General features: G+C 41.1%; 2 protein-coding genes across 5 annotated transcripts; one reads left to right on the top strand and one right to left on the bottom strand.

Moving 5' to 3' along the window:
- Nucleotides 1-39,485: 39,485 nt before the first annotated feature.
- On the top strand, nucleotides 39,486-62,934 carry LOC125456653 (uncharacterized). 2 transcript variants are annotated; one of them, XM_048539977.2, is made up of 6 exons: nucleotides 39,486-39,592; nucleotides 42,279-42,340; nucleotides 56,993-58,068; nucleotides 61,336-61,437; nucleotides 61,934-62,103; nucleotides 62,213-62,934. In XM_048539977.2, the coding sequence occupies exons 1-6, from the start codon at nucleotides 39,546-39,548 to the stop codon at nucleotides 62,307-62,309; spliced, it is 1,554 nt and encodes a 517-aa protein (XP_048395934.1). In that variant the 5' UTR covers nucleotides 39,486-39,545; the 3' UTR covers nucleotides 62,310-62,934. The 2 variants fall into 2 exon arrangements, with proteins under 2 accessions (XP_048395934.1, XP_048395935.1); XM_048539978.2 differs by lacking the exon at nucleotides 42,279-42,340 and having other exon boundaries at nucleotides 39,497-39,592.
- LOC125456654 (phospholipid phosphatase-related protein type 5-like) lies at nucleotides 61,462-184,315 on the bottom strand. Of its 3 annotated transcripts, none has more exons than XM_048539980.2 (6): nucleotides 183,222-184,315; nucleotides 132,807-132,939; nucleotides 116,826-117,079; nucleotides 111,744-111,920; nucleotides 87,661-87,795; nucleotides 61,462-64,399 (listed from the first exon to the last, which is right to left on the bottom strand). In XM_048539980.2, the coding sequence occupies exons 1-6, from the start codon at nucleotides 183,423-183,425 to the stop codon at nucleotides 64,373-64,375; spliced, it is 930 nt and encodes a 309-aa protein (XP_048395937.1). In that variant the 5' UTR covers nucleotides 183,426-184,315; the 3' UTR covers nucleotides 61,462-64,372. The 3 variants fall into 3 exon arrangements, with proteins under 3 accessions (XP_048395937.1, XP_048395936.1, XP_048395938.1); XM_048539979.2 differs by lacking the exon at nucleotides 61,462-64,399 and adding an exon at nucleotides 76,739-80,342; XM_048539981.2 differs by lacking the exon at nucleotides 61,462-64,399 and adding an exon at nucleotides 76,743-77,516.
- Nucleotides 184,316-237,514: the final 53,199 nt, after the last annotated feature.

Below are 237,514 nucleotides of genomic sequence, written 5' to 3'. Positions count from 1 at the left end.
TACTTATGCTGAAACTGCCCTCATGTTCTCAATTTCCTAAACAGTGGAAACCACCCCTGTCTTCCTTATTCAAGCGTCTTCAGAATCTTGTTTCAGTGAGAAGTGACTGCATTCTTTTGAATGGTGTTGTAAATCATAATATTTTATGGCACAATGGCATACTACATTTTGGACTATTGTGCCTATACTTTGAAGGAATTATCCACTTAACGCCACTCCCCTCTCCCAGCTTTGTAAATGTTGTATTAAGTAATGCTTTTGAGATGTTTGAATTATATTCCTTGCACCATTGGGAAACACAACACATAATACAAAAAGAAGCAAGGGAGTACCATTAAAAATACTAAAACTGAATCAAAGCTAGCCTTTAGAATGACAGAGCATGGAAATCAGTACAATCCACTGCAACGTTGAGGAAGTGCTGTATAGTCAAAGGTACAATCGCGGATAAGGCGTTAAACTGAGAGCTCATTTGTATCTCTTTGGTAAGCAGAACGTATCCTGTGGCACTTTTAGATCAGACCATGAGAGCCATTCCTGGTGTCCTTACTGTTATTTATCCCCCAATCAACATCTCTCAAATCTGTTCTGTATCACCTCACTGGAAGTTTACCTGTACTTAATTGGCTACTGCATTTCATACGTGACAACAATCAGCACATTTGAAGTATTTGATTTGGCTTTCAGCCTCTGATTATCACCAAGTCATGTGGTGGAAATGTCCCTACCTCTCAACCAGAAGGATAGGATTTAAGTCCAAATTTCTCCAGAGGTGTAATGACATACTTGAACAGATTGATTTGAAATTGGTTTTAGGATCCTCTGCAGTGATAACTTTACTATTTGTGGCCCAGATCTGGAGTCAAGTCCCACCTCAGGAAATGATAGCTGAAGAAAAGTGTCATAATTCATCCAGGCATTTTTAAATGGCATTTTGTAATGTGTGTCCGAGTTTGATATCTTGATCCAAAATCTAGTCCATATTTATTTAGCATTCCTGAAAAACATTCTAATACAAATGTTAAAATTCTCAAATGTGAATAATGCTCAGCGATAATGGGAACTGCAGATGCTGGAGAATCCAAGATAACAAAGTGTGAAGCTGGATGAACACAGCAGGCCAAGCAGCATCTCAACCTCACTGTGAATAATGCTGTCTTGTTTACCCTACTTTTAGAGTTTAGTTCACTTTGTTTTACTTAATAAGGCTGCCTCGTTGTTTAAAGCAGCTTCTCCCACTTCTCAATGTAACAAAAATAAATATTCAGGACTCAGCACTTTAGGAAAGATGTAAAGACGTTTGTGGGAATGGTTCCAGGGATAACCAATTACAGTTACCAAGATAGAGTGGAGGAAAGAGGCTGAAAGGAGGTCTAAAAACCAAAAGAACTGTGAATGCTGTAAATCAGGAACAAAAACAAAGTTGCTGGAAAAGCTCAGCAAGCCTGGTGGTGTCTGTGAAGGAAAAAATAGAGTTAGTGTTTCAGGTCCAGTGACCATTCCCCAGAACTGCTGCTCTGGGGAAGGGTCACAGGACCCAAACATTAACCTGTTTTCTCCTTCATAGATGCTGAAAGGAGATCTGATGGAAGTATCCAAAATTATGGGTCTGGACTAAAGAAAGGGGGAAAAATACTGTCCCCAGTCATAAAATAATCAAGAATGATGCGACAAAGATTTAGAGTAACTGACTAAAGAGACAAATGTGAAATTAGAAACATTTTCGTGCAGCAAGTGATTGTGGTCTGGAATGTGTGGCCCGAAAGTGGTGGCTGCAAGTTCAACTGAAGCATTAAAAAGGGAATGAAACTTATTTGGAAAACAAATAACATACAGGGTTACACAAAAAGATGACGATGGCACTGAGTAAAAATGCTCGTTGAAATGAAGTGTTGACACAATGGGCTGTATGTCCTCTCTGCTGAAATGATTCTGTGATGTGGAGATGCCAGCGTTGGATTGGGGGAGACAAGGTCAAAAATCACACAACACCAGGTTTTAGTCTGCTGGTGGTTGAGGAGGAGAGCAATGTTGGACAACTCTGTTCACCTGGGTGAGGGTAATAAGCTAGCTTCAGTCTCCATGGAGGCAGAGCCCTCAATTTTGGTTGATATTCTTGATGCTCTGGGTGAGAGAGAGAAGGTAAAATTCACAGTTCGCACCAATAGATTTATTTGAAGCCAGAAGCTTTTGGCGTCTCGCTTCTTCTCCAGGTGTCAGTCAGTTATGAAATGATTCTGTGATTAAGGGTGTGGTAACAGGAAACTTGGAAAATTATTTAGAATAGGTAGAGTTGATGTGATTTTTATTGAAGGGATATAGTGTTTGACAAATCTAGTTTGCAACCAAAAGAATCCATAACGTGGGGGCACAGAGACTAGCAACTATTTTGATTTCCAGAAGGCAATTGAATTGGTGGTATAATAATGCAAGGTTAGGACGCATGGAGAATGGATTACCAGTGGCTATAGGACACAACTAGAATTAGTAAATGGATCATTTAAAGGACAGATATGTTCACCAGTGGACTGATGCAAAAATCACTACTCCGATCTTGACTATTTCCAATGTATACCATAATTTATGAGGGGATTGAGTGTTACCAATACAGGTTTACTGATGGTGCAGACCTTGGAGTAGATATAAACTGTTGGAAAGATGCAAGCAAACTGAAAAGCAAGATAAATTAGTGGAGTGAATAAGAAAGGGATGTGAAACATTATAACTCATATGCATTCAGTGGATATTGTTGTACTTGTCGCTGAAAGTAAACATACCTTCCTAATTGCTTTAACATGTAAGTTATCTGTTCGTCTTTATTTCACAGGGTTAACACTGCTGCCTCATAGCACCATAGATGCACGTTTGAATCCAGCCTTGGATGGCTGTGTGGAGTTTGCACATTCTCCCTGTGTCTTATGTGGGTTTCCACCAGGTGGCCCATTTCCTCCCAAAGTCCAAAAACATGTAAGTTAGGTGGATTGGCTATGCTAAATTGCCCCATAATGCCCAGAGATGTGCAGGCTAGGTGGATTCGCCACAGTAAATGCAGGCTTACAGGGATATTCCTCAGAGGGTTGATACAGACTCAGTGGGTTGAACGGTCTGCTACTGATCTGTGGGGATTCTATTGCAAGATGAGTATTGGAATACTATGCATGAGTTTGATGGTTGTATCTGTTGAAGTGCATATTTGCTTTTGAGGGGTCGCAGATAAAGCACAATTTGTTGCTTTTTGGGGAAGTGATTGTGTGGAAAGCACCTAATGCTTGGGTTTAGTAGAATGAGAGGTGATCTTCTTGAAACAAAATACATTACTAAACTGCTTCATATGTCAAGAGATGTTTGAAAGAGGATGGCTTCCTCTATTTAATCATTGTTTCAGGACAAGGGGGTCAACCATATATGACCATGAAGAGAAGTTCATTCAGTAGTATGGGATTGTCTAACTCAATATGTGTTTGGTCCATTAATATATTCAATTCTGAGAGAGACGTTGTTGAAGATTGAGGAAATATGGGGATAAAGCAACAAAATGGAGTTGATGTTATGAAGTTGCTTCATATTTAATCGTTGTTATGAACTAGAGTTTTGAATCTTGTATAAATATTTTCAATCAGTTTGTACAGATATGTCACATCACACCTCAGGAGCAGGTGAATCTTGAGTTTAGAGATACTGCCACTATGCCACAAGTATCCCTAAGGATTATGTAGATGCCTGGATTCTTTATTTAAATGTCAATGAAAAGACATTCAAACTTGTTTTAAAACGAGGCATTTTTTTGGAGACCATATGATTCTAGACAGTTTCGCATCTTTCGGTTTATATTTCTGTTTGAGGAAGACAGGCTATTGGTGGAGCGTTGTATTTCACATTGGAGGCCTACAACCAGAGGTTTTCCACAGAGATTGGTACTGGGTCCACTATTGTTTGTCATTCATATAAATGATTTGGATCACAGTATAAGAGGCATGGTTAGTAAAGTTGTGGATAACACCAAAACTGGTGGTATAGGGGACAGTGAAGAAGGTTGTCTATGACCACAAAGAGATCTTCATCAATTGGGTTAATGCACTGAGGAGTGGCAGATGGTGTTTAATTTAGATAAATGTGAGGTATTGCATTTTGGCAATACAGACAAGGACAGAACTTATATAAGTAATGGGAGGGCCTGGGTAGGTTACAGAACAGTGAGACCTAGGAATTCAAGTATATAATTCTTTGAAATTTGTGTCACAGGTGGACAGGGTGGTTAAGAAGGCATTTAGCACGCTGCCTTCGTTGCTGAGGCCTTTGAGTACCGGAGTTGAGGTATCATTGTTGAGGCTGTACACGATGTTGTGGAGGCCTCTTCTGGAGTACTATGTGTAGTTCTGGTTGCTATGGGTAGACTGAGACTTTTTCACTGGAGCATAGAAGGTTGAGGAATGACCTTATTGGGGTTTATAAAATGATAAAGGTAACAGAGAAGGTGAATTGAAATATAGAATCCCAGTGTGGAAACAGGCCCTTCAGTCCAACAAGTCCACGCTGACCCTCAGAGCATCCCACACAGACTTGTCCCCCTACTACCCACCTAACCTAAGCACCCCTAAACACTGTGGGCAATTTAGCATGGCTAATCCACCTAGCCTACACATCTTTGGACTGTAGGAGGAAACTCCCACAGACACTGTTAGAATATGCAAACTCCAAACAGATGGTCACCCGAGGGTGGAATCGAGCCCAGGTTCCTAGTGCTGAGAGGCAGCAGTGATAGCCACTGAGCCACTGTGCCGCCTTTTCCCTCAGGTGGCGAAGTTCAAATCTAGAGGGCACATTTTTTAGGTAAGAGGAGAAAGATTCAAAAAGATCATGAGGGGTGACGTTTTTATGCTGATTCATGTGTGGAATTGACTGCCAGAGGAAGTGGTGGATGCAGGTACAATTATAATGTTTAATAGACATTTGGATATGTTCATGAATAGGAAAGGCTTGGAGGGATATGGGCCAAGTGCAGGCAGGTGGGACTAGTTTGGGAACATGATCAGCATGGACTGGTTGGACCAAAGGGTCTTTTCCAGGTTGTATGACTCTCTGCTACAAACAGGCTGTTTAATTATATTTCCTATTTCTGAAACTACACTGCTTGATCAGGGTAAAAGCTGATTTTTGTACTTGAAATGTGACTGAGAGAACTTCTCAATATTGTATTTCCTAAGCAAATTGTCTCTCAAGACCCCAGAGCCAATCCAATGTGACTATTGACTAGTGCAAGAACATTGGAATATTCTATGCCTTATCTTTTCACTTTCAAGAATAACCATCACTGACCAGATTTTTTTCTTAATTGATTGTCTGCAGCAACATATCTGTGCTTTTACTTGTTTTTAAAGTTTGTTGGTACAATGAGTTGTTTCATGACTGACATGGTAAGGAAAGTTTCATGTACAGTAAAGTCCTGCTCTTCACCAGTTGACACTTTGCAAATTCACTTATCTGCACAATATTGTGGGACAACCTTTTGTCAACTGTGAATCTAATCTTCCCTTGTTCCTGGTTTTAAACGAAAATTTAAAAAACCTTACTTTCTGGAATAAATGTGCACCTACATGTGTATTGTATATAACACATATACTGTCTGCCATTTGCAAAAATCACCTACTGCAACAATCTTTAGGAATATTTTCCCTGTGAAGTTGTATTTTACTGTAATTGGAATGATGTGCTCCATTATTCTGTGAAAATTAATATCTATTCCTTGGAATGCTAATATTGAATAACTGCTGGATCATGGTGAGAACAGCCAGAAAAATATTATGCATATATCACAAGCATGCTCACTTTTAATGTTCTGAGAATAATGGAGTTTTTAAAATCCCCCACATGATTTATTCAACTTGCCATCTTTCTCACCTTTTGTCCATCCTCTTTTCATCGCCTGTTTGCCCAGTCCATGTAGAATCATGATTTCTTGGGAGATTGTATTTTCAGTGCCATTGTAAATTATCTTGATCTTTCACTGAACTAACGACACAAATTAAATATGGATTCATCGATTTAAGTTCTTCCCACCACCTCTATCTTACAGGTAAAATTGTGATGTTGCTAACAAAGTGCCATATCACTAATTAGCAATGTGAGATGATTCCAACAAAGATTGTATGATATTCTAGGAACTGCAGATGCTGGAGAATCTGAGATATCCAGGTGTAGAGCTGGATGAACATGGCAGGCGAAGCAGCATCAGAGGAGCAGGAAAGCTGACATTTCAGGCCTAGACCCTTCTTCAGAAATGGGGGAGGGGAAGGAGGTTCTGAAATAAATGGGCAGAGAGGGGGAGGTGGATAGAAGATGGATAGAGGAGAAGATAGGTGAAGAGGAGACAGACAGGTCAAAGAGGCGACGATGGAGCCAGTAAAAGTGAGTGTATGTGGGGAGTTAGGGAGGGGATAGGTCAGTCCAGGGAGGACGGACAGAGCAAGGGGGTGGGATGCGGCTAGTCTGTAGGAGATGGGGTGAGGCTTGAGGTGGGAAGAGGGGATAGGTGGGAGGAAGGACAGGTTAGTGAGGCGGTGACGTGCTGGGCTGGTTTTGGGATGCAGTGGGGGCAGGGGAGATTTTGAAGCTTGTGAAGTTCACATTGATACCATTGGGCTGCAGGATTCCCAAGTGGGATATGAGGTGCTGTTCCTGCAAACTTTGGGTGGCATTGTTGTGGTACTGCAGGAGGTCCAGGATGGACATGTCATCTGAGGAATGGGAAGGGGAGTTGAAATGGTTTGCAACTGCGAGATGCAGTTGTTTATCGCGAACCGAGCGTAGATGTTCCACAAAGCGGTCCCCAAAGCGTCTGCTTGGTTTCCCCAATGTAGAGGAGGCCACACCGGGTACAATGGATACAGTATACCACATTGGCAGATGTGCAGGTGAACATCTGTTTGATGTGGAAAGTCTTCTTGGGGCCTGAGATGGGGGTGTCGGAGCAGGTGTATCGCTTCCTGCGATTGCAGGTAAAAGTGCCGGGGGTGGTGGGGCTGGAGAGGAGGATGGAGCAGACAAGGGAGTCACGGAGAGAGTGGTCCCTCCAGAAAGCAGATAAAGGTGGGGAGGGGAAAATGTCTTTGGTGGTGGGGTCGGATTGCAGATGGCGGAAGTGTCGGAGGATGATGAGTTGAATGAATTGAGAGATTCAAAGAGAGATTGAAAGATTGAATAAACTTGTACTTACAAAATGCTTCTAATGACTTATAAAACATCTCTGCTGTCAATTCCCCTCAGAATCTTTTGTTTTGGTAAGATGGCCTCTAAACACGAATGAATACAGATCTAATCTATTTAGCCATTCTTGATAAGCCAAAGCTTTAAACCCAAAAATCAATGAATCTCTTTTCAACAAACTTCAATGTCAATGCAGTAGATTATTGATTCATAGAATTCGTACAGAGGGGAAAGAGGCTATTCAGTCCATTGGGTCTGCACTGACCGTCCAATGGCATTCCACCTGGACGTGGGCCCCTACCTTATCCGCATAACCATGCATTTACCATGGTTAATCGGCCCAGCTTGCACATCTCTCAACAGTGTGGACAATTTAACTAACCTGCACATCTTTGGACTTGTATGTAATGTATTTGTATTTCCAACAGTTGCTCAATAAGGAAGCAAATGAGGATACATAATAAGGTATGAGCCCATGGTATTACGGTAGTACATTAACATTGATAGAGGATTAGCTAATGAATAAAGACAGAGTTGGGAATAAGGGAGAAATTTGTGTAACCTGTAATTAGTAGGGTAACACACGATCAGTGCTACAGTCTGATTTATTTACAATGTACATTAATGAAGGGATGATAGAACGGAAGGATTTGGAGTCCTTGGTCTCAAATCACAAAAAGTGAGCATCCAAGTTCAGCAGGTAATAGAGAAGGCAAATGCACGGCTGGCCTTTCCTTCAAAGGGAATGGAAGGGTTTTCTAATAAGGAGCAGTTGAGTAGGTTGGTCTTATAATCATTGGAGTGTTAGAAAAATGAGAGGAGATCTGTTGGAATGTACAACGTTTTTAGAGGGGTTGATGGGATAAATGTGGATAGCTTGCTTACTCTTCTTGGAGATTCTATGACTAGAAGCCATTATCTCAAAAAAGAGGGTTGCCCATTTAAGACAGAGCTGAAGAGGAATTTCTTCACTTAGAGGGAAGTGAATATGAAGGATTCTTTATACAGAGGGCCATCAAGAGTGAGTCATTAAACATATTCAAAGCTGAGATAGACTGTTATCTAATCAGGGAAAGAATCAAAGGTGCGATAAGGTGGGAAAGAGGCTGTGGCCTCGTTAAATGACAAAGCAGATTTGATCAGCTGAATGACCTACTCCTACTCCGACATCTTATGGTATTATGATCAGAGTAATGGCTATGCTGAAATCTGCAGCCTTGGTTTTGGGGCCCAGAGTTTCATAATACCGAAAGCTGTTTCTTGTTATGATCACACAAGGTGCTAACTTCTAGAACTGAGGGAGCCATGACCTGGCTTCCAGCTAATGTAAGGTAGGAGTAGAAACAAAATAGGAGCACTGAGTGTACATGGGCTGTGCCATGGCATCTTTACATAAAAAGGACTTCAGTATGTTAAATATTGTGTTAGGAAGCAGGTATTCTAGAGTTGTATAACAATAGGATATGGATTCATTGGGCCAATGGGTCTTAGAGTGACAGATAGAAGTTAATTTAGATAAGTGTAAGGTGTTGCATTCTGCTAAGACAAACAAGGACCAAATCCAGGCAAATGGGATTAGTTTAGTTCGGAAAGCTTGGTCAGCATGGGCAAGTTGGACTGAAGGGTCTGTTTCCGCATTGCACGACTCTATAATGTTTTAATAGACATTTTAAAGTGATTCCAAGTTGCCATATTTAACCAAGTTTAACCATTTAAATTTGTTCTGCCATTCCTTTCTGTTATTTCTCCTTGTTTTCAGTGTTGGTGCTTCATGTTGACGAGCCATTGTCCATTCTCGGCATTTCCAATATTTTCTATCTGCTATATCAAAACTTGCAAATGACACTTGAGTAAGTGTGCACTACTAAAGGAGTGCCAGTATGGATGGTTCAGGTTAAATCATGTTTAACTAACTTGATTGAATTCTTTTGATATAACAACTGAAGTTGAATGAGGCAGTACCACTGATAATATTAGGCTCATAAAAATTGAAGTGCACTGGACGTAGGTGACAGCATCGTGGATGTGAAATTTGGTAAGGAGTAGCTGTGGTAAAGTGTAGTTTTTTTTACACTGGAGGGAAGCGTTCCCTTGCTATTTGTTTCAAAACTACTTTTTTTAACATAAACAAACAGGATCTGTGGGCACGGGCATAATTTTCAAATTTCAGGTAACTTGAAACTTGAAGGCAGAGTTACCAGTGAGAAAGAAAGGTTGAACCTTCAAGACAGGTGATAGAATATAAAGTGTGAAGCTGGATGAACACAGCAGGCCAAGCAGCATCTCAGGAGCACAAAAGCTGACGTTTCAGGCCTAGACCCTTCTCTGATGAACGGTCTAGGCCCGAAATGTCAGCTTTTGTGCTCCTGAGATGCTGCTTGGCCTGCTGTGTTCATCCAGCTTCACACGTTATTATCTTGGATTCTCCAGCATCTGCAATTCCCATTATCTCTCATCAGGTGATAGAATAGTTGGATTTACCACAAATTAAATTCTGTGCAGTGTCTATTGATAAATAAGAATAGCACATTCATACTTGATGATGCAATGTTAAAGACAATTTAAAACTGCGGCATGTCGGTACAAATATTTGAGCGTTAAGGTAAGTTAACAATATTAGAGTAAATAGAAGTAAATTGTTCCCAATGCCTGTCACATTTGGCATATTTTTTAACTTGAGCATCACAAGAATATGATGCACCATGAGGAATTATTCTTTTAGGCCATGTATGTTCAGGTGTTGGAATGTGTGGAAGAATAATTAAAGTGTCCAAAGCAATTAGATGTAGAAAGTAGCTAAAGCTTAGAATTAGAGGTTGAAATGATGGGAAAATAGGTCAAGTAAGAGATACACAACAAATAGTTGCATATCTGTAGAAAGCTTAGAATTGCTAATTCAATGTTGACCTAAAGTTTAAGACACGTTCTGCATAAAGGTAACATTTCAGCAACCACAAGTTGTGGAACCATGATGTATGACATTTCATATGACCTGCCTTAAGGTGATGTGATAAACTATCAATGCTTATCTGCTTGTAGCAACTGTCTCAATTTATAACAACGTGTATAAGTATTGCGGATACCTCTTCCTCCGGTACATTGATGACTGTATTGGCGCCGCCTCTTGCTCCCCAGAGGAGCTCGAACAGTTCATCCACTTCACCAACACCTTCCACCCCAACCTTCAGTTCACCTGGGCCATCTCCAGCACATCCCTCACCTTCCTGGACCTCTCAGTCTCCATCTCAGGCAACCAGCTTGTAACTGATGTCCATTTCAAGCCCACCGACTCCCACAGCTACATAGAATACACCTCCTCCCACCCACCCTCCTGCAAAAATTCCATCCCCTATTCCCAATTCCTCCGCCTCCGCCGCATCTGCTCCCACGATAAGACATTCCACTCCCACACATCCCAGATGTCCAAGTTCTTTAAGGTCCGCAACTTTCCCCCCACAGTGATCGAGAACGCCCTTGACCGCGTCTCCCGTATTTCCCGCAACACATCCCTCACACCCCACCCCCGCCACAACCGCCCTAAGAGGATCCCCCTCGTTCTCACACACCACCCTACCAACCTCCGGATACAACGCATTATCCTCCGACACTTCCGCCATTTACAATCCGACCCCACCACCCAAGACATTTTTCCATCCCCTCCACTGTCTGCTTTCCGGAGAGACCACTCTCTCCGTGACTCCCTTGTTCGCTCCACACTGCCCTCCAACCCCACCACTCCCGGCACCTTCCCCTGCAACCGCAGGAAATGCTACACTTGTCCCCACACCTCCTCCCTCACCCCTATCCCAGGCCCCAAGATGACATTCCACATTAAGCAGAGGTTCACCTGCACATCTGCCAATGTGGTACACTGCATCCACTGTACCCGGTGCAGCTTCCTCTACATTGGGGAAACCAAGCGGAGGCTTGGGGGCCGCTTTGCAGAACACCTCCGCTCAGTTCGCAACAAACAACTGCACCTCCCAGTCGCAAACCATTTCCACTCCCCCTCCCATTCTCTAGATGACATGTCCATCATGGGCCTCCTGCACTGCCACAATGATGCCACCCGAAGGTTGCAGGAACAGCAACTCATGTTCCGCCTGGGAACCCTGCAGCCATATGGTGTCAATGTGGACTTCACCAGTTTCAAAATCTCCCCTTCCCCTACTGCATCCCTAAACCAGCCTAGTTCGTCCCCTCCCCCCACTGCACCACACAACCAGCCCAGCTCTTCCCCCACACCCACTGCATCCCAAAACCAGTCCAACCTGTCTCTGCCTCCCTAACCGGCTCTTCCTCTCACCCATCCCTTCCTCCCACCCCAAGCCGCACCCCCAGCTACCTACTAACCTCATCCCACCTCCTTGACCTGTCCGTCTTCCCTGGACTGACCTATCCCCTCCCTACCTCCCCACCTATACTCTCTCCACCTATCTTCTTTACACTCCATCTTCGGTCCGCCTCCCCCTCTCTCCCTATTTATTCCAGTTCCCTCTCCCCATCCCCCTCCTGATGAAGGGTCTAGGCCCGAAACGTCAGCTTTTGTGCTCCTGAGATGCTGCTTGGCCTGCTGTGTTCATCCAGCCTCACATTTTATTATCTTGTATAAGTATTGCCTTGTTTTTGTACTCATCAGAGACTATGGACCTGATTTTTTGTCAGTGTTGGCTCCCCGTGATATCACGAATAAAGCCTCTTTGCCTCAAAGTCTAAAGCTCCAGTGTGTGACTGAAATAATACCTTCAACAGAATGCGTGACTGGATAGGGTGTTTAGTGCATATTATATTATAGTGCTGAAAAAGGAACAGGACAATAACTCTATATATAAATATTACAGGCATGTGGACAGTTTGACTGATTAGATTGCTGTTTGAAATAGGCAGTATCCACTTGTTGGATCAAATGATCTTCTATGCCTCCTGAGAGATGGCAATGCCTCTGTAATGGACCTTGGGAAGGCCTGGAGACTCAATGGACTAAAAGAGCTTTGTTTGTTTATGAATAAAGTGCCCAATTGCTGCCTCAAGAATATTTAAAATATATTATTGATCTTTTCTCCCTTCAGTAACATTTACTGAACAGTCCTGGGTGCACCAACAAATGCACTAGTAACTAATTAAAAGTAATCATTGGAGCTCATATTGTGGCTCATTCGCACTTGCAATAAGGGATGTACATTCAGAATCAGGGACATGTTCTCTGAAAAGAAAAGAATAATGTTTGAGGGATAGCAAGATCTGCAAATGCTGGAGTCAGAGATAATAAAGTGTGGAGCTGGAGGAACACAGCAGGCCAGGCAGCATTAGAGGAACGAAGGTTGGGACCCTTATGCAGAAACAGGAATATGTTCAAGCCTTACGACTTCCTTTGAATCACCTAGAGTTTGGGGAGTAGCTAATTCCCTATTTCTCTCTCCATGGCAATAGATTGGGCAATCCACGTCAAATCACCAATCCAAGTCAAATTGCCAAACAATCAGCGCCTTTCTTCTGTAGTACAAATTACGATCATTTGAAATGTGGCCTTCTTGTGTTTGTTCTGATGACAGTGTAATGATATCAGGCAGGTGGATCTCAAAAAATATCAATTCCAGGCTGGAGCTGCTAATCAGGAAGTCCTGGGTGACAGATATAAACAGGAGTGTCAGGGGTTCGGCTCACTTTAGGAGCCAGCTCTGTGCTATCTGGGTCAGTGTTATTTACTGTGCACATGTAAATAAAGCATGTCTTGGTTGATGGGATATCAGCTTTCATGGAGTTATTTCAGTGGTGACAAGAGAAAAACATACTTCCGAAAAGATTCACTTGCAATAGACATATTTAAATTGGGGTAAGCATTTCTGGCATCATGCTACTATTTGAAGAGCTTGACTCGATCGCTCCTGCAATGGAAGACCATGCCCAGTATGTGGAAAGAATGTATTATTTATTCTGGGCAAATCACATTGGGGCAGACAAAAAGCAACAAATACTTCTTCTGAGAGCTTGTGGGTCCACAGCTTTTTTGGTTATTAGGAGCCTTATGTTCCCAGAGATACTAGATACTCAAACTTATCAAGAGTTGACAGATTTAACTAAGGAACATTATGACCCCAAACCTCCTCTAATTCTGAGATACTATTGGTTTTACTCAGCAGTTTGAGTAGCAGGGAAATCCGTATTGGTATTTTTGACGAGGTTAAGTTATCAGAGGCTTGTGATTTTGGTTTAACCCCAAATGAGATCCTAAGAGACTATTTGGTACATAGGATTAATGATGTGATCATCCAAAAGTATCTACTAGCTGAAGCCCAACTGGACTTCAAACAGGTACTACAACTGGTTTTGTCATTAGAAAATGTGGCAAGTGGAACTTATGAGTTACAGGGTATGCCTATGGAAGCAGACACCCTCACGAGTCCAACAGAGCTTGAAGAACACCACGTCAATGAAGGCAATTGTATAGCCTCAGACAGGACATATCCTGAATGGAAGAACCCTAGGTCAGCCCATGGTAAAACCCCAAAACAAAGCCAAGGCTCAGCAAAAGGGTTAAAATTTTCTCAAAGATCTGAATCAGCAGGCTATTGTAGCTGCTGCTGGTATGTGGACTTGAGACAAGAAGAATTAAGTAAGGGAACTCATAGGCCAGTATCCAGCAGAGTGCACACCCTGGAAAGTCCACCTACAGCTGGTTTGAAACGTTAAATTGCTTAGCAACATCCAAATCGAAATCAATCAAAATGACTGCCTGGTTAAATGATCATCCAAATCTAATGGAGGTCGATACCAGTGCAGCTGTATCAGTGATTATGGAACAAGTCTTTACAAAATTTGCTCTGGACTCCAACACTTAAGTTTTCTTGTTATTTCAGAGGGATCTATGAACTATCAAAGGGGCCGAGGCCTTTTTACCTTCATGTGCAAAAAGTAAAGGTCGAAATCAGGAGGCTGGAACGCAAAGAAAATATCAAACCAGTACAGCTTGCTGAATGGGCAGCACTGATAGTGCTAATTGTGAAGCCCGACAGGGATATTCGCTTTGTGAGGATTTCAAACAGTGAGCCACTTTTCACAGTTTGATAGATACACAATCCCTTGCATGCAAAACTGACCCGGGGTTGCTGTCCTTCATGAAGCTGGACATGAGCCATCTGTACTCACAATTGTGATTAGATGACCATTCCCAGAGGTATGCTGCAATTAATATCCATAAGGGTTTATACAAACATAGAAGACTGCTTTTTGGGGTATCATCAGCCTGTGCCATTTTCCAGCAGATGATGAGGAGCATTTGCCAAGTCTACCTAGGAGGTCATTTGTCAGGATGATGTACTAATAACCGGGAACACAAATAAACTGTAGTTAGAGAATTTGGACTTGATACTTAAACGTTTCTCTGAAGTGGAAGTACACCTTAGGATGGAAAAATAATGTGTCACAGGCACTCCAAATGACCTAAAAAAACCCAAAAGAACCGCGGATGCTGTAAATCAAGAACAAAAACAAAAGTTGCTGGAAAGGCTCAGTAGGTCTAGCAGCATCTGTGAAGTAAATGTCAGAGTTAACATTTCGGGTCCGGTGGCCCTTCCTCAGTTCAGACTCGACCTAGTTAGACCATTTGGAAGGTAAAGTGAGGACAATCAAAGGTTCCCCAGCTCCAACATCTGTACCAGAGCTTAGGTCCTTCCCTGCGTTGGTGAATTATTACAGAAAATTCATACGTAACCTGGCCTCCATCCTGGCAGCCTTGCATTTATAATTGAAAATGGGTCAGTCTTGGAAATGGTGTCATAGCCGAGATGTAGCCTTTAGAGAAGTGAAGAAGCAGCTGCCGTCGTCTTAAGGTGCACACTACAATCCCAAGTGAAGTGTGGTGATGACATGTGATGCCGCCTTTATAGTATCAGGGTAATGTTGACTCTTGGGTGGCCCAACGGAGAGAAACGTCCAATAGCACGTGCTTCCCAGACTTTGGCTAATGCTGAACAAAGTTACACCCAGATAGAGAAGGAAAATTTGCCGTTCATCTTCGGTGTGTGGAAGTTCTAACAATCCTTTGAGGGACTTAAATTTGTAATAGCAATGGAACATAAAGCCCCAAAAGGGCTACTTAAAAGGGCAGGGCTGTGCAGCTCATAGTTCCAGGTCAAATTCACTGATGGGCTCTTATTCTCAGTTCGTATAACTACAATTTGGAGCACCATCTGGGAGGCCAAGCGACAAGTGTCGATGCCTTGAGCCACCTCCCACTGGTGGTGCAGCCACTGGAAGAGTCCATTCTGACTTTAAACATTCTGGACATCCTTCCAGTCACCGCTGACAACATCAGACTGTGGACACAAAATGATCCTGTCCTGACCAAAACAAAAACCGCTGATGATGATGAGGGGAACAAAAGGGCCATCACAAACAGAAATTGAAACCTTTCTGGACCTGGCAAGGCCTGATCACCATAGAGGATGTCACATTATTATGGGAAACAAGAGTGAATTTCCTGAGCAACGTTCACCACCAGATACTGGCTGAATCCCACTAGGGTCATCCAGGGAGTTTCCAAAATGAAGATGTCATTGAGAATTTATGGACGGTGGCTAGAATTGGATGCTGACATAGTTGCTTTGGTGGGGCAGTACCCAGAGTGCCAAACAAGGACAGAAATTACCACCAGCAGCTCCCTAACATTTGTGGGAATGGCTAGGTAAACCCTGGACGCAGTTAAATGTCAACTATGCTGGTCCATTCATGGGCTATATGTTTCTTTGTCATTGTGGACATCTATTCAAAGTGATTGGTGTACATTGAGTTCATTCGTCAAACACGGGGACAACAATTGAAAAGTTGTGAGCATCTGTTGCAATAAACAGACTTCCAGAGGTGTTGGTCAAAGACAACGGGCTATCATTTACCAGCCAGGAATTTGAGTACTTCCTAAAGTTGAATGGCATTCGACATATAATGACAGCTCCATACCATCCATTGCCCAATGGTCTAGCAAAAAGAGTCGTCCCAACTTTGAAGGCATTCTTAAAGAAACAGCCAACATCTTTACTTACTTACAAACAGTCCCGGTTCCTGTTTGATTATAGGACCACCCCTCACACAAGTACAGGATGACTCCAGTACAGTTGCTTATAGGGAGAAGACTCCACACCAGGTTAAATCTGATCTTCCCAGACCTGGCATAGAGGGTGAAACAGCATCAGGAACACCAATGAAGGACCCAAGACTCGTCTAAGTGAGACAAAATGTTTACTTGAGGAGACGAAGCTTGGTGTCAAAACCACTGGACGGGCCCTGCATGGGCAAAAAAACATTGTTGACATGAGGTCAGGTCTTGCAACGTGCAAAGTTTGGGTAGGTAATGTAGTCCTGAACAAACACATGGGCCAAATGAAAGCTGCAACCTCGCAAACAGGGCAGGAGCAAAGCATACCCAACCCCTCAGAACATCCGTCAAGGCTGTCAGAACCCATGGGGTTCTCCCTCTCCACCTGGAAATCGTGGAAACTTCTGAGGATGAAATGAACACAGAAGGTGTCACAGCCTCAATGCCGTTACCACCGAAGAACATGACTTTTGGCTGAGAGGCTCCGTATGCAAGGGGTGGGCTAGAGTCTGATACATGCTACCAGTATCTTAGGCAGAATCGGAGGAACCAGACCTGGTGTGAAAATGCCTCATGAGAAGCTACAGGAAAATCAACAGGCCAATGTCCCAGGACTTAGAGGAAGGACGTAGTGATTGGAATGATGGCAGCCAGGCAATCTCGTTGAATATGAGTTCCTGATTTGGGCTGTTAACCTGGACCAATCAGGGAGGCCTGGCTGATAGATATAAACAGGAGTCTCAGGGGTTTTACTCAGTCTAAGAGCGGGCCCTAAGCTAGCTGTGTCCATGTCCGTGACCGATGCATGTGTAAATAAAGAATAACTAGGTGATGGGATAGTGACTTTTGTGGAGTTATTTTAGAGAGTAGGATGGAAAACCTCAATAATGTGTATCTCTTTGCAGAAATATTCAAGTTCCGCACTACCAAACAACTATTTATGATCTGGCAATGCTTTCCCCCATCTCAGATGCTAATGATTCCTTGTGCTACAATATGAATATGCAAATTGTTATTTGCATGTTCTTCTGCTGCACTACAGTGACACCATCTTCAATTGAAATGTTAGATTGGCAGGACAGAACACCCACACATTATATGGAAATAAAAGGCGATTCACAAGCAATTGGATTCACAACTGGGAATACGAACATTTTGAAAATTATAAAAATATTTTAAACCAATGTTACTTTCAAGATATTTTTGTGACAATGGTGCTTTCTCCGAAAACATCTCAAGCAATTGGTGAGGACTATACATTACTACATGAATAAAAAATCCGTAGTGCCTGTTCCAAGTTCAGCACAGCTGCTAGTTAGAAATTAACTTATAGTCTGCCAGCAGGCAATGGGAAATTGCAGGCTCTGTGGGCTTAGTTTAAAAGTTATCAGCTCAGAAAAAGAAACGTACAGCTGTGAGACATTTTATCTCAGTTAGCTAATGTTTCTATGTCAACTGTGACCACGCCATCATGGGATCCAACTGTTTCTTGCATGACATCTATTGTTTCATGTATAATTCCGAAATTCGCATGGCCAATGCATATCTAGAAGACCAAATCCAGGTATGGATGCTCTTCTACACTACCTAGTCAGTTATATCTAACTAACGTTTTAAGGCTAAAGGTATATTTCTACATTACTCAGTTCTTCAGCCGCAAGATCAATTTTACAGCCTTTCTCTACACAACTTTCAGGACATTAACCTTTCCTGGTAGAATCAGATGCCTGTGTTCTTCATAGAGCTTCACTGAACTCAGCCTGCTCAGAATACTACTACTTCAGTATAATATCCTTGTATTTGCTGAAATGGCAATGTAGCTCAGCATTCGATTCACTTTATTGATTACTGTTTTGTAACAACAATAACCTGAAGACAGTGAGAACAAAGTGTTTATCCCAGGCAGTATAGTCACCTGTTCAATATTTGTTGGTCTTGAGCATTTGTAATATGGCTGGTAAGAGAAAACGTAATGTATTTATATTGCATAATGGTTAAAAATATCAATAATTGTGATAGGGGACTGTCTAGACAAGGGCACAGACAGGCCTTTTAGCAGCCGCAGGTGAGATTCCAGGATGGAGTGTGGCCTCCCTGGTCCCAGGGTCACGTACATCTCAGACCGTTTGCAGCTAATTTTGAAAACTGGTGGTCATTGTATACGTTGGTACCAATGACGTAGGTAGATTAGGAAATGAGTTCCTGCAGAATGAATATAGGGAGACAGGCAGCAAGTTAAAAAGCAGGACCACCAGGGTAGTAAACTCTTGATTAGCCCCAGTGCCACGTGTGAGTAGGATTTGGAGGATACGACAGATGAATGCTTAGCTGAGGAGCTAGTGCAGGGGCTGGGATTCAGAGTTTTGGAACATTCAGATCTCTTCTGAGGCTGAGTTGGCCTGTACAAGGGGGATGGTTTACACCTGAATTCGAGAGGACCAATATCCTGACAGGGTGATATGCCAGGGCTGTTCAGGAGGGTTTTAACTAGTCTAGTCGTGGTGGGTGGGGGGAGGGGTGGAACCCTAAGCAGTAGCAAGATAAGAGAGAAGGTTGAGGTCAGTACAGAAATTAAACCGAGCAAGTTAAATAGACAGGGCAGGCAAGAGCACAGCAGAGAATGGAGGAAGACAGATGAATTAAACTGCATTTATTTCAATGCAAGAAGCCTGACAGATGAGGCAGATGAACTCACAGTAAGGATGGTAACATGGGACTGGGATATCATAGCTATTACAAAAACATGGCCCAAGGAGGGACAGGATTGGCAGCTCAGTGTTCTGGGGTATACGTGCTATAGGACGGATAGAAGTGGAGCCAAGAGACAGGGGGAGGAGCATTTTTGCTAAGAGAAAATATCATGACAGTACTTAGAGAGAATATTCCTGGGGAATTGTTCAGTGAAGCTATATGATAGAATTGAGAACTAACAAGGGGGAGATCACCTTGATGGGATTATATTATGCCCCCACTCCTGCCTTCTAATTAGTCAGTGAATATTATTAAACTGGAAAGGGTGCAAAAAGACTTACAAGGATGTTACTGAAACTGGAGAGTTTGAGGTATAGGGAGAGGCTGGATAGGCTGGCCTTTTTCCTCTGTATCATAGGAAGTTGAGGGGTGACCTTATAGAGGGTTATAAAATTATGAGAGACATGGATAGGGTGAATAGCCAAGGTCTTTGCCTCAGGGTAGCAGTGTAGGATTTAAAAGGGAACTGGGGGGTAACTGTTTCACACAAATGTTGGTGCATATATGGAACGAACTTCCATAGGAAGGGGTCGGGGCGTGTACAATTGCAATATTAAAAACACATTTAGACAAGTACATGAATAGGAAAACTTTTGAGGGATATGGGCCAAAGGCAAGCAAATGGGATTAGTTCAGTTTAGGTTGACATGGGCGAGTTGGGCCAAGGGGTCTATTTCTGTGCTATAAGACTATATGATTATGACCATATAGTCTCTGCAACCTCCTCAAATGATCTACTGATACTCCTCAATAAAATTGCACTGGAACTGCAGGAGTAACTACGGATGACTCGCCAGACTATAATGGTATAAAACCCCTGACCCTCAACTGACCATGTCAAAGCCCATGGTCAGAGACTGGATCCTGCCCTGACTAACTATGGTAATACTCCCTGATTGGCGATAGTCCCCCTTGACTTGAGTGAGACTCTAAGACAAAAAGATGTAGAATCAGATGTCGGCCATTTGGCCCATCGTGTCTGCCAGTAATTCAAGCAGATCACGGCTGATCTGATAATCCTCAACTCCACTTTCTTGCTTTATCCCCATAACCTTTGATTCTCTCTATGTATTTAAATCTATCTATCACAGTCTTGAATATACTTAATGACCCAATCTTAACAACATTCTGTGTTAAAAAAATTCCATAGATCCACCAGTCTCTTAAGAGAGGAAAATTCTCCTCATCTCGGTCTTAAATGTGTGGATTCCCTTCTCTGAGAATTAGCCCTTTGGTTCTAAACTCTGCCACAAATCCCCTAAGAACCTATATGTTTCCTTAAAGATGGTGTCATTGAGGTCTACGATACGGAGAAAGGCTCCTCAGTCCACCAAGTCTGCACCAGTCCAAAACACCCACATAATGACTCCAATCCCATTTTACAGCACTTTGCCCATAGCCTTGCATGCCCTTGCTTCAGAAATGTGCATCAAAATACTTCTTAAATGTTATGAAGGCTTTTGCCTCTACCACCCTTACAGGCAGTGAGTTCTCCTTTCATCTTCCTAAACTCCACCAAGTACACACCTAACCTATTCAGCATCTCCTCATAAGGAAATCTGTCCATACCCTGGGTCAACCTGTTGAACTTCTCTGGGCTGTCTCCAATGCCAGCATATTTTTCCCTAGATAAGCGAGCCAAAACTGTTCCCAATATTCCAGCAAGGTGCTCACCAGTGTTTTGTATAGTTTAAATAAAGCTCCCAATTTGCATACTCCATTCGTTTGAAATAAAGGCCAACATCCCATTTGACTTGCTTATTACCTGCTGAAGTTAGATGCTCATTTTTCTTTTGCTATTCATGCACTAGAACTCCCAAATTCTTCTGTCCTATAGCTTTTTGCAGCTTTTTGCCATTTAAGTAAAAATCAGCTCTTCTATTTTTCCTGCCAAAGCGCAAACCCCCTAACATTTTCCTACATTATGTTCCATCTGTCAAATTTTGCCGACTCATTTAGCCTGCCTATATCTCTCTGTAGACTTTTTGTTTCATCCTCACCACTTGCCTTCCCACCTACTTTTGTGTCATTTGCTAACTTCGCAATAGTATATAGAATATTCACTTCCATTATCCAAGTCATTTATATATATATTACATATTCTAAATAATTGTAGCCTTAGCATTGATCCCTTTGGCACTCCACTACCTACAGGTTGCCATCCTGAAGGTGCCCACTTTATCCAAATTCTCTGTTTTCTATCAGTTAGCCAAACCTGTATCCATGCTAATGTACTACACCCAACATCATGGACTCATCTCTTAAGGAGCCTAATTCAGCCTTACTGAATGCCTTTTGGAACTCAAAATATATTAACAATTACTTGTTCCCCTTTATCTATCCTGCTTGGGTGTTTTATATCTGTCAGGCATGCATTCCCCGTCATAAAGCAATGATGATTCTTGGTTAAGTGTTTTTTCTGAAGAAGGGTCCCGACCTGAAACATCAGCTTTTCTGCTCCTCTGATGCTGCCTGACCTGCTGTGTTCCTCCAGCTCCACAGGGTGTTGTATCTGACTCCAGCATCGGCAGTTCTTACTATCTTAGCCTACAGTTAGTTGTTTGTCATCTCTGCTTTTTAAATAAAGTTGTCATGTCGACTGTTTTCTAATTCTCTGGGACTTTTCCAGTGCATCCAATATCTCTGCAGCTACATTCTTTAAACTCCTAGAATGCAATCTATCAGGTTCAGGAAGTTATTGGCTTTTAGCCCCATTTGTTTCCCGAGTACTTTTCTTCTCATGATAGTTATCCTTTACTGTGGAGACTGATAAAACGTATTTGCTTAACTCCTCTGCTGTTTTCTGGTTCCCCATTTTTATTTCTTCAGTCTCATTCTTGAAGGGGTCTGTGTTCATTATTGCCTCTCTCTTCCTTTTCTTATATTTAAAGAAGCTCATACTGTCTGTTTTTATATTACTTGCTAGTTTAGCCTTTTTATTTCCTCCCTTTTTGTGGTCATTGTCTATTTTTAAAACATTCCCAACTCTCTGATTTATCCCAAGTCCAAAAGACAAGGCAAGGAAAGACATAGATGCTTTGAGCAGCCAAGTAGGTGCAAAGTGAGTGAGCTCAAATAAAGCAAAAGAAATGCATCCAGCTTTAATAGATGAGTTGCTGTCTCTGCATACAAAGTAGCCTGGTAGTAGTATTGCGGTGTAAGGTATTGGTCAGTTCCAGAGTGCAGTAATGAAATGGTAAAGCAGGGCAAAGCCAAAGTGAGCAACTGTAAAAGAAGACTCTCTAGTCAAAGGCACAGGCAAGTGTTTCTGTGTATTATAAGTGAGGTAGAGATATGCTATGATGATTGCATGATAAGGCTAGTGCATGGCCTATGCTGACCTCTGTAATAGGATGCATTGCCCACAGAGTGTAGTGTGTGATGTTGGGGATGTGTTGGCCAAGATGGAGGAGCAGAGAAGCAAGAGACAACCTGGATTCACCTGATACTCTTTCAAACTTTCATCCAGGAACTCTCACTGTTTAGTTCCTCTCAGTTGCCTGAGAAAATTAATAGTTGTCTATAAATGTTTAGGTGGTAATGAAATGTACTGCATGGGATGTACCGGCATGAATCCCATTGTGCTGCCACAACCTTGGATTGAACATTGAACTTGTCTTGACATCAAGAATCTAATTTTTCTGAAATAAACCTCTTTTCCCAAATATCAGACCTTTGTCCATGTTAAGGGCTGATGAAATTTCACCCTATATCATGTTTACTGCAAGTGGCCAAATTAAGCTTTCTTCTCTCTGACTGGACAACAAGGGCCCTGAGAATTGTATTTCTAGAAGGTATTGATGACAGCACATATGACATGCTATTTAGTTTCATTATTCAACAGGTACTAAGTTTAATTCCGTTGTTGAAGACAACGTGTACCATACCAGGGGAACTATTGAGACCAACAGACTAAAGGTTTTGCTAAGTGTAGGGTTTACAAAGAGTGAAAATGAGAGTGGCTGAGAGGTCAAATTTGTAAGTTTCACATGACAGTTGTTAGTGTTTTGAGGAAGGGTTAATTCCAGGGTTGGATGCAGAGGGTTTGAGTTGAGAATGTGTGTGGTATGGAAATTAAAAAAGAGATCAAAGATGATCCTGTCAGTGATTAAGGCCATGGGATGAGTGACCATAGGAGTTGGCAATTTGGCTCTGAATTATTTTTTGAAAATGCTGGTCAAAAATCTCAGCAGCATAAATTCTGACAGCAGTAATTACCATAAACACTGCTGAACTAAATTACATACCAGGAATCTAATGGGTGTAGCACATGTGAGCGCAGAGTTTTGTTCTTTGTTGCTGTGGCAACTCAGTTTTATTGTTGCCTTGCACATTACTGAGGCTTCCAATATTCAATCAATGCTATTCCTATGTGACTAAGAAATTTAGACTATGAATTTCCTATATTATTTAAGGCATATTGGAAGCATTAATTTGATAGTAGAAAAATTAACTTCATTTGTTCTTTGCTGAAGGAAGAATCTTTCGTTATACGAGTTCATAGTTTATACCTATGTCGGTTTGCTTTATATGACGAACTGATAAAAACAGTCACGACATAGATGTTTTCTGGTAATGAATTATTCCGGTTAATAACAGGGGCTTATTTCATATGAATGAGTCAGCAGTTGACGAAAACAAAAGTAGTGCACGACACAGTTCCATGTTTCTGCAGTTGATGAAAATTGTACTTAAAAAGCCTATCAATATCCAAAAATGCCTATTCAGCAAAAGCTTCCTGTCATTCAAACACATCTCTGACTTGTCAGGATTGAAATTCTGAAATGTAGCTGAAACACTAGGCATTGCTCAAGCAATGGCCTGCAAAAATGACCAATAAATGTACTAAAATTCCAATGTGCACAAAATGTGAAAATATAAGCCAATGAATTTCTTTTTAAAAACTTGCCCAAGCAGTTGAGTTAATGGGGGAAAGAAGGATTCCATACGAATGTTAATGGATTGGAAGGATAGACCAAACATTGATTTTTAAACAATGTGACATTTTTCAGATTACAGTCTGACAGGGACACTGACATCATCTTCAAGGCAAAATGGGAGAAAATTTTGAACTCCATTTCCATGACACATGTAGTAATCTTTCAATTTTAGGATTTAAAAAGATGTAATTTGATCATCTTTAGTTGCTTAGGTCCAAAGTTCTGGAATTTTCTCCCTATCCCGCTTGATCTCTTTTAGGGCATTCCTTAAATCCATTTCCTTGACTAGGATATTAATCATTCCCTCTGGTGTCAAATGCTGTTTTAAAGCATATAGGGACTATTTATTATGTTAAAGATGCTATACAAATATAAAATAACAAGGTGTAGAGATGGATGAACACAACAGGCCAAACAGCATCAGAGGAGCAGGAAAACTGATGTTTTGGGTCTAGGCTCTTCTTCAGAAATGGGGGAGGGGAGGGGATTCTGAAATAAATAGGGAGAAAGGGGGGGGGCGGATAGATGATGGATAAAGGAGAAGATAGTTGGAGAGGAGACAGACAGATCAAAGAAATGGGATGAGGTGAGTAGATATGTCATGGGTGTGAGGCTTGAGGTGGGAGGAGGAGATAGGTGGGAGGAAGGGCAGGTTAGAGAGGCAGGGACGAGCTAGGCTGGTTTTGGGATGCGGTAGGGGGAGGGGAGATTTTGAATCTTGTGGAGTTCACATTGGGCTGCAGGGTTCCCAAGCAGAATATGAGGTGCTGTTCCTGCAAACTTTGGGTGACATCATTGTGGCACTGCAGAAAGCCCAGGATGGACATGTCGACCAAGGAGTAGGAGTGGGACTTGAAATGGTTCATGACTGGGAGGTGCAGTTGTTTGTTGCTAACCGAGTGTAGGTGTTCCACAAATTGGTCCCCAAGCCTCTGCTAAGTTTGCCCAATGTACAGGAGGCCACAACAGGAACAGCAGATACAGTATACCAAATTAGCAGATGTGCAGGTGAACATCTGTTTGATGTGGAAAGTCTTCTTGGGGCCTGGGATGGGGGTGAGGGAGGAGGTGTAGCGGCAGGTGTAGCACGTCCTGAGGTTGCAGGGAAAAGTGCTGGGAATAGTGGGGCTGGAGGGGGGTGTGGAGTGAACAAGGGAGTCATGGAGACAGTGGTCTCTCCAGAAAGCAGATAAGGGAGGGAAAAATGTCTTTGGTGGTGGTGTCGGATTGCAGATGGCGGAAGTGTTGGAGGATGATGCGTTGGATCCAAAGGTTGGTGGGGTGTTACATGAGGGGGAGGGGGATTCTGTTCTGGTTGTTATTGCAGGGAGGGGTGTGAGGGATGAGTTGTGGGAAATGCGGGAGTCATGGTTGAGGGCATTTTTGACCACTGTGGAGGGGAAGTTGCAGTCGTTGAGAAACAAGGACACCTGGATGTCCAGGAGTGGAATGCCTCATCTCGCGAGCAGATGCCGCGGAGGCGAAAGAATTGGAAATAGGAGATGGCCTTTTACAGGAAGGTGGATGAGAGAAGGTGTATTCTAGGTAGCTGTGGGAGTCGGTATGCTTGAAATGAATATCGGTTTCCAAGCGGTTGACAGAGCGGAAATAGAGAGGCCCAGGAAGGAGAGAGAGGTATCGGAGATGGTCCAGCTGAACTTAAGGTTGGGGTGGAAGGTGTTGGTGAAGTGGATGAACTGTTCGAGCTCCTCGTGGGAGCATGAGGCGGCGCCGATACAGTCATCACAGTAACAGAGGAAGAGGTGGGGGATAGGGCCAGTGTAGGTACAGAAGAGGGATTGTTCCACGTATCCTACAAAGAGGCAGGCATAGCTTGGGCCATGTAGGTACCCATGGCCACCCCCTTTGTCTATAGGAAGTGGGAGGAATTGAAGGAGAAGTCATTATGGGTGAGGACGAGTTCAGCTAAGCGGACAAGGATGTCGGTGGAGGGGGACCAGTCAGGCCTGCGGGACAGGAAGAAGTGGAGGGCCTTTAGGCCAACTGCATGGGGAATGCAAGAATATAGGGACTGGCCATCCCCATACAAATATAAGCTTTTGTTTTTATTTGTGAATTAATAGATTTGTTGACACTCAGAACACCAGGAATCATACATGAGAAACTGCCTCAGTCATTTTAATGTTCCATTTTTCAAAAGATACTTTACTACAGCTGAAAAAGAAATTTTAATTCGTTTGATCAGAGGCATATTTAAGGAACCCATAATTCCCTGAAATAACCCAACAAATAGGAACTTCAAACTTGCTGTTCTGTTCACTGTTGATCTGTACATCTGCTTTGTTCCCTAACCCTTGGTACCCTTACCTAGTAATTACTATATCAAATTTCACAGCAGATAGTCTATTGGCATAACATCCACATGAGCCTCTTTTCAGTTTAACGTTACCTGTCTCTATTAACGTATCACTTTTGTCAATTTTCCTAAGTACTTAAGCTTCCTCAAAAAGAATCTCATCATTTGCAATCACTCACTAACTCATCTGGTTGTCCACCTCGGAAATTCTGCATCACTGGTCAATTAAAAAAATAGTCTAGACTTATGTTGGCTCAAAGTTCTTGTGCTGAATTCCACATTCTCATTGGTCCCTGAGTTTCTGCTGAATTTCTTATCAGATTTATTAGCAAATTATACTTACAAATCCCGAACAAGTGGAAGCAACTTTGCCACATTAGAAACTTTATCAAACCGCGCTGAAAATTTCAATTGGCCTACTATCTTACACTACCTTTAGAGTGTATCAGTGTCAGTATCCTGCCTGGAAGGGCACTTAGCTGTTAAACCACCAAACAATCTAAAAAAGAGATGGTAGTTCTACAAAGCATGGTTAACTAGGATTATGAAGTCTCCATGTAACTTCAAAGAACCAAAAAAGGCCCTACCAAACAACTAATTAACTAGATAATAAAATGTGAGGCTGGATGAACACAGCAGGCCAAGCAGCATCTCAGGAGCACAAAAGCTGACGTTTCGGGCCTAGACCCTTCATCAGAGAGGGGGATAGGGAGAGGGAACTGGAATAAATAGGGAGAGAGGGGGAGGCGGACCGAAGATGGAGAGTAAAGAAGATAGGTGGAGAGAGTGTAGGTGGGGAGGTAGGGAGGGGATAGGTCAGTCCAGGGAAGACGGACAGGTCAAGGAGGTGGGATGAGGTTAGTAGGTAGCGGGGGGTGCGGCTTGGGTGGGAGGAAGGGATGGGTGGGTGAGAGGAAGAACCGGTTAGGGAGGCAGAGACAGGTTGGACTGGTTTTGGGATGTAGTGGGTGGGGGGGAAGAGCTGGGCTGGTTGTGTGGTGCAGTGGGGGGAGGGGATGAACTGGGCTGGTTTAGGGATGCAGTAGGGGAAGGGGAGATTTTGAAACTGGTGAAGTCCACATTGATACCATATGGCTGCAGGGTTCCCAGGCGGAATATGAGTTGCTGTTCCTGCAACCTTCGGGTGGCATCATTGTGGCAGTGCAGGAGGCCCATGATGGACATGTCATCAAGAGAATGGGAGGGGGAGTGGAAATGGTTTGCGACTGGGAGGTGCAGTTGTTTGTTGCGAACTGAGCGGAGGTGTTCTGCAAAGCGGCCCCCAAGCCTCCGCTTGGTTTCACCAATGTAGACTTGTCCCCACACCTCCTCCCTCACCCCCATCCCAGGCCCCAAGATGACATTCCACATCAAGCAGAGGTTCACCTGCACATCTGCCAATGTGGTATACTGCATCCACTGTACCCAGTGCGGCTTCCTCTACATTGGTGAAACCAAGCGGAGGCTTGGGGACCGCTTTGCAGAACACCTCCGCTCAGTTCGCAACAAACAACTGCACCTCCCAGTCGCAAACCATTTCCACTCCCCCTCCCATTCTCTTGATGACATGTCCATCATGGGCCTCCTGCACTGCCACAATGATGCCACCCGAAGGTTGCAGGAACAGCAACTCATATTCCGCCTGGGAACCCTGCAGCCATATGGTATCAATGTGGACTTCACCAGTTTCAAAATCTCCCCTTCCCCTACTGCATCCCTAAACCAGCCCAGTTCATCCCCTCCCCCCACTGCACCACACAACCAGCCCAGCTCTTCCCCCCCACCCACTACATCCCAAAACCAGTCCAACCTGTCTCTGCCTCCCTAACCGGTTCTTCCTCTCACCCATCCCTTCCTCCCACCCCAAGCCGCACCCCCCGCTACCTACTAACCTCATCCCACCTCCTTGACCTGTCCGTCTTCCCTGGACTGACCTATCCCCTCCCTACCTCCCCACCTACACTCTCTCCACCTATCTTCTTTACTCTCCATCTTCGGTCCGCCTCCCCTTCTCTCCCTATTTATTCCAGTTCCCTCTCCCTATCCCCCTCTCTGATGAAGGGTCTAGGCCCGAAACGTCAGCTTTTGTGCTCCTGAGATGCTGCTTGGCCTGCTGTGTTCATCCAGCCTCACATTTTATTATCTTGGAATCTCCAGCATCTGCAGTTCCCATTATCTCTGAAACTAATTAACTAGCCTGTATCTACAGGAAAGAATTTCACCACTTGCATTAAACAGCACTTCCCAATTTCATTCCTAAATAATCTAACTTGAAAATGATTTACTCTTTAATGTTTCTCCCCGCGCAGGAATTTGATTTTCAGTATGTATGTCATTTACTGATTTTTCTTATTTGCATAAAAAAATACAGATTACCCCTCTAAAGGTGGAACCTATTCTAATAAATCACTGCTTTGGGCTTTTCCAGAGATCTGGTGGATTTACATTATATTCATTTAAAGTCAATATATTTTTTCCTGAGATTCAATTTTCAAAATTAAATGCTTTGGCCCTTTTAGACTCCGGTCAAGGCTCTGTACAATTAAATTCCAATCACCTTGAGATGAATTAACCTTTTCAATTACTTTTTTAAATCCCACTGCAACAGTTTTTAAGATCTCTGTAATTAGACACTTAAATCCCTTTGTGCCTACATGGATCCTAGTTCCTCATTATGAAAAGAATTATCATTTGTTTCTCCTGAATCCAAAATGGATGACCTTATGTTGAACTTATTCTGCCATCCCTTTGCCCATTCATTTAATTTGTCCTTTACAATTTTCTACTCCCACCCACGGAATTTACTTTTTTTCCTAATTCAGTGATAATTGCAAATATACGCCTCCCCAGTCATTGCTTCAGAACACTGCTACATAGTTAAGACTGAGGCTGGAGAAGTGCACCATTGCTCTGGTCCTACTGGTCTATCAACGACAACATTAAAAAGGTAAAAAAAAATTCCAGTTATTAAGATGCCCAATTAAATGTCTTATCTATATCAGATTTTAAACGACAATATCTATCAAACAGGTTTCTCAGTTGTTACTTTTCCAAAACCAACATTATTCAATAAAAATGCAATAATTGGTTAACATACACATATACAGACATGTGTTCTTCAAAAAGGAGAATGCAAACAAGGCCCAAAACATCAGCCTTTCTGCTCCTCTGATGCTGCTTGGCCTGCTGTGTTCATCCAGCTCTGCACCTTGTTATCTCAGATTCACACACTACATTGGTTATCTGAAGAATAAAACACTTTGACCAATGAGTTCAGAGATAATGGGAACTGCAGATGCTGGAGAATTCCAAGATGTCATCTTGGGGCCTGGGATGGGGGTCAGGGAGGAGGTGTGCAGGCGAGGAGGTGTGCAGGCCCCCAAACCCCACCTTTTCCTCCGGTACATTGATGACTGTATCGGCGCCGCCTCTTGCTCCCCAGAGGAGCTCGAACAGTTCATCCACTTCACCAACACCTTCCACCCCAACCTTCAGTTCACCTGGGCCATCTCCAGCACATCCCTCACCTTCCTGGACCTCTCAGTCTCCATCTCAGGCAACCAGCTTGTAACTGATGTCCATTTCAAGCCCACCGACTCCCACAGCTGCCTAGAATACACCTCCTCCCACCCATCCTCCTGCAAAAATTCCATCCCCTATTCCCAATTCCTCCGCCTCCGCCGCATCTGCTCCCACGATAAGACATTCCACTCCCGCACATCCCAGATGTCCAGGTTCTTTAAGAACCGCAACTTTCCCCCCACAGTGATCGAGAACGCACTTGACCGCGTCTCCCATATTTCCAGCAACACATCCGTCACACCCCGCCCCCGCCACAACCGCCCCAAGTGGATCCCCCTCGTTCTCACACACCACCCTACCAACCTCTGGATACAACGCATTATCCTCCGACACTTCCGCCATTTACAATCCGACCCCACCACCCAAGACATTTTTCCATCCCCTCCCCTGTCAGCTTTCCGGAGAGACCACTCTCTCCGTGACTCCCTTGTTCGCTCCACACTGCCCTCCAACCCCACCACACCCGGCACCTTCCCCTGCAACCGCAGGAAATGCTACACTTGCCCCCACACCTCCTCCCTCACCCCCATCCCAGGCCCCAAGATGACATTCCACATTAAGCAGAGGTTCACCTGCACATCTGCCAATGTGGTATACTGCATCCACTGTACCCGGTGCGGCTTCCTCTACATTGGGGAAACCAAGCGGAGGCTTGGGGACCGCTTTGCAGAACACCTCCGCTCAGTTCGCAACAAACAACTGCACCTCCCAGTCGCAAACCATTTCCACTCCCCCTCCCATTCTCTAGATGACATGTCCATCATGGGCCTCCTGCACTGCCACAATGATGCCACCCGAAGGTTGCAGGAACAGCAACTCATATTCCGCCTGGGAACCCTGCAGCCATATGGTATCAATGTGGACTTCACCAGTTTCAAAATCTCCCCTTCCCCTACTGCATCCCTAAACCAGCCCAGTTTGTCCCCTCCCCCCACTGCACCACACAACCAGCCCAGCTCTTCCCCCACACCCACTGCATCCCAAAACCAGTCCAACCTGTCTCTGCCTCCCTAACCGGTTCTTCCTCTCACCCATCCTTTCCTCCCACCCCAAGCCGCACCCCCAGCTACCTACTAACCTCATCCCACCTCCTTGACCTGTCCGTCTTCCCTGGACTGACCTATCCCCTCCCTACCTCCCCACCTACACTCTCTCCACCTATCTTCTTTACTCTCCATCTTCGGTCCGCCTCCCCCTCTCTCCCTATTTATTCCAGTTCCCTCTCCCCATCCCCCTCTCTGATGAAGGGTCTAGGCCCGAAACGTCAGCTTTTGTGCTCCTGAGATGCTGCTTGGCCTGCTGTGTTCATCCAGCCTCACATTTTATTATCTTGACCAATGAGTTATTCTGTAAGGCAAAAGGATAAAATGTGGAAAATTCTAGAGTTTGTTGCAGTGAAATACTGGTTGGTGTGGTTAAGTCATTAATCATGCATGGCTGTCTAGTAAGTCATGCAGACACAGCATGCTCAGGAAATTTAAAAATTGATTTTTTTTTTCCTATCACTTTTCAAAAGAACAAACAGATTGCACCCTGAGCTCAACAAGGAGGTTTACTTTTCAGAAATGAGAAAGATCAGCTGGATAACCTGTTCATACTACATTTTTTTCTCCAATTCAGCTTGTTACCAGCAGGCCTCTCTCCAACTGAACCAAGTAAAAGTAAAACAAGCACTTATCTTACCCATTGCTGTTCAAAAGTGTCCCCACAGAGGTAGACAGCAAAGCAAACTGTTGTCACCAGCCATCTGATTTACAGAAAGCCTTGTTCTAATCACTAATGTCCACAGAGAACTTTCAATAAATGCATTTAAAGAAACCACTCCAGGTATTTCCAAAAAAATTGATGTAAATTCATTTTCCATCCAATTACTGAGCTATGTTTCAAATTCACCGCCAATTCTGTGTACTACAATTTTTATCAATAAAATCTCCTGAAGAGTCTTAGCTAATATCCACAGACATTCTTCTACCCACCACAATAAGAATGGAATAAAGATGTAGAATTGGGAAATTTTTCCAATAACAAGGGGACTGTTCACATTTTTTATAAAAATCTACCAGCCTCATTTTAACAACAGAACTAAGCCACAAGGTATCATTTCCATTAAAAAATAACAAACTTTATTGTATCTAGAACTTCTGAACAATGCAACTATTATTAACTTAGCAATATTGTTTGTAACTATACATATTCCGCATTCAGATTTCCTTCCCACTTCCCAAAAGAATTCTTTCATTCGGCATATCAATTTTAAAGTTACTCACTTGTGTGAGGAGCACCTTACTGCATCTGTTGAATGAATTTCTGTGAGAGTGTTTCATGGAATTCAATGAGGGAATGACAAATGTAATAGTAAATTGGAAGATAGAATAATGCTTGTATTGTACAAAGTGTTTAAAAATGTTCAACTGAGCTGCCTCATAAGGGGTTGATTCTCTGATCTGCCATGTGTTGGACTGTGGTGAGGGAAAGACCAAGTTCATTTGCCTAATGCCTTCTGTCCCAGTGAGTGCAATCATACTCAGATAGAACCTAAACCATTGTTCTTGAATTTTGGAATAAGAAGGTTTTGTCAGTCTTCATTTTTATTTCAAAAGTATACTTAATTCAATAAAAAGTGTCTTTAAGTGCAGTTTCATTCTGTACAGTAGCATATTAAGGAAACAAACAAACATTGGAGTTTGACTCTGGAGAAGAAGGGTCCATTTCTGGAGAAGGGTCCCGACCTGAAACGTCAGCTTTCCTGCTCCTCTGATGCTGCCTGGCCTGTTGTGTTCCTCCAGCTCCATACTGTGTTACCACTGTGATAGATAGCTATTTAAAATGGGTTGTGGGATTTACAATGAATTGAACAGAAACTAACAAAACTCTCAATTTTTTTGTGCAGATGCTTGTGGATTTGCAGCTGAAATTATGTCTGCTAATGGAAGAAGAGAGTTTGAAAATTCATGAGAATGAATGGTGTAAACAGATCATATCATTCTGCTCAACTAAAATAGCATACAGTGCAGTACAAATTGTGAAAGGTGTTCTTGTTAAGAAAATGCTGCTTATAAATTGGAAAAAAATGCCGGTTGTCACTGAATCACAAATTGGCTGAATTTTTTGCTTATTTATTGTAAAATTCTCACAATCCTACTGGCAGATGCCAGTTGAATGTTTTCATGGATGAGAGTGTAAAAGGAGGTTTCCATTATTGAAGGAATATTTAGAACAATCAGTACAAGAAAACAATCCATGCAGAAAGATGGTGGCAGAACGAAATTAGTCTGAAGTTGAACCAAAAGATTAGGCTGGAAGAACATGGTCATAAGTGGTTAAAGTGGTCAGTAGGATGATTTATGAAAAGATGTGATTCTCGCATATATTTGGTCAAAATATTTGGTAGGTATGTATATATAGAACACGCCTTACCTTCAGAGATTCATGATGAAGAATGCACATAGGAACAAGAGTAGTCCATGCTCCACTAAATTAAATCATGGCTGTTGGGAAGTCATCATGTTGGGAAGAATCAAATGAGTCTGAATAATTGTCTAGTTGGGATACAGTATAGTACCAATAATCAATCCCACACAGTACTTGAAGCTAGCTCAGATCTGAGCGAGTCAAGCATGTCTGATATCGTGGAAATATTAAATGAAAGTCAAGGTCAAAGTTCATTCTTGTTGAAGAAACTTTCTTCTTAACTCTGGCCCAAATGAATCAAGTATTTCATCAAGTATGAGGAAAAGAAAGTTTGCATTAAGAAAGAAGGTATCTTTGTAAAAACAGGAAATCAGTGATTAAGTTAGACTTGCAAATAAAATGCAAAACAATAAAAACGTACATTGGTTGTATGAGTATTTTTTTCAATATTCATTTCATGGGATGATGGTGTTGCTGGCTAGGCAGCAAGTAAAACCAAGTAAAAGTATTTATTGCCCATCCCTTATTACTCAGACGGCAGTTATGAGTCAACCTTACTGCTGTGAGTCTGGAGACATATGTAGGCCAGACCAAGTAAAGATGGCAGCTTCCTTCCCTAAAGGACATTCGTGAACCAGGTGGGTTTTTCCTGACAATTGGCAATGGATTCACAGTCATCATTAGACTCTTAATTCCATATATTTATTGAATTCAAATTCCACAATCAGCTGTGGCAGGATTTGAAGCCAGGTCGTCAGAACACTACCCGGGTCTCTGGATTAACGGTCCAGTGATAATACCACTGGGCCACTGCCTCCCCCTCCAATTTAAAAATTATGTAACTCTTTCATTACTGTGGAATGAGTATATAGCACGTTTTTGTGGCCATTTTTCGATATCATCACCCAGAATGATAATAAACTCAATGGAGTCTCAGGACAGCCCTATTTCAGTACCTGAGCCAAGTAATGCAAACTGTTCCCCCCTACATTTGTTGACTAAAATGCAATTAAATGATATCTTCATGACAGTCCATGGGTTATCACTCTGTTACTGTGCTACCATTTTATGCAGCCCTAACCCCAAGTAAACTTTGAGATGCACCAGCATTCCAATTGAAATGTATTTTCCCTATATGAATGTGAAGCATTTGTATGAAACATTTCTTACACTGATCTTTCCACCATATGAAACCATACCCTGTTTTTATGTCGTAGCTGCAAAGATGTACAAATTATATAGGTGTGAGACAGCATTTATGAGCTCTGCTAAGGCATGTTTATGTTTGAAGGAGAGAAGGTGATCTCAATCACCAAAGCTTTGGTTAGTCTTCCAGTCAGGAGCTCATGGAATAAGATATTTGAGCAAGCCTTCCCCTTATTGTTGCCTTTCTTAATATTCATCTGAATAAACTGTTGGCACAGCAACTTGCAGGACGATTTAAGAAGAAAACAATTCATTGGTTAACTCAACCATCAGCCTAACAGCATGTACTGTAAGCAGGCAATAGCAGGAATACCTTGCTATTCAAGTAATTACTTGACCTTTGCAAGTTTCCACAAAGCCAGTTTAGTAATTGCACATAGAGGAGTAGTGACTTGGAAAGTTGGGATGTTTTCCTCACCCTTGACAGTGGGATCCTACTCTCTGGGCTTCCCTCACTAAGATGTTCTGTCTCTCCACTGTAAAGTCAAGTATTTAACAGAAGCAAATTCAGTGGATGCTGGAAACCTGAAATTGGGACACGAATCATGCTGGAAACGCCCATCAGATCAGGCACAGGCTGCGGAGAGAAAAAAATAATGGTTTAGGTTGATGACTTTCATCAGAACTGGAATATGAGAGATGAACTTGCTTAAAAACTTTTCATCTCTGAATATCTTCTGGTTGTGATTAAGTAACATGGGTCTAAAGTTGGACACCCTAAACTGACACATGGAGATAGAAATCAGGCTTGACAGAAAATTGGCCAAAATAAATTAAACAGCGGTCAGCAGCTGTTGGTTATAGAGAACAGTGGAAAATTATGTTAAAGGGTAACAAAGGTTGAAGGGGACCCAGTTACAATCAGCTCAAGGGTTGTGTATTGGATAAGTATTGATTGAGCATCTTGACTGCCTGAAAATGTGCACTTTGCAACTCCTCAGCAAGGCAACAGTGAGGGGGCGTAGGTACAATGCCATTGGATGAGTTGAACCCTCTTCATGATACCATTGACCTAAGGCAATAGAACATTCTAGAAGGTCTGGGGTGAGGATGACATAAACATACAGCTGGAAGCCACCCATACATTGAAGGCTCACAGGGAAGAATCATAGCAAGATTTTTGGCACAAGACTGTTTGGTATCCCATGAAGACATAGGAGTAGATCCACATTGGCCTGTGTGTCCCACCTTGAAGGAAGAGAGAGCCCTGTGCCGGAGAGGAAGGAGATTCTAACAGCCTAACTCAAACGTGTGAGGATCATTACGGGTAGTGTCCTATCTCAAACGGACAGAGAGAGATACAAAGTAAAGATTATGGGAATTTGGGAAATGCTCACAGGGTGATTTTTATCAGTAACATTTTGTGAATAAAATCAAGTTGAACCACAAGCTGAATTCTGTGTCTCTTTGTCTATCTTGCTGACAAAAGTACTTGGGTACAGTGTTGTTAATACATAAACTTGTTGAATTATCCAAAGCACAGACAATGTGGTTTTGACAAGAAAAAGTCATTAATCTGTAATGGATTTCTCCCTCCCAGATTCTGCCAGCACTGCTGAATGTTTCTATCATTTTGCGTCTTATTTCATAGTTTCCTTTTAAGACCATTAGATAGAGGAGCAGAATTAGGCCATTTGGCCAATTGAATCTACCCTGCCACTCAATAATGGCTAATCTCCTGCCTTCTCCCTGTAACTTCTGATCCATTTACTAATCAAGAACCTATGTTTCTCAGTTTTAAACACATTCAATGACTTGGCCTCCACACACCATTCTGCGACAATTAATTCCACAGACTAACCATCCTCTGGCTGAAGAAATTGCTACTCATCTCAGTTCTAAGGGGTCACCCTTCACTCTGAGGTTGCACCTAGAGTCCTAGCCTCTCCTAAAAATGCAAACATTATCTCCATATCCACCCCATCCAGACCTCTCAGTATTATGTAAGTTTCAATGAAATCATTCTCTTTCTTCTAAGCTCCACTGAGTACAGACCCAGAGCCATCAAACACTCCTCATATGACAAGCCCTTCATCCCCAGGATCATAATTGGAAACCTCTACACCCCCTCCTATGCCAGCACATCTTTCCTTTGATACAGGGCCCAGAACTGCTCACAAAATTCCAAATGCCATCTGACTTGAGACTTATATAGCCTCAGTAGTGCCTCCTTGCTCTTGTATTCTAGCCCTCTCAAAATGAATGCTAACATTGCATTCGCCTCCCTAACTCCCAACTAAACCTGTATGTTAACTTTATGAGAACTGTTCTGAAGACGGATCACTGAACCCGAAATGTTAACCCTCCACAGATGCTGTCCAATCAACTGAGCCTTTCCAGTAATTTCAGTTTTTGAACCTTATGAGAATCCTGAAGTGGGGTTCCTAAATCCATTTGTGCTTCAGACTTATGGAGCATTTCCCCACCTAGAAAATAACCTATGCCTTTATTCTTCCTACCAAAGTTCATCACCTCATAACTTTTATTATTATTTATTAAAAGCAAATTTGAAGATTTGTAAAGCTAAAATGAAATCCATACATCATATAAAAACCAAAAGAACTGTGGATGCTGTCAGTCAGGATAAAAAACAAAGTAGCTGGAAAAGCTCAGCAGGTCTGGCAGCATCTCTGAAGGAGAAAACAGAGTTAATGTTTCGTGTCTGGTGACCCTTCCTGAACGACGAAGCGTCACGTGATCCAAAACGTTAACTCTGTTTTCTCCTCCACAGATGCTGCCAGACCCTCTCAGCTTTTCCAGCAACTTTGTTTTTGTCCAAAAATCATATTTAATGTTGAGTTCATGCACAGAACTCTCACTCTGGGTTTCAAGCAATCGCTGAATGTACAACTTAAGAACAAATTGAACTTATGAGAAAAGATTTGGTATGGTAATTCATGGCACTGAACCACTGTGAATGATGAGATTTAAATTCCTGCAAAATTATTCAATCTCAGCGACTCAAGGGGAACTACTGAAACTGTAAAGTCTTGTTCATCCAGTTTGTAAATTATTCTTAGGGAATTTTAAACATTAAACTTTTCACTTCCATGAACCTTCTCCTTCCTGTTTATTACTCCATGCTGTATCTTTCTTTGTAAATCCACTCTTAGCTTCCTGTTCTCTGTTTCTCTTTCTGAATTTATCTCAAATTTGATTCAGTTTGACTCTAACTTTATTTCTTTATTTTTCTACTTTAATATTAAGAAAACAGTCATGCTGAAACTTTTTTAACTTAGTTCTTTAATTTTCTACTCCTGCAACTAAAATTTTGTACCTGTACTTTGCCTAAGAATGGCACCATATTTGGCATCGATGTACATATTTCACCGTACTCTCGTACCCTGCCCTTGAGTACGTGGCAGTAAAACCTAAATCTAAATCTCAAACCTAAATCCAAATGCACCTCGAATACACATTATTTTAGACATCCTTCTGTCAATCTCATCCTCACTAAACCCATGATGCCCTTTTGCCATCCCTGCCATTATCACCTCATATGTCTGGCATTATCTTATTCATTTGTGGGATGTGATCATCACTCATTAAGCCAGCACTTATTGACCATCTTTAATTGCCCAAAGGACAGTTAAGAGTCACATGTTGTTGAGTGGAGCCACATGAAGGCCAAGATAACAAAGTGTGAAGCTGGGTGAACACAGCAGGCCAAGCACCGTCTTAGGAGCACAAAAGCTGACGTTTCGGGCCGAGACCCTTCATCAGAGAGGGGGATGGGGAGAGGGTTCTGAAATAAATAGGGAGGAGGACTGAAGGTGGATAGAGGAGAAAACAGGTGGAGATGAGAGTATAGGTAGGGAGGGGATAGGTCAATGGGGCGGGACCATCTTGGGCCTCCTGCAGTGCCATAATGATGCCACCTGAAGGTTGCAGGAACAGCAACTCATATTCCGCCTGGGAACCCTGCAGCCCAATGGTATCAAAGTGGACTTCACAAGCTTCAAAATCTCCTCTCCCCTCACTGCATCCCAAAACCAGCCCAGCTCGTCCCCGCCTCCCTAACCTGTTCTTCCTCTCACCTATCCCCTCCTCCCACCTCAAGCTGCACCTCCATTTCCGACCTAATAACCTCATCCCACTCCCTTGACCTGTCCGTCCTCCCCGGACTGCCCTATCCCCTCCCTACCTCCCCACCGATACTCTCCTCTCCATCTATCTTCTCCTCTATCCATCTTCGGTCCACCTTCCGTGCTCTCCCTATTTATTTCAGAACCCTCACCCCATCCCCCTCTCTGATGAAGGGTCTAGGCCTGAAACATCAGCTTTTGTGCTCCTGAGATGCTGCTTGGCCTGCTGTGTTCATCCAGCTTCACACTTTGTTATCTTGGATTCTCCAGCATCTGCAGTTCCCGTTATCTCTGACCACATGCAGGCCAGACCAGTTAAGGATGGCAACTTCCTTCCTCATAAGCAATGGACATTAGTGAGCAAGATGGGCTTTTCTGACAATCATTATTAATTTCACAATTATCATTAGATTCTGAATTCCAAATATTTATGGAATTCAAAGTTCACCATCTGCCCAGAGGGAATTCAAACCTAGGTCCCCTGGAAGTTGAGTCTATAATCTACTGTTTATAGTCTACTGTTAATTAAGCCATCACCTCCCCAAAAGTTGCAGACAATGCAGACATTTTTGTGACCTGAAAATCGAGCAGCATTCCAGGAGGTACCCAATTATAAACCAATTATTAAAGCTCTTCTGTGGAGGTAAGGCGTGTTCTTTTGTGTATAAAAACGTAGGTGCAATAGACTACAGTGAGGTGCATGAAGTCCTCTCAGGTTGATATGAGTTTGTGCATTTTGTTTATGTTCAACTTATTTCTAACTCTGAACTGTCTTTGTTCCTCGGGAGTGCTGGAACTGGAAAGGTCTGGTGCGCCTACCTATCGTGAGTTAGGGTGAAAAGCAGAGCCACACCTTCAATTGCCTGGTTACACTCTTCTGTAATTCTCAAGGGCGGTAACAGGAAACATTGCAAAACCTGCGTCCGTAAAAAGGATTTAGGGACGAGGAAAAGGGAACAATGAGGGCGAATCGGCAGCAAACTAACGGAAAAGTATGGAGTCACAGGTACTGATGACCCCTCTTTTAGCAACTCGAAACTCAGGCTGAACCTTACACCGAGCGTCCTCGGAGCTTTCACCGAGGAAGCTGTATGATAGATTTGAGCATTCACAAGATAGGATTCGTTGATCACAGTAAGCTGGCTGAGGTTTATTTCTCAAACCATTTCTGAAACCATATAAGTTTCCTTTTTTTTGCAATGGCGATTTAGTTTGTATTTCAATTCACAGTGCATACTATACTATAAATGCAACTTATAGTTTGTAGGCGGTTCATTTGGCTTGTAAATAAATAATACGCGTTCCTTGTCTTCGAAGTTCTTAAAGGTATTAGTGACAAAGTACAAATCCGATTTGTTATTTACGAGAATTATCTGGAGGTTTGCAAACACGCCCGCTTAGAACATTAATAATTATATCAACTCAGATTTCTACGGAATAATATTCGCGATTAATAATAAGCAAATTGTTATAGAAATGTAGAATGAACAGTGATGCACTGTTGCAAGTTCATTTAATTTAAAATGTCACTTGTGAAGATTAGATTGGGTCAGCCAAAGAGATTGAATACAAACAAGTAGGTGTGATTCAAACTTTCTACTCATTGGAAAGTGAATGGCCGTAGACTGGATCCAACAACACATTCAACCGATTAGTCCGTGTCGTTGAGTTTGCTTCCATTTAATCATCTTTGTCAGCTTTTCAGAACGTCTGCCTGTTCCATTTTTTAATCACATACTCATCCAGTTTCCTTTTGAAAGTATCTAAGTTATCGGCCTTAGCCACTTATTGAACAACATTGAGTCATCGTCATAGAGTCACAGAGATGTATAGCACTGAAACAGACCTTTAGGTCCAACTTGTCCATTCTGACCAGATATTTGAAATTAATCTAGTCCTATTTGCTGGTATTTGGCTCAACTCCCTCAAAACCTCTCCTAGTCATATACCTATCTCAATGCCGGTTGAATGTAATAATTGTACTAGTCTTCATCACTTCCTCTGGCGGCTCATTTTGCATCTACACTAGCCTCTGACTGAAAAAAAAATGCCCCACAGATGCCTTTTCAATTGTTTCCCTCTCAACTTAAACCCATATCTAGTTTTGGACTCCCCTACGTGGGGGAAAAGACCTCAGCTATTCACCCTGTTCATGTCTCTCATCATTTTGTAAACCTCAGCCTCTGATGCTTCAGGGAAAATAGCCGCAGCCTATTCAGCCTCTCCCAATAACCCAAACACTCCAACACTGGCAACATCCTTGTGAACCTTTTGTGAACCCTTTCAAGTTCCACAACATTTTTCCTACAGCAGAGAGACATAAGGAGTATGAGCAGGAGAAGGCCAGCAGGCCTTTCTCACCTGCCCTGCCATTCAAAAAGATGATTAGCCCTAGGCCTCAATTCCTCTTCCATTCCGGCTCCTGATAGCCCTCAACTCTACATATTTCAAAAATACATCTACCTCCTCTTTAAATACTTCTAACAATCTAGCCTGTACAGCTCTCTGGGATGAGAAATTCCTTTGTCTCAGTTTTAAATGAGTGTCCGCTTATTCTGTAACTGTGTCACCTGGTTCAAGATTCCCCAGTAGTGGAAACATTTTCCACAACATTTACCCTGTCTCACCCCCTCAGAATCTTCTATGTTTCGAAATGAAAACCCTTCACTCTTCTAAACCCTAAGTAATGAAGCAGTTTGGGTTGGGGCATCCTTGGGTTTTTGTGTTTTTGAGCGAATCACGGCAGAAAGTTCCACCCTAAGAGAGCTGCTATGTTTAAAGACCAGCCTGCTGGCTTCTTGCACGCTGAGTACATAATGGGTACTTCAAGGAATGCTGCATGTAATCAGTTGTATTCAGGGGAAGGGTAACTCCAATTTTTAGTGACAGCACCCTTAGTTATTCCTCCAGTCAACATGGGAACAGAAAGCTGTACACTTCCAGTGGATGAGAGGAGCGGGAGGTTGTAACCACACGTAGAAGGTATGTTGGGAGGAGGGAAAGGCTGAGGAAGTCAGCAATGGTAGGCTGGCTGTGTGAATATGGTTGCAATACTGGAACTGTTTCAGTAACCTGGTATAATTTGGTAGCTGATTGTCATTCATACAAACAAGTTTGCTGCTCTGCATGAAGTATACATGAGATTGAGGTGAGAAGACTGACCCATGCATCAGACATGAGCAGGATTCAGCACCCAAAGTAAGATCCGAGACTTCATTTCCTTGTTGCCTCATCCAGAAATACCCTCTTAGGCTGGCAGCAGGATCATGAGGTAAATCCCTGAAGGTGGTAAAATTATGAGCCACTGCCCCAGATAAAGATAGCTGACATGTAATTCTAGCTCATTCTCCACCAGTACAGATACGGTTTGTCATTAGGCCCTTTCCAACTATACTTGGTAAAGATCCAGGCAGGGACCCCATGCTCACGATTATAAATCATGATCAACGGAGGAAACAGCAAATTTTTGTGTTTTCCCAACATTCTTTTTTCCCATCCCATCACAAAATGCTTGGTAAAATTTTGGTTAAATATTCCTGAGATACATGGTACAATTTGCTTTAGAACTGGCAGAGTTGAAATTGATCACCGCTAGTCTTGCACAGTTGGTTGTTAACACGTCAGCAGCCCCTTTGATACTGTAGTGCATTTTCTTTACTATTAAATATTTTACATTGAATATTTTCTTACAGATGGGATAGCAACCTGTTTTCTTATACTCGATGGGAAGTGAATGACTCTGTCACTGATGATGGTAGGGCAACATATACTGTCATTCTCATATCACTATAAATTTCAATTGCATACATCTTCTGGCGTCACATCCTGGCACATGTCTGAAGCTGTACTTGTTGCTTCCTTGAAAATTACCTGGCTGTGAAAATTCCCTTGTATTTCATCAGCTTGACGTAATGGTGGTATTCTTTCATCTGGGTCATAAGGTTATAGTTTCAAACTCTGCTGTGTTGCTTGAGCACATAATTTGGATTATACCTTGGTTCAGCTTTGAAGAAGTGTTATATTTCTTGAAGTGCTGCCTTGGCTCCAAGATTACTGAAGTCATATCTACTTTTCAGGTAGATTTCATGGCTACAGTTACAAAAACATCTGACAGTGGTTTTGAAGGTTGGGGGCTGGTGGAGGGAAGGAGAGGGTTGAGGTGGGAATGGCGGGAGGGGAAGTCAATTCATCAGGTAGCCAAGCACTTGCCCTTTCACCACTGCAGGTGTTGTGGGATGGCTTTTTCCACCAGTCGACCAATTGCAACCTTTAAGTGGGGAACTAGTGTTCACTCAAGGACCTCATCCCACCCCTGAGAGGATTGAACCAACACAGGTTGAAGCCCAGACCATGGGTCCTGCTGGATATGTTTTGCTGTGTGGGCTGGTGGTGGATAGTGGGCCGAGTGGTGGATATCTACTGAACAGCACCCTTGAGGCCATTGGAAGTTTCCCCACAAAAATTCCCTTGCGTCCACTGCTTCTCATACACCGCCCCTTCCTGAAGTTAACCAGTTTGACACTTGGGGTGTTGAAGGAGGGAGAAGTTCGATGCCCAGCAGGTGAGTCAATGGTCTAGTGGTATTATCACTGGACTGTTAATCCAGATAATATTCTGGAGACTCAAGTTCGAATCCCTGCCATAGCAGGTGATAGAATTTGAATTCAATAAATATCTAGAATTAAGAATCTAATGATGACCCTGAATCTATTGTCGATTGTTGGAAAAAAACGTCTGGCTCACTAATGCCCTTTAGGGAAGGAAACTGCTATCCTTAACTGGTCTGGCCTACACGTGACTCCAGACCTCAGCAATGTGGTTGACTCTTAACTGCCCTGTGGGCAATTAGGGACGGGCAATAAATGCTGCCTACCCAGCAATGCCCTCATCCCACAAATGAATAAATGAGAAAAAAAGCACAGCTGACCTCCTCACTCAGCCTCTGACTGGCTTGCTGCTCTCTGAGGTAAGTCTCCTGCTTAATTGGTCATTAGATGGATGTGGGGCAGCTGGTCTCCCTTTGTGCTGTTCCTTAATCTTTGAGCCAGAGGGTGTGATGGGACAGAAGATCCTGCGCCCCATGTAGGTTCAGCCAAGTGATGCTGTTTAAATAGGAGCAGGGAATTCTCATGGTGTCTAGCCAGCATTGATCCCCGACCCACACCAGCAAAATAAAGTAACAGATCACTGATCTCATTTCCTGTGATTTGAATGACCACCATGTTTGTCAACAAAACAAAAAAAATGACTGTGCTTCAAAAGTAATGAAATATTACGGGGTAGTTAAAGATGATAGAGAGAGAAATGTAGTTTTGTACCATTTTGGCTGTTCTTACTTCTGTCCTCGAAGTAAAGTATGGCAGTCATTGAAAATCAACCTGTTTCTTATACCGTTTAAAAGGCAACACCAAACTTTTTCACATAGCAAATAGTGAAGATATGGCATACCCTGCCTGGAAATTTGGTGGAGACAAGTTCAATTGAGGTAGGGGGTGCGGTTATATGGATAGAAATGGTGTGCACATCAATGAGGAAAATGTGGGAGATTGGTACCAGGTAATAGAATCAGTGCAGGCAAGATGGGTCGAATGGCCTCCTTCTATGCCATGACAATTCTGAGATTCCATGAAAATGTTTTGGCAGCAGCAGGGTTCACAGCTCTCAGTCAGAATCAATCCCCCTAAATTTCTGAGTCTGACAACTATAAATGATACCGAGGTAAGAAACAGGGAGAGAGTACAGCTAAACACATGGCTACAGGGCTGGTGTAGGAGGGAGGGCTTCCATTATGTGGTTAATTGGAGCACATTACTAGTGGGGTACTGCAAGGGTCGGTGTTGGGTCCACTGCTGTTTGTCATTTTTATAAATGACCTGGATGAGGGCGTAGAAGGATGGGTTAGTAAATTTGCAGATGACACCAAGGTCGGTGGAGTGGTGGATAGTGACGAAGGATGCTGTAGGTTGCAGAGAGACATAGATAAGCTGCAGAGCTGGGCTGAGAGGTGGCACATGGAGTTTAATGCAGACAAGTGTGAGGTGATGCACTTTGGTAGGAGTAACCGGAATGCAAAGTACAGGGCTAATGGTAAGATTCTTGGTAGTGTAGATGAGCAGAGAGATCTTGGTGTCCATGTACACAGATCCTTGAAAGTTGCCACCCAGGTTGGCAGGGCTGTTAGGAAGGCATACAGTGTTTTAGCTTTTATTAATAGAGGGATCGAGTTCCGGAACCAAGAGGTTATGCTGCAGCTGTACAAAACTCTGGTGTGGCTGCAGTTGGAGTATTGCGTATAGTTCTGGTCACCGCATTGTAAGAAGGATGTGGAAGCTTTGGAAAGGGCGCAGAGGAGATTTACTAGGATGTTGCCTGGTATGGAGGGAAGGTCTTATGAGGAAAGGCTGAGGGACTTGAGGCTGTTTTCATTAGAGAGAAGAAGGTTGAGAGGTGACTTAATTGAAACATATAAAATAATCAGAGGGTTAGATAGGGTGGATAGGGAGAGTCTTTTTCCTAGGATGGTGACGGCGAGCACGAGGGGGCATAGCTTTAAATTGAGGGGTGAAAGATATAGGACAGATGTCAGAGGTAGTTTCTTTACTCAGAGAGGAGTAAGGGAATGGAATGCTTTGCCTGCAACGGTAGTAGATTTGCCACCTTTAGGTACATTTAAGTCATCATTGGATAAGCATATAGACATACATGGAATAGTATGGGTTAGATGGGCTTCAGTTCGGTATGACAGGTCGGCACAACATCGAGGGCCGAAGGTCCTGTACTGTGCTGTAATGTTCTATGTTCTAACATTCTGGGGATGGTGGGACTTGTATAGTAAGGATAGTTGCGCCTGAACTGGAAGGGCACAAATATCCTGGGCGGGAGGTTTGCTTGAGCTATGTGGGATGGTTTAAACTAGATTGGCAGGGGGTGGGGGACCGGATTTGTAATTCAGAGGATGAGGTATTCATCCTTCCAACAGACACAACAGGGAGTGAGGTTGTTAATGAAGAAATGCGGTCGATGGTCCGTAATTGTGGACACAGAGATGGTTTGACGTGAGTATACTTCAATGCTAGATGCATTGGAAGTAAGGCAGATGAACTTAGAGTCTGGGTTAGTACTTGGTGCTACAATGTTGTGGCCATTTCAGAAACTTGGGTAACTTAGCCACAGGAATGGTTGTTGGAAGTTCCGGGATTTAGATGCTTTAAAAGGGTGGGAAAAGAGGTGGCAGAGTGGCATTGCTAGTCAGGGCTAGTATAGCAGCTAATGAAAGGCAGTTCAAGAGTGATATGTCTACAGAGTCAGTTTGGGTTAAGGCCTGAAACACGAAAGGAGCAGTCACTTTGTCGGGGTTTTTTTACAGACCCTTTCAGAGAACTGGAGGAGTGGATTGGGAGGCAGATACTGGAAAGGTGCAGAAGTCACAGGGTTGTAGTCATGGGTGACTTCAACTTCCAAATATTGGTTGGAAACATTTTAGTTGTAATAGTTTAGATGGAGCAGATTTTGCCCAGTTCATTCAGGAAGGATTCCTGACACAGTATGTTGATAAACCAACATGAGGAGAGGCCACTTTGGATTTGGTGCTTGGCAGTGAACTGGGCCAAGTGTTAGACGTGTTGGTAGGAGAGCATTTTGACCGTAGTAATCGTAGCTCTGTTAGTTTTACAATAGTCATGGAAAAAGACAGGTACATACAGCAGGGTAAGGTATATAATTGGGGGAAGGGTATTTACAATTCTTTTAGGCAAGAACTGGGTAACATAAAATGGGAACAGATGCTGTCAGGGAAGAACACCATTGAAATGTGGAGATTGTTTAAGGAATGCATATTGCGTGTGCTCAATATGTTTGTCCCTAGCAGGCTGGGAAGATGCGGCCGAGTGAGGGAGCCTTGGTTCTCGAGAGGTTGAATGACAGGATGAGAGGAAGAAGGAGGCTCATGTAAGGTTTAGGAAATAAGGAACAGAAAAGTCTCTAGAGGGATACACGTTATCCAGGAAGGAGCTGAAGAAAGGGCTTAAGAGAGCTATAAGGGGACATGAGAAAACCTTGGCAGATAGGATCAAGGAAAACTCCAAGGCTTTTTACTCGTACATAAGGAATAAAACAATGACCAGAGAAAGGGTAGGGCCGATCGAGGATTATAAAGGAATTTGTGCACAGAGTCTAAAGAAATAGGAGAGGTCCTTAATGAATTCTTTTCTTTGGTATTCACAACTGAGAGGGAGCTAGTTGTAGGGGAGGACAGTGTGAAATAGGTTGGTAGGCTAGAGGAGGTTGCTGTTAGGAAGGAAGATGTGTGAGGAATTTTGAGGAAGTTGAAGCTAGATAAGTCTCCTGGGTCTGATGGGATTTATCCAAGGATTCTGTGGGAAGTGGGGTAAGAGATTGCAGGCCCTTTGGCAATGATCTTATCATCCTCACTGTCCACGGGTATAAATTGGAGAGAGGCAAACATCATTCCCTTGTTCAAGAAAGGGAATAAGGATAAACCCAGAAATTACAGACCAGTTAGTCTTACATCTGTGGTGGGCAAATTATTAGAAAGGGCTCTGAGAGGTAGGATTTATGATCACTTGGGAATACACAGTTTGATTCTTGATAGTCAGCATGGAATTGTGAGGGGTACATCATGTCTCCCAAACCTTATCGAATTCTTTGAAGAGGTGACCAAACACATGGATGAGGGTACAGCAGTGGATGTGGTACACGTGGATTTAAGTGAGGTGTTTGATAAGGTTCCCCATGGTAGGCTCATTCAGAAGGTAAGGAAGCATGGGATGGGGGAAATGTGGCAGATTGGATTCAGAATTGGCTGACCTTTAGAAGACAAAGGGTGATAGTGGATGGAAAATATTCAACATGGTGCTCAGTTATGAGTGGTGTACCACAAGGATCTGTCCTGGGCCCTCTTCTATTTGTGATTCTTGTAAATGATTTAGATGAAGGAGTGGAAGGGTGGATTAGCACGTTTGCGAATGATATGAAGGTGGGTCGTGTTGTGGACAGTGCGAAGGGCTGTTCTTGGTTACAAAGGACATTGACAATATGCAGACCTGGGCTGAGAAGTGGCAGATGGAGCTTAACCCTGAAAAGTGTGAGGTGATTTATTTTGGAAGAAAAAACTTGAAAGCACAATACAGGGTTAACAGAAAGATTCTTGGCATTGTGGAGGAACAGAAGGATCTTCGGGTTCATGTCCACAGTTCCCTGAAAGTTGCCACTCAGGTGAATAGATTTGTTAAGAAGTTGTATGGTGTGTTAGGTTTCATTGATAGATGGATTGAGTTCAAGAGCCGTGAAGTTATGCTCCAGCTTTACAAAAGCCTGGTTTGGCCACATCTGGAGTATTGTGTCCAGTTCTGGTCACCTCATTGCAGGAAAGATGTGGAAATGTTGGAAAAGGTGCAGAGGAGATTTCCCAGGATGTCAGCTGGAATGGAGGGAAGGTCTTACGAGGAAAGGTTGAGAGCGCTAGGGCTTTTCTTTTTAGGACGACGAAGGATGAGAGGTGACTTGACAGAGGTGTACACAATGATCAGAGGTATAGATAGAGTAGACAGCCAGAGACTTTCTCCTAGGGTGGAGGTAGCTATTACGCGGGGGTATAGTTTTAAAGTGGGTGGAGGTAGATATCGCGGAGATGTCAGAGGTATGGTTTCTATTCATAGCGGTGGGTTGTGGAATGCATTGCCAGAGAGGGTAGTGGAGTCGGTCTCATTAGGGACATTTAAGAGCCTATGAGATAGGCAAATGGATAACAGTGTAAGGTAGGGTTGGAGGTTGGATAGACCTTAGGATTAGGGTAAAAGTTCGGCAGAACATCTGAGGCCGAAAGGCCTGTACTGTGCTGTACTGTTGTGTGTTCTGTGGATTCTCTGTGAGGGATAACTGAATAATGTAAATTAAAATGAATATTCTTTGTGCAACTCTTCCCTCATACCTCCTCATGCCCTAAAACCTGCAATTGTTAAGGAAGTCAAAACAAACAGGAACAGGGAGAATGAAAGTTATGTTACAGCTCTACAGGTTACTAATTGGACTCCATTAGAAAAGCTTAGTTCAGAATGCTGTGCATCAGCAAAGCAGTATTGACCTTTGAGGAGGTGCATCACAGACTGATCAAAAAGACCCTGGCATTAAAAGGGTGAGATCCTTAAGCTAGATTGTACACACTACGCCAGTGGTTGGCAGCCTTTTTAAGCATAAGATCACTTGTTGACTTTAAGGGCATCCCAAGACCTATTCCAGACAAAATATAAACAATTTATTTTGAGTGCTATATAAATTTAAAACAAAAGTGTGTATAATTATTTGTTTTATTAAATGTGATATCTGTGGCTACATATTATTTGCTCATGCCTTGAAGTCTGGGATGTAGTTTGAGCTAGCTAGTTGTATCAGTCGATCAAATGGCAATCTAAGAGTTAAGTGTGATACTTGAACTTGATAGCATCCATAAGACAATAGTGTCTTTTGGCAGTATGTGCAGTCAAGGTAAGCATTCATTTTAAACGATAAGATAATAGACGTGTGTATTTCATCTGTTCACAAGTCCCGAAAAATCACTGTCCATTGGTCTGACTTACAGTTCAATATCATTTTGCGTAGTAAATATCTCCATAGCAACTTCAATGCTTTGCAAATCGAACATCTGACAGAATTTGGAAGCCGACCCGCTAACACCTATTGGTAGAATGGATTTGTGATCATCATAATGATTTGTTCTGTTACACAGTGGCCCAGCGGTTAGCACTGCTGCCTCACAGAGCCAGGGACCCAGGTTCGATTCCACCCTCAGGCAACTGCCTTGTGTGGAGTTTGCACATTCTCCCCATGTCTGTGTGGGTTTCTGCTAGGTGCTCCAGTTTCCTCTCATGGTCTAAAGATATGCAGGGGAGGTGGATTAGCTGTGCTAAATTGTGCGTAAGTGTTCAGGGATATGTAGATTATGGGGATGGGTCTGGGTGGAATGCTCTGAGGGTCAGTGTGGACTTGTTGTGCCAAAGGGCTTGTTTCCACACTGTCAAGATTGTGCCTGGCTTGCTATGCTGCCACTTGTGCTGGTAGCCTGTTGTGTTTGTTAGCTGTTATGCTGAAGCTGGGTAGTGATGAGCTGTGTAAAGGGGTGGCATAGTGGCTCAGTGGTTAGCACTGCTGCCTCACAGTGCCAGGGACCCAGGTTCAACTCCACCAACGGGCGACTGTCTGTATGGAGTTTGCACATTCTCCCTATGTCCGCGTGTGTTTCCTCCAGGTGTTCCGGTTTCCTCCCGCTGTCCAAAGATGTGCAGGTTAGAGTGGATTGATCATGCTAAATTGCCCACAGTGTTCAGGGATGTGTAGGTTATAGGGAGATGGGTCTGAGTGGGATAAGAACAAAAAACAAAGAAAACTACAGCACAGGAACAGGCCCTCCGACCCTCCAAGCCTGCGCCGATCAAGATCCTCTGTCTAACCTGTCATCTCTTTTCTAACGGTCTGTGCCCATTTGCTCCCTGCCCATCCATGTACCTGTCCAAATATATCTTAAAAGACGCTAACGTGTCTGTGTCTACCACCTCCACTGGCAACGCATTCCAGGCGCCCAGCACCCTCTGTGTAAAGAACTTTCCACGCATATCTCCCTTAAACTTTCCTCCTCTCACTTTGAACTCATGACCCCTAGTAATTGAGTCCCCCACTCTGGGGAAAAAGCTTTTTGCTATCCACCCTGTCTATACCCCTCATGATTTTGTAGACCTCAATCAGGGCCCCCCTCAATCTCCGTCTTTCTAATGAAAATAATCCTAATCTATTCAACCTCTCTTCATAGCTAGCACCCTCAATACCAGGCAACATCCTGATGAACCTCCTCTGTACCCTCTCCAAAGCATCCACATCCTTTTGGTAATGTGGCGACCAGAACTGCACACAGTACTCCAAATGTGGTCGAACTAAAGTCCTATACAACTGCAACATGACCTGCCAACTCTTGTACTCAATACCCCGCCCAATGAAGGAAAGCATGGCATATGCCTTCTTGACCACCCTATTGACCTGCATTGTCACCTTCAGGGAAACAATGGACCTTAACACCCAGATCTCTCTGTTCACCAATTTTCCCTCGGACTTTTCCATTTACTGTATAGTTCGCCCTTGAATTTGATCTTCCAAAATGCATCACCTCACATTTGCCCGGATTGAACTCCATCTGCCATTTATCTGCCCAACTTTCCAGTCTATCTATATTCTGCTGTAATTTCTGACAGTCCCCTTCACTATCAGCTATTCCACCAATCTTAGTGTCGTCAGCAAACTTGCTGATCAGACCACCTACACCTTCCTCCAGATCATTTACATATATCACAAACAACAGTGGTCCCAGCACAGATCCCTGTGGAATACCACTGGTCACAGGTCTCCAATTTGAGAACTCCCTTCTACTACTACCCTCTGTCTCCTGTTGCCCAGCCAGTTTTTTATCCATCTAGCTAGCACACCCTGGACCCCATGTGAATTCACTTTCTCCATCAGCCTGCCATGGGGAACCTTATGCGCTGAGAGTCAGTGTGGATGTGTTGAGCTGAAGTGCCTGCTTCCACACTGTAGGAATTCTATGATCTGTAATGATCAAATTCCTGAAATTGCATGTTGAATTCCTCTGCTAACTTCCTCAAGCGTGCACAGATGCTTTCTGATTAGAACCACTTCTCTAGGTGTCTTCGATTTCTTTCTAGAAATTTCTCCAGACTCGAGGTGTTGCAGCACATTGTTTTATCAATTGGGAGGAACACAGACCCAGTTTCAATTTGAATGAATTCATAGCACTGATCACTACGCTAAGTCTCTGTCCTTTCCCTACAGTTCACAGATCGGCACATTCCACTTTGACGTTATGTTTTTAAGGGACCTGAAGTCAAGCAACGACTGTCTGACAGCTCACTACGTACTTCATTCCTTGGCTTAAGCAAAGTGACAATTTCAGGCATCAGATTTTCAAATCATTGCAAGATCTTTCCTCAACTTAACCACTCCATTGGAGGATTAATTCACCATCAGCAACGCAGAATTGTTCAAGTAGAAATTTAAGTAAAAGGTGCTGAATCCAACTTATGATATTAACAACAGCTCTCAGTACACGAGAAGTCCATCATTTTAATGGATAAAGCTCGGTGGAGGGTTATATCGACGCAATTGATAAAAAGAGGGAAATGCCGATCATTTCTGTAAAATACAACAAAGACTACATTTTCACCAACCATGGCTGGTGCAGCACCTGTAGTGATGGAAAACACTTTCTTGATTGGAAGGTTTCTCTTAAGCGCATTTTTAAAAAAAATTGTTGTAAATATCCTCACCCCTTGTTTGTTCTTTAAGTGACCAAAGGGTGAGAAGATCCTCTTTAGTTGTTATGTCCTTAAAAGCAACATGCACAAAATCAATCAGCAGGACTGTATAGGTTATGTCGATGGATTAATCAAATTGCAATAGGCAGTACTTGCAGTCTTCTAGTAGTTGGTGAAGGATGTTTTGAGACAGAGAATCAACTTGCATCGCAACTGTGGAAGCACCATATCACATGACAATTTCTTTATTTTTCTTGGAGTCTCTAATTGAAGGATCAACAGCTGCAATCATTGCAGCTTTAATTACTTCACCATCTGTGAATGATTTAGTGTGTTTTGCCAGAAGATGGCAAATGAAAAATGATGCTTCAGTGTAAGCCTTATCGTTTGCTGCTAGGTTAGAAAAATGTGACCTTTGAGCTTTCAAAACAGCCTTCAACTCGCCAATTTTCTTTGTTTGAAACATGTGGTTGCTGGCGAAGCAACAGTGGGTCTGGGGAGGATTGTTGGGAGTGAAGGAAGAGTGGATCAGGAAGTTCTGGAGGGCATGGTCCTTCTGGAATTCTGACAAAGGACGGGAGGGGAGGGAAATCTGTGTCTGGTGGTGGCATCCTATTGGACATGGTTGTGGGAGGGAAGAGGGAATGAGGGCTGAAGTATGGGAAATGGGTCAGACCTGGCTGAGACGCTATCAGTTGCAGTGCTAAGGATCCCTGGATTGAGGAAGACGGTAGACATTTCAGGGGCCCCCTTTGTCAAAGTTGGAATTGCCAGAACAGATGCAATGGAAGTGGAAGAACTGAGAGAATGGAATAGACTCTTAGTAGGAACCAGGATATGAGGATGCTTGGTCAAGATAACTGTGGGAGTCGTTGGGTTAATTGTGGATATTGGCAGCCAGCTTATCTCCACAAATGGAAACAAAGATGTCAAGGAGTGGAAGGGAACATTCGGAGATAGACCAGGTCAAGTTGAGAGCGGGGTGGAAGTGAAATAGTTAAACTTTTCCATTTCCATAAAGAGAGGGAAGCAGCACCAATGTTCTTGTCGATATGCCAAAGAGCGAGAGAATTATTAGTGGTGGATGGAATAGGACTGAAACAAGGAATGTCAACATACCCCACAAAGAGTCAGGCGTAACTGAGGCCCATGTGAGTGTCCATCGCCACCCCCCCGGCCTGAAGAAAGTTAAAAGAGAAGCTATTTAGAGTGAGGAAGAAGTTGGCCAAGCTGTGGAGAATGGTGGTGCTTGAGGACGGTTTAGGCCTTTTTTTCCAAGAAGAAGCAGAGACCCCGAAGACCATCCATGCGAAAGAGGAGGCAGCTGGAGCCTGCAAACTGGAAATTCCGAAACTGGTGTAAAGTGTCCGAAGAATTGCAGATCTGAGTGGGAAGGGACTGGACAAGGGGAGGTGAAAACCGAGTCGAGGCAATTAGTTCTGTGGGGCAGAAGCAGGCAGAACCAATGGATCTGCGCAGGCAGCCCTGTTTGTGGGCTTTGGGAAAGAGGTAGAAATGAGGTGTGCGGGATTTGGTGACTATGGACTTGGAGGCAGTGATAGTGGGGGTTGGGTGGTTCGTGACCATTGTGGACATGGTAGCCTGATGTTCCATTATGGGGTCAAATGATGATTTAATGTCTCCCATCAATTGTAGGTGGGGAATGTTTGGGGCATGGTCATGAATATTGGGCTCACAACATCTAAAAAATTCAGCATTTCCTCAGTACCACTTTATTTATTCTAAGAGCTTTTCTTAAGTATGTTCTGAAAGACAGTTTCAACTCATAACTACTTGATACAAAGGTGAGTGATAAGAAATGAGCCAAAGTGACAATTTATGTGAAGACTTACTCAGGAATTTGCATTGTTGCTGTTTAATTTTTTCTTCTGTATCATGATATGTGAATTGCAAAGAATCAGTCTGGCAAGGGAGCTTGAATTTTTTTCCCAAAGGCCTACCAATGTTGCCAAAATTAAAAAAAAATCCTCCTACATCATTCCTAGTCAATTGTCCAGTGTACAAAAAGACTGTGCAAAACATCTGGACAGTTAACCTGTATGCTATGACTTTGTCATTGTGTAGAGGATCAAATGAGCTTTTACATTTGTTTTGTCAGATTGAGACCACACTTAAAATACCATTAGCTTTGCCTATAGGGTGGATAGAATCTACTTATGACAAAGAACATCAATTGCGTGCTTCGCTCCCCTCCTGCATGGTTCCTGACTCAAAATCAGAAAACCTGTCTTACAAGCCATATTTGCCAAAGCCTAACCATCACCAGCAGTGAGATTTAATGATGTAAAGCAGTCTGCAATCCTTTTGCACTTAACTGTTTGAATGCCACAAAATACCATAAAAATTGCTCGCAAAAGCTAGTAAAAGAAAACCAATTGTTGTATTAACACCTTAATATAAATCAAATATTTAAGAAAATTAACAATGCACACAAAATTTAACAAACTGTTTTCATTATTCCATCTTTCCTTTTATCCCCATTGGTATCCTTCTCCCATTCTAATATTATTTTCACTTTTATCTCTATCTATTATTGCCTAATATATGTTTTTCTGTCTTATGAGATAGGAGTTTCATAACAAATCATGCTTTTGATTTTTTTTGCTGCACCTGGAAGTTAAACCAAATTAATTGAAGGAAATGCTCAGTCACATCAGATTAGTTGCAAAATCTCTATCACTGAATTAGCTAACTCATTAATCTTTGATGTGGCCCCAGAACTAGTAATGGAGACATTTGGTAATTTAGTTCTTCTGCTAGCTGTGAAATAGCAGGTAAATTTCAGTGATTAGACACTCTTACATTTTCAGCGTAGGGCACCATTGACTATGGGCACAATTGTGCCAGTGGTGATGAAAGAAGACCAGGAAGCGTGGAAAAATGGCCTGAGTAGCAGGAAGTTGGAACTTTGTCAGAGTTGTAGAGTTGGTTAAGGTTCTAGCAGAAGGGAAAGGCAAAGAGTGAATTTTCCAAGTAATGAGAATTGAACCATTGGAGAATTGGGAGCAAATGTGGATCAGTAGGCACTCGAGAGAGGTAAGCAAGATTTTGTGCTGGACAGGACATGGTGTTAAAGTTTGTAAAATGCAGAGGATGGCAGGATGGTTGATATGCCTCATTGGCTGTAAGCTGCTTGGGGAAAAATGAAAAATGGTTTTCTCCTCAGTCGCACTATTCCATTGTACTGCATTTCATAGATTTTTGTTTTGAATTTCATCAGCATTGCTCAGCCTCCGATGAATAGTGATTGCATTAAGTTTCCATTGTAAATTTAATTGTAGGATTAATCCAAAAAACATTTTGAAACAGATATTCCTTCAAGCACAATAAATTGGGGCTAGCTTCCATAGTGAGGAACATAAATACTTTCGTGGTTGTCATTAGAACAGCCTTAAGTTTGGCAACTTCAGAACTCTGTCAGAGTATATAAATTCACTGAGTATCTACATGTGAAAATGAAATAGGGAGCAATGAAAAAGACTGATCTTCTGGCTGGGGCTGGCGAATGCTCAACTTACATCAAAGTCTCCAGCTACAATTAAGACAAACAGGAGAGTGGTCCAGTTTTAGTTCAAAATGGGGAAAAAAAATCTATTGACATCCTTGGAAGTGAATCAAGCTATTTTCTAATCACATCGACATGAGTAATATAACCATTCAAACTAAAGTAAGCCTTGCCAGAATCATTTGAGCAGCTTTACATTTTTATAGTTAGCCAATACGAAAGAAGCTGTTCACGTATCTAGCATCCTGATTAATACTCTAAGACAGGCATTCATAAATGTTCCAGTTCATTGATAAGTTTAAATTTATTCAGGTAGGTGAAACTCAGTGCTGGCTTTGGTCTTGGAAACCAAATCAGTGCATCGCTAAATGAAACTTGTACAACTTGAACCAGACTGTTTATTTCTAAATGAAGATCAACCAGCTGCAGCCAACAAAAGTCACCGCTAATAGAAAACCTGAAGGTTATTCATGATTAGCAGTAATTTACATGACTCACAGGGAGCCTTTCACAATTACTGTAATTGTACTCTTTCCCAAGAGCTCAGTGATGTTATCCTGTGAGTAGCTACACAATGAAAAGTCCTATGTTTTTCTCCCTGATCAGGCTATAGTTAGCTATCTTCAAGGAGTGACAGTTTGGGCTGTACAATTTGCTTCAGTGCTCCAGTTTAGAATGTGGAAAACAGCCAGGATTCTTGGGACTTGATCACTTGCTGGTAATCCTTATGTGTGACTACTAGAAAGGAGTGGATTGGATTTGATGCCACCCCTCCTCCTGACAGAGCATCTGCCATGGCTCACAATTCAGCGATGTGCACACTACACTGATGGCTGTGCAATTTTACCCTAATGAGGCATATCTACCTTAGTCCCACGAGCATTGGGCCGCTCTTCATAATATTCAGAATTGCTTGACTAAAAAAGCCTCGTTAATGATCCCCTGAGTTTTATTGTTCATTCCAATTCACCCAACTCTTTTACAAATCCTGCTTAGCTGTAGGCTTCTACTTTCCCATTTTCCTGATATTCAATAACCTGAAATGACTCCATATTATCAAAAACTTGTAATTGTTTCTATTTGCTTATAAACCTCTCCATTGGATCAACATTTCTGTACTTTTCTTCAATCCTGCATCATGACCTGTACCTTACCTCACAGATGTATTAACAGTGAAATTGGAGCTGAATAAAACTGACAGTTGCATGGCCCTGGCATAAATATTTGACCCCTGTTTTCCTCACAGTATCTGGTCTTCTGTCATTTAATGCACGTCCCACCTTCATTTCATTCTTCTATCACAAGTGGAATTCTCGGCTGCCTTAGCCTGAGTCAAGAAGTCCTTAAGTTCTTAAGCCTCTCTTATCTCTTCACTTACTTTGTATTTCAAAGTCTTCTCTTTTGGTTATCTCTATTAATTTATTTCATCATAGTTTGATATGTTTTATTTCTGTGCCATGTCAATGAACATTTCATTTCCTTAAAGACATTATATAAATGTAAAAAGTTACTGTTGCTTATTCATTAAGCTATCTTTCCTGTTTAGGTTACTTCCTACTGCAACCGTGTCAACCACAAATGCATTTCAAATGCAAGAACCTTAATGTGGAAGCAATTATCATTTCATCACACTTGTTAAATTCAACAAATGGTTCAAGTAAAGAAATTGAGTTGTGTAGTAATGAAGAGTATTTCACTAGCCAGAAAGATAAACATTCCCCTTTGCAGCAAATCACCTCCAAAGATCTCAATCAGTGTGCTACTAATTCTCAGAATACGGCTGAACCAATTTCCAGAAAATGTACTACCGCGCCTTTGGCAAGAAAACATACAAATGGGCAGCAAAACAGTAATATTCAAAATGTAACCTGGTTGGATAATAAGTGTACAAATTCCCTGTTGACCGTACCAAACTGTATGCATAACGACAATGAGTTAAAAAGTCAAGCACAAATAATGCAGTCAAGATCAACAATTTCTGAGTGTGGTGATCAGGAGAATAGCAGCTACTGTAAAAAATCTTCTCAAGCTTGTAAACAGTCAGCAGCAAAGGAACTTTTGTCTATCCCGAAAAGTAGACTATCCAACTATTCAAACATTGAAAGGAATAATAAATGTTTGAAAATCTGCAGTGAAGAGAAAGCAAAGTGGAAAGAAGAGGCATTTCAAATCAAAAGAGCTTTATCTAAAAAATCTGTTCACTCAAGGATGTTAAACAAATTAAAAGATGGCATTGCATGTAGCACAATAGATAAGAAAATAAAAGATGGTGGTTGTACAAGAGAAAGTGTCATCAACAAACAAATCAATGGAAAAAGTATTCAGGATTCCGAGAACTCTGTTGCAGGTTTATCAACAAGTTGCCTTACAACTTGTCCTTTACAACCAACTCTTGATATGGCAAGAGAAGAAATGCGTGTGCTCTCATATAAATCTGGCTGCAGTAGACATGACCACACAAGTGACTTTCTCCAATGCTTAACTAAAGAAGGAATGCAATGGAAATGTCAAAATTATCAGCCTGCTACAATCACCAAGACAGAAGGTAACAATTCACCACCAGAAGCATTTGAATTTGTCATGTTTCCTGATCGACAGGAATTTGGAAGAGCACAGTCTGTGGTAAACATTTTATTAATTTATAACACATTATGTAATGTCTTATAATTGGTCAATACCTAGTCACTGACCTACAGGGTTAGCTTATATACCTCAGGTCTGCCAGTCTACTGGCATGACAGGAGTAATGACCTTCTTTTGTATTGTATCATTCTGTAATTCTATAGTTCTGAGGAAGTGTCATTGGACCCGAAACATTAACTCTGTTACTTCCTTCACAGATGACACCGGACTTGCCAAGCTTTTCCAGTAATTTCTGTTTTGTTTCTTGATTTACAGCATCCACAGTTCTTTCATTTTCTATAATTCTAAATAGCTGGCAGAACTACTTTTGTTAACTGCAACAGATTGAATGTTGCTTTCACGACCTGCAATGCACAACATAAATGAAGTTTAAGTACAGCAATCTTCAGGGAATCAATGTCATTAAACCTGTTGAGGTTCTGCTTTGATGCTCAATCATTGAAGTTTTCATGTTTCACTTTGTTTTACAAGTTCTATTTCTTGCAGCTTCATGTAGGGAATGTAAGCCATTAGATTTCTTTGAGACCACCATAGTCTACAATTTTATCAATAAAATTTTCCAGCTTCTGATCAATGTCTGAATGTTCTATTTTGAACTCACTTAAAGTTGTAGTTGTGTTCTTGAAAATTATGACTAAGTAAAACAACTTTAAGCAGGTCTTTTTTTTCATTAAAACCAATGTAAAAGGGGTCATTGAGTACTGCAAAATCTTCCCCGCCAGAAAAATAAGACACATTAAAACATTATACCTGTAAGTTGAAATATTTTATATTGCTAAATTGTCTCCTGGTAAATGAACTAACTGCCAAAGTGTAACAATTAAAAATAAAGGAAGCAATAAGTCCTAACTCTTTCTACATTCCACCCACTCGTCACCTCTTCCACAAATCGACTCTTCCTCTTTCTGACTTACCCTTTATCCGACTCTCTCTTTCTTTCTCTCTTTCTCTCTCATTGAATCTCTCTCTTTCTATGACGGCTTCCCTGCTGAGCTTCACCATTTCCATTTCCATTCCCAGACACTAATTGTGAGCAAGTCCTTGGGAGAGGCTGACAAGGAAGAGAAGGCAAATGAGGGAATGAGCGATACTTGGAGTGAAATGATGAGTGGATGGGGTTCAGGGGAGGAATCTCTCAGAAGGAGAACTGAGGAGGAAAGTATTGAGCAGGAGGGTCAATAATTGGGAGAGTGCCTTGAGGATCAGGAATGGCCACTCCAAAATAGCACTAATCTGGTCTGAGACAAGATCTTCGCAATGTGAGTCATGGGGACAGTGATGGTGATGCTGTGCAATGAAATAGAAGTGGAAATTATGGTGAAAAAAGTATCAGAGAAACAGGCCTTTAAAAATAACTTACTTTAAAACCAAGTGACATTATGGGGCAAATTAAAGTAAAAACCAGTCACGTGTATTTACTTTTCACAAATATTTCACAAAGGTGAAACAGACTTGGCATGAGCTACAAATGTAAACATTCTTAAGTAAGAAGCTAATTATATTAAAAAGAGATCGCATATTTGTTGTATTCTTTTTATGACTTTTTTATCTGAAAGCAAATACTGGATGAACAGAAACATCCTCCAATTCAGTATTGGAAAGATAGTAGCCATTGTTTTTGGTCCCACTTTAAACTCCTTTCACTAGCTACCAACTCTAGCCATATCCCCAGCCACATTCTTGATGTAAGCCAGTCCATCTACAATCATGGTACCATGCTTGGGCTGTCTGTGGGGGGTTTGCACATTCTCCCTTGTCTCTGTGCAAGTTTCCTCCGACTGTTCTGGTTTCCTCCCAGAGAAAGAGAGAGAGAGAGATGGACAAAGGAAGAGTCACAAAGAGAGAGTTGATCTGTGGAAGAGGTGATGTGTGTGAGGAATGTAGAAAGTTGGTGCTCATTGATTTTGTTTTACATGTGCAGGTTAGGTGGATTGGCCGTGTGAAAGTAGTCAGTACTGTCCAAGAATTTGCTGGTTGGATGGATTGGCCATGGTTAATGTATGATTATGGTGATAGGTCAGGATGCTGGGTGGCATGCTGTTTGGATGCCTCTTTCAACACTGTAGGGATTCTATGAGTCTACTTGATCCTCTGATTAGCTTCTGATCTCATATTTGTGCCATCACTATTACTGCCTATTTTGCTCTCCATTATAGCAACCACTGTGCTCCTGTCTCCGCCTATCTGATGCGGATATTGATGCCTTGATTACTTCTAGACTTGACTGTTCCAATGTACTTTTCATTCGTCATCCACTTTCTACTCTTCTTAAACTCGATGACATCCAAAACCATGCTGTCCGTGTCTTAATTCGCTTCCCTATCACCCTCTGCATACTGACTTACATTTCCTTCCAGTTAAGCAGCATCTTGAGTTTAAAATTCTTACTCTTGTTTTGAAATCCCTTCATGAACTTTCCCCTTCTATCCTTTTCATCTTCTCCAGTCAGGGAGCATTCCAAAATATCAGTGATAATGGGAACTGCAGATGCTGGAGAATCCAAGATAACGAAATGTGAGGCTGGATGAACACAGCAGGCCAAGCAGCATCTCAGGAGCACAAAAGCTCTGATGAAGGGTCTAGGCCCGAAATGTGCTGTGTTCATCCAGCCTCACATTTCGTTATCTTCTATTCCAAAATATCAGCTGCCTTTTAATTCTGGCCTCTTGTTATTCCAGTTATAATTGCTTCACCACTAGTGGTCATGCCTTCAGTTGCCTAGCCCCAAGGATTTAAAATTTCCTCCTGAGGCCTCTGTGCCTTTTTTATATTCTTGCATTAATCAAAGTTCATAAAAGTCCATTCTTTGACCAAATTTTTGTTCATCCGACTTAATATCTCCTTATGTGATTTGTTGTCATGCTTGGTTTCATAATGCTCCTTGGAATGTTACATTATGTTAACAATACTCTGCAAATACAAGATGTTGTAGTAATTTTTAGAACCTTTGGCACCAATACTTAAAAGACAAATGTCTGTGCTCATATTTTGAAGTGAGTTAGCAGTAGGCTTTATTGATCCTAGAGTTTCTGAGTTTCCTTTCATGAGTTTCCCCAAGCATTTTTATTTGCATTTCAGTATATTGCTTTTAAGAGGATACAGCACAATGTTTGTCACCATGCCATTGCAGTTTGTACAAACGGTCAGCTGGCTTCTTTCTATTTGTTAAGTGACCTGATTTTTGCACTGACATCCCACTTCACAGTGACAGCAGCACTTCTTTTTTATCCCCCTTTTTATAAACAGGCTGCAGCAGTTCTTCCAGCATTCCGCTGGTATCCTTTACAAAAAACACTCAAACGAAGTAACGGGACAACAAAGTATCAAAGTCAAGCAAAGTGGCTGCAAGTAATGCACATTAAAGTCCAGTTTATTAATTTGTATCAAAAGTTTAAAAGCATATTTATATCATGATTTAAAGCAATTTTGACCAGCTTTTGAATGAAAACTATAAGAATTATTTCTTCATATTACGTTTTGTTTCAGATTTTCATTGGAATACTTTTCAGATTTGGCAATAAATTAAAAAGAAGTTAACTTACATATAGTTAAAGAATGAGAGGAAACATATTATACATGTGTCCATGTATGAAAGGGAACCAGATTAGTTGAATTTGAAAATCATGGAAAATGCATTTTCACAATGTGTGTTAAAAGTTTTCTTTCATAGAATTTGATTCATATTTAGATGCAATAAAGCTCAGAATATGGTGTCCACCCAACTTTACATTAGAATTTTAAATCTTTAACTGTATAAATACAGAAAGTAATGCAGCATTGCTCATTGATTGCCAGTACAGAAGATTTATAGTTAATATCTAAAAATTGCATTTTTATCTTGCAGAAAAATAATTCTAATAAAATGTACAATTGCACTTCACGCACAACAGATGAGCTGTCAGTTCAAAACAAAGCAGAGATGGCACCACTTGAAAATCATATAACTACGGCTCAATTATTGCACACTATTAGGTACGGAATGCATCAAAATCAGGACATAATCCAAATAAACAGGTATTTCTTTTATCTATTTCAAACATTAGTCCATATATACAAATCTGTTGACTAACTAATGTATCAATATGGCTGACTTTTTTTTATAAAACTCTTATTACATTTGTAGCCTTTTAAAGGAAAACCACAAAATGAAAGGAATGAACAGCAAGCATCTCAAAGAAGCCTTAATCCTATACTTACAAAAGACAAAGGAAATGCAGTAAACTGTAAACAGATAACTCGTAAAAAGAAAAATTGTAAAATTTCAATATATTTTATAAACAGTTCAATAGTTCCATTTCGTTATACCATTTATTTTTAAGGTTTCCCAATGATAGGATGGCTTGTGTGTTTATCTGTGTGTTTTACTAAGTTAGATGTGATGGTAACATTAGTACAAAGAACGATGAACAACATTTAACAATGTAGACTTTACCTACAAATTTGGGAGGGATATGAGTTTTACAGAAAACCTTTGCAATCATTATGCATTACTAATCTGCATAGTACTCCTGTTTCACTTGTTCTTTTATTGAGTAGAATCCTGCTTTACTCTCCTTAAAGTGTGCTGATTTGATTTGTTTTATGTGTCTCCATTGATTTCTGTGTTTGACCTTAAAGTTACTGTTAAGTGAACTACGCGGAAATTTTAAAAAAGATGTTTTGCCGAGTATTGCTGTTGTAACTTTGAAAATAATGGTAATCAAGATGGTGAAGCCCATGAAAATATAATGAACAATTCTGTTGGTAAATTAGAATTTCAGTGTAATTGGTTTTTGGCTTACTACATTGTACTATGTTTGTATTATAATTTTATAAATATAGTAATATGAACTGTGGTTAAACAATAGTGCATTATTGTAGATCAACCAATTCCTGACTGTTCTCTTCACTTCCAAACAAATATTTGGTTATCTTTCCAAATGTATTGATGGAATTCTTGTCCATAGCTAATGCTTTGTAATCTTTTGCTAATCTAGATGAGGAATGCTTTGCTAAATGTAATGGGGTGGAGCAAATCAAATTTCATCCTGAACTTACCATTTTCTAATGTCCACACACTAGCATTCATTGGAATGTGTCACTCTATAGTAATCACAACGTCAGCTTTTGTGCTCCTGAGATGCTGCTTGGCCTGCTGTGTTCATCCAGCCTCACATTTTATTATCTTGGAATCTCCAGCATCTGCAGTTCCCATTATCTCTCAATCTTTTGCTAGTTCCCTCTTCAGCACACACTCCATCAGTGATCCTTAAGGTTAACTTCTGTATCACTACCTTAATTATGAGCAGGGATCAATGCAGGAATCTGGAACTCATCACTCAGCTCATTACTTCCTAGGTCTTGAGGGAGTTCATATTACGACTTTTGAATGGTCATATATTCAATATCTATGGAATTACCAGGAAGGTATTTAAATTGAATTGTTTATCAGTGCATGGTGTTGAAATTTGTTTGGAGGACATATTGAAAGCAAAATGTAACAAAATCACAGTATGTTACTGTTGTAATTGTTTCAGATAGCAAAACAATCGTTCTTGTACTTACATGCTATTTATAAAATTGCATTTACTATAAAATTTGGTGAATAACTACAATCTTATTTGTGTTTTAATGGGAAAGAAGAGAGGCTGATTGAATTTCCCTTTTGGTATAAACTAATAAGGCAGTATCTTGCTCACTGAATTACACAGTAAGAAAAGATTCCAACATAATTGCAGACTTAAAGTAAAGAATTAGTGTGTTGTTCAGCTTTGAGTTACTTTTGCATACTCACTGTAATGACAGAAATAAAATTTACTAACAGCCATAAGGATAAAGAATTATGATAATTATGTAAATCACAATGCTTTTCATGCAGTATTGCTTAACAAATATTCATTATTTCTTGCAGCACAAAGAATACAAAATAGGCATTTATTTCAAAAAGATTCCTGTATATATATTTTTTAGAAAAGCATCAGTTGCACCTGAAAGTTTAGAATAGCTTATGCGTTGCTTGGTTTAGAAATAACCAGAAAGAGTTGAAACATTAGTCTGTGCCAGGAAAAAGAGAAACACAGAAAACACCAATTATATACTTTCTGTCCCTTCAAGATGGTGCAATGTGCTTGAATTATTACGAATGTCCTATTACGAAAATCACTTTAATCTTGTGAACGAATAATCAGTATGGTGTATGTGTCATATTAAATGAGACTGTATCTTGGATTTCATCCCAAATGTGACCACTTAAAGGTAAATAATGAAGACGCCCAATGTGCAGACAGAACTTGTGTTTTGAAGATCATGTGACTTCTGCAAAGACATGATTCTGAAAAATAGAAATTAGTGAACACTTAATTCTATTAACTCTGAATACAGTGATACAATTGATAATTGCTCAGTAGCAGTCAAATAAAGTCAGATAGTCATACAACGTTGAAACAGACCCTCCAGTACATCTCGTCCATGCTGACCCAGGCATCCCAATCTCTCCTAGTCCCACTTGCCAGCATTTGGCCCTTTTCCTGCCTTCCTTATTCATGTACCCATGCATATGCCTTTTAAATGTTGTAGTTTTACCAGCCTCTACCACTTCCTCTGCCAGCTCATTCCATATACACAGCACGCTCTGCATGAAAAAGTTACCTGTCAGGTCCTTTCTAAATCTTTCCCTTCTCGCCTTAAACCTATTCCCTCATAGTTTTGTACTCACCCACCCTGGGGAAAAGACCTTAGCTGTTCACCCTATCCATGCCTCTAATGATTTTATAAACCTCTATATAGAACATAGAACATAAAACTTTACAGCAGAGTACAGGCCCTTCGGCCCTCGATGTTGCACCGACCTGTAAATCTCCAAGTCTTTCATTTAACCTACTTCCAATTTTAAAAAAAATTAATGAGTTAAAAACTAATGTCTGCAGCATCACCTGTCAAAGCATGCAACTTTAAATGTTGATAAAAATGAATTTACTTTGGAGGTTGGATTCATTACATGAGTAAATTAATTTGATAGATATGATTATAAATTTGCAGTGAAAATATAGCATTAGGTAACATTGTTACAGTTTAACCTATTGATTTAAACAATGAAAATAAACAAAATCTGTTAAAATCACAAACAAAATTCTGACAAATGAACAGTCCTAATCAATTTGCTAAAAATAGTGCTTCAGTTTTGCATCCCTGGTTATGGGAATGTCGTGCAATCTCTCTTTGTTGTCAAGCAATGTCCAGAATTGCAACATCAAACACATTGCAATGGTATGAAAATTTGTACAAGCAGTCTGGAGAATATTCATGCACTTCATAGTTCTAAAATGAAGACTTCAAAAAAAATTGTAAATTATGCAGCAGATTCCAAGCTTTTCTGCGTGTTTGCAGGAATGTGCCATAGATAGAGATCGTACACCAGTTTTCAAGCCATTCCATACCAAACAGTAAGTCAAAAATGTTATGATAGATTACCCACAAAAGAGCAATTCTATTTATTAGGGTGTTCTAAATTAGTATTTTTCATAGACAATCAGACCAAAAGATGTAGGACCCAATGTCGGCCATTGACCTATCAAGTCCACTTCATCTACATAATAGTTTCCCATAATGTTTGAATTCCTTATTGATTGAGAACCTGTCTGTCTCAGCCTTGTGTATACTTAACAACCTGTCTCGACACCTCCAGTCAGAACTGACGCAGCTTTTTGGTGACAAATCGCAACATCACTCTTGAATATTTGTAGGCCCCAACTAATTTACATTAGCATGATGTAAATTGTGGGATTGTTATATGTATATTAGTGTTATTTATTATAATTTTGGGTTTCTGGGTTTTGTGTTAGTAGCCAGTGGATTTTGTTTGAATCCAGATCAATTTGTGTAAGTATTTCTGTAGCCTTGGGTGATTTCTTTTAAAGCTGTTTTGAATCTGGCTTTAGAGTTAATACTAACAACTATTCTTACTTAACAACTATTCACCCTCCCAGCTGGATCATTATCAACTCCTCTGTCTGTCCAACTGTCCTACTCTCTCTTTGGGCTCTCTCCTATTCATTTACTCCCTACCCTACCCCCTCCCTATTATTTGCATATAAACTGATGTTTTCCTAGCTACCAGAGATAATGGGAACTGCAGATGCTGGAGAATTCCAAGATAATAAAATGTGAGGCTGGATGAACACAGCAGGCCAAGCAGCATCTCAGGAGCACAAAAGCTGACGTTTCGGGCCTAGACTCCTAGCTACCACCAGTTCTGAGGGAGGGTCACTGAACCCAAAACGTTAACTCTGTTTTTTCTTCACAGATGCTGCCATATCTGCTGGGCTTTTCCAGCAACTTCTGTTTTTCTTCCTGATTTACAGCATCTGCAGTTCTTTTGGTTTTTATTTAGAGTTAATGTTTTCTGCACATCTGATGAAATTTTATTTGTTAGATTCAACCCAGAAAGATAAAGGGCCACAAGTTTTGTTTGAGATTTCTGGAATTTTTTGTTTTAAGCTTAAGGGAAACACCCACATCTTAAAGAGGAAGACTTTGTTTCGATTTTTACTTTGAGTAGAGTGGCCCTACAAAATCCTTGTAATAATATGACTGTAGAGATCCATTATTCTGAGAAAAGAAAGATATATCATGAACTAGGTTACCTTGGAGTGCGAAACCGAGTCATACAAAATGAAAACGGATCTTCAGCCCACCTAGTCCATGTTGATCATGTTCCCAAACTAAGTTAGTTCCACATGCCTTCATTTGGTCCATAAACCTCCAAAATGTTCCTGTTCATGTCCTTATCAAAATGTCTTTTAAACATTTTAACTGTACCTGCATCCATCACTTCCTCTGGCAGTTCATTCCACACATAAACCACTCTATGTAAACAAAAGTTACCCCTCATGTCCTTTTTTTTAAACCTTTCTCCTCTCACCTTAAAAATATGCCCCCTAGTTTTGACACACCCATCTTAGGCAAAAGACCTTTGCTATTCACCTTATCTATGCCCCTCATGGTTTCATAAACTTCTTTAAGGTCACCCCTCAATCTCATATACTCCAGCTTATCTAGCCTATTTTTATAATTTACACCCACATTCCCCGCAACATCCTGGTGAATCCTTTCTGCAAACTCTAGTTTAATAATACCATTCCTATAATTGGACGACTAACTAAACACAGTACTCCAGAAGAGGCTTCCCCAACGTCCTGTTCAACCTCAACATGACGTCCCAACTTCTATACTCAAATGTCTGAGCAAGAGAGGCAAGCATGCTAAATGACTTCTTAACCATCGTGTCTACCTGTGAAGCAAATTTCAAAGAATTATGTACCTGAAACCCTAGGTCTATCTGTTCTACAACACTATCCAGCACTCTATCATTTTTTTGTATAAGTTGCCCTTGTTTATTTTTGCAAAATGCAACACCTCACATGTATGCAAATTAAACCCCACCTGCCCGTCCTCAGCCTATTTACCCAGTTGGTCAAGATTTTTTGTAATCTTAGCTAACCTTTTCCACTCTCGCTATACCACCAATTTTGATGTCATCTGCAAACTTATTAACCATTCTTTCAATATTCTCATCCAAATTACATATATAAATGATAAACAAAAGTGGATAAAGTACTGATCGCTGTGGAACACCACTGGTCACATGTCTGAAGTCTGAAAAACAACCCTTCACCAGTAAGTAAAAACCGAAAGAACTGCAGATACTGTAAATCAGAAACAAAAGCAAAGTTGCTGGAAAAGCTCAGCAGGTCTGGCAACATCTGTGAAGGAAAAGAAAAAGCAACTTTGTTTTTGAGCCCTTTACCACTACCCTCTGTTTCCTACCATAAAGCCAATTTTGTATTCAATTAGCAAGCTCACCCTGAATCCCATGTAATCTAACTTTACTAATTAGTCTACTATATAAAAGGCTTTACTAAACATCAAACACTCTGCCCTTATTAATCTTTTCGATTACTTCCTCAAAAAACTCAATCAAGTCTGTGGGACACTATTTCCTTCACACAAAACCATGCTGAATATCTCTAATCACCCTTGCCTCTCCAAATGCATGTAAATCCTATTTTCAAGAATCATCTCCAACAATTTACCCACCAACAAAGTGCGATTCTCATTTCTACAGTTCCCAAACTTCTCCTTATAGCTTTTCTTAAATAAAGGTACAACGTTAACAAGAGATAATGGGAACTGCAGATGCTGGAGAATCTGAGATAACAAATTGTGAAGCTGGATGAACACAGCAGGCCAAGCAGCATCTTAGGAGCACAAAAGCTGACGTTTCAGGCCTAGACCCTTCATCAGACGGGTCTAGGTCCCAAATGTCAGCTTTTGTGCTCCTAAGATGCTGCTTGGCCTGCTGTGTTCATCCAGCTCTACACCTTGTTATCTCAAATTCGCCAGCGTTTGCAGTTCCTACTATTTCTGATACATAAAAGCAGATACGTGATAGCTTATTCTTGGAGCTATCCTGTAGTTGCATTAGCTGCCCTCAACCACATGGTACTCTACTCCCAAATTCACAAGGCACTCTACACCCTCACCCCTACCACCCTCATCCAGCCCTGTACTCTACCTCCTCTCACCACTCACCACTCACCATCTCAACTCCCTTACCCCATTTGCTAATGCCTTATCAGCCTCAAACATCTGCCTTCCTATCCCGCTTGCCTCACCAACCTGCTGCATCCCCTCATTCACTGAGCAACTTTAACCCCTGCCTCACCTGCACCTAAATTCCAACCTTCTCAAATCATCTTCTTCCCTACTCCCTTACCTGTCACCCATTTGTCAACATGATCAACCCTAATACTGTGTTAGGTTGGTGGCATACTGAGAATTAATGTTTTCCATTCACGTAGGACTCAATAGTGACCACATTGCCCAAACATAGCACAGGGTTCTGGTTAAAAAAAATAGTAAATTGTACAGTCATGGTGTCAATTGGACGACAATGAGAATGTTTAAGTCATTGACTCTGCTGAATATTATTTGGGATGTCTTTGTTACAGCTGGACTCAACCATTCCAATGCTCTTTGTGCTGGTTTCCTGCTTCCATCCTCTATTAAACTTGATTACCCAAAGCGCTCCTCCTTGTGACCTAATTGTCACTGACCTGCTATTCTCCCCTTTACCTGTGTCCTTGTGACCCACATTGACTCCCGTTCTGCAGCAATTTGATTTGAAAATTCTTGTCTGTGTTCAAAACCCAACACAGTCTCACCGCTCCACACCTCTGTAATCTCCTCCAGCTTAACATCAGATCCATTTGCTGTCAAAATAACTGGAAGTCTAATATTGCACTGTATTTATATGCAAGTCGTACAGCAATTGCAAGCGAAGTGCAGATGCATGGTTAAGTGTCAATATTGCAAAGGTTGCTGTCTGACTTGCACAATTCCAGCATTATCTTTGAATGAATGGAATTTTGCTGTCTGCCTTTCCAGTGACCTGTGTTGAATGGCCTGAAGCGAGGTATTTGCTATGCATCTGGTAAATACCCACACAACCTCTGTCCAAAAGTTAAAGTTTCAACATTACAAACACACGTACACTTTTATTGGTGTGATGGTTGTTTATTATTCTCTTCTCTGGTGCTAAGACTGAATTGTTGGATATGTAAAGTCTCATTTTTAAGGTTTTTAATAAAAGTTTTATTTTTACATTCCCTTTGTCCCCTTTGCTCTCAGTGCAGTATTTATTTGCATCTCTTTGTAAACCTGATTTGAAGTTCACATATTCTAACTCATGTTTCTTTCTCAGTCTTTGTGTGAATTTTGAAATGCTTCCACTTGATTGTCTAAAAATGTGGCCTGTTCTTTCAGATTCCATTTGCCTATTGTTCCTCATAGTACCACTTTCACATTGGCTTTTCACCAACTTGTCAGACTAATAAAATGAAATAACCTACACGTGCAATAGCAATTTTAGCTAATGGCAAGTGCCTTTAGATGCAATGTTCGAGCAAAATGGTAATGTAGTAGTGCTTCAAAATAGCACTGCTCATAATTTGTACATTTCAATATTAGTTAATAGGAAAGTTTATTACATATTGAGATTCTGAACTTAAGATTGGGGGAGGCACATTTTGATGATGATCTTACTTTAAAATAAATTAACTTATCACAATCAATATTGAATGTAGATTATCATAAGAAAAATATTTTTACAATTCCAGCAGAACTGAAACATGCTTCTTGTAAGCCTTGTTCATCAAAACTATGCATACAAATCTCCTTATGAAACTGTCCAGATTAATTGTCAATATTAAAAGACTGTATTGGAACTGAAATTCAATTTACTTTCTTGTAGCAATGCAATTCATTTATTTTAGGTAGTTTATTTTGTGAAGTCCTGGAAAATGTCATCATTCCCACTACTAATTCTTAATTGGTGCAATAAAAGCTCAGAAAAAGGGGTAAATTATTTTACTTCTGTGATAATATACAAAAACTCGCAAGCTGATTATATGTAAAACATTGATAGTGTTCAGATAAATGAAAGTCTATGTGCACTTTTTTTTCAGTTTAGGTAAATATCATTTAATAACACCACAATGACTAACCTTTGTTAAATAATATTTATAAATTGATTTATATATGATAGCCATTTAACAGTACAGAACTTATGTATTGCTAAAAAAGACATGTTCTTGAAACATTTTATCTTGCACACCATGGGGGAAAGGCAACATTTATACTCTGTGAAATAAAAACCGAAAGAACTGCAGATGCTGTAAATCAGGAACAAAAAAAAATTATACTCTGTGATTTGATTTTTGATTTGATTTAATTTATTACTGTCACATGTACTGAGATACAGTGAAAAGTATTGTATAGCGTGCTAACCAGACAAAGTACATTGGGTAATAGAACAGAATGCAGTGTTACAGCTGCAAGAGAAGGTGCAGAGAAAGATCTCCTCCAATACGTAGAAATCCATTCCTGAGTCTGATAAGATTGGGGAAGAAGCTGTGCTTAAATCTGTTAGTGTAAATTTTTAAACTTTTGCATCTTCTGTCTGATGGGAGATGGTGGAAGAAAGTATAATCGGGGTGAGAAGGGTCTTTGGTTATGTTGGCTGCTTTCCTCAGGCAGGAGTAAGTGTAGATGTAGTCACTGGAAGGAAGGCTGGTTTCGTGTTGGACTGGGCTACATTTACAACTCTTTTGTAATTTCTTGCAGACTTGGGCAGAGCACTTGCTGAATGCTGGCAGTGGACTCTGTTTACTAGGAATGCTTCCATGTGGAAGGCACCAGTTAGTGATGATGACAATTAACTGCCAAGTTTTGTTTATATTTTAGACCAGGCATATTTGATGATCTGTCATGACATTGTCCTAAGACATAAATCAGGGAATGGCTATCAGGTATTTTGTTGGCAACATAACAGTGTGTATATGTTCTTTCTCTCTGCAAAGAACAGTGTTTTATGGATTTGTGTATGTAGCTTCCAGGACGTGCAAGTGTGCCAAGTTGTGTGCCTTCACTGTAATTCGTCACTAGCTCAGGATTTATTTGGGTAAGTGCAAGTTGAAAAGCTTCAACAAAAAGTATCTTTTCTTCAGCGGTATAAAATATGACTTGTTTGCATCATTTCCTTTTTGAACCACACACAAAATCTTTTGAGTTACTCTGTGAGCAAATCGGCAGTGAGCTTTGTGGCATCATTAAACCTTTTTAAAATATTGATCTTAATTATAATTCTTTAGTTGCCTTTCTGTGCCATACAAACATGAAAGTGAACTAATAAAGAAAAGCCTAAAGTACTTCACTCCACAGTATTCATGTTTCCAAGGTAAAGAGTCTAAACAAATGGAATCAAAAATATCCTTGCAAATTCCACCTCAATTCATGTAGAATTGTTCTTATTAAATAATTCTGTAGGTTCAGATAATAAATTTGAAGGTTTAAAAATGCTAAAATACTACTGTGGCTAACATCAAAGCCAACATACTTTTCACTGAATCATTGAATTATTGCAATGCAGAAAGAGACCATTTGGCCCATCGCTCTTGCACAGGATGTATTATCAAGTGTCAATTTCCTGCCTTTTCCCAAAGCCTCGTGAACTCCATTACTATCTAAAGAATCTTCTAAACCCCCTTGAATTCCCTCCTCCACCACATTTCCAGGCAGTGCATTCCATATCTTAACCATTTGCTGTGTAAAAAAAAAAGTTTATTCTCACATCACCTTTGCTTTGTTTGCATTTCACTTTATAACTATATCCTCTCATTCTTGTTTCTTTTACAAGTAGAAACAATTTCACCCTATCTACTCTGTCCAGCCCACTCATAATTTTGAAAATCTCAGTCAGATGTCCTCTCAGCCTTCTGCTCTCCAGTAAGAACAGTACCAACTTCCTCAATCTATCCTCACAGCTGAAGCTTTCATATATCGAACCATTCTTTTAAATTGCTTCAGCATAATCTCAGCTTTCATGTAACACGGTGCCCACAATTATACACAACAATTGAGACCCAACAAGTGTCTGGTCCAAGTTCAATAATCACCTCAATGCTCTTGTACTCTATGCTGCTTATTAATAAAACTGAAAGCACTGCATGCATTATTTACTACTCTCTCTGTCTTCCATCTTCAATGGCATTCAGAACAGACAGTTAAAGAGTATTGTTAAAGGGGAAATTCTATGTGACAAAAATAATATTTGCAGTTAATTCTTTATTTGTAAATAAGTATAGATTATAAAAGTAATTGCATTTTGATCACCTGATTTCCTCAGTATACCTAGCAGGGTTGTCAAATATATGGTTTAATCTGAGGTTGTCCTTCACTGTATTATTGTTTAGGATTAATTTTGAATGTTTGATTGTTTTGCTTACTTTCTCACTATTTCATTATTTGTTGACAGTCAATGAATTGGGGATACTAATCATTCGCTACAGTAACTAACTGTGTAATTTGGACATCAGATAGTGTTCAGTAGGATAACTGGTCCTAGAATTGGTTTGCATTATCCAAGCTAAATATTAATATCAATTGTGCCTATTTCAAAACTTAAGATTGCATTGGTCAATTGTTAAATTAGAGAGTATTTTGAATGGAAAGATATTATGCATTTCAATACATAATCCAATTGTAAATCGCAGCAATTCGTCACCTTAGTCTGAACTTCTGTAAAAGTTTTTACCTGCTGACTGCAATGGAATCTATGCTGCAATGTAGAAACCCATCAGGTAACAATAGTTTTTGACTGAATTAATGGCTGTCAGGAAAATATTTCCAAATATATGTTCAAAACTGCCTTTGAGATAACATTTGTGCTGAACAATCTCCTGATTTCATGAAAGCAACCAGTATTTCCTTTAAAGAATAAGAGAATCTGTGAAATTCTCAGTTTTGTTAATTGTTTTAAACTTTTACTGCAAGAATTGGTGTGTAGCTTATGGAAATATGTTTTTGTTCTTCATACTTACATAATCAACAATCCTTTGATTGCAAGAATTATTTTGAATGCAAAATCTTATACGTAGATGTCAATTTAGGAAGTGCTATGCTTACATCTTTAAATTCCAGTGGTGATATGACGAGCAAAGATAGTTATTCTACATAGTACAGTTGCTATTTGGATGACATAAGGAAAAAACACTGATGATATTTCAGTGGTTCAGGAACATTTTCCTTAACGTGACTAATTATGCACTAATTACAACACCAAGGCTTTGAATTTCATCATGGCAGAGAAAATCTCCACCATAGCAAAAACACTGAGGTTAGGGTTCCTAATTCTAGCCCTGAAACCAGCATCTCTCATTTTCTCTGGCGCAATAGTGGGCTGTCTTTAGTTCATGCATGTGCAGTTCCCAGAGCATCTGGCCATTTACCTGCTCAGCTGTCTGCACAAAAATCAGATGTTGGAGATCATGGTGGGTGGAACCTAAGTGTGGAGATTAGACTGGATAGGAGACTATCTGCTCTCAGTGTATTTCTTCTGGAAAGGCAGCCGAACTCTTTGGAGATCTGAGGTACTATTGCAGAGGTGATCCCAGGGCAACTTGAAGGTTGGTATCAGGTATCCTAGGAATGTGGGTGTTTAAGGAACCTTTGGAATTGTCCTTTTGGAATATTAATCATTGAGAATATACTGTTTTTAAAAAGTGAATTAGTTCCTTGGAATTGTTCAGCTTAAGTTCTATCAAAGGGGTCTATAAGTGTCTAGAAGGATCAATCTGTCAAGAAGCATCACAAAAGGGCCTGATAGTCAAGTGTCACAAAATATTGAATTGTCCAGAAATGTCATAATGAGTGAACCTGACCAAAAGTATCAATAAGTGACCACCTATCTAGAAGCGTCAAGAATGTCAACCAGCATCGAGACCTGTCAAAACATGTTAGTGTTTACATGAATGAAATATTACTAAATACAAGAACTACATCAAGGCTCTTGATTAGTAAGGGGTTCAAAGTTTATGGGGAGAAGGCAGAAGAATAAACCTGAGAAACAAATCAATCATGATCAAATGGAACTTGATGGTCCTAATTTTGCTCCACTATTTTATGGTCAGTTCATTTTTTTCTCCTCTTTGACTATTTACAGGTTCCCATGCAATGAAATGGCACAGTCGGTGATGGGGGGAATGGTGAATGGAAGTACTTAGTAAATTGGCATGGGGATATGGGGGATGGGTAGAGTTGCATAGGGTGGAGCCCAAGAGGATTTGTAAAGAGCGATAGGATGCATGTATTGGCATGGAGCATGGGTGATCCTGTAATCATTTAGTATGTCCCCATTTCCCCAGGTCACTGTTATGTACACCCCATGATTTCAGTTTCTTCCCTCTCACCTCCCAATTTACCCTGCCCTCAACCCCATGGTATTTTTCATAGGATGTGAGTGTCATTGGCAAGGCTGGTATTTGTAGCCCATCCCTAATTGCCTTGAACGAAGTGTGTTGCTGGGCTTTTCCACAGGCCAGTAAAACATCAACCACATTACTGTCTATCTGGAGTTGTATGTAGACCAGACTGAACACAGCAGGCCAAGCAGCATCAGAGGAGCAGGAAGGCTGATGTTTCGGACCTAGACCCTTCTTCAGGAAAGGGGGAGGGGGGGGAGGCGGATAGAAGATGGATAGGGAAGAAGATAGGTGGAGTAGAGAAAGACAGGCCTAAGAGGCTGGGATGGAGCCAGTAAAGATGAGTGTAGGTGGGGAGATAGGCCAGTCCAGGGAGGATGGACAGGTCAAGGGGGCGGGATGAGGTTAGTAGATAGGAGTTGGGGGTGGGGCTTGAGGTGGGAGGACGGGATAGGTGGCCTTGTGCCATAGACCTATGTAGTCTTGACCACCAAATGAGCTGCTTCCCACCTGAATGCCAGCGAAGCCTGAAAATTGAGCTGGCTTCCTGGTGTGGATCCAGTCCCTGAATTTGTACTTAAGCTTCCACAGCCTGCAGGGGGAGCTCCACCCTCCAAGCCCCGTGCATCTTACGGTCATCTCAGCCAAACCCCATCCAGTCTCTCACAATTCCAATCTGAGGGATTTGTAATAATTAATTTTCAGTGTTAGAATGGCTGAAACAAACACTTTGATGCCGTTTATAAGGGTGTTTAGACTGAAATGATTATGCCCCAATTGTTTTTTTACTGTGGCGAGCTTCATTAGTTCATTGAGACCACACCGTTCAATACAATTAAGTAGCAAGTTAGCTAATGAGATGGCGTTTTCACTATGCCAATAGTATGGCGCATCCTGCAGTTACTAGCAGATTTATGTACTACACTGCACACCTGTCTTCACTTGAAGCGCTTGTGCAATTTGTATAGCAGTAATTCGGTGCCATTATGTTATTTTGATAGGAAATTTTGGGCCGATATTTGTCATGGAAAATTGCTTCTGTGCTTGGATTTGTTCACCTGTCTTTTGCTACTGTTAAAAATCTTGAGTGCAGATCTTCTTCTTAAATCTTTGGCAAGTTATGTGGCTTACTCATACAGCTACATATTTTCCTACACACCTCTAAAGCAAGTGGGACTTGAACCAAGGCCTCTTGGATCAGAGATAGGGACACTACCACTGCATCACAAGTGGGCCCTTGATTATAGAGTTGTTTTTTTTAATTAACATATTTTGCGAATCATCCTGTTCAGAGACGTTGTTACATATCTCTAGAGCAGATGGAACTTGAACCTGAGTCTCCTGGTCCATGGGTAGGGGCTTCACCACTGCACTACAAAGTGGCCCCTAATTACACAGCTACACTTATTTTTTTTCTTCTAATCAAAGTGTTCATACATATTATTACACACGTCTGGAGCAGGTGGGATTTAACCCAGGGCTTCTGGTCTAGGGGTAGTGACACAACTGAACCTGTTTGTGATGCAGTTGTAAATTATACTGTCATATCACCTTTACTTAATTGAATTCAATGGGTAGAGAATCCAGTCTAGCAATTTACTACCTAGCTGTACAGGTAAATACATCACATGTAGAGTCACTAAGACTAGGAATATAGTCAATATTATGTAGTGTGTCCCTCATGAGGGTACTGTAGACCAAAATAACTAAATTTACCAAATCGCCTCCAAGAAAGAAATTACCAAAAAGTTTCACTTATTGCAACTTTTACTTTAGTGCAAATTAGAATCCAAGCAAATTAAACATGGATTGACAGGCAAATAAAACTTCAAACAAAAAAGATCAATTTCACTTTCAATATTTAATACAACAAAGATATCTCTTATACAATTACAGGCACTTGCATCAGTCCCCAGGGTTCAAAAGTAGTCTTTTCCAATATCATCCTTCCTTGAATTTCACAGGGGTGGTTGTCATTTTCAAGGCACATTCTCTGTCTCTTGCTCTCTCTCTCGCTCTCTCTCTCTCTCTCTCTCTCTCGCGCTGTCTCCCTCCAGTAAGAATAGTGCTGCCATTGTAGGTTTCCAAAGTTTATTTTCAGTTGACCAATGACTAACACCCTGGTTTATGGTTTTGTCTCCTCTGGGATAACACCATTCTCTTCAGTAATTGTAACCTATTCACATAGTTTTCCAGGTTTTTTTTTAAAGTTACCTTATACAGTAACTCCAAGGGCTGTTGCTTTTTTCTATTTTCTGACAATTAAAGAGAAAAACTGGCCTCTTCCTGAGAGTGATTTGCTTGTCACAAGAGCTCATACTTCTGTCTTTCTCTTTGTGTCTGCATCTGAGCTTTCATCCTGTACCTCCTTTGAGCTTTCTTTTGTGTTTGGCCACACAGCATCCATATCATAATAGTTGGTACTTCCAGGTCAAGGGTCACCAAGTGACATGGACCAGTATTTCTTATTATCCAAGAAAGTTACAATGAATTGCATTTGATGTAAACGCATAACAAATATTTTCAAACATTTTTGAGAATAATTAGATACCCCACAGGTGAAATTACAATTTCTTTTCTCCTGGTGCAAATTCCAGGTTCTGGGCTGTCGCATTTTCAAGAAATAGAACGCTGCGTGTAAATTAATGAATTCATTGAATAGAAATTGTAGAATTTTACAACACAGAAGATGGCCAATTGTAATACGGCCTGAATGCTAATTTACAATGATAAGTTACAAGTTAATAATATACACTTTATGTTTGTTATCAATATGTTGTTGTTATAGATATATAAAGGAGCTGGTGATTTAGCCACCTATGCCCTGAAATTAAGCCATAGAATAATAATTTACAAATGCATACTTAACACAATCAACTGGAACTCATCCATTACCTAATATAGGAAATGGTAATTCATTTAATTTAAACAAGTTAACTTCTCAATTAAATAGTGCAGATAAAAATTTTGGACAAAATGAGTTGTCGTCATACATTAGTATATCGTGGCATAATTTCAAGAACTTAAACTATTCTGTAAAACAGTCATGATCTTTGAATCTTGTACCTACAAAAGTTAGGACTATTGAACATTATAAAGAAGAATCCATCATTAGTCAAAAATTTTAAAAATTGACAACTTTAGAGAGTACTTATTGCTGCTGGGAAATAGTGGAAAGTGACCACTTAATGTGTTTGTGTGGCCTCTCTCTTTGTGCTGTTTTAATGGAGTCAGTAACTCATCTAAAATGAAAAGTCATCAAAAGCCCATGCTGGAGCTTGTACTGACATAGCACTGGAGCATTCATAACACTAATAACACTAATGCCCTGCAGCCTATTCATGAGAAGATGCAAGTGTTGTGGATATAGTCTTCCACATGCACTTATTACATCTTTATGTCTTTCAATATTTTTTGTCTGGCTGTTTATCACTTTAACTCTGTTAGCTCTTGTGTCTACCTTCCTCAGCATCTTCCGCCTGCTTGATATTGATATTTTTACAGTTATAAAAATAAATGATCACAAAATCCAATAATCCTCAGAAGTGTATTCTGTTTTGTGTTTCTAATGCATTCACAGTCAAAGGTCTGCTCTCTTTCTCCTGAGTCCATCTCTCTGTGGTATAGCAGTTGGATCTTTCTGCATGAGCACTAGATGAGAAGTGACAGTTTCTCTTCCCCACTGTCTGCACCAGAGGCAGTTAACACAACCATTTTATTAAAAGGGATGCCCAGCTTTCCAAATGTAAGTGTCAAGTGCTATCACCAGCCCCTGGGAAGCAATATGCAGTGTAAACCCAGGAATACATTTGCAGTTCAGGCATCAGCTGACCCCTCAAAAGAAGGTGTAGTTACTTCACTCTGTCAAGATTTCTGAGATGGTGAGAGAGGCCACTGTGTTGTTTGTTACTGCATGAATTGATTCCTACAGTGCAATGTGTTAATCCACCCTTCAGCTGTTACCATTTTCAATTTGACTCCAGTTTATTCATAGTTTCTGTGAATTCCCATTTTTTAAAAAATCACGGCTTCTGTGTCGTCATTGGAGATTATATGCCTTTCACCTTTGTTGCCACATGACAGAAAAATATTTAATACCCAATCTCAACCCTTTTCCATTTCTCCGTCAGTATTCAGCAAATGAGATCCTGCTTTAAACAATGCTTTGATTCACTCAACTACCACCCTCTTTCCCTACCACTGACATCAACCCCACCAGCAGGAAGAAACCTTTAGTGTTTTTAAAGAGGGAGATGAAGAAAGCTGGCGAAAACAAGGAAAAGTTGTTTCATTGCAGTAATATTATTCTTATAGCAGAATTAAGGGCTCGAGCACAGCTCAGAAGCTATAGTCACAATCTAGGGAAAGTCCTCTCATTGAAAAGAAAAGTGGTGCCATTAATCATAATTTGTTGGAACTTTCTAGAGCTTTAAGGTTTTCCTACCCTCACTGTAGCTTGCTGAACGTATTGTTGTAGATCTGAGCTTCCATACCATCTCTTTTTTTCTTGTCGTATTATCAGCTCTGAATCTCAACCAAGCACCTCGGGCAAGTTCAACATTGCTGAATAATGGAGAGGTAATGTGTTTCCCGATAGGAGCAATTGGAAACTTTTACTGAATAAGCAGGAGTCACTTTGAATTTAATGTTGCTGGTTCTGCGGATGGCATAAGAATTTTAACACTTTTCCAGTTGCTAAGCTGGAAAACCAGAGCACTGTTTCCCTTTATTTGACCCCATACTTGTAGATAAGCAGAAACAGCTGGATGGTACTCTTTATAAAACAGGAAATGGAGTTTCTGAGGAATATCTCTGGCTATGATAGAGAAGTATGTTAAATTGCTTCCCCTCCATTCGGTAAAATTTTTTTATGTTTGAGTGACACAGTTGATTACATCGACAAGAATGTGAAAAATCTCTAATGGAGTTTTTATTTTGTTGCTTTGTGAATATTTTGCTTACACAACTACGTTAGACCAAAAGCTCTTAAGGTACATTGATTTTGTAAATGTGTCACATAGTCCATAGTTTTGAGCTTGACAGCAGCACTGAAAATAGATTGACCAGAAAATAGACAGAAAAGTCCACTTGATTGGCACTTTGTCCACCAGTCCACCACTGGCATACCATAGGTGCTATCTACAGGATGTATTTGCAACACAACTCACAAAGGTTTCTTTAACAGTGCTTCCTGAACTATGACCTCCATGACTTCAATGACAGTCAATGCATGGTTACACGATCATCTTCAAGTTACAAACCATCCCGACATCAGAATTTATCATCATTCCTTCATTGTTGTTGGGTCACAGTCCTGGAACTTGATACCTAACAGCACTGCTGGAACACCATCATCATATGGACTGGAGCAATTCAAGAAGATCCACCATCACCTTCTCAGTATCAACTAGGGATGGGTAATAAATGCTGGTCTTGCGATGTCAATATCTTATATGACTATAAAAAGAAAGATCTGTTCTAAATCATTCCTACCTGAATCCTGACATCTATTTCATAGCTGTGTCACCCTTACTGTACTTGCCATTTATATAGTTCGTGAATTAACTACGACACACACACAAGACCAGAACATCATCTCTGAAAGTTATTTAATCTGTAAATAATGAGACCTTGCTTGCTCTGTTCTTATTGTCAGGCATAGTTGAAATTTGAGCAAGTGTAAACATGCGCTGTAGTCTACACACTAGTCTTCCTCGGTACATGGGTAATGAGAATGGAGAATTTAAATTGAAACCCTTCATGAAAGCCTTCAACAAAAACTATTATAAAGCATTTCTACAAAATGTGCTGAATTATTATGTTTATTTGCACCTTTTGTATTTATCCCATCCTTATTTTAATATTCTCCCTAATATGCCAAAAAACGTATTTCAAATAGCAATTCAATCTTAGTAGAGAAACTAAAATGATGATTAACAGAAGTTAGTTTCAAAAGTATTAAGTGCCTCTCAAGTTGCTTTCTTTCCTTTGTCCTGAAATTGCCTACCTCTTGTAGGATGACCACAGCTAGAAACATTGCAACAGATCAAGGCAGATTCAAATTACATCATAGTAGTTGGCAGAATTTAAATTGTGAATATATCTGATATTATCAGTAATATCTCAACTGATGATAGTGGTCATCATTACTGTTGTCAAATGTATCTGGTTCACTCATGATTGATAGAAAATGAAATCTGCTATCCTTACCTAGTCTGGTCTACATGTAGTTTCAGGTCCACATTGATTTGGTTAACTCTTAACTATGTTTGGATAGACATTAACTGGACAGTCAGAATGACATGCTTCCACACTGTTTTCTATGGTTCTAGGATTCTTCGTCTACAATAGACAAGCAAAACCCATTCATTTCAAGGCATTTAGGGATGCACAATGAATGTTGGTTTTAACAGCAGCGCTTCGCTTTTGTTTCCTCTGTGCTGACCTCCAAAGTCTGTGCGTAGCAGTGCCTTCCAGAACCAAAAGTTAATGTTGTGCTCGTTGTTAACAATGATGATTACTGTGCACAGACCTTAAGAGCAGCTGCATGTGCGCAAAGCTTAGAGGGAATGTTGCTCACCCCAGCTAAGTTCAAGGATGCTTATCCACATCCCATAAAAGATTAAAGGGAAAGAAAAGGCAACTAGGGTCAATGATGAATGGGAATTTGTCAGTGTGGATTAGAACCCAAATTAGATAAGAAACATGACATGATATATTTGTTTTGGAAAGCTGACAATAGAATTCTCTTAAATTAATTTGTTATGTAAGCATGATTTTAGGCTATTCAGACATCACCATGCAATCCCAATCATAATTTCCAACAGAAATCAACTTTTCCTTTGTCTTCTTTTTGTAGATCTCCATAACAGTACTCTCAATGTTTGCTTAGGGCTGGCTAATGCCACCCAGTAATATAGAGGATAACATTTCAAAAAAGCCAAAGCATTGCAAATGTTGGAAATCTGAAACAAAAACAGAAATTGCTGGAGAAATCAGCAGGTCTGGCAACATCTGTGGAAAGAAAGCAGAGTTAACATTTCAGGTCCAGTGACTGTTCTTCAGAATTGTTTTATTTTAAATGGAGGAGTAAACAATAGGTGGAGATGGAGCCCAGAGAGAGAGTGCGAGCAAAGCATTTGGGAAAAGTAACAGGTAAAGGTCAGCATTGCGAGTAAATTGCTGCTATTAGGGACCATTAGTCACTGACAAGGGATTGGTTGCGGTAGCAGACCATTAGATAATCAGGTCTGACGTGTGGGGGTTCGGAGAAGGACACGGAATAAGATGCTCAAGCTCTAAAATTGTTAAACTCGATATTGAATCTTGAATGTTGCTGAGTCCCCAAGCAGAAAATGCGATGATATTCTTCCAACTTGCACAGAGCTTTGCTGGAGCATTGTAGCAAGCCTGAGACAGAGATGTTGGCCAGACTACATGGCGCTGTGTTGAAGTGGCAGGCAACAGGAAGCTCATGGTCATTTTTTATGGATGAACTTTGGCATTCTGCAAAGTGGCCACTCAGACTGTGTTTCATCTCGTCCTGTAAAGGAGACCACATTGGCAGCAGTGACTATTGTAGATTAGATTGAGTGAAGTGCAGAGAAATTTCTGCTTCACCTGGAAGGTGGGTGTGGGACCTTGAATACTGAGGAGGGAAGAAGTAAACAGGCAGGTCTTACACCTTCTGTGATTGTAGGGGAAGGTGCCATGGGGCTGTTGGGAATGGAGGAGTGGACCAGGGTGCTCCAGAGGAAACAGTTCCTGAAGAACGCTGACAAGGAAGAAGGGCATTTTGTGTTTAATGGTGGCAAGCCACTGGAAGTGGCTGATGATCCTCTGGATGTGGATGTTGGGGGACGGGGTGCTAAGAAAGGAGGACGGATTGTGGGAGGGAAGAGAAGGTGTGAGAGCTGAATGTGGGAGACAGGTCAGACCCAGCTGAGAACACTGTCACCAACAGTGGTGTAGAATCCTTAGTTGAGGAAGAAGGTGGAAATTTCAGAGGCCCTCTTATTGTCATTGTCAGTACAGATGTGACAGAGATGGTGGAATTGGGAGAATGGCATTGAGTCTTTACAGGAAGCAGGGTGTGAGGATGTGTAGTAAAGTAAACTGTGAGAGTTGGGTTGGTATGTAGTGAATATTGGTGGCCAGCTTATCCCCAGAAATGGAAACGGAGATATCAAGGAGGGGAAAGGAGGAGTCTGAGATGGACCAGATGAAGGTGAAGGCAGAGTGGAAATTGAAAACAAAAATTTCAGCTAAAAGAGGGAAGCAGCACTGAAAATGGCACTGAAAATGTAAGTGTTGTAGGGAGGGACACGAATTGGACTGGAACAAGGAATGTTCCACATACCCCATAAAGCTATAACTGTACCTGGGGGCCATAAGGGTAACCATGGCCACACCTTTTAATCTGAAGTAAGAAAAGTTAAAGGAGAAGTTGTTCAATTTGAGGATGAGCTCAGTCAGGCAGAGGAGGGTGGTGGTGGATGGGGATGGTCAGGCTTTTTTATCCCTCAAGAAAAAGCAAAGAGCCCTGAAGCTATCCTGATGGGGGATGGATGTGTAAAGGGATTGCACGTCCGTGGTAAAGAGGAGGTGGCTGGAGCCGCAAACTGAAAATTCTGAAATTGACATAAAGTGTCAGACGAATTGCAAATGTAAGTGAGAAGTTACCAGAAACGTGGAGAAAGAATGAGGTCAAAGTAGTAAGAGATGAATTCTGGGATGTAGGAGCAGGCAGAAACAATGAATTTGCCTCAACAGTACTTATTGTGCATTTTGGGAAGGTAGACTGGGCTGTGGAACTCTGAGCTCAGATGTAGGGCAGGATAGATCACCAGATGAAATGAGATTAGCCCAGTGTTCGATTGTGGAATAATGATCCAAAAGTAAATAGGAAGTGTCCAGGTTTAATACAGACAAATGTGAGGTGATGCATTTTGGAAGGTCAAATTCAGGTGAGGAATATACAATAAATGGCAGAGCCCTTAAGATCATTGACATACTGAGCAATCTGGGTGTACATGTTCACAGATCCCTGAATGTGGCAACATAGAAATATGGAAAAGTACAGCACAGTATAGGCCCTTCAGATGTTGTGCCGACCTATTATCCTACTCTAAGATTAAACTACCCTGCATACCTTATATTTTACTGTCTTCCATGTGCCTATCAAGAGTTGCTTAAATGTCCTGAATGTATCTGACTCCACTACCACTGCCGGCAGCGCATTCTACACGCCCACCATTCTCTGTGCGAAGAATCTACCTCTGACATCTTCCCATACTTTCCTCCAATAACTTTTAATTATGCCCCCTCGTAATAGTCATTTCTGCCCTGGGGAAAAAAAAGGTCTCTGGCTATCCACTCTGTGCCTCATCATCTTGTACACGTCGATCAAGTCACCTCTCATCTTTCTTCACTTCAATGAGAAAAGCCCTACCACCTTCAACCTTACTTCATAAGACCCACCCTCCAGTCCTGGCAGCATCCCAGTAAATCTCCTCTGCACCCTCTATAAAGCTTCCACACCCTTCCTATAATGAGGTGACCAGAACCGAACACAATATTCCAAGTGTGGTCTAACCAGGGTTTTATAGAGCTGAAGCATAACCTTGTGGCTCTTAAACTCAATTTCCCTGATGAAAGCCAAAACACTATACACCTTCTTCATAATCCTATCAACTTGGATGGCAATTATGAGGGATCTATGGACACGGACCCCCAAGGTCCCTCAGTTCCTCCACACTGCCAAGAATCTTGCCATTAACCCTGTATTCTGCATTCAAATTTGACCTTCACAAATGAATCACTTCACACTTTTCCGGGTTGAATTCCATCTGCCACATCTTTGCCCAGCTCTGCGTCTTGCCAATGTACCACTGCAACCTCCAACAGCCCTCCACACTATCCATAGTTCCACAAACCTTCATGTCATCGGCAAACTTACTAACCCACCCTTCCACTTTGTCATCCAAGTCTTTTATAAAGGCCATAAAGAGAAGAGGTCCCAGAACAGATCCCTGCATAACACCGTTGGTTGCTGAGCTCCAGCCTGAATACTTTCAAACTACTACCAACCCCTGTCTTTTATTAGACAGCCAATTGGACAGGCAACACAGATGGGCAATGTAGTCAAAAAGGCATACAGCATGCTTGCCCTCATCGGCTAGGGCATCAGAAATAAAAGTTGACAAGTTATTTTACAGCTGTATGAAACTTTAGTTTGGCCACATTTGGAATATTGCGTGCAGTTCTGGTTGCCACACTACCAGAAGGATATGGATAGTTTGGAGACGGTGCAGAAAAGATTTACAAGGACGTTGCCTGGTCTGGAAGGTTTTAGTTATGAGGAGAGGTTGGATAAACTTGGACTTTTTTCACTGGAAAGATGGAGGCTGAGGGGGTGACCTTATAGAGGCCTACAAAATTATGTGAGGAATAGATAGGATGGATAGATGCTTTATCCCAGGGTAGAAAGGTCAACTACAGGAGGGGGCAGGTTCAAAGTAAGAATGAGAATAGTTTAGGGGAGAAGTTAGGGTAAAATATTTCCCACAGAGGGTAGTGGGTGCTCAGAATGCACTGCCAGTGGTGGAAGCAGGCATGTTAGCAATGTTTAAGGCATACCTTGATAGACGCATGAATGGGACATCAACAGAGGGTTAGAAACAGTGTACGGGCAGTAAGTAGCAGGTCTAAATAAAGATTAGGAGTCAGTGTAGGCTCAGTGAGCTAAAGGGCCTTTCCTGTGCTGCATGTATTATATTGAGAGCTGGCACTGAAGCTCGCAATGTTGATGTCAGTACATCTGACAACCACAGAAACACCAGTTGACAGGTTTGATGACAAACCTAGGATTTGATTCGAGAGCAATTGCAACAAAGTTCTTGAAATGTCAATTCTGCTTTCTTTCCACAGATGCCGCCAGACCTACTGAGTTTCTCCAGAATTTTCTGTTCTTGTGTCAGCAGATTACAATAGTATTTTAGAATAGCAAACATGGACTGCAGAGAAATATATTTTAGTGGAAGCTTTTCAAACCCTACTGGAAAGCTAATCTCTATCTGAAAGGCTGTTCCTTCATTTTAGCTATTCACAGGATGAGGGTGGCACTGGCTAGGCCAGCATTTAATGCCCATCCCTAATTTCCCAGATGACAGTTTAAGAGTCAACCACATTGCTGTGGGTTTGGAGTCACACGGAGACCAGACCAGGTAAGGATGGCAGTTTCCTTTCCTGAAGGGCATTACTGAACCAAACGGCTTTTCCAACAATTGACAATGAATACAAATTCCACCATCTCCAATGGCAGGATTCAAACCTGGGTTCCCAGCACATCACCTTGGTCTCTGGATTAATAGTCTAGTAATAATACCATTAGGGCATCTCCTCCTTTACTCCTCAGAGAAAGATTCTGGATAAACCAGTTCATGGATGAAGTGGTTCACTCACACACACAAGAAATTACTTCTCAGATCCAATCTTAACATTTCAGCTGAGTTGCAAAGGCACCTCATCCATGTTGAGGGATCCAAGTCTGGACCATCTGCTCTATCATGCCTCAAGCAGCCTTGAGAAGTGCTGGAGTCAAAGGGTAACCAGAGCCTGAAATCAATTCTCGGGAGTACTGTGGTGCAAGGAGGACATGTCTTCAATGCAACATACCTGATATTCTTCCACAATTCATACAGCCATAGAGATATACAGCATGAAAACAGACACTTCAGTCTAACTCATCTATACCAACCAGATATCCTAAATGAATCTATTCCCATTTGCCAGCATTTGGCCCATATCCCTCTATGCCCTTCCTATTCATATACCCATCCAGTTGCCTTTGAAATGTTGTAATTGTAGCTGCCTCCACCACTTCCTCTGGTAGCTCATTCCATATGTGTACCATCCTCTGTGTGAAAATGTTGTCCTTTAGGTCCCCATTATATCTTCCCTTCTCACCTTAAACCTATGCCCTCTAGTTTTGGACTCCCCCATTCCAGGGAAAAGACCTTACCTATTTACCCCATCCATGCACCTCATGATTTTTTAAACCTCTAAATGGTCACCCCTCAGCATCTGAAACTTCAGGGAAAATAGCCCCAGCCTATTCAGCCTTTCCCTATAGCTCAAACCCTCCAACCCTGGTAACATTCTCATAAATCTTTTCTAAACACTTTCTAGTTTTGCAATATCCTTCCTATAGAAGGGAGACCAGAATCATTTGCAGTACTCCAAATGTGGCTGAACCAATGTGCTGTGCAGCCACAACATAACCTCCCAACTCCTTTAATTCATTATCAATTTGTTTCTGAATTTCCTCTGAGACCCCTGCATATTCAAGTCTTTATGAAGTTCCATTGTGCGTAATACTAATTTTGGTTTCTGTTAGTACTGTATTAATGGAAAGTGGGTCCCAGAGCCGGGATCTGGTGTGCCCACAGTTTTTGCTGGTTATAGTAGAATGTCACCTTTTGCTAGAATGGCATCTGAAAGAGGAGATGTCATTCCATCTGAGGAAAGTGGATTCAGGAGCTACTGCTAAGTATTACTGAGGGAATTGAAGTGGAGAGCGCATCCAATTTTTTCAATAATAAGTCTAATAAGACCCCCAAGACTAAAAAATCAATCTGATCCTGAAATGGTAAAGACCTACCTGTACTTGGGAAAATTATAAATCTTATTTACAAAAAGACCACTGATAGAAAAATTGTTATCTTTTAAATATATATTGTAATTCAATTTGGAAAAAAATATTCTAATAACATACCTGTACAGCACTTAGTTTTCCTAATGGACTTTCCACATGTGGTAGAGTGATCAAAGGGATCTCCATCACGTTGTCAGGCTGTAGTTTTTCATTTACTGTATTTCTTCCCTTAAAGTTATGTACCACACATGCAACCTTTCACATGTAAAATAAAACAAAAAGAAATGTAACAATACAAATAGCAGCATTTGGATTAAGAGATTAAATCCATTAATTTTTCCTAATAAATGCATCAACGGTTCAAATTGAAGAATTTTACTTTAGCTGTGAAAGATTGTTTTTAACTGCCAATTCTTGGCCTACCTGTTCAGATAATAATAGCAAGGACACTGTCACTGTTCACCATCATTATTCCTTTGAAATTGATAACAATTTGTGGAGATGCCACATGCACAGTTAAGCATGTAACTGCAAAAGTTATTGCAAATGATTCTTTGCTTCTTCAAAAGGTGCACTGTTGAAATCCCATCATACTACAATCAGTTAAAATTTGCTGAACTGTCGAGTTTTAAGCTGCTAAATCCTCCTCCCCAGGAAAGGTTTATACTTGACAATGAGTTGCAACTTAATATTTATTAATGTACCAAGTCATAACTATTACAAGCATACTCTCTGGCCTTAGAGCATAAATGTTGTATTTGTGCAAACGTTTGTTTTAATTTCCGTTAACAATTCTAAAATTACCAATACTTTCAAAAATTTATTGTAATATTTCAGTTTCTAATATATATGTTACAAGTGTTTATGTCACCGTCTGTGAAAAATTCTAAAAATTGAATAATAGCCAAAGTGTTTTATTTGCTGGTTTGGTGCCAAGAGAATATTCCAAAGAATCCAGCTGTTTGCCCTGCTGAGTGATATCACTGTTGCTGGATGTCTAGAGATTTCCTTGACATGGCACCAAATTCAAAATAACATTGGGAAATGCCACAGAGATTTTTGCAGATTGATGGTGAAATATTGAAAGAAAGTGTTTATGTAGCTGTGTAGTTTTAAACTTGACAATGGTTTCAGAAGTTATAATGAACTTATAAATGCAAGTTTAGAAGTTGGTCCTCCTTGTACTAGTTTTTGAGGCAGAATACCAGTCAAAACAGATCTATTTTCAAAGCTGTATCCCATAGCCCAACTACACCTGCTACCATTTCGGACATTTAAAGAAAATGTTTGCCTTCCTACAGAACTGAGAAAAATAAGAGTGTTCCTCCCAGTGCCACAGCATTCCCAAGAGCTATGTACACCCATGGTTATGTGCACCCCCCATTCTTCTTCAATATAGAAATAAGGAGACTTGGATGTGAAAACCCAATTTATCCCATTAATTACGTACTTCTGAAAAATTCTATGAGCATAATGGAAATATAGAGGTTATTGCACCAGATTTTTCTGTGTATACAAACTTGTATTTATACACAAATTTATACACTGATAGCTATTGGATCAGTGACATATTGTTCAGGTATTTAAGAAGTAAATTTCATTGCAAGTTGAATATATGGCTTAAACAGCTTTAAATTGAGAAAAGAAATATTCTCTGATTGTTATTTTGACTATTGATTAATTTCAAATTCATTTAGAAATATTGATTTTAAGCTTTTAATTTCAATTAGTTGATGAGACTGTTACAAATTTGTATCAATAGAACATTGGCTGAATGAAATATAAAATTGAGAGAATGCTCGATTCAAACTTTTCTTTCTGGGCTATATTAAATAATTATAGATTTAGCTGATTTAATTCATTCATGTACTCTTCTTAAAACTTAACAGTCAGCCTTATGTCTAAGATATGGTTTGTGTTCATGCTCAAACAGTTTTGGGATCACTGATTTTCATATTAATAGCCTTTTGTGTTTACTATTGAACTGTAGGGTACTTGAAGTTATTTAGTGATCAGCTTTGATGATTATGTAGATGGGCCTCTAAGGTAAGCTGTGATATTATTGTGACCTCAGTACTCATGTGTTAGTGTTTCATTAAGATGTTTGATCCTCTTCAGCTTGAAGTCCCTATTTCATAGCCTTACCATTACACTGAGTACGTCAATAAACATAGATTAATACTTATGAAGAAGATTGACCTTATGTTACATCAATACTCAAAGATCCCACAAGAGACCATGATAAAACATTACAAAAATGGAGAATGTAGGACATACTCAGTAAATCTGGAAGCATCTGTTGATTTTATGGTTCTGTTTCAGATTTTTGTCTTTCAGAGTATTTTTATCTTGTGCTAGCTTATTTAATAACTGATTTTTAGAATCAGTTTTTAACTAATTTGTGTTATATTGAGTTTTGCATTCAACCTTCGGTTTCATAGTTTAAATTTAAATGCATTCACTGCAAAATTACCATTCAAAGAATTAGGGAGGCGGGCGGTGGTAGTTTCAGGACTTTGACCGAACAACAGTGAATGAATATCAACACAGGGCCAAAGAATAAACTTCTTTTCTTTTACTTGTTTGACCTCCTAAAATCATAAAAATTACAACACAGAAAGGGGAGGCTTGCTAGTGTAAAGTCTCAACCTAACTTATGTAATTTACTTTCCTTGTGTCCTTTTATGCTCTTCCTTTGCTTTAAAATCCAACTCTTTTTAAATTATTTGACCATTTGTCAATTGTCAATTGCGGTATTTTTTATTTATGTGCCTTTATCATCAACTATATAAGAGAAGTTCTTCTAAATTGCCTTTTTGTTTTCATGAGGTTAAGTTTTTAACCCTTGCTACTGGTCCACCAATTGGCAAATGTTTCACAGTTTAAGCTCTTAAACCATTTTCTCATTAATAATGTCAAAAATGGCCACGGCAGACTTAGCTTTGCCAATCCTTCAAAGTCTTTCTAACTCACACCTGAGGACCTCTACCAAAAATAGGAGAGTTGTTCCAAAGACTAATCAAGCAGCAGCCTGATAAAGGCTTACACACCGAAACAATGTCCTAGACACCAGCACCAGCATCCCTGAGGCAAGTAATTCACCTCTCAATTCCCCAAAACCTATCCTCTATCCTTGCAGTACAAATCAAGAGTGTAATGGGATACTCTCCACTTGCCTGGATAAGTAAAGTTCCAGCATTTAATAAAGTTCAATCCCATTCAGTACAGAGCAGTCCACTTGATTGGCACTGCATTCACCACCTTCAATATTCATTTCCTCCGTTACTAATGCACAGCGGCTTCAGTATAAAGCATTTACAAGATGCATCACATCAATTCACCAAGGTTCGTTCAATAGCGCATTCCAAGTTTGTGACTTCTATCCCACAGAAAGACAAAGAGGAACAGCCACCTGCATTTTCCCATCAGACACACACACACACACACACGCACACCTTAACCTTAATATTATTCCTCATTCTAAACTTTAATTAGCATTTTTTCACTGTCACTGGGTCAAAATTCTGGAACTCTATTCCCAATAGTGGGTGTACTGACATCACATGGACTTACCACTTTCTCAAGGGCAATTAGCAATTAGGAATGGCTTATAAATATTGACCCAGACTGTGACGCCCACTTTCCATGAATGAACATTTAAAAATCCTCCTACATTTATTTGTTCAAATAAGAAAATCGCCATTATTATCAATCTCATGACTCTCACACCAATGTATAAATGATTGATCTAACTGGAAAATGAAAGAGGCTCAATATGGATTCTGCCAATTCAAAACAATCTAGTTACCTGTACTGAAATCCACACCACATGTTTAATACAGTTCTACTTTTTTGTGTCATTCACATTTTTAATGCAAAGTTCTTCAGAATATTTATTTCTAACAATTAGCTTTTAAATTCTCCTCTGATTTAACTATAGACTAACATTCCCCCCACCCCCCAACTTTTCTGTAAACTCACAAAACCAAATTCCAGGGGTTTGATTTGGCTCACACATTACATGGTCAAGGTTTAGCTCCAAAAGCAGAGATGGTTTCTTCTGAATGACAAAGGCCATTCTTCTGATATTTGTGATGGTTTCTAGATTTGAATGTTTCAATAGGTGCATGATTGTATTTAGGCAACAGGTACAAATTGGACTTGTATTTTTATTGGTAATCCCAGTTAATTCCTATAGGCACACAGAGAACATAATCAGTCCACATGGAAATGGTGATAATCTCTTACGTCATACATCTGCACCTTCCTATTCTGCCACACCGCAGGAAGAAACAACAATTCCTCAGATGAAAGTCAGAGTAGGTACCTGGTGATTTCAGCTCACCATTTCTATCTTCAACATCCAGCGCTAATATCTTAGCACATGCTCTGTGGGCAATGACTGCCTGCATCCAGTGTCCATGGGGTTTGGTATAGGGCATGCAACAGCCTCACCATATCATTGTAGCACATCTCTGAATCACTTCTAATACAGTTCACCAATTTAATATCACACCTTGAAGCTCACTGTCACTATTCATTGTAATGCTGTTACAAGGCTCCTTCGCAGGCAAGGATGCGGCAGACGACCATCTCATGCATTGGAGCAAGGTGTATCTCAGGGCTGTTAGCTTGCTTTCTTACCGTCTTTCATGTTGCACCCTACTGGAATGTGCACAGTAATATTGCCTTGCCCTGCCTTTTGTGTTTTTTTTTAACCACCTCATATAGAGCCTAAATGCTCACAGTAGTCCAGTCTTGCCTTTTAGTACAGAACTACATAGCAACCAAATGATCATATCTCAAAGTCTAAGTGAAGTGATTCTCAGTCAAATCCAGGAGGACTGTTGTTCTGTATTATTACAGACCATGGTCAGTCCTGCTGATGCAATGCAATCCAGTTATTCAATTCACTCGGGCACTGGTCCCAGCACAGTTCCAGTGAACCCCATCCCATCGCACTGGAACAGCTTCTTCTAATTCAGAAGAGGTGCAGTGCCACATGAACTGAAACCTATTCCTCCTCTGCCAAACTTTGTGCCATTCATTTATCTCCTTAACTTTTTAAAAATTCTATGCTAGTTTTCCCGTGGCATGGGTAGTGATGCTGAGACTATTACTTTGGAGGTTTTGCTGTCTAATTTAGTTCCTAACTGTTCAAATTCTTTCAGCAGAACCTCCTTTCTCACCCTGTCTTTATCATCGGTACCAAAATGGCTGGCAAGAACTGGATTCTACTCCAAGTTCCTCTCCAACTCTGCGGACAATTAACCTTGGCGACAGTCAAGCAGTCCTTTAGGAGTCACTCTTACTGCTTCAGAGAACAGTATTTATCACCCTAATTATACTGTTCCCTACCTCTGCTATGTTCTTGACTGGTTCCAAGGTGCTAGGATCAGTTTATTCATCCTCCCTGCAATTTCCACACTTGTTCACACAGCTTGAAAGAAGTGATCCATTAAAAGGGTGCACATGTTGTTGTATAACACTATACTTTGTCACTCTCACTCTTGCATCACGTACCAACAGCTTAGACAGCAGCCATGCTACACGTGCTTCAACCAGATATAGGCTTCTGATGATTCAGTGAATAATGAAGAAATACAATAAGGAAATTGTAGTAAACAAAATTCAAATTTTCAATGAATTCATTTAATTTATTAATATTTAGCAAAATATTGAAAGATTTTTGAAAGAATATTGAAAGAATGCTCAATGAAAGATTTTTCAAAGAAAATACTTAAGAAATGTATTATGTCAGACAGGATTCAAAGCAATGCCCCCAGGATTGTTAAATCTTTGGGCCAATTGGCTGGGGTGGATATGTAGCATTTAAGTAAATTTATTTATTCTGTTCATTTTCAGTCTGGTTGTTGTGGATTTTGGCAAGCTAATCTTTGAGAGACATGTAAATAAGCAAAGTTATCACATGATAACTTTGGTTAGGCCGCACGTAGAGTGCTGTGTTCAACACTTCCGTTAGGCCACACTGAGAGTATTGTATTCAATTCTTGTCGCCACATAACATGAAGGATATGAAGGCTCTTAAGTGGGCGAAGAAGAGGTTTACCAGGATGCTGCCTGGAGTAGAGGATGTGACCTATAAGGAGAGGCTAAAAAAACTTGGGTTGCTTTTGCTGAAGCGGTGGAGGCTGAGGGGATACTTGACAGAAGTCTATAAAATGATGTGACGCATAGATAGTTTTTGTTGTTCAGAATCCTTTTCCCTGAGTTGAAGTGTCTAATACTAGGGGGGGTGTGCATTTAAGGTGAGAGAGGGAAAGTTCAAATGAACTGTGAGAGACAAGTTCTTTTACACAGAGAGTGACAGGAGTCTGGAACATGCTGCTGAGGTGGTGATGGAGGCAGAATAGAGAGGGGCATTTAAGAGACTTTTAGATTAACATGAGTGTGCAAGAAGGAGGGACATGGACCAATGGCAGGCAGAAGGGATTAGCTTAATTTGTCATTATGTTGAGCATAACATCATGAGCAGAAGGATCTGTTTCTGTGCTATACTTTTCTAAGTTCTGTCTTGTTGTCACATCTTTGCGCTGCAGCATTTAAGGCTTAGGCTGTGTCTGGAGAATACTCTAAATTGTACATAGCACATTAGTTATAACTTAAACAGAATCCTTGTACTTTATCTTTGTTACATTTAGATAACACAAGGATATTAGTATATGATATGCAGTTTGAAAATTCTTTTTCTTTTAAAAACGGTATAAGAAAGAAACCAGTCTGACAATCAGAAAGGCAAATGGGAACAGCAGCAAGCAAAATACAACAATTGAGAAATTCCCATAGGACAGAACGTAGAAGAAAATAAGATTTCTTCCAATCTATGACTTGGCCAGGTTCCTTCACGCAGTGATAATGGGAACTACAGATGCTGGAGAATCCGAGATAACAAAGTGTGGAGCTGGATGAACACAGCAGGCCAGGCAGCATCTTAGGAGCACAAAAGCTGACGTTTCAGGTCTAGGCCTGAAATGTCAGTTTTTGTGCTCCTAAGATGCTGCTTTGCCTGCTGTGTTCATCCAACTCCACACTTTGTTATCTCCTTCACACAGTGAACTGAATCAAACTTGCCCTGTCTGAAGTCAATTTCAAATGTGAATGGCCCTTGGTATTCAGCTCCATGATGAACTAAGAGAAAGTATTCCTAAATTCAACTAATGAAGAGAAAAGTGTATTCAAGGAGAATGCAGAGCAAACAGAATGAACCCTAAAAGAAACATCAAGCCAAAACAAGATAAGGAGATAATATTAAATACAGTGCTAAAAGTACAGAAGGAACACACAAGTTAAATATAAAGTAGTAGACAAACAAACAGTAAGGAGAAAGATATTATATCTCTCAATATGAACAGGAATGCTACAGATTTTCTAATTGAATTCACGTTTTCTAAAACACATGATGCAGCAATGCTTCATAGATCAAGCAATTGCTGAACTGATTAAACAAACTGTGAAGATACAAAGAGTAACTCTTGAATAAAACAAAGATTGCACAGAGTTAATACCTTGGCCTCAGCTGAAGAGGAGGCCAAGGTATTAATCCCACAAATTAATGGAAAACACAAGAAGACCAGCAGCATGTAAGAGTCAACTTTGATTTCATCATTTAGAATTGATAACCTACAGGCAAAAGCCACAAGAAGCAATAGATCTTCTTGTCAATAAATGCTGTAATAAGGGTAACAAATGTTACTTTTCAGAAGTTAGGATAATGGAGTTGGTGATTACTTTATCAGCTGGTGAAGTATTCTAAAATGACGTATTGGGAAAATAGAAAGATCCTAGCATTCATTCACTGGTCGCAGAGTTGGAAACTGTGACTACAGCACCTATGGACTTTAAGTGTAGCAAATTGCATAGATATGATAATCAGGACACAAAAAGCAGGCATGTTGCGTGGCACTTGCAATCCATGACAACCACTTAAAAGTTAATCTTTATCCCAAGATCTATGCAAACCATTTAATGCAAGAGGATACTGGACTCTCTGATGCAATAAATCCGTCTCCAAGTCACAAGAAGTGTGCCAGGGAGCTGCATAAGTGTAAGCCAACTCACAGCAAAACAAATTTTGATCAAGACGCATCAAGAATGGAATAACGTCCAATCACAGGACAAACCAGCTTTCTACATTGTGAATGTAACACATGGTGTGGACAAATTCAACAAATTAGAACCTTTGCCGCAATCAAAATTATTTGTTCAAAGAAAACTAGCAAACGCAAATTCAGAGCCAAGATTGACATGGGAGCTAGTGCAGATATCCTCTCAAATTCTGAATAATGCGTATCGGGATTGTCATAACTCAATCGTACCGCCATGCACTTGTACCAAGGTTCTCTATCTTATTGTCATAACTGCAACAAGGATGGTTGGGCATAGATTAAATGTGTTGTGTTATATGGTCTATTGACCAGAGCTTGACACAGTCATAAGAAAGTGTATGAAAATGTGCAAGGAATGCCAGGCCTATCAGTCACAGCAACACAGAGAATCTCTACAGCTGCACAAGATGCTATCTGACCTTTAGTCCAAAATAGCTATGAATGGACACAGCTTTCACTTTATTAATGATTATTTCCCCACATTTCCAATAGTCAGACAGGTAAAGAATACTTCAAGCTTTTCTGCAACAGACATATTGGTGTCATATGCAGTCTGTTTGGTGTACCTGAAGAAACCAGCATGTGGGCAGTTGTTTCAGGATTATGAGTGCCAGATGTGGATGTAAACCATGTGACATTCCTAACCACATTAACCACAAAAAGAGTCATTTTTGGAACTGTGACCTAACACACACATATCAGAGAACTGCAAGTCTCCTGAGTGTTAGTGAAAGATAGTTTATAATGCATGGTTAAAGAGGGTGCAAATTGTAAAGGAATTAGTTTATTTTGGTTTACAATAAGCAATGATTGAGTTTTAATTTTAGAAACCCGTAGAGATTGAAAGTTTTTAGGGTTGTTTTGGAAGAAACCTGACTGAGCTGGGAAAGAAATTTCCCTTCGAGAAAGGATTATAGAACTATTCAGAGAAAGCTCAGTTACCTTGGTATAGAAGTTTAGCTTGTGAAACTAGCAGATCAAGGGTGTTCAGTTAGAAATCAACAGATTATATAGTTTGTAAGTATTCATGTAAAAAGATGTCACAGTTCAGAGGAAAGGACTCGAGAAGCAGTTGAGCTAAACCTAAAGTTCTGACACAGAAGAATAATTTCTCTGGTTTTGACTAAAGATAAAGTAATAGTGTTGGTGAATATTGAGACATTGTTTTCCTGTTTTTAATGCCTTTCAAGCTGTGTTCTAAATTTAGATGGCTTGCTTTGTTTTATTTTTCTTCTTTTGTGCAATAAAATTCTGTTTTTGTTAAAGAAAGTCTGCACGCTGTATGCTTATATTTCAGTAAATACATCAGCTGGGATCATAACATCTGATAAATATCCTTCAAATTACTGCTATCTTTAAGTTGAATGCTAAATGCCGACCTGACTAGATTTCAGAAAGAGATCAACCTTTAAAACACTTTCACTGCTCAGATTCTCGGATTTAAACATTCACGCTCACTGCACAGTCGCCAAGTGCCAATTTGGGTAAGTTACTTTGTGCATCAGCCAAACCTCCTGTATTTATTACAAACTTGAATTCCTCTAAGGCAAGTCAGTCATTGTTGGCTAGGGAACTAGAACAAACTAGTTATTGGGGAGCTGAGAGCTGAGGCTGTGGCCAATGATGATACTGAGACCATTATATTAACTAGGTTGAGACTTAGTCCACTCTCTTTCCCCATTTCTCCCACATCTCACCCTGTCTTATTATTTATAAGCTTTTCATGGTATAAGGATGAGTCTTTTGCTACCCGCACAACAAATCTACATTCCTGCCCTTCTCCTTCTCAATGTCCAAGAATTGTATCCTGACCAGGCATTACCAGAACAGTAAGAGCTGGAAAAGGAGGGAGTGATCGATGAACAAAAAACATGAACATTAGTTCTCACATTAACACTCACTGTCTTCGATATTAACATTGTGCAGGCTTTATTAAAGCTTTAAAAGGATCTGCACATGATGAGACGTGGGTGAGCGACTTACAGCCAGGGAGGGAATAAGCGTAGCATTGGTGTCAGCTTGCTGAAGGGGTGAAGTTGTAAACAAGGACTGCTGCAGAGGACTCAGATGAGGTTTTCAATGTGTCAATGCACAGAAAAAGACTGATAGATAAAACACTGAAACATATGGTAGATCTGTCAGAAAATCTATGGTCATTATTAAGAAGCATGGAAGATTCCAGCAGTAACTTGGCACAACACATTTTGCAGAGCTTTGACTCATCTGCTACAATGTGAAAGTGCTGGCTAATTCCATAACAACACTTGTCTGTTTATGAGTGCCAGTCTGCCAGTGCCTTTGCAATCATGTCTCTATCTGGCTTATCATAATTTTCAATTACCTCACCTACCGCACTGATATTACTCTTTAAACTTCTATACTTGAGAGAATACATGCTTAGATTATGCAACCTGAACTCATTATTTAACCGCTAATCTCCAATAACATTCTATGCTGTACATAGTCCAAAGAAGACATATCTTTCATGAGGCATGGTCATAGAAAAGAATGTACACGGAGAACATGGAAAGAGGTACTGAATTCCTCAAGTAAACATTACATGTGTAAATAAACAGCTGTGATTTCTAGAACTTCAGCAAAGGCTGAATACATTATTAGAACTTCTTGACGTCAATCACCTCAGTTATTGGCCATGCCAGTAGATCCACATATTCATGAGGTTTGGGAACTCAGCAAGCATTCATGACTATCACCCAGAGGTTCGGACCTCGAGAACCATAAAGTGCATTGAAAGGGTGGTCATGGCTCACATCAGCTCAAGCCTCATGGCCTGCCTCAATCTGGTACAAATAGCCTCCTCACATAAGAGGCCTACAAGCAAATACCACTTCCCTAGCTCTGCACTCAACCCTGGAATATCTGGACAAGAAGGACACCTACATCAGACTACTACTCATCGATTACATCTCCACCTTCAAACCCATAATCCCCTTCAGACTGATCCCAAAACTATGTGACCTTGGTCTCGGCTCACCCCTCTGCAACTGGATCCTTAGCTTTCTGACCCACAGACCGCAATCAGTGAGGATAGGTAACTGCACCTCCTGCCAAATAACACTCAGCACTGGAGCCTCACAAGGATGCATTCTCAGTCCCCTACTGTACTCCCTGTACACCCATGACTGTGTTGCCAAATTCTAAATGAACTCTATTTACAAGATGGCTTCGTGTCATGGCGCAGTGATAACAACTTCTGTCTCAATGTCAGCAAAACAAAAGAGCTGACCATTGACTTCAGAAAGAAAGGAGGAGAACACGCCTCTACCTTCATCAATGGAACACGGGTTGAGAGCATCACGATTCTAGGAGTGACAATAACCATCGACCTGTCCTGGACTTTCCGCGTAGATGCAACGGTCAAGAAGGCACAACAATGCCTCTTCTTCCTCAGGCAGCTCAGGAAATTTGGTGTGTGCTTACCAACATTTAGAGATGCACTATAGAAAGCATGCTATTCTGGTCTGGTATGGTAACTGCTCTGCCCAGGACTGTAAGAAACTACAGAAGGTGGTGTGCACAGCCCAGACCATTACAGAAGCCAACCTTTCATCCATGAACTCCATCTACATTTCATGTTGCCATGGAAAGTCTGCCAACACCATCAAAAACCCGTCCCAGCTGGTAAAGCTCTCCTACAATCTTTTCCGTCAGGCAGAAGATACAGAAGCTTGAACACATGCCCGACAGGTTCAAGAACAGCTTCTTCCCTGCTTTTATTAGGCTGATGAACAGACTGTCCAAGTTCAAATACTGTTGATCCTGTTAATGTTGATATTACTTCGAGTACATCCTGTGCAGCATGACCGATATGTCTCACTCCATCTGAGCAACCTATGTGTTTGCTAATTATGATCTACCTGTACAACTCACAAAGCTTTTCACTGTATTTAGGTACACATGATGACAATAAATCAAACCAAATTCGTAATAACAAAGTGTGGAGCTGGATGAGCACAGCAGGCCAAGCAGCATCTTAGGAGCACATGCTGTTTGGCCTGCTGTGTTCATCCAGCTTCACACTTTGTTATCTTGGATTCTGCAGCATCTGCAGTTCCCATTATCTCTGATCACAAATTCATAATACCCACAGCTTTCAAAGGATTAGAATTTAGCTCCAAACCCTCAGAAAGAACAAATGGTGATACATTTTCTTCTTTGAAAGCAAATTGCCTATTTTCCTGTAGAATTAAACATGCATTGCTCATTTTTATACTTTCAACAGCAAGGCTCTTTTTTTAAAGAACAATGATATTTAAATATTTTATCTCAGTTTAAAACATGACCGGAGTGTTTGCAAACACATTTTTTTTTAGTCTTGAATGTATTATGGTGTTTTTTACCCTTTGCCAAAAGTACTGTAATCAAGTCAACACTTAGACAATGCTGGTCAATAAAATGATCATTCTACCACGTGTGAGAGACATTAGAACAGATCTACTTTATGACGTGGCATCGAATAGACACGTGAAAGGTGTTGAAATACATGACTGTCAAAATGTCCAGAATCCTCTGCAGGTTTACCCAGTGGTCGCAAATCCTCTAAAGACGAAATTTTTATTTGGATTTCTGAATGCTGCACCAGCCCAGGCAAATAACTTGGGAAAGGAAATTCCAACAAGCCTTAAAATGGAGACCCTGGTGTCAGAATAACAGCATGTGTGGTTTGCACTCAAGGCTTTCCTGAGCCAATAAAAGGACCATATGGAAACATAATTGGGTTGGGAAGGCAAAGGAAGAGTGTTTGCTCACAAAAGTAAACTAAGTTCGATTTTCATGGGGCGATCCCTCCTTCCACTAGAAGATGAAAGATGTGGCTTCATGACAGCATGAAAACCTCACTCAATTGTAACTGTAGCACAATGCATCCAGGTTAAGCATTGTAAACTTGTACGATACAATGACACTCTGCTAAGTCACTCTACCTCCTGCTTCACGTACCAGCAGCTTAGACCACACTACATGTGCACAAATATAGTCTTCTGATGATTCAGTGAACAATGAAGAAATATAATAAGGAAATTGCAGTAAATAAAATTCAAATTTCCAATGAATTAATTTAATTGATTATAATTCATTTTGCTAAATATCAATAAATGAAAGATTTTTTAAATAAAATGTATTAGGTACTGCCAGGCAGGATTCAAAGTAGTGCCTCTAGGATTGTTGGATATTTGTACTCTGAGTATGAGGGGATATGCAGCATTTAAATAAATTTATTTATTCTATTTATTTTCATAGTCTGGTATATAGCAACCATAGCATAATATTTCTGGGTTGAGTCTAGCAAGCATAGAACAGTTGAGAAATGGGGATATGCTCCCTTTTTATGGCAGTAGCTGTTGCATTAGGTAAGATTTTAATGATCCAGCTTTTTAATGAATGATCGTGGATTAGTGAGTGATTGGGTGAGTAACTTGGCAAAGGTAGGTAAGGCAAGTGATATGGGAGCGGTGGGTAGTTAAGTCAGATTGAATTGGGTTTGAGATCAGTCAGGTGGGGTGGAGTGTCATAGCGGAGCTGTGATAATGGGAACTGCAGATGCTGGAGAATCCAAGATAACAAAGTGTGAAGCTGGATGAACACAGCAGGCCAAGCAGCATCTCAGGAGCACAAAAGCTGACGTTTCGGGCCTGATGAAGGGTCTAGGCCCGAAACGTCAGCTTTTGTGCTCCTGAGATGCTGCTTGGCCTGCTGTGTTCATTCAGCTTCATACTTTGTCATCTTATAATAGGGGAGCTGTTGGTTGAGGACCTGTCCAATTATTAAACCAGATTTTGAGCTAATGTTTCCCAGGTAAGTACACAGGTAAATCCCAATTACCCTGCCAAAGTTTCCATACTAAACATAGTGCTGATGACATTTGCAAGGGATCAGAGGCAGCAGGGTACCAGCCCATTGCTAGTTTAAATGCCCGGAGCAATTTCCAAGTATGTCAGTGTGGCAAGTCTTTTGAGAATCCTGAGGCACATCTTCTGCCATATGTCCCATCTCCGACAATCCAGAGACTGGAAAACCTTGGCATGTTAAAAATGTCCTGAAACGTTAACATAGGCAAAATGAAGAAGTTTTACAGGAGTCATTGTTGGAGCAGGAGGAGGATAGAGGTCATTTCTAAAGGTTTGTTGGCTATGAGTAATTAGATTAGAAAAAAACAAAATGGAAACTACTGAGGAGAACAAATGTGTGAGAAGGATGCTTTAGTCAATCATACTGAAAACTACAGGGATTGAAGGGCAAAGAGGAATATTGCCCTTGGTCACAGTTACTTTAATTAGGATTTGATTAGGCTTTAATTATATTTATTTGAGATTGTAACAAAGGCAGGAAACCTAATTGAAAGAATTCAAACATGGAATGATGCAGCTGTAAGTTACCATGTTCAAGAACCTTGGAAACAAAAGTTAGAGGTGGTGTGGTGGTTCATTAATCAGAGAGATTAATATGTTTTGTTGTGAGGAGCAGGAATGTAACAGCAATTTGAGCTGGGCAAAGAGGAGTTGAATAGTTACAAGCATGAGACAAACTTTGTGATTGAGATGAGCTGGGGATGATTGAGATGGAAATACATGGGTCCTCTTTTCATCCCCTCATTTAACAATCAAAAGGGGAAACACAACATATTAACAATTAGCTCTTCAAGCTCATTCCAGTAATTCTGTAGTTTATCTCATTGGGCCTCTTCTTTAAAAAATATTTCTAAAGTTTGAAAAAATATTATTTTATATAACCTATTTGGCTTTAAAAATTCAAACATTAATTTAAAATTATGAAACCATTTAACAATATTTTTTAAAGTCTATAATTTAATTGTACAAAATACTAATAATAGTAAGTATTGGTCCATTCAAAATGTTTTAACTATTTTTATTCATCTAATCTGATGAAGTATAATAGGTTTTGATGGTATAATTATATCTAAAAATAGTATTATTTCTAATGAATTCATTTGGTGAATACTAGCTCAGTAGATTCTAAAAACATTGAATTACACTTTACCTTTCATTGAAATGCAATGGGGACACAAATCTGTTACACCCAGTGTTGAAAAACCATGCAATGTGAGCAGGTGGCGATGGATTTATGGTAAAATCCAGGTCTGACAGCAGGTGCATTTAAATGACGCAAATAGACAGGTGTGTTCCAATGCCATGCATGTGAATGAAATACCTCACAGACCATATTTCCCACAGTTTGAGCCATCGTGTATACTGACTGCCAGAGGCACCATGTGGCCTTGGCACACAATGGTACAAAGGCTGCTGATGGATAAGTAGAGGCACTTAAAATTACAATGGTAGCGTACAGCCAGGAAATTTCTTGGAGCTGATGTTCTTTGGCATCACACATACAGCTGAGTAACCTTGGCAGAGTTGGAGAAGCTCTGAAAATGTCTTTGCTGATTTTCTTCCCAAAAATTGATCATAGATTATTAGCCGTGTCTGTGTCAAAAGCAGCAGCATCCTTCAGCTTGTAATTACAAATGTACCGGGCGCTTATGTAGCAGATAATAATTACCAATCTGCACCTCCCACATGAGAATAGGAACCACAGTGGTGATGTAAATGGCAAGAGTTCCTGCCTAATTTATGGAAATATCTTTGACCTCTGGTGGGATGGTTTGTCCCATTAATTCAACTATTGGGTGGGTGGAAAGTCGCCAGAAAGGCTCTGCCATAATAATAGCAGTAGAATTGGCTATGGAAGAACATGAGGCCAGCATTACATGCAAAAAATAGTGCTAGTATTTTTTACTCACATTATTTCCTTTGATTTATTTTGTTCAGTATGAAATCAACATCAGTATTAATGTGTCTTTCCAAATTGCACCTGGCAGAGTTCACACAATCTTGTAATTATTTACATTAAAGACAATGAAGTCAAAATGAATCCCGAGAATTAGGAGCAATTTTACCAATAATGTAATAATATATATTTGTTGTGTTAAAAATGAAATTGTGTTTCTTAATACATTACCGTTCAATTGATAATAGCAGATTTATGCAGTAAAGCCAAAGAGTAATGGGCAGTCATTCTTTTTGATTCTTTGAAGTATGGTGAAGATGAATTAGTAAATGTAAAGATAAAGTTGCCATAGTCTTATCAGCCCATTAGGCTGCTCTCCTATTACAGAGATGACTGATGGTGGTTTAACCCGAAGACTCACCATACAAAGAACAAAGAACAAAGAACAAAGAAACCTACACCACAGGAACAGGCCCTTCGGCCCTCCAAGCCTGCGCCAATCAAGATCCTCTGTCTAACCTGTCATCTATTTTCTAACGGTCTGTGTCCATTTGCTCCCTGCCCATCCATGTACCTGTCCAAATATATCTTAAAAGACGCTAACGTGTCTGCGTCTACCACATCCGCTGGCAACGCGTTCCAGGCACCCACCACCCTCTGTGTAAAGAACTTTCCATGCATATCTCCCTTAAACTTTCCTCCTCTCACTTTGAACTCATGACCACTAGTAATTGAGTACCCCACTCTGGGAAAAAGCTTTTTGTTATCCACCCTGTCTATACCCTCATGATTTTGTCGACCTCAATCAGGTCCCCCCTCAATCTCCGCCTTTCTAATGAAAATAATCCTAATCTACTCAACCTCTCTTCATAGCTAGCACCCTCCATACCAGGCAACATCCTGGTGAACCTCCTCTGCACCCTCTCCAAAGCATCCACATCCTTCTGGTAATGTGGCAACCAGAACTGCACACAGTACTCCAAATGTGGCCAAACCAAAGTCCTATATAACTGCAACATGACCTGCCAACTCTTGTACTCAATACCCCGCCCAATGAAGGAAAGCATGCCATATGCCTTCTTGACCACCCTATTGACCTGCGTTATCACCTTCAGGGAACAATGGACCTGAACACCCAGATCTCTCTGTTCATCAATTTTCCCTCGGACTTTTCCATTTACTGTATAGTTCGCCCTTGAACTTGATCTTCCAAAATGCATCACCTCGCATTTGCCCGGATTGAACTCCATCTGCCATTTATCTGCCCAACTCTCTAGTCTATCTATATTCTGTTGTAATCTCTGACAGTCCCCTTCACTATCAGCTATTCCACCAATCTTAGTGTCATCAGCAAACTTGCTGATCAGACCACCTACACCTTCCTCCAGATCATTCACATATATCACAAACAACAGTGGTCCCAGCACAGATCCCTGTGGAACACCACTGGTCACAGGTCTCCAATTTGAGAAACTCCCTTCTACTACTACCCTCTGTCTCCTGTTGCCTAGCCAGTGTTTTATCCATCTAGCTAGCACACCCTGGACCTCATGTGAATTCACTTCCTCCATCAGCCTGCCATGGGGAACCTTATCAAATGCCCTCCTGAAGTCCATGTATATGACATCTAGAGCCTTTCCCTCATCAATCAACTTTGTCACGTCCTCAATGAATTCTATTAAGTTGGTAAGACATGACCTTCCCTGCACAAAACCATGTTGCCTATCAGTGATAAGCCCATTTTCTTCCAAATGGGAATAGATCCTATCTCTCAGTAGGGATCCTATACCAATAGATCCTATACCTCAGGTGAGGAGAGAGATTGAGAAGAGTCCTTCATCATAATTGCAGTCTCTGTGGGAAATGAACCCACACTGTTGACATCACTCACAGGCTGCTACCTAACCTCCATAAATGCTTTTTTATTTGGAAATTTCTACAGGATCATTTAAAACCAGCATTTGTTGGCAAAAGGGGAAAATGCATGCTATTGAGAGTAAAGTGCTCAAACTACAGTCATAAGTCCCCAATATTTGAAAAATAACAACTCTTCGAGAGAAAAAATATTCTTTCACAATCATTATAATACACGTGGGGAAAGAGAGAAATCTAAACGCTCGCTCATTTCTGAATATATCCAGCACTAAAAATCTATAAAGTGAAAAAAAAATACCCATTCGAATACTTTCATAGTCATGATACCTGTCAACACTTTCTAAGAGTAATAACAGAACAATCAAGTCCCAAAGCAAGACAGAGACTGATTTTATCAGCAAGGTCTGTTACATAAATATACCATCATGCATATTTGCATATACGCTTCATTGTTTAAATATCTGATTATTTATTGTGTCCACTTGTTTTTAGAACTTGAGCAAGGGTAAATTTATTAAACATTCCTACATCCTGAGGAGGTGCCAGTGAATCATCTTTGTGAACCGTCTTAAGCTAGTGGTTGCTCACATGACAGTGTTGCTTGCATGGGAACTCCAGGACTTTAACTTAGAAACAAATGAAATAGTTTGTCATTTGGAGGTAACACTACTCCCACAAAGTTCCTGAGTCTCACCCTTATTGTTGATAGAGGTTCCAGAGGAGTTGTTTTTAGCAAAGTATTGGATGAGTTACTGCATATGCATTCTCTAGATTGCACTTTCTGTTTGCATGGTTCACTGATGGTGAAAAGTTTGGATATTGAGTTTAGTGGCAGCAGCATGGATCAAGTTCTACCCTGAATGATGTTAAACTTCTTGAATGTTTCTGTGACTGCTTTCTTGCAGGTTTCTATGAGTATACCATCATGGCTTGACTTGGACCATGGCAGATAACTTTAACAAGGGCTAGCTTAGCTCTTTATTGCAGAATACCCAGAGTCTGTATTGCTCTTATCATTATGATGTGGTAGAAGGCTATGATATAGTGGAAAGTTTGGAGAAACAAAACTTGGCTTGTAATATTTTAATAAAGGATGGATGGAGAAATAAAGTACAACAAAAAATAAACAAAAACCAAAAGAACTGCAGATGCTGTAAATCAGGAACAAAAACAAAGTTTCTGTAACAGCTCAGGATAACATGAACACAGCAGATCAAGCAGCATCTCAGGAGCACCAAAGCTGACGTTTCGGGCCTAGACCCTTCATCAGAGATGCTACTTGGCCTGCTGTGTTCATCCAGCTTCACACTTTGTTATCTTGGATTCTTCAGCATCTGCAGTTCCCATTATCTCTGATTGCTGTAAACAGCTCAGCAGGTCTGGCCGTAGCTGTGAGGAAGGGTCACCTGTCCTGAAACGTTAACTCTGTTTTCTCCTTTACAGATGCTGCCAGGCCTGCTGAGCTTCTCCAGCAACTTTGTTTCTGTATAACAAAATAATAATGGATCTCGGGAATTCTAAACTTAGAGCAATAAGCCTCAAAATGAGCCAAATATCAGAAAAAATTGGGAAGATATTAAAACAGAATTTACAAATAACAAAAATTGAATGCTTTTAAGGATCTGTCTAAGCAGATGTATCAAATTCTAAGAGGGTGTATCAAATTCATGATTAAAATTATGTTTCAAAGTGAATTGTTTACAGCATTGTAGTTTCAGGTTTCACATCAGGATTGAGTACAGGGAATCTAAGCTGACATGTACAGATATAGACCAGGAAGCATGGCATTATATTTTGGATTAGATGTTAAACAAGACCCCCCGTCTCTGCCTGCTCTCGAGGATGTAAAGAATCCCATGGATGTGCGCTGAGGTAGCTGGTGCTTGAGAACCAGTTAGCTTCTCCGTTTTGATGATTGCATTTAAGGTCGCAGAAGACAGTCATTATGGGCACCTGGATGGATAGGATGGGGTAGAGGGAAATGGGCAAAAGCCAGGCAAATAGGACTAATCTTATTTAGAATATCTGGTTGGCATGGACAAGTTGGGCTGAAGGTTTCTGTTTCTGTGCTGTTGAACTTTGTGATTCTAAGTGAGGTTTTGAGTGCACATGCACAAATACTACAGGCAAAGCACTAAATAGAAATGGAACTCAAATAATTGAAGGTGAGACAGCAGAAATAGATAAATTTGTAAAATAATTGCCTATTAGTACTTGGTGGACTGAGAAGTCCACCTTTAATTATTGGGAAGATGGTAGTGATGATGTCACTTAAATTTGCAGTACACGGAAATCATTGAGGTAAAAGGATCAGTAGGAACATGTCCAAGAATGCCAAAGCATGTGAGGATGGAACGGATGGGGCTTGGGCAGAATTTTTCATATCTCAAATACCAGATTAACATCAAATGACTGAAAAAGATCTCATGGCTTCTGGTTATCAGAAATATGATCCTGGGAATAAAAAAGGCTGTTAACTTGATATAATCCACAAAGCATTGTGAATTTCAGTGAAAGAAGCAATTTGTGAACACTTAAGAATAAAGACAATAATTCAACCCAGTATCAGTTTATGAAATGCCAGACCACAACAGCAGACTTATTGGACTCTTGTGAGGATGTAATGGAACTGATAGCTAAATGCAACATTATATATCTTCACTATTGGATGTCACTTAATTTGATGTTTCACGCAAAATGTGAAACTAACTATAGCTATTGAGATAAAGGAGGATGCTATGAATTTACTAATAAATCAAATACGTAATGTGAAACAAAGGGTAGTGAGCAAAATTGGTTGTTTTAGTCAGTCACTTGTAACAAGCAGTACCCTAGGTTTTAGCCTAAGAAGTACACAAGTTGGCATTCCTGATGGTTATATATAGAATACCTCACCTTTCAAATCTTACCACATTGTTTGGAAAAACAAGCTGTTCAGAGAAAAACATACTGTTCAACGAACTTGAGACAGTTTGTAATGAGGCAGCTGAATCAGAAATAGATAATTGAGTTGGATGAATTAAAATGCTTACTAAGTATTGAATATCATTTTATAATAATGTATGACACTAAATAACATTAAGACAAAAATCAACATGCAAACAAGTCTACATTGTGGGGCATTCTCACAGAATATGACTGAAGGCACACAGAATCTAAAATTGTGTGATCACATAAGTGTGATCATACCTGCCTTTATCAGCCAAGTGCAGGCATTATGTTTAAGATAAAGTGGAAATCACAAAATATTGCTGAAGCAGTCTTCCACATTGGTATCAATCTTAAACATCACTTGGTTCATCATTAGTACACCATGGCTGCAGTGTGTAACATCTATAACATGGCCCTGCAGAAACTCACCACAGCTCCTTTTACAGCACTGTTTGAACTCATAACTTCTCCCATGGAAAAGAACAAGAGCAGCAGGTGTTTTGGATGACCATTGCCTTCAAAATCCCTCCAAGTCATATATTATCCTGACTTTGAATTATATCACAGTTCCTTCACTGTCATTGAGTTAAAAGGAACTTGATAACTGCCAGCACTATGGAAGTAGCTTCATCACATGGCCTACCAGAGTTCCAGAAAGTGGCTAATTTTCTCAGATAACTAGAAATTGCTTGTGAGTAAAACTCATATCCCATGAATGAATAAAAAATCTCTGCAAACAAAACTGCAGCTGCCTTTGTCTGGTATTTATTGAGTAAAGAGACTACTTATGAGACTATAAATTATGCTTTCATGTGAATCCACTGAGACTGGATGTCAGGCTCATTGACTTACTACACTTAATTTCTCCCAGTAACATTGATCTGCAATTACAAGCTTTGTTCTGCTTTGTAATGCTTGCAAAATCTTGCCTCAATTGCTTGAACTAAATTACATTGCTTTTAGCTTATCTTAAATCAGTATCAAGAGAGTCTGATGTAACAGAGCATGTAGTAGTCTGCAATATTCTCAGTTCAGCAAGAAACCAGAAAGGAGTGAAACTGCAAAACTGGCTGTTCCTTTCACAAAGCCATTGAAAGGTTACAGCAAAGCAGAAACCTATTCAATCGTGTGTGTGCCATCTGACTAAACTGGTTATCCATTCTAATCTCACTTTCCAGCCCCTGGGCCATAGCCTTCCAAGTTAGTGTCTCAGAGTCTCGACCTCAGCCACCAAACTGAGCGGTAAAGTCCAGGTACCTAATACCCGCTGGGTGAAGCATTTTGGCCTCATTTCCCCTCTAATCTAGCTATTTTACATGTGCCACCCTTAAAACCTACCCTACCTCCAGGGAAACAGGTCTTCCTTGTCCATTTCATTCAAGTGCCTCAGTTGTGGGCCTCAGTTAAGTTGCCACCTCAGTCTCCTCTGTTCTGCAGTAAACAACTCCAACCTATGCGATTTTTCCACATTATTACAATTTTCAAGCAGTTACAATGTCTTTGTGTATCTCCTTTGCACTCTCTCAAATGCAAATATATCCTTCCTCTCATCTGGTCGTCAGAACTGAACAAAAAACTCCAGTTACAGCTTAATCACTGTCTTATATAGTTCCTGCATTGCATTACTCCTTTTGTACTCAATATTTTACCAAACGAAAGAAAGTCTCATATGCCTTGTTTACCATCTACATAACTGTTCTGTCATCTTCAGGATCCTACGGGCATGATATCTCACTTCAGCAACCCTTATCAATACTCTCCCATTTGTTGTGTATTCCCTCGTTTGCTTTGCTGTTCTCAAATGGATAGTTTCAGGGTTTTTTGCATTGAATTCCATTTGCCATTTTTTCTGCCCACTCCTACAATTCTTGAAGAATCGCAGTTAGGGAGCTGGAATGTGCAGCAGTTTTAAGTATTGTTTTTATCTTCAGAAATCTTGGCGATGATGAGATGAAAGTCTTTTTGCTAAAAAACGAACCTTGAATTAGTTGATAAAGTGACTTTAGCATTGCTGAGAAGTAGTTTCTTTGCAGTTATTCTAAACTACAGTAGAATTCCATAATCTGATCCAGACTTAACTATAGAGATCATCAATATGGATGCTAAGGAGGTGGGGGCCTGACATTCATTAGGATTTTGTACTGCTGTAGCATCATTTCAGTGTGGAGGCAATTTCTTTTGTTCATCCTTGGTGTGCGTGCATCATGGACAAGGCCAGCATTTATTGCCCAGTCTTAGCAACCCTTGTGAGGTTGGCAGAGAGCCATCTTTTTGATTGTTTGCAGCCCATGTGGTATTAATGCTTCCATTTTAATTCCACAAAGAAATTCTCAAACAGACTTTTGTCATTTGAGCCTATCTAGAATTAAAAGATTATTTTTTGATTGCAGTTGTTTCAGCCATATGTCAAAGCTTGGAAAGAGAGACAGAGTCTTGTAAACATTCATAGACAAAAATTTCAGAAAGAAAAATTCAATATAGACAGGATCCAGTCCAACTATTGCCAATAATTGTTGTGTAAATGTAATTCACTTCCAGCAGGATGTGTTTTCAGAAAATAATGTTAACACTGTTGACACTATTTTAAATAGTTTATATTTTCAGATGCATACATCCAGCCTTGTCAAAGCAATTGCTACCTTTGGCAGGATTATTCAGAGCAGTTATTTTCAAATTTACATTGGTTAGGTCGGGGTTTTCTGTTTAACTGCAGCATGTGTTTAGCTAATGCCGTTCTTTCTCCAAAACTTGTAGCACAAACAGAAAACAAAATTTCACTGACATACTGGAAAAAATGAAACAATCAAAATAATTTAAATTAACAGAATTTAATTTACCTCTAATATTTAAGGATAATAGAAACAAATCAAGATACATGTAGAACAAAAGGATGCAAAAAATCACTTCATATTTCACATTTTTGGATGACTTCCAAAGTACATTTTGTCATTTGTGTGTCATGTGTCATCTTCAACAGTAAACTGAGTGTTATATGACACAGTCATTCAGGATTTTCATACTGCCCCTTAAATTATACCTCCATGTTTGCTATTTGCAAACTCTAAGCAATATATATGCTGTAATAATACTTAATCATTAAGATTTCAATGGCAAAATCTGAAATTCATACTTAGCAAATTTTTATTAATTTGATTGAATCACATTCTAGAATCTTCATATTTTCTTGATGATATATTATGCGATATGAATCAATTGTGAGTGAAAGATGGTCAAGGAAGCAATGTGTGACGAATCACGAAAGCCAATATTGAATTAACATGTTGCTACAGGAATGTATAATATTATGTAGATGTAACATTATATCATAATTTAGACCACAGAATTAAACACTGGTTAACTATTTACTGATGAAATGAGTTGAAACTTAATTCCCCAATTTTCAAGTAAAATAGTTGTGAAGCACTGATGACTGTCTCTTCGGAATCAATGCTATAACTTAAGGATGGACTGAATCATTTTCTTTTAATTATTTTGATGTTTACTTACCAAGAACACTCCTACAGCTGTTCCTATGATGAATCCTGCTACAACATCTGACCAGTGGTTTCGATATTCTGCTACCCTGTTTATTCCAGTCAGAAATGCCAAGCACATGAGGCCCAAACAGAGGAGAGGTTTTGCAAGTCTTGTCCCATTGGCCTTCACAGTACATGTGATATACATCTACAAAGAGAATTGAATCACAATCTTAAAACTTTTAATATCACAATAATTACACACTCTGTTTAAAATTCTTTAACCAAAGGCTAAATCCACCTAAATAATGAAGGACAGGAAGGTAGGAACAGGTGAAGAGATATCTGTTAGTTGATGATGGTATTAGTACAATAGAGAGGGGTGATTGAAGTTGAGGAAATTATGATGTGGAAATGGTTTGGATGGGGAATAAGAAATTATAAAAGCATTTTGTAAAGTGTGGCACAGTAGCTCAGTGGTCATCACTGCTGCCTCACAATGCCAGTGACCCAGGTTCAATTCCATCCTGGGATAACTACATGTGTGGAATTTGCACATTCTCCCTGTGTCTGTGTTGATTTCCACTTATAGTCCAAAGATGAGCAGATTAGTTAGCTTAGCCATGCTAAAAATTGCCTAGTAGTGTCCAGGGTTGTGCAGGTTATGTTAGTTAGCCATAGTAAAAAAACAGTTATGAGTGTGGATCTCGGCGAGATGCTCTTCGGAGGGTTGGTGCAGACTTGATGGGGTGAATGACCTCTTTCTGTACTGTAGGGATTCAATGATTCAAAACAATTTTTGTGGGAGAGGTATACAAACTCGTTTACTATAGCCACATGGTAGAGTATAAAGAAAAAAGTACTGAGAGCTGGTCAGAACGGCCCAATGACATTTATGTAAGATTTGAATATACGTAGGCTGGAAAAGTCAGGTCGGCAAAAGTGACATGGAAGAGCTGTAAGTTTTCAGCATAATTTATTAGAGTACCATGCTCTGGGGCCAACCAGAGAGCAGGTTATACTGGACCTGGTGTTTTGCAATGGGGTAGGATGAATTAAAAACCTCATAGTGAAGATGAGGTAGCAGTAACCGTAGTGTGGTTGAATTGTACATTCAAACTTTAAGAGAATGCATTGGGTCCAATACCTTTTCCTTGAAAGCTAGTAAGGGCAGTCCTAAAGACTTGAGACCAGTTCTGGCTAAATTGAATTTGCAAATTAAATTGAAGGATAGGGCAATAGAGATGCAGTGGCAGATATTTCAGAACACACAATGTATACATTCCAATGAGTAAAAGTCAAGTCATATTAGTCCCAGAGAATCATAGGGCTGCTCTCTCATTAGAGAAAGATAACTAGTGATGAGTTTTATCTAAGGGTCAACATGCCTTGGGCAAGGACAGAGGTTGAGAAGACAACACCTTCACGGTAACTTCAGCTGGCAAAGGAATTGAGCCCATGCTTTTGAAAACACTCTATCGCAAACCATCCATCAGGCCAATCAACTGTTTTTTTTTGAGTAAGGACAATTCCAAAGGATGGACCCATCACTCATGGTAAACTAGAAAGGCCAAAGTGTGACTCCAAATGTACAGCAATGTAATTGATTCTTAACTGCCCTCCAGACAATGTGAGATGGGCAATAATAAATGCTGGAATTAAAACCTGTTACCTGCATTCTATGAATAATGAAAAAAAAAGACAGATCACGGGTCAGAATACAAGACAAAATAAAGAATGACAAAATAATTATTAAGGAGGGAAAATTTAGAATATGAGAGAAAGCTAGCCATTTAGCCCATACTGATTCTATTATCTAGTGTGAATCTCCTGCCCATCCCCATATCCCTGCACACCACTACCATCCAAATAACTGCCCAATAACCTCTAAAACATTCCATTTGAACCCTTCTCCTTCACATTTCCAAGCAGTGCATCATCCTATCAACTTGTGTTTCAAAAGCTGTTTTCTCATATTTCTCTTGTTTCATTTGCACATTCCTTTAAATCTATGCCTTTTTGTTCTTGTTTCTTTTACACGCAGAAACAGCTTCACACTATCACTCTGTCCAGCCTATCCAGATTTTGAAAACCTTTATCAGATTGTCTCACAGCCTTATTCATTCCTATTAGTACAGTCCCAACTACTTCAAACCAAGTTTCTCATACCTGGAACCATTCTAGTAAATTGCTTCTGCACTCTTTCCAATGCATTTCTATCTTTTTTTATAATGTAGTGGACAAAAGTCGTACACAATTTTTCAGCTGAGTTCAAAAATGTGTCTTGTAAAAGCTCACCATTACCTCCTTGCTCTTGTATACTTTTCCCCTATTAACGCAGGCGAGAACACTGCATACTTTATTTACTGCTTTCTCCCCCTCAATGATCTGTGCGCATACACATCCTGTTTGCTCTACTTCTGCTTCTCATTTAGAATTATTCCCCCATTTTGTATTGTTGTTCAGTGTTCTTCCAGCCAAGCTGCATTACTTCATGCTTGTCTGTACTGAACCTCATCCACCTACTCCACCAACTTATCAATATTCTTTTGGAGTTCCGTATCATCCTCCTCACAATTTACAATTCTTCCAAGGTTAAAGTTATCTGCAATCTTGGAAGTTAATGCCTGCACACCTAGACCTAGATTGTAGGAAAAACAAGGGCACCAAACCATTCCTTGGGGAACTTCCCTACGAAACGTCTTCCGTCCCAAAAGATAGGCATTGATCATTACTCTGTATTTTTTATCGCTCAGCCAATTTTGTATCCACTTTGTCACTGTCTATTTTACACCATCATCTACACATTTCTTGCTTCATTTGAACATCCCTTTAAATATATGCTCTTTTGTTCTTATTCCTTTTACAGACATCCAGCCATTCGGCCCATCAAGTCCACATTGACATTCTGAAGCAACCCACCCTATCCTTGTGACACACCATATTTCCCATGGCTAATCCACCTAGCCTGCAAATCTCTGAACACTATGGTCATTTGAGCATGGTCAATCCACCTAACCTGCATGTCTTTGCAGTGTGGGAGGAAACCAGAGTACCTGAAGGAAACCCACATAGACACGGGGAGAATGTGCAAACTCCACATAGACAATCATCTGCGGGTGGAATTGAACCCAAATTCCTGGTGCTGTGAGGCAGCAGTGCTAACCACTGAGTCACTATGCAGTCCATGTGCTAGAGTCCTGATTGACTTCATCCTAGGGTCTTAAAAAAAGTCATAATTGAAAGTTGATGCATTTAATTTTCTGAAGCTCTTGAGATTTGGGGACAGTCTCCTTAGACTGGAAGATGGAAACTCCTTTATCATAAAAAGGAGACAAAGTAGGAAATTACAGGCCAGTAAACATCTTCATAGAGAAGATATTCGAGTCTTATTAAAGATGTTGCAACTGGGCATTGGAATAAGTTTAATGTAATCAGGCAGCATCAGCTTGATGTTATGAAAGGGAAATCATATTTAACCAATGTGCTGGAGTTATTTAAGAAAGTAACATGTCCTGTGGATGAAGGGAAATCAGAGAATGTACTGTACATGGACTTCCAGAGGTAACACATTAAAGGTCATTGCATAAAATAAAGGCTCACAACATACATTGTAGCAAATTGGTATTAAGACATACAATTAATTACTTTATTTTTGTCGTCATTGGATTATTAGTGAATATAGCTTATTCAGCACATTACAAAGTTCCAGGAAGGAGGAAGGAAATAAACTGCTCATATATTTGTTGTAGATGTAGTAAACTGTAAGGGAGACTGATTTTATAGAGATGCAGTAAGCACATCAAATCAGTTGCTGTGGACAGCTATTATAATCCTGATTTTAATTTACTAAATCGGTCATTGAATCTCTGGCTGGTGTATGGCCTATCTTAGTAGAAAAACTCAGAAAAATGGACATTGCAGGTGTTTTATCACCTCTTGGAGAAATTAGTCTGCTTTCCATTAACTTGGCTCAAAGGTACACAACATATTACCCAGAGGCTGGCATGACCAGAGAGACACCCAACCTCCAAAAATACTCAACAGGTCAGGGCTTGTTTGTGAATAGAGGAATGTTGGAATGAATGTTATGTTTCCATTATCGAAATTGGTAGGCAACAAAAGGGCACAGATTCAACACAATTAGCAAAGTGCTACGATGAGAAGAAATGTCTTTATATAATGAGTTGATATGATCAGGTATACACAAGTTGAAAGTATAAGAAATACATTTATTAACTTGTGAAACTTTTTATGATTATTTTACTGAAAATAAGTGTCACTTCTTTACCTGGTTTCTTTCCTTCTTCAGTTCTTTTTCACTACTTCTAACATAGGTTTCCTATTGTGTAAGATTCTTGCTAGCTATAGCTCTAAATCAGAGCTTTCCAAGCCTTTTCCTACTGTGACCTCATTTTGAGATGTGAAAATAATCACAATCTGAAAGTGAGAACAGTTGGGGTGCACACATAAGTAAAATGTGTGACAGCAATGGGGGCTCTGTGAAAGTGGAGGCATATCCGTTAGTGCAGGTTGCAATTTTTATAACTCAGTTTGAGCTCCATTTGTGACGACTGGTGACTTGGAGCTTACAAACTCAAAGTTTCAGTTCCAGGCCCCACTTGGGGTCTCAATCCCCACTTATTTGGAAGTCCTGCTTTAAATGTTTCTGGAATTTCCTTTCACATACAGTGTAGTTCTATCCTCAAGATTGTTTGTGCTAATTGTGATAGTTGTAAGTGGCAACGATGCTACCTATGTTTCCATTCAAAATAATGCTTGCATGAGGCAAACCAGTACAACATACTGAACTAAATATCAATAAATATAAAATCATTTCCATTGTCCCAGTTGTCATAAAATATCAGTATGCTTTAAACAGATGAGGAGATGTCATCAGACGTCTAGAGTAATTGTCACTGCGGCAAAAATTTGGATCCATGATGTAACTCTACAAATAATTGCTCCATTTTTGAGTCAAAAATTTGCTGTACATTTGGAGAAATTTGTAGCCTCCTTTAGCAATTTTGTGTGATTGCTTGAGCAGATTTCTTTTTAAAGTCACTGCAATTAAGCTATAGAAATGATAACAGGATGCAACAAATTTACTTACTGCCAGATAGACTGCTGCATACACACTTAATGCTGCCTCTTTAGACGGAAAGCTTTTCCTGGCTTTCGTAATGGCATCTATGTTGCCAGTGCAGGCTTCTTCACTGTTGATGAATTGCACAGATTCGTGCTGACAGCCCAGTGCTGTATAATTAGGTTTACAGACTGTGAGAAAATGGGGGGCTAGATTTCCTGTCACCACTTGTCCAGCATTTACAAATATATCAGTGGCAAAAAGTCCAAATGCATAAACTCCTGGGAAAGAAAAGATGCCAAAATGTAATTAGAGAAAAAATGAGTTTGACCTGAAATCTAAAACATAGTAAAACTGCACTTTTTATATAAAAATGTGCACAACTCTCATGTACAGTTCACCTAAGCTAAACAAGCTTACTACTTAAATATTATTCTGAACCTGGAGTTGCTCTTCATTATTTGATTGTTGTGCATCACATCTGGTGCCTCTATTAGGCAGTCTTTGAGTGCAAGGTATTTTGTCATGTTATAATTAGAGTAAACCAACTGTATTATGAGCTTTGAAAATGCTCAAAGGACATTCTATTTGAGTAACTCTAAGGCTAGTAATGAAAAATAATAGTATGTTGGCAGAATTAAACTTGAGATGAAGGAAAACTGGAGGGCAAGAAACCTCTAATTGAACGCATACATAAATTCACCCATTCAATAGTTTAAAGGGATTAGGTGTTTTTCATTGTTTGAAGTGTTGTTGCCAGGAAAATGCATTTGCACTTATTAAAATACAAAGTTATTGGATTTCAAGCAAAGGAAGTCTTTTTTAATGTTGGCTCAAGGACGTGTCCAGTCTCAGGAAAGATCACATTCAGAAAACTTAGGGAGCTTAAGTTAGGAAGCAATCATAAAGCAAATCTACCATGAAGCAGTGAGTGGCAACTCTCTAATTCTCTCAGTACCCACAATGCAGTGCTCAAAACAGTGGGGAAGGAGGGAGCCATTGACAAAGCATAAACCATTGTGAAAACATATAAATATTAGAAAAATAATTTATGAGAAGAATTATTGTTGCCAAGTGGCAGTTTTCCGTTGAATAGTTTTGTATTGATTTAGCAGTTGTGAAATAACAACATATGTATGGATGCAAATGCAGCAGCATAAGTAATGCAAGAAATGTTTGCCCTTTTCGTTGCTTGTTGATGAGAGATTTCAAAGGCTTATCTAATAATGCTAACTCTGCAATTTGAATGTCTACATCATCCTAAGTGGCAACACTTATATGTCTTAATCATTTAAGATAGTGTTTGCTGCTTTCATCCTGATGTGATGATGTTTGTGATCTATGGTCAGGAGACTGTCAAGGAATTGAGGAATATTGACCATGTGCAGGGACAGGTAGGATTAGTATAGAGTAGCATCATGATTGGTGCAGACATGGTGGGCTGAAGGGCCTGTTCCTGTGCTGTACTGCTCTTTGTGCCCCATTCTAAGATTTTACAGCATTGCAAAACAGCAACTGTTATACTTTATGAAAGGAATTATTAAGTTGACTTGGGCACTCGATCTTCAGATCTATGTAGCTGAACGGAGATAGGAAGAGCAGTTTAAAAAATCTTGTTTTAAAAGTTAAATGAGTTCATCTTCTGACTGAAAACTCTTGACAAAAGCCCAACATGTAAGAAAAGGAAAATGTAAATATTCTTTCCAAGAGATAATAGGAACTGCAGATGCTGGAGAATCCAAGATAACAAGGTGTAGAGCTGGAAGAACACAGCAGGCCAAGCAGCATCATAGGAGCAGGAAGGCTGACATTTCACAATCTTCAAAATCTCCACTCTCTCTACTGCATCCCAAAACCAGCCCAACTCGTCCCCACTTCCCTAACCTGTTCTTCCTCTCACTTATCCCCTCCTCCTTCCTCAAGCCGCACCCCCATTTCCTACCTACTAACCTTATCCCGCCCCCTTGACCTGTCCATCCTCCCTGGATTGACCCATCTCCTCCCTACCTCCCCACCTACACTCACCTCTACTGGCTCCATCCCCGCCTCTTTGACTTGTCTGTCTCCTCTCCACCTATCTTCTCCTCTATCCATCTTCGATCCACCTCCCCCTCCCTCCCTATTTATTTCAGAACCCTTTCCCCCTCCCCCACTTCTGCTGAAAGGTCTAGACCCGAAACATCAGCCTTCCTACTCCTAAGATGCTTCTTGGCCTGCTGTGTTCATCCAGCTCTGCACTTTGTTATCTAACATTCTTTCCAAACTCAGTTTCAAGTGCTGCCACAAAATGAAAACATTCACCACTAACAATAAACTCCTTAGATTATGTTTTCAAAGAAATTCAAAATGTAAGTCAGTAAAATAAATGCAACATTTCACAGTTAATAGGTTTAATATTTTAGCCTAAAAAAGGCAATGACCAGTATCCTTTACACTGAAAAATCACCCAGTTGTCAAGAACTTTATCCGGTGGCTTAAATGGAAATTTCAGAAGCACTCTGTTTTAAATAGAGAAGCATTCTATTTAAATCTTAGCCTGATCCATAAAGGCCATACAGAAGAAGAAGAAACACCTGTATTTGTATAATAACTTTCACAATTTCTGAATGGCCTAAAGTGCTTGACAGCAAACAAAGGGCAATATTTATTGAAGTGTAACAACTATTATATTTTCTCCTCCAAGCTGCACACTATTTTGACTTCATATTTCATCGCCATTCCTACATGTCACTAGATCAAAATCCTAGTGCTCCCTCTCAAACTGCACTATGCAAGTACCTACATCAAATGGCCTGCAGCAGTTTAAGATGGCAGTTCTCCAACTCCAGTATCAAGGGCAACTAGGAGTAGGCAATAATTGCTGGACTAAACAGCAGAGTACTTTTTATTCCGGAATAAATGTAAATGCTCAGCTTTGTTTCCACAGTTATCACAAGGTTCCTGAACTTGTTACAGCATCGGTCCAAAATAGCTGAACTCCAGAGATGAAATGAGAGTGTCTACTCTTAATATCAAAGAAACTTTTGAAAAAGTGTGGCAACAAAGAGTCCTAGTAATGCTGAGTCAATATGAATTGGAAAGGAAACACCTCTGCTTGGGGTTGTATCTAGCACAAATGAAACTGGATTGTGGTTGTTGGAGGCCAACCCTAGGACATTACTGCAGGAGTTTCTCAGCATAATGTCCTACATCTAAATACCTTGAGCTGCTTCATTAATAGCCCTCCTTCCATCATGAGGTCAGAAGTTGGGGCATTCGCTGATAATGTATAGTGTTCAGTACCATTCAACACTGCTTAGATACTAAAGCAGCCCATGTCTCTATGCAGCACAATCTGTGCAACATTCAAGCTTGGAATGGTAAGTAGGAAAATGATATTCATGCCACACAATGTCAGGCAATAGCCAACAAGTGACAATCTAACCATGGTCCCTTGACTTTCAATGGCATTATAACAGTCAAGTCCCACAGTATCAACATGTTGGGGATTACCATTGATCTAGACCATCCATTTAAAATAGTATGGCTGCAAGATCAAGTCAGAAACTTGCAATACTACTCCTCCTGACTCCCAAAGTCGCCTCCCTGCCTGTCCACCATCTACAAGGCATAAACCAGGATTGTGATAGAGCTTTTCCTAATTACCTGAATGAGCCCTCAGGAAGCTCAATATTTTCCTGTCTGGCTAATCAGAATTCCATCCAAATGAAACATTCCCACTTCCACCATTGGAAGCAGCAATACAAGATGCCCTGCAGCAACTCAGCAAGCCTCATTCACCTGCACCTTCTAAGCCTGGAAACTGTACCCAAAGAAGGTGGGAGGCATGGGAACACTGCAACCAGCAAGTTTCCCTCCAAGTCACATGTCATTCTGGCTTGGAGCATATTTCAATCCTTTCACCATCATTGGATCAATATCCTGGTACTCCTTTCTGAATGACACCTTCCTGCGGCCTTCATGAAGGCAGGTCACCACATCAGCAAGGGCAACTAAGCACAGGCAATGCATTCAGGCGTTGTCTGCAATGTCTACATCTTAAAGATTAAAATAAATGTTCTTTTGTGATTTTCAAAAAGGAATAAATATTAACTAGGATGGTAGGTAGAATTCCCCTGTCCTTGTTCAAAACGCATCACTGGATCTTTCATAAACTCCCAAGACTCTTTAGCATTTCATTCAAAAAACAGCACCTATGTGGTAGAATTTGGGGATCAATGGCATTGCTTTTACCTGGTTCACTCTTAGAAATGGTTACAGAGAACCCCCATCCAGAAAGAAAATGATAAATTAGAATCCAATTTTCAAATAATTGTGACCAGATATTCAATATTTTTTCCTGAAAACATCAGATGAAATTGGTCTTGAATGATATGGCAAAAAAGTGACTTTTTAGTTAATCAGTTGTACATTTAAACTGCTCATGTTCTTTCCCACAGGTGCTGGCACAAATGTTTTCCTCCAATCTAATATGTATCCAGCCTTCCCTGACAATTCTGGAGTGGGTAGCATTTGCATAATTGATTTTCTGGGCCGGAGGTAAGGATGCTACCTCAAGAGCCCCTAATTATTTCAAGTAGATACCTTTAATCAACCTGAGAATCATGTTATGACACATCTATGTGAGCAGGTGGGGCTTGATCCTAAACCATCTCACCTGGAGGTAGGGATACTACCATTGCACCACAACATTTGCTTCTCTCAAATGGAAAATTACATCCAAGCAGCTTAATTACTGCCAGTAGCTCCTCAAATGAGCTCAACTCACAAATGTCATTTGTCTCACCAGCAAATTGGGGTGAGTAAAATAGATTCTCGACCTAATCTGTGTTGTACATATTATCAATGGCTAACATTATCAGCAATCATTGTTCAAACTAACCAAAGTAATGATCTACTAGAATTACAATTATTTATTAAATCAGAAGTATAGATTTTCTATTGGATTTTCATTTAAGAGCCGAGCAGGTGCTTTATATTTACATTTATAGATTCCAGTGCTAGTGGAGGCCTGCAGCTAGCAGTGAACAGACTTAATTCATTCTGAGTTTGTGCATGTGGGAGGATAGCCAGGTTGGGAGATAAGAAATGCTGGGGGAGAAAACACCTCAAAACAATCTCAACATGTAATACTGCTTAATTCCTCTGGTTAAGAGAAGACCAATATAATTGCAGCATGTATATTGTTTCAAGTCTACTAGACTGAGTGCTTGCATTATTGTTGTTGAGGCCTGAAAATCATAGGTTTAAGCCCCACTCCAGTGTGAAAACTAGGCTGTTATTGCTATTCTGGCAAAAGTATTCGAGTCAGATGAGGCAATTCACTATTTTTCTGTGGACACAAGCAATTCTATGATGATTCTTTTTCTGAGGAACGGTAGGGTAATCGTCCTAGCTGATATGTATTCCCCCAGGCAACAGCAGCAAAAACAGCTGCCTCTTTGTAGGTTACGTGGAACAGTCCATCTTCCGCACCTACACAGGCCCCAAACCCCACCTCTGCCTCCGGTACATTGATGACTGTATCGGCGCCGCCTCTTGCTCCCCAGAGGAGCTCGAACAGTTCATCCACTTCACCCACACCTTCCACCCCAACCTTCAGTTCACCTGGGCCATCTCCAGCACATCCCTCACCTTCCTGGACCTCTCAGTCTCCATCTCAGGCAACCAGCTTGTAACTGATGTCCATTTCAAGCCCACCGACTCCCACAGCTACCTAGAATACACCTCCTCCCACCCACCCTCCTGCAAAAATTCCATCCCCTATTCCCAATTCCTCCGCCTCCACCGCATCTGCTCCCACGATAAGACATTCCACTCCCGCACATCCCAGATGTCCAAGTTCTTTAAGGACCGCAACTTCCCCCCCACGGTGATTGAGAACGCCCTTGACCGCGTCTCCCGCATTTCCCGCGACACATCCCTCACACCCCGCCCCCGCCACAACCGCCCCAAGAGGATCCCCCTCGTTCTCACACACCACCCTACCAACCTCCGGATACAACGCATTATCCTCCGACACTTCCGCCATTTACAATCCGACCCCACCACCCAAGACATTTTTCCATCCCCACCCCTGTCTGCTTTCCGGAGAGACCACTCTCTCCGTGACTCCCTTGTTCGTTGCACACTGCCCTCCAACCCCACCACACCCGGCACCTTCCCCTGCAACCGCAGGAAATGCTACACTTGTCTCCACACCTCCTCCCTCACCCCCATCCCAGGCCCCAAGATGACATTCCACATTAAGCAGAGGTTCACCTGCACATCTGCCAATGTGGTATACTGCATCCACTGTACCCGGTGCGGCTTTCTCTACATTGGGGAAACCAAGCGGAGGCTTGGGGACCGCTTTGCAGAACACCTCCGCTCAGTTCGCAACAAACAACTGCACCTCCCAGTCGCAAACCATTTCCACTCTCCCTCCCATTCTCTTGATGACATGTCCATCATGGGCCTCCTGCACTGCCACAATGATGCCACCCGAAGGTTGCAGGAACAGCAACTCATATTCCGCCTGGGAACCCTGCAGCCATATGGTATCAATGTGGACTTCACCAGTTTCAAAATCTCCCCTTCCCCCACTGCATCCCTAAACCAGCCCAGTTCATCCCCTCCCCCCACTGCACCACACAACCAGCCCAGCTCTTCCCCCCCACCCACTGCATCCCAAAACCAGTCCAACCTGTCTCTGCCTCCCTAACCGGTTCTTCCTCTCACCCATCCCTTCCTCCCACCCCAAGCCGCACCCCCAGCTACCTACTAACCTCATCCCACCTCCTTGACCTGTCCGTCTTCCCCGGACTGACCTATCCCCTCCCTACCTCCCCACCTACACCCTCTCCACCTATCTTCTTTACTCTCCATCTTCGGTCCGCCTCCCCCTCTCTCCCTATTTATTCCAGTTCCCTCCCCCCATCCCCCTCTCTGATGAAGGGTCTAGGCCCGAAACGTCAGCTTTTGTGCTCCTGAGATGCTGCTTGGCCTGCTGTGTGCATCCAGCCTCACATTTTATTATCTTGGAATCTCCAGCATCTGCAGTTCCCATTATCTCTGATAAAATGTGAGGCTGGATGAACACAGCAGGCCCAGCAGCATCTCAGGAGCACAAAAGCTGACGTTTCGGGCCTAGACCCTTCATCAGAGAGAGGAAAACAGATGTTCTGGTTATTACCACAATGGAGTTTTGGAGATTTGGCTGCGCTTAGACAAGTTGCAGAATTTGTAATACTGAGAAATCTTGAAAAGCACCTTGGCTGCGAAACACTTTGTGACATCATGAAGTTGAGAGAAAAGTGCCACATATGTGCAATGTCTTTCCTAACTAAAGAGCCAAACATCACCACCACTTCTTACTTTTCAGATGCAGGAATATGTAAGGGCTGGGGCATGAAGAGAACAATGAGCAAAATTAACTGTGGAAACTTGAATAAAATCTCAGAGATATTGTAAGCATTTTTACTTTTCACTTTTTGATTTACAACTTGATATGCCATACTATATGTTATTACAGAGAATAGTGTTTCCTTACACATTTAACAAACAACAATTAGCTATTTACACAGTTTACAATATTTAATCAAAACTTGGATCCTAATCATTAAAATATACATCTTTTGTTTTATGTGAAATAGCTAATCTTCAAAGAATATACTATGTAAGGTATTTGTATGCATAAAACATTTAGAAGTTCTAATCATATGATATAGGGAGGAGAAAGAGATGAATTTACTTGATCTCTGCTGAAATTGCCATTTAGGGGTGTTAGCTTGGTTGGTAAATCCTTGCCACTGACTTAGAAATGAATCCAAAAATCTGATGAAGGATCACTGGACTCGAAAGTTAACACTGTTCTATCTCTTCACAGATTCTGCCAGGTCTGCTGTGTTTCTCATGCACTTTGTTTTTGTTCCAAAATCTATTTCAGTCTACTCTGTGTAATAGTGAGAATTGCACTTTTACACAAGTCCAAGTTTTGGATGAGACATTAAAAATCTCAGTTGGATATAAAAGTCCTTATGGCACTCTGCAAAGAAGGGCAGCAAAATTCTCCCAATATCCTGGCCAACAGCCAAACTGAGTCTTAACTTACCCTAAACTAACAATTCCATTGTTTGTTTTGTGATAACTTGCTATGAGAAAATTAGCAGCTCTTGTCACTTACATTAAATGGTGACTACATTTTTAAAAAGTCAAGCATTTTGGGATGTTCAGAGAAGGCATACTAGTCTAATACCTGGAATAAGTGAACTGCTTTGAGGAAAGGCTAGACAGGTTGGCTTGTATCCAATGGAGTTTAGAAGAGTCTGAGGTGACTTGATTGAAATGTACAAGATCCTGTGGGGATCTTTTCTACATATAAACTGACATTTTCCCAGCTATCGTCAGTTCTGAGGAAGGGCCACTGGACCCAAAACATTAACTCTGATTTTTTCTTCACAGATGCTGCCAGACCACCTGAGCTTTTCCAGAAATTTTGTTTTTGTTTAAGTTCCTGTGGAGACTTGATTGGTTACATATGCAAACAATGTTTCCTCTTATTGTTTAAAAATAAGGGGGTACCCATTTAAAACAGAGAGGAAGAAGCATTTTCTTAGCTCAGAGGTTGGGAGTCTTTGGAATTCCCGTCCCCAAAAGGCAGTAGACGCAGGATCTTTAAATTTTATTCAGGGAAAAGTAGATAGGTTCTTGATTACCAACGGGAAACAAGATTATCAGGAACATGCAGCAGTGTAGAGTTCCTGTGAAAATAAGGCGAGCTTATTGAATGGTGAGGCAGGCTCTGAGGGCCAAGTGGCCTATCCTTGCTCCTTGTTTGTATGTTCTAATAGTCATGGTGTAAGATAACAACACATTCACTGCTCCAGAATGAGACCTGGGATATTATAGTTCCTGGACTTCATCTCACCAGTCAACCAAAATGTAGTAAGTAGGCTTGAATTTTCAGCTGAGAAGAATTCCTTATGCAGTCTGGTAGAGGTTCAATGGGGCAGTCAAATAATTTGGTACCCACCAATTTTTATCCACTAGGTGCGTTTTGTTAAAAGTAGCTGACATGAGGGAATAAAACCTCAAAATTATTTTTAAGGATTAGCAATATGGCTTTCCTTATTACCTTGCAACTGTCAGAGATAAAACAATACAAGACCTTTAAAAATGGAATTAAGAACAGGTTTTTGCAGCATATTTATCACCAATGTGACAAAAAAATCACTTGTGCAGCTAATTACAAGCTCATTGACAGAAGAAAGCTTGTTTTATCTAGATCTAGTTTGTAACACTGTTATCTAACATGAACTTGCACAGCAGCAAGTATAAAACTGGTTGATTTAAAATCTCCATGGAAACACGTTAACCATTTCCAACTGATGCAAATGCCTGAAGAACATAATATTACATTATTCTATTTATTTATGGTCAAAAGTGACTCCAGCATACACAGCAAGCATATTTTAAAATTTTTGCAAGTAAATACATTTTTAGGTCTTTAACATGTTTCACCTGACTGAGAGTCATTTTGGAATGAATGTAATAGTGACTAGAACTGTTCAAATTTTTTTCTATTAATGTTGTTTTTTTAAAATTTATGTGTGGAACATGGATGTCACAGGCTAGGGCTACGATTTATTGCCTGTCCCTAGTTACCCTTCAGAAGGAGGTGGCAAGCTATGATCAGGCAATAAAATGATTAAATTTAAATAATTTTGGCAAATCTGACATTAAATTTCCCTTATCTTTCCGTAATGATGAGAAGATTTTGAACCATCTTCCTCAATATTTATAAATTAAGTTACACTATAATACCATAGCCAGAGGACAGCATTATTTTAATCTGAGAAGATTGGATAAATAAAAAGAAACTGCATAAATCATCATTATTTTCTACTGCAACTCTTTTCTCTACGGGAAGATCCATTTATTTATTTATTTATTAATTATTTAAACTGGTCATACACCATCTGGCTTGTCACAGGACTGCACGAAAAAGAAAGTTTCTTGGGCTGCCCAAGAAATCATATTATTGTTTGCAATATTGGAGTTGGTTAGCTCAGTTGGCTGTTTGGCTGGTTTGTGATGCTAACAGCAGAGATTCAATCCCAGCACTGGCTGCAATTACTATGAAGCTTCTTAACTTCTCCCCTCACCAGAGGTATGGCCATCATTTGGCTGAACCACAACCAGTCATCTCTCTCTCTCTCTCTCTCTAACAAGATAGCGGTCCAGTTGGCTGACAGTGACTTTGCTTTACATGGACTAGGGTGAGGAACATTTCAGAAAAGTTTGTATTCTGGTAAGCAGACTGGGATAACATCTATCACGACTGGGATGAGCCCTTTGGTCAAATGACCTACTAACACTAGTTATCCAGATTAGTACTTGAATTCTTGTCATTGACAAGGTAGTGAAGGACTGTACATGAAAGCGAGAAATTGGAGATAGGTACTAAATGCTCCAAGTATGGTTATTAATTGCATATTGGGTTGATTCAACAATCAAAGTTATAGTAAGTAACCTTTGAAACCAGAGCAATCCATGAGTAAGTGTGTCCCTTTTCTATGATATAGAATGACATTATCAGTAATGTCAGACTTGCTACAACCTCTAGCTTCTGAATTAAATGGCAGCAGTTCAAAGCAAAATATGGCTATGGGAATAATGATGAATGTGGAGTGAAAAGTAGTGAGTGGGCCTCAAATATTGTCAATTAAATCTCACTTCTTTTATCACGTTGGTTATATTCTCCCAAAGTGAAATGGCTCTGAAGGCAAGTGCGCATTTTAAAAAGCTGAAAAAGGACATTCTGCACTCAAAAGGTTAATGGCATCTGAACAAGCCCATCATTACAGCTGTCACACCAGTAGGCATGAAATGTTTAGGCATTCTTTTTCAAGTAGCTTCTGTGTCTTCTAGATGAATAACCGACACACAAAAAAAACAATGTCCAATACTTAAGTTTTATTCAGGATAGAAAAATTGTTAAACACATCAAGTTTTTGTTTCATCTAGAAAAGAGACATAAGTAGACAGAGATGTGTCTCACCCATGTACACTGTCAGATTTTTTTTCTTTATTCATTCACAGGATGAGGGTGTCACTGGTTAGGCAACATTTATTGTCCATCCCTAATTACCCAGAGAGCAGTTATGAGCAAACCACATTGCTGTGAGTCTGGAGTCACATGTAGGCCAGACCAGGTAAGGATGGCCATTTCCCTCCCTAAAGGGTGTCAGTGAACCAGATGCGTTTTTCACAACAATTGAGAATGGATTCATAGTCATCACTAGATATTTATTGGATCCAATTCCAACATCTGCCATTGTGGGATTTAAACCCGGGTGCCCAGAATGTTATCTGGGCCTCTGGATTAACAGTCCAGCAATAATACCACTAGGCTGTCACCTCCTCTAATGGGCAATGGATAATAAACAGAGAGGCAATTCTCCTACATTTGTCAGGAGTCACCGCTTTGTTAGTGGATTGGAGTTGTCAATAGTAACTAATTTTATCAGCTAGAAAGTAGGACTTCAAGGTTTCGGAATCAATTCAACCGATTAGGAATTGAGTGAATGTGGTCAGCACAGATTGATCCTTCGTGCGTGAACAGGCACAAAAAAGATGGTCAGCAGTTTAAGAGTTGTGCTTACCACCTTTTAAGTACAGATTTCCAAGTAATGAGCATATTGCTGAAATGATGCTTTTCAAAAATGTTTTAGTTCTTCAAATAATGGACTTAATTTTAACTCTCAAATGGGAGCTCAGCGCAGCGACTGTCCTGGCTATTTAGGCAGTGGAAGATAGAGCCTAATAGCCAGAGACTTTTCCCCAGGGCAGGACTGACTGCCACGAGGGGTCATAGTTTTAAGGTGTTATGAGGAAGGTATAGAGGCGACATCAGAGGGAGCTTCTTCACCCAGAGAGTTATGAGCACATGGAATATTTTACCAGTGGTAGTCGCGGAAGCGGAGTCATTAGTAACATTTAAGCGACTGCTGGACATGCACATGGACAGCAGTGAATTGAGGGGAATGTAGGTTCGGTTATTTTATGTTTGGATTAGAAATATTCCATGGCACAACATCGTGGGCCGAAGGGCCTGTACTGTGCTGTACTTTTCTATGTTCTATGTTCTATGTTCTAATAATTTGACTTTATTAGATCAAAATGAATGACCAGTCAATAAATTTGAATATCTAGAGACTGTCTTGCGATCCACCAAAGGGATCCAGGGTGGGGGAGTTCAGAATTCCTTTATGGGTCTTTGAGGATCTCTCCTTCATCGTAGACAGCTTTTCCCAGCAGGTTTTGACCTCTTGGACAAGCTATCAGCACTATTCTACTTGTACTTAAGACTAAATGGCAAAACAAGATGAAAGTACATTATCAAAATGAGAACTTGCTATTTAAAATGAAGTATGCCAGGTTGGGCAGGTATCTGTGCAATTTAAAATGCAGTCAGTCACATCAGCGTGAGTAATAAGTGGATAGAAGCATCAATGCACTGAAGCATACCTGTCTCTCCTACCACCAGCCCCTGCTTGTGTTGTAATAATATCAACCCCTAGCTTTCTGGAGGATAATATTAGATAAAAACCTATTTTCTTCAAGGCTGGTCACAGATGCTTTATGGAGATATGTGTGAATGCATTCACTGACTATATTTGAGTGTCCTAGATTAAAAACAAAATAAAGCTGGTGATAGAGGAGATAATGGGAACTGCAGATGCTGGAGAATCCAAGATAATAAAGTGTGAAGCTGGATGAACACAGCAGGCCAAGCAGCATCTCAGGAGCACAAAAGCTGACGTTTCGGGCCTAGACCCTCACTGGTGAATTGTCTAGGCCCGAAATGTCAGCTTTTGTGCTCCTGAGATGCTGCTTGGCCTGCTGTGTTCATCCAGCTTCACACTTTATTATCTTAGGGCTGGTGGTAGAGTTTATTTGGGTGTCAGAAGTTACACTAAATTTCTCATTATCTGTAATTTATGCCAGCATACTACTGTGATCTATACAATAAATGAAAGTGAGTTGTATACTCCCATCTATGCTTATGGAATGCCTACAGTATGGAAATAGGCCCTTCGGCCCAACAAGTCCACACCAGTCCTCAGACATCCCACCCAGACCCATCCCTAAAACCTACCTAATATACACATCCCTGAACACTTAAAGCAATTTAGCATGGCCAATCCACCTAGCCTACACATCTTTGGACTGTGAGAGCACCTTGAGGAAACCCATGCAGACATGGGGAGAATGTGCAAACTCCACACAGTCACCCAACGGTGGAATTGAACCTGGGTCCCTTGTGCTGTGAGGCAGCAATGCTAGCCACTGAGCTATAACACTAGAAAGTTATTCTGACTTTATTTAGCCATCCATGGTAAAGAAGATTCAGTTATAACACTAACAATGAGAACAGCCTGCAAAGATCAATAGCCTAATGATAAACATATATTGTAGATATGCAAAGAGTAAAGTCCGCTTCTCAAATAGCCAACCTCTCTACCCCTCTACAACTAAAACTCTATCTCCAATATCTCTATCTTCTCTCAAGTGCTTGAACATGTGGGAAATTCCCAGATCTATACCCATCTTTCCTAGGTTGTAAACCCCACCAAGAAGGTTTCCACTCCAGCCACTGTAATAAATTGGCACCTATCCAAGTTACTGATGGCATCCCATGTCGCTGATACTGATAAACAATTCAATTTTCTTGACTTATCAGCATGTTTGGACAGAGTGGGCTACACCATGTTCAACAACTCTGTGAATGGTTTGCTAGTCAGAGAATTTCAGTACAGATCTCAATGCGTCTTTGCAAGATGTACTCAGTTACATTATATGCATAAGGATTTTCCAGCATGGACCTCTGCCCTAAGTTGGTCTGGTTTCAACCTTCTAGCAGAGTCTCTCTCATGTGTACTTAAATTCATGCAGTATGTAAATCAAGGCAAATAACCTTGTAGTACAGATTGAAATTGGCAGATGTGATATCTACGATATCATAGAGACACAGTTGCAAGGGGATCAGGGCTGGAAATTAAATATCCAAGGATACACATCCTATCAAAAGGACAGGCAGATGGGCAGAGGGGTCAGTTTTGTTCTCTTAGCAAGAAGTGAACTTAAATCGATAGCAAGAAGTGAGATCAAGTCAGAAGACCGAATCTGTATGGGCAGGGTTGTCATTGTCTGCTTAGACATTGACGTTATTCCTCTGCCTAGCAACATGACCCTTCTACTATATTTCAATGTACTTTTTTTTTGATGGTTGCCTATGAATTTTTTTAAAGGATAAAATGACATTTTTGACAAGGTTGAAAGAGCAATGTGGGCTTGAAATACTTTTGGCATTAATAACGGAAAAATACTTAGTACTGCCAATAACAGCTCTGTCCATTTTACATCAAGTGCAGTAATCTTTCACTGATGTTATTGTCAGCAGAAATGTGTTAAAAGGCTTCAAAACAGAAATTATACAAAATACCCAACATTTTTAAAAGACAAGCCATTTAGAATGGTCTCTCATTACAATGGTTTTCGAATTTTGCCAAGTTCCTTATCTTTTGACATGCCTAGAAATACTACAAAAAGGTAAAATAAAGTTTATTTAAAATAGTTTAAGTAGCACATTATTAATTCAAATAATCTCTGCATCATGGGATAAATTCAAATGGGTAACACAGCTGACTTTGTCTTTTTAAAGAAAGAAAATAATTGCAACCGCATTCCCCACATAACTGATTCACAATACTTAGTATTATTTAAAAACACAATGGCTTTGAAATTATAGAGCGCAATGAGTATTTGAATGCTTAATGCTTTTATCTGAAACATTTTCTGCTGTTTTATCCTAAGTGTTAGACTGAGCAAAATATGTTATTTATTACCTTTGCTTCAGTGATGGATGAAATAACTCTACAGAGGCCAGTATTTCGTCACCATTTAATTACATCTGCATTGTACTTGACACTGGCCCAGCTTTCTCAGAGCGAGCAGAACCTCTGACATTCCTGTCTATATCTGTCAGCCAGGGCATCCTGATTGGACCAGTTTAGCAGTCGCAATCAGGGAATTCATATTCTCTGAGGTCCACCTGGCTGACTTCATTACAATCAAAACTGTAGACATGCGAATTTCAGACAAATGGCTCAAAATAATTTTACTCCACAGTCTGAATGTGATAGCTAATACATTTTTTTATTAAAAAATGACTGTAAACTAAAGAGAATGACATTTGGCAAGCTGCAGTCAATAGATTTGACCACCCAACGTATCCTATATGAATCAATGACAGCAAAGTATTCAAAGGAGAACAGCTTCCATTGTGCAGTTGGTCTCGTTCCAATCTACGAATGTGCCTTTGATATATTTATAAACTGTATCTTGTGTTATCAGCTGTTAGCAGCACCATTGCCATCAATAGGATTACCACCCGCCAAAGCTATATCGTGACAAATAGTAAAAACCATTTCTTCAGTGTAAAGTCTCTTCAGCCAATTTCTCTTCCTATATCAGTTCACATATAAAATGGAAGCAAGTGTACGCAACCTGTTAATTGTAAAGTTCAACAAATTTCAATTTAATTGTGAAAGAGCTCTCTGTTGTATTCTGTACACTATCCAAAAGTTACAGTCTGTTCCTGGTAGCAAGCTGTTAAAGCAAAGCAGAAGCCTGTTCAAATTGTAGCCATTTTCAAGTGAATCAAAGCTTTCATAACCTTGTCAGAAACCAAAGCAATATTGAATGTTGTTACTAGTTTCAGTTAATTCAGGTAATACAACTGAACAAAGGCATGTACGATGATTTTGTTATCTTTCTCTATGACATTTATATCATTAGTTAGTGAAAATTGCTTTCTTTGCATATTTTAAAGCAAGTTTTTAATACAAGCAGAAAGAAAAACAATAATTAAAGGACTAATGTACTGTGTATTTTTAAATTAGAAAATATTACTTTTGTAAAATATTATGCTTTTTCAGATAGAACCTTAAATATTACTCTTACCAAGAAACCTAACTGTTCTGCGCACCAGTGGATTGATGTAGCAACAATCTCCAGTTACTATGGTCTTCTCACGATTTCCAAACTCCTTAGTAACTGATTGAAGGAAAAATACAGCCACTTCTCCCACGATTATCTTGTAAACAATAAAGAGATTATTGTATTTTAGAATTGGCATGATGAGCCTGAAAATTCTCATACAGTCTGCTGCCACCAATTATAGAATTGTTTCGGTTAACTTCAAACAGAAACCTCCACAGATTTACTGTCAAAGCTGTTACATTCATTGTTGATCAGACCCAATCATCAAGAAATACACTGGATAATCTTTGATTATGTATAATTCAATAGATACAGTTAAAATTGTTGAATATGTTGCATATATTAAATTTATATATAAATTTAAACAAATGTGATAGTGAGTCGCTTTTATTGACCAGCAAAGACTTTCTCACAGATTTTCTGCTATTCTAAAGGTACAAAGTAATTTGAGATTTGGAAATCTTACTTTGGGAGTCCATTGTTATAACCTCCATCTCCTACATTGCCCTCAGCTAGTTGAAGCCTGCCAAGAAAGATATAAATTGTCTAAAATATTTTAATGCTGGTATCTTTTGATCTGATTTTCTTAAAAAAAATGAACCCAGCTTTGACAAATGCTCCAAACTGTGCTATTTTCAGGGAAGCAACAAAATGGTTCACAGTATCCATAGTTATGATATCTCTAATTGACCACTAGTGATTGCCGGGCGGCAAAATGCAAAATGGACACTCAGTGAAAGAGATAACAAAGTGTGGGGCTGGATGAACACAGCAGGCCAAACAGCATCTCAGGAGCACAAACGCTTTTGTGCTCCTGAGATGCTGCTTGGAAGCTTTTGTGCTCCTGAGATGCTGTTTGGCCTGCTGTGTTCATCCAGCTTCACACTTTATTATCTTGGATTCTCCAGCATCTGCAGTTCCCATTAACTCAGTGAAAGAGGTTCAGTCATTTAAAGTGAATTTTTATGGAAGAACAAAGTCCATCATTTTCCTCCAGTTGTCCAAATGTATTTGTTGGCCAATGTTTAGCCAAGTCAACTTTGTAAATCAACAAGCTACTTCCATGTATAGTGGTTCCAATAGCTCAAAACAAGATGTTTAGGTGTGCTTCGATCTGAGGGGTGAAAACTTCCTAGGAGTTTCCTGGGATCAGCACTAGATTTCCTTGGTTCTGCTGGCAGCGATCTACAAGAAATATTCATGTGAACATAGTTCATGTGTTTGCATAATTCTGGCTATCTTTATCAATAGCCCATGAGCCATTATTTCGTCTAGCCTAACACATTGTCTTGCACTCTCTTCTCTCTTCCACCAGTACTTTGTCTCCTTTTACTCTATTTCTGTGGGTACCATTGGATCTGTGTGTGAAGCTAAGACAAGTGTGGGGTAAGGGGCAACTTAACTGGGAAAGAGGCAAGAACTCATTTTCCAACAGTGGATTAAAGTTCTGCTAAAGTTCTCAGACCTTTTCAGGTTATAGAAGTGTTGGGTGCAGAAGGGGACCATTTAGCAAAATGTGTCTGTGCAGGTTCTCTGAGAATTTTAACTTAGTGTCAATCTCTTACTTTTTACCCTTAATCCTGCATATTGTTTTTACTTATGTAATTATCCTATCTCCTATTGAACACCTCAATTGAACCTGCCGTGACCACATATTCAGGACTTGCATTCCAGACTATAATTATTGACTGTATGAAAAATGTTTTCTGTTTGCTTTGGCTTCTTTTGTAAAACACTTGTCCCTCTTGGTTCTCAATCCATTTACAAATGAGAATAGTTCCTCCCTGTCCACTGTTTACAAATGCAAGCCCTTCAAACGCTTGAAAACTTCTATCAAATCTTCTTTTTGCCCCTTCCTCTCCAAGGACAATAATCCAGAAGACCAGGTGGGCAAGCTTTCCTGACCTTGATGTTTCAGAGCCTATTTTTTGTACTCATTAGCATTTCATAAATGTTCATCAACACTTCAACCTACTGCAAATACATTCACAGATGTAAGCCTGTTCACAAACACATGTGCATTTATGAAGCATGTACTTGACGGGATAGATTTCTTCCTCCAAGTTCCAGTGAGTACAGCTTTTTCAGTTACTTAGTTCCTTTTTAATGAGATGTTATGTTATGCCAACATTTACAGCGTCAGGCATGAAGCCTCTCCACGTTGATCAGCTCATGAACTATCCCTGTCATATGGAGTCTGGGCCGGTGTTGTGAAATATTTACCATGTTTGAACATAAAGCCTGACCAGCTTAACAAGACTGTCTGAGCAAGGCTGGCAGACACCAGAAACCCTGACTGGGCAAGTAAGCAGAGCTGAATGCAGAAGGGGGACTCAACGCAAAAAGCCATCTGTTTTTGTTGTGTCTTTGTCACATGTAAACTTTTGGTGAAAAGCCATCAAATACATGTACATTCTTTGAGATGTAATTAAAGATCATGACATCATGGTGTGTGTGCTGTGAATGTTGAAGCTTCTTTATGTTTTAGATGCAATCCTTGAAAGATATGTAGGCGGCAGTACTACTGTGATGCCATGATGCACACAGGATAGTTAAGGATGGCTGAAAATGAATATTAACAATTTACAATTTCAAACTTCCCTGTAACTGTTCAACAAACTCAGCTATTTCAAACATTTTGTATCAGTGATAATGGGAACTGCAGATGCTGGAGAATCCAAGATAATAAAATGTGAGGCTGGATGAACACAACAGGCCCAGCAGCATCTCAGGAGCACAAAAGCTGATGTTTCGGGCCTAGACCCTTCATCAGAGGGTCTGATGAAGGGTCTAGGCCCGAAACGTCAGCTTTTGTGCTCCTGGGATGCTGCTTGGCCTGCTGTGTTCATCCAGCCTCACATTTTATTATCTCTATTTCAAACATTTAGTTGCTACCCATAGGTAGGCTTTAAAGTCCCAATGTACAACCTTCAATAACATTAATATCATGTGTGATGCAGCCATCATGTTGTGTGGCATTATAACTGAGTTAAATAGGCTGGATTCAGGACATAATCCAGCATAAGAATTCATGTGCTGTGGTTTTTTTCTGAAGAAGGGTCTTGACCTGAAACGTCAAACTTTCCTGCTCCTGAGATACTGCTTGGCCTGCTGTGTTCATCCAGCTCCACACTTTGTTATCTACTATGTACTGAGGTTGTTGTGTTTAACGCCTCAGAGGTATGCAGACATGACATAACTTTCCATGTATAAATAGAAGCTTTATTTCCAATGCTTTTAAAATGTCTCTTCTGATGCATGCAGTTTCTTGCTTTCAGTTTAATTTCTGTTCCTCTGTTGTCACACCCAGATTTGACTAATGAAGTTAAAAGATCAGCTAATGGGTACACACAATCAAATAATGAACAACTGAATGCTGCACTACAAATGTCATGAATAAGGGGAGAAAATAACCCAGAAGGAAAAACTATTAAAAATAGTGAATGAGACGAATAATTGTCTTGTATACTTCAAAGTGGAAATCCTGTATATTCTGTACATTTAGTAATATATATTGCTAGATTTTTACTGGTTTTCCCCTCTGAGAATTAAGCAGGCTAGTCAAATGTGGGACATTATATCTGCAGGAATAGAATATAAGGGACAGGCCATAATGGAGTGGTATTCCGTTATTGGAATTCATATTCCATACGGAATTCATAATCCAAAGGCCCAGGCTAAAGCTCCTGTTTCATTATCCCACCAGTTCAGAAAGTGAAATTTAAATCAATGGAAAGATCTGAAATTAACTATTCACCCAGAGGTGGCCAATGTCAATTGTTGTGAAAATCCACCTTGTTTGCTAATGCTGTATAGTGAAGGAAATCTGTTGTCTTTGACTAGTTTGGACTACGTGTGGCACCAGACGGGGTTATGTAGTGATAGTTATGTAGGTGACTGTCCCCTACCCTTTGAATATGTCCTAGCAAACTAATCAGTTCAAGTCCCAATTAGGGAAGGACAATAAATGATGCCAGTGATGGTGTCTGCATTCTATAAAAAAATAGTTTTAGCGACACAACTCCCTTGATGAATTGCAAGGGAGGTCTTAGAGCAGTTCTGAGCACCACATCTTAGAAAGTATAAAACCCGAAAGAATTGCGGATGATGAAAACCAGGAACAAAAACAGCTCAGCAGCTCTGGCAGCATCTGTAAAGAAAAAAATCAGAGTTAATGTTTTAGGTCCAGTGACCCTTCCTCAGATCAGTTCTGAGCAATGTGGTTTTACTAGATTAGTACCTGCTCTCCAAACGTGAAGGCATGAGAAGAGATTAAGCAAATGTGAGTTGAAATCCTTGGAATTTAAAAGATATGGGATGATTTGAGCAACTCCATAAAGATTTTAAGAGAAAGAGTCAGATGGATAGAGTGAAGCTATTTCTTCTAGTTAGAGAAATAAGGTGTAAAAAGCAAGATCTGTTAGGGACACAGTTAGGAGACACTGCTTCATAAGAAGGTTGAGAGTAGTTTGAGTTTGTTTCTGCAAATAGTAATTAATGCAACATCAGTTACTAACTTCAAAACTGGTTTCTTTTTACCCAATTATATTAAAGGAACTGAGACAAGGGTTGGTATCTGGAGTTAGTTCCTAGACCATCCATGATCTCATGGAATGGAGCAATAGGCTAATGGGGTGAAATGGCCTACTCCTGTTGCTGGAGGTATGATTTTTCAGACTACGTTTGCAAACGAGCATGTTAGGAGTTGACAAACTTCCTACTCCCACTACCAAGAAATCTTGCTATGTTATTCATCAATCAGACTTTGAGCAGCACAGTGGTGAACCTTTTAGTCTATTGCAGGCTTTGACAGTCGTGTACTAACCCTGACCCTAACCCTAACCCTAACCCTATCGTAGCTCACCAGAAGCTGCAGGACAAACAGTGGCTTTTGTGCTCCTAAGATGCTGCTTGGCCTGCTGTGTTCATCCAGCTCCACACTTTGTTATCTCTATTATAGTGACTGGCAACTTCTGAGTCCTAAAGTCCAATGGTTGAGGCCTAACTTGAGGAGACCTTTGTGGGGTTGAGCTCACAAAGATATCACAGCAAATAGAGACAACCCTCTCCCTCCCGATCCCAACCCAGTTGGGAAACCAACCACTTTATTTGCCAGCTGGGGCAGTAATGAATTGAGCCCTTTATACAGTGATTAATTTACCAGGTAAGTGCCTTAACTCCTATCAAGTTGAGAAAGCTCCCCATGGTCAATCTCAGCAACCACTTCATTGGTGGGGTGGTGAGAAGTGTGTGTCTTCAAGTCCAACTCATCTGAATATTTCCTCTTCTTGACATCTGTCGTACCACCCCCAGGGAGCTGGAAATTGCACGCTATGTTCCTATGTTTAAAGCTAGGCATGCTTGGAGTAAAATTTTATACCATTACCGTTTGAGAACAGATGGCCTACTTACCCCTCACTCAATTATTATCATCATGCCAGGGAACTGAATCTGATTCAATGAGAAATGTGAAAGAGTACAGCAAGAGCATTACTACATATATCAAGATAGAAATACCAATGAAGTATGCATTCCCATTGCAATAATGATGGAGCCCAGTGTGAGATAGCAAAAGACAAGGTTAAATGCATGTGACCACCTTCAAACAGAATTACTGAGTCAATTATCCCACTCATTCTCCTGCTGACTTCCACACTATAACAGAAATCAGTCATCCACCAATTTAATTTCATCCATAATTTAATTTCATCCAATATGATATCAAAAAATGGCTGAGAGCACTGGATTCAGCAATGCCTGTGGACCTTGACAATATCCTTTCTGTATTATTAAAGATTTATGCACCACAACTAGCTGCACCTTTACCCAAAATGGTCTAGTACAGCTATAACACTGCATTTGTCTAACAAAATGAAAAATGCCCCTGGTATGTTCAGTCCTCGAAAAAAAGGACAAATCTAATCTGACCAATTCCCTGTCCATGAGTCTACAGTCAATCATGAGTAATAGCTGATGATGTCATCAGCACTGTTCACCAAAAATCTGCTCACTGATACTCAGTTTAGTTTCTGCCAGGATTACTGAGCTTCTGACTTCATTACAACCTTGCACCAAACATGGACAAAACAACTGAATTTCAGGGGTGAGGTAAGAATGATTGCCCTTGGCATCAAATGACTACTTAACTGAGTGTAACATCAAGGAACCTTAGCAAAATGAAAGTCATTGAGAACGTTGAAGCAGCTGTACATTGATTGGTGTTCTGCCTCAAGTGAAGGTAATGCCCTAATGTTATTATGGATGGACTATTAATCCAGAAGCCAAAATAATGTTCTGGGGACCTGGGTTCGAATGCCCCTTGGCAGATAATGGAATCTGAATGCTATAAATAATCTGGAATTAAAAATCTGATGATCACAAAAAGTTATTGAATGTCAGGAAATGCCCATTTGGTTCAATAATGTCCTTTAGGGAGGCAAACTGACATTCTTACCAGCTCTGGTCTGTACCTGACTCCAGAATTTGACAATAATGTGGTTTTAAGAGGTGTATTTTGTTATTTTATTTTCAAAAGAGAGTTTGAGACAGAGGTTCCGAATGGTCTGTTTCAAGGCAAAGCTTGTGAGACCTTGGGTTTTTTTAATGTTGTAACAATATTAGCAGAACGAACAGGTGGGGTCAACCTTCTACTGAACCAGGATTTTAGTTTAACTTTCATTAGCTTTAGGAGTTTGGAAGCTACTAGACATCTCTCCCTGCTACAGCAAAAGGCTCGAGTTTTTTCTCTCTTTCTTTCTCTCTTTCTCACAGAGTTTTTTCTTGATGTTCTTTCCTCCTGGGCTGATGATTTGCATGTGAGACAATGTATTTTACCGAATTCGCCTTTGCCAAGGTGTGTTTATGGGATGTTGCTACCTTGGAGCAGCTAATCAGTAGTAGTTAACAGATATGTGACCTTGTTAAGTATTTCACATTCTCCCAGTATCTGCGTGGATTTCCTCTGGTGCTCTGATTTTCTCCCACCGTCCAAAAACGTGCAGGTTAGGTGGATTGGTCATGCTGAATTGTTCATAGTGTCCATGGTAGATGGATGAGGGAAAATAGGATAAGCCAGTGAGTTTTGTTGAGGAAAGCATAATGGAATCTAAAAAAAACTGCAAAAGAATGTTTTTCTTTCTTTTATTCATTCACAGGATGAAGATGTTGCAGGCTCGGCCAGCGTTTATTGTACATCCCTAAATGCACAGAGGCTAGTTATGAGTCAACCACATTACTGTGAGTCTGGAGTCACAACTAGGCCAGACCAGGTAAGGATGGCAGTTTCCTTCCCTCAAGGACATTAGAGAACCAGATGGGGTTTCTCTGACAAACAGCAATGCATTCATGATCACTATTAGACTCTTAATTCCAGATTCATATTCTAAATCCCCTACAGTATGGAGAAAGGCCCTTTGGCCCAAAATGTCCACACTGACCCTCAGAGCACCCCACCCATACCCATACTTCTATAACCCACCTAGCCTACACATCCCTGAACACTACTGGAAATTTAGCATGGCCAATCCACCTAACTGCACATCTTTGGACTGTGGAAGGAAACCAGAGCACCCGGAGGAAAACCATGCAGACGTGGGGAGAATGTGCAAACTCCACACAGACAGTTGTCCAAGGGTGGAATCGAAACTGGGTCCCTGGCGCTGTGAGGCAGCGGTGCTAACCACTGAGCCACCGTGCCGCCTAATTCAAATTCTACCAACTGCCGTGTCCCCAGAACATTATCTGGGTTTCTGGGTTAACAGGCCAGCAATAATACCATGAGGCCATTGCTGCACTTTAAATGTTCAATCTGATCAGAGGTTGGTTGAGAAGGAAGTGCCAGATTTCTTTAAGGAATTTACTTGTGTGGATAGGGTTTGCTCATATCTACAGGCTCGGTCAATTGGTCATGAGAAAGGCAGGTTTGCAGGGAAAGTGTAGGGGCATGAAACTAGGTAGGATACCCTTTGGAGGGTAAGAATGGACACAATAGGCCAAATGGCCTGCTTCCACACTGTAGGGATTCTAAATCGACAAGAGCTATATTTAAGCTAATTTTTTTCATTGTTTGGTATTTTGTCTGTATTTTAACTGTAGTACAAAAATAAAGTGTGTTTGCTACAAATCTGGTGATTTGACCAATCAAATTGCATTCAGAATGCCTTACCCTTGCCTGGAAAGTAAGAAAAATTTAGTATCTAAGTGATCTTTTCAATACATTTTGAAGGAATTTGGTCTGGACCATAACAAATTGGGGCCTCTAATCGGGATAAAAATCTCTAATTATAGCTTTGGTTTAGGATTATTGGACTCAAAGACAGTGAGTTGGAAATTTTGGTGTTCTCTTTTCAGATGCTACATTTAGTTGGTAAATAGTGTGTGCCTTTTATAGCAACTGCTCTTTCAGTCACTTAGAGTTTCTTAGGGGGTGGAAGAAGTCACTTTCAGGAGTTTTACAGTAAGTGTGTAAGGCAAAGCTTTTGGAATTGGAGGACAAGTTGGAGTTGGAGTTGCCTTTGTATGTATGAAAAGGGAGGTAATTGCAACAGTAGCTCAACATTGGTGACCAGCCCCAAGTCGTGGCCCACATAGGCACCAACAACGTAGGTAGAAAGAGGGATAGGGATGTCAGGCAGGATTTCAGGGAGCTAGGGTGGAAGCTGAGGGCTAGAACAAACAGAGTGGTTATATCTGGTTTGTTACCCATGCCACATGATAGCGAGGAAAAGAACAGGGAGATATTTCAGCTGAACACGTGGCTGCAGGGATGGTGCAGGAGGGAGGGCTTCAGGTACATGGACAATTGGGGCTCATTCTGGGGAAGGTGGGACCTCTACAAACAGGACGGTCTCCACTTGAACCAGAGGGGCACTAATATCCTGGGTGGGAAATTTGCTAGTGCTATCCGGGTGGATTTAAACTAGTTCAGAAGGGGGATGGGAAACTGAGGTGTAGTCCTTGTACACAGGAGGATGAGCGTAGGGAGGACATGGACAACCTCACTGTCACATGAGTGTGCTGGCAGACAGCAAGCTGGGTTGAAGAGTGTCTACTTTAATGCCAGGAGTATCCGGAATAAGGTAGGTGAGCTTGCAGCTTGGATAGGTATCTGGGACTTCGACGTTGTGGCCATTTCGGAGACATGGATAGAGCAGGGTCAGGAATGGATGTTGCAGGTTCCAGGGTTTAGATCTTTCATTAAGGTCAGGGAAGGTGGTAAAAGAGTGGGAGGTGTGGCTTTGTTAGTCAAGGACAGTATAACGGTGGCTGAAAGAACTTTTGATGAGGGCTCGTCAACTGAGGTGGTATGGGCTGAGGTTGCCGAGGAAGGTTTGTCGACTGAGTCAGTATGGGTGAATGTTAGGAACAGCAAGGGAGCAGTCACCTCATTGGGGGTTTTCTACAGACCCCCAAATAGCAGTAGGGAGATCGAAGAACTCATTGGCCGGCAGATTGTTGAAAAGTGCGAACATAGCAGGGTTGTTGTTATGGGTGACTTCAACTTTCCCAATATAGATTGGAACCTCCTTAGTGCAGATGGTTTGGATGGAGCCGTTTTTGTCAGGTGTGTTCAGGAGGGTTTCCTTACTCAGCATGTGGACAGACCGACGAGGGGGGAGGCCATTTTGGATTTGGTGCTCGGCAATGAGCCAGGACAGGTGTCAGATCTCGTGGTGGGAGAACACTTTGGCGACAGTGACCACAACAGCCTCACATTTACCACAGCCATGGAAAGGGAAAGGAGCAGTTACCAGGGGAAGATATTTAACTGGGGTAAAGGAAATTATGACGCTATCAGGCCGGAGTTGGGAAGTACAGATTGGGAGCAATTGTTCCACAGAAAGGGCACAACAGACATATGGAGACTGTTTAAGGAGCAGTTGTTGTGAGTGATGCATAAATTTGTTCCTCTGAGACAGGTAAGAAGGGGTAAAATTAAGGAGCCTTGGATGATGGAAACAGAGGTACTTCTCGTCAAAAAGAAAAAGGCAGCTTACGTGAGGTGGAGGAAGCAAGGGTCTAGCACAGCTTTAGAGGATTACAGGCTTGCTCGGAAGGAGCTCAGAAGTGGACTGAGGAGGGCCAGGAGGGGGCACGATAAAGGCTTGGCAGGGAGGATTAGGGAGAACCTGAAGACATTTTACTCATATGTGAGGAATAAGAGAATGATCAGGGAGAAGGTAGGGCCGATCAGGGATAGCGTAGGGAACTTGTGAGTGGAGTCTGAGCAGATAGGGGAGGCCCTAAATAAGTTTTTTGCTTCAGTTTTCACTAAGGAAAGGGACCTTGTCGTGAATGAGAACTTTGAGGAGCAGGAAAACAGGCTCGAACAGATCGAGTTTGAGGAAGTTGATGTGCTGGAAATTTTGGCAAACATTAAGATTGATAAGTCCCCAGGGCCAGACTAGATTTATCCTAGGTTGCGCCGGGAAGTGAGAAAGGAGGTTGCTAAGCCGCTGGCGAAGATCTTTGCTTCCTCACTCTCCACGGGAGTCGTACCGGAAGATTGGAGGGAGGCAAATGTTGTTCCTCTTTTCAAGAAAGGGAATAGAGAAATCTTTGGAAATTACAGACCAGTCAGTCTTACGTCTGTGGTCAGCAAGGTTTTGGAAAGAATTCTGAGAGCTAGGATTTATGACTATTTGGAAAAGCATAGCGTGAATAAAGGGAGTCAGCATGGCTTTGTGAGGGGCAGGTCATGCCTCACAAATCTTATTGAGATCTTTGAGGAGGTCACACGACAGGTTGACGAGGATCGAGCAGTGGATGTGGTGTACATGGATGTCAGCAAGGCATTTGATAAGGCTCCCCACGGCAGACTCATTTATAAAGTCAGGAGGTCTGGGATAAAGGGTGATTTGGCTGTCTGGATTCAGAATTGGTTGGCTGACAGGACGCAGAGAGTGGTTGTAGATGGTAAGTATTCTGCCTGGAGGTCAGTGCTGAGTGGTGTCCCACAGGGCTCTGTTCTTGGGCCTCTGCTCTTTGTAGTTTTTATAAATGACTTGGATGAGGAGGTTGAGGGGTGGGTTTGTATGTTTGCTGATGACACAAAGGTTGGAGATGCTGTTGATGGTATCGAGGGCTATTGCAGGCTTCAGCGAGACATTGACAGTATGCAGAGCTGGGCTGAGAAATGGCAGATGGAGTTCAACTTGGATAAATGCAAAGTGATGCATTTTGGAAGGTCGAACTTAAATGCTGAATATGGGATTAAGGGCAGGATTCTCAGCAGTGTGGAGGAACAGCAGGATCTTGGTGTTCAAGTGCATAGCTCCCTCGAAGTTGCCACCCAAGTGGATAAAGTTGTTAAGAAAGCACATGGTGTTTTGGCTTTCATTAACAGGGGGATCGAGTTTAAGAGCCGCAAGGTTATGCTGCAGCTCTACAAAACTCTGGTGAGACCAGACTTGGAATATTGTGTCCAGTTCTGGTCGCCCCATTATAGGAAAGATGTGGAGGCTTTGGAGAGGGTGCAAAGGAGGTTTACCAGGATGCTGCCTGGACTGGAGGGCTTGTCTTACAAGGAGTGGTTGACTGAGCTCGGACTTTTCTCTCTGGAGAGAAGGAGGAAGAGAGGTGACCTGATCGAGGTGTACAATGTAATGAGAGACATGGATAGAGTCGATAGCCAGAGTCTTTTCCCCAGGGCAGGATTGACTGCCACGAGGGGTCATAGTTTTAAGGTGTTAGGAGGAGGGTATAGAGGAGACGTCAGAGGGAGGCTCTTCACCCAGAGAGTTGTGAGCGCATGGAATACTTTGCCAGTGGTAGTCGTGGAAGCGGAGTCATTAGTGACATTTAAGCAACTGCTGGACATGCACATGGACAGCAGTGAATTGAGGGGAATGTAGGTTCGGTTATTTTATTTTTGGATTAGGATTATTCCACGGCACAACATCGTGGGCCAAAGGGCCTGTACTGTGCTGTACTTTTCAATGTTCTATGTTCTGTGTTCTATTTATGATTGCCAGAAATGCCATCGGAATCTTTGGAAACAGCTAAAATTCAATTGCAAATGAAGTAGCTTGAATTAGAGGCAAAAGACAAAGAAAGAGAAAAGGAAAGTTTGAATTACAAGTGAAAGCCGAGAAAAGGAAAGAAAGACACTAGCAGAAGACAGAGATAAAGAGACAGTTTTTGAACTTAGGAGGTCAGAAACGAAAACTCAAAGTTGACTTAAAATGCTGGAGGTGGAGCTGAAAGGTAGGAGCAGTGATAAGGACAGTGATGGAGAGCAATCCCATCATAGCCAAAGGCCTAGGGCCATCTGTTTAAATCTGTCCAAGCATGACCTAGGTTCTATAAGAAGGACATAGAAAACTTTTTCATTTCATTTGAGGAAGTGAATTAAAAAATCAAGTGGCCGCTGACCATGTGGGTATTGTGGATCCAAACAAAGTTTGTATGTAGAGCAAGTGAGGTGTTTGCATCATGATCAGAAGAGGTATCTGGAGAGTATGATAAGGTTAAAAAAAGCCATCTTAAGTGTGTATGAGCTAGTGCCAGAAGAGCTAGTGCCAGAAGCCAACAGACAATGTTTCAGGAATCTAAGGAAGGAACTTGGTCAAACATACATTGAGTTTGAAAGGGTCAAACAATGTAAGTTTGTAAAAGTAAAACAATTCACTACCTCAAGTAATGAGAATTCATGTGGAAGAGCAGAGACTTAAAACTGCAAGATTAGCGTCAGAAATGGCAGATGATTATGAATTAGTTCATTAATCAAAGTTTGGTTTTCAATGTCAATTTCAGTCTGTGAGGGATGGAAATTGGGAAAACGACAAATCCTTCATAGTAGGGGAAAAGGTGGTCTCATTAAAGATAGCAAAGAAGGTTTACCACAAATTAAAAAGGAAACCCATGAGAGGAAAAGAGAAATAAAAAGCTCAGGTGTTTTCACTGCAACAAAATAAGCCACGTGAATGTTGGTTATTTAGAGCCAGCACTGGGAAGATGGATGTGGAAAAATAGGATAAGCCAATGAGTTTTGAAGACGTGGTAAAGGAAAGCACAGTGGAAACTCAAAAGCTGTAAAAGAATGCACAAACCAATTTCCTTGCATGGATAAGGGGTGCTCATATATGCCTAGCAGAGGAGGTAAAGAAATTAAAGGGAGCAAATCAATCTTTGATAGTAGGAGATGAGGAGATGTGTAATTCAGAAGGAGTATTGCCAGAAAATGTGATAAATCTGGCTAAGAGTGGATTTGTAAAAGCCCAAGCCACAATTCTGGGCCATGCCATTGGACATGGACTGATGACTCCATGGGATATGAAAATAAAAGTTGTTGGGGAGTTTTGCATAGCATTGACAAAGAGGGAAATATCCATGGGATATGAAAATAAAAGTTGTTGGGGAGTTTTGCATAGCATTGACAAAGAGGGAAATACTAAAATTCCTGTGGCTGAATGGTTTGTTTATTGGAAATTCATATTGAACTTTGGCAGTGGGGTTGCTCCGCTGATTGACTCATTGAAGAAGTGCAGAAAACTTCAGTGGACGTAAAATTTCAGACAACATTTGTCAGCCTAAAGGCTGTGTTAACCACTGCCCCAGCATTAGCCACACCTAAGGCGGCTATTGATGCAATAATGTAGGTGTCAATGCTGTATTCTTGCGAAGGGATGACAAGAAGATAGAAACACCTTATGGGTATTTTTCCAGAAAATCGAATAATCATTGTCAGAAATATTCAATCAATGAGAAGGAAACCTTGTGTTTGATGTTAATATTGCAACGTTCCCACAATTATGTTGCCAGTAATGTGATTGAGACAATTGTATATATTGATGAAAACTCCTTAAAGATTTTAGAAAAAGTAAAGGATACATATTCCGGACTCTTTAGATGGAGATTATTTTTGCAGCCATTCAATTTGAAAGTTATACACACGGCAGGACGAAAGAACATAATTGCCAACGTGTTATCAAGATTATGATGAAGGAAGACGGAGGTGTTTCAGTGGTGGAAGAAGTTGATTGAAATGGACTGTAGTATTGAAAGTTTGCATGCTTAAAGTCAATGTAATATATCAGTATTGTGGCATATTAATGGCGTAAGGCTAAATGTTATCAAAAATGAAGCCATCTTTGTATATCGATGGTTCATTTTATTTTGAGGAGAGAGGTGTGATGATACAATGGCTTGCACAGGTGCATTTTTTCCTGATGTGTTTTTATGAAGAGACATTGAGACAGAGACACTGAATGGTCTGTTCCAAGCCAATAAAGTAAACAGCTTGTGAGGCCTTGGGATTTTTTAAAAGTTGGAACAATAGAAGCAAAATGAAGGGGTGGGGTCAATTTCCCACAGAACTAGGATTTTAGTTTAACTTTCCTTAGCTGTTGGGACTTGGAAGCTGATATACTTCTCTCCCCGCAACATCAAAACTCAGAGTTCTGTCTTTCTCTCTCTCAGAGCTTTCTCTCGATGTTCTTTCCTCCTGGACTAGAGAATTGCATGTGATATCATCTATTTTACTGATTTTACCTTTGCCAAAGGTGGGATTATGAAATGTTACTATCTTGGAACAGTTAATCAGTCGTAGTTAACACATATGTTATCTTGTTAAGTATTTTGGTGGAGCACTGTTAAGCTTTTTTTTATATATTCTTAGTTTGTCTGCATTTTAATTGTAATATAAGAATAAAGTATGTTTTGTGGCAAGCCTGAAGTCACATAATACAAGATAGTTTGACCAATCGAACTGCATTCAGAAAGCCTTGCACTTGCCTGTAAAAATAAGAAACGGTTAGGGTCAGGGCTATCTTCTTGATAGATTTTGAGGGCGGGTTTGGTCTGCTCCATGACAAGACCCACAGCATTGTGGTTGACTCTTAACTGCCCTCTGGGCAATTAGGGATGTGCAATGAATGCTGACCTAGTAAGCCATGCCCACATTTTCCAAATAAATTTTAAAAAATGTCACAAGTGAAGATGTTTGTAACTGTTGAACATTAATCATTTCAGTTCCAGGACATCTCTGCAGGAATTCTTCAGAGTGAATATTTTTGAGTCAACCTGTTACTGTAAACTTCTGGAGTTGGTCAGGCTGGAAACTAGGCTTGTTGGTTCAGAGGTGGGTATGCTACCACCATGCTACAATTTCCTCCGAGTAGGTTCCTATGTCCAAACATCTTCAGCTGCTTCATTAGTGACATCCCTCCCACACAATGTGGGCGAGTTTGTTGATTTTACAATATTTAGTTTCATTTCCAGTTTCTCTGATAATGAAGAGCTCAGTGCCTACATGCAGCAACAGATGAGCAACATTCTAGCTTGGGTGGCATGTGACTAGTAACAGTCATGTTATCCAAGTGCTTATCCAAGGTCAATAATCACCTCCAACATGAGAGTATCTAACGACTTCCTCTTGATATTCAACAGTATTGTCATCTCGGAAGCCTCCAACATTAACATCTGGTGGAGTGAGGGGTGCACACACTGACCAGAAACTTAAAAGCCCAAGGCAGATAAATACACATATGTGGCAGATACTAGGTTTTCAGAAGAATGTGACTCACTTCCTGACTCCCAGACCCTTTCCCTGTCTGCACGGCACAAATCAGGAGAATGATATGTCCTTAAGATAAAGGAGCAGAAATAGGCCATTTAGCACATCATTTTGGATCATGGGCAATACATTTTTCAATCATGGCTGAACCCCATTCTCTTGTCTGCTGCATGCAATGTTGTCATTTTGTCAATCGAATGCCACTGTTGTATCTATGCTAGAATAGCTTGGCTAGAGGTGCATCTAGCTCTAAAGCACACATATTTGGTAGTACAGAAAGGATATTGACAAGGCTCATAGGCGTTGCTGTGTTCAGTGTTCTCAGCACTTTCTTGAGATCATGAAGATAAAATTGAATTAGTGGATGACTGATTTGTATTCTACTGAGGAGAACGAGAGGGATCAATGGCTCAGTAACTGTGTTTGCAGATAGTAGTAAACAAAACTTGTCTTTTGCCCTCACATACTGGGCTCTATTGTTATTAAGATGGGAATGTTTACCTGGTTGACGTTTCATTCCTGAGATGCTTGGTAATGCTCTTGTACTCTGTTACATTTCTCATTGAATTGGGTTGATAAACTGACTAAACAAAAAACTATCTAACTTTGCACTTGCCTGGATGACTGCAACACAAGAATATTCACTTCAATGCAGTATAAGTTTAGCTGCTGTGGTCAAAGAAGCCTCACAACGTTGCTGCAATGAAATGGCTGACTGGTCCCAAAACCACTGCATTAAACATTCACTCCTTCTACCATCATTTCATTGCAGCAACGTTGTGAGGCTTCTTTGACCACGGCAGCTAAACTTACACTGCATTGAAGTATAAGAGTAAGAGACGCAAGGAACCATTGCCACTTCCAAATTCCAAGTCACTTGGAAGTACTTTGCTGTTTACTGCTTGGTCAAAATCCTGGAACATATATCTTAGAAGTTGCCTCAACTACTGTGATTCAAGAAAGAACCTCGTTACTACTTTCCCAAAGACAATTAAGAATGTAATCTTGTCAACAGCACCCATATGTGAATTCATTTTAAAATATATTAAAAATAAATGCTTGCATTTATATTGCAGTATATTACTTCATTAAAATTCAGCAAATCGCTTCTCAGTATTACTTTGCGCAGAGAATGTGGAAATTATTTCTATTTATGCAGATAAAATAGTCTCAATCAGGCAGCGAGATTAACAAACATTTTCCGTAATATAATGTGATACTGCTTTGAAGCAAAATATTAGTTAAATGGTACCATAGAACGAGGGGAATACTGTTCAATGATTTGAGTCATTCCAAGCTCAAAGGTCTATGGTTATGGTTGTTGGACATCAATCATTCTTGTTCCAGGATATTTCTGCAGTAATACCTCAGGGTAGGTCTTTGGCCCAACTATTTTCAGCTGCTTCAATGATCTTCACTCCACCGCAAGGTCTGATATTCAACTATTTGGCAGAATCCATCATCTTGTCAATGACCTTTTGAAATTCTACACAGTCCTCCTCACAGATTACAATTCTCCCAAACTTTGTGTCATTGACAAATTTTGAAATTGTCCCTGAACACCAACTTATAGGTCTTTTTGATATGTACATCGGGAAAAGCAAGGTTCTCAAGACTAACCCCTAGGGAGCTCCAATACAAACCTTCCTGCAGCCGAAAAATAACAATAATCATTAGTCTCTACTTTCTATCCCTCAGCTAATTTTGCATCCACTTTGCTACTGTCCCTTTCATTCCATGACCCATCATTCTTCTCACAAGTCTGTTACCTGGCACTATATTGAAAGCCCATACAAACTATGCATCCATAGCCTTCTCATCAACAACTCTTTCTGTTGCCTCTTCAGAAAACTCCAGTGTGCTGACTTCTGAATTGATCCACATTTTTTCCATGTAACTCTATCATGGGTAATTGTTTCTGAAAGTTTCTGCCCACCACTGCAATTGAACTGACTGGTATGTAATTGCTTGGCTGATCTTTATGTGCTTGTTTGAAAAAGAGCATTTTTTTGCAATTCTCCAATTTGCCAGAAACCTTGCTGAAACTGGGTAACGTTGAAAGACAATTTCGAACATTTCAGTGCCTTATCAACTTTATGAACTGACAGTATATCCAATAACTTCTCCTTACCATCCTGACTTTGAACTGCACCACCATCCCTTCACTGTGTCTGCATTAAAATCCTCAGAACTTGTTGCCTAACAGCACTGTGGGTGTACAGTCCCACCCCAACTTCCCTCTTCCCTGTGGAGTGCATTGGTTCAAGAAGGCAGCTCATCACCATCTTCTCAAGGGCAATTGGATGCGGGCCATAAATAATGTCCGAGCTATCATCCCCACACCGTGAACAAATGAAAAATACAATTGTTAACACCCAGGGTATAGGAGGAAGGTAACAAAGTGTGGAGCTGGATGAACACAACGTCTTTGGAGCACAAAAGCTGACGTTTCAGGCCTAGACCCTTAGTTTACTTTGCAAAAGTATAGCACTTTTGCCTTTCTAGGATAACCTGAAGACTGCAAACTAGTGTCAGTCTAGTTTAGTGATAATGGGAACTGCAGATGCTGGAGAATCCAAGATAATAAAGTGTGGAGCTGGATGAACACAGCAGGCCAAGCAGCATCTCAGAAGCACAAAAGCTGACACTTCGGGCCTGGACCCTTCATCAGAGAGGGGGATGGGGAGAGGAATCGGGAATAAATAGGGAGAGAGGGGGAGGCGGACCAAAGATGGCGAGAAAAGAAGATAGGTAGAGAGGAGAGTATAGGTGGGGAGGTAGGGAGGGGAAAGGTCAGTCCAGGGAAGACGGACAGGTCAAGGAGGCGGGATGAGGTGGTAGGTAGGAAATGGAGGTGCAGAGGATGATGCGTTGTATCCGGAGGTTGGTGGGGTGGTATGTGAGAATGAGGGGGAATCCTCTGGGGGCGGTTGTGGCGGGGGCGGGGTGTGAGGGATGTGTTGCGGGAAAATTCCTCCGCCTCCACCGCATCTGCTCCCAGGATAAGGCACATCCCACATGTCCACATTCTTCAAGGACAAGCAGTGGTCGAGAACGCCCTTGACCGTGTCTCCCGCATTTCCCGCAACACATCCCTCACACCCTACCCCCGCCACAACCGCCCCCAAAGGATCCCCTTCGTTCTCACATACCACCCCACCAACTTCCAGACGCAACGCATCATCCTCCGCACCTCCATTTCCTACCTACCACCTCATCCCACCTCCTTGACCTGCCCATCTTCCCTGGACTGACCTATCCCCTCCCTACCTCCCCACCTATACTCTCCTCTCTACCTATCTTCTTTTCTCTCCATCTTCGGTTCGCCTCCCCCCTCTCCCTATTTATTCCAGTTCCCTCTCCCCATCCCCCTCTCTGATGAAGGGTCTAGGCCCGAAACGTCAGTTTTAGTGCTCCTGAGATGCTGCTTGGCCTGCTGTGTTCATCCAGCTCCACACTTCGTTATCAGTCTAGTTTATATGTTACAATGTTTGTGTAAGGACTCAACATGCAACTTCCTTATCAAGTTAGAGAAAATGCACCAAACTGGCAGATAAAGCAAATCTTGGAGATATTTCTCACTCGAGGAATTAGACTTAATTTTTCACTTGACCTATCATCAGTTGAAAGCAATTGGATAAAGTAATGTCATTTTATTGGATTGATCAGTTGATGCAGAATGTAAACTGCAGTGGCCAAGTGAACATTTGTATTTGAAGAGTATTGAATATCTTCAGGGCATTACACACCTTCGTCCACGTGGCAAAGCAGCTTCTAAGCTTCATGCATCAGCCAAACACTTAATATGCTATAGTACATTCCCATTCCCTCAGGGTATACACATCTTAATGGATCAAGTGACAGAAAACACTTTCTTTTGGCAATGCATTCATGCTTTGATGTTTCTAAAGGTGGACGGTATGCATAACAGATAAATTCCTACTCCTCCTGTTCTTTAGATTTAAATTCTGCCCTGTGGTTACTGAGTCTGAGAATGTATCTTGAAAATGAACTGGGATTTTGAGCTGATGGTTAAGGATCTGGATTATAGAATAAATGCATTCTGTGGCCTTGTTAGCTACTGAAGCAATGCATTGATCTTAAGATCACATCTCTGTCCAGTCACTTAAGATGTAATCATTCAACAGCTGCCAGATCCATCAATTCTTAAATAGCAAACCCATGTAATACTGAAAGCCTTATTAAATCATACTCAGCTCTTGTAGCTTACTTATAGGGAAAGTCTTAAAATAGACTTCGGGAAACCAGGGTGTAGAAGCAGTCTGGGTAGAGATGAGTTATAATAAAGGCAACAGGTCAACTGTGGGATTTGTATACTTGCCCCTTAATAGTAAACACATATTAGGTCAGGGTATCAAGAAATAAATACTGCAAGATGGTTGAAAGCGTGCAGAAATAATTACATCAAATTCTAACTGACACATCGAGTGGAAAATTCACATGGGAAAAAATAGTATCTCTGAGGAACTCATTGAATGTTTAGGGACAATTTCTTAGATCAGTGTGTTAATGCCACCATCTGGATCTGGTTTTGACCAATCAGATTGGATTAATTACTGACCTCAAAGTAAAGCCGCCTTTGGGTAGCAGCATCCACAATTTTATCACAATGCTTAATGATTTTGTGAATATCTCCATCAAAACTCCTCTTAATCTTCTCTATTCAACGGAGACAACAGCCTTCCACACAAGCTTCAGTCCTTTCACACAACTGAATCCCTCATCCCTGAATCATTACAGCAAATCTCTTTGCTCTTTTAATATCTTTCCTAAGGTGTAAAATTGAAGATTGTACTCTAGCTGAATGCTACCAATATTTGATAAAGTTTAGCTTAATTTACTTTTGTACTCAATTCTTCTACTTTGAAAAAAAAACATTTTTTAACGACTTCTCAATTTGGGATGGCATCTTCAAAGAATTGTTCTGGATGTGTCAAGCTTCTTGAGTGTTGTTAGAGCTAATATGATCTAGACAAGTGGGGAGTATTCCATTATACCCCTGACTTGAGCTTTGGGCTTTGGGCAGTCAGGAGTTGAGTTACAGACTTCAGTATTTCTAGTTTCTGGCCTCCTCTTGTAGCTACAGTATTTGTATGGCTAGTCCAGTTCTGATTAGGAGAGTCCTTTTGTATGTACTTCAGGAGTTCCTCTCTCCTTTCCTCTCTGCAACCAGTTTCGATGATTTGATATGAGAGTATATTTTCCAATTACCCACTTCTGATAAGATCAATGTGCATATTGGGAAATCAATGTCGAACTAAAATTAGTGACCATTATCTGAAAGATCACAAAGTTTGCAGCTGGTGTTTTCTTTAAAGTTTAATTGTTTTGCACACGCCTTTTTTCCAGTATGTAATCTTTTCAATTTTTTATGCCCCTTGTGTGCTTTATTTACAGGAGTCTAACTCTTATGCTATGTCTGAGATAATGGGAACTGCAGATGCTGGAGAATCCAAGATAATAAAATGTGAGGCTGGATGAACACAGCAGGGCAAGCAGCATCTCAGGAGCACAAAAGCTGACGTTTCGGGCCGAGACGCTTCATCAGAGAGGGGGATGGGATGAGGGTTCTGGAATAAATAGGGAGAGAGGGGGAGGCGGACCGAAGGTGGAGAGAAAAGAAGATAGGTGGAGAGAGTATAGGTGGGGAGGTAGGGAGGGGATAGCTCAGTCCAGGGAAGACTGACAGGTCAAGGAGGTGGGATGAGGTTAGTAGGTAGATGGGGGTGCGGCTTGGGGTGGGAGGAAGGGATGGGTGAGAGGAAGAACAGGTTAGAGAGGCTGAGACAGGTTGGACTGGTTTTGGGATGCAGTGGGTGGAGGGGAAGAGCAGGGCTGGTTGTGTGATGCAGTGGGGGGAGGGGACGAACTGGGCTGGTTTAGGGATGCGGTGGGGGAAGGGGAGATTTTGAAACTGGTGAAGTCCACATTGATACCATTAGGCTGCAGGGTTCCCAGGCGGAATATGAGTTGCTGTTCCTGCAACCTTCGGGTGGCATCATTGTGGCACTGCAGGAGGCCCATGATGGACATGTCATCTAAAGAATGGAAGGGGGAGTGGAAATGGTTTGCGACTGGGAGGTGCAGTTGTTTGTTGCGAACTGAGCGGAGGTGTTCTGCAAAGCGGTCCCCAAGCCTCCACTTGGTTTCCCTAATGTAGAGGAAGCCACACCGGGTACAATGGATGCAGTATACCACATTGGCAGATGTGCAGGTGTAAAATCCACAAATCCCACAAATCCCAAAATCCACAAACCTGCCTGCCCTGGTCGACCCATCGTCTCAGCCTGCTCCTGCCCCACCGAACTCATCTCCACCTAGCTGGACTCCATTTTCTCCCCTTTGGTCCAGGAACTCCCTACCTACGTCCGTGACACCACCCACGCCCTCCACCTCCTCCAGGACTTCCAATTCCCTGGCCCCCAACACCTCATCTTCACCATGGACGTCCAGTCCCTATACACCTGCATTCCACATGCAGATGGCCTCAAGGCCCTCTGCTTCTTCCTGTCCTGCAGGCCCGACCAGTCCCCCTCCACCGACACCCTCATCCGCCTAGCCGAACTCGTCCTCACCCTCAACAACTTCTCTTTTGACTCCTCCCACTTCCTACAGACTAAGGGGGTGGCCATGGGCACCCGCATGGGCCCCAGCTATGCCTGCCTCTTTGTAGGTTACGTGGAACAGTCCCTCTTCCGCACCTACACAGGCCCCAAACCGCACCTCTTCCTCCGGTACATTGATGACTGTATCAGCGCCGCCTCTTGCTCCCCAGAGGAGCTTGAACAGTTCATCCACTTCACCAACACCTTCCACCCCAACCTTCAGTTCACCTGGGCCATCTCCAGCACATCCCTCACCTTCCTGGACCTCTCAGTCTCCATCTCAGGCAACCAGCTTGTAACCGATGTCCATTTCAAGCCCACCGACTCCCACAGCTACCTAGAATACACCTCCTCCCACCCACCCTCCTGCAAAAATTCCATCCCCTATTCCCAATTCCTCCGCCTCCACCGCATCTGCTCCCACGATAAGACATTCCACTCCCGCATATCCCAGACGTCCAAGTTCTTCAAGGACCGCAACTTTCCCCCGCAGCGATCGAGAACGCCCTTGACCGCGTCTCCCGTATTTTCCGCAACACATCTCTCACACCCCGCCCCCGCCACAACCACCCAAAGAGGATCCCCCTCGTTCTCACACACCACCCCACCAACCTCCGGATACAATGCATCATCCTCCAACACTTCCGCCATCTACAATCCGACCCCACCACCCAAGACATTTTTCCATCCCCACCCCTGTCTGCTTTCCGGAGAGACCACTCTCTCCGTGACTCCCTTGTTCACTCCACACTGCCCTCCAACCCCACTACACCCGGCACCTTCCCCTGCAACCGAAGGAAATACTACACTTGCCCTCACACCTCCTCCCTCACCCCCATCCCAGGCTCCAAGATGACATTCCACATTAAGCAGAGGTTCACCTGCACATCTGCCAATGTGGTATACGGCATCCACTGTACCCGGTGTGGCTTTCTCTACATTGGGGAAACCAAGCGGAGGCTTGGGGACCGCTTTGCAGAACACCTCCGCTCAGTTCGCAACAAACAACTGCACCTCCCAGTCGCAAACCATTTCCACTCCCCCTCCCATTCTTTAGATGACATGTCCATCATGGGCCTCCTGCAGTGCCACAATGATGCCACCCGAAGGTTGCAGGAACAGCAACTCATATTCCGCTTGGGAACCCTGCAGCCTAATGGTATCAATGTGGACTTCACCAGTTTCAAAATCTCCCCTTCCCCCACCGCATCCTTAAACCAGCCCAGTTCGTCCCCTCCCCCCACTGCACCACACAACCAGCCCTGCTCTTCCCCTCCACCCACTGCATCCCAAAACCAGTCCAACCTGTCTCTGCCTCTCTAACCTGTTCTTCCTCTCACCCATCCCTTTCTCCCACCCCAAGCCGCACCCCCATCTACCTACTAACCTCATCCCACCTCCTTGACCTGTCCGTCTTCCCTGGACTAAGCTATCCCCTCCCTACCTCCCCACCTATACTCTCTCCACCTATCTTCTTTTCTCTCCATCTTCGGTCCGCCTCCCCCTCTCTCCCTATTTATTCCAGAACCCTCACCCCATCCCCCTCTCTGATGAAGCGTCTAGGCCCGAAACGTCAGCTTTTGTGCTCCTGAGATGCTGCTTGGCCTGCTGTGTTCATCCAGCCTCACATTTTATTATCTTATGCTATATCTCACAAGTTGTCATGCAGTTTAGCAGGAACATTATTGGGTGTAACTTAAGACATTGGCCCTGTGAAAATAGAAAAGCAGGACAATTCAGTACCATCCGGAGACAAAGGTAGAAATTGATAGCAAAACTCAGCAGGTCCAGCAGCATTTGTGGAGACAAATCAGAGCTAACATTTTGGGTTGAGTGACTCTTCCTCAGAACTATCCAGCATTTTAAGAATTAGAATCCCTACAGTGTGGAAAAGGCCCTTCGGCCCAACAAGTCCACCCAAATCTCAGAACATCCCATCCAGTCCCATCCCCCTACAACCCACCTAATCTCCTTGAACACTATGGGCAACTTTGCATGGCCAATCCACCTACACTGCACATCTTTGGACTATGGGAGGAAACCAGAGCACCCAGAAGAAACCCACGTAGACACAGGGAGAATGTGCAAACTCCACATCGACAGTCACTCGAGGCTGGAATTGAACCCAGGTCCCTGGTGCTGTGAGGCAGCAGTGCTTACCACTGCGCCGCCAGTTGGTTGAGTTATTTTATGTTTATTACAAAAGAAGTATTATCCACGTAAGGTTGATCATTTTTGGTAACAATTAGCTATACAACTAACCATGTTCTCATAAAATTAATTATTCAAGCAACTCAATAAAATTAAGGCTTTTTGTTTAAAAATTTAAAACTAAAAGCATAACATATGGCATAGAATCATAATTTGATAACCCATTGGCAGAAATCTAATTTAGGGACTTAAAGCCAATAGGATAATGAGACAATTCACTGGATTTAAGAACATGTAGGGTCAACAGTTCTCATCTCTATTTCAACAATGGGAGAACTGTATAAACTCTTACACATTTATAGACTCTTTATTGCAGAAGATCACGTGTTTCAGTCAATGAACTTAATTTTCTCAGCCTGCTTTTTACTTTGCAGTTTCCAGTAATTTCACTTTAAAATCCCACTATTTTTACATCTTTTCAACAGCATAACTTTACCTACATTCAATGGCATTTATCACCTTGCACCAAAACATTTGTGGCTGTAGAAGCTAGTAGTCTTCAAGACAAGCGTGGGCAAAGGGCATGGAGAAATTTGAAGGGAAGCTAGATAAGTAAGTGAGGGAGAAAGTAAAAGAAGGATATGTTGAAAGAGTGAGATGAAGTAAGGTGGGAGGTGTTTGTGTGGGGCATAAGGATCATTGTAGACCTTTTGACCTGAACAATCTAGTTCTCTACTCGATTCTATGTAATTTTATCTGCTCTATAATGGTTACACAATGGGATATTCTCTAAGCATTCATAAACTGTAAGAAAATTCCAAATTAGTGTAAACGATATTTGGCACAGATTCAGGCTTACTGTGCATACCATAACTTTCAATGAATTTCTACGGTTTTTTAAAATCTTGGAGTGAGCTCATACAAAATGGATCCCTCATTAACAAAATGGGTTCTTTGTCTTCTAATCCAACGATTCATTTATCAAAATAAAACAGGAAAGAAGTTTTGTCCCCTAAACATTTACTAGAGATGGCTGACGATAAAGCACAATTCAGTCAGTGATTATCCTGCAATTTTATCTTCAGAATAATTTTGAGCAGTCAACATTTCATTATTAAATAGCTATTAAAGTAATAATATTTATTAGAATGAATTTGTGCAAAGTAACCAGAAAAAAAACTGTTCAGGAAATGCTGTTTATCACATTCAAAATAGACAATATTAATTGGGATAACAAAGTGCAAAGCTGGATGAATATAGCAGGCCAGACAGCATCAGAGGAGCAGAAAAGCTGATGTTTCGGGTCTGGACCCTTCTTCAGAAGGGTCTCAGACTCCAGCATCGGCAGTTCCTACTAGCTCTGAGTGAGTTTTAACCCCACTGTGAAGCATTTCTGAAGAAGGATCCAGACCCAAAACGTCAGCTTTCTTGCTCCTTCGCTGCTGCCTGGTCTGCTGTATTCATCCAGCTCTACGCCTTATTATCTCAGACTCCAAGATCGACAGTTCCATCTATCTCTCAGTATTAATTGGTAGTTTCTTTACTGTAGAGAGAGAAAATGAGGGCAGGCAGGAGCCAGATTTATGACTTCAGTTCAGAGATAACAAAATGATCCATTTCCGACCGTGGTCCCAACTTCTAAAAGTCACCCCACTCATAGAGTATTCTGGTCTTTGAGTGTTGAGTAAAGGCTGCCATTGAGGCAAGTTGGTTCAAAGACTGCCTCTGTATATTGAAACAATGGACCAATAGACAATAGACAATAGGTGCAAGAGTAGGCCATTTGGCCCTTCGAGCCAGCACCGCCATTCATTATGATCATGGCTGATAATTCACAATCAGTATCCTGCTCCTGCCTTATCCCCATAACCCTGGATTCCACTATCTTTAAGAGCTCTATCTATCTCTTTCTTGAAAGTATCCCTAGACTTGGCCTCCACTGCCTTCTGGGGCAGAGCATTCCATACATCCACCACTCTCTGGGTGAAGAAGCTTCTCCTCAACTCTGTTCTAAATGGCCTACCCCTTATTTTTAAACTGTGTCCGCTGGTCCTGGACTCCCCCATCCCCAAGGCCCTCAACACATCTCTCATACTTTACTCTCTTCACCCTTACCTATCCCTCTTCATATCTCCCCAGCACTGTCCTACCTTCCAAATCCCCTCCATGTCTCCATGACTCCTATTCATCCAGTATCCATTGGGTATAGAACGCATGAACCACATAATTATATCAAGAAACTGGGTCAACAGAAGCATGTTGAACAGATTGTTCATAATTTAATATTAATTTGTCACATGACCTCATTATGAATCCTTTACTGAGCTTCAAGAATGCTTGTGGTCCTCAGCCTGGCAGAGGTCAGTCTACACAGTTGCAAAGGGACAGCTTTAATTGAATAACAGAATTAGAATCGAATAGAATAGAACATTACAGCACAGTACAGGCCCTTCGGCCCTAGATGTTGTGCCGACCTGTCATACCGATCTGAAGCCCATCTAACCTACACTATTCCATGTACGTCCATATGCTCATCCAATGACGACTTAAATGAACCTAAAGTTGGCGAATCTACAACCGTTGCAGGCAAAGCGTTCCATTCCCTTACTACTCTCTGAGTAAAGAAACTACCTCCGACATCTGTCCTATATCTTTCACCCCTCAATTTAAAGCTATGCCCCCTCATGCTAGCCATCACCATCCTAGGAAAAAGTCTCTCCCTGTCCACCCTATCTAACCCTCTGATTATTTTATATGTCTCAATTAAGTCACCTCTAAACCTTCTTCTCTCGAACGAAAACAGTCTCAAGTCCCTCAGCCTTTCTTTGTAAGACCTTCCCTCCATACCAGGCAACTAGTAAATTTCCTCTGCACCCTTTCCAAAGCTTCCACATCCTTCTTATAATGCAGTGACCAGAACTGTACGCAATACTCCAAGTGCAGCCGTACCAGAGTTTTGTACAGCTGCAGCATAACCTCTTGGGTCCGGAACTCGATCCCGCTATTAATAAAAGCAAAAATACTGTATGCCTTCTTAACAGCCCTGTCAACCTGGGTGGCAACTTTCAATGATCTGTGTACATGGACACCGAGATCTCTCTGCTCATCTACACTACTAAGAATCTTACCATTAGCCCAGTACTTTGCCTTCCGGTTACTCCTACCAAAGTGCATCACCTCACACTTGTCGCCTTGTAATATCTATACAGTTGTTTGAAGTGGCTTTTCCATTTATACATTTACTTGGGCAAAATTAAAGGTTCATTCATTGGGAATTTCATTGCTTTGATGGATAGTTTAATGAATAGACAAAAAGGGAAGTTCTTTTCCAAAGTGAATGTTGAATGCCGGATTGTTTTTCAAGTTTATTTTGTGAATAGTTCAAAAAATTTGACAGTTTTATTACTTAGCTCATTGGATTAGGTATCTAATAAATACTGGAAGAGTTGTTTAAAGACACAGCACATTGCAAGATGTTTAATCAATTTCAATATTAAACCATAGGGTTTCTACAAATGTTCACATCTGATTCCCCATATTGTTGATTGGAGAAAATGACTTTATTAGCTGGAGAAAAGATGCAAATACATCTGAACCTTTAAACAGTGCTGGTCAATTTAATGGTCTCTCATGATATATATCTTTGCATTGCAAAGATAACTAAGTCATCACAAATCATTGCATGATGGCAAATCAAGTTGGCAAGGACTCTTAATCTCACTTGTCAAATGTTTCTTGACTCCACAGCAGGCTGCCCAAAGTTTATGAGGTGACTTGCCTAGCATGATTCCCACAGCTATTAAGAACCATTGCCTACATGAAAATAACAGTGTCAGGAAATTTGAATTTGGAACAGGCATTTAAAAGATGAATCTGATTTCACTTTTAGTGTCAGGTCACCACCTGTTATGTTTCTCGCCCCGGTGAAAATGATGAACGACAGGAATTCAAGGGATCCGAGGTGCCGTGCATTTTGTTTTCTTTGTGACATCAAGTTAGATGTCAGTTCACTAAATGTGGACTTGAAAGCAAATAAGTACAGATTTGCCATGTGAAAAACAGCATTTAAAGGCTGGTAATGTAGAAAGACAACACATTACCGTAGGCATAAGAATTAATGAAGCATTATTTAAATAGACTTGATTCATTATATGTTTTGTCATTATTTGGATCATCTAAAATAAATCTGTGTCTACAGTTTATCAATTTTAATGATGTTCATGCATTCGACTAATTCAAGATTATTGATCTAGAATGACAATTTTCTCATTACCATCAACTGCTGTTTCCATGCATGGTTAGAATACAAACTTTTATGACAGCAATAATCAATTTTCATGCAATTATTTAGGGGTCAATATCCTAATGGCAGTCATTTTAAACAATAATCAGTGCTGAGTGCATTTGTACACTTAGATGGCATCAAAGCAATATCCATTAAATTGCATCCAAATTTAATCCCACATTGAAATAAAACAATAAACCACGCCTTTGTATCTACTACTCACCAGCCTGTATCCTAGCCAACATTTCATTTTCCACCTGCATGACCTGCAGCCTTCTGAGCTCAATATCAAATTCAACAACTTTAGGTCTCGAGCTCTCCCTTGTTCTAACCCTAACCCCAACACACCAAGCATTAGATCAAAGGTCATAGAATCCCTACATTGTGAAAACAAGCCCTTCGGCCCAACAAGTCCACACCAACCCTCAGAACACCCCACCAAGACCCATCTCTCTATATCCTACCTAATCTGCACATCATTGAGGTTGCATTGGAGCACCTTCATTGGAAGCTGCACTGAGGATGTTACCAAGCATGGTAATGAAACGCCTGCGAAACAGGAAACCAGCTCGGCGAGCCAACCAACTCAACAACCTCAACACTCACAACCCAAGCTACAAATCTACTTCAAAACCTTAATCTACACATCCCTGAACGCCACAGGCAATTTAGCATGGCCAATCCACCTAAACTGTACATCTTTGGACTGTGAGACGAAACTGGAGCACCCAGAGAAAACCCAGGCAGACACGGGGAGAATATGCAAACTCCACACAGAGGAGTACACAGTTCTATTTGTGGCTATTCCAAAACCAGGGGTCTTAATATGACATACTGCGTAGCAAACCAAACAGGCAGAACTTCTTTACCCATGGAATCCTGTGAGAATGGGAAACTTGTGAGCATGGAGTTCTGTTGGTGAACTGTGTATCGAAGAGGAATGCAAGAAAACGGGGGAGGGTTAGTTCACATGTGTGAGATCAAACGGGGATGGGCAGGTGTCCAGTATGGTGCAACCACCAGTTCGGCTGAATGGACTCTTTCCAATTCTAAATTCTGCATTAGCACATTTCTGATCTTTGCTTTAGGAAGGACACATCTATATATCTATGAACCACTGTGCAGCTTTGTCATGAGCTGGTATTGTCACTGGACTAGCAATCCAGCGTGAATCCTAACAACAGGAAATGGTGAGATTTAAATCCAATCAACAAACACAGAATTGAAAACTAATGCCAGCAATGGTAACCAGTAAGCCCCTTAAAAAAAGTTACCACATGGTTAGCTATTACGCACAACTCATTATTAGTCACTAATAGTTCCCACGAATGGCTATTCACCCTCCTAGCCAGATTATCATCCACTCCTTTGTCTGTCCAACTGTTCTTCTCTCTTTTTGGGCTCTATCCTCACCTATCATTTACTCCTTCAACCCTTCCCCACCCTATCTTCTGCATATAAATTGATATTTTCCTAGCTACCATCAGTTCTGAGGAAGGGTCATGCAACCCCAAATGCTAACTCTGATTTCTCTTCACACATGCTGTCGGATCTTCTGAGCTTTTCCAATCTATTTTGTTTTTGTTAGTCTTTACACCTTCATAAGCAAGAATAAGGTAAGTGATCTATGGAAATAAATTTGACATGGTGATAAAGTTTTGCAAATGGAATCCAAGTCCAAACTATGAATATAGAATTTTACATCTAGTGGATGATGAACATTGGCTAAAACAATGCATCAAATCCAAATCCAAATTTAATTTTAAGTCACTCAACATTAACTAATTTTGAAGAATCAATGAATACTTAAACTGTGATAATGGGAACTGCAGATGCTGGAGAATCCAAGATAACAAAGTGTGGAGCTGGATGAACACAGCAGGCCAAGCAGCATCTCAGGAGCACAAAAGCTGACGTTTCGGGCCTAGACCCTTCATCAGAGAGCTCTGATGAAGTGTCTAGGCCCGAAACGTCAGCTTTTGTGCCCCTGAGATGCTGCTTGGCCTGCTGTGTTCATCCAGCTCCACACTTTGTTATCTTGAATACTTAAACTGTGTCATGTCTTAAATTCAATTCAGTGTCAATAAGTTCATGAATCTTAAATGGCCAGTAAGAACTATTTTTTAACTATCCAGTGGGATGAAGGCATAGTCCACATCCTATAATTCAGAAGGTCATTTGTCCACACACATAGTGGGAGGTAATATACAGTGGTATTGTCTCGAGACTAGTAATCAGAGACCTGGGAAATTCTTTTATTCATTCATGGGATGTGGACATCACTGGTCAGGCAGTATTTATGGACCATCACTAATTGCCCAGAGGGCAGTTAAGAGTTTAACATATTGCCGTGAGTCTGGAATCACATGTAGGCCAGACCAGGTAAAGATGGCAGCCTCCTTCCCTAAAGGACATGAGTGAACCAGATTGGTTTCTCCCCAACAATGGATTCAAAGTCATTGTTAGATTCTTGATTCCAGATATTTATTGAATTCAAATTCCACCATCTGCCCCATCTGGTGGGATTCAAAGCCAGGCTCCAAGAACATTATCTGGGTTTCTGGCATAGCAATTCACTGATAATACCACTAGGCCATCGCCTCCCCTTTGCCTAGGAACTCAGGTTTGAGCCCAATCATGGCATATGATGGAAATTGAATTCAATAAAAATTGAGAATTGAGAGTCTAATAATGACTGTGAAAGCATTGTCTATTGTCATAAAAGCCCACCTGGTTCACTAATGTTCTTTGGGGAAGGAAGTCTATTGTCCTTATGTGGTCTGGCTTTTGTGACTCCAAATCCACAGCAAAGTGGTTGGCTATTAACTATCTTCTGCAATGTCCTAGAAAACCATTCAATTCATGGGCAATAAATGCTAGCCTCGTCCATGTTGCCTACATTCCATTAATGAATAATAAAAAAAAAGTTGCTTCGCTACTTTTGCCCTGGACAAGTTATCTAATACCCCAGTTATAATTAAAATTTGCCGTCATCCCATTTTGCTATATCAATGCTGGAGACTAGAAGGTGTCAAGAATTGTAGCCACATTGTTCATGTAAACTGAAAACATGGATATAAATACTATTGCCATTCATTTTAGACAGGTGTAACACATTTGCTAAAAATAGTGGAGAAAGGAATTTCTGCATATTAACTATTTGTAAGTGACATTATTCATCAGCATAACTTATGTTATAAGTTATGTTAAAGAATGTGTGTACTTGCATAATTAATATTCCTGCTTTGCTTTTTAGTGAATTGCCACCAGTGAAAATGGGAATTGACAATATTAGAAATTTGTAGCGGGAATCCAATCCAACTGAAATATATCCATTTTTAAAAATCAAATTGTTCATTGGCGTTGCTGACAAGATCAGTATTTAATGCTCATGCTTAATTGGCCTTAAGAGGGTTGGCAATAAGTCATCTTCTCAAACTGCTGCAGTCTATGTGGCATTAGTAAACCCATGATTCTGTAAGCAAGAGTGTTTCAGTATTGTGACGTAGCAACATCACAAGAATTAGTGATATAATTCCAAGCCATGATAATGTGTGGTTTTCAAAATGATCAAGAGAAAATGGTGAAGGAAAACAGGTTAGTTGTTGTAACATTTTAAGGAGACTGCATGCTTCCACTTTCATTGTGTTTCTACGTTTAACTGCCTGGATTTCTGAGCCCGAAGAACCCAACTGGTAAAATGAGATAGAAAGGGCCAAATGCACCAGTGAAGCGACTTTGCAGCAATTCCTCAGGTCTACCAAGAAGTTTATCTATGAACACAGAGACTCAAAATCCACAATCTCATTCTAACATGGTTCATTGATGACCCTGATCTTCTCATGGCCTCACTATCTCTGTTGTAATCTCTGATCCACCCCATGATCATCAGTCCTGATCTCCCTTATGATCTCTGGTTTATGATCACAAACCCCCAATTACTTTCTTGATCTCTGATCCCTTTCTGATCTCCCCCAATTTTCCCCCATCATTAATCTTACTCCCAAAACCCCTGAAACACATGTTCTTCTGCTACTGCCTTTTCTGGATGCTTCATTTGAGATGGGAAATGAAGCATGCCAATTCAACTTCTGGTTGGGAAATCTGGTTAAAGAATAGTGCATATACAATGCTGGAATTCAGGAAAATGTACTCTGCTACGATTTCTGACTATAACTTCTTCCCACCACTTGTTCCAACAAATTGCTCGAGAGAAAATTAGAGTCTTTAATTCAGAATTGTTAAATCCCGATAAATCGTACGAATAAAAGGTTGCTTGAAAAGCAATCACAACACAGATGAAAGTAGTAATTCAGTCACACAGAACTTTAGAATTGCTGAGAAAAGAAGTCGCATTTTGTTAATGCGTTCCCTTGTACTCATCAGGACAATTCACAAGAATACTAATGTACAACTAGACAGCATGTATATAGTGCATGAGAAGGATGTGCTGATTGTTTGACAAGTGGACACTGATTGGTAGAGGCAAACCAATAGAGGATGATAGTCAACTGTCAAGTTTTATTGAATTTAAATCCGACACATAGGTACCGATTGCTCAAAGCATTTGCCCTGTGGAAACAGAAAATGTCTGTTTTCTATTCTGTTCAGTTGAAACAAAATAGAAGTCTTTCTATCTGCAAAGAATATAGTCGTGGATATTAATGTAGCTTCCAGTCTGTGCAAATTCATTCTGCAAGCCCAATCAACAATCTTAAATTGGTTGTCAATATTATTCTTTGCACACCTCGGACTATTCAGCAGACATTTTCCAATTGTAGAATAATATGTAATGTTGGACACTGTTCAGATTTTTGCAGGCATGGGTTCATTTGGTATGGTCAGTATTTTGCCTGTTGTGAGCGGCCAAAGGGGCATGCTGTCAGCCATCAGCAAACCAGTGCATTTTTCCATAGAAATGCCACTACTAGTCCACATCAATCAGCCTGTTCTTCCCATACAGTACAAAATGATGTTTGGCTTTGAATTGGTATTCTTTTGAATAGTCCTGAGTGCAAGATGAAAGATACAAGGTGACAAAATGTGTTTTTTCCCCCAAACAACACCCAAATAACATTTTGATACATTGATGCAAAATCCCTTAATATTGTATAATTTGAATAATACTGGATATAAATTCTAAGTACTTTGCTTTGTCAGGATTTGTATAATTTACAATGCAGTGACTTATAGTTACCACCATTTACGATATTAAATTGGAAACTAGATTAGTTTTGTATGATTGTATTAAATGTTGATTTGCAATAATGCTGTATGACTAAACGTGTAATCTTTGATAAAAATTTTATTTAAAAAATTGATGTGACTTTGTTTTCAAAATGTAATGGTCCATAATTTGCTGTCAAAATAACTAGTGGCGCTGTCTAATTTTTCTGCAAATGTTGCAGGAACTTCTGATAAGGGCATATGCCTATTTAAATTAAAAAGTCCAAAGATTGTTGCCTCTGAAGAAGAATTGGATTCTTGTAGATTGCTACCAAATGATACTCAGTGGCAGCAGTTTGTACCATCTTCAAGATGTATTATAGAAGTTCACCAAGATAACAAACACACTGCCACTACTATCCAGAAAGACAAAGGTAGCAGATACATGGGAACACCACCATCTGCAAGTTCCCTTCTATGTCACTCACAGTTCTGAACCAAAGCAAATAGACTGCAGCGATTAAAAATGTTGGCTCACCACTGTCATCTCAAGGGCAATTGGCATTGGGTAAGAGATAATGGGAACTGCAGATGCTGGAGAATCCGAGATACAAAGTGTGGAGCTGGATGAACACAGCAGGCCAAGCAGCAGCTTAGGGGCACAAAAGCTGATGTTCCGGGCCTAGACCCTTCATCAGAAAAGGGGGATGGGGAGAGGGTTCTGAAATAAATAGGGAGAGGGGGGAGGCGGACAGAAGATGGATAGAGGAGAAGATAGGTGGAGAGGATAGTATAGTTGGGGAGATAGGGAGGGAATAGGTCAGTCTGGGGAGGATGGATAGGTCAAGGGGGCGGGATGAGGTTAGTAGATAGGAAATGGAGGTGTGGCTTGAGGTGGGAGGAGGGGATAGGTGAGAGGAAGAACAGGTTAGGGAGGCGGGGATGAGCTGGTCTGGTTTTGGGATGCAGTCGGGGGAGGGGATGATTTTGAAGCTTGTGAAGTCCACATTGATACCATTGGGCTTTCGCGTTCCCAAGCGGAATATAAGTTGCTGTTCCTGCAACCTTCAGGTGGCATCATTGTGGCACTGCAGGAGGCCCATGATGGACATATCATCTAAAGAATGGGAGGGGGAGTTAAAATGGTTCGCGACTGGGAGGTGGAGTTGTTTATTGCGAACCAAGCGTAAGTGTTCTGCAAAGCGGTCTCCAAGCCTCCACTTGGTTTCCCCAATGTAGAGGAAGCCACACCAGGTACAGCGGATGCAGTATACCACATTGGCAGATGTGCAGGTGAGCATCTGCTTGATGTGGAAAGTCATCTTGGGGCCTGGGATGGGTGTGAGGGAGGATGTGTGGGGACAAGTGTAGCACTTCCTGCAGTTGCAGGGGAAAGTACCCGGTGGGGTTGGAGGGGAATGTGGAGTGCACAAGGGAGTCCCAGAGACAGTGGTCTCTCCGTGACTACTGACCCAGCTAGCAATGCCACAATGACTCCTTAGGCAATATCTTCTAAAATCATGAATTCTTCCATATAAAAGTGGGAACACCATCCTAAGTTTAAATTATTGGCGGATTCTGGCTTTTTTTTGGCTAATTGTCAGTTTCATTGAGTTTATTTTGGGAGGTACTTTATACTATGTGACCTAAATAGTTTGCCACCATTCTCCCTCTGATACCTCACACTCACAGTTCTCTGCTACTGTGCTCATTTCTGACTAAGGCTCACACTCGACCACTCTCTCGATTGCATGCCACATCTTCCGTCACTTGGTCTCACGCATCATAAGCTCTGACACCACGGACCCTGCGTGCTGTCTGTCTGCCTATGCACTCATTTGGGAAACTTCCCACCTTCAGCAACTGCAACAGCTGTGTTACCCAATTCCATTTCTCTTAATGCCTCCCTGTCTCTCATTCTCAGAGGAAAACAGCTCACAAGTACATTGGAATGGTGGTAACCTGCTTGGGACTCTACTGCACAGTCCTTCTGTGGAGAGCATCATGACTCTCTGGTAACACCCTGAGCAGTTGACTAATTGTGCTCCCATTGCTAACCCCACCACCCCCAGACTGCTATTGAAATCTTCCTTGACTTATTCTGCTGGGAATAAACTGACTGAAAGCTATCTTCTTTGGTTTGTCTGAGAACTGCTTCCATGAATGACAAGTTTTCTGACTTTGCATGTGTGCTACACAGTACAGCAATATTGAAGTACCCATGCATCCCTGGAAATGGCAGCAAAGTGTAAATAAGCAAGACAAAGCAATAAATACCAGGGATGCCATGACCATCCAGGTATGCTCAGAGTGAGTGACCACAATGAGAGCAAGCAAATAGGCTGGAAACACTGATGGTCCAGTCCATGAGCTTGGTGCATGTTTCTAAGTACACAGTGACCATGCAACAGCATCACAATGAAAGCTGTTGGTGTAGCACTGAAGTGCAGAAATGACCTGTAATTGAATTCAAAGGTGAGTAGAGTTCCAAATAAGTAATGTGCAGTTAAGTAGGATGCCAGATGGGTAGCGTGTCAGGCAAGTGATGGATAGATTGGGGTCTGGGATGATGCGTTGAGTCCAGAGAAGGGGCATGGTCAGTGTTAGGTCCTGGCATGGAGAAAGGATGTTGATTCATGTGGAAAGGATAGGTGCTGAGTCTGGTAGAGAGAGGGGGTGGTTGGGCCTGGCAATGGTGTACTGGGCCTGGAAAAGAGAGGGGCTATCAGCTCCATTGATCATGTAGATGGTTAGGTCAGGGTTTTGAGGCTGTCAGTATGTTGGATTGCATATCTAGTCTCCCAGGAGTTGGGGACAGGGGAGGCTTGATGGTGGCAGGGCTGAGAGTGTTTTGGGTTGGGCCTTCTCTGCTATTCAATACGAATATGATAAATCCCATTAACATCCTCAACTACATTTTCCTGCCCACTCCCCATAACTATTTAACTTAGTCAAATTACTCATTGAAAATCTGCCTGTCTCCTCCTAAAATTTACTCAATACATTAAGGTTGAGGGGGTGGGACATGTCAGTTGGGTTAGGGAAAGATGTGGCTCAGTCTAATAGCTAACCAGGAGTTACGCTAACTCTCTAATTCTCTAACTATTCCTTGGTAATTATCAAGCTTAACCGAAGAGGAACCCTATGCATTCTCCAACTCTGATGCAGTTCCAAATGGAGGAGAATTGCCATTGGAATCATTAATTTCCCAGGCAATTCCTGCAGAGACTGCAGCATCTGGGATTTTGCAATCACCTCTGGTCATAACCCTGTTTTAATTGATGCCTCACAAGCTTAGTTTTTCTCGTCATTTTTATTTCTGGCTTTTCACTTCAGTGATATAGTTTGTGCAAATTCTTTTGCCTCCACTTTCAGGAAGAAGCCTCCACCATCAGCAACTTTACTGATGACTCCCTCAATCACACTGTCAATTGATGTGATTTAATTTATTTCATATCTACCCGATGAACTGCCATTTAATGCATGAATCCTACTTATGTCTTCTCAAAAACTTCCAGAGTATCTGTCTTTTCAAAATAACATGCAAAATGGTATCAGAAGAATGATTTTTTTTGGGTCTAGAGACATTAAACTTAGGCAGGAAAGAACAGCTTATTTTATGAAAAGTGTCCATCCATGGGGTTAGGGATGGGGAAGGGAGAGTGAGTTGGATCTGTGGAAAAATGTGAGTGCTCATGATCGTCATGACTTCTGCAGTTTTTATCTAAATAGCATTCTTTTGTGTCTCAATTGGAATAATTCAAAACCTGGTGTAGAAAAAAACCTCTGAAGATATCCTGTCCTGAAACAGCTCTAATTTAGATTTTTTTTAATTCTAGGACGCATATTGCCTGTGAAACAATCTAAAAATTGAAACACTCAATATACGTACTCAATGTTGGCTAGGCAACAGGATTTTCACTGCAGAATCATCTCCAGCTACAATGTAAGTAAGGCAGTATAGTATTAGTGAAAGGCAATAATAAGGTTCATGAAGGGATAATTATCTCTCATAAAGAATGTTCTGTTTATAATGGCTTTAAATACAACATGTCCTGGCGGCTGGAGTCAATCACCTCTTCCAAGAACATATACTTTATGGGCGATTGATGATAAATGCTTGGAGAGAATCTAGTTAGCAAGTAGCCTGAGGAGATTCAATTGCAATTTGCAACATAAGTTGAAAGCACTCTATAAAATTGTACGTTCAAAAAGAGACCATTTGAGCAATCATATCTATGATGTTTCTTTGACAGGGCTATTCAATTATTCCCATCCCTGCTCTTTCTCCCATAAATTGAATTTTCTAATAACTTTTTAGTATATATTATCAACATCCTGGAGTTACCATTGACCAGAATCTTAACTAGATCATTTATATTGATATTTTTTGCCACAAAAGCTGGGAATTCTGTGGTAACTCACCTCTTGATTCCCAAATCCTGTACACAGGTGCAAGTTGGGAATATAATAGAATACTTTCCCAACTAAAGGCAGCTACAGCAACACTCAACACCAGCCAGGATACATCAGCTTGCTTGATTAATATATTATTCATTCGCTAGCCAGGTCCTGTTTTCTCAACTCTCATCTAGTCAGTGTTCCAGAAAAGGACAAATAAAATTCAACAAAGACACTGTGAAGCTCTGCTAGAAGCACAGCAGTTTTGATAGTATGACTAGACGTAAGTTGCAACCAATGCTTCAAAATGACAATTTTTCATTAATCTGTACAATAATTCATCAGTTTCAAATCTACTCCCTCTACCACTGGTACAGAGTAACAGCAGTGTATACCATCTGCAGATACAATGTAGGAACTTGAAAGGCTATTGTGACAGCAGTGTTCAAAGCACAACCTCCACCACTTAGAAGAATAAGGAAAACTGGCAGATTGCATCATCACCACCATCAACCAGTATCCACCCAAGTCATACATCATCCTGACTTGAAGTTATATTTGCATTCATTCACTGTGATTGGGTCAATATTCTGGAACTCTTTTAAAATGCTATGGGTGTGCACAATAGTTCAAGAAGACAACTTATTACCATCTTCTCAATGGCAGTTAGGGATGAGCAGTGAACGCACACACACACACACACACACACACACACACACACACACACACACACACACACACACACACACATATATAGAATTTATGTCAAAGAGATAGAAGCCAGAGTTTGAACTACAACAAAAATATCAAATAGACAGTAAATAAATAGAATGTAATTTAATAAAACTCTGTTGTGAATGGAACTCATGAAGCATAAAGACAGGGAAAATCCATAGATCAAAAACTTTATACCTTTTATCGTATATCTAAAACAAGATAATTCACGTCTGCAGTAGAAAGATAAAGCAGTTACTGATTTGGGCAAATTAAAATTATTTCTAACTCATTTTGTAACACCTGAAGATTGTTGTTAGGTAATAGATTTGCCATAAACATGTGTCATTGTTGTAGATATGTACAGTTGCTGTGTCATGAATCTTATAGGGATTAAAATTGTATACCTCTCTCTGTCAAGACAAAATCCATCTCTTGTTTCATTGATTAATTATTAAAAATTCTAACAAATTATGCAAATCCTTTGAAATGATCTTTATTTAAGCAAGCATTAATTGTAATAACCAAATCAGTTAAAAAATCCAACCTTGTGTAAATTTAGCCAATTTGCATTCCTTGCACAGGGCAGTTCTTCAAATATATTAATGAAGTTCAAACTTTATGAAACATTCCCATTTCTATAAATGGTATGCATTTAATTCAAAACTTCACCTTAAGAAAATGTGTCTGATACAGAATTAATAGCACCTACAGCCTGTCAACCAGATGGGACCAGACTTCTGTCAGACTCAATTGATAAAATGTGGAGCTGGAGGAGCACAGCAGGTCAGACGCCAGAGGAGCAGGAAAGTCAATATTTCAGGTCTGGGCCCTGGTTTCAGGGTCGTGATGAAGGGTCTAAACCTGAAACATTGACTTTCCTGATCACCTGATGCTTTCTGACTTGCTGTGCTCCTCCAGCATGACAATTTATCACCTTTGACTTCCAGCATCTGCAATCCTTTTTATCTTCTGTCAGATTCACTAATTTTAGAAGAATAATCAAGTAGGAAACAGATAATAATTCTATTAATCTTCCAATGAAAGGAATCATATTTTCTTTAAACTTACAATAACATGCAAAGAAAAACAATAACTGCAATTCAAATAAACAGTACTTAACATCTATACTTGATTTATACTCATGGTTGTAACTTTGATGCTTACCTGGAAAACTCTTGTGCGGCAGTGAGTTTATTTACTGTTAATGCTCAAATTAAGCATTTGAAATTTACTGGAATAAAGACTTTTGTTAAGTACTTGTCTAGGTTCAGTTGTAGCACATTAAGATACGGTTATGATATAAGATTGCAAATCATTCTTGACAGCAACACTTTCATGGCATAGTAGCTTCTGTGATCTGTAATCTAAGATTATTAACACAAGGTGTTTGAGAAGATGAATTCAAAAAGACTGGACTCTTGGCTTGCACGAAAAGAAAAGGATCAGAGTCTGTGAAGTACAAAGGGGAGGATCTTGCATTGTAATAAGAAATTCTGCTGAATCCTATTTGGCATTTTAATACTGGCATAACTTCAACTTGCTTTGTTCAGTTTTGTTCACTAAAAATCTGAGTACAAACTAATCTGCTTCAATGTTTTACATTGGTCAATTCTCCCAATCAAGGTCTTCAGGGCTCAGCCAAATTTGTACTTTCCTCTTCTAACCCAATTTAAGTTTCTTTCTTTATGACATTGGAGTTCACACTGTGCTCCAATCTTGATTTCTCCTTAAGTTCAATCAAGATTTTTCTGCATTATAGAGTAACTTCTTAACAAATTATAATCTAGTGTTTCTAACTTTTGTGTAGAAAGTATAAACAACAAGATATTTGTCCAATATCATTCCTTTACACAAATTAAAATTAATCCTTATTAAAAACAAACTCTTTCTGTTGAGTTTACGATGTTCAACAATTATTTCATCCTTTGGCATCACTTTAAACAACAATATGAATGCCCTGACCACAAATGTGGTATTTTTAAAACACAGAACCACAGAATTTTTATGAGGGCAGAAGTGGGCCATTTGGTACATCATGCCTGCCCTGGCTGGTAAAACACAACATTACCTAGTATCAATCTCTTGTGCTTTTTCTCCATACCCTTGCACACTATTTCTATCCAAATAGTATACAATGAATCCTTGAAAGTCTCAATTGAACCTGCTTCCACCACATTTCTAAGCAGTGCATTCCGTCATTGCAAATTTCTCTTCCTTAAACATAAATCCTTACACATAGATAGATTTTATAATCTCTAATAACTTCACAACATTCACCTGTGCTTCTATATCCAGTTTAACATTCTCTTTGTGGGTTGGTCCATTTATGTATTTTGAAACTTACATTTAAAGTCTGGATTTTCCACCTTCCAGCTCATCAATGAGATCACAGTCTGGAATAGCAAATTCCCTTGTAGGATTCACAATTGGTCATTCACTTCCCGCAGTTAGGATTTTGCCTGGACACTGTGCAAAACTTGTTCCATATTTATCTTCAGATCATTCCCATTTTCAGTACATTTTTGTCTAAAAGCTTTCTTCCATCCCAAATCTCATCAACTTTTTTCTGTCACGGCTACCTGGCTGCTGCAACATTTCCTGTCGCAAAATACTCCATAGCTGATCCCTTTTTGCATAAACATGGCGAACATTTGCTTGTCACTATCAATTAAAATGGGACAATAACAGAATGTCCACTCCTCATTGTGTTCCAGCCTCCTCAAGCTCCTCTCACAGCCAGTTTTGGTGCAGTGGTGACAACCTAGTCTTAAGTGGGAGGAAACCAGTTAAGGCTCACCTGCAAGCAAATTGCTTAATTCTTCCCGTCTAGATGAAATTTGCCCAGAATCACACACAGCTCCTATCCTGCGTATGCTATTGGCAGGAGATGCATGAAGAGCTGGAGGTTAGAGCTCTGTGACAAAAAATTAAATCACATGCATACCAGCAGCACTTTCATTGCATGCACAGTGGAAGCTGCTGACTGATTTTTCAGTATCATATGTTGACTCATCCACCCATCTGTACTACTGTACTAACATATCACCATAAAATACAGGAGCAGGCTTAAGCCATTCAGCCAAACGTGCCTGCTCTGCCATTCGATCATGCATGATATGTTTCTCAACCTCATCTTTGTGCCTTCTCCCCATTACACTCGATCCCCTTACCAATCAAAAATCTACCTATCTCTGTCTTAAATACGCGCAATAATTTGGCCTCCACAGCACTCTGCAGCAATGAGTTCCACATATTCATCACCCACAGAATGTATCATTCTGTGATTCTGTACCAGAAAGATCATTATAAAGTGGTTTCACACTACATTCACTCATACAAATGTTGTTTTATGACTCTTAAAACTCAATTGCTGTGCACATTTCCATATCCTGATCTCTGCCTCCTCTTCCTCCCAATGCTGATGATGCCATCTTTCCTATCCTGATCATTGTTTTGCTTTATCTCCCAATTACCCCTTTTGCTCCTGATTACTTTCTTCCAATCATATATAAATGAGAACTGAGGCCTGCCCTATATTTTAGCTTGAACATATTCATTCTAGTGGCACATAAACATGATTCTGTTTACTCTGAACTCATGTAGTGTAAATAATTTTCCAGCATGATCTGGTAGGAATTTATGGCTGTAAGCTATATGTCATTCATTACAAGATAATGAAATATGAGGCAGGATGAACACAGCAGGCCCAGCAGCATCTCAGGAGCACAAAAGCTGACGTTTCGGGCCTAGAAACAGGTCTAGGCCCGAAACGTCAGCTTTTGTGCTCCTGAGATGCTGCTTGGCCTGCTGTGTTCATCCAGCCTCACATTTCATTATCTTGGATTCTCCAGCATCTGCAGTTCCCATTATCACTGTCATTCATTACAAGATTGGATTTATGGTAGATTCTTCTAAATGTTTCTAAAATATACTCAAGAACAGTTTTTGTTTTATTTTTAACTCCAGAAAATATTAACATTTTCAATCTGAACAACTGCTAAATTAAAACTGCAAAGACTGTATCCAGACAAATTCAGCCAAGGGAGGAACAAATACAACTGCCTTTCTTGTTACTTACAGTTACAAAACCAAACAATAGCTTTATTCACTCTCTGTTAAAAACTTTCTCCTTTTCATTTGCCTTCATGATATCTTTTTGATTCTTAGGCTATAGTAAGAATGGATTGGTACTGCCTCAAAATTGGTAGAAGTTGATATGCCATTGCAGGGAACACTGCAGTTTCCTTCAGGCCGACTACTGGGCAGCTTGAATGCTTGTCGAAGTCAGGTTCTTCTGGTATACATTGTTCGATGAATAATATGGATTTTTATCATATGGGACTATTTGTCATTTTAGGACAGCGTTGTGTTGAGATGGAAAAGTGCTATGGTTTGTAATCGGTAGCCCAGCTGAAGAGGAGACCACAGATAAGTTTTACTCTAATTAAAGAAGTTCCTTTAAGCTCCGTTAAACAATTCAGGGTCACTGCCCTCATTCCCACCATCAGATCAAACTCACACTTTCCCACTTCTCATGGCTGAGACGCTGGCAGTGTGGCCTATATGGCAGCACATTCACTTTTTGCCTGAAGTCCACTGCATGAATGTTAATCCATTTTGGTTGTCAAAACAAATAGGGCTTCCTGTCAGGGCTATCAGTTGGCTATCAGGTAAATCTCCCAAAGCCCAGTCCCAATGCCCCAATTATGCTCGAACTGGCCATCTTAAGTTTGGTTTGGGGAATAATATATTTTGAGGTGTGGTTAACTTTAATATCAATGAGGAGATGGTGAAGATGCAGGGGAGGCAAATGATGTTTGAAGAAACAACTATGTTAATCAGTACATTAATTACCTCACAATGTAGAGTAGGGTAGGGAAAAACAGACACTTCCATGGAAGGCAGAAGACCTGTCCCTCAGGAGTTACATGTCAATCAGAAAAATTGCAGCCTTAAATTTTGTAGCCAAGCTGTTACTTCCGCACATTAAATTTCTGTTCAGCCAGATCTCAAGGTAGCAATGGAGCATGAAGAGCAACAACTGCCCTGTAGGTAAGAGGATCTTCAATTGCCCAACTGGAATAATTCATTGACACTTCATCGACTGTTTATTCAAACAAATTATAGATTTTTGCTCCATCTGTTGAAAGGCAATGAAGCATGAGAAGCAGAGTGGGGGAGAGAAAGAGAGAGAGAGGTGGGTACAGTGGAATTGATGAGAGGCACACAGGCCTATCTTGTTGGGAAATAAAAGAGCAAACATGATATTGAGGAGCAGTAAAGTATTAGGTGGTGTGAAGAATCACAGTAAATTACATTGATTATCTATGCAGATTATGCATATTAGCCTTTCAAATTTTCTTTGCTTGTCTCTGTTCATCCACAGACAGACCTACTTTGAGATAACTCCTGTTTCTGAATTTGTTAATATTCACTATTTCACTTTGATCCTTTTCCAGCCTTCAGACTTCATTATTTGCATCATTCACCTTAGTTTAGCAAGGATAGAATAACTCATTTATCTCATTGCTGCCGAGGTTGCAGAGATTGCCTGCTGAGCAACAATGACTGCAGTTCAAACATAATTCCTTGGATGTAAAATACTTCTGAGGACTTAACAAGCCACTATATAAATTCAAATTCACACTGTTAAGTCCAAATCCAGGAAAGACAGAAGTGTTCTGATGTGGGCAGATACTGATGAACTCAATGCTGCACAGATATCTGACCCAGAATCCCAAATTAGCTAAGTTTATAAAACACTTATGACATTCTGCAATTTCTACAGTGGCTATTTTTTATGGAGTTTCTTAAATTGCATCAACTTGTGTTGAACTTTGGGTGTGAATTCCGCAACAATTGTATTGAGATTGCTCAAAATTCATTTCCATGACCCTTACAATAACTAGAAACAACTGGCTTCTGATGGGATGGATTGGTGTGTGGATCAATTAATACTGTTTCTTTTAGGGAACATACATATAATTGCTATTAATTTGAAGATATTTGGGTGATGGTCACAGAAACCTATTTTTGCAGACTGTTTTTGCAGAGGAAAGGGAAAGAATGAAATAGGGTAATAGACAAAATGGTAGGGATTGGGAGTGAAGAATACATTTTGTACAGAGGGTAAACACCAAAACGTACCTGTTGGGCTAAACTGTTTGCTTATTGTAATTCTATGTAACATTACATATTATGTAATTCTATCAGCCAGGCTGTGCCGAGGGGAATGATAACTGAGCATCCCATATTCCTTATTCCACAACAGTCATATATGCATACAAAGCATCAAACTGTAATGTAACATTTCAAGATTTTATTAAAGAAATGCTTGGTACTTCAAAAATAAATTTATAAATGACCTGTCTCAGGACTATAATGTCTGCATTGAAATTTATCAAATTGTTTAAATAAAAATTAAAACATGCATAGCATTTAGGAAATTGTGGAATCAAACCTAAGAGGTTTAATAATTAGATATAATGGGAACTGCAGATGCTGGAGAATTCCAAGATAATAAAATGTGAGGCTGGATGAACACAGCAGGCCAAGCAGCATCTCAGGAGCACAAAAGCTGACGTTTCGGGCCTAGACCCTTCATCAGAGAGGGGGATGGGGAGAGGGAACTGGAATAAATAGGGAGAGAGCAATTTGAGGTGCATTATATGCATTTTTTAAAAGCTTGCATTGTTTTTATCTACTCTAAAGTAACCACACTATAAACAGAGCTCTGATAACATCATTCTGACACTTGGTGATTGTCAGAAAATCTATTAATACAAAAGTGACAATTTAAGAGTTAAACTAAAACAAACATTTACATTTGATTCCTGAACACAATAAATGGTTATGGAAATTGAGAATATCCAAACTTGGTACACGAGGCCTCAGTGGAAATTTTATTGAATTTGGAAGTTTTACATAAATTCTGCCCAAATAACATATTGGACCCAATCATAAGTTTACACCAGAATATAGACTTAAGCTCAGAACAGGGAAGGTTAATGTTTACAAAGGGAATGTTGGATATAAGAAACAACTGTGATAGATAGTACCAGGAAATTTATGAGCAGAATGAATGGCCTTTGAACCGAAAAGGCCATTGAAATTTTGGATGAATTGGGGAGAGTAACTTCAAAGTTTGGAGCTAGCTAAATGATGTTTACCATGTATTTTATGTTCTTATGTAAATTGGGTGTGAACTTTGGTGAAGACCCAAGAGTAACACATAATTTGAAATACTGAGAGCTGCAGAAGTCATGCACAGTCCCTAACAATTTAAGGATATCATAGAATCATGTGGAAACAGGCCCTTTGGCCCAACCTGTTCACACTGACCATCAGAGCATTCCACCCAGCCCCATCCCTCTATAGATAATAAAATGTGAGGCTGGATGAACACAGCAGGCCAAGCAGCATCTCAGGAGCCCTCTATAATCCATCTGATCTACACATCCCTGAACGCTAATTTAGCATGACCAATCCACCTACCCAACACATCTTTGGACTGTGGGAGGAAACTGGAGCACCCAGAGGAAACCCACGCAGACATGGGGAGAATGTGCAAATTCCACACAGACAGTCACCTGAGGGTGGAATCAAACCCAGGTCCCTGGTGCTATGAGGCAGCAGTGCTAGCCACTGAGCCACCGTGCTGCCCCTATTTCAGAATGAAATGAAGGGAAATTTCTTCACCTGGAGAATGGTGATCCTGAGGAATTCATCACCACAGAATGTGGTTGAGGCCAAAACTTTTAATGTTTTCAACAGAGTGTTAGATATAGATATAAAGAGATCAAAGAATGTGAGCACTGAATTGGATGATTAGCCATGATTGTAATACAGCAAAGCAGGTTCAAAGGGTAGATGGCTTGCTCATGCTTCAATTTTCGAAGATTGTCTTGGAACAAACAAATATAAGAACACAAAAAATAAGAACAAGGATATGTCTGATTTCCAGTCTGCTCTGTCATTAGGATTCTTTCTTATGTAAAATGCTTTATAGATTTGTTGGTGTTATAATCTAGGGAAAACCATTTGTGATACACACAGGTCATTACCTAGTTGTAATATAAATGACTTAGTCAAATGAATGGAGCTGCAAAGTATTTTCTGTATATGTGTGAGTGATAATGGGAACTGCAGATGCTGGAGAATCCAAGACAATAAAGTGTGGAGCTGGATGAACACAGCAGGCCAAGCAGCATCTCAGGAGCACAAAAGCTGATGTTTCGGGCCTAGACCCTTCATCAGAGAGAGGGATGGGGAGAGGGAACTGGAATAAATAGGGAGAGAGGGGGCGGCAGACCGAAGATGGAGAGAAAACAAGATAGATAGAGAGGAGAGTATAGGTGAGGAGGTACGGAGGGAATAGGTCAGTCCAGGGAAGATGGACAGGTCAAGGAGGTGGGATGAGGTGGTAGGTAGGAAATGGAGGTGCAGCTTGAGGTGGGAGGAAGGGATGGGTGAGAGGAAGAACAGGTTAGGGAAGCAGAGACAGGCTGGGCTGGTTTTAGGATGCAGTGGGGGGAGGGGACGAGCTGGGCTGGTTTTGTGATTTAGTGGGGGAAGGGGAAGAACTGGGTTGGTTTTGGGATGCAGTGGGGGAAGGGGAGATTATGAAGCTGTATATATTTATCAATAATAGGAGGTGCTTCGCCATCTATTTTGCAGGTTGGTTTTTATGTTGAAATGCAATTATAAGAGTGTAAAGAACAACTACTGGACAATTTCTAAGAAATAATCATATTCTTAAACCTAAGCATTTTTGCTTACTGGTCACTTTGAATGAAATACTTTGACAAGTAAAGGTAAAGACAAAGAAGCTCAAATTTGGAAAATATAGTGAGGTTGAAGATTTTCATTTATATGCATGATTCCTACAGGCAATTTTACTGCAATACTTAGAACATAGAATATAGAATAGTACAGCACAGTACAAGCCCTTCAGCCCACCATGTTGTGCTGGTCTATTATCCTACTCTCAGATCAAGCTACCCTAAATTTTATTATTATCCATGTGCTTATCAAAGAGCAACATGAATGTCTCTAATGTATCTGACTCCACTACCACCACTAACAGTGCATTCCACACACCCACCACTCTCTGTGTAAAGAACCTACCTCTGACATCTCCCCTATACCTACGTCCAATCACGTTAAAATTATGCCCCCTTGTAATAGTCATTTCTGCCCTGGGAAAGAGTCTCTAGTTATCAACTCTATTTATGCCTCTCATTAACTTGTGCACATCAATTCTACCCCAAAAAATATCTTAGCACATAAGTCAACATTTATTTTGGATAGCAAAACAATTTCTGTTTTCTCATTTATGGTGGGATTTGGCAAAAATTCTGTGATCCCCAGATTATCAAACTCATTTTTTCTTTTGCACCCATTTTAAATTTATTCCCGTTTTATGGTTTGAATCAAAGCTATTCCGCAATTGTGTACAAATTTGAGATAGTTGGGACCTTTGTCTTTTCGGAAAAGACCATTTGCTCTTTTTCAATTCAATTTCAAAAGGTATGATTTCCTGCTTTTCTAAAACTATCAGAATAAAGACAGTCTCAAAATCCAATTAGTTTGATGAGAGAGATGTTCCAAGTCTATTGTACAATGTTATTTTAATTTTTCTGTGGTACAGAACATAAATATTGTTCAAAAGAAGCATAAAATTGAAGCTTTCCATCTTGCGTATTTCAGGGCTTAAATGCAAGGATCCAATCTTAAAATGGAAGCAACCTTTTTAAAAGTTAGTTAACAGGATCTGGATATTCCTGGCTCAGCCAGCACTTATTGTCCTTTCTAATTACTCTTGAGAAGTTACTGATGAGTTGCCTTCTTGAATGGCTGCCATCCTTGGGTAAGTACTCCCACAGTGCTATTAGGGAGCAAGTTCCAGGTTTGGACCCATTGACAACGAAGGAGTGGATATAATTTAAAGTCACAGTGGTCTGTGTTGGAGAGGAACTTTGAAGTGGTGGTGTGTCCCCGTGTATCTGCGGCTTTTGATCTTCTAAGTAGTATGATAATAAATATATGAATTCTTGTTCCCTTTCTGAATTTGTTTCTTGTTTCATTTTAATCTTGATGGACGCAAGCAAAAAAGCTTTGACTTTTTTTAGCCATTTTGATATGTTGCTTCATCGATATTTTAACTATATTATTCACATTGCTCATACCTCTCCTGCACCAATCCCTCTGTATGGCAGTGAACAAATTCTATTTAGAATAGAACTGGCTGCGAAGAAGATTGTGCTGTAATTTATTCATAACATAACCTGTTGAACTTAAAAATTAATATGCATAATTTGTCTCCTGTCAAATGTAAAAGAACTTCTTGTATCTTGTCAAATGTTCTTAAAACTGAAATGAACGAACCCTGTGGACCAAAATAGCAATGAAGAGTAAACAACTGATGTCGCTATTTCAGACCCATTGCTTCTTCGGTCTGTTCGCTCGGTGCTTTCTCCCTTTATCATTCTGCCTGTAGCGTCTAATTCAAAGTGACAACCAGAACTGAAATTACTGGCGCTTCGGCCGATACTTGCGGTACTCTGGATCCACGTTTCTTGTTATATCCCTCTCTACCACCTCCCCCCACCCACCACCCCGCCTCCTACCGAATAGCTCGATATCTCTACACTCTCACCTCCAGCCCTGCCTCTTCTGCATCTCAAATATCTTCCACAAAACCGGGGTTTGCGGCTTGCTTACCGACACCAGAAGAAGCTTCTTTGGCTGTTTTGGAATTCAGCAGGAGGGGCATGAAATGAAAGGGAAGCTCAGACTCTAGCAGGTCCGGATTATAACCTCTGCATGTAATATTTGGGCAACCCTGCCTTTCAGGGACACGTCGAAATGCTGCCACTTCGCCCATGCACCCTCTAGCCCACTAACAACTGGAGTGTCAGCACACATTAGAAACAGAAACCCGTTCGATTCCACCGCCCCCTGTTCAATTTCAACCAACATTCTATTTAATTCGCCACAACCACTCGTCTGTGTCATTGCACTGGGGTGTTCCGGCGGAATCTTGCGCCGGTGAACGTTAATGTTAAAGATGTTCCATTCACAACTCCGAGGAGATCAACTTCAACAGCAGCATCAATTGTTACTGAACTGATTAGCCCGCTCTAGAGAGACCTCTTCAGTTCTTAACCTCTGTGGCTACACAGACGAACGCTGCGAACGGTGTTAACGAGAGAGAGAGAGAGAGAGAGAAAGTGTTTGGATAGGTTGAAAGACATTGAAAGCCTTGAGCGAGCATATCTAGTAAAACAGTCATGATTTATTTTCATCTCAGACGCTGATCACTATCCACTCTGGGTTACAAAATGCAACTCTGGCTGTCGTTAATAACGGAAACAGCACAAGCACAGGCAACATCCCTTTTTGCACACGACAGCAGGGAGCAATGTATGACACTCATTCGATGCTGGAGCTCAGAGCAAGAACCATACGCTTCCCCCAAATCCTGAACCCTCGCCCTTTCATTTATGAGCACTTACCATAACAGGGGGAACCCCGGCCACAAGAGAATAGAGGAGAACTGGCGGAATAGCACTGCTTTCATCGGGTCCAGGGTACGGTTTATTGTAGGTGCCGTCATGGCAGAAAAATCCCTGGACGTGGACGTTGAAAGTATCGGTGTATTCGAAGTAATAAGCCAACATGACAGTCCCTGCCATTATCACCAACTGGAAATAGAGCATGGTTGTTGGGAATGGAAGGTGGGTGATGAGGTGGGTGGGGGGGTTTGCTGAATAACAAAAATCAAAGGAATCCCTCTCTTATATACCCCCCCACCCCCCGTTGCTGTTGGTCAATAGCTGTATAATCCACACTTCAGGAAGGCGGAGGTAACTATCGCTCCATTTACTGGCAGGATCAGCTTCTCAGCAAAGCGGCGAATCCATTCAGGAAAGGACTGAACTGCCCGTACATTTTACACCTACCGCAGGCTGCCTCAGTTCAGTCAGGGAGGTGAGGAGTTCAGCTCCAAGCCCTGGCTGTGAGAAGGGACTAAGGTATCCCTCTCACCCTCCTCCTTTTCTTCCTCCTCTTCTCGTTCTCTGTCTCTCTGCCAATACTCCAGCTCTTCAGTGCATTGGACTGATGTTCCCCGGTGCCTTCAACATCTGGTTAAACACACACACACACACACACACAGACACACAAAGATGCATCGAACCGAGGCGCCGCTTCGCCAACCTCCTCCAAAAGTTCATTTAGGCAGATGAGCAGATTCTTATATATTCGCGCCTATGAATTCAGAGTCACGGAAAGTGGCACCGGGGTATCTCTGCTCACCAACAGGATGGTCCTGTTCAAGGCTTACTCGGGGGAAGCACGGTCCTCGAAGCCTCACAAGTCGCTGCGTTTTGCTCAATCGCACAGAACCCCAATTTGTTTTTCCTTTCTGCATGTTAATGGGAAAAATCGACAGCCCGCCCCACAACATGACAGCATTCCGCGGCCAGGGCTGTATTGATCGCACAACATTGGATATTTTCCAATAAGAGACATTTTGTTCGTGCTTGCAGTATTGTGTTCTATCTTTACAAAAAAAAAGGAACAGTCAATACGTCACTTTTCATCGCTGACAGTTGGCAAGCTGGGTGGTCTAATGAACTATTATTGAAACATGACACCATCAAATATAATTACCATTGATTAGCCCGTAAAGCATGTACTGCTTTAAACAACACTTATTTGTCTCTCTGTAAAATAATCGCCCTATAATTTGACAAAAAAACACAATAAACTTTAACTATTAGACACCAGGAAAGCTTAATGAAGGTTATATAACATGGAAAACACAAACCCTTGTGAATTCTTTCTTTCTCTAGTGATTCCCAACCCCTTCCTAAAACAGTTCACACCTTGTTGGTGTGGAGTGCCACTTGTATCAGACGCCATTTGATATCCCACTCAAGTGCCATTAGCATTGAGTGGCATCATACTAACTGACCATTGAAAACTGTGACAGATAAAAAAGACATCAGCTTCAGGTCAAAGGAAGTACTCTCACAATAGAATCAGAAGCTTGTGTGGCCAAAATCCAATGCAAAAATGTGAACACATTACCTTGCCTGATAGATAGATTTGCCTTACTCTACAAAGCACAAGAGCCATTTCTCACCATTAGACAGACAACATGTTTCAAGGAGTAGAGCTGGATGAACACAGCAGGCCAAGCAGCATCAGAGAAGCAGGAAACCTGGTGTTTCTGAAGTATTTCAGAATTTCTGAAGAAGGGTCAGATTTCTGAAGAAAGGTCTAGACCCGAAATGTTAGCTTTCCTGCTCCTCTGATGCTGTTTGGCCTGCTGTGTTCATCCAGCTCTAGATTAGATTAGATTAGATTCCCTACAGTGTGGAAACAGGCCCTTTGGCCCAACAAGTCCAGACCGCCCCTTGGAGCATCCCACCCACACCCATCCCCCTATAACCCGCACACCCCTGAACACTACGGGCAATTTAGTATGGCCAATCCACCTAGCCTGCAAATCTTTGGACTGTAGGAGGAAACTGAAGCACCTGAAGGAAACCCACACAGACACAGGGAGAATGTGCAAACTCCACACAGACAATTACCTAAGGCTGGAATCGAACCCGGGTCACTGATGCTGTGAGGCTGCAGTGCTACCTTGTTGTCTCGGATTTTCCAGCATCGGCAGTTCCTACTATATCTCAAGGAATGCCAACTTTGCAGGCTTGGGTCAAGGTAAGGAACCAAACCTCTAAGAACAACTGCAGGTGATTGAACTTGCACTAGTGCATCGGAATCAATACATCTCCCTAAATTCTTTAACAATTTCCTCCCTTCACTGCTGCGCTAAGTCAATGTGGTGCTGTCCAAGGTACTACCTTTGGATAAGACTTTAAACTGAGTTTAATATCTGCTGCCTCAATTGATGGCAAAAGATTTATTTGGTCCTGCTTGAAGAAGAGCTGGGCAGTCCTGGCAAGTATTTATCCTTCAACTGACAAAACTAAAATAGATTATCCAACCATTATCTCATTGCTATTTGTGTTAAACAAAGTTGGCTAGAAAGCTTCCTACATCAGTAGCTAAGCTTCAAAGCTTACTTTATTTACTATGAAGGATTTTGGAACATCCTGAAATTACTCAAGATGCTAAACAAGAGCAAGTTTCATTCTTTGCTTCTTCATTCTAAACTCTATTGCAATACATGTGTTGTGTTGCTCCAATGTGTTCAGGGAAATCTTCATGGCCAAGCCTGATCCAAATATTTAGGGTAGAACACTAACATTTAATGAGCTCAGTGGGGGATCAGGAATGAGGTACTGGGGCAGTGCATAGTGTCCTACTTTTTCTGTACCACTGAAGCATAATCTGTCTTATCTCTTTCATTACATAGTGTAAAGATGATAGATGGGTGCAAACATTATTTGTGATTTGTCATTTACAAAACTGCTCATGAAGCCAGCTTTGTGATGAAAATGTATCTTTGCATTATTTTCCCCATGTTCTTACACTGATATATTATTCTGTAATCCCCAAACTGTTAATACAGTTTGTACAAACATTTCAACTGATACCTGCAACTGTACAAAATAATTTGGAACCATAGAAAGTGAGAGTAATATTCTGTTACATTACGCTGGGATATGCCTATGTCAGAATTCATTTGATATCGGACCTCAATGGGATGAAGAATTTTCTGAAAATTGAAAGCTCTAACGATGTGGGTGAATTGTCAGATTAATTACAGATATTGAACATTGATATCTTCCCAGTACAGTCGTAACTTTCATTCTCTGTATTTCCCTTGCCTCTGTATCTCTTCACAGAAACAAAGCATGATAGCTTTTATCAAGTAGTTGAGTCCATGGCTTGTTTATTTATTAATATGCAACTTTTCAGAGCTGGTTCAATCAAGTCAGAGAATCATTGTGTTATACAACAGAGTAACAGATTTTTTGGTGTAGTCAACCCATGCTGATAAAGTTTCCCAAACTGAACTAGTCTCACCTGGCTGCTCCTGGCCCATATCCCTCCAAACCTTTCCTATTCATGTACTTATTCAAATGTCTTTTAAACATTGTAATTGTACCCACATCCACAACTTCCACTGGAAGATCATCCCACACATGAACCACCTTTTGTGTAAAAAAAATTGCTCCTCATATCTTTTTTAAATCTCTCTCCTCTCACCTCAAAAATGTGCCTCCTGGTCTTGAAATTCCCTATCCTAGGGAAAAGACAACTGCCATTAACTCTATCTATGCCTCACATTATTTTAGAAACTTCTATACGGTCACCTCTCAAACTCCTATGCTCCAGTGAAAAATGTACCAGCCCATCCAGCCTTTCTTTATAACTCAAACCTTCCATCCTTTCAATGTTGACAGGTTGCTCACAAAACATCAATACAAACACCATCTGTGAGCATGCTCCTGGGTAATATTGGCCAAGATGTTCCTATGGCCAGATCTGCGTTGAAACAGTGTGGATTGGATCGGTATTACATATAATCCTGATGCAGTTGACTCCACAGGATTTATTCAGGAAATTGAATTTTCCAATGGGAAAGTCTCCTGAGTTGGAATACTTTTGAAATATTCGTATACAGTTGGAGACTTCAGAGGGTTCTAGCTTACTTAAATTTAGTAATTATACAGGAAATGTTAGCTCACTAAAATGTACTCTCTTGGGTAACTAGTAAAGAACCGCAGATACTGGAAATCAGAAATTGCTAGGATCTGGTAGCATCTTGTTTTTTTCTTTATTCATTCACAGGATGAGGGTGTTGCTGGCTAGGCAGCATTTATTGCCCATCCCTAATTGCCCAATAGGCAGTTAAGAGTCAATCACATTGCTGTGGATCTGGAATCACAAGTGGACCAGGCCAGGTAAGCATGGCAGTTTCCTTCCCTAAAGGACATTATTGAACCAGATGGGTTTTTCCCCAACAATTGGCAATTGATTCATGGTCATCATTAGACTTTTAATTCCAGGTATTTATTGAAATCAAATCCCACCGTCTGCCATGGCAGGACTTGAACCGAGGTCCCCAGAATATTATCTGGGTCTCTGGATTAACAGTCCAGCGATAATACCACAAGGGCATCACCTCTCACTTCTGCAGAAAGAAAGTAGAGTTAACATTTTACGTTCAGTGCCCCTTTCTCAGAACAGAATATTGAACAGATGAGTCACAACTGACAAACCTCGACTACTATTTTGTCCAAAACTCTGATACCCTCGACATAACCTCCACTCCTCACTGAATCTGACAGCCCTAGCCTAAGCCTCTTGGAGTTGAAAACACTCAGTCAGCCTGGCTTGACCTCGCTGAAATCAGCACTCCCCTCCACCAGTCTGACCTGACACAACCCAATTTGTTCCCTTCCTAAACCTAATCCCCAGCTTAGCCCAACCCAAAAAAATAGCTAACCCACATTTGGCCCAACCCAGATTCTTCCCGCAGGACTGGCTCAATCCAAACTCGTGAGCTCCTGCATTCTGGCTCAGCCTGCACCCACCCTGCCATATCTCCTTCCCAACTTGGTCCAGCCCTCCCCAGAAACTCACAACTTAGCACCTCACTTAGCTTATGAGTTTGAATTTTCTCAGTTCTGTTAAAAGACCTTAAACTTTAAAAATACTGCACACCATAAATATGGGCAGAGTCTCATCTTGCAAATGTTACTCTTGTTCTGAATGTATTTCTTACTAGTTTTCTGAGAAGGATGCAATCAGAACAGGTCCATCTTGGGATCTTGGCTAGAAAAATCATAAACAGCTAACTAGATAATTTTAAAGAGGGTCACTGTCCATAAAATTTGTTTTGATAGTTATCAGAATATCAGCTCCATTATTTAAATGTGCGTACATGAATCTTAGTTCTGGTGTGTGTACTGAGTTTACTCAAAGGTAAAGACGCAAGTTGAAATAAAGCAGGTTGAATGTTACAGTCTCTGGAGGAGCCATAAACCAAGTAACCAGGTTTACTCAGTTATTTCCAAATGAAAAAATTACCAACAAGATTCCATTTCTTACTGCCATTATCATAAAATAAATCAGAAAGACTGCAAATTAAACGTGAATTAACATGCAAATTATATTTGAAATAAAACAGTCAATTTCACTTTTAATCGATGATAAAAAAAATTATACATCTTACACAACCAAAAACATTGGTTTATGGTCCCCATTAGAGGAGCTGAGGGCCAAGTAGTATTATGCTAGTCTATTAATCCAGAGACCCAAATGGCGGCATTTAAATTCAACAAAAAAATCTGGAATTAAGAGTTGAATGAAACCATTATCAATTGTCAGAAAAATCCATTTGGTTCACAAATGTCCTTTAGGGAAGGAAACTGTCATCCTTACCTGATCTGACCTACATGTGACTCCAGACCCATAGCAATGTAGTTGAGGCTTAATGGCCCTCTAATTAGGGATGGCGGATAAATGCTGGCCTAGCCAGTGATGGCCACACCCTGTGAATGAATAAAAAAAATCTACAATTTACCTTCACAATAGAATATTCTTCGTTCATCTAGCTAATTCAGGTGTCCTATCCTACAACACATTATACATTTCAGTTTCAAAGGTACGGTTAGTATCAGCAAGATACAATTCAACAGACCTTCCCCCTTGGGTTATGACATCATGATCGTCTAGAGTTCCTTTTCACTTGATAAACTAAAAGCACCCTGATTCACAGTTTGACCACATATATGAAAAACAAAAAATCTTTCATGATACTAAGCTGCTCATACTGCTTAAGTGTGAAGCTGGATGAACACAGCAGGCCGAGCAGCATCTCAGGAGCTCAAAAGCTGACGTTTCGGGCCTAGACCCTTCATCAGAGAGGGGGATGGGGTGAGGGCTCTGGAATAAATAGGGAGAGAGGGGGAGGTGGACCGAAGATGGAGAGAAAAGAAGATAGGTGGAGAGGAGAGTATAGGTGGGGAGGTAGGGAGGGGATAGGTCAGCCCAGGGAAGATGGACGGGTCAAGGAGATGAGATGAGGTTAGTAGGTAGGAAATGAAGGTGCGGCTTGGGGTGGGAGGAAGGGATGGGTGAGAGGAAGAACAGGTTAGGGAGGCAGAGACAGGCTGGGCTGGTTTTGGGATGCAGTGGGGGGAGGGGACGAACTGGGCTGGTTTTGGGATGCGGTGGGGGAAGGGGAGATTTTGAAGCTGGTGAAGTCCACATTGATACCATTGGGCTGCAGGCTTCCCAAGCGGAATATGAGTTGCTGTTCTTGCAACCTTCGGGTGGCATCATTGTGGCACTGCAGGAGGCCCATGATGGACATGTCATCTAAAGAATGGGAGGGGGAGTTGAAATGGTTCGTGACTGGGAGTTGCAGTTGTTTATTGCGAACCGAGCGGAGGTGTTCTACAAAGTGGTCCCCAAGCCTCCGCTTGGTTTCCCCAATGTAGAGGAAGCCACACCGGGTACAATGGATACAGTATACCACATTGGCAGATGTGCAGGTGAACCTCTGCTTAAAGCAGCTTTTGTGCTCCTGAGATGCTGCTGGGCCTGCTGTGTTCATCCAGCTTCACACTTTATTATCTTGGATTCTCCAGCATCTGCAGTTCCCATCATCTCTGCTCATACAGCTTTCCAGGTTTTAGATTTCTTTACTCATTTGGTGAAATGCCTTCACAAACTCTTGTCTCCTTTTCTGCCATTCTGTGCTGCAGTTGCCCTTCTCAGTAAAACTGAATACATGAGCTAATAAGTAAAAACTTGACTTGCCTCATTGGAGTCAAAAGTACTCCTTTGGCTCCCACAAGTATTGCATAGGTTGCCAATGTTCTAGGTTCTCCTGTATTTTCTACCCTGAAACAACCTGAATCCTTTCTCACCCCAACCCATTTGTCTTGTCGTCAACAGGCAGGCAGATTTTTATTGATGTCTCATCAACAATTATCCATTCCCTCCACTACCAACGCTCAGTAGCAGCAGTTTTTACTATCTACAATATATGCTGCAGAAAGTCACTAAAGACCGTAGACAGCACTTTTGAAAACGACAACCATTTCCATCTAGAAGAACAAGAGAATCAGATGCATGTGAACACAATCACCTGCAGGTTCCCCTCCAAGCCACTCACCGTTCTGACTTGAAAATATATCACCTAACTTCACTGTTCCAGGATTTCCTGGAATTCCTCCCTAACAGCATTGTGGGTCTGCTTACAGCACATGGATTGCAATGTTTCAAGAAGGCACCTCATAAGCACCTTCTTAAAGGAAGTGCAGCACACACAATAAATGCTGGCCAGCCAGCAAAGGCCATGTCACATGAATAAATGAATAAAAGGATTTCTGCCCACGGTGGAACTGACACTGCTATTAAATTGGACTTAATAAAAAGCTATCTTCCTCTCTTTCCTTCTCTTTCTGCATATGTTCTGCTGTTGAATTTGCTTGGGTGAAACTTGTCTATGCCAGATGCATGAATTGGGTTCATAGCAAATTGACAGGCTTTAATACACAGTGCCAGTTTTAATTTTCCAGTGACTTGGCAAATATTGCCAAGGTTATTAATACTGAATCATTAAAACTGACAGTGAGACAAGGAAATGAGTTGAAATAAAGCTTGTTCACAGCCTGCCGTGAATTCTAGTGTAAAGATTTGCAGTTGTAGTGAAAAATACTGACTGATTCACCACAGGTTTTATTCAGCATCACTTGCTTTACTTCGGTTTCATTCTCAATTCATTCTCTGCTTATTTCTTTTAATTTCAATGCTTAAGGAGATGTACATTCCGTTCTGTTATTAATCTATTTCCGAACTGCTTGTTGTCTTCCCTGTTATAATTAGTTCACAGTTCCAACAACTTTACGGCCAAAATTTTTAAAATTGAAATGTGTATAAACCAGTCTAACAGGGAACATGGAGAGATGACCCATTCCAGCCAAACTGGCCAACTCCAGGAAGGGATGGGTGAGAGGAAGAACAGGTTAGGGAGGCAGAGACAGGTTGGACTGGTTTTGGGATGCAGTGGGTGGAGGGGAAGAGCTGGGCAGAGAGCTATAAACATCGCCCAGTCCATCACACAAGCCAACCTTCCATCCACTGATCCATCTATACTTTTTGCTGCCTCCAATAGGCAAACAACATAATAATCCTTGTACTGTGGTTAGGATCTCTTACGTACTTGCAATGGTTAATCTATCTAACCTGATTAATTATGGATTGTAGGAAGAAACCAAAGCATCCAATGGAAGCCCACACACACGTACAAGGTGAATGTGCAAACTCTTCACACAATCAATTAATTGAATCCAAGTTCCTGCTGCTTTGAGGCAACAGCGTAACTGCTGTGCTACCTGTTTGATGTTGAAAAGATTGCACTGTTTTTGATGCATTTTCTTTTCACCTGATGGAACTATATTGAGTTGGTATTCCATGAAAATGCAATGGGCTGAAATTTCCCACTTTGAGTTAATACTTAATTACAAGATTTATGAGTCTTATTCAGCCCTGGCTTACACAATCTTCTTGTCTTTGACATATAAATTACACAACTGAAGTCATGAGGCTCTGAAGAAGGGTCCCTGAAAACATCAAATACATTTCATCTCCACAGATGCTACTGAGCTTCTCCTGCAATTTCTGTTGTTGTTTGTTTTGATCTCCAGCATCCACAGTTCTTTGATTATCTGTTTAACTCCTTACAATTTATTGATTCCTCATTGTTATTTCCTGAGTCTCATTCTCAGGGCATCAGTAAAATGATCACTTTGGCCTCTCTCTTCTTTTACCATGTATTTAAAAAAATTCTTACTATCCATTTTAATATTATTTTCCGGTTTATCCACAAAGTTTATTTTCCTCCTCTTCATTCTATTTTTGGTCATCTTTCATTGGTTTTTAAAACTTTCCAAATCTGGCCTATCTTTGCCATATCATATGCTTTCCCTTTCAATTTGATATGATCTATAACTTAATTGCTTAACCATGATTGGTTAATCCCTTCCTAGAATCCTTATTCCTCACTGAGATTCTGTTCTTGCGAGCCATGAATTATTTTATTAGAATCTACACTGATCATGAACTATCTTTTCTGCTTAATCCTGTTTCTTTTTCCAACTTAGCCAACTCGATGCTCCTTTCTTTGGACTTTATTTCACTTTATTGCTCCTGTTTCTGACCTACATTTCTTACTTTTCAACAGAATGCTAAATTTTCGTGTGTTATGATCAATGTTTCCTGGACAACCATGGCCTTTCAGATTATCTCTATTTCTGGAACAAAAACAAAAGTTGCTTTTCGGATCTGGCAGTATCTGTGAAGAAAAATATCAGTTAACCTTTCGAGTCCAGTGACCCTCCCTCAGAACTGCATCCGCAGATCTTTGAGTTTTTATCTCTATTTCCACTCAGCCCCTTTATAGAACTATCAATGTGTCCAATTTAGCTCTAAAGATCATGTATTTATGAATTGCCATACCATTTTGTTAGCTATGCAATCTTCCAAATTGAGGCCTGGGAGATACTGACTTGTGGAGAATCCTCTTCCTGGAGGTCTCAATCACCTCCTATTCCATATGAGATCCCATCCCTTATCTTGAATTTTCCCTTCAGTGTAATCATTCACTCAGTAGCCCAATCCAGTGAGCCTCAACCTCAGACCTGTGTTTCCCATCTTTCCCTGGAATTCTGTGGACTTCCACACTCCAATTCAAACATCACTTTGTTGTTAATGTCTTTGGAGCACACCTACCCTGATCATTATTGTACAAAGCCACAGAACTGTCCAAAACTCCCATCCCCCTCCCCCAGAATGACTTGGCACTGAATGTGCACAGCCACTCCCTAGACTCAGCACCTCACTGACTGACCTACATGCAATCCAGGATTGCTTGCATTTGACTTGCAGGACTTTTCTTGTCCAATCTTTGGACTGCAAAACAACATGCTGTAGGTGTGACATTGATGCAACATGGTGCCGTACAGCAGCACAGCCACCTCCTTGATGATTCTATGTTCTCAACTGGGACAAGAAGCCTAGATATTTGTCAGCATTGCAAAGGTGATAAAAGCTATAGACCTGGCAACTTCTAAGTAAGTACAGGTGAGCGAGTGTTAAGAAATTAAGCTAAGAGCTATTAGATGCAGCCTGTCAAAATCATGCAAGTCATAGATGTCCCTCAGCCACAAAGTCAAGTCCTGGACGAATGAAATATTGTGAGATTTTGATTGAGAGCAGGCATGTTCATGTGATGAGACTGGAGATTTACTGATGCTGACAAGTGTAGACCAATTGTGGAGAAGCATGGTGTCCATTCAGCATGAGGGACATTGCAATGAAGACAGAGTTGGAAGAAAGCCAAGATAAACAAGTGGTGAACTGCAGTCTTCAGGGACGTTTCTGATTTTCATGTCAGGAATTGGTGTCATTATATTTCTCCTGTGATTTGATTTTGATTTGAATTGATTTGATTTGATTATTATCACATGCGTGGAGATACAGTGAAAAGTATTGCTTTGCACACTACCCAGGTAAGTATATTGTTTATATTTCCTCAGGGTAATAGAACAGAATACAGAATATAGTGTTACTTCTACAGAGAATGTGCAGACAAAGATCGACTCTAGTTTATGAAAGGGCTATTCAAAGATCTGTTAACAGCAGGGGAAAAACCTGTTCATCAGTCAGTTAGTACATATTTTCAAACTTTTGCATCTTCTGCCTGATGGAAGAGGTTGGAAGAGAATATAACCAGGGAGCGAGGGGTATTTGATTATGTTGGCTGCTTTCCTGAGACAGCAAGAAATATAGACAGAACAATGGATGGAAGTTTGGTTTGTGTGATGGATTGGGCTACAGTCATAACTTTCCTTGATTTCTTGCAGTCTTGGGCAGTGTAGTTGCTATACCATGCAGTGATGCATCTGGATAGGATGTTTTCCATGGTGCTTCTATAAAAATTGGACATGACGAATTTCCTTAGCATTCTGAAGAAGCAGTGGTATTCTTGTCCTTTACTGACGGTAACGTTGGCATCGATGGACCTGGATAAATAGTTGGGTACATTTTCTCCGAGGAACTTGAAGCTCTTGACCACCTCCATCTAAGGTCCATTGGCACAGACTGGGGTGTGCCTTCCATCAGCTTCTTGAAGTCAATGACCACCTCCTTTGTTTTGTTGACTTGGAGGGACACATTGTTGTCTTTGCACCATTCCACTAAACTCTCGAGCTCTTTCCTGTAGTCTGTCTCTTCGCTGTTTAAAAACCGACCCCCCAACAGGATGTCATCAGCAAATTTGTAAATAAAGTTAAAGTAGAAAACAAATGTTGAAACAGAAAGGTGCTGCATATTTTGCTAAAACCCAGGGGTCAATCAGGGATCTTTAGATCTTCAGTCTAGCATTCACCCGACTGTGCTATTTCGGGAGGGTGAAGAATTGGAAATTACACATGAATGACAAGAGTTGGGCTGATAATTAGATGCAAGGTAGTTGCCAGTAACCAGCAAGATTCTAAGGTTGCTGTTTAAAGCATAAGGGATAGTGATTTTTTGGGGGGGCTGTTGAGATTCTGATCTTTTCATTCTTATGGATTTTCCTAATGTTTTCTCTCCAAGAAAATCTCACTACTCCCTAAATCCTTATTTACTTTGCTTGGAATCATTTCCGAGAGTCCATGTTATCAACCTAATGACCACCAAAGCCCCACTCCATATCTAATTGTCCAACGTGCACATCAGAAACTGTCAATCTTGCTGGCTTTGGATCAAACCCTTAAAAGTGGCCCAGGAGTCCAAAATGGTCTCAGGACTAATGTTTTAGGATTTCAAATTTGAGATTGTCTGTGCACAAATTCATATTTAAATTGATATGAAAGAGTACCATGTGAAAGTGCAACTTGGAAGAAAGACGCCAGCCTTGTTGCTATGGTGCTACTGTGAGACACTGAAAACCAGACTGCAAAAGCATTGACAAAATTTAACTGAAAGCAGAGCAATTGTATATATTGAGGCAGTCATGATTTCAGCGGAAGAACTGATCATGCAGTGCATGTTAAATGGTGCAGGGTTTGTAAACTGCCTGATTCAACAACCAAAATTAAAGAAATCAGAATTTTTATTCTCTAAAAATGAATCCAACAGTCTCCAACAGTTAAATTACAAAATCTAGTGTATCATACCAAGAGCAGAAACAAGAGCATTTTGATTAGCATTTGCAAAGAAACTTGCATGTTTTGAAAATTAGTTGTTTTGGTTTTTAAAAATACATTGTCCACTGCAGAAGGGGGCCACATTCTGAGGTTTGTGTTTTAGCAAATATTCAGCTGAATCCCAATATTACTTACATCTGTCACTTTATGTTGACATAAATTAAGTAAATTGATCCAAATTATGATTTTGGTCATAAATAGGCCTTTTAAGGTATCTGTATATTGCCTGACTTCTTAATTTTCCAGTACAATAAATAATTAAGCAATGTATAAAATGGTTGTCAGATTATGTTTTATTGCCGTGCTCAAAATGGATAGCTCTTCAGATTGGAACTGGGAAAGAAATACACAGTGATCACATTGGTTTTAAGAATTGGCTTGACAACCACTGTTTGTTGAGGTTTGTATTTAATAAACAAATGCTATATCACAGTTATGCTGATCCAAAAAGTGACATTGTGTGTCAGGTGAACAAGGGTGGCACCCTTTCAGTGCCAGAGAAAGCACCTGCCACATTCCCTTTTCTACAAATTTCAGTCACTTGCAAAATCAACAGCAATGTTAAACATCACTAAATTTTCCCATTCATTCCACAGTCATGGCTGTTGCGTACGGAATTATGAACTAAAAAGATACACAAATGATGAAACATGAAGCTGAAACCCCGGCTGTGAATGCGGGATGAAAATTAGGAATGTGCTAAACACCAGAATTAGAACAGTGCAGATTTCTCAGTGGATTGCAGGGCTGGATGAGGCCTAAGAGATAGGAGGGGTCAATGCCAAAGAGAAAATTGAAAAGGCAGAGGAGAATTTTAAAATGAGGCATTGGAATGTCAATAAGAACAGAAGTATTGGGTCACCAGGAGTCAATATCAAACAATAGAATTTACCCTGAAAGAAGCATACTAAACATGAATTTGTTTAACTTCTACTTGCTAACATTCAACTTATTTTACAATTTCATCCTAAACTTTTCCTTAGCACAGAAGTAAATCTTCACCTTCCACCACTCGACAGTTTTCTTACCGAATTCAACTTTAGTAGTAAAGTGGAAATTTGATAACCGAAGTGTTTGTTGAGAGAGATTATTTTACAAAATAATCTCAGGGGTCATGGGTGCAGTTTACTCATAATTTATCAAGCCAATGTTTGAGAGATCCTACCCCAATCAGGATTCTGTGGCAGTACTCAAACTCAATGAGGGCTTGTTAAACATTTGTAGATTATAAATCACTTAGTCAGTACATTACTTGAATTACTCAAAAATCATCTGTTTAAGACAACTAACTTGTCTGTTTTGTATATTCCAAAAGTGGCAGGGAACCTCTTATCCCAGGTCTCAAAACCACCTATCTCCTCGCCAAAGCCTGCACTTCATTCCCAACTTTGACTAAAAGCCCACTACTTCATTCTAACCTCACTTTGCAATTGATGCAGGATTAATCCTTTCAAACTCATATTGTAACCAAAACATTGCCCCACATGCTAAAAAATAAGGCTAACAATATTCCAGCTATTCAGGATGACCAGTCTTCAGTACTTGCATTACTTATCTGTCTGACTCTGATATTGAATGATCAAAAACTTAATGTTACGAAAGTCATCTTGCAACTAATATCTATCAGGAAATCACCTACTTCTATTGCAGCCCTGAAAGCGAAACTCACTTTTGAACACATAAAGGCAAGTTTGAGTTCCCCAGAGGACAAATTCAGTGATGAAACATTTTCTTCAGAGATAATGGGAACTGCAGATGCTGCAGAATCCAAGATAACAAAGTGTGGAGCTGGATGAACACAACAGGCCAAGCAGCATCTCAGGAGCACAAAAGCTGACGTTTTGGGCCTACACCCTTCATCAGAGAGGGGGCTGGGGAGAGGGTTCTGGAATAAATAGGGAGAGGGGGGAGGCAGAACGAAGATGGAGAGAAAAGAAGATAGGTGGAGAGGAGAGTATAGGTGGGGAGGTAGGGAGGGGATAGGTCAGTCCAGGGAAGACAGACAGGTCAAGGAGGTGGGATGAGGTTAGTAGGTAGGAAATGGAGGTGCGGCTTGAGGTGGGAGGAAGGGATGGGTGAGAGGAAGAACAGGTTAGGGAGGCAGAGACAGGCTGGGCTGGTTTTGGGATGCAGTGGGTGGAGGGGAAGAGCTGGGCTGGTTGAGTGATGCAGTGGGGGGAGGGGACGAACTGGTCTGGTTTTGGGATGCAGTGGGGGAAGGGGAGATTTTGAAGCTGGTGAAGTCCACATTGATACCATTGGGCTGCAGGGTTCCCAAGTGGAATATGAGTTGCTGTTCCTGCAACCTTCGGGTGGCATCATTGTGGCACTGCAGGAGGCCCATGATGGACATTTTGGAAGGACAGAAGGAAAGGAACAAGGTGGTGTAACTGTGCTAATAAAGGATGAGATAATAGTGAAAAATGACCTAGGTATATTAGATTAAAATATAGATTCAGCTTGGGAGAGAAGAAATCACAGAGGAAAGACGTTTTCCTATATTGGTCAATGCACTGAGCATGGGATTTGGGAGGTCATGTTGCAGATGTCCAGGGCTGTAGTTCAGCCACTATTGGAATACTGCATGCAATTCTGGACTCCCTGCTAGATGAAGGATGTTGTAAACTTGAAAGTGTTCCGCAAAGGTTTACAAGATTGTTGCCATGGTTGGAGAGTTTTAAATTTTGGGAGAGGCTGAATAAACTGGGGAAATTCTCCCCGGAACATCGCAGGCTAAGGGGTGACTTTATAGAGGTTTATGAAATCATGAGACGCATGGATAGAGTAAATAAGTAAGGCCTTTTCCCTGGAGCGGGGGAGTCCAAACCAGAGGGCATAGATTTAAGGTTAGAGGGGAAAGATTTAAATTGTCCTAAGGAGCAACTTTTTCATTTGAGGGTGGTTTGTGTATGGAATGAGCTGCTAGACGAAATGGTGGAGGCTGGTATAATTACAATATTTAAAAAGAATCTGGATGTGTATATAAATAGGAAGCTTAGAGGGATATGGACCAAATGCTGGCAAATGGGACTAGATTTATTTAGGTTAACTGGTCACCATGAATAGGTTGGACTGAAGGGTCTGTTTCCAAGCTGTATATCTCACTGACTACAAGTGAATGAAGTAGTTTATAGATCCCCGAACAATAACTACACTGTAATAGAAGATATCAATCAAGAAATACTGATAGTTTATAAGAGAACTACTGAAATAATCTCCGCATCACTTGGACAAATTAAATTAACAAAAATAGCCAAGAAGCTGAGTCACAGAATAAATTTGGTATACTTTCTTGAAATAATAAATTTACTAGGAATAAGCTTTTTTCAGGCATTGTAATATAGATTGTGGCAGAATTAAAATAAAGACCACACAATAAAAGATCCTTTAGAGAAGAGTGATCATAACATGGTAGATTTTCATAACCAATTTAAAAGTGAGGAAGCTGAGTCTTTAATTAATAACTTAAAGTTAAATAAAGGTGATTAAAGGATTAGATAGCAATGAAGAAAGAGTAGTTATAGAATCAAACAGCATGGAAGTAGACCCTTTGGAAATGGTCCACGCCGGCCATACTCCCAAACTAAACTAGTTCCACCCGCCTGCATTTGACCCATATCCCTCCAAAACGTTCCTATCAATGTACTTATCCAAATGGCTTTTTAAATGTTATAACTGTACCTGCATTCTTCTGGCAGTTCATTCTTCACATGAACCACTCACTGTGTAAAAAATTCTCCTTTGTATCCTTTTTGAATCTTTCTCCTCTCTTCTTAAAAATATGTTCCCTGGCTTTGAACTCCTCCACCTTAGGCAAAAGACCCTTGCTATTCACCTTATCTACACTCTTTACAATTTTATAAAACCTCTGTAAGGTCACCTCTCAACCTCTTATGCACCAGTGAGAAAATGTCTCAGCTTATGCAACCTATTTTTATAACCCAAACCCTCCATTCCTCACAGCATCCTGCTAATTTTTTTCTGAACTTTCTCCAGTTCAATAACATCCTTCCTATAACAGGGTGGGCATACAGTGGGCTGGACGAATAGGTGGTTGAAAGGAGAGATGGTATCGAAGCAGTAGCAGATATTTAAGGAGGTATTTCACAAGACTCAACAAAGATATAATACATGGAGAAAGAAACATCTTACCAGATGCATCTTTGAGGAGAGGCAGTGTTGACATCACTACACTAGTAGAGGCCTAGACTAATCCTATTTGAGTGCTGATATGCATTCAAGTACCAGCGCAGCAGATAGTAAAATGTGAATTCAATTAAATAAATCCAATGCAGAAAATTAGTCTCAGTAATGGCCATTATTGTTTGTGTAAAATAAAGACCTGGTGCATTACTGCCTTTGGGGGAAGGAAATAGCACAGTGGCTCAGTGATTAGCACTGCTACCCCACAGTGCCAGGGACCTGCGTTCGATTCCAAGTTTTAGCGATTGTCTGTGTGGAGCTTTTAAATTCTTCCCGTGTCTGTGTGGGTTTGCTCTGGTTTCCTCCCGTGGTCCAAAGATGTGCAGGTTAGGTGGATTGGCTATGCTAAATTGCCCGTCTTGTATAGGGATGTCTAGAGTTGGGTTATGGGGTTGGGTCTGGGTGAGATGCTATGAGGGTTGGTGTGGTCTTGTTGGGCTGAAGGGCCTGTTTCCACACTGTAGGGATCCTATGATGAAATTTCCATACCTTATAAGGCCTTATAGAGTTTTTTAAAATCATGAGAGGCGTAGATAGCTGACAGCTTTTGCCCATGGTAGATGAGTCTAAAACTGGTGAGCATAGGTTTAAGGTGAGAGGCGAGAGATACAAAAGGGTCCAGGAGTGCAACTTTTTTTTCACACAGAGGGTGTTGATGTGTGGAAAGCAGCCAGAGGTAGTGGTGGAAATGACTACAATTTCATCATTTAAGAGGCATTTATGCAGGTACATGAATGGTATAGGTATGGAGAGATGAGGACCAAAAGCAGGCAAATGGGACGACTTTAAATTGTGAAAATTGGGTGGTTTGGGCAAGTTAGGCCAAAGGACCTGTTTCCATGTTGTAGACCTCTGTGACTCTATAACTCAATGACTATACATTTCATGGTGGAACCAGATGGTTGCTCACAGTTCTTCATCCTGCTGGCTTCCCACATCTCCCACCATTTGTAATTAGATGATGGTCCTGAGGTTCAACCAATAAGTAGAATAGGTTTTTACCATTAAGGCGGAACCTTGTGTTTTAGACAATAGTGTTAACAATTTGTGAGTACGTCATTGTGTTCTTTGATAAGTGTTCCTTTTCTTGTCAGAGCTAAGCTACTAATCCAGAAACTGAGCTAATGCACTGGGGACCCAAGTTCAAAACCCCAGCATGACGGATAGCAGAATTCGAACTCAGTAAAGAATCTGGAATTTAGGGTATAATGACAACCATGAAAAAATTGCCGAATGTTGTAAAAATCCTCTGGCTCACTAATGTACTTTAAGGAAGGAAAATCTGTCATTCTTCCCTTGTCTGGCCTACATGTAATTCCAGACCCACGTTGCTGTGGGATTGTGTAGGGTTATTGGAGATGGTTTACTCCTCAGATTGTCCTTTGTCTTTGCTTTGTTTTGGGCCTATCTAGTGATTAGGGTAGGGGATCCGTTATAGTATATCTATGGAAGACCCACTGCTCTTAGAAGAAACAAAGGCTCATTGCCTGACAATAGTAAGTACAACTACAAATTAATCAGGCATATTTATGAGAACATTACGGAAGCTGGTACAGATACTCTGCTGCCTCCAAAAGCTATATACGCATCATTTCCACCCACAGACTGTACATGAAGTCAGTAAGATGGGTTGAGCTAATGTAACATGCACCTTAACCCCTTAAGAATTGTCACATTATACAACAATAGCCAAGCTGTCTTGTTCATTGCAGCAATGCCTGTGATGATTCTCAGCACAATGAACAGATGTTTGCTTGACCTGTATTCACTCTTCTTGCCCAATCATAGTGTGTAATGTTAAACCATTGCCCAACACAGTAAAAATATTTAGCTGTGCAGAGGAGACAGTACTCTGTGATTGTCATTAACCTATACTAAGCAGCTTGTCATGCAGCAACCACTGACGCTCACACAGTCATCTTACTCATCATGCTTAATTCAGGTCCCCTTATAATGGTTTTGTGGCACTTATTGTGAGACTGACTTTCCATTATGAAGGCGATGAACAATAAGTCACGTTACAACCTTTTCTCTAAGTCGTGATTTGGATTAAAAAATGATGCTTGGTAGGGGGAAGATCAAGGCAACAAGATAAAGGCAAGCTGGAAAAGTGTAATTAAAGATTAGAAGATAACTGAAACATTGTGTTAATCGAAAACTGTGCGTTCAGCAGATACTTCAGAAATAATTAAGGAACTGCTGAAGCTTTTCCATGAAAGACCTTTCTGATTATGAGGAACACCGAACAATGTAGATAGACTGAATGATTGGGGCAGCTTCAGAAATAGGTTGGAGTAAATGTACCTGTACTATCAAAGGCTGCTCTTATCAGCATGGATCCTCTGTAGGTCTTAATAGCTGTCTACTGAAGTACAGAAAGCTATCACTTCTGTCACAAAGCCCAGGAGGAGGGAAGAGTGCACAAGGTAGAGACATTTCTCTTGGGACAATGAATTTCCTTTGGGACTTGTGAAATTTAATGGGGGAACCTTATCCACATTTCTCTGTCTTAGTTTTCTGATTCCCATTACCCAAGTTGGCCGTGACTAGGCCTTCAGCACTAGACTGCAGTGATGGGCTAGTGAGAAGGGACAGAGGAATTTGAAGGTCAACCTTGGAATCAAGGCAGGGTCGGAAGAAGAGGTGGAGAAAAGTTATGGAGATCAGAAAGGCTAAGGGATTTGATCAGAAAGGACAAAAGAACTTGTTCAGAAAGCCTGGAAGGCTGTGAATTTGGGAATTCAGAGGTCAGAGTTGAGGAACATGGGGTGGGGGTTTAGGGCAGGGGTTGATAGCTCAGATAAAACATGGGGGGATGGGAAAAGCAGAAAGGCCACATCTGTTAGCGATTGGGGGGACCTGGTGGCTAGGAAGACATTATAACTTGGTAGTGACCATCTAATTATGGAAGCATGGCAGCTTGCTGTTCTGCACAGAAGCATTTCTGCTTCTTTGGCTTGCAATTACTGGACCAGCACAACTACTGGATTGGAAATCCATGCTGACCCTCAGCTCTCATGTGTCCTGAGACAAGAAGATGAAGCCAGTTAGTGATGCATTTTATTTTTATTAATTTCTGGGAAGTGGGTGCCACTGGCTGGCCAGCATTTATTGCCCATCCCTAGTTGCCCTTAAGAAGGCGGGGGTGAGCTGCGTTTTTGAACCACTGCATTCCACCTTCTGTAGATTGACCCACAATGCCATTAGGGAGGGAATTCTTGGAATGTGACCCAGCAACAGTGAAGGAACAATATATTTCCAAGTGAGGATGGTGAATGACTTGGAGGGAAACTTGTGTGTGGTCATATTCCCATTTATCTGCTGCCTTTGTCCTTCTAGAAGCAAGTGGTCATGGGTTTTGAAGAAGTTATCTGAGGATCTTTGGTGAATTCCTGTAGTGCATCTTGTAGATAGTAAACACTGCGGCGTCAGTGGTGGAACAGATGTTTGTGGATGTAATGCCAATCAAGTGGCTACTTTGTCCTGGATAGTATCAAGCTTCTCAAGTGTTTTTGGAGCTGCAACACAGGAAATTGTGCAGTATTGCATCACACTCCTGACTTGTAGCTTATGGATGATGGACAGGACCTGGGGAGTCAAGAGTTGAGTTATTCACTTCAGTATTTCAAGCCTCTGGCCTGGTCTTGTAGCCAGTGTGTTTATGAAATGAGTTTGGTTGAATTTTTGTTTATTGGTAACCACCAGAATGTTGATATTGGGGGATTCAGTGATGACAACATCGTTGTATGTCAAGTGGCAGTGGTTAGATTGTTTCTTATTGGTGATGGTCATAGTCTGGCATTTGTGTGGCGTGAGTGTTACTTGCCACTGTCAGCCCAAGCCTGGATGTTGTTCAGATCTTATTGCATTTGAACATGGGCTGTTTCAGTATCTGAAGAGTTGCGAATGGTGTTGAACATTGTGCAAATGCTGTGCAACCATCCTCACTTCTGACCTTATGATAGACAGAAGGTCATTGATGAAGCAAGCTGAAGATGGTTGGGCCTTGGACACTATCCTGAGGAACTCCTGTAGAGATGATCAGAGGTTGAGAAGACTGATCTCCAACAATCATGACCATCTTGCTATGTGCCGGCGGAGACAATGTCCTGCTGGTAGTATTGCAGCACTATTATTCCAGAGACCCAGATAATGTTCTGTGAGCCTGGGTTTGAATCCTGCGACAGTAGATGGTGGAATTTGAATTCAATAAAATATCAGAAATTAGGAATCTAATGATGACCATGATTCCATGGTCGATTGTCAGAAAAGCCCATCTGGTTCACTAATGTCCTTTAGGGAAGGAAACTGCCATCCTTACCTGGTCTGATGGACGTGTGACTCCAGACCCACAGCAGTGTGGTTGAGTCTTAACTACCCTCTGGGCAATTAAGGAATGGCAAAAAATACTGCCTAGCCAGTGACGCCCTCATCCTGTTGATGAATAAAAAAACACATGATTCCAACCAGTAGAGTGTTTAACTCCTGATACCCATTGATTCCAGTTTTGCTAGGCCTCCTTGATGCCACAGTCAGATGAATGCAGCCTTGGTAGCAAGGGCTGTCACTCTCATCTCACCTCCGAAATTCAGCTCTTTTATCAATGTTTGAACCAATGTTGTAATGAGGTCAGGAGCTGAATGGGCCTCGTGGAACCCAAACTGGGCGTCACTGAGCAGATTATTTCTGATCATGTGCTGCTTAGTAGCACTGTTGATGACAATTACCATCAACATTTAAAATAGTTAAAATCTGTCAACACAAAATTTATAAAACATTTAAATGAAGAACACAACTCCTGGGAATAGGTCAGTTGCATGTACATATCATGCCTTTGGTAAAGCCAGATGTGCTTGGATTTGAGACAGAGAGGGACCGGTTTTAAGATGTACATTCAACTCATCCTCAACTCAGCCATTTCAGGGATTAATGTATTTGAGTCTAGAGAATATGGAAGGAGCAGAAGTCTCTGTTCAACCACCAGCCTAAACATTGCTCAAAAATAACAAACAATAAAAGCAAACCTTGTGAAAAGACAGTCCTGTTTAAATCCATTGTAATACTTGTCAGTGGTGTAACTTAACAGTGTTCCTACAACTTCTTTTATTGTCTTTCTACACACAAGGATGAGCAAAATAGATATAGTGGTAGTTTCCTGTGACGATGAACCATAGTTTTAGAACATTGAGCATCCAACAGTACAGAACAACACAGGCCCTTCGGCCCACGATGTTGTGCCGACCAATTATCCTACTCTAAGATCAAACTGCCCTGCATACCCTACATTTTACTACCATCCATGTGCCTATCAAAAAGTCGCTTGAATGTCCACTCATAAATTACCTTTTCAAATATTCATACGAACTAAGATGAACTGCTATGTTTTTTCCTGATAACGTAAGGAGAATTAACCTGGCTTAAAGTAATTATTCTCTTTCAAAATCACTTAAATGCAGCAAGAGTGTTGTTGATTGAATTGAAGCTGTTTTCCTGTCAGTGTTATCTAGCCCAGGACAAAGGATGAGTGTCTAAAAAGTGGACCTCTGATCTGCCCTTGGAATGAAATATTGCAATTAATTTATATGACAATGCAGTATCTGTTCTCCACTTCCAGCCTAGAATATTTAGGGATATCAGGTCCATATTAGCTGAAAACAAATGACCATATAATACAAATGTTTATTAGTGATAGCATGATGAAAGACTTTCCTATCCAAGTATAACATTTTATGAGGAACTTTAACTTTAATTTCTAATAAGATATGAAAAAAAAGTACTGTTGAGTGTGGCCTATTATATCTGTAGCCATTAATCAGAAAGTTTAGCTCAGATTCAATCCAGACATACAGCGAGAAAGTCTTTTCTGCCAGTCATAAGTGTTCCATGTTAAACATTTTGCTCTTCGCAATCCAGTTCCTCATGGAAATGGGCCGTGTACACTGCACAAAACGTTCACTAAATGGTAATCCAATTTAAGTTGCACAGAATGGGTACTGCACAATGGAACTTTGTCATTGCTGAAGTCAAGGATATCTTTAGTGATTGGATATACTTTCCTCAGGACAAATAAATGGAGCTTTACTCTGAATCTAAGCAGATAGTGCGGAAGAAACTCTTCAACCCTTTGAGCTACACTGATAGAAGAAGGGTTCTATATCTACTCTAGATTCAAGTTCCAGCACTTGAAGCATTGCCTTGAATGACATTTCAAGTGTTCATCTGAGTACTTCTTAAAGGCTATGACAGTTCCTGCATCAACTATCCTCCCAGGTTACCAGTACTCTGGGTGAAAAATGTTTTCCTCAAGTTCCCTCCAAGCCTCCTGCTTTTCACCATAAAATTATACCTTCTTGTTATTGAGCCTCCAACAAAGGAACAGCTGCTTTCTATACATCCCATGCAAGCCCCTCTTAATCTTATATACTTCAATCAGGTACACTTGATGCACGTTGGACAATTTGATGTTCATATAAAATGCCTCAAGATCAAATTTCTTACATGGTTCAATGTGATAAATACAAGGAAAATGTATTCCCTTGCTCAGTGGTTTAGAATCAGGAGACAAAGTTTCAGAATAAGGGGTAGGTCATCTAGGACTGAGATGAGAAGGAAATCCACTCTGAGGAATCTTTGGAATTGTTTACTCCACAGGGCTGCAGAGGGTCAGTCATTGGGCACATTTAAGATAGAAATGAATAGTTTTCTAGATACTGAAGATTCAAGGGATATGGGGACAATGGGTGGAATTGCACAATAGTCACAATGTATTGTCAACTATTGTAAACCAGACCAAATCCCCTCAAAATATGTCAAGGAGATACCCTAGACTGGAACTTTTATTGTATTTACAGGCAAGTGTAAGGCTCTATGTCTGAGATGTGATTCAATTGGTCACATTACTAGGCATTGAGCAAAGCACATTTTATTCTTACACCACAATTAAAACACAAACAAAAAACAGAAATAGAAATTGGCATTTTTTAACTGTATCAAAATACTTAATTCATTATTTGTTTGCTATTCACTAACTGTTCCAAAATAGCAGACCCTTCCAATATATATACATCCTTGCAAAAGTGCAGTCAGCCAAGCAGATTTGTTCACTTGCTATCTCCTCTAGTCCAGGAGAAAGGAAAAAATAAGAATGAATCTAGCAGTAGAGAGAACTCAAAATTTTGAGGAGTTCTCAGAAAGGGTCACAGAACCTAAAACGTTAATTCTGTTTTGTTCCTTAACAGATGAAGCAAGATCTGCTGACCTTTTCCAACAACTTTGTTTCTGTTCAATTTTTTTTGCAGCAGAGACAGAGCGTTATCGAGCAGTTTCGACCCAAAAACCCAACAGCTGATCTCTTTACTTTATGCACCTTATTTGCAGCTGTACCACAGTATCCAGCATTTTGTTCTGAGCCACTCAAAACCATTCATGGGAGTCAGTTTTGCCAACCATATCTGTTTTGTATTCTTTATTATGCCATGAAGGCTCATTAAGAGCTTACATTGCCTACTGGAGTTGTATTCTTGCGATAGCCAAAAACAGGAAATGTGTTCTGAGTTGTTCAGATGAATTTTGTATAGTACGATCTGCTCACAGCTTTTCCACTGGTTCGCGACTGGGAGGTGCATCTTGGGGCCTGGGATGTGGGTGAGGGAGGAGGTGTGGAGGCAAGTGTAATACTTCCTGCGGTTGCAGGGAAAAGTGCCAGGTGTGCTGAGGTTGGAGGGGAGTGTGGAGCGGACAAGGGAGTCCAGGGGAGAGTGGTCCCTCCGGAAAGCAGATAAGGGTGGGGAGGGAAAAATGCCTTGGGTGGTGGGGTCGGATTTCAGATGGCGGAAGTGTCGGAGGATGATGCATTGTATCTGAAGGTTGGTGGGGTGGTACGTGAGGACAAGGGGGATTCTCTTTTGGCTGTTATTGAGGGGACGGGGTGTGAGGGATCAGTTGTGGGAAATGCTGGAGACCGTCGAGGGTGTTCTTGACCGCTACGGGGAGGGGAGGATGTTGCGGAAGTACCCAGAATACACCTCCTCCCAGCTACCTAGAATACACCTCCTCCCACCCAACTTCCTGCAAAAATTCCAGCTCCTATTCCCAATTTCTTCGCCTCTGCCACATCTGCTCCCAGGATGAGGCATTCTACTCCCAGACATCCCAGATGTCCTTGTTCTTCAAGGACCGCAACACCCCCCTGCAGTGGTCAAGAACTCCCTCAACCGTGTCTCCCGCATTTCCTGCAACTCATCCCTCACACCCCATCCCCGCAATAACCACCAAAAGAGAATACCCCTTGTCCTCACATACCACACCACCAACCTCTGGATACAACGCATCATCCTCCGACACTTTCGCCATTTACAATCCGACACCACCACCAAAGACGTTTTTCCCTCCCCACCCTTATCTGCTTTCCGGAGGGACCACTCTCCCCAGGACTCCTTTGTCTTCTCCACACTCCCCTCCAACCCCACCACACCCACCACTTTCCCCTGCAACCGCAGGAAGTGCTACACTTGCCCCCATACCTCCTCCCTCACCCACATCCCAGGCCCCAAGGTGACTTTCCACATCAAGCAGATGTTCACCTGCACATCTGCCAATGTAGTATACTGCATCTGCTGTGCCCATTGTGGCTTCCTCTACACTGGGGAAACCAGGTGGAGGCTTGGGGACTGCTTTGCAGAACACCTACGCTCGGTTCACAATAAACAACTGCACCTCTCAGTCGCGGACCATTTCAACTCCCCCTTCCATTCCTTAGACGACATGTCCATCCTGAGCCTCCTGCAGTGCCACAATGTTGTCACCTGAAGGTTGCAGGAACAGCAACTCATGTTCCGCTTGGGAACCCTACAGCCCAATGGTATCAATGTGGATTTCACAAGCTTCAAAATCTTCCCTCCCCTCCCCTCACTGAATCCCAAAACCAGCCCAGCTCGTCCCCGCCTCCCTAACTTGTTCTTCTTCTGACCTATCCCCTCCTCGCACATCAAGCCACACCTCTATTTTCTACCTGCTAACCTTATCCCGCCCCCTTGACCTGTCCGTCCTCCCCAGAACAACCTATCCCCTCTCTACCTCCCCAACTATACTCTCCTCACCACCTATCTACTCATCTATCCATTTTCGATCCACATCCCCCTCTCTCCCTATTTATTTCAGAACCCTCTCCCCATCCCCCTCTCTGATGAAGGGCCTAGGTCCGAAATGTCAGCTTTTGTGCTCCTGAGATGCCGCTTGGCCTCTGTGTTCATCCAGCGTCACGCTTTGTTATCTCGGATTCTCCAGCATCTGCAGTTCCCATTATCCATGGAGCAGACACCTTGGCACCAGGTTTACAACACCTCTCTTCAAGCGAAATAGGACAAAACAAATCCCTTTTAGTGGCACATACCATCACATATCAATACTTCTATTTAAATATGCTCGATCTAAATTTCTGAATACTGATGATGTGAGTTAATAAATACTGATAGAAAAACGAGGAAATAACTATTCATTTTTAATACTTTTAATATTTGAAATGTGATGCCTGAAGCTTGATGGATATAGCCAATCCACAAAACTTTTGGATATTGTTCGTTCTCTTACAGTTGGAAATCATTAGCGCGTCCATAAAAATGTGATGTTTGAGGTGTCTTGGTCAAAATGTAACAGACTTTTATCACACGCGGCATTATATGATATCCTTACAGCAGAGAAAGTCAATTCAAAATTATGAAATATTTTAATAGAGTGTAGCAAGGGAAACAAAGCTTTGATTGCTAATGATTGGGTGTAGCTTTAACATTAATTAGTAAACAAGCAGAAGGGAAAATGAACATTTGTGTTTTAACAATGAGTTACAATGAATTGGAACGCAATGTCTTAAAGAGTGGTAGGTGCAGACTGTAGAATATCTCTTAAAAGGAATTGAATAAGCATTTGAGAAACAAAGTGCAGGCTTTTGAGTGAAAAGGGAGGAAGTGGGGCTAATTGGATAGCCCATTCAACAATACATCATAAATACAAAGGTTGAATGGACTCATTCTGTGCTGTACAATTCCATGACATGAAGGGATTTTATTATATTATTGTTTATATTGACTAATAGTCCTCATTTACTGATGAAGGAATGGTCTTAACAACCACCAGACACAGTTGATGCTCAAATCAGATTCCATTTTTTTGCAACAGTTACAAGCTACAAGCTAAACAAGGCAAATAATATGAGTATTTAATGCTTATCAAGCTTTTCTTTTGTATCTAATTTCTTTATTAGATGGTAGTTTTGTCTGCCTTTCATTTTAGCAAAGAGGCAGTTGTATGGGTTACTTCCACAGTCTAATAAAAATTGTGGCCTTAGGAAAATCCCGTTAAACTAATCAATATTATTACAGATGGAAAGCTTGGGGCACTGCACCATTGTGATTTCCTTGTGCAGTTACCATATTACAGATAAAACCAGGGCTGGAAAAAGCTACTTAGCAACAATGATGTGTTCCTAGCCAGCTGGTACTTGCTATTTTCAGCTCTGAAAGTGAAGTGTTTTTTCTTGCAATAAATCTGCATAAATACAGAGCGTCTGCATAGACTGTTGAGGATCTCAGAGAACATAAAAGCAGTCTAAAAACCATCCCTTCGTCAGAACTATTTGCTAGGTCAGACATGCTCTCACATTGTTAATTAGACTGGGCAACATTGGGCTGAGAGCACTTATATCCAGCTGCTGTCGCAGATCAGCTTATCAGCTTCCTTTAAAGCTGAGTATGAACCATAAATATGAGGCACAAGTAAGAGGTCTATTGCAGCTCAGTGATTTACAAAGATCATTGTTCATGAGAAAATAAGTAAACATGAAAAAAACAGGGAAGGAGAGAGGTCAATGTCGGTAGGAAACACACCAGTAAAATTTAAATAGGGTCTTTTTTGTGGAGATTTTCTTTAAATTCCCATTTTTGTTAAAAGTCACTGATCATATTACCTTTATCCCAGGAGAAAATCCATATGTAAGTCACAAGACTTTTTCATGTGATATGGTGAGTGACATTTTCTGTGCCCTTTGAAGCTTTTAGAATAGTTCACAGGGAAACCTTAAAGGGGAGACAAAACATCAGTTTCCTGAAAGTGGGTTACACTTTTGCTATTAAGTTCATAGAATCCCTACAGTGTTGCAGCAGCCCATTGAGAATCCCACCTGGAACCGTCTCTGTAGCCTTGCATGTTCCATGGCTGATCCACCTGGCCTGCACATCCCTGGTCACAATGGGAAATTTTACACAGCTAATCCTCCTAACCTCAACATTTTTGGAGTGTGGGAGGAGACTGGAGCTCCCAGAAGAAACCGACAATGGTAGAACATGCAAACTCCACGCAGTCAGTTGCTTGAGGGTGGAATTGAACCTGGGTCCCAGGTGTGCTGTGAGGCACTAGTGTTAACCGCTGAGCCGCCCGGAACCATTCATGGGGGTCAGTTTTGCCAACCATATCTGTTTTGTATTCATTATTATGCCATGAATACTCATTAACAGCTCACATTAACTACTGGAATTGTATTCTTGCAATAACCAAAAACAGGAAATGTGTGATGACAAGCCTTACTATATCAGAGTAGTGTACCTAGCAGAGTATCAAGCTCTGCTGAGTACAAACTTCAGCAACATGCCTCATTCGTAACCAAGGTATTTGTCTGTGTCACTGTTTACAATGTTAGGCCTGAGCCTTTCCATGCTGATCAGCTCATGAAATGTCTTAGCCTCATGCAATTTGTCTTGTTGAAAATCGTTTGGGACAACAAGCCACCTCAAATGAACTTGCTATGCTTGTTATTGCCAGCAAACACAACTGGGGCAATCAAGCAGGGCGGAGCTCAAAACGGGACACATCTCAAAATCCATATTACAAGGTTGTGTCCTCGTCCCATGTCAGCGTTTAGTGAAAAGCTTTCAGATGTGCATGTTTTACGAGTTGTGATGAAAGTTTAGTGAATTGTTGAGTGTTGTAGTTCCCTTTAGGTTTTACATGCAAACCCTGGCATCTGTGTGACAGACAGTACTTTTGTGATGCTAATAGTCCTACATTAGCAACTGCAATGAAGACATTGATTGCACATAAGGCATCTGAGTAGAATGCCTCACGTTAAACCTCCAGTGTGACTGTCCTCTGCAGAGGCAACCTCATAACTGAGTTGCCATGACCTGATGCATAGTACGGTATATTTTGTGTGTGATCTTTATTATATATAGTTATAGGTACCATATTATCAGTTGGTTCAGAGGTAGCACTCTTGTCCCTGAATCAAAAGGCTTCATGTACACCAGTCCAGAGATTTGATCAAGTAATCTAGCATGGCACTTTTGTGCAGCATTTAGCCAGAGCTGCCTGTCAGAGGCATCACATTCTTGATAAAATGATAAACCAAGTTTCCATCTGTACTTGCATTATTTTGAAGAATTAGGAATTTTCTCTCCATTCACCTGGCCAGTATACATGTGTCTCAAAAAGTGACACCTGTGATCCATTGGTAATGTCCCTACCTCTGAAGCAGAAGGTCGTGGTTAAACTATGCTAGAGATGTGTAGGGACCTCTCTGAACAGGTTGATTAAAAGAATCTACATGTCTCAAAAAGTCAGGGGACAGGCAATGGCCTACGGTCTTATCCCTTGACTATTAATCCAGAAATTAAATGAATGTTCTGAGAACCTGGGTTCAAAGCCTGCCACAGCAGTTGGTGGAATTTGAGTTCAATAAACGGCTGGAATTAGGAATTTAACAATGGCCACGAATTTATTGTTGGAAAAACCGTTTAATGTCCTTTAAGAAAGGAAATCTGCCATCCTTACCTCATATGACTTACATGTGACTCCAGACCCACAGCAAAGTGATTATTCTTAACTGCTTTCTGGGCAATTAGGGACGAGCAATAAATGCTGGCCTATGAATACATTTTTAAAAATTCACCGAAACAGATTATCTGCTCATTACTGTATATTTGTTTGTAGAACCATGTTTTCTACATGACTACATTTCCAACACATTGCTGTAATGTGATATCAGATTCCCCAAAGATGTGAAAAGCGCTCTATGTGTGCAAGTCTTTCACAGAGAAACAAAACTTACCTCAGCATTTATAAACATATTTTACAGACCCATCTCTTGAATGTGAAGGTTTTTGGTTAAATTCCTCCTTGAATATTCACAAAAACTAATTTTGACATGGCAAAATAAATAAAGAATTATCAAATAGAGACAAAAAATGTACTGAAAAATAAATCGTTAAGAAAAATAAATTTAACCTAACTTTCCACGTTGATTGATTCATTACTTCAACTAAGAATCAATGGCCATTGCCTCACCAGAGGAACTGCAAAATACACATTGCTGTGAAGTCTTAACTTCAGCAAAATCTTTGTTGGGGGATAAAGACATGAGATACAAATCCCATGGAACTGCTTTGGTTTCCACTGCCACAGGATTTATCGGTAGTCAAATAAAGGCAAAAAAAAGTACAGAGTTCTCCTGGGGAAAGTTTTTAAATCCTTATTCATCCAACATCTTCCACTAATTCTCAAAATGTGACAGGATTACATCTCATTGTGGCAGAACTATGAAAACATTTTACATACACATCCATTGTATTGGCTGCTGTACTTTTGAAGGCCGACATTGGCAGTAAAGCATTCCACTGTTGCCTTGCAGGCTCCAATCTGGTAATGCTGTGGTATATAAAATAAATTACATTTCTCATTCATATTTGTATTTTTTGTCATTTTGTGCTTTTATTTTTGAATTTAATATTTTACCTTAAAAACCACGACTTTACATCTTTTTGTTGTAGTATAGTGTCACCTCACTGATGGAAGGAAGTATTGCAATTCATTACCAAAACATGCAGAAGTAGAGTTTCATGATAACCTGGGGTGAATTTACACCACAACTTTAGTGTTGCTTAGATGCTGTTTCTGATTTGTAGTAATGTTAAAGTTTCAACTTGAATCTGTGGCCCAATGTGACTCCAGGATGAAGGAGTGTGAAACTCTCAGCAGGTAGCAATCTCACACCATTTAAATTTGACACCATATGGAGTAACTTAAAAATTAAAAAAAAAGGTGTGCATTTATCTAACACCTTCCTTTACTTCCTGGCATCCCAAAGCATTTTTGTGTGCAACATCAAAAAACAGGGGCAGGAGTAAGAGGGAATTCCTTTTTGACCACATTCTTGATACTTTTTATATTAATGTAGAGTTGATTTAAACCACGTTGATTGCTGATATTGTCAGAGCCAAAAAACACAACCCTGTTTGACTTTTAGACAGATAAATTTTTAATTCCAATATATGTTTTTGAAAAGAGGATTGATACAGCAAAAACAGCTGGGTGTAAAATTTTGTAACTATCTGGAGAGGAAGTCTGTGGAATGTCACACCCAATGAAACGTCAAGGAAGCTTCAAAGTGATGAATTTAAAAGAAAGAGAAGACCTAAAAACTGGACTGTAATCTTCAGGGAGTTATTTCAGAAAATGAACATGATTGGAAAAAAGATAGCACTCAGGTGAGAGACATATCTTGTGTCCTTAACCCATCCATGCCACCCCCTTTCAAGAATGCTCAAGTTCAAGGGGGAAAAGTAATTCAATACTGATCTGAGATAACAAAGTGTGATGCTGGATGAACACAGCAGGCCAAGCAGCATCTCAGGAGCACAAAAGCTGACGTTTCGGGCCTACACCCTTCATCAGAGAGGGGGATGGGGAGAGGATTCTGGAATAAATAGGGAGAGAAGGGGAGGCAGACCAAAGATGGAGAGAAAAGAAGATAGGTGGAGAGGACAGTATAGGTGGGGAGGTAGGGAGGCGATAGGTCAGTCCAGGGAAGACGGACAGGTCAAGGAGGTGGGATGAGGTTAGTAGGTAGGAAATGGAGGTGCGGCTTGGGGTGGGAGGAAGGGATGGGTGAGAGGAAGAACAGGTTAGGGAGGCGGAGACAGGCTGGGCTGGTTTTGGGATGCAGTGGGGGAGAGGACGAGCTGGGCTGGTTGTGTGATGCAGTGGGGGGAGGGGACGAACTGGTCTGGTTTTGGGATGTGGTGGGGGAAGGGGAGATTTTGAAGCTTGTGAAGTCCACATTGATACCATTGGACTGCAGGGTTCCCAAGCGGAATATGAGTTGCTGTTCCTGCAACCTTCGGGTGGCATCATTGTGACACTGCAGGAGGCCCATGATGGACATGTCACCTGAGGAATGGGAGGGGGAGTTAAAATGGCTCACGACTGGGAGGTGCAGTTGTTTATTGCGAACCGAGCGGATGTTTTCTGCAAAGCGGTCCCCAAGCCTCCGCTTGGTTTCGCCAATGTAGAGGAAGCCACACCGGGTACAATGGATACAATATACCACATTGGCAGATGTGCAGATGGACATCTGCTTAATATGGAAAGTCATCTTGCGGCCTGGGATGGGGGTGAGAGAGGAGGTGTGGGGGCAAGCGTAGCACTTCCTGCGGTTGCAGGGGAAGGTGCCGGGTGTGGTGGAGTTGGAGGGGAGTGCGGAGCGCACAAGGGAATCACGGAGAGAGTGGTCTCTACGGAAGGCAGACAAGGGTGGGGATGGAAAAATGTCTGATCTGTATGTGTAACTGGAAAAAAATTGTGTCGGTGAGCTGATGTTCTCATGGGTCTGAACAACTGTATACTGTGAAGGTCACAGCCAAAGAACCATTCCCTCTTCACCCTGTGTTGCAAATGAACAACTCTCCTCAGTCTGAGTGCTAGAAGCCAGCTAACTATCCCAAGCCATTCAAATGGAAACAGAATGGGATTTAAACTGACCCAGCAAAATCAAGACTGCCAAAATCAACTGTTCAACCGGTAACATTCCACTATTCACTCTTCATGAATGACTCAAGAACTGTAGTATATATCTGTTAACTCTTTAGAATTTTGAATTTACTCTTCATTTCTAACCTGTATGTTGCATTAGTGTTTCTCCTTGCCTTTAGCATCTGACAGCAGAATCTCGTAGGAGTCTGAACATTGTGGTCTATGGCAAGACATGCGCAAGATTTGGGTAAGAAGTGTAACAAGTGCCACCTCAACATTAAGATCATCTGCTTTCTTTCTTATGATTTTTATAAGTGGCATGGGAATGCAGTGGCAAGATGCCAATTGGCAATCATTGTTGCCTTGTTAACATGAAAAGTTGACAAATTAATATGCATCTCCCTACTTCCGAAACTTGGCAAACAAGCTCAATGTTGGGAAAACTTCACAAGAAAACCAAAGGAGAACCTTGCAGATTCAGTTCGCCGCTCACCGCTCCAGCTCAGACACTAGGCCCCAACATCTCAGGGCATCTGACACTTGAATGCCTCAAAGTAGCCTATAGTACATCTCCAACTCAGTTGCAGATTGCTTCTGCACTTCCGCACCATGCCTGGACGCCCAAAGCAATGATTTCCCTTGCCTTCTTGCCCCTCAGCCAGAAATATTAAGCTCATGTTAATGCTGTCTTGCCATGTCATTTAGTGCAGCCACAAAGACAGGAAGTTTCTCACAGTTATCTGCAAGCTTCAGTCAAGACAATGAGGTTAGCCTTCACTCGGGTCATAGCAAGGGTAACCAGTTCACTCTGACTTTTTTTCACAGATGCTGCTAGACCTGCTGAGCTTTCCTAGCAACTTTTGTTTCTGAAATCAATTCAGGACCTGCTCAGGGAGGTCAGAATGAGGCTTGCTTCTCGTTAGTGATGAAGAGCCGAATGAGAGGCAGCACACAACACACCTTGACTGTTTTTGCCCTATTCTGAGCTGTTTCCGTCTTGGAATGATAAAAAGGCAGGCATCATACAAAGTGAAAGTGGGTGGCACATCTTCAACTGTTGGTAGAAGTGGGAAGATGCCCTGAGTGAGAGAATAGGCAACAGTAACGGCACACAGGATTAAAGGTGGGGTAGTAAGAGTGAGTGAGCAAGATATTACAGGCAATAGAGTGATCTAATTTGTGTTGCAATCTTGGACCCAATTGGCCTGGTCTGGTGATGTGGTCTCCACTGATTGTCGGCGGGGAGAGGAAGTTCCGTATCAATACAACATCATCCAACAAGAACTCCAGGATCTTGCCTGTGAGACAAGTTTCTGACTTCCCTCTGTCTGCTACATCCAGGCCAAATGCCACAAACTGTACAAGACAGCTCCAGATTGTTAATGCTTTTCTGAGTACACAATGCAGTTTTAAAGATTGAACTGGCACTGGGGCTGCTGGTGAATACTCACAGTTACTCAGTGAATGGTGCATAGTGAGATGGAGCAGATGTAGGAAGTAAGAGACGCCAAAGGCAACTACAGAGGCACAAGGGAGGAGCTGGCCAGAATTGGCTTGGACAGGAGCCTAGCAGGAAAGACAATGGAACAGCAATGGTAGGAATTTCTAGGAATAATTTGGGAGACACAGCCAAAATTCATCCCTTGGAAAAAGAAGCACACTAAAGAGAAGACAAGGCAAACATGGTAGACAAAGGAAGTCGGGACAGTATAAAAACAAAAGGGAAAGCATATAATGCTGCAAAGGGCAATGGAAAACCAGAGGATTGGGAAGACTACAAAGACCAACAGAGGACAACTAAAAAAGAAATAAGGAGGGAGAAGATTAAATGCGAGGGTAAGCTGACCAATAATATAAAAGAAGATTGCAAGAGTTGCTTCAGATATATAAAGGGAAAAGGAGAGGTGAAAGTTGACATTGGGCCACTGGAAAATGACACTGGAGAAGTAGTAATGAGGAACAACGGAATGGCAGATGAACTGAATAAGTACTTTGCATCAGCCTTCATGGTGGAAGAAATGAGTAACTTCCCAAAAATTCAAGAGAGTCAGAGGTGAGAATGGGGGCCATCACCAAGGAGAAGGTGCTGGAAAAACTGAAAGATCTGAAGATGGAGAAATCACTTCGACCAGACGGGCTACACCCTAGAGTTTTTTGATTAGATTCCCTACAGTGTGGAAACAGGCCCTTCAGCCCAACAAGTCCACACCGCCCTTTGGAGCATCCCACCCAGACCCATTCCCCTATAACCCACATACCCTGAACACTACGGGCAATTTAGCATGGCCAAACCACCTAGCCTGCACATTTTTGGACTGTGGGAGGAAACCGGAGCACCTGGAGGAAACCCAGCAGACACGGGGAGAATGTGCAAACTCCACACAGACAGTTACCCGAGGCAGGAATCAAACCTGGGTCCCTGGTGTTGTGAGGCTGCAGTGCTAACCACTGAGCCACTGTGCCACCCCAGTTCTGAAGGTGATAGCTGAAGAGATAATGATGGCGTTATTAGTTATCTTTCAGGCATCACTGGAGGTAGGGAGGGTCTCAGAGAACTGGAAAAATTGCTAATGTAACACCCCTGTTAAAGGAGATGGTAAGACAAAAGTCAGGAAGTTTCAGGCTAATTAGCATGACGTTGGTCATTGGTAAGATTTTGGAGTCCATTCTTAAGGATAAAATTTCCGACTACTTTGAATTGCATAGTAAAATTGAGCAAAGTCAGCATGGTTTCATCAAGGGGAGTTTGTGGCTGATAAATCTTTTAGAATTCTTTGAGGAGGTAATGAGCAGTTTAGACAAAAGAGAGTCAATGGATGTTACCTACTTGGGCTTCCAGAAGGCCTTTGACAAGGTACCACACAGGAGGCTGCTGAGTAAGATAAGGGCCAATGGTTTTAGAGGCAAGGCACTAGCATGGATAGAAGATTGGCTGTCTGACAGAAAGCAAAGAGTATGGATAAAGGGGTCCTTCTTAGGATGGCAACCACGACTAATGATGTTGCACAAGTGTCAGTGGTGGGACCATAACTTTTCACTTTATGCATTAATGATCGAGATGAAGGAACTGAGAGCATTCTGGCTAGATTTGAAGATGATACAAAGGTAGGTGGAGGGACAATAGTATTAAGGAAACAGGGAGGCCTCAGAAGGATTTAGACATGTTTGGAGTGTGGGCAAAGAAGTGGCAGATGGAATACAACGTGGGAAAGTGTGAGGTCATGCACTTTGGTAGGAAGAATAGAGGCATAGACTATTTTTAAAATTCTCATAGGCTTTTTTTCTCTCCATAGAATCCCTGCTGTGTGGGAACAGGCCATTTGGCCCAACAAGTCCACGCCGCCCCTCCAAAGCACACCCCACCCCAGCCTGCTACTCCTGCATTTCCCTTGTCTAACTCACCTAGCCTAAACTTACATGGGCACTATGGGTAATTTAGCATGGCCAATCCACCTAGCCTGACTGTGGGAGGAAGCCGGAACACCCAAAGGAAACCCACACAGACATGTGGAGGATATGCAAACTCCACATAGACAGTCACCCGAGGGTGGGATTGAACCCAGATCCCTGGCATTGCGAGGCAGCAGTGCTAACCACTGAGCCACCGTGCCACACCAAGGGGGAGAAAATTTAGAAATCTGAAGAGTAAAGGGAGTCCTAGTCCAGGATTCTCTCAAGGTAAATTCGCAGGTTGAGTCGGTATTAGGAAGGCAAATATAATGTTGGCATTTATTTTGAGAGGACGAGAATATAAAAGGTGAAGTGTACTTCTGAGGCTTTATAAGGTTCTGATCAGACTACATGTAAAGTATTGTGAGCAGTTCTGGTCTCATACCTCAGGAAGGATGTATTGGCCCTGGGGTGGGTCCAGAAGAGGTTCACAAGAATGATCGCAGGAATGAAAGACTTAACGTATGAGGAACATTTGAGGACGCTGGGTCTAAACTCAACGGAGTTTAAAAAGGATGGGGAGGATATAAGTGAAACTTACAGAATACTGAACAGCCTGGAGATAGTGGATGTTGGAAAGATGTTTCCATTAACAATAGAGACTAGGACCCGAGTGCACAGCCTTAGAGTAAAGGGAAGATGTTACAGAATGGAGATGAGGAGAAACCTCTTCAGCCAGAGAGTGGTGAGTCTGTGGAAGTCATTGCCATCCAAGGCCAAGTTATTGAATATTTTTAAGACAGAGATAGATAGGTTCTTGATTGTCAATGGTATCAAAGATTATGTGGATAAGGCAGGAGAAAGGTGTCGAGAAACTTATCAGCCATGATTGAATGGCGGAGCAGACTCAATGGGCCAAATGGGCTAATTTCTCTTCTTATGTCTTATGGTCTAAAGGGTTGTGGCAGGTAATTAATGTGACAAGTTTTGTAAGACAAGGAGGGAGAAGTTGCTCGACCCTGTGGTGACACACCATCCAAAAGATTCAATGCAGCATTTAGCTTTTATAAACCACGCTTTTGTAATTCAGGAAAACCTGGTTAAATTGGGGCCCATTTAAAGTATGAATTCATTTGGTTTGGGAGGAAAGTATCAAGAAGGGAGAGGATTCTTTGCCAATTATCCTTATTGCTACTAACTAGAGTGAGGTGCAGTGGGTGATGGTGAGTGAATGAATCAAGAAAGAGAGTCAGTTCAACCCTCCTCACCCTGGAGCCTGATAATTTGAGGTGAAACCTTACCTAGGTTCAGGTTAAAACAGCATTGCTACCACCACTATCCTCCAGCCATTGAAATGTGAACGAAACTCCAACATGAACAGATTAATTGGAAGCCTAGCTCAGCAGAAGCTGGCCAAATTAAATCGGCTTACTGCCTGGCTGAAGCCTCTCTTCCGGTTATAGCAGCAACAATTGTTACATGACAATTGGTGGTTGCATCTTTTGGCTTCATCCCAAGAGATGGCTGATGCTGTATTGGGCTCAGGCTAGCACACATCTGTCTACAGAGTATTTGATTTATTAAGTTGCCTACAATTTTAGCTATGTATTGAATATATCCTTCAATAGGTATGGCATGGTGACTATAGCAAAGATCCCAATTTTGATTCCCGGGCAGGAAAGCAATGAATTGAGAAGCATCAGCACAAGGCTCAGCTGATGTCAGTGACCAAGTTTCACTGATATGTTACTTTTCAACCTGCCAAACAAAATGGCTGGAAATTCAGTGGGAAGGAGTCACACAGGAAGCAATTGTGCCAAACAGGAAGTGTGTACAAACTGCAAAATATACATGAGAAGTTGTCAATTTGATTGTCAGGTTGAGGAGTAGGGGAGGCAGGAGCTGAGAGGGTGAAGACTAACATAGACAGGGACCACGAAAGTGGAGAGTCAGTGGGCAGAAGCGTCTAAAATTTTAAAAAAGGGAAATAAGATGATGGCCCTTTCTTTTATACGCATACAATTATGTAAACAGAGAGTATAGGGTTAAGTGAGAAGTAATCCAAGTCCGTGCTGAAGATTCATGTAAACTACTAGTGCCAGATTTCTGAACAATACACTGACCAGTATTTTCGTCACCTGCAGTATGAATTCAGATCAGACCACATCAAATGCAACCAGTCAATCTTGATCTGTTCGCACACACATTTCATACTAGTTCAAATGAAAACTAAAAGAACTGCGGATGCTGTAAATCAGGAACAAAAACAAAGTTGCTGGAAAAGCTCAGCAGGTCCGGAAGCATCTGTGGAGGCGAAAACAGAGTTAACGTTTCAGGTCTGGTGACCCTTCCTGAGGCTCTTCCTTCAGTGACTGTGGTGACCTCATTGCTGAGGTTCTGGTTAAACCAGCCTTTAAAGTTGCCTTGCTGCTCTCTTCATTGTAGGCCTTGTGCTCTTCTTCCATTAATTCATCTGGGGTTGATCAGCTGGTGATTACTGATGTATATTGATGGTTTTAACGACAGAAGGAAGGTAGAATATTTCTGTGCAACTCTTACAATGGAGCAGAGATACACTTTGTTATTCATTGTGCAGTTATTTATTACAATTATTATTATTTGAACTTATCATGCCCTTCTAATTATATAAAGGCAAAATATTACAGTTTAATTATATATATTTAATGCAGAATTGTGCCAGTTCCATTAAAATGCAACAATAAAATTGTCTATTTTTATATTTCCTTAAGACTGGAGGCAGAACATGTATGTAATTGTTGAGGTGCTGGAGTGAGCCAAATTTAAAAAAATGTATTCTGTTATTGTTTTCAAGCAATGATCATGAAAATAGGGGTAGGGTTAGACTGTTAATTTGAGCTGTATGCAGAGAAATATTCTTTTGTAATAACAGTTCACTGAAATGAAAATAAATCTAAAATTCACTCTTGAAAAGAAAAGTAGTAATGCAAGTTTTCATTCCAAAGCACCAGCTAAAGTTTTGTATTGGCTGTTAGGCAAATATGAAACACCGAATGAACTTCAGACAATGCTTTGATTTTCTGTGCATCGTTCTCTCACTCATGTTTTTCAATATGATGTGAATATAACAATACTTACAAAAAAGAGCTGAGTGAGACTCAACTGCTTACCTGAAGAAAAATATTGAGAATAAATAAATTTTTGAGTGCGTGCAGCAGCGGAGGTAAGACGAACCCAGAAGACTGCAGCTAAGGTAAGGCAGTTTTTAAAATTACTTACCGGTAGTGGGCAGCGGCGTTTTCTCTTTCACAGAAGGAGCGGGAGCAGCGGAGGAAGTGACGAGGACCAGAGGGGCAGCCGGGAAGGAAAGCAGTGACCATATATATCAGCAAGGCGGCTAAACCCGAGACTCTACAACTGTAATGTCTCCCACCCGCCCTCCTCCTCTAACCTAGTTAATAAGGTAAGGTTCATTCTAAACTTTCTCTATTGAATATAAGTTTGTTATTAATTTTATGGCAACTTGAACTAAGCTTTCTACTTTAGTACTGAGTGGGTGTTCAGATAAGTGGGGTATGGATGCTAGGGCAGTTGCTTGCTCCTCCTGCAGAATGTGGCAGGTGGGAGACATGGCACACGTCTCCGCTGGCTACATCTGCAGGAAGTGCACCCAACTCCAGCTCCTTGAAAACCGTGTTAGGGAAATGGAGCTGGAGCTGGATGAACTACGGATCATTCGGGAGGCAGAGGGGGTAATTGAGAGGAGTTACCGGGAGTTGGTCACTCCTAAGGCTCAGGACAAGGATAGATGGGTTACAGTTAGGGGGAGGAAAGGGGACAGACAGACAGTGCAGAGATCCCCTGTGGGCATTCCCCTCAGCAATAAGTAAACCGTTTTGGATACTGCTGGGGGGGATGACCTACCAGAGGAAAGCCATAGTAGTCAGTTCTCTGGCACTGAGCCTGACACTGTGGCAAAGAAGGGAAGGGGGCAGAATAGAAAAGTACTCGTGGTAGGGGACTCGATAGTTAGGGGAATCAACAGGAGATTTTGTGGTCAGGATCGGGATTCCCGGAAGGTATGTTGCCTCCCTGGTGCCAGGGTCCGGGACGTCTCCGATCGGGTGTATAAGGTTCTAAAAGGGGAGGGCGAACAGCCAGAAATCATGTTACATATTGGCACTAATGATGTAGCCAGAAAAAGGATTGAGGATATAAAAAGTGATTTCAGGGAGTTAGGATGGAAGCTGCAAAGCAGGACGAACAGAGTAGTGTTCTCTGGTTTACTACCGGTGCCTCGAGATAGCGAGGCAAGGAACAGGGAGCGGGTGCAGCTTAACACGTGGCTGCACAGCTGGTGTAGGAGGGAGGGCTTCAGATATGTAGATAATTTGGATGCCTTCTGGGGAAGGTGGGACCTGTACAAGAAGGACGGGTTGCATCTGAACTGGAAGGGGGCCAATGTCCTGGGTGGAAGGTTTGCTCGAGTAGTTCGAGAGGGTTTAAACTAGTATGGCAGGGGGGTGGGAACCTGAGCTGTATACCCGAGGTGAGAGTTGATGCAGGTGAGGCAATAGCAAGAGGTAGACCAGCTAGTGGGAAGGATTTTCCTGGGAAGGAACCAAGGGATCGGTTAAAGTGTGTTTGCTTTAACGCAAGGAGTATCAGGAATAAAAGTGATGAACTTAGAGCATGGATCAGTACCTGGTGCTATGATGTTGTGGCCATAACAGAGACATGGGTTTCTCAGGGGCAGGAATGGTTGCTGCATGTTCTAGGGTTTAGAGCATTTAAAAAGAATAGGGAGGGGGGAAAAAGAGGAGGGGGTGTAGCACTACTAATCAGAGAGGGTATCACAGCTACAGAAGCTTCCATTGTCGAGGAAGATCTGCCTACTGAGTCAGTATGGGTGGAAATTAGGAACAGCAAGGGAGTAGTCACCTCGTTAGGGGTTTACTACAGGCCCCCCAATAGCAGCAGGGAGGTTGAAGGAAGCATAGGTCGGCAGATTTTGGAAAAGTGCGGACGTAGTAGGGTGGTTGTAATGGATGACTTTAACTTTCCCAATATTGATTGGAACCTCCTTCGAGCAGAAGATTTGAATGGAGCTGTTTTTGTAAGGTGTGTTCAGGAGGGTTTCCTAACTCAGTACGTTGACAGGCCGACAAGGGGAGAGGCCATTCTAGACTTGGTGCTCGGAAACGAGCCGGGGCAGGTATCAGATCTTGTGGTGGGAGAGCATTTTGGTGATAGTGACCATAACTGCCTCACATTCGACATAGCTATGGAGAAGGAGAGGAATAGGCAAAATGGGAGGATATTTAGTTGGGGAAGAGGAAACTATGGTGCGATTAGACATGAGTTAGGAAGCATGGACTGGGAGCAGTTGTTCCATGATAAAGGCACTACAGACATGTGGAGACTGTTTAAGGAACAGTTGTTGCGAGTGATGAATAAATATGTCCCTCTGAGACAGGCAAGAAAGGGTAAGATAAAGGAACCTTGGATGACGAGAGCGGTGGAGCTTCTCGTCAAAAGGAAGAAGGTAGCTTACATAAGGTGGGGGAAGCTAGGGTCAAGCTCAGCTCTAGAAGATTACAGGTAGGCGAGGAAGGAGCTTAAAAATGGTCTGAGGAGAGCCAGGAGTGGGCACGAGAAAGGCTTGGCAGAACAGATTAGGGAGAACACAAAGGCATTTTACACTTATGTGAGGAATAAGAGAATGGTTAAAGAAAGAGTAGGACCGATCAGGGATAGCATAGGGAACTTGTGTGTGGAGTCTGAGGAGGTAGGGGAAGCCCTAAATGAGTTTTTTTGCTTCTGTCTTTACGAAAGAAACGAACTTTGTAGTGAATGAAACCTTTGAAGAGCAGGTGTGCATGCTGAAATGGATAGAGATAGAGGAAGCTGATGTGCTGAAAATTTTGTCAAACATTAAGATTGTCAAGTCGCCAGGCCTGGACCAGATTTGTCCTCGGCTGCTTTGGGAAACGAGAAATGCAATTGCTTCGCCACTTGCGAAGGTCTTTGCATCCTTGCTCTCCACTGGAGTCGTACCTGAGGACTGGAGAGAGGCAAATGTAATTCCTCTCTTCAAGAAAGGAAGTCGGGAAATCCCCGGCAATTACAGATCAGTAAGTTTCACGTCTGTCGTCTGCAAGGTGTTAGAAAGGATTCTGAGGGATAGGATTTATGACCATCTGGAAGAGCATGGCTTGATTAAATGCAGTCAACACGACTTTGTGAGGGGCAGTTCATGCCTCACAAACCTTATCGAGTTCTTTGAGGATGTGACTAGAAAAGTTGATGAGGGTCGAGCTGTGGATGTGGTGTATATGGACTTCAGCAAGGCATTTGATAAGGTTCCCCATGGTAGGCTCGTTCAGAAGGTCAGGCGGAATGGGATACAGGGGAACTTAGCTGTCTGGATACAGATAATAAAATATGAGGCTGGATGAACACCGCAGGCCCAGCAGCATCTCAGGAGCACAAAAGCTGACGTTTCGGTCCTAGGCCCTTCATCAGAGAGGGGGATGGGGTGAGGGTCCTGGAATAAATAGGGAGAGAGGGGGAGACGGACCGAAGATGGAGAGAAAAGAAGATAGGTGGAGAGGAGAGTATAGGTGGGGAGGTAGGGAGGGGATAGGTCAGTCCAGGGAAGACGGACAGGTCAAGGAGGTGGGATGAAGTTGGTAGGTAGGAGATGGAGGAGCGGCTTGGGGTGGGACGAAGGGATGGATGAGAGGAAGAACAGGTTAGGGAGGCAGAGACAGGTTGGACTGGTTTTGGGATGCAGTGGGTGGAGGGGAAGAGCTGGGCTGGTTGTGTGGTGCAGTGGGGGGAGGGGACGAACTGGGCTGGTTTTGGGATGCGGTGGGGGAAGGGGAGATTTTGAAGCTGGTGAAGTCCACATTGATACCATTGGGCTGCAGGGTTCCCAAGCGGAATATGAGTTGCTGTTCCTGCAGCCTTCGGGTGGCATCATTGTGGCACTGCAGGAGGTCCATGATGGACATGTCATCTGAAGAATGGGAGGGGGAGTGGAAATGGTTTGCGACTGGGAGGTGCAGTTGTTTATTGCGAACCGAGCGGAGGTGTTCTGCAAAGCGGTCCGCAAGCCTCCGCTTGGTTTCCCCAATGTAGAGGAAGCCACACCAGGTACAGTTGATGCAGTATACCACATTGGCAGATGTGCAGGTGAACCTCTGCTTAATGTGGAAAGTCATCTTGGGGCGTGGGATAGGGGTGAGGGAGGAGGTGTGGGGGCAAGTGTAGCATTTCCTGCGGTTGCAGGGGAAAGGTGCTGGGTGTGGTGGGTTTGGAAGGCAGTGTGGAGCGAACAAGGCAGTCACGGAGAGATTGGTCTCTCCGGAAAGCAGACAGGGGTGGGGATGGAAAAATGTCTTGTGTGGTGGGGTCGGATTGTAGATGATGGAAGTGTCGGAGGATGATGCGTTGTATCCGGAGGTTGGTCGGGTGGTGTGTGAGAACGAGGGGGATCCTCTTTGGGCAGTTGTGGCGGGGGCGGGGTGTGAGGGATATGTTGCCGGAAATGTGGGAGACGCGGTCAAGGGCGTTCTCGACCACTGTGGGGGGGAAAGTTGCGGTCCTTGAAGAACTTGGACATCTGAGATGTGCGGGAGTGGACTGCCTCATCCTGGGAGCAGATGCGGCGGAGGCGGAGGAATTGTGAATAGGGGATGGAATTTTTGCAGGAGGGTGGGTGGGAGGAGGTGTATTCTAGGTACAGAATTGGCTGGCCAACAGAAGACAGCGAGTGTTAGTAGGAGGAAAATATTCTGCCTGGAAGTCAGTGGTGAGTGGTGTTCCACAGGGCTCTGTCCTTGGCCCTCTACTGTTTGTAATTTTTATTAATGACTTGGATGAGGGGATTGAAAGATGGGTCAGCAAGTTTGCAGACGACACAAAGGTTGGAGGTGTCGTTGACAGCTGTTGTAGGCTGCAGCGGGACATTGACAGGATGCAGAGATGGGCTGAGTGGTGGCAGATGGAGTTCAACCTAGATAAATGCGAGGTGATGCATTTTGGAAGGTCAAATTTGAAAGCTGACTACAGGATGATGGATAAGATTCTTGGCAGTGTAGAGGAACAGAAGGATCTTGGTGTGCAGATACATAGGTCCCTTAAAATGGCCACCCAAGTGGACAGGGTTGTTAAGAAAGCATATATGGTGTTTTGGCTTTCATTAATGGGGGATTGAGTTTAAGAGTCATGAGATCTTGTTGCAGCTCCTTAAAACTTTGATTCGACCGCACTTGGAATACTGCATCCAGTTCTGGACGCCCTATTATAGGAAAGATGTGGATGCTTTGGAGAGGGTTCAGAGGAGGTTTACCAGGATGCTGCCTGGACTGGAGGGCTTATCTTATGAAGAGAGGATGACTAAGCTCGGACTTTTTTCATTGGAGAAAAGGAGGAGGAGAGGGGACCTAATTGAGGTATACAAGATAATGAGAGGCATAGATAGAGTTGATAGCCAGACACTATTTCCCGGGGCAGAAATGGCTAACATGAGGGGTCATAGTTTTAAGCTGGTTGGAGGAAAGTATAGAGGGGATGTCAGAGGCGGGTTCTTTACACAGAGAGTTGTGAGAGCATGGAAAGCGTTGCCAGCAGCAGTTGTGGAAGCAAGGTCATTGGGGACATTTAAGAGACTGCTGGACATGCATATGATCACAGAAATTTGAGGGTGCATACATGAGGATCAATGGTCGGCACAACATCGTGAGCTGAAGGGCCTGTTCTGTGCTGTACTGTTCTATGTTCTACGTTCTATGTTCTAAAAGTAAGAAGGTGAAAGTATAACAAATCTACGCTGGAATTTTGAATTAGATTTCCTATCAATTGTCTAAGAATGAGTAAGAAATCATATACATGTCTCTCCTGTAAAAGCCTGAAATATGTTTCCTATCACAGATAACTCTTCTTGTTGGTTCATTTCACATGTTCATGGTAAAAACATTAAAAGAGCTCACAGCTTCACTCTCTTTGCTATTTATGCAATGAATCAAACAGAGGAAACAATGATCACACTTTGAGTTTCTAGTGTGTACAGTCGAAGAGATTACTTACGATGTTTGATAGCTCTATATGAGATTTAGCCAGTTTGTGAAAGAATTAATTTAAGGCAAATGATATCCTTATGATTTTTTACCGAGCTGAAATAGGATGGATTGCACAGAATTTCAACTTGGACTAATTTTAAAGAATCACATGTGTTCTAATATAATCCCTTTGTTCGTTGGAAGAATTGTACTGATTTATTAACTTACTTGACAGTTATATAATACTTTTCTCCTCATATTATCTCATAAATGAGATTTTTCAGTGAATTCTCTCGTGATGTGCTGAATTGTTCAGTTAACAGAAGCTTATTTATTCTATTTGCTAATGCGTCTCGTTGGACAGCATCAGTCATTTGGGATTGCAATAACAAAGTTTACTGCTTTAATATCTTTTGAAATTAGGCCTTAGGTTGTTAATGCCATTACTTTTTAAAAATAAATATGCCTGCCATTTATGCTTTCAAATGATTAACATTATTTCTTTTGGAATGATTTTCTGTGCCTGAGTGATAATGTCTATGAGCTGAGACGCTGTACATGCCTTTTCAGACTGATATTTCTGTTGTTTCTTATTTGTCATTGTTATGTTTAAATAAATATCTTGAGGAAAAACATTCAAATTTCCCCTGTACTAAAGCACTTTAGAAATTTTAATCCTTTGTTTGATATCATATCCGTTGTATTTTGAATGATTAAAGCAAGTGTATGACAACTGAGATAATGGGAACTGCAGATGCTGGAGAATCCAAGATAATAAAGTGTGAAGCTGGATGAACACAGCAGGCCAAGCAGCATCTCACGAGCACAAAAGCTGACGTTTCGGGCCTAGACCCTTCATCAGAGAGGGGGATGGGGTGAGGGTTCTGGAATAAATAGGGAGAGAGGGGGAGGCGGACTGAAGATGGAGAGAAAAGAAGTGTTCTGCAAAGTGGTCCCCAAGCTTCTTCTTGGTTTCCCCAATGTAGAGGAAGCCACACCGGGTACAGTGGATACAGTATACCACATTGGCAGATGTGCAGGTGAACCTCTGCTGAATATGGAAAGCCATCTTGGGGCCTGGGATAGGGGTGAGGGAGGAGGTGTGAGGGCAAGTGTAGCACTTCCTGCGGTTGCAGGGGAAGGTGCCGGGTGTGGTGGGGTTGGAGGGCAGTGTGGAGCGAACAAGGGAATCACGGAGAGAGTGGTCTCTCCGGAAAGCAGACAAGGGTGGGGATGGAAAAATGTCTTGGGTGGTGGGGTCAGATTGTAGATGGCGGAAGTGTCGGAGAATGATGCATTGTATCTTAAGGTTGGTGGGGTGGTATGTGAGAACGAGAGGGATCCTCTTTGGGAGGTTGTGGCGGGGACGGGGTGTGAGGGATGTGTTGCGTTAAATGTGGGAGACGTGGTCAAGGGCGTTCTCAACCACTGTTGGGGGAAAGTTGCGGTCCTTGAAGAACTTGGTCATCTGGGATGTGCGGGAGTGGAATCCTTCATCCTGGGAGCAGATGCGGCGGAAGCGGAGGAATTGGGAATAGGGGTTGGAATTTTTGCAGGAGGGTGGGTGCGAGGAGGTGTATTCTAGGTAGCTGTGGGAGTCGGTGGGCTTGAAATGGACATCAGTTACAAGCTGGTTGCCTGAGTTGGAGACTGAGAGGTCCAGGAAGGTGAGGGATGTGTTCGAGATGGCCCAGGTGAACTTGAAGCTGGGGTGGAAGGTGTTGGTGTAGTGGATGAACTGTTCAAGCTCCTCTGGGAGCAAGAGGCGACGCCGATACAGTCATCAATGTAATGGAGGAAGAGGTTGGGTTTGGGGCCTGTGTAGGTGCAGAAGAGAGACTGTTCCATGTGACCTACAAAGAGGCAGGCATAGCTGGGGCCCATGCAGAACACCTCCTCTCGGTTCACAATAAACAACTGCACCTCCCAGTCGCGAACCATTTCAACTCCCCCTCCCATTCCTCAGGTGACATGTCCATCGTGGGCCTCCTACAGTGCCACAATGATGCCACCGGAAGGTTGCAGGAACAGCAACTCATATTCTGCTTGGGAGCCCTGCAGCCCAATTGTATCAATGTGGACTTCACCAGCTTCAAAATCTCCCCTTCCCCCACTGCATCCCAAAACCAGCCCAGTTCATCCCCTCCCCCCACTGCAGCACACAACCAGCCCAGCCTGTCTCTGCCTTCCTAACCTGTTCTTCCTCTCAACGATCCCTTCCTCCCACCTCAAGCCGCACCTCCATTTCCTACCTACTAACCTCATCCCGCCTTCTTGACCTGCCCGTCTCCCCTGGACTGACCTATCCCCTCCCTACCTCCCCACCTATGCTCTCCTCTCCACCTATCTTCTTTTCTCTCTATCTTTTGTCCACCTCCCCCTCTCTCCCTATTTATTCCAGAACCCTCTCCCCATCCCCCTCTCTGATGAAGGGTCTAGGCCCGAAACGTCAGCTTTTGAGCTCCTGAGATGCTGCTTGGCCGGCTGTGTTCATCCAGCTCCACACTTTGTTATCTTGTATGACAACTGAAATTTCTTTAAGACTTAAATGTCCGAAATTCTCTTTGCTCACAAATTAGATTCAACGGTAAAACTGTGGTTATGATGGAATTACTGGTGCTTCTTTTCATAGCCATTGTATATTGGGGCTTGTAAAACCCTGGCTTCGACATTAATCCACTGTCATCTTATCACCCCCTCCTCAGAGGAATTTCCCAAGTAAAGCCGAATCATGAAGGGTCTCGGCCCGAAACGTCAGCTTTTCTGCTCCTGAGATGCTGCTGGGCCTGCTGTGTTCATCCAGCCTCACATTTTATTATCATGTCCAATCCAGTTGATTTCCTGCCAGGTTAAAATTATCCCCACACCCACCAACACTTTTGTTTGCCTGACTAGAACTTAAATGCAGATACAAACAAAGTGGAATGCAAGCACATAAGGAAGTTTGCAGTTATCCCTACCTCATCTCAACTGCTGCTCAAATTCCCACTCTGCATCTTTTGTAATCTTGAGTTTGCCCAATTATCTGACATCAATATGACAAATTACAGCAAGTCCCATTCACCGTATGTAAACTGACATATTGGCATTAAAACCAGCAACAAGTCAATCAAGTATAAAGTTTTTATCTTTATTTTGAAATTTCTCCCAAAGGTGTCCCAGGCCCTATCTCTGTGACCTCCTCCAATTCACCTCCGTCCGGTCTAAGTTCTAGAATTCCTTTCCTAAATATTTTCAGCAATTTTTGTTTTTGCCTCATTGAATCTATTTTTTCAATCAAGCTTTTGGGCATTTGACTTAATATTATGCCTTGGGTTCAGTATAAAGACGATCTGAATAGGGTCCTGTGAAGTGCATTTGGTCATTTCTTCCAAGTTATTGTTGGTGTTACGTAGGTGACCTTTATATAGTTGCAAAACTACAGGGCCAAATTGACCGGAAATATACTTTCCCTTTTATGACGTTATGTATGGTATAATAAGAGAATTACAACGATGTGTGATGCTGAAGTCTGTTTCGCATGAAAAACATGACCAAATTATGTTTGTAGCAGAGGTCCTATCTTGGGACCTGCCTCCTTGATCTGCCTTTGTGAATGGACGGCAATGGCAAAATAGAACTGATAAAACTTGAGAAAACGGCAGAAGATGAAGGAACAACAGGCAATGATGCTGAGACCTGCCTACAGGCAAACATATGTTAAATTAATGAATGAATGAATGAATAATGATGCTGTAACACTTTCTAACAGCCAAACAGTCCACTTATATGGTAGTTCAGTTTAATAATCTAGATTCAGAGTTCATAAAACCATAAAAACTTGTAACACAAAAGCAGACCTTTCAGCCTGCCATGGCTATGCTGGCTGTTTGAAAGTTTGCAATTTACTAGTGCCCTACAGGCTTTTATTTCCCCATCAGACTATTTGGTCTCTGTTTCAACAATCCTTTCGGGTAGATTTGGCATTCTATAGATCTTAATACTTAAAAAAGAATCTATATGTTATTTGCCTTCTAGCTCTTTTGACTATTATTTTCAACTAATGTCCTCAGGTTTCCAATGTCCTGCCTTTAATAATGGTCTAATCATCAATTGTTCATCAGGGATTGATTAAATCTATGAGTTTCTTTCTTTAGAACAGTAAAACACTTTACAAGTTATGAAGTAGGCATTACAGAAAAACCAAATTGTGTGCAATTTGTTGGTTATCTGAAACATTGCATTCACAGAGGAAATCCTCAAAGGTGAATTCTCAAAAAGCGAGGTTTGCATAAAGCATCAAACCTACTTAGAAAGACATTCTCCCTAATTGCAACATCAAAAACCTCATGATTTTGAATATTTTTATTAGATCTCCCCTTAACCTACCCTGCTATAAGAAATATGTCCAAACTTCTCCAGTAATTCTATATAACTGATACCTCTCATGCCTGGTATTATATTGATAAACAATTTTCATAGCATTTCTAAAACATAGACATTTTTGGCACAAAATGGTGTCCAGAATTACAAAAAAAAGTATTCTGCCTATGGCTTATAACAGCAATTTGTAAAGGTTCAGCATGACTTCCTTAATTGTTTATATTCACAATTTCTAATTATAAGGTAGATAACCCATCAACCTGAGGAAATTTTTAAAAATAAACTTTTTTTCTCAGTTCTTCAGCTCTCACTCCTGTGTTAAAAAAAGTTTAGATAGTCCGGCTCCCCCATGCTTTCATCCTAAAATGCATAATTTCACGTTTAACCGCAGGAAATGCATTGCCAATTTGTCTATTTTTTCTGAAGTTTGCTACTGTCCACCTCATTATTTATTACATTGCCCAATTATGTAACATGCACTAACTTTAAAATTCCTCTCCCTAAAGACCATGAACAGAAATCTAGGTCATTAACATATGACAAGAAAAAGAAGATATGGTCCCTGGGTTCTCCATTACTTACCTATGAACACAGGCACATTCAGTTCTCCAATCAGAAAAAAAAACCGTCAGTTCTCTGCTCCTCTACCACTCAGCCAATTACATACTCAATTCATCGCCAAACCTTTATCGCGATGCACATTTTTGTTCTGTCTAAGTCTGTGCTTCATCAAATGCATTTCACAAATCCATATGTGCAACATTTACTGTGTAACCATGATCAACCTTCTCCAATACTCCATCAAATCCATTTTGACTGCCCCTTAGTAATCTATGCTTCTCCAAGCATGAATTCATGTTTTCTTAGGTAATAGTCACCAATACCCAAAACTGACATTACAAGTTGACTTCTCGACTTACCAGATCCTTCCTCCTTTTGTTCTAAGTAGGAGTGTAACACCAGCATCCAGACCTCAGGCACCATTCCATGTTATTGTGATGGCTAATGGTAATAGATTCACAGTGTCATAAAGTCATATAGCACAGAAACAGACCCGTATACCAGACAAGTCCAATCCCAAAGTGAAACCTTGCTTGATAGACCATAACAAAAACAATGTTTCTGGAAAACTCGAGATAACAAGGTGTAGAGCTGGATGAGCACAGCAGGCCAAGCAGCATCTTAGGAGTAGGAAAGCTGATGTTTCGGGCCTATCCCCATTCTGATGAAGGGTCAAGGCCGAAAACTTCAGCTTTCCTGCTCGTAAGATGCTGCTTGGCCTGCTGTGCTCATCCAGCTTGTTTCTCTGATTCTCCAGCATCAGCAGTTCCTACTATCTCTATTTATTTACCAATGTGGCAGGCACTGAACACATTGGCAAGAGACTACAAACGTATGTTTAACAAAAGAACATCAAAATTTATCACACAAAAAAAGAAAGAAAACTAACTTTATTACATGGCAGAAGAGCTATTTGAAATGGTCTTATTACAAATGTCAGAAATAAATATTCAACCCTGTTACTCTCAACAACATCCTTTTGAATACTCAAACCTCAGTGAAAAGTTACTGTTTCCACTTTAAAGTTTCTCAGTCAGGTGCCGTGGCTGCTAATAATTAGTTTCGAACAAATGTCTACGGCCTCTTGAAGCAATCTTGTTTAGTTGATGGCTTTTTTATGAAGCCCTTAAACAAACTGCTAGTACCACTCACTGAATCCTTTAAAGGTGTTCTCTAAACTCATACATTCAACAGCCTTGTAAGACTTCTTCCTCTCTATACTTTCAATCCTATAGTTTCTGAAATTTTACTTGTTTCTGTCTTTGTCTTCCTCTTTCATAAGACACCAATTTGTTTCTCTTCCATCCTTATTTTCTAAAGCACTGAACTATTCACCTCGAGTTCTTTTTTTTAATGACATTATTTGAATGGTTGTAAACATAAAACCATAATTGGTTCTGTCTGTGATTAATATGTCATGAGTGTCCATCACAATATCCAAGGAAGTTTGCAAGGTCATAATCAGTGATTTGATATGCTTTGCTTAAATGTAAATTTTTCTTTCCTTTCTTGGGATATGCATGAGTGAAAAAGTCTCAGATAATTTTGAAGTTTTACATTTTTACCTGCAATAATGAAAAACCTTTAATTATTAACAATCCTACACAAAGCTGCAAATCAGCTTTGGAAACAAATAACTCTAAAGGAATATAGAATAGAATAGATTATAGAATACTCTTATCGTCACATGTACTCCTGTGCAGAAGTATAGGAGCGCAGTGAAAAGTTTTTAACAATAGCTGCCTTTTAATGGTGCCATCTTAGGTACAAATACCTAAATCTTGAATACAAAAGGGGAATAAAAGGAAAAGTAATAGTATAACTTAATGTGTCTAAAAAATAAGTTAGAAATAAGATAGTTAAAGGATTGACATTACAGTCCAGTAAGGAATTTAAAATAACAGCAGCTCACCAATCATGACAGACTCCAGTCTAACGACAGACCCACTCCGCTCTGAAGCTCCAGCACTAAGCTGCACCAATGTAAATTGTGCTGCCGTAGGCCTCATTGTCCTTGCATTGCTCCAGGACTTGCTTCCCCTTGCATTGCTCTGGGTAACTGTGAGTTTACATTGAGGATGTTGCCACAGTGAATTAATAATATCAGACTTCAAATGCATATAATTATAGGAACGCAAACTATCTCATTTCATGAAAAGAAACGTGTTGCCTCCTGGTGACACAATTTCCTAAGAAGGTTTTTAAGAAAATAAGAAATGGAAGCAATTTTAGGCTTTATCCCCCAGATAGCCTGTTGCACTATTCAACAATAATCTGGGCAAAACCTCAACCTCTACGTCACTTTCCCACAGTATTCCCATTTTCCTTAATTTCCTCTAAATTATCATAATTGATCCTAAATCTATCAAACTCAGTTTTTAATTTAATTATTGACATTGCATCCACAATTATGTCAGAGGGACACTTGCTTGCATTAAAGTTGGTCTCAAGTTTAGGGAGAAGAAAGGCAACTAAATGTCAAGGAAATGCCCAACTGGAGGTCTCATCAGTAACCTATCAAAACTATGAAGCCTCACAACCCAGTTACTTCAGTTAAATACCATTAAAATGCCAGGCACAACATGATCTTTTGAACTTTAAACTTTCGTGCACAACTATTTGCAATAAGGCTATATTTAGGCTGAGGTCATACAGATTGCTATTTCAATTTTCATTTTATAAAGAAGGGATCATACAGCATTTTCATAATATTTGCAATCAAATGGGTTTGACCGCAAATATGCTTGTCATTCTACAGATGGGACCTGATCTGATGAGAGCTTTCGTGATTTGCTGTTTTTCATATCTCCAAAGCATGCAGTACTTTTCTGAAGTTCATATCAATTATTCAGTCATTAGTTTACCTAATCAGCTTTAAATGCAGTAGAATTTCAAAAGAAGGCAATATGCAATAAATAAAAGTGGCAGAAATATTTGATTATTAAAGTCCTGTGGAGAAACTCAGACAGACAAGTGAAGATGAACTTTTTTTCTTTTAAAAGGGAAGGCTAACAGGATATTTAATAAGATTGTTCAAAGTTATAGACAGATTGGAGAGAGCAAATAAAGTGAAACTAGTTCCAGTAGCAGAAGGGTCAGTAATCGAAGGACAGACATTCAATGTAATTGTCAGAAGAAAGATGAGAATTTTTCTATGCAGTGACTATTATGTATTGCCTGAAAGGATGGCTGGAGCAAATGTTAATTTTCACTTGGGAATGGGATTAAATAATTGAAGAGGAAAACTAGTAAGTTTATGGGGAAAGGGGAGGAAACAAGAATAATTGGATCCAACAAAGAATCAGCCCAAGCACTGTCAACTGAATCTCCTCATTTTGTACAATATCATTTTATAATTTTATGAAATGAAGGTTACTCTAAGAACTGTCCTATTCCTTAAAGCAGGGTAGTATAATCACTAAACTTGTAAATGATATGCAAATATGACTGCTGACAGCTTGAGCTTTGCATTCACTGCTTGTAATCTAATCCTCTCAGAGTGATTACTGTCATGTAATGCAGATATAACTACAATTTATTCGGATAATATATTCTTTAATTGCCAACATTACTCTGTGTGTGAAAGAACTGTGCCACAGTTTTATACAATATTACTACACAATTTTACAAACTTCAAGGATTAAGGGCCTAATTTTTAAAGCCTTTTCTGAATATAAATTTTAACTTGTGCTTCTGGGACTGCAGGCATAAGAAGCAGGGGCTGCAGTCTCAGGAGCTGTCTAAGAAACTATCCTTCGCTCCTCGCTTGGCTGGTGCCCATTCATGTGCAGATTGCAATTCTCTACCAGGCTTGAAGGAGGATGCAGTCCTTCGATATGAGCTGGTGGCTGTGAGTGTTAGATCAAGTGATGGAGCTTCGTCAACAGTGCTGTTCGGTATTCCTCTCTTTGTTCTTCCTGGGGTTGCTGTGGCAGTTCTTGGGTGTCTGAAAACAGAGTAAAGTTGGGGTAAAGGAAGGATCTATTTGTTGGGAAGCAGGAGTTCTATGGCCTTATCAATTGTACTTTGCACATTATTCCAGAATCTGGGCAAACTGGGGCCTGCAAAGGGATTTAAAGCCGAAAGATCATCGTCCATATTTTCAGCAATGGCAGATAATACCATTTTCCATGATGCAGTGTGCAATCTCCTCCATCAGGCTCATGAGATGCAGGTATTCTTCCACTCTGCCGGTTTAGCTCTTCTCCCTTCGATTGTGTGCTACCTTGTCCTGCTTGAGGGAATGCCAGTGTAAATGTCGCATTG

The sequence above is a fragment of the Stegostoma tigrinum genome, chromosome 8 (assembly GCF_030684315.1).
Source record: "Stegostoma tigrinum isolate sSteTig4 chromosome 8, sSteTig4.hap1, whole genome shotgun sequence".
NCBI classification, from domain to species: Eukaryota; Metazoa; Chordata; class Chondrichthyes; order Orectolobiformes; family Stegostomatidae; genus Stegostoma; species Stegostoma tigrinum.
This window is presented reverse-complemented; position numbering and strand designations above follow the sequence as displayed.

Bases quoted from the DNA above. Each gene is read 5' to 3' on its own strand.
- LOC125456653 (XM_048539977.2), top strand. From the start codon at position 39,546: ATGAGGGCGAATCGGCAGCAAACTAACGGAAAAGTATGGAGTCACAG. The intron at 42,341-56,992 runs GTAGGGCAACAT...TTTCCTGTTTAG, and splicing joins TGACTCTGTCACTGATGATG to GTTACTTCCTACTGCAACCG. The intron at 58,069-61,335 runs GTAAACATTTTA...TTTTATAAACAG, and splicing joins TTGGAAGAGCACAGTCTGTG to GCTGCAGCAGTTCTTCCAGC.
- LOC125456654 (XM_048539979.2), bottom strand. From the start codon at position 183,425: ATGCTCTATTTCCAGTTGGTGATAATGGCAGGGACTGTCATGTTGGCT. The intron at 132,940-183,221 runs GTAAGTGCTCAT...ATTGTTTACAAG, and splicing joins CCGGGGTTCCCCCTGTTATG to ATAATCGTGGGAGAAGTGGC. The intron at 87,796-111,743 runs GTAAGTAAACAT...TACATGTGAAAG, and splicing joins CAGCTGTAGGAGTGTTCTTG to GTTGCATGTGTGGTACATAA.